A 281,138-nucleotide genomic window follows, 5' to 3' on the forward strand; every position below is an offset into this window, starting at 1 on the left:
GCAGAGCAACAGGGACAGTAACAGTTGCCACACCTTCCGCATGAATAATCAGCAAGTGCGTTGTGTGACATGTGAAAGAGCTTTATGTAAAGTACAAGGTCTCATACAAATGGGATCATTAAGAAGATTTTTAACATAATTTTTGAGATTACTGAAGGTTTATCTCTGGAACTAAGAAGAACAGAACCAAGATTGCAGTGTGTGTGTGTGTGTGTGTGTGTGTGTGTGTGTGTGTGTGTGTGTGTTACAAAGAAGGGAGTGTGCAGACTCCTCCACTGATCACAGCCCAGCCCTCCCTACTCAGACCTCTCATTTCCTGTCCCTGGGCATGAAACTAACCACCTCCCCACATCCTAGTCCCATAACTAACACAGTCTTTTTCACTTATTCCATTTCTTGTAAATCTCAGAAAGTCAGCCACCATCTAACCTTGAAGCCACCAATTCAGATGACAGAAAGACCAGGTAAGTGACATAAATGGGAAAACATGGCCACCCACAGATGAACTGCACCATCTGAGGGGCTACCATTCCTCAGCTCCTGAACTTGCTGGGTCTTCCAGTCTTTCAAGAGGAGATGGAAATCTGGAGTTTTATGAGAAATCTTTGAAATGTTGGAAGGTTAACCAATTATTTTTAACTGTTTGAAAGACCTTGAGACCAAATCAGAAACACTTGTGCCTGAGCTAAGGGTTTGGAAACTGATCTGGACTAACTCTGTATTTTTACAAGTAAAGATCCTCACACCCTAAAAACGGCATAGTGTAGTTCAAAGACCATAGGCCTGGAGTGAGGACCAGGGTCCAACTCTCTCATCTGTCATTTGCTGTATGTGACCTTAAGTAAGTTTCTTGCTCTGTCTGAACCCCAGTTTCCTCAACTGTGAAAGGGGGTAACTATATACCCTCCATAAAGATCTTGAAGGAAATAAACAAGATCATACATGAAAATCACATGGTACGTAATAGGCAATAAGTGTCTCCTTTCTCTCAAAGCTAGCACGTTCACGGTATAACTCAAGAACCCATAAGCCTGGCTCTGGCTGGGTTCTCGTCCTCGCTGTATCCCAGTGTTTCCTTGCTATCGCTCTTATTTTCAGAGGCACATGGTCTGATGTACCCTGGAACCTGAGCACAGGACTAGAACTTAAGACACTTCCCTTCAAATTCACCTTTTTCCCCATGAACAAGCCCCCTCGCCCTCTATAGTTCTCAATTTCTTCTCTGGAACAGAAGTGGCAGCCAGTGTGTAAGGAGACAATACATCTGCATCATGTTCCCCTAAATCCTAGTGGGCCCCTCCATGAAACCCCAAATACCCAGGAGTCTGGGAATCAGCCTCTGATTTGGCATTCGATGCCGAAGGAATGTGTTTTAAAGTGTAGGTTTTATTATTATTCAGATATGGTGAGGCCAACAGATCAAGAGCCAATTGCCTTTGAAAAAAATAGTTTGTTACTTACAGTTTTCAAGAGGAAGGAGCAGGCTACACCACATAGGGGCGCCCAGGAAAGCACCAAGGTCTGTCAGCAGGCAGAGTGAGGAGAGGAAAAAGTAGGCAAGGGCCTTTATTGTGGTTCCCAGAGGTAGGAACGGGAGGTGAGGTAAGCAGGTTTAGGATGGGCTGCTTGGGAAAACTGCAGTGGTTTCTGGGGCATAGGGACTGCCTCTGGTTGTCTGGTACCCGACCCTGGGTGATTAAGACAGAGGGAAAGTGGCTTAGAGCTTAGAGAAGGAGGCTGGGTAGGGGCCCTGGATTGGTTGGTTTGCATACGAAAGGTGTGCTTCTAGGCAAGTCCTTTACTCTCTCTAGGAACTGGCGAGAGGGGCAGTCCTTCTTGGATCAGCAAGGCCCCAGATGCCAAAGCAACAGAAATACAGAAAATGTAAAGGCATGACTAATACAGAAGGAGTACTTGGCAGTATTTGCCCCCTCCACACATCACTGGATAGATATCAGCACAAGGGGGAGGCTTCCACAATGGGCTCCCAATGTAGGAAAGAATGAGATGGACGTCTTGCGAACGCCTCCGCAGGAAAAGGCCCCTGTGTAGGAACAGAAGAGAAGGTCAAAGGGCTCAGAGGGGAAAGGCAGCGAGGAAACTAATGCACCCGGAGCCCAAAGCAGGCTCAGGCATGCTGCTAAGAAACAAAAAAATGTTGTTGGTTTTCTGTTGTTTCCAGGTAAACGCGGCCCATGGCTTTGGTCTCTAACATGCTGGGTGCTGTTCTGAGGCTAGCTGAAGCCCCACTCCCTCTGAGTGGAGAAGATTAAATCTGAATGCACAGATTGCAGTGGGAGAAGATGATTTTGCTTGAGTACTCTGACCTTCACCAACCATCTCCTCAGAATTCCTGGAGCATGAATCTGTGGCAGGCATCCTCTTCAAGTTCCTGTGATGAAGGGCCCTTCTCTTCTGGCTCCAGTCCACGCCCTCGTCCTCAAGTATCTGAACCGGGAAAGCATATTCTGATGCACAGAGTTCTGAAATCTGGTGAGGGACTAGCTAAGAGGAGACAACGGAAATAGCACTCAGGCTAGACATCTCTAGAGAATCATGTTTTTCTTCCTGTGGCTGGCTGAGAAAACTATTGCGTTTCTCCATATGCCTCCAACCGAGACTTAGGTTCAGCACTAGACCCCATTCAAAATGCTAGTTCGAGGCTTCTTTCAGCTCAACCAGATCAGCAGAAAAGTATGGGTAGGCACACATATGCAAATCCACGCTCATCCAAATAATTGCTCTTAAAACCAGATTACCAGGGTTTTAGAGACTGGACAACAATTTACTATTTAAGGAAAAAAAATATTTTTATTTGCAAGAAATGGAAATACAAAAGCATAACAATTTCAATTCGTGTTTTTTCCCCCCAAACTAAGTACAAGTTACAAAGCATTTATATTTTTGGTATTTGCTTAGCTATGATAAAGAATAAAAAGTCATTGAAAAGAACAGCACGATACAACAGATAATAGACTTGCAATGTCTTTAGACTTAAACACCGCTGGTCTACACAACCTGTTACAAACGAGAGGCAAGCCCAGTTGTCAGTACAGACATGAAAGCTATACAGTTCAGGGTCTGCTCAGTGTTGTTTAAAAAGGGTCACTCACAATTTGTCAGAATGCTGGTGTCTTCCACAGACTCATAAAGCGTTTTACCTGAAAGAGAGATTTTCTAAGCATTGTAGGTCCATGGTGCTCAAAGTTCATGTTCTCTCCCAGCTGATGAACAAAGGACAGGAGCAGAGAAACCCGTTTTATTTGTTTTTAGGATGTCAAGCTCGTGCGCTGGAACTCGCAGAAGATTGGATGAAAAAGACAGGCGAGGACCACCTGGTGGACAGCGCCAGCATGAGGCAAGGAACTGGACTTGCTCAGGGGGCCCGTGCAGCGAGCAGCGCTGTGCGTCCCACCCAGAGAACTTACACGTTTACAGTGTGTTCACATCACAGAATCTGCTCACACTGTTGCACTTCCAATACCCCTCAGCTGTTTATCCAGCTCAGAGTAACCAGTTGCCCTTGTTTACTCTGTCTATAAAATGAAAAGACTTGAAGCTTATTTAGCACAGCACCCAGCACTTAATAAGTGCTCAAGAAATATTTTTTCCCTTCCTTCTCGAATCCAAGAGAAAAGAAAGCATTCCTGAAGTCTAGGCCGCCCAAAATGACCAAAGGAGACAACACGTGGACTTTGCCTGCACTCAGTGCTGACCCTCTGGCCGTGAAGGCATCACGCATTAATCCCCAAATGGGCCAGGTTCCTTCGCATCGAGAAAATGTTCTGCTCTTTGGATTTATAATACCTTTAATCCCAGTTGGCCATTCTTAGATATAATTGCACCTCCACAAAATGGGATTTTCTAATGGACATAACTCTGCCTCTTTTCTCCTGATGTACAAATCTTATTATTGCTCACTTGTAGGAAACCATTTTTGAGCCTTTAGAAAAAGTTATTTCTCTCCCACACACGTCAACCTAATATACAAGGCTATAAATAAAGTCTCCCAAGGATGAGAGCCCTCGGTAATCCTGGGCTCATCTCTAAGGCACATGTAAGGCACAAATGAGTGTCTTAAGACAAGGAAGGAATGAGAGAGAGAGAGAGAGAGAGAGAGAGAGAGAGAGAGAGAGAGAGAGAGAGAATAAGAATCCTAGCACTTGTGTGTTTGAATAGCTACTGATTAATGATCTTTCCTAGCCTCCCTCACTCCCCAGGGCCTTGTGCAGCTCTGTTCCTCAGGAGGGAAGGAATGATGAAAGGAAAGAAAGAAAGAAAGAAAGAAAGAAAGAAAGAAAGAAAGAAAGAAAGAAAGAAAGAAAGAAAGAAAGAAAGAAAGAAAGAATCTAAAATCTGTCTCTGGCTCCTTCACTGCCCCAATTTCACAGCCCCCTGCTCTCTCCTATACTGCCCTCGTGAGCAGCGGTGGGAGGAGGGGGGAACGGGGGTGGGGGGACCCTATCATATGTTTCCTAATTGTCTCCACTGAAAAGCATTCAAATAAAATGCCTGTCACTGGGGCACCACCTGCTAACGGTCACACTGTCTGCAGGCCCTGCAAGCAGCCATGCTGGTGTCTAATAGAGGTTCTCAAAGACTGGGCTCAACAGAACCAAGTGAATGCCTTCTGGCAGACAGGGGAGGCTGCAAGCCTCCTCCCCATCTCCAGCCTCCCCATGTCGGCAAGGCCAGTGTGGATGGTCCATCTCCTCTCAGGATGTCTCTTTGTGCGGCGTGCTCAAATGCACGCTCACGGGACAGGTGTGTTCAGAGGAGCGGGCCCTGAGAGGCGGGTCTGGTCTTTGTGGTTTTGCTCGATCTGAGAACATGGGAGGAAGGAGCCATGAAGTGCTGACAGTTCATCATAAAACACTTGGGGGAAAAAATTCTGGATTCCGACTCACTGCCTCAGTAGAGACGAACCAATCAATACTCCTATTCCACGGGCACATGAGATTAACAGCCTTCTTTTGGCATCCAGGCTACACTGAGAGATTTAGGAATTAAAAAATGTGGTATTTATACTTGGCTGGTAAATAACTTGATGTAAAAGCTGCTTTTACAATCCACAAATCAAGTCTCCAAATCAAAGCCATTGGTATAAACCAACGGGTCATCTCATTGTGCCTGCACCGGGGTCGAACCTCACTTCACCTGATGCCCTGAAGGAGCAACGCAATTCAGCTATGAGACGTGCACTGCATGCGCATGAGGCCTCGGGTCCCAACACTTCACGGGGACTCCTTCCCAAAACCGCACCGAGGCCTTTCATTGTCGGTATCCGTTTCTGAGTGCAAAGTCGAGAACCACGCTGGGGAGTGTGGGTCACTGGGGTCTCATCCAGGAAACAGGGACTTGTTCTCTGATCATTTGTAACAATCTCCCTCAATGGGGGAAATCAAAGAAAGGGGAGCGGAAAAGCTGTTTGCATGATGAGAAATAGAATTAACATCTGTACAAGCGAGGTATTTACTTTCTGTGCTTTATGGTTGCACTAACAGTGTCATGTTTTCCAAAACTGAAATTCAGAAGCGAGCGCTTGCCACTATTTGAAATCACCAGGGCTCACCAGGGCTGACCGGTCTGCAGACCACTCTGTGGGGGAAACAACGGGGCTTACCCCGGGACAGAATTATGTGGGACCCATCTACTACTATCCAACTCCTCTTGTCTCCTGACCCCCTTACATCCTCCTAAAAGCGTGGTTCATCTCCTTTACTCCCCAAAGCAGGGAGTGGAGGGCAGAGGTTTTTCAACACAACAGCAATATTAGTTCTGGGAACCCCTTAAAGTGGCCATTTGATCTCTCAGCTGATGTCCCGTCTCTAGTGACAGATTCTCATCGGAAGAACGGTTTCTCAGAGAGAATGCCCTGCTGGACAGAGGTTTGGGCAGAGTGTGTAGCCATTTGTTTGCATTTATTTTTATTAAATTTATTGGGGTGACACTGGTTAATCTGATCACATAGGTTTCAAGTTACATCTCTATGACACATGACCTATGCACTGGAGAGAGTGATGTGAAGGGGGAGTGGGCAAGGGAGAGAATGAAATCCTCAAGGCTCTAAGGACGGCTCCCAGTGTGCTGCCCCTTCCCCTCGCCCTCCTCACTCACACAAGCAGGTGCCCATGCTGGCTGGTTTAGGAGCCTTAAAAACCCCATTTGGTGCTGGTGCAACAGGTGGGTAGGCTGAGCCATTCTCACACTTCTGCCCTTAACTATGAACCTTTCCTTTTGCATCATTCAAATACTATTTGAGTTAATCCTTTTTCCCTTCTTGGGCCCCCCAGGCTGCCTATGCCTGATCATTACACAACATTTTACAGAAAGGGATGGGTAGGTGGTGAGCCACGGTTATCAGACACCAGTCAAGCCCGGAGAATCCAGAGCAGAAGGAAAGGAGAGAAGGAAGTAGAGAGAAGCTGGAGCCGGAGGCACAGCCCAGAGGGTCCCAGCCCTCCCTGGCCAGTGTAAAGGGCAGCTAGAACTGTGCAAAGGGCTGGCAGGGCCACCAGGACCACTGCAGTCCTGACCCCGCGTTCACACACTGCGGAGAAGATGAACTTGGCCATCCCCCGGTCTGGAATACTCTCCATCATAGCAGGGACACACAGGAGTCCCTGACAGTGAGCCCCAGATGCACCTGGACAGACAAACAGATCTGCTTACGAGATATGATGGCCAATGTTAATGACACCAAATCCTGTACGGGATGGGGAAAAGGCCCAGCTGTGGGCTTGATCCTCTTAAGTACAGGTTCTAATGACAGTGTGGAAGAGAGAGAGAGAGAGAGAGAGAGAGAGAGAGAGAGAGAGAGAGAGGAGTTAAAGCTAAAGGCCCTTCAGCTTCTACTAAAAACAAAAATACAAAATGTAAGCTAATTCTTTTACAAGCTAGGGGAAAACACTTAAGGCAAACTTTCTACACTATACAATAAAAAGGCAACTTCATGTCTTATCTGTATGAAAGAGGAAAGATTTTTTTAAAACTACAAAAGTTACTTTAATCATTAAAAAAATAATAATAAAGTAGGTTGTGGGGGTTACGTCTCTTTGGGTGAGCTGCAAAGTAGCCAAACCTGACTATAAAAGGTAAGACTGTAGATAACAATGTCACCTGCTCCGACCCCCGGAGCAGACCTCAGGCCCAACCCCTGTGTTGAGGCAGAAGTGGGGGGTAAAAGTGGGGGTGGGGGGAGGTGCGGAGGAGGGCCAGGAGCAGGTGTGGAGAGACATGCTAGCAAGGTTGTCCGACACGCCTGTTGTCAGGACAGGCCTTCCCCGCTCTGTTCTGGGCACAGGACAACAAAGGGTCTGGCCACAGATCACAAGCGTAAGCCATCTTTCCTCGAGTTCATTCTTAGGGAGAACATGCTTACAAGGGTTTCCCACCTACAGTGATAGGCCTCCAGGAACAGAGAAGAAAAGGAAATGAAACGGGGCCTGGAGGACTGGGAATCCCAGAGCCTAGGCTGCCCTCCTGGCGCCCAAGTCCAACCCAAGACCTGGCAGGCTTGGCGGGAGGATCTCTTCAGCGGTTGCTAGCGGGAAGCCTCGCAAGCTAATAAATACTATTTACAAATGGGGAGGAGAAGCCAGGAGGCGGATCTATGGGTGAGGGAACACAGGTTATGGAGAAGTCCTACAAGCAACAAGACGGGCAGGTTCGCCTGGAGTAGAGAAGCCTGATTCCTTCAGGCATTGCACTTGCGGCCTGAGAATGTGAGGGGCCCTGGCCCAGAGCCAGGACCACAGGCAAGGGCTAGAGGGCTTGGACAGAGCAGAGTGGCGGGGCGCTCACTGGACACACTGGCACTTCCGGGGCTGACGGGGCGGACACGGACACACCGGAGACCAGGCTGAGGGAGGCGGGACATCAGTCACTGCTTCACCAGATCCCAACAGGCATCCTAGGCTCGTTATGGCCAGAGTGTGGGGTCTCCAACGAATAAGAGTCATCTTCAAAGAGGTGGTCACACCCCTGGTGAGAGCCAGGCTGTAGATTTGCAGCACGATCATTGGTAGAAACAAGCCCACTTGTCCCGTGCCTGACCCTAACGTAATTCCCTAAGGCAGGAAGCGAAAGGGAGAGAGGGATCCGGCTCCCTTAGCAGGGAGGGCCTCGGGGCTGCAGGGGGAGGGCTCTCACCGCAGGTGGGAATCACAGGCTGTCCTCCCAGCCAAAGCCACGACTGCTCCACTGCTCGTCCATGTCTTCATCCGTGTTGGGTGGGAAAAAGGAAAAGCTTGTAACAAAGGTGGTTTGGGGAAGTAAAAGCAGAGCCGAGAGAGAGAGGGTGGTGGAGACGGCCTCTCAGAAGGTGGCGTTCACTCTCCTGTCGAGTTCGACAACTTTGAGTGTTTCGTTCCCCTCCAGTTTGGCGCCGGCCCTGTGAAGGCATCGAGAGGGAAAAGCAGTCTCAGCCATGCCGGGCTGGAGACACGATCGTTCCCTGACTGCAACACTGCGGGCTGGCCCAAGCGTGCCCTTGTTCCTCCCCACCCAGCAGCGACTCTCTGTTCCCAACGCCTCCCATTACCAGCCTGGCCACTGTCCTCTTCACCACCTTCCCCCATCCCCACCCAAGGGAGATACCCCAGCCCAGAGACTAGAGATGGCAGTTTCAGACTGATCTGTTGTACATTGCTTGAAAGCAGGCGTCCTTAAACTACGGCCCGCGGGCCACCTGCGGCCCGCCGAAAACATTTATCCGGCCCGCCGGGTGTTTTTGCCGCCGCTGCCTGTCCTGCTTAGCAGCCGACTCGTCCCGGGCCCGCAGTGCGCATGTGTGGAATGTCTGAGGGACAGTGAACTGGCCCCTGTTTAAAAAGTTTGAGGACCTCTGCTTTAAAGAGCTGCATTTATTGAGGGCCCTTTAAAGTACTGTATTGACTGAGGATGGCTAGACCCTGGGAAAGACAAAACAGAAGGATAAAGCTGATCCCTGTTCTAGCATAGCAAATAATCCCAATAAAGACCCCCGAGAGCCCCCAAATAAGTAACTGGAAATAACAATAAATATACAACAGAAAATAACTACATTATTATTAAACTAGAGACCTGATGCACGAAATTCTTGCAAGGGGCTTGGCCCTGGCAGCCTCGGCTGCCTCTCAGCCCTGCCCCCCGCCCACTGGTCATTCCAGAAGGTCATTCTGCCACCTGGTCTAATTAGCATATTAGCTCTTTATTATATAGGATTGTGTAAGAGCCCGGAGAGTCCTAGGCACATGGAGGAGGAACAGGCAGGTCCAGTGCCCAGGAGACATCCCAAACAAGCACATTTCAATGGGGCCTGGATAGCTGAGCTGAGAGGGGAGGCGACTTGTGTCATGAACCAAATACTCAAGCAGTAGAGTCTCCATAGCCCTACAATCCTATCTAATAAAAGAGAAAAATGGTAATTGGCGTACAATGATACCCTTTTCATTGGCTAATCAGGGCTATATGCAAATTAACTGCCAACTAAGATTGGCAGTTAACTGCCAACAAGATGGCGGTTAATTTGCATATGTAGGCACAATGCAGGGAGGCGAAAGGGAAAGCAGGAAGAAGCCCCCTGCCACTGACAGTGATCGGAAACCCAGCGGGGAGCTAAGAGCTGGGGGGCAGGGCAAAGGTGGCCCTGGGGCCACCTTTGCCCTGCCCCCCAGCCATGATCGGAGAATCAGGTGCCTTTGCCGCCCTGGCCAGTGATAGCAGGAAGTAGGGGTGGAGCCAGTGATGGGAGCTGGGCATGGTCGAAGCTGGCAGTCCCGGGAGCTAGGGGTCCCTTGCCTGGGCCTAAAGCGGAGCCCACGATCACGGGGCCGCTGCAGCTGCAGGTCCCCGCTGCCCGAGCCGGACGCCTCAGCCAGAGGCATTAGGCCTGGGCAGGGGCGGAGCCTGCAACCACAGGGAGCTGGGGGTCCCCTGCCCAGGTCTGACACCTCTGCCGGAGGCCTCAGGCCTGGTCAAGGGGCCGATCCAGTGATTGGTGATCGGAGGGTGATGAGAGTCAACTCCTCTGGCCGAGGCATCAGGCCTGGATGGGGGGCGGAGCCGGGGATTGGGGGGATATGATGGTCTCCTTGCCCAGGCCTGAAGCCTGGGTCAGAGGCGTCAGGCTTGGGCAGGGGGTGGAGCAAGCGATCAGAGGGAGATGGGGGTCCCCTGCCCAGGCATGATTCCTGGGCCAGAGGCCTCAGGCCTGGGCGGGGGCCAGAGCCAGTGATCAGGGGGAGATGGGGGTCCTCTGTCCAAGCCTGACACCTCTGGCGGAGGCGTCAGGCCTGGGCAAGGGGCTGATCAGGCGATCGGAGGGTGATGGGGGTCTACGCCTCTGGCCGAGGCATCAGGCCTGGGCTGGGGGCAGAACCAGTGATGGAGGGAAATGAGGGTCTCCTGCCCAGGCCTGAAGCCTCTGTCAGAGGCCTCAGGCCTGGGCAAGGGGCCGATCCTGTGATTGGAGGGTGATGGGGGTCAACGCCTGAGGGCTCCCAGTATGTGAGAGGGGGCAGGCTGGGCTGAGGGACACCCCCCCCCCCACACACACACCCAGTGCACAAATTTCGTGCACCGGGCCCCTAGTTTCTCTATAATGGAATAATAGTAACTTCTTAAAGTAATTAATGAGATTAATATATCATATTTGCTTAGTGCTTAAAATGGTTAAGTGCCAGGACACGTTCAATATGCAGGTGTGATGTAACCCTGTGAAGGTATATGTCATCAGGAACCTTTCCGCAGCGTTAGGGGGGGAGAGCTGGAGAATTAGAAACGGAATCTCTCCCGCTTGCATTGGAATAGCGGCATTTCTGGGAGGCCCAGGGGAAAGGCCATTCAGCTCCATCCCCAACCACATCACATGACCGGGAGTGTGCATGCAGGCCCCCCCTGTGCCTTCTGCCATCCCAGGCACCTCCCCTCACACAACAACACCTGGCACCCATGTAAGCCTTTACAAAGGGACGTTTCTCCGTGACTAAGGGCAACAACTCATGGAGAACTGGTGCCAAATGTGCTACCTTCAATACGGAAGCACGAACAGGCACAGCGCCTCTTCAACGGTGCCCTCAACAGAAATATGCAATTACAACTCGTGCATGTTTACTTACATGTAAATGATAAAACTACATATTGGCATATAGCATAACATACATGTTAGCTGGAAGCTAGAGAAGGTGTCTTAGGCTGCATTTGCATGGCATGCATCCTTCTGGGACTGACTGTGTGTTTACTCATGCGGCTTTGAGGGGATGATGAGAGAGTGGGGGGGCGGGGGCAAGCCCTTTCCCCACATCCTGAAGCCATTGCTGCCAGCTCCCCAATGACATAGCAGACAGGGGGTCTTTTCCCATCTCTACTAGGGGCAGCTACTGGCAAACAGTACACCCTCCCCAGTCCCCGGGCCTGGAAATCGGTCCTGAAGGAGCAGAAGGACTGACGAGGCCTGTGAGAAGCCCGCCGTGCAGGCTGCTGACCCTGACCCTGACCGGTGCAGAGGAGGAGAGGGGTCTGTGTCCGCGGACTCACAGGTGCTGCTGGAGCTCCCACAGCACTGCCTTCTCCAGGCTGCTCTCATTCGAGATAATGAAATGGGGAAGATCCACGTCCGGCCTGGACTCCAGCCCCGACGCCCTGAGCAGGGAGGAGCCTCTGTCCCAGCGGCCAAGCTCCCCGGCCGAGGCGGGGCTGGACGGCTCCTCCAGGGGAGAATGCTCCTCGTAGATGAGCAGGTTCCTGGATCTCACTGAGGACAAAGCAAAGTACCGGGTGTTAGCGAGACACCACGAGGGCACAGCACATCCCCCGGGCTGGGGCCGCTGACAATCTGCCAGGGAACATAGTCGTGAGCGGTAGTTTGTAAAGTGTGCTCTGCTGAGTTCTACAGAATTCCCAGCAGTGCCTCAGCCCCGGGGGGAGGGGCACAAGGAGGAACCCAGCAAGTGGGCATGACCCCCTCCCCTGCCCCTTCCTTCCCTTCAATGGAGAAGCTACACTTTCATCACGTTTTTAAAATCAGACGTTCACGTAAGACTCCCTTCAGAAAGGTGAGCTTCCAGAAAGCTCCAGAGGAATGAAACGGAGACCCTCCCCGCGTGCTGAGTGCGGTCTTACCCACGGAGGCTGTGTACGGCTCCGGCAGGGAATGCTGGCTGGGCAGGGCCATCTTGGTGGCGGAAGGATAGGGCCCGTAGCCCTGGAAGAAGCTGCCGAGCGCCACGGCAAAGCACAGCACAACCACCTGCAGGCGAGGGACAACACGGAGCTGTCGACTCCAAGGTCCACCGAGCACCCCTGTCCACCCGCAGCCCCGGGAGGCTCCCCGCACCGGCCAGCAGACGGACCGGGAGCAAGCCGCGCGGTTCCTCCGACCCCACGGCCCCTGGACGTGGCAGGCTGGGCAGAGATGGAGACTGGGGAGAGGGCGGGGCGGTTAGGGCGCGTCCCTTCGGGAAACTCACCATGAGGCAGGTGCCAGTCTGCGTGCCCGCCAACTTGCAGGTGCGAGAAACCTTGCCCATCACCAGAGTCTGCAGCTTCTGCAGCTGCTGGAGGAGAGCCCTGCGTGTAAAGGAACAGAACCATGAGGGGTCTCAGAGATGACACAGGCTGTGGGGGTCGGCCCCCAGCTCCAGGGCAGGGGCCGTGACGTCGTGTCTGCATTTGAGGAGAGAGAGCGGGACAGTCGCCCATGGAAAAACAGGGGACACCAGTGCCTACCAGGGCCGGCGCTACAGAGCCTCCTGGGGCTCAAAATCAGTCACTTCCACCGCTGCCCAGTTCTGGTGCTGCTCTAAGAGGTGAACACCCCAAATCACCCCTGATGTGGCAGGACTCGTCGGTCAGCCACTGGGGGCAAAAGCGGGAAGACTGTTCTGACCGGCTGGTGCTGGTGACACAGGGAACTCATTTGCCCAAAGAAGAGAAACACTGAGGAGGCGCGAGGAAGGAGAAAAGCAAAGAGCAGGGGAAAATTCCCAGCAGAGAACCTGGGAGGAGCGAGCAGAGGTGGCAGCCGTGATTGGAGATGACACCACTCTCACAGAGCCGCACTCGGTGGAGACTTGAAGAAAGAGAGAACGAGGGCAAACAAGGATGGCCGGGAGGCACACGGCCGGGCCCCTGCAGCCCGAGGTCTCTGGAGGCTCAGGGCACCGCCACAGCCAAAGGTGAAGCCAGAACATGAAAGAGTCGGGCAGCCTGCTCCGGGCACACGGCTCACAGCCAGGCACGCGGAACCAGACGGACACCGGCTCTGATCTTTCTCTCGGAAGAGACGGAGAGCAGGAGCAAAAGGAGTCGCCCTGCCCCTGAAACTGGACTGTGCATCGCCTTTAAAGGGGAGGGCTTGGATGAGAATGGCCTGTTCTGCTCTGAGTACCTTCAGGTCAGAGAGAGCAGGTGGGGAAATTCCTGGCAAACCCTGCACACGGCACGCCGCAGGCGAGGAGTTTAAGGCACACTCTCCTGAATCAGAGTCTCAGAGCTGAATTTTGCAGGAGCTCGTCCCCTCTTCCCAAGCCCCATGCGCAAGGCAAAGTGGGAAGATTTTACAAGCAGATGCTTTTCCTTGAGTCTCAAAGGGTTTCACGCTGTGATGTGACTTTAGAACGCCAGACGAGTTCACTGGGAAACACTGACCCACCACTCGTCTGCAGGGGCCGGGCTTTCGCGGGTAAGTGCCTCTCGGTGCCGTCTATCTCCTGAATAACTTCCAGGGGGCTGAAGGGCAGGCAGGCGGACCCGGGGCTGCAGCTTCTCCCCGGCAGGTGCCAATGAAAGGAGTCTCCTGGGTGTAAACCAGTTAAGGACGGGCTGGCTATAGGGCGATACTGCTTTCAGCAGTTAGATAGCTAAGAGTGGGGGCAGATGGGAGCACCCCGAGCACATGCAGGGGAGGCTTGCTGAACCCAGGTATCTGTGTGTGGTCCGAACGACACTGTATTTTCACCCTGTGCCATGATTTTAACTCAAGCAAAACAAAGTCTTTCATCCCGTTAATTAATATCATTAATTGAAATTCTTTTATATGGAGATTTTTAAGGTCTTAGTTGTAAATTTGTTGCTTTGTGCTTATCTAGAAATATAATCACATATAGTTGAGACCTGATTCAGTCATTGAGAGTGTTCTGTACATTACTCACAGCTGAGAAATGCTGATAGCATGATTGCCTTAAATTCTACTTAAAGAAATCTTGTCCTTTGTGACAACATAAATGACCTTGGAGGGCACTGTGCTAAGTGAAATAAGCTAGGCGGAGAAAGACAAATACCAGGAATATGTGAAATCCCCCCCCTCACCCCAAAAAAAGTCAAAGTCAGAAAAACAGAGTGGAAAAGTGAAAAGTGGTTGTCTGGGGCTAGGAGGTGGAGAGGACAGGGAGAGGTTGGTAAAAGGGTACAAATTACCAGCTGTAAGATTAATAAGGTGTAAGATCTAATGTCTAGCATGGTGGCTATAGTGATAACACTGTATTGTATAATTGAAATTTGCTACGAGAGTAAAACTTAAATGTTCTCACCAAAATATCCTATATAATAAAAGCCTAATATGCAAATCAACCAAATGGTGGAACGACTGGTGGACCGGTTGCTATGATGAGCACTGACCATCAGGGGGCAGACGCTCAATGCAGGAGCTGCCTCCAGCCTGCAGGCCCTAGGCCAGCCAACGCAGGTGCCAGCAGGGCCACCCCCGCATTACCCCACTGATCAGCCCCGATTGCCAGCCAGGCCTAGGGACCCTACCTGTGCATGAATTTCGTGCACTGGGCCTCTAGTTAAAAATAAAAAGGTAAATATGTGAGGTATTAGATGCATTAACACAGTGTGGGAATTCCTTTCACAATGTATATGTTTATCAAATCATCACGTTGTGCTCTTTAAATATCTTACAATTTTATGTGTTAACTATACCTCGATAAGGCTGGAAAAAAGAAAACATTTGCAACCAAACGATCACATGACGCAGCAAGTATTTTTCCTCGTCGCACTTTTTCTCTCTTCTCCCGGCACCTCCCAAGAGCACTCCACTCTCTCCCCTGCGCGGTTGCCTTTTCTAAATTGAGAGCTGAGTGACCGACTGCACACCCACTTCCTGGAGAGCTTGGGTTTGCAGAGCTGAGCTGGGGCCAGCAGGAGCACGCATGCAGGTAACCACCATCTGTACCACCCCCAAAGCCTCACTGGGTTTTCTGGAAGTCCTGGGGCACACAGACAGGTGAGCACACAGAAAAGACCCGGGTGGGCCACGTGCACAAACCTCCCCCCTCCTCCCCCCTTTTTTTTGTATTCCAGCACCTCCTTCAGCACCAGGTAATAAGGTGGTTCTTGCCAGCTAAACTATGGCAAGGGGCCTCCCTGTTTCCTGGGCTGCCTGCTGAAGAGCCACATCTGTGAGTGATGGCTGCCACCTTTGCTGGGCACCTCCACCCCACAGGCATTCCTGCTGGCAGCCAAGGCGTCCAAATTCAGCTGTGCTCTGCGCACAGTGGGGGACATTTCTCCATCCAGGCCTCTGTGAAATAGCAGCTTTCCCAGTGGTGCCAAAGCCATTTACTTCGCTCTAAAGTCGTAAGGTGTTTTTAAAGTGAGACCACCATTTCTGTTTTTACCAATTGGCCCTATTCACCTGCAACCTTCCCACCCTCCTCCCTGCCCATCCCCTGCTCCTGCCCAGACTTTAGAACAGGGGTGGGCAAACTTTTTGACTCGAGGGCCACAATGGGTTCTTAAACTGGACCGGAGGGCTGGAACAAAAGCATGGATGGAGTGTTTGTGTGAACGAATATAAATTCAAAGTAAACATCATTGCATAAAAGGGTACGGTCTTTTTTTTTTTTTAGTTTTATTCATTTCAAACGGGCGGGATCCGGCCCGTGGGCCGTAGTTTGCCCACGGCTGCTTTAGAATGTGAACCACCAAGGAAACCAAGTCTATCCAATCCTTGAAATCACTCTTCCCTCTCCATTTCTGGCTGAGATCGTGAGGCCTGGTACTCCCTTCCCTAGAAGGAAGATTCTCCCAGGAGGCTCCCCCGTCCCTCCTACAAACAGACCGCCCGCAGGCCAGATACGCCTGAACCCCAGCGGCACAATGCCTGGGCCACATGCTGCAGGTTCAGGAGAAGGACCGCCTCAGCTGCCTGGGCAAGCAGAGAAGGCGCCTGCCCACGGTTTGGGTTGCCCCTTCTTGGCACCCATCAGCACATCCTCTCCAGACTCAAAGATAATTACACTCTGAATCCAATGCCAGCGAGAATGGGTGGTTAGTGGTCCCTGGCTTCCAGCAGTTTATAATCCAATTCTTTAAGATGAGCAAACACGTGGTTTAAAAGAGATACTTTAGTTTGAAATTTTGTTGGAGAGCAACAGTGACTTATGACGGCTGTTTGCTGCTGCTTCTCACTGGGACTGGCGAAAGCGACCCGGACAGATAGTGGAAGTGATGGGCTGCGAAGGCCACACCCATCAGCAGCTGGGAGTGGTCCCCCCCCCCCCCCCGCCCCCGCCCGAGGAAAGTGGGTCAGCTCACCCACCCGGAAAATCTAGATAGACTTGTGTGGTCTGATAAAGTCGAGGAAATTCATATCCATTCATGTAACACTCATTTTTGTCATAAGGAGAGAAAATCAACAGCGATGGAGTTCTGGAAACTTCACAGGCTGAGATACCAAGTAATTGTCTCAAAGACACAGAACTAGTAAATGGAAGACCTAAGACGGAAACCAAAACCTGACTCCACACGCTGTGTGCTTCCAACAACTTGGTACCCCAATCTAGAACCTCATACAATTAGCCTCCCAAATACTTACTAGCTAAATAGATTTTCTTAAATCCGGCGATATTAATATCATATCAACAAGAGCCCAACCAAAAGATAAGCCCACCGATAGAGAACAGAAGGTTACTATCAACACGGACCAAGCAGCACTTGGAAGAGCCACAGTAAAGCCCAGCCCGTGGCAAGGAGACATGTGCTAACCAAGTTCCAGTGGCCATGACACAAATATAAATAAGGGCACACGGCACTCTTCGAGGCACTCCTCTAGAGAGACCAAGATAAGATGCAAGAGGCAGGTAAGACTCCCGGGGGCTCCACGCCCTGCCTCAGGCGTCTGGAACTCAAACCCGGGCTTCGTTTACGGAAACGGAAACTAGACGACCATCTCTCTGTGGCCCCCCAAAGAGCTGATGTGATGGCTTGAGGAGGGCTAAGCTGGTACAGTCACTATGGGGGGCGGGGGTGGGGGGGGGGGGGAGATAGGCTCCTGAGCAAAGGAACCTGAGGTTAGATCTCAGTGCCACTGCTCTGCGCCTTTCATCTGGTAACTACGTAAGTCCCAAGTTTAGGCCGCTGGTCAAAGTTAATTCCCTTGACTTCATCAGCTGACAGAGTGGCGAGGGAACCCCTTGTGGGGGAGCCTGGGTGTGCTGAAGCAGCACCCCTTTGAAGAGTGCTTCAGTGTCTCTCCATGGTGACAGACGAAGCCAGGCTTCTTTACGGAAATGCCTGGGCACTCCGAACCGGCGTCCTCCGGGATGGGTGGTACTCTCCCAGAAGTCCCCGGGACAGGGCCACAACCAGCACAGGTAACACTGTGGCCCTGCTTGCAGGAAGGGCTGGGCAGAGAAACGGCACCACCAGATGAATGAAAGAACTATTTTAAAACAAAAAGCTATAAAACGAACCAGAGGGCAGATCCAAAAGTGCGTCCAAAGCTCAATATAGCTTCCCCTGGATCACTATATTCTACATCATCAGTGATCATGGCTAATTATGGCTTAATGAATTCGTGGGCTTCTGGGAGTAAGGTCTTAATTTAGAGAAAGGAGTACTCTTAGCAAACGTTTATCTGGGCCAAGAGATTTCACACGACTTGTTAAATTGGAGTGTCCCACACGCAAACTGAAAATGTTGATTTTTGTCCTGTGGTGAGGTGTAAAAATAAGCCTAGAGGCTGTCCTCATACAGTTCCTTGCAAAAGAGCAGTTGAGAGAAGCTGCCAATCTTGCCCAAAATAAAGCATCACCCTGTATCTTGGGGGGCGTATCAAAGGAAACTGGGAAAAACCTTCAAAAGTAGCAACAGTGTGAGACACAATCTTATAATAAGTGGGAAATGTATCAACAGACTCATGTGTTTTCTTTGTATTTGGTTTAATTTTGTTTTCTTCTGCTTCCTTAATTTACAGAGAGAAAATAGTCATAACGTTATTGCACATTATACTTTGAACATTCAAGTACCTAATTTTCCACTGGAGTCAGAAACCAAGACAGGGGAAGAAGAATGAACTGGTGGTTCCCAATTACTTGCTGTGCTGAGAGCTTCACACCAGGCCCTCTTCATAGACATACTTTTAAAGAACAAGAAAAATAGCGTTGGACAGAGAGGACTATATAGTATGAAGGTCACAGAGAAAAATTGAGGAATTCTTATTTCTGACAACAACAGAGATATATATCAGGACAAGCAGGGTTCCCATGAGGTCTGGGGAAAGGGTAGAAATGAGACCCACACACCACCTATCTTCTCATCCAACCGACCCCAAGCCAGGCAAACTCTGCCTTCAGGTGCCCCCAGCACCTGCTTCTTCCACCTCCCTCCAAGGCCAGGTTTAGAATTCTTGGGCTCCCAGGGTTCCTTGCCAAAAAGCAGTGGTAAGGGAAGAAGACTCCTGGCTACAGCCTGCTCCCCTCCACTTCTCATCTCCAGCTGTGCCCCACAACAGCCAGCAGACATAGTCTTCCTTGGGTCTCTCACGCTCCTACATGTTGTACTGACTATGCCATGATTGCAAGGCCCTGACCCCTCCTTTCCACGGGACACAGCATGGGTTATTGATGAAGCTGGTAACCTTGAGAGATGAGGTAATGCCTCCCGCTGCGCAGAAAAGCGGCTTATTTACTGCCTGCTATAAAAGCCGTGGACTCCCCAAGCTCAGGGTTCCTTAGCTGTGAACGGAAAGCTGCTGAGAACACTGCATCTACCCAGGTTCATCGGGGAACGTGGGGGCCAGGAGAATCGATGCTCATGCTGCTTGCTGTGCTGGGAGTCTCTGACCCAGGAATCTCATGACTTCTGTAAATCAGACCAAATGCAACCCCAGGTCTGATACACAGTGCAGGATTCCAGGCACACACTGCCAAGGTTCAAACTCCACACTCAGTGCTCACAACGAGTGGCATTTAGTCAACCACTGGCTTAATGCAGATGGCCCTCTGATGTCCTGGTCAACCCTTTACAGAACAGTTTTTGTTTGCGTAGAGATCCACACAGGCCCTGGAAATGGACTAAGACCCTTGGAGCAGAGAATCCCAGGGTCCCAGGTACCAGGGTATGGTCTGAAGGGGTACAGCGAGAGCTCTGGATAGACACATCCCGTTGGTCCTGCTGACCACTCATCCCGTGCAGAGGGGTGTGGCTAGAGGAGAGCCAGGGTCCTCGGAAGCAAGGCCCTCTTGTTCAGGTCTAACCTTGGCCCTGTGCTTCGGAAGGGCAGTGTCCTCAAAGGAGAAAGGGGCACAGTAGACCAGAAACCAAGGTAAGTAGCTGAGTGAACCCCATTCCACCTCTAAATGTCTGGATGGCCTGAACCTCACTGTGCCTCAGCTTCCCCTTCTGAGAAATGAAGTGATTAGAAGTTAAATAAGATGATCTCTAAACTACAACTGAAATCTAAGCTCCTGTGATTCTACAAATCAGGGCTCCAGGAGGGGGACTCCCAGCAAAATAAAAAATGAATAGAACAACCTGAGTCACAAATCCTGAAAACCACTGGGCTAGGCGGTGTGTGTGTGTCACTTGTGCAGAAGAATATAAAGGGGGGGGGGGGGGGGACACGGGATTTCTCAGGGACGAGACCAGGGCAGGGCCAGAGAGCCTGCAGCGTGGAGCTGGGGAGTGACACACACGGGTCTCGCCTAGACTTTATAAGTGAAAATGCATTTCCTGATTGAGCATAGGAAGGAGGCCCTCTGGGAAATTCTCTCTCATCTCACACATTTCCTGAGGGCACGCAATTAGTGGATCGCCTCAGCAGAAGTGCGAAGGTGCTTTCACACCGTCTCAGCTCCGCTCCAGAGGCCCCTGGGGAAGGCTGCAGAAGGGTTGAGAGGACCTCATCTTCTCTCTGTCCCCATCCTCTTCCAGTTCTGAGCTCAGCTAACAGGGCCTTTCCACCCAGAAACCTACACTCTGTCAGGTGGCTGCTGCTGAGGGCGGTATAAACCGAAAGATTCAGAACTGACTAATCTGAGCACTCATTTTCATCTGGATGGAAAAGTCCCTTGTGGGGTGCAGCACAGAAATAGTAATGTTAGAGGCAGAAATAGAATATTGGGGACTAGCTATCAGTTATAAGAAATAAAATAAGAAATATTAACCATGCCCTGTTAAGCCTGAGTGTTCTGTTCTGATTTAAGAAAGCACGGTGTCACCCGGCTGGGAGTTGCAAGCGGGACCTGGGGGCTCACCTGGAAATGCAGCCCCTCCCCGCCACCAGGGAGCTGCCTATTATCATGGAAAGGTTAACAACCTTGTTGCAGAAACCAGAGGTGCCAGCCCTTTGAAACTCCAAGCCCTTTGCAAACCCCCAGCCCACATTGCCTGTAAACTGTAACCATCACACCCATTTTGCATGCCCATTCCTATTCCTTTTGCCCACTTCCCCATGTAATCTTTGTCCTTCTACCCAATATAAGCAGCTGACTTATGGGGGGTAAAGGGGGGTAGAGAGCAGATTTTTGTGGATGACCTGCTGCTCTCCTATCCTGCCAGCATTATTGGAATAAACGCTCATATATGATTCAACCCTGTCTCTGCTGATTGGCTCATAGAGTGACAGGAAGCCCAGACCCATTGGTTGTCTGGTTTCAGTATCATGAAGCAGGTGTAATTTTTTCTTTAATTTGGTCAGTGATGAAATTCTTATTCCCCTCTCCCACCATGTCCTGTCATAGGAAACAATGGCACCCAGGGTGTCCCATCCCACTTCTGGTGACCCAGGTTCCTAGTCACTCTGCAGTCACCTCCACTTCTGCCCAGCTACCTCCAAAGGACAACGATACAAGAAGCATAAACAGAACACAAACACAGGTGTGTGCTCATGAGGCCCAGCCCTGTGCTTAGTCCAAACACAGGGTCACCTACACGATGTGATGTGAGGAAAGGGTCCAAAAGTCTCCCCTTACCACACACCCAAAACACCAACTCCTCAGGCCTGGCTTAGGGCAGGAGCCTGTGCGGGGTCCTTGGAGCAAGGGAGGCCTTGGCAGGGAGCGGGGAAAGGGGGGAGAAGGCAGAGGGAACGCAGGCCCACATCCCTGCGGCATCAAGAGCAGCTCTGCTTTCATTTCCTGACCTCTTGAGTCCAAACACACCAAAAGCTTCTGGACTTAGAAACGACAACCCTAGGAGCTCCCTGGCAAGATCACCTGTGGGAAGATGGCAGACCAATCAGTTGTCTGCAGTTATCACTGTAAAGGGTTTGTCTATCAGGAAAGGTAAGTCTTGGGGGAGAAGAAATGCCAGGAGAGCACACAGGGCCTGGGTGGGGGAAGTCACAGTGAAGGCTCCTGAGGGTCCCGCGTCAGAGCAGAGACCACGGACATGAGGCTGGTTTTCCCAGGGGAGGTCCCCGCAGGCTGAATGGCTGGGGAAAGGCTCCACACCAGGGGTCCTCAAACTTTTTAAACAGGGGGCCAGTTCACTGTCCCTCAGACTGTTGTAGGGCTGGACTATAGCTTTAAAAAAAACTACAAACAAATTCCTATGCCCACTGCACATATCTTATTTTGAAGTAAAAAAACGAAATGGGAACAAATACAATATTTGTATTTGCATGTGGCCCGCGGGCCGTAGTTTGAGGACCCCTGCTCCACATAGTAAAGAAGACAGGAGGAAACCCATCGCTGACTCACAGAGAATAACATGAGACATGCAGACCCCATGCTCAAATACGCCGTAAGTTCCCATACCTCATGTTATATAATATTTAATATCATATAAACATAGCTACGGCCATTATTTAAAAAGATAAGAACAATTGGCAAAACTCAGGTTGCTGTGCCATGGACTCAGATGTGACAATGTTCCTCAGATGGTAGCTCTTTACCAAGTCTGATAGGAATAAGGGTTCTGTAGAAATATGTTCATTGATTTAAAAATATGGCCATTATATATTGTTAAATGGAAAATTTTCTTAACAAAAGAGTGCATACAATAGAAATGCATCCATGTATAAAAAATTCCAAATTTATAAAATGCATAAAATATTCCAAAACGTAAATATCTGTTTGGGTAAAAAGGCTGCAATAAAACAATTGACTACATTTTCTTATTTTTTCTACCATGGCCACGTGTGGTTTTGTTGTGTTACGGTCAGCCAGGAGGGGGAAGGAGAGATGACTCTTTATCACAAAAACCCACTGCTCTGCTGGCAGCACAGCTCGTGCTGTGCCTCTGCTGCCCCCGTGTGGCTGTTAGAAGATATAACATGTGAAGCCCCCAGACAAACGCCAAGGTTATCTTATATAGATTCCTCATCCTCTTTCACAGGTTCATGGCCTGGACTTGTCCCCCTCAGGAATACCAACCAGGCTTCCATGACAGGAAGTGCTAGGACAGGACGGGTGTGTGAATTCCTACCTGCTCCTGATGCTAAAGAACTGGATACAGACCCTGGCAGGGGGATCAGGATCCAGAGAACCACTCCAGCAGGAGTGAGGGTGGAGATAAGAAAGGATGAAACCTCAGGAGACTAATGGCCAATGGTGACCGTGAAACGAAAGTGGTCTTGGAGCATCTCCTTTGCCTCAGGGGGTCAAGGTGAGCCACACGGAGCGGAGCCAGTGATGGTTAGTTACTTGTGCTGTCTGTCTACAGAGCACTTGAGGCCACTGCCCTGCTCTGCCATAAGAGTGTGCATTCCCAGAAATACGGAGGGAAGTTCCGTGGGTTCACAATGTCCATTATTCCCCCTCCTGGTAATTAACTTATGATTAATCAGCCTGCTGTTTGAACAACAAACCATGATTTGATGCTATTATCAAATGACAGGCACGTAGATTTAACCTGATCCTTTAGCATTTGCAAAATTGTTAGAAGGCATTAATGCTAAGCCTTAAAATGATTAACATTTTGATTACCTAAAAGTCAATTTTTCTCTGCTTGAATTGTCAGATCTATAACAACAAAGATCAATAGGATTCCCTAACGAATCCCCTTACTCTCAAAGCATAGGTATACACAGTGTACACACACAAACACCCTAACTGCCCATTTCTTAAACCTAGACTTCAGCCCCTTTTCGTGCATATGACCCAGGGCTAAAGCTCAGTGTGGTCCTCCGACGTCAGTGTCAGATTGTCTGCATTCAAATGCAGCTCTAGCATTTACTGGGTGACCATGGGCAAATCACCTAGCCCCGTGGTTGGCAAACTGCCGGGGTCCTGCCCCAGCGGGTCCAGGGGTTCCCAAAGGCGTAAACGGAGTCGGCGATGAAGGAATGACACGGAGATAGCGTTCAGTTGATCAGCAGCCTAGCCAGGATCTCTAGCCCGGATCTCCAGCCAAGTTCTGGTCTGGATCTCCAGAGAGGTTCTGCTTAGGCTCTCCAGAGAGGTTCTGTCCAGGTACTCCAGTCAGGTTCAGTGTCCAGGTTCCAGTCAGGTTCTCCTGCCAATCTCTGTAGTCAGGTTCAGTCTAGGATCCCTTGCCATGTTCTCCCGCTAGGCTCTGTCTCTAGGCTCCGAGTAGATTCTGTCTTCTTGATTCTGTTCTAAGTTCTGAGTCTTTCTGTCTTGTTACAACTGTATTTATACCAGTTGATTTAATCCTATCAATCTCTATTACAAAGGTTAGGGCGTTTCTTATCTCCATTCCAGGGAGAAAAGATTATGTAGTTTAAGCATGATTGTTCGTAGTTAAAGGGATTAATTACCCGCCTGGCACTTAGTTGAGGGGTTTTATTCCCTCCCTAAATTCAGGGGAAAATCCCTACCTGGGGATTCAACCTTTCTCGGAGAGGTGACCTTGGTTAAAACACAGCGCCAAGAAGGTGAGCAAACATATCAAGAACCGTATGCCATATATGCCAGGTCCCTTGAAACAGCAAGGATGGACCGGCTCCCGGCAAATTCCCCCTTTTTTATTTTTTAAAAGCAAGCATTAAAAAGAAAAACCTGAAACGCTCTCTTGTATCCATTTTAAGAGTAGGATTGGCGCTTTCTGCTATTACCTGAGTCCTGATCTATCATCCCAGGGAGAGCTTGCCAATCCTGCACTTTCCCGGGGTGGAAAGGCTGCAGTGGGGTTAAGGATAAGGCTCCTTGGGCCTACCTTCTCCCATGCCTCTACATTTACCTTTCCGGCACCTTTCCTTCCTCAGAAAAACATGGACGTATTTCTTGTATAAAATGTTCTGTCTGACTGGGAGTAACCTTAATTCCTCTGCTAGCAAGCACATATGTTAAAAGATCAATACAGAGTCTTTTTTCTTTAGACTCAGTATGGCACATCTTCTTAATCTAAAGATCAATACAGAGTCTTCTTTCTTTGGACTCAGTATGGCACATCTTCTCAATCTAAGTTCTGTACTATCCACCTTCTTACCCTATTTATCCTCTATAGGGGGGTCTGTAGCACCCTGGTGGAGTCCTATCCGTCCCGAGTGTGGGGTTCTCAATGGGGGGGGCTTTACCTAAGGGAATCCTGTTCCAGGGGTTCCCAAAGGTGTGGACGGAGTCGGCGAAGACTGTCCACCCTCTTCCTACGTTGGAGTCTGATCCGTCCCGAGTGTGGGGGTTCTCAATGGGGGAGGGGGGCTTACCTAGGGGAATCCTGTTCCAGGGGTTCCCAAAGGTGTGGACGGAGTCGGCGAAGACTATCCACCCTCTTCCTACGGTGGAGTCTGATCCGTCCCGAGTGTGGAGGTTCTCAATGGGGCGGCTTACCTAGGGGTCCCTGTTCGGGCGCCAGATGCCGGGGTCCTGCCCCAGCGGGTCCAGGGGTTCCCAAAGGCGTAAACGGAGTCGGCGATGAAGGAATGACACGGAGATAGCGTTCAGTTGATCAGCAGCCTAGCCAGGATCTCTAGCCCGGATCTCCAGCCAAGTTCTGGTCTGGATCTCCAGAGAGGTTCTGCTTAGGCTCTCCAGAGAGGTTCTGTCCAGGTACTCCAGTCAGGTTCAGTGTCCAGGTTCCAGTCAGGTTCTCCTGCCAATCTCTGTAGTCAGGTTCAGTCTAGGATCCCTTGCCATGTTCTCCCGCTAGGCTCTGTCTCTAGGCTCCGAGTAGATTCTGTCTTCTTGATTCTGTTCTAAGTTCTGAGTCTTTCTGTCTTGTTACAACTGTATTTATACCAGTTGATTTAATCCTATCAATCTCTATTACAAAGGTTAGGGCGTTTCTTATCTCCATTCCAGGGAGAAAAGATTATGTAGTTTAAGCATGATTGTTCGTAGTTAAAGGGATTAATTACCCGCCTGGCACTTAGTTGAGGGGTTTTATTCCCTCCCTAACTTCAGGGGAAAATCCCTACCTGGGGATTCAACCTTTCTCGGAGAGGTGACCTTGGTTAAAACACAGCGCCAAGAAGGTGAGCAAACATATCAAGAACCGTATGCCATATATGCCAGGTCCCTTGAAACAGCAAGGATGGACCGCCTCCCGGCAGCAAACCGCGGCTCACGAGCCACAGGCGGCTCTTTGGCCCCTTCAGTGTGGCTCTTCCACAAAATACCACGTGCGGGCGTGCACGTACAGTGCGATTGAAACTTTGTGGCCCATGCACAGAAGTCGGTATTTTGTGGAAGAGCCACACTGAAGGGGCCAAAGAGCCGCATGTGGATCGCAAGCCGCAGTTTGCCGACCACTGACCTAGCCTTTCTGAGTTACCTCTTCGGTATCGTGACAGTAATAGGACCACGTATGGGGCTGTTGGAAGGTTAAATGAGTTAATATCTATAAAGTGCTGAAAGTAGTTCCTGGCACAGGGAGTCCTAGAGAAACTCATTAACTCATTCTGTCCTTCAGTTATATTTCAAAATGGGCTTGAAATGTAATTAAACTCATTCTGTCCTTTAGTTATATTTCAAAATGGGCTTGAAATGTAATTAATTCGGTAATTAATTTTTAAAACAGTAGTTAAAAAACAAATTTGATTTTCTCCCTCCCCCCACTAATAAAGATCATTTATTACTAAATTTGGGTGACAATGAAATGGCCAGTGCCTCCTTGTCCACCTCTAAAGTTTGATGACCTTTTCAGAAGACTCAAGCTTATTACTATTCTCCTCCAAGCCTCTCCTTAACCCCTTAATCATAGCCCTTGTCAGAATCAGTGTCTTCATCAGTCCCACGTGTTTTAGAAAAAGCAAAGAACATGTGCAGGGGTGTGTGCACATGTGGGCATGTGTATTTGATATGATCCCATGTATGCGCACACATATCTGTGTTAATGTATGTGGTGCATGTGTTACTTGTGCATGCACATGTGTGTCTCTCTGTGATTGCATATATGTGTACACATGTGCATTTCATGTATACATCTGACTCTATGTGTGGTAGAGTACACTCGTCCTGAGCATCCTGATACAACTCTACTTTCAATGTGATCTCCTCCACTATCCTTCCAGCCCTGGTCCTGGATCTGCCCCCTTCTTCCCACTTTCCATTAGGCAGCTCAACCAGCTCCTCACTCCAGCAACACGTACCTGTTGGTGTTTTCCAGGACCTCGACCTTCTTCCGAAGCTCCAAATTCTCCGTTGAACAAGACTCCACCCTGAACAGGGAGCAGAAAGAAGCAAATTCATTTGATCAGTAGAGCAATGCGGAGCCAGGGGCTCAGGTGGAGGTAACTGGGGAGCAGAGCATCAGCTACCCCAGGAGGGTGAGGGAAAGAGCCTGGACAACCTGAATTGGGAAGAAGGGTGAGAAGACAGAAGAAAAAAACAGAAAGAGTTTAGTAACAAGTGCCTCAGTAATAAAAAATGAACTGGATGGTACAAAACGTGAACTTCTCTTTGGGTATGCCAACCTTGTTTTCGCTCACGTCTTCCCTAATGCTCTCAGTGCCCATCACACTCCTCTCTCTGGACTGCGGGGTCTGGGTGCTGTCAGCTGTACTCCTGGCCAGAAGGACTCATCGGAACAAGAGGCTTAGGGCAGGCCAAAGGGGAGGAGAGGGACCCAGGACCTCAAGAGAAGGAATCCGGGTGCTGGAGCATGCGTGCCCCAAAGAGACAAAAAAGAGATTTTCACAGAAACTTCTTGCCTCTGGATGCCTACAGAAATGAGGGGACAGAATGGGACTACTTAAGGAAAACTAACTTTGAGTAGAAACCTCAAGAACCAGCCAGGATTCACTGGCCACTCCTTCCCCCAGGTACACATGAAGATTCATTTCTGTGTCCGGGGCCTCATTCCCATCTAAAAGTGAAGTTAGCTTGAAGTTAACTATTTTCTAGGGCCAGCGCAGAATTGTATTTAATCATATTTTCTAACAGCCCTTCTGAAATCCCAGGCTTTTCAGAAGAGCAAAGGCTGCCTTCGAGTGTTGTTGTGAAAATCCTCTTGCCTGTCACCTGACTTGCAGTGGGCAGGAAATAAGAAGGCCAACTTGACATTCCGTCTCCTGCTTTCCCTGGGGCGTGGCTCTGATGAATCAACTCCGCTCCCTTTGGCTACTGCAGGGGGCGTGACTGTGAATATCTGTACACGTTTAAAAGGAAGCCTTCAGGGACTTGAAGATCTTTGGTTGGAAACGAATGTGGTCCAAATGCCCCTAAGATCCTGTGCCTGGACGAACCTTGAGAATATCATGCTAAGTGAAATAAGTCCGACAGAAAAAGTAAAGAACCATGTGACTTCACTCCTATGTGGGATATAAAACTGAAAGCAACAAATGAGCACAAGAAAAACAAACAAACCAAAGCCCATAGACACAGCCAACAGTATGGTGGTTCCCAGAGGGAAGGGAGTGGGGGTTGGTAAAGGGGAGAGAGCTTTAAACACATAGTGATGGAAGAAGATTGGACTTTGGGTGGTGGGCACACGATGCAATACACAGATATGTATTGTTGAATTGTATACTTGAAACATAATCTTATTAACCAATGTCACCCCAATAAATTTAATTTTTTAAAAAGATTGAGTGTACTTTTGCTTCTTGCCATTATATAAGCTTTGCCTTTGAAAACCACTAGGTGTCAGGCAAAACCCAGATGATGAAGCAAGGAGTTCACACTGGCAGCTGGGCGGGACTTCAGCTCTGCACACACACACACACACACACACACACACACACGCGCATACACGCACGCCTCCGTGCATACTGCCCAACAGACGCAACAGTTTGGCAGGGACCTACTTTTTCTCCAGGCTGTCCATGTACTCCTTCTTCTTTCTCCTACTCTCCTGTGCAGAAATCTGCGGTATAAGGGGGAAAGGATTAAGCGCTAGTTTTATCAGAAGCCAGTCGTGTCAAAGGAAGAGAGGAGGCTGTTAGCACAGAAATCACAAAAGCCCTGCTCACTTTTGTGGCCACTCCTCATTCCTCTGACACAGAACAATGATCTGCAGAATTTTTTAATAAAGAAAACCCCACAATCTTTAAAAAAAGATTAAGTAAACACCCATAAGTATTTATATTTATTTATACATTATAGACAGACTGGGTGAAATAGGTGAACTAATTGACCAGTACAGATGGGTAGTTACAGACAGTCGTGGGGATATACTAGTGAAGTACAGCCCAGGAAATAAAATCAGCAACAGTGTAACAGCTATGTATGGTGCCAGGTGGGTACTGGAAATATTGGAGGAAACACTTTGTAAAGTGTATGATTGTCTAACCACTATGCTGTACACCTGAAATACAAAATACTATGGCATATAAACTGTAATTGAAAAATAAAATTTTTATTATAAATAAATAAATTACAGACAGGCCTACTAGAGGGAAATATTGTGTACATCATAAAACAGACATTTCAAAGGCTGATTTTTTTTTAATGACTTACATTAATGTTCTAACGATTTCCCCCCACCCCTGAATGAAACATCTTGGGCACCAAGCACGTGCACGCCCGAATGGGGAGTCCACTGACTCAGAGGATGGAGGGCGGGGCTGGAGGAAGACAGGGCAGGAGGTGACCACGCTCCCGCTGCTCCTGGCCCAGGGAAGGGAAGGCTGAGCCCCGGCCCCACGATGGGAGGGCAGGTGATGGGAGGGAGGGAAGGTACGTGGGCTCGATTCTGCTCCTGGTCTTTGCTCACGGAAGGACCTACATCTGAAGGGCTCACCTTGTTCTTGATTTTCCTCCGGATTTTCTTCAGGGCCTTCTCCTCTGATTTTGTCAGGGGCAGCTTGGTGGGGATGGGATAGCCCTCGGCCACCAGTGTCCTCTTCTCCTCCTCTGTCAGGACCAGTGGGCCTGAGCCCTGCAGTTTCTGTGCAAACCCAGGAGCAGAAGGGGGTCAGAAAGGGACAGCTGGGTGCGCTGAGGCCAGCCCTCCAGAGGGGTGAGAAGGCTGGTTACCATCCTCTCAAACAGCCGAGAGAAAAGGCTGCCCCATCTGCTCTTGGTGAGGAACAGGGACTTTGAAGTCGTAGCAGAAATGGAGAAAGCCAGGCTGGCGTGGCTCAGGGGTTGAGCATCGGCCTATGAACCAGGAGGTCACGGTTCAATTCCCGGCCAGAGAACTTACTGGGACTAAATGCAAATTTTCAAAATTATGTTGATAGGCAATTCTTACAGAATTTTTAATTATCCGATTCCATTCAAATTTCTTTATTTGATATTATAAATTCAATAAACTGATGATAATGTTTAAGAATTAATGGAAACCAATTAATTCCTCAGTACAATAAGAAGTTAATGATCTATCTACCCCTATTTTTTATTTGAAAAACAGTGCCCTTGTAAATATTAAGGATGAATGGTGCCATGATTTCTAACTTGTTTCTGGGTTAAAAGGCGTACCAGAGGGGGAAAAAAGTTAAACTACGTTTTTAAGCTTTAGACACCAAAGCATTTAATCCCTGAGAGATGTTTGAGTTCACCAAAGATTGCTTATTTAAGAAACAAGGGCATTTCCTATTGCAGGTTGTAAGGATCACCTACATGGATGTAAACTTGTGTGAGATGATTCGGAGGAGAAAAACAACGCACTTGTATTCCTCATGCCATAGCCATGTAAAATAAACGTAGGAACAAAATGGGAGGCGTGCACAGGAAGAGGACTGTGTCACCAGGTGAGGTGACGAGCCATTCCTAAAAACGTTCTGTAAGGTTATCACCGTGCTTTAGACCTAAAGCTTCCTTACCAGAGTAATAATCACGTGGCCTCGAATGGCAGCCGCTCTGGGTGAAGGGCCAGGTGACAGAACGCAAAGAGCTCGTGTCCCAGGACGGGCGGAGACTTACATGAGGCGCCGTGAGAAGCGGGGAACTGGAGAGGGCCGAGGGGGCCCGCGGCACCGCTCTGGCTGGGCTGTGGGTCTGAGGCAGGCCGAAGGGGTGCAGGCGCGGGTTGGGGCTCAGGCTGCCCTCTGAGTCGCTGCTGTGGCTGCTGGGAGGGGTGGGCGGCAGGTGCAGGTGGTCCACGGAGGCTGAGGAACAGGAAGCGGGTTCCACACATCAGACAGCAGCCAAGCAGGACTTTCGGCAGCTAAACAACCTGCACATCCACACAGCGGGACGTGGGGCGACTGAACAAAGCAATGAGGATCTGCACGAGTTGATGCAGAAAGATCTCCAAGATGGATTGTTAAGGGGGCTGGGGGGGACCAAGGTGCAGAGAGTATATAAAGCAGCCCTCCTTTCATATGAAAAGGGAGACAAGAGAATACAGAGTTATATTTGCTGTATCTGCATAAAGAAACGCTGCAAAATAGAGAAGAAACTAATCGAATGATGCAGGGATGGGGAAAGTGCTGGCAGAATTTTTCGCTGTATTAATTTTGTATCATTTCTATAGTTGGATTTGTAAACCTTATAAATGTATTATAATCTTAAAAAAAAAAACCAAAACAAACAAAAACAAAACCCTGGGAGCCCATGAGGGTTTGAGGAAAGCTCATTTGTCTCTGGAGGAATGTGCACAGTAGGCCCGCAGGTGAGATGCCAGGCACTCTCCATTGGAAAGTACTAAATCCATCTGTGGACAGAGGGGTAGGCACTGGGAAATAAATGGGGGTGGGGGCTTTCTCCTGCAAGGCCCCCGTCTTTGAGTCCATCCTTTGCCCGTCTTCAAGGAGGCACATGCACCCTCCCGGGGCCCGGGGGCCTGGGCCAGTATCACTCGCGCAGCGGATGGACGGGCTCGGGAAGAGAGAATCCACTCTCGGTCAACCTGACAGGCGAGCTCGGGGCTCTCCCTCCTTTGTCTGGACGGTGGACCTTCCGGCTGTGATGAAATACCTTGAGAGCCAGCCGCGGTTATGGAGCCAAGGGACGCACCTTGGTCAGCCTGTCACCTCACACCCCTCCTGGGGCCACCACAGTCCCTAGCACTGGGGCTCTGAACCCCGCACGGTGCCTCACACACACTGAGGCTGGCTTGGCCAGAGGACTGCCAGGGGTTGTAAACAACAAGGGGATGTGCAATAAACCTGGCAGCTCGGGGACCACATGGCAGGCCTGCCCAGCCCAGTGGCCAAAAGTAACCGCACGGGATGGTCTGATGGTAAATTCCTGCCTGGGCGGGCCTGGTACGTCTTCACCTCCCAGGCCTCCAGCTTCCTTAGCAAAGGTCAATCTTTATCTTAAGGGAGCTCTGCCCACCGTCCTTATGCAGCCCGGATAACATATCTTTGAAATGTCAGCCTAATCTCCTTTGCTTACGCCTTGAGGGCACAACCCACCACACCGGAGCCAAGACCACAGAACCCTGAGGGCTATCCTGTTCCCCACATACGTTAATTATTAACCATCCTGTACCCACCAATGTGAGTGAGTTCCTCCGCTTTGCCTTTGATCAAATCCCGGAGATTCCCCCCCCTTGCTCTTTCCCACTGCCGCATTCTACCAGCAGTGGATTTCATGTAACCCTCCTTCCGTCTCCTCCTTTGATTCTATCTAATGTATAAAATAAGGTGCAGTTCTCTGGAGCATTTTCTCAATCTGTTGAGATTTCCTTCCTGGCAATTGTTGTCAATTTGGTTAAAAAAAAAAAAAAACTTACAAAAATTCTTTACAGTTTGGACATTTCTTACATCAACAGGGCCACGGGAAGGCCTGAGCCTTCTCCTCTGCAGACAGAGAAGGTCGATGGAAAGGGCCTAAGAGAACGGCCCCAGCCTTTGGGGTGACAAGCAGCAGCCAGGCGGCTCACTCTCCCACTGAAATGCCTGAATGTCTGAGGGGGAGGCGATAAGCCAGGGCCCACTCAGCCACCCCTTTCGGCCACGGGGTCCCATCTCCATTCACAGCCCACATTTTTTTCTCTCTCATTCTCTCTCTCATTCTAACCCTTCTTTTCTCTTTTTCTAACACGCTACTTTTTGCTAGATGCTTCCCCTTTTCTCTGCCAAAGAGCTCCCTGGGCTTTTTAGTGTCTATAGGCTTAGAGCTAAAGAATATTCTAGAACAGTGATGGCGAACCTATGACACGTATGTCAGAGTTGACACGCGAACTCATTTTTCTGGTTGATTTTTCTTTGTTAAATGGCATTTAAATATATAAAATAAATATCAAAAATATAAGTCTTTGTTTTACTATGGTTGCAAATATCAAAAAATTTCTATATGTGACACGGCACCAGAGTTAAGTTAGGGTTTTTCAAAATGCTGACACGCCGAGCTCAAAAGGTTCGCCATCACTGTTCTAGAACAAGCCTGTATACCTCTGTTGCCAACTCCCCTGCCAACAGTTCCAGGCAGCTAAGGAGGGTAGATATGCACCTTAACTATGGGCTCACCTAGGAACGAGTCCTGAGAGAGTTGCCAGGGTTTCCCCAACGCCTTGAATACCTATGGCACTCGATGGTGTTAAATGAACTCAACAAGGAGGCCATTATTCCGAGGGCCCTCCAGTGCCGTGGCGGCCTACGGCCTACGTGAGCAACCCAGAGCCAAGCCTTCAAATGCTTCAAGGTTACCACACTGAAACCTAAGGACACCCACCACAAACAGCCGACGGGGCTTTGCGCTCCAGCCAGCAGGAACTTGCTCCCCTTGCTCTGCCCCTTCCTTGTGCGTCTCTCCCCACCTCATTGGTGGGGCACTTCTAACCGCTTCCAGGGTGGTGCTGCCGGTTCCGATCAACTTTACTCAAAATAAACTCAAAATGTATAATATCCCTCAGTTTACTTTTCAATAATGCTTCTAAAAAAGCACTGTAAAGTGCTTGTAAACAAACAAACAACAACAAAAACCAGAGCAGACTTGGGGCTGTGTATGACATTCTGGGGGACTAGCCAGGAGTTCCTAGTGCTAACTGTCCCTTTTACGGCACAGCCCAAAATATTCTAATACTTTTCTCCTTTTTAAACAGAGAGTGCCCCACAAACAAAACAAGACAGGAAAAGTGAAGCAAATTTGAATTCCCTCTTTCCTACCCATGAAGAGTGACTAGTAGACTTGGCCACAGGTGCCTTAGGATCCGATTTCTAAATACCATTTGAAATGCAGCTCCTAGGTTACAAAGGGGCTGGGGCATCAGCCGCTCTGCCTAGAAGCTCAGAGGCCTTCAAGGATATTGGATTTCCTGATCTGTTTGTCAGGCTAACGAGGAAGGGCTGCTATTTACTCTCAAGACACCTCTCCTCCGGTGACCCGGATTCCGAGGCCACCCTGGGACGCGCTAGTAGTTACCACACTTTCTGAAGCAAACTGCAACAGAAATGAAAACAGCAACATGTATCTGATAATAACAGCCGGAATCATAAAAATGAAGAAAACTACAGCCGTATCTAAAGCTGAAAGGCACAAATGTATATCACCCGGTGCAAGGAAATACTGTCTCAATATGGACGCTAGTCAACATTATTACGCTTTAAAATCTAATCTTTTTTTAAATTGATAATAAAGGCAAACACATTATTACCCTGATTAAATGGGTCGCAACCAAATCCTAACTGAGTTTCTAGTGGAATGAGGGAGGACTGTGTGTCCATGAGAACTGCTCTGCTTCTTGGTCTCAGGGTCACCACTCCCCACGGGAGCAGGCTGTGTGCACAGGGTCCCACCAGGACGGCAGGAGGCCCCGTGCTCTTGCTCCTCTCCATCTGAGTCACGGCAGGCTAGAGAGGTTTTGAAAAGTCACCCTGGCTAGGAGTCCAAGTGCCGTAAAAGATTTGGGGGGAAATGAAGCCTGTACATATATGAAAAAATAAAATGCCGCTTTTAAAATGTGTATTTAGAACCAAGGTTTTTAAGAACAGAGCTAGTTCATGAAGCAAGCTATGGCTTTGGGACCGACTGACCCCAGCACTTCCCCACATTGCCTTCCTCTTCCGACCTGCACCAAACCGAAGGGCCCGGGAGAGGAGACAGACCTTCTTTGGGAGAGAAGTTTAGGAACTGATCCACTTCGTGAGGCTCCAGCTTAATCTTAGGGATGACTGTCTGGCACGAGGAATCAACCTAAAGGAAGAATTTCAAACACAGTTTTTAAAAAACAGTAACAACCTCGACGAAACACCCAAGGGAGCTATTTGTCATCTGCGTCTTTCTCTGAGGGGCAGCCCCGCATCGCCGGAGCCGGCTGAGGCCTGGCTGAACACAGGCGACTTTGCCAGGGAGCTGGTTTAGCCTTAACCCCCCTCTCACTGCCAAACCTGGCATTCCAGCAGATGGAACCCGCAGAATCTTCAAATTAAAAGCCCAGGGCTCACTTACTAGTCCTTTTTTTACTGTTTTTATGGGAATAGAAATGCATCTTATCACAAAATAGTCAGAAATTTTTAACGAGCCACAGGCCTGCACCAGTTCGTGCAGAGTAAGCACTGGGTGAACCACCCTCATTCATTCTCTCCAGGCTGCCTGATGACTGGCGATATCTACCCATGAACTATTCGGTAGGAAAAAGAGAAAAGGTATCTGGTTCATGCACAGGGAGCAAGGCCATGACTCTGACCTTTCTAGCTACTTAAAACCAACTGAACTGAAGTCTATAGCCAGAAGCCCCATCCAGTGAAGAGACTCAGGTAGCTACTGAGCAAGTTATGATTCTGGTCTATTGGCAGACACTGGAAATACCCAGAGAGAAGGTGAAATTCTACCTGCTGCCGGCATGGAATTGAGCAAGGAAGAAATTCCCAATTTCTTATGTTTTCCATGGGCAACACAATAAGAATTGGTAGGTGTGTGATCCAAGAATTGAGCCATTGCAACTCAGCATTGCAGTAGGAAAGTAAAATACAGCACAGGCACTAGCGTTCCTGATTGCCGTGGCTCTGAATGCCATGACTCGCCCCATCATCTTAACCAGGACCTTTCCACTACCTTAAAAATCAATACATGGAGGATTTCCTTTATTTACCATGGATATCCAGTTGTTGGTTTATTTTGTAATAGCAATCACAGAAAAAATAAATCATACTTGCTACCAATTTTTCTGGACAATGCCTTTAAAGGAAATTATATAATCAATGCTGACACCAAATCAACATATCCTGGATGCATGCATACATACATACACACATAGTTAGCTATCCTTAGACATATACAGCCACTAGCTCCAAACAGATGAAATGCCTTATTAGAGAATGAGAAGCTAGGTCTTTGGATCTCGTTTGTTTATATGGAAGACAATTGAGTGTACCCCAGTATTCATTTCCAGAGGAGGTTCCTCCTTTTCAAACGGGGTGGAGATGGCTGTGATGGTCAGAGTGACAGAGGGAACAAGTCCTGGGGGGGACTCCTCCGTAATCGGCTCGGTCTTGATGGTGGTTGAAGGAAATTCGGTAGACAGGTACCATTTCTCATTCTCCACTTCATCTGTGGGAAAAAGACAAGCACCCCTGTGAACTGGCTCCAGGCATCAGGCATAAGTAAACAAAGGACCACTCATCTTTCTCCTCAAAAAAAGGCTCCAGCAAAGAATGATTGAGAGTAGAATAAAAGGAAACACAATGAGGGTGTGAGACATGGATAGAAGAGTCAATGGCAAAGTAAGAATCCATACTTGCATTCATGTGAGCGTCATTCGCTAAGGAAACTCTGGGAGGGTCCATGAAAAAGAAAGAACCTTGGCTTCCTGTACAGGCAGGAAGGAAGCTGGGAGGATGGGAAAGAGAATAGCAGGGAGAATTGCAATGTGTCATGTTTTATACTTTTTGGTTTTCAAACCAAGTTAATGTGTTATCTATTTAAAAATAAATAAATAAGCACATTTCAAAATAATAATAAAAACAGACAAGTGGTTGGCCACCAGGGTCTCAGGAGAGAGGACTGCAGACAATGGTTGGGAGGTATCTCTAGCCTTCTCCCAATGGACAGTTATTTGTTTTCTTCTTTTTTCTTTTTTCTTCTTCTCACTCTCAGTCTTTTGTTTTCCCACAACCCCACTTATGCTTTAAACCAGACTTAGACGTCCAGAACTTTACTAGCCCTCTGGGAAACCAGAGTTAGTCACCAATGCCTGGCCCTGGCCGAAACGGATTACATACGCATCCAGACAAAAGGGTTGGGTCTTGGCGCATCTTGAGTCTTGGTTGGCTACTGGCTTTCATAATCATGACAAGGCCTGGAGGTAGCAACAAAGCAACACAACAGAGCAGACAGAAGCTCCTCGACCACTTAACCCACACTTTCCAGGGACCCCACACAGCACCGTGTTTCAGACATACCGCCTCAGCACAGCCCTGGAAGAGAAGGAAGGAGGGCAGGAAAGGAAAGACGAGAAGATTGCAAACAGGCGCAGAACAAGAAAAAACAAGTGAGGGATTCTCCAGAATCAGCATTCCTTACCTAATCCCAGTTTTACTAAAATGAGGAGAAAATAAACAGAGATATGCTCCCAGGCTTCATGAAGATATTTAAACACTCACACAACATGCTTGGTGAGTCAAGACTGTTCAGGGAAGCAGTTATTCGCATTATGAAATGATTTTACACTCAAGAACTGGACTCAAGTGTTCTCATGAAAAAGCACAAGGAAATCACCCACTACTGCCAGGGGTGGGAAGCGCGGGCACCGAAGCTAAAAACTAAGGTTTGCAAATAATAAATGGTATTTCATAAGCAACTTCCTTCCAACACAGGAAAGAGTGAGATTCCCACTCACAAAGGAAAATGATCTGCCCCCTGAAGCCAAATTATAATTGACCTAATTATCCCAGCCCCAGTTTGGTTCCTGAAGTAAAATGAAGACGGGCAAGAAGATGTTTTGCTTTCAGGGCTAGTTCTAGAATGCTGCTGAGTGTGGTGGAGTGATGGAGAGTTTCCATCTTTCTGGGGTGAGCGCCACATCCTGGCAGGGGGGAGGGAAGGAGAGGGGAGGGAACAAAGGGCCTTTGATGGCAGCCTGAGGAGGGAGACCACACTGTACTTGACACAGAGTTCTGCTGGCCAGATGGGCGCCCAGCTCAGCTCAGAGAAGCAGCTGCATGAGGAGCCAAGAGAAGACTCCAATGCTTCCCCCAAAAGGAGCTGAGGAAGGAGAAGACTGTCACCTGCAAGAAAGAGACAGTGAAGACACATGTGGGGGCGGGTGGGAGAGGCGGAGAGAGAGCAGAGAGCACACTTTCTCCATTCAGCAACGGCATGTGGATGTCTCCTCTGCCCACACTGAGCAGTATTTAGCTGAAAGAGACAGGATGATGAAATATATAGCCTCAGTGTTTATTAAAATTAACGGTCAGGTGCCGAAACTGTTTTGGCTCAGTGGATGGAGCGTCGGCCTGCGGACTGAAGGGTCCCAGGTTCGGTTCCGGTCAAGGGCATGTACCTGGGTTGCAGGCACATCCCCAGTGGGGGATGTGCAGGAGGCAGCTGATCGATGTTTCTCTCTCATCGATGTTTCTAACTCTCTATCTCTCTCCCTTCCTCTCTGTAAAAAATCAATAAAGTATATTTAAAAAAAAAAAAATTAACGGTCAGGTGACATCCCTGAGAAAAAGGCCTCATGCCATTACCAGGAAATTGTATGGCAAGGCCAGATCCCCTGGCCATGAAGTTATGATGACGGTGATAAAACTTAAGTCACAAGTCAAACAAAAGAAAAGGCAAAAAATAAACACAAAAAGCAAATACAAGGTTATGACAAAATGAAGACAGGTAAGGAAATTGGTTCCTCCAATCTCACGAAGCCATTCTCAAAGGGCACACATTTATAAAATAGGTCAAGACAGTTTACATTCTCAATGTTCAGTGTCCTGTTCCCCTGTTTTAAAAGAAATGTATGCATATAAAGTCATTGCTCTATCAGAGACGGGACTGAAGGACAAATCATGATACTTGAACTAGAAAACAAAACTTCCTCAAACACAACTGAACTCTCTCTCCAGGGAGAAGCCAGGGAAGCTGCCTCTGCTCCCCTGAGCTTTTTAGAAGACAAACAACTGGCACTGCCTTCATGCCTCCACTCTGAGAGAGCAATTTAGGTCTCTACTTGAATGATACTTTTCGAGTTAGAAGTTTATGACCATCAAGGGCAAATATATCATTTTCCAGGTGAGGAAACCGACATGCAAGCACAGTGCAAATTATGCGGGACCCAGATCTCTGCACACCCAACCAATATTCTTGCCGTTAAGGAAACAGCTAAACATGCAGACAAATATCTGTGCACAAACGGGCTCATGACAGCATTATTTTTAATCACAAATCACTGAAAATAACCAAAACATTGAAGAGCAAGGGCAAGGTTAACAAATTATGGCGTACCCATACCATAGAATATTTCTATATCCAATAACATTACATATATCAAACCTTTTTAATAACACGGCAAAGATTTATGATAAAATATTAAGAAACAAACCTGGATATTAATTTGTATACTATTAATGAAGAAAGTTATAGAAAAAAAGACTAAAGGAAATATGCCGAAAGCATATCTCTGGAGAATAATTCAGAACCATGTGACATTTCTGTCTTTACATTTTATGCTATTTCTAAGTTGCCTGTACTGAGTATACATTGTATGTGGATGCTCACACATGGGGATGGCCTGCTTCTTCCTGCACTACTTTATGCCTTAGGATGGTAATTATTAGATAGAGGCTCCAGTGGCTCGAGGTCCATTCAGCATCCTTTGAATTAACAAGAGTCAATGAGTACCTTAATATATATGGAATAAATTGCAATACTGGCTCCAGTTCTTCAATCCTCCAGCTATTCGTGTCCTTTGCCATGTATTTTGTAGTTCCCTCCTACTGTGGACTAGTACTCATCTCGGGACTGGCCATGCAATTTGATTTGGCCAATGGGATGTTAGCTTCCTAACACAAGTGGAGTCTTAAAATGCATTTACAGCCCTCACCAGTGTGTCTCAGTGGATAGGGTATCAGCCCGCCCGCCAAGGGTCATTCCTGGTCAACAGGCTGTACCTGGGTTGCAAGTTTGATCCCCGGCCCCATTGGGGCATGTGCAGAAGGCAACCAATTGATGTGTCTCTCTCACATTGATGGTTTCCCTCTCTCTCTCTGTCGCTCCCCTTCCCTCCCTTTCTCCCACTATCTCAAAAAATCAATGGAAGAAATATCCTCAGATAAGGATTAACAACAACAACAACAAAATAACAACAAATGCATTTGCACAGCTGGAGTTACACACTTGTACATTTGCCACCATATGAAGATGTGCCAGAACAATCTATTGATCCCAGGAGGATGACAGACACACAAAAGAGAGTTACCCCCAAATAAGCCTGGCTAAAATTAGCCAACTCTCAGCTGGCGTTAGACATGTGAGTGCATCCAGCAAAATCACTCAGCTGCCCCTCCCCTTTAGCCCCCACCAAATCAGCCAGCCTCCAGCCAAGGCTCAGACATGTGAGCTGTAATAATAAATGATTGTTGTTAAAGCTAATAAGTTTTGCATATTTTATTATGAAGTAACATAGCTGGCTGATAGAATATAATTGAATATATATTCAAGAAATTAAATCATTTCATCAGAACCTATTGCAACCAAATAACTATACCTCATTTCCATAATAATTCCTCTAAACCATCAATTGTGAACCATATCAACTCATATTTTTCGACGGACTCATTAGGCCTACCAGTTATGTCACAGAATAAATGAGAAGAAAATCAGCCAGTAAAAAACCTGGTGAGAACAAACTTTTTATAAATTAAATAAGTATGCCTCATCTAAATCCCTCAGCATTCCAGTGGCAGTTGGAATTGGAGAAAAGGGCTTTCATTCTGAACTACTGGGTGTTGGCTTGTACTCTGTCCCTCAGTGGAAATAAATATCAAATCATAGAAAACAACATGACAAATGTAATCTATGAGGTATGAGGTTAACAAAGGACAGAGTAAAAGGGAATGAGTAGAACATGTATTATAATTTTCCACCCGCCCTTATTTTCGTATTTTTATTTTATTGGCAAAAAAGATCAGCAAGACCACCATGGCTTAGAACTGAAATTATCCTTAGACGTTTGGGTGATTGGCTAAACTACAAAAGCAAGTGTCAACACATATGCTACACCCTCTAATTTCTAAAGCTTGAAGCTCAGATATTGAGTTAAAAATGTTTCCTCTAAACTGTGTTTCCACGCCTTTTAAGTTTCATTGCAGAAGGAGAATATCACCCAATAAGGTCAGCAGTGCACACAGTGGGGAGTAAGAAGAACCCCTGCCTGTCCTCTGATTTCATTTAAACAGCTTCCTGTCAGAGGTCGGACTCGCTGGCACATTTTCTCAGCATCACCACTCAGCTATCAGCAAGAGAATAAAAACAAGCCACTGTCACATGATGATGAGCAAGTCCTCCACAACCAAGGACAAAATGGAGCAGCGTGAGCCATGGGGGTGGACGCCAGGGGCATTCACACTGCAGGGTGAGTAGAGGAGCCGAGGAAGACGTGAAATCTAAGCCAATGTGGAGGCAACACCAAAATGCAGGTCCGCAATCATTTCCATGTGTTCTGCATAAATAATTGCATTGGATAGATACTGATTCCTGGGAAGAGGGAAAGAAAAGATGCAACTCTAAATTAGGAGCACATGGTATATGTAAAAATGTTATACTATATATGTATGTTAGTATGTGTATATACGTGTATATACATGTGTGTGAATATACATATGTGTATACATATAGTGTGTGTGTGTGTTCTAAAAAAGAGAAATCACACGTGACAAGTACCACTTATAAGATATATCCATTTGCTAATTACATAACATGTCTAAAGTGAAAAGAAACTTTTTATAAATTAAACAAATATGCCTCAGCATTTCATAACTGTTTGCTCTTTGAAATTTTTCAAAGGAGTTAGCAAATCTTGATCAGTTTTTGATGTAAAAATCGCTTCAAGGAAAAACGGTAAGGCTGGGTTCTAGAGGCTGGAAGAGGGCAAGACTTCAGTGGGATATGTCGGAATCATACGAAACTACAGCCAACTACACGTTCAAATGGAAGTTAGAGGCCTGTCTGCCCGTAGCGCCCTCCCTGGGTGACTTAACACTGAAATAACCTTCAGCCAGAGTGGCAAGACAGTGTAAAAATAGAAAACACTTAACTGTGAGTATTTACTAGGTGCTAAATATTGTCCTAAGTGCTTTACATATTTTAATTCATTCGATCCTAAGAGTAGCGGTGTAAAGCAGGTGCTACTACTACCCCCACTTTACAGACAACGAAGAGATTAAATAACTCACCCAAAGTTATGCAGCGGGTACATGGCAGACTGGATTCACACTAAGGCAAACCACATGCACAGCCTGTGCTCTGGCCACTCTAGTATACTGCTTTTCAGGAAGATGTCAATGGTTAAATACAGCTGTAACCAAGAGTGATTATTCTTCCACTAATGTGATCTTGAGCCCATCATTAGCCATTACAAAAGGTGAAATATTGGTTCTTTTGATGCTGCTTACCTTAGTTTATATAGATTTCTAATCTAATCTCCACAAGGTGAAAAACTCCAGGCTAAGATAACCCATTAATAGCTAAAACATTCTGAGTGCTCGCTATGCCCAGCCCCATTCTAAATGTTTCCATGTATTAGACCAACGATTGTCAACCTTTTCCCTCTCATGGCACACACAAACAAATTACTAAAATTCTGCAGCATAACAAAACATATTTTTTGCTGATCTGACAAAAAATATAGGTATAATTTTTAGTTATTCACACCGGACAGCTATTGTTGTGTCAGTTGCTGTCATTTTTGATTTGACAATCTAAGGGAAAAGAGGTCAGTGCCCCTGACTAAATAGTCGAGTACTGCATGTTTTAAAAAGTCTCGCGGCAGACCGGTTGGAAATCGCTATATTAGATAACTATCCAGTATGCTAGTAATTTCTCTCGGATATCTCCCTCACTGTTCTTTCTTGCTTGGGTATACAGTGCCTCCTTGCCTTACTCCAGTCATTCATATCATGGCCAGTTGGTAAATTATGTATTTAATTATGCAGCAATTTACATAAATAATAATAATGATATCTAACATTTATTTAGTGCTTACTAATTGCCAGTCACTCTTCTAAATGCTTACTTAATACATGTTATTAACTATTAATTATTAATCTCTACAACAACAGTATGAGGTAAGTGTTATTATTCCCATTTTAAAGATTAGAAAAGTGAGGCACAAGAGTTAAGCAACTTGCCCAAGATCCCACCATTCGTAAGAGGCAGAGCCCAGATTCAAATCCAGGCAATTTAACTCTGGAGATGAACCGCTATATTCTGACAATGCTCTGCTTTTAGCACCTCAGGTCCTCCTGCAGGATACAGTGGTTAGAGTATGAATTAAATATCTGTGGGGCAGAGGATTGACTTCAAAGATTTATTTAGCAATAAACTTTTTTTTCTTTCTGAAGTTATGATTCTCACTCATAAATTTCCAAAGTAATTTTAATTGCTAGATAGATGAAAACATTGCTTTCTTATACTAGTCTAGCATCGCAATGACTAGGCAGACAAAGAAGTCATTTCACTTTTTTTTGTTTTTAAAGGAGAAGCATTATTATCCTTTTTACCTGTTGGAAAAAGGAAATAAAAGGCAATGCCAAAATGGTGACGGATAACCAAAGAGCATGTATCACAAGCCTGGGCTATTCAACCCAACAGGTTCTTTCTTCAGCCCATTCAGGTCAGAGGACCCAGTACTCTCTAAGCAAAGGACCTGCACATCTCCCCCACCCACCCCCAACCCCCGCGCACGAATCTACCCCCTCTAATTAAGATGGCTCGGACTAATGCTCTTGTCAGTGGCCCAAACTAAACACGATGAAGACACAGCTCTTCATCACTCCTCTGTGACTGTCCCTCGGGTCCCACTTCCTTGGGACATTTCAACATCAAGCATCTGCAACGCTGCAGACTGGAAACCTACGTCATTATGACTCACCTCTACCCCGTCTTCAGCATACTCTATCGTGTGCACATTCTGCCCTGGGTTTCATTTAAACATTTCAAAACCCACTGTTTTCTTTGTCATGCATACTATGCACCTTCCCATTTTCCCTGGCATTACTACAGCCACGTACGCTTCCCCTGCTCTGCCTTCACCAGCTAAGAGACATTCTTTTCTAGTCTCCCAAAACCTCCATCCCACTTTCCTAAGGCCTTGTTGCCCAACCAACACTGAGTCACCACTGCCTCCAGCAGGCGGTCCCATTTCCCCCAGGCTACCTCATACCAGCAGCATTGCTCATCTGAAGCGCACAGTAGTCTGTTTTCATTCCCACATGTGAAAACAGCTCCATAAGTTTAGTTTATCTATACTACACCAGCCTACCACTACCCATAGCCCCTGCTAGAAACCTGACCAGCTCAATCAGAAGGAAGATGGTTATTATTTATGTCCCTGATCCCACCTCTCTAGACCTGAAATAGCCACAGTTAGAGTCCCTTATCCCACCCCAAATAAAGTTACCTTGACTTGTGCATGGTACAAATACTGTACTAGACCACTTCCGTATTAGTATATGTTATGCTGAGTCTGTTGATTTTTCATATATTTTCTAACTTTGTTCTTGCATCATCTGGGAGGACAGGGACCATGTCTAGTTCTCTCCAAACAGCCTTAGTCCAGCACTACTAAGTTTTCTCCTTAGAAAGAAGACTGCAATTGAGGAGCAAAGCAAATGAATACCTAGCCTCCCTATTTAATTACAACGAAACATGAGTAAGATAGAGTAACTCGTGGTGAGACGCAAGACTTGGTCATTCAAATATAAGCTTGTATTCCTCAAGCAAAGCATAGACATAGCCACAGACATTTTACATTTTACTTGGATGTTTCTGCTTATCTCTTTATAACTTCCTTTTTCCCCCCAAACAGAAAGCCTGCCTAGCATCTGGTTAACGGCCATAATCACAGGGAAAAAGGATTGGGCTGGATGTAGGGTGTCTCTCTGGTACTTTTGAAGGCCGAGCCGACATTCCTAGGACTGGCTCCTGTGGTTGCTGAACCACATGAAGTTCTTTAGCTCGAGTGTTTCAGAAAAGTCTACAAATTTAGCCCTGAAGACAGATGACTCCTATGTAATCTTAGACCAGTGTTTCCCAGCTTTTTTTGTTTGTTTGTTCACAGACCTTTTTTGAGATCTAAAAATAAAGTTATAATATGTTCTCAACAGAAAAACTGACACATGTTGATAGCCCAAAATTTTGTATACTATTTTAGGGGTCTACAGTCCATCTGGTGTCCATGATGGGATAGTAGGGTATGAATATCTCATATACATAATGCCCTGTATAATTGGCTTGGGGTTCAAGGAGGGAGGGAGAGGAAGAAGGGAGAGTTAGCAGAGAAAGAACAATGAAGGAAGAAAGGAAAGAAAGAATGGCTAGAGTGAGAGAAAGACAGAGGGGAAAAGGGAAGGAGAAAAAGAAAGAGGAAAATCTTAATCAACTTGGAGTCTCTACTCAAACTTTATCTTATCACTTTGCTTCAGGCTTAGAAGCAATTATAAAAGAACTAGAGGCCCAGTGCATGAAATTCATGCACGAGTAGGGTCCCTAGCTGCTGCCGGCCAGGGCCTTCATTTGTTCCACGCCACCCCCTGGTGGTCAGTGCACGTCATAGCGAGCGCTCAAACTCCCGGTGGGTCGAACTGCTAAGGGGGCACTTTGCAAATTAGGCTTTTATATATATATATATAGATAGATAGATAGATTGCCTTTCATCTAAATAAAATTGGACAAGATGATCTGATTCACAGGCTTTCCCAGTTGTGATGAAATACATACTATCATCACTAAAAACAAGAACTTCTAGTTTTGCTTAAGCTGTTTTCCCAATGCAAGAGGTGAAGAATGTGAACTTTAGTGGGAACAGCAGTTTTTAAGTGTTGCCTAAGGATCCATCCTCCTCCTCCAACAGGTAAGTGATCTGCCCGACAGAGCACTTGGATCAAGAGGGATCCCTGTGGACTGCTCCTCCCTTAAGGGGGATGTAGAATGGGGTTCAAATGAATAAAATAATTCGGTTCCCAAAAATTTGGCCATCCACAAAACTCAGAAAAACAACTGAAGCTAAGACCTAGACAAAGCTGCCCTGAGCAAGTTCCCCATCCATTCACGCCCACTGCCTGACTCACACACCCAAATGGTTCCTTCCCATGGTCATTATCCCCTACTAATAAAAGTGCTTTTGCTGGCATAGGAAGGTAGGTTTTACTCAGAGGGAAAGTGGCAAATAATGAAGATGAACTGGGGGTCAGAAACTGTACAAAATATATCTGACATGCTGTACCGGTTCTCAGCAAAGTACTAGCACAACCTATTGCAACACTGGATCTATAAATAGAACAAGGGGCCAATTGGTGGAACTGCAGGATGTGTGCTTTGGCCTAATGATTAGATAGGCTTCCTGGAAAAGATGGACTGATTATTTCTCCTCCCACTGAGCCGTTCGCATAGGTGGCACCCATGAGTCCCATTACCTTGCATTGATATTGATTAGAATTTAAAAACAAAGAGATAGACCACCTGAAACTCATATAGTATTGTATATCAACTGTAACTGAAAAATAAAAAATATTTAAATTATATTCTCCAAACCCTTCACTGCATTAAAGCTTGTGATATAGCCACAGAATAATAATAACAACAGTGTTATCACGGAAAAGAAAGGGACCCTGAACTTTTGGAAATCTGCTTATTTTCATTCATTTCACCAGGAATCTTTTACCATCGCCAGGGTTTTAATTCTACTTAACACTTCAAAGCCCAAATAAATTCTGCCTCATTTAGGCAATTTTTCCTGTGACCTTCAATGTGCTCTCTCCTCTCAATTTTCACAGCTTCATTTCCTCCTGGGACATTATTCACAACTGTCGGATCAAGTAGGTGGGTACCTGGCATCTCCATGAGGCTCTGAGATACACAGAGGGAAGATCTAAATGTTACTATTGCATCCCATAAGAGTCTAGGTTGGTACCTGACACACAGTGGATGTTCAACCAGCATGTAGACTTGAAGGGAATAGTTAGTTTGCTAGATCGTTCAGTGGTTCTCAACCTTCCTAATGCTGCGACCCTTTAATACAGTTCCTCATGTTGTGGTGACCCCCAATTTCATTGTTACAAATTGAACATAATTAAAGCATAGTGATTAATCAAAAAAACAATATGTAATTATATATGTGTTTTCCGATGGTCTTAGGCGACCCCTGTGAAAGGGTCGTTCGACCCCTAAAGGGGTCGCGACCCACAGGTTGAGAAAGGCTGGTTTAGGTCATCTCTAATCTGCATATTCCAGAATGGCAAGGGCTGCAGAATGGCTAATTACACAGATGTTAATTATATGAATACAATATACAGTAAGTATTGTACTTGCTGTTTCCTCTGCCTGGGGGCCTTTCCCTGAGCTATATATTTAGTTCTTTCCTGTATGTCCTGCTGATCTTGCTCAAATGTTACCTTCAAAGAAGGACCTTCCCCAATTATCCTATTTAAAATTTCAACACACCCCTGCCATCATTTGAATGTTTGTATCCCTCAAAATTAATATATTGAAATCATAACCACCAAGGTGATGGTAGTAGGAAGTGGGGCCTTTGGGAGCTGCTTAGGTCGTGAGGGTCATAATGAGATTAGCGCCTTAAGAAAGAGGCCCACAGAGCTCTGTAGCTCCTTCTGCCGAGAGAGAATAGAATTTGAAGTCTGCAACCAGAAGAGGGCCCTCACCCGACCCTCCTGAAACCCTGATCTCAGACCTCCAGCCTCCAGGACAGTGAGAAACAAATTTCTATTGTTTATAGGCACCCAGTCTGTGGTATTTTGTTACAGCAGCTTGAATGGACTAAGACATATACACCCCCAACACAGGAACTACCTATCCCTTTTTCCAAATTATTTTTCTGTATATCACTGATCATCATCTAATATATTGTATGTTTTACTTTTAATTTTTCTTATTTTCTATTCCTCACCTCACATCATAGAATGTAAATTCTATGGAGCATAGATCTTTATATTAGTAAATTATATGTACTCCTTTACTCAGTAATGCTTAGAAAAATCCCTGGCAGGTTAAGCACAAGATAGATACTCAATAAATAACTTTGGAATGAAATTTAAAAATGAATCATAAAGCATTAATAAAACACTCCAGGGCTAGGTCAGAAAACGTATCTCAGTTCCAGCCTTGGTCTCTCGGATTCCTCACTCTTTGGAAAGTAGCTGTGCTCCCCACTATACTACCAGTGCATCCCTCATTCTTTGGGAAGCCAGCGGTCATGCTGTGATGACTCTCAAGGAGCCCAGGTAGAAGAACCAATTCACCAGCATCAAACTGCCAGCTATGTGAGTGAGCCTCCTTGGAAGCAGACCTTCTCAGCCTGGAGAACTCTGTAGATGGCTGTAGCCTTGGCCAACATCTAGTTTCAAACTCATGGGTGATCCTGAATGAGAACCACCTAAGTGAGCCACTCCTGAATTCTAAAATCCACAGAAATCATGAGAGGTAAGAAATGAAAATTATTGTTTTCAGCCATTAATTTTGGGAGGTTTATTACACAGCAATAGGTAACTAATACAAGAGGTCATGGAAATGACTTCCACAAAGGAAGGAGGGCTTGAAACAGAGGTATCAAAAAAAATTGTAGAAATAACAGGCAAAGCAGAAAAGCAAGTATGGGGAGAAACCATGAGCAGCGGCCGGCGAATGTTACACAGAAGCCACACCCACACAGAACCTCAGGATGGGAACAAATCTAAAGGACATTCGTACCTTTCACCGAATGCTAAAGTTCATTCTTAAAATAATAAAATGAAGGCAAGCATTGCATGAATTTGCATAAGCTGAAACCCAGGAGAAGGTTGACTCCCTATAATTCTCCTCCATGTAGTGATACAAATGAGGAGTATTCAGTCACAACAGAGACCACATTCCTGAGTCTGAATTCAGGTCACTCCTGAAAGTGATTTAGTAAGAATTGAGGGAGGAGAAAGAGAGAGAGCAGGAGAAAGGGAGGAAAAAGAGGAGAAGAAAAAGAAGCAGAAGCAGGAGGGAAAGAAGGAAAAAGAAGAAAGAACAACAATTATAGCAACTCTACAACAGAAGAAGAAAGAGGAGAGAAAGGAAGGAAAATATTGATTAATTGAAACGCTATGTGGTGGGCATTGTCCTAAGTTCTTTAAATACATCAGCTCATTTTACCCTCACCACAACTCCACATCCTCAAATTATTTTAGTTCTATTTCTTCTTCCCCCTCTTCGCAAGAGACTTCCCCTCACCCCATTCTCCTGAAAGTAGGCAACTACAGAGAAGGATTAAGTCATCATGCACCTAACCTCTTTTCAGGAAAAATCTGAGCACATAGTCAAGGTTCCAGCAGGGTCCAGCCAAGAAAGAAGCTACTCACAGATTTGGGGCATTCCCTTCCCTGAGGATATAAAGTCAAATTTCCTAGACTGCTGATCAGTACGCCTCTAGTCAAAGGAAGAACGTATCTGAGATGAATAAGAAAAAACCTACAGCATTCTCTATCTCAAGAAATCATGTTCTACTGCCCCAAAGTCAGTTCTTGTAGAGGCCAGTGGTGGATCTCGGAACCCCTCCTGGAGGAAGGATTTCACCACAAAGGTAACCCCCTATTTGAAGAATCAGATACAGGTATTTGCCTTTAACCAAAGGGAAGCATGGGGGAACTTGTTCTGTAGGGAGTCACTTTCCAAAGATTCTGCCATATGTTCAGTGGTATAAGGAGGGGAGGAACCCCAGGTCAAGGTCAAGCCAGAGGAGGTGGCGTTAGTAAGCATTCCCCTCCACACCATCCTCCCGTGAAAAGAGGGTATATGCTGAACTAGGATTAGAGAATACAATTTTTAAAACTTACTCAAGGTACTGAAATAGCTGGCTATATTTCTGAGAAAACAAAACATAGAAAATTAATTATAAAAGGTATATAGATATACCTTAGAACAGCGGTTCTCAACCTGTGGGTCGCGACCCCTTTGGGGGTCAAACGACCCTTTCACAGGGGTCGCCGAAGACCATCGGAAAACACATATATAATTACATATTGTTATTGTGATTAATCACTATGCTTTAATTATGTTCAATTTATAACAATGAAAATACATCCTGCATATCAGATATTTACATTACGATTCCTGACAGTAGCAAAATTACAGTTCTGAAGTAGCAACGAAAATAATTTTATGGTTGGGGGTCACCACAACATGAGGAACTGTATTAAAGGGTCGCAGCATTAGGAAGGTTGAGAACCACTGCCTTAGAGAGTCTGGAAGATAAGGCATGTACTAATTAAAGGCCTATAGAGTAATGGTCTTCTTATTATCTATGAGACCAGAAAAATTAGACCTTCAACAAATACCATCCCAATGGCATTGATGATGGACATGAAATGGTCACCATCAAGAAAGTCTAGGAATGATCACCAAGATCTCATATACATGAGGCTCAACAGAACATGCTGGAAGTAAACGAACAGTTTGCCCAAGAAGCTCCTATGAAGAAGAGTACTCATAAAAACTTTTTATTATAAAAAAAATGACATAGAGCATTATGCTGAGTGAAATAAGCCAGTCGGAGAAAGATAAATATCACATGATCTCACTCATATGTGGGACATAATGATCAACATAATTTGATGAACAAGAATAGGTCCAGAGACAATGGCAAGGGAAGGGGTGGGGCGTTAGAGAACAACCAAAGGACTTGTATGCATGCATATTAGCAAAACTAATGCACACAGACACTGGGGTGGTGGGGGCTTGCCTGGGGTGGGAATGGCTGTGGGGGGGGAGCGGGGGAGTCATGTGGGGGAAAAATGAGACATATGTAAAACTTTAGACAATAAGAAAAAAAAAAAGAGCTTGGACTCTTGAAACAATGGAATTATCAACCAGATGGGCCATCCTGGTTTGTAAAAGGATGCTTTGCTGCCCAATCCACAGGATCACAGAAAGCAATTACTATCATCCAGTTAGAGCACGTTCCCAGAGTACACAGGCTGGGGTACAGAAATGTGCCCTATGTCTCTCTGCATTTCCCCACAACCCAAGCACAAAGCTGCACACAGAGTAAGATGTGGCTACCGTGGGTGCTGACAGTACTATAGCCCACACTCCACACCCTCAAGTTGCTCCGAGTCAAAGGTGCCAAGGGCCCTGCCCTGAGTTTACCATCATTGAAGCTGTCACTGTTGGTAACGTGGGTGAACGGTGACTGGGCCCGCGGCTCCTCACTCAGAGAATAGCTGTGCTCGGCCTGGATGAGAGGGGCTGGGGATGTTGGGGATGGCTCCACCTCCATCGACACACTCTTCTCTGACAGGAAAGGGTCATTCAGCAGCTGACCCAAGACGTTCTGGGAAAACTCATCCAGGAGTTCTGAGAAGTGCTGCAAGAAACAAAGCAGGAAGAACTCAGTTTCGCGGTACCATGATCTGATATTTACACACGAATTTGAAAGCAAATATATCATCCAGAGCTTTAAATGAAATCACTGAGATACAATGTCCAGTTATCTATGGCTGCACAGCATACTACCCCAAAGTTCAGGGGCTTAAAATACCAGAGTTTATTATTTCTCACCACTTGGTGAGTCGACTGGGTGGGTGAGCTGATTTCTTCTGGTTCTGCGATAGAACCATAGTGAGCTAGAAGGTTGGCTGGGGGCTGGGCTGGACCAGGACAGTGGACACCTGGGCCTTTTACTCAAAGAGGCCTCCTCAGGCTGAAATTGCTCACATGGTGGTAGAAATGTTCCAAGAGGGAGCAAAACGAAGCTGAATGACCTCAGAAGTCACAGATCATCCTGCCCTCCACATTCTTTTGGTCAAGGCAAGTGACACGGCCAGCCCAGATTCAGGGGGTAGGAAAATAGATTCCACCGCTCAATGAAGGAATGGCAAAGTCACACTGCAAGAGAGTGTCAGCATGACTCACAGGGGCCATCACTGTAACTCCCTACCACCATCTACATTGGGAAAATTTTAAAATAGCTATCTTGTCATTTATAGCAAAGTGCCAAGTTCAAAGGCATCGAAGGCAGCTCCCCTCCATTCTCCCCACCACCTGGGCTTTGTTCCTCTCTAGTTTTTCCTTAATCTCTTTTTATCCCCCATTTCCAACACCACCAACTCCCTAGCCCCCACCCTACCATGAAGATGATACAGGAATAATGCATACATATATTCACAGGGATCTCTACATCCCTTGTTCCACTGTCTCACCGTGAAGAAGCTGCAGCCCCACCCACGCTCCCTCACTGACAGGGGATGCTCGTGGCAGGAGGATTTGTAGAGCAGGATCCTATAACCTTGGCACCATTGGCATTTTGGACTGGATAATTCTTTATTAAGGGAGTGGGGTTGTGCTGTGCATTATAGGAGGTTTAGCAGCCTCCCTGGCCTCTATCCACTCGATGCGAATAGCACCCCCTAGTTTTGAAATGAAAAATGTCTCCAGACACTGCCAAATGTCCCGGAGCCAGGAGGGGTGTCATTCTTGGTTTAGAACCACTGCTACAGAGTATATTAAAAATAATGATGAGTTAATTCCATTTAAAAGTCCATTCTGACAATAGCTGTTAGAGCCATTTCTTCCTTCTTAACTTATCCAGAGGACAGACTAACATGTCATCCTTATTGATTAAACGTTAGGGACGTTTCTGGTATAGAAAAGAAGTTACCAAAGCAGATACAGCAATAAGAGAACTGATTGCAAATGGTGATATTTGGGTGGGCAATGAAAACTCTTAGGATTGGCATGGATAAGTCCTACCACTGAACTGGAGTGTCAGTGAAGGTGTTCTGAAAAGGAATATAGCTTGGGGAACGGATGTAGGAGGTGGCTCTAAGGTGAGAGCTCTAAGACTAGGGCAGAACTTCTCTTGTAATAAAGGAGAAAAGAAGACCACACAGAGGAGGCCCTTGTAGGCTGGATCCCTAAAGCAGAGGTAGATTGGTGGCTTTCACCAACACCACAGACATGAGAAATGGCTGCATCCCATCAGGACAGAATGCAAGACTGGCGCGTCCTAATCAGCATCAGTCATCTATGAGAACAAGACAGCATGGTTGGGAGAGAGTTCTCTGCGTACAAACACATTTAAAACTGAAAGGTCCTGCTCTGGCTGGTGTGGCTCAGTTGGTTGAGCATTGTCCCATGCACCAAAAGGTCACTGGTTTGGTTCCCCATCAGGGAACATACCTAGGTTGTGGGTTTGATCCCTGGTCGGGTTTGTACGGGAGGCAACCGATCAATGTGTCTCTCTTGATGTTTCTCTCTCATATCAATATTTCTCTCCCTCTTTCCCTCTCCCTTCTCTAATAAAAAAAAAAACCTCAATAAAAATATTTTTAAAATTAAAACTGACATCCTAAGGACCTTTCAGAATATCAAAGGGAAGAATTCCCAGATGCCAACTGTCTACATCACAATTACCAGAACAATTTTTAGTCATTTTATAATGAAATATGTTAAACATTGGAAGAATTATAGAGAATAGTGCCACAAATAATCAGGTATTCATTCCTTTGGGAAAAAAATCTTATTTTTTTCATGTTTGCTGCTGCAACCTTTTTTCTTCACTCTTTTTTTAAAGAAATAAAATATGAAGGACTATAAAACTCCCACTCAATCGTCTTCTTCCCTCTCAAAGTTAACTACTACCCTAACCTTGGTGTTTATCATTCCCATCCACACTTTTACTGTGTGTATGTTTCCATTGTGCACATATGAACTTTTTAAACTTTAGGAAGTAGTACCGTACTTCACACATCTTTCTGCAACTTTATTTCTCCAAAAAAGTTTTTTTTAGATTTATTCATGTTTATACATGTAGTTCTATTTCATTCATTTAAACCTCTGAATTATATTCCATTCTATCTACCCATTTCTTCTTGAGGAGTATGTAAAGATTTTATTATTCTATATGATACTAAATAAACATTCTTGAACACGAAGGGAAAATTTTTAAAAGTACCAATCCTGTGACCCACCTTCAGAGATTTTGACTTAGTTGGCCAAAGGCACCACCACCAGTGATTCTAATGCTCACTTCAGTTTCTGAACCACTGAAGGTCGGCCCCACCTCCACTCCCCATTCCCCTCCCCACCCCACTTTACAGTGAAGTCCCTAGAAGTTTACAAAGTCCCTAGAAGTTCAGATGTGCCCAAGTCAAAGGAAGAGTCATGTATTTAGCAGCTACACATGCTAGACTTTAAATAGACACTGGGGATACAAAACAGCAAATAAGAAGATAGAAAAAGCCCATGCCTTCCCTGAGTCCACCAACATTATGTGCTATGAATCGCCCGGGGAGCTTAAGACATAGATGCAGACTCGCAAGTCTAGTGGGCCTGAGGTTCTGCATTTCTCAGAAGCCCCCGGGATGCTGCTAGGCTGTAGCGAGGAGCAGAACAGCTTCAGGCTCAGATCAGAACCCAGGTTTCCTTGACTCCAGGATAACCTGTTCTGATTCCCTAAACAGCTCCCCAAAGACAAACTTACTGGTGGCCTGATGGTAAATACTCTGCAAATGCCTGATGGAGTTCCTTTCAAGACCAAAGTAAAGGTAACGAAAGAGAAATAAATCGTAGGATGTAAAATGCAAAAGCAAGAGTGGGACTCGCAGTCCCGGCATTTCCAAACCACACAGTTCTGTCCCCTGAGTTGCAATGTCGACTCTGGCCTCTGGAATCCACTCTGTCCTGAGGCAAGGCTCCCTTTGATGGCTGTGCTTTCCCATGGAAGTTGCCAGGTTGGGCTACTCTGCTGACACTGTTTTCTTTCCCCGTTGCAGCACTAATGAATGTTTCCATGAACATCCCTGGATAACCAATAATAAACCTTCCCAAACTGCTAACCATCCCTGAATCCCCTACTTTAGATTTTGTAGTAATTATCATCTTACCAAACAATTTAGCCCTAAATGATGATCAATCCTGAAGAACTCAGAGTTGTTATCAAATGCATTCTGATAAACTCTCCTCTGTTAAAGAACCTCCTCAGAAGAAGGGACCAGCTGTGCTTAACCACCCTGCACACCTAGGAACTTAGCAAAATGGTGAGCACTGAGTAGTTCCCAGGGAGACAGTGGTGTTGGAAAAGATATGCCAAACTTGTCCCAACCAGATGCGGTGACTGGGCCCAGCAACTAGCCTCAGCTGGGTCTCCTTGACCGCTGCGGGCTCCAGGGCTCAGCAGACAGGTCAGCATCCCACTGCTGGTGCAGGGCAGGCCAGAACTGGCCCATCCTTAATGTCAGCCAGTGAGACAGGGGCAGATGGTCTTGGAGCCCAAACACCAGAGAAAACGGCCAAGTGAACACATGTTAGCAAAGGATTACTCATGTGAACCCAAGGGCTAAGCAATTTCAGTTGCTCTTTCAAGAACATGGCCACAATAGCATTTCACCATTCTGCCTAACAGTCAAGTTTTAAGGGTTTACAAGTTTTAGGGGTTGACTTAGTTGGCCAGAGGCATCTATATTAAGGTACCACCACCAGTGAATCTAATGCTCACTTTAATTTCTTAGCTTTCCCACTCATTAATGCTCACAACAATCCCATTGTCCAAGATCTCAGTCACCTAGTATTAAGAGACAGACCTTGGCCCTAGCTGGTTTGGCTCAGTGGATAGAGTGTCGGCCTGTGGACTGAAGGGTCATGGGTTCCATTCTGGTCAAGGGCACATGCCTGGGTTGTGGGCTTGATCCCCAGTCGGGGGCGTGCAGGAGGCGGCTGATCGATGATTCTCTCTCATCATTGACATTTCTATCTCTCTCTCCCTCTCCCTTCCTTTCTGAAATCAATAAAAGTATATATTTTTTAAAAAGACAGACCTTGAACAACAGTCCACTTATTTCAGATTGACTGAATTTTTTCACATTGTTTCTCTAAGAAAGAAGTATTTGAGCTTCACAATCCAAATGCATGGAGATGTTCTAACAAGTATATAAACCATGATGCTAGTCTTTGATGATTTTGATAGAATCAGGTGCTGGACTCACCTGATGAACTAAGTGCTTGAACATGTTAGACTTTCAGAAAATGAGCTAGGTCAGCGGTTCTCAACCTGTGGGTCGCGACCCCTTTGGTGGTCGAATGACCCTTTCACAGGGGTGGCCTAAGACCACCTTGCATATCAGATATTTACATTCCGATTCATAACAGTAGCAACATTACAGTTATGAAGTAGCAACGAAAATAATTTTATGGTTGGGTCACAACATGAGGAACTGTATTTAAAGGGCCAGAAGGTTGAGAACCACTGAGCTAGGTACTTTCCTATAAGGTAGACGTGTCCCATTTATATATGGGGAAACTGGGGCTCAGAGTAGATAGGCACATTGCCCAGGGTTGGGGTTGCACAACTGTAAAAGGCTGAATTGAGATTCCACCCCAAGTCCACCCCAAGTCTAGCCGATTCCAAAGCCCATGCACTGTCTACCACAGCATGCTGCTTCATTTAATACAAGTTCTAAAGTTGACGCACAGTAGACACTAGAGTTAAAAAAAAAAAAGCCATGGCCAGTGTTGCTACATGGTTAGAACATCCGCCCATGCACTGAAGGGTCACAGGTTCAATTCCGGTCAAGGGCACTTTACCTGGATTGCAGGTTCGATCCCCAACCCCAGTTGGGGCACATGCAGGAGGCAACCAATTGATGTGTCTCTGTCTCTCTCACTTTGATATCTCTATCTCTCTCTCTCTCTCCCTCCCTCCTCCTTTCCACTCTCTCTGAAAATCAATGGAAAAAACATCCTCAGGTGAGGATTAACAAAAAAAAGAAAAAAGAAAAGAAGAAGCCAGACTTATTGACAGCCCATCCACTCACTCATCCACACAAAGTCTTCCACATTCAAAGTGTAGAAACACGCCAGAGGGGTGTTAGATGGAGAGGCTCCTGGTATCACTTCCATGGAACATCGGCAAGAAGGATGGAAATATTTCCTTGCCCCTAGTGCATGGGTCTGCCAAAGGGTTCAAAGTAACGGTACAGAATCTCCAGGTTGGAAGGAACCTCCTGACAGGGTTAAACCCCGCCTCATGACATGAATGTTCCTCCCCCAGCTCGGGGAAGGCGTTTGGCAGCTTCCTTTAAGAAGCTGTGTCGAGCCCTAGCCAGTTTGGCTCAGTGGATAGAGCATCTGCCTGCAGACCAAAGGGTCCCAGGTTCGATTCCGGTCAAGGGTACATAACCTTGGTTGCAGGCTCCTCTCTGGCCCAGACCCTGGTCGGGTGCGCGAAGGTGACAAATTGAAGTGTTTCTCTAACATCAATGTTTCTCTCTCTCTTTCCCTCTCTCTTCCACTCTTTCTATAAATCAATGGAAAAATATCCTTGGGTGAGGATTAACAAAAAATAAAATGTAAAGAAAAAAAGAATCTGTGTTGAGGTCTTGTCTCCCAATTACAAAATACCCAACATATAACACCCTCCAACCTGGCCCCAAATGTCCTGCAAAGTCTTGTCTCCCTTAGAATAAATACATGATACTGTCATTACAACCCTAATGGAGTTTCTTATGACATTGTAAGAATGCAGTTGTGGAACCAGACAGCCCTGTGCAGACCTGCATAAGTGCCTTCAGTTTTCAAAACCTCAGATAATCCCCCCTGTATAGTGAGGATAACAATAGCACCAGCTTCCTGCTGTGAGGATTAAATTAAATAAAATGAAATGCACTTAGCACTTCACTGACACAGCAATCATTTAAAAAAAAATCTTTAAAAACACAAAACACTATCACAATTAAAGCAATGAAATGTTGGCATTTTCTACCTGCACACTGTTTTTCTAGAACATCCTTTCATTTTCCTCTCTACCCATCAGGAAACTAAGACAAAACAAATCTATTTCTTTTCAGTCATCCTAGACCAGTGGTTCTCAACCTGTGGGTCTCGACTCCTTTGGGGGTCAAACGACCCTTTCACAGGGGTCGCCTAAGACCATCGGAAAACACATATATAATTACATATTGTTTTTGTGATTAATCACTATGCTTTAATTATGTTCAATTTGTAACAATGAAATTGGGGGTCACCACAACATGAGGAACTGTATTAAAGGGTCACAGTTTTAGGAAGGTTGAGAACCACTGTCCTAAACAGACACAGTTTAATTGATCTTTTACTTCCCTGACCCACTCCAGCCCTTCAAAGAAGAGTTACTTAATTTGATGTTTTTATTTTTCCTTGATGTTCCTTTCATAGCCAACTAAAATCTTTTGTCGTCAGGTCTCATAAACTATAACCCAGATGTCAACATTTCCCCCACCCCATCTGAGCCTGGCACAGATCATAGATGGTGTGTGCTCATCAACTAACTATCTCGTTTCCATTAGCATTCCACAACATCCCAGCCAAACAGAAAACAAATCCGAATTAGAGCCTCTGCCTCCCAACAGTGATAAATAAGTGCTATCAGTTGTTTACAGTGTATAGCCAAATCTACAAATCAGGTAAATGAGTAGGAGACATTGCTAACCTCACATCAGTTCCTTCATAACAAACCGCCATGACTGAAGCATTTACACTTGTGCTTGAAGCTCATTAACTAGCTGTCAGAGGAGCTTGCAAGGAAAGAGTGGTTTATGTTCTGGGCCGCCGCCTGCTGCAAACAGTTGGCCCAAGAACACAGGCCATGGGGGGAAGGCAGGGGAAATAAAGTAGGAGGAAAATGAAGGATTCATAATTCCTGAGCTCGAACAACTGGTTGCATGAAGTTACTAAGCTCTCTTCCTCCTCCTGCTCCTGAGGTCCGCTCACTCAGCACATAGAGTGAGCAGCTATTACGAGCAAAGGCACCGTGCTCTATGAGTTACCGGAAAGGGATGTCCTGTTCCCCTATGGACCAACGTGCTCATAGAGCATGTTCAAAGCCATTTTGCCCTCCCAGGGTGGGCCCACGGGCATCTTTTGTGCTGGAGCGAACTGAAGAGTGCTGGACCAGAGCAAGGACGGGAGAGCGAATCCGGGTCCTGCACTTCACCGGCTGTCACTGCACTCTTCTGGACTCAGTTTCCTTGTCTGTAAAACTCTCTCTCTCTCTCTCTCTCTCTCTCTCTCTCTCTCTCTCTCTCACACACACACACACACAATAGTGTATACTTTAGACTTGATCAGTAGTTTCTCACCTTTTTTTTTTTTAATGTGTGGACCCTTTTGAGTATCTAAAGAAAGGTTCCCGCCCAAAATATACCCACAGGCACTACACACAAACACGGCTGGCTTCCAGGTGGCTCACCCACTCCCTGAAGCCTGCCCATGGTCAGCAGAGGAGGATTCCATGGATCCCCGGTTAAACGCTCCCTGCAGAGGGAACAGCAGTAACACACAAATAGCGATAGGTCACTGCTAACAAGCCATTCAGCTCTAACACCCTATAATTTCCTGAAATGTTGCAAGCAATAGAACATGGGAAAGCTTTCCAACTTTGGAAAAGCAGGGGAAACGCCCTCTGGCTGCTTCTTGGGGGTTTTAGCTTTGTCCCCTGCTACTCTGCCCAGCAGTGAAGCAGGCTGAGGGCAGGAGGTGAGGGCTTCAGAAAGCAGAGCCAGGGGACCCCCTGCAAGAGTGGGGACCGTAGGCCTGCCAGGCTCCGCTGTCTGTGCCCCACAAAGACCCCATTCTCTAGGCCCGCTGCCTGGAAACGGCTGCCTTGGCTGCTGGCCTCTGGCTGATGCTTTGCTCTCAGGCAGAAGGGAAGAAGGGTTTTTAGTGAAAAATCGCAACGAGGAGCCTTGCCCAGAGCACAGAGCACTCCAGAGACTGGAGTCATGGAGGGAGGGGATGTGGTGGGGACAAGCTAGCCACCCCTAAAGCCACAAAGAAATGCAGAGAAATAATTCAGAGGGCAGGCCTCAAGTTCACTTTAGAAACCAAGGTTTCCCTCCAGCAAAAAACAGCTTGTCTGTATTAGGCAGGAGGGAGGAGGAAGAAGGGAGGAGGGAGGAGGAAGGAAGAGGAGGAAAGAGGGAGGAGAAAGGAATGAGGTCTCCCTTCAAGGAGAGGGCAGCTTAGACTGGAGGGGTTCTTCCACCTTATATGTGCCCTGCGTGCATGTGCCCTACACACTTACACACAGAAAATGGCCAGATGCCCACCAGGAGGGAAATGGTGGCTTTGTCAAAACCACAAGAAAAAAAATGGCTCAAAGTCAAAGCCAATTACAGTAAAATTTCAAGGAGACCTAATTTGTTTCTAGTACCAAAACATAGGTGCATTACATATTTCTCTAAATAAAGACATTTGGGGCAGAAGCTGGGAACTCTGTTGCACAAGAGATTTGGAGGGTTTTCTGTTTTGTTTTTTAAGTGATACTTGGTTTACTGAAATTTCACAAGCAGTAGCAGAAATTATTTTTTAAAGAGCCCTATTTCAAAACATACATACTTTGTTGTATCCAGATGCACCTTTCTTTGTAAAAGAAGTATGTGAAATAGGCTGATCAAATTATAATGGCATTGGGGGATGCTTATTTAAAGAACCCCTATTATAAATCCACTGGTAGGGTATATTTGTCATAAAAGAGTCACCCCTAATTTATTTATGTAAATAGGAATTTTTACATAGGATATTTTGTTCACAGGAAATGCATCAATACTAATTCCCTTTAAATTACATAATTTTTCATCATTAAAACAGGTAACAATACACTTTCTCCAAATGCAATCTAATTCTGAATGGTCTATAGCAGTTCTTCTTAGCTTAACACTTGATATTATAAAAAATTCCTTGTTTTGTGTCATACAAACAAATCAGCCATGAGATTAAGGGAGAAGCACCCAGGAGACAATCAGGGCATTCCCTCATATCTTTCAAGGAAGGCATGAGCTAAGGTCGTCTTTGTACCCTAAAATAACCGAAACGGGGTATTTTGCCATTCTGAAAAAAAACAAAAACACTTCTGATTATACTTCTGATTACAATAACAGGCTCCCAACCACAGACTGGTGAAACGTGAAGAAACGTTGGCCATCATCCTGGCCTACCCGGTCATTCTAATTTGAGAAAACCAAGGTCCAGGGCAGTCCATGAAATCAAAGAGCTGAGGGTTAACCTCTTTACACTGTAGATTCTGTAACGAGAAAGACGGTGACGAAACATAAAGATCACCACACGGAGGATTTCCTCCAGGGAACTCTCTGAACAGGACATATGTTCTGCAACGTACAACAGTCCTATCTCCGAGTCAAGGCCTGATGCGCAAGATGGCAGGTATAACAAATAAATAAATAAAGTTATAGGAGCCATAAAGTTTTCAGGAACAAAAAAACGGCATACTCCCTCAAAACCCTTCCTTTATTTAAGAGCCAGCTGTGTCATCATTATTACTGAGATAAATAACCTCATCTTCCAGGGAAGTGCTTCACACGGGCCAGGCTCTGTCTGCTTGTTGTTTAAATTAACAGGGAGTGACTCACTGCCAGGAGGCACCCTTTCACCTCTAGATACGAGCAACAGGGATCCCACAGGTTGCAAAACCCGATGCCGTACGCCCCGCAGGTTCTGGCTTACAGCCACCTAGACTTTTGCTCTGTCAGGTCTCACGGGCACGCCCCACCCCTCCGGAACACTGGCCTGCTCAAACACACCAGAGGATCCGAACCACCCGAAGGAGTGTTTTATGCACTGGATTCATGAGTCAGAAGATTTATGCTCTGGATCAGCTCTGTAACTGTTAGCAGTAACCGTGGGCAAATCACTCACACTCTCCACTCCGTCTGAAATTAGGAAAAATACAATCTGCCTTTCAAAACTGTGGTAAAGATAAAATGAATATGATCTTTCTTCACTTAAAACAACTCCTTTCGCTAAGAGTGGAATAAATCTTAGCTGTTTTACTGTTGTTATTACTACATGCCTAGCTGAAACTGGGACAAATTATTCAGCATTTCTCTGACCCATCAGCCTATTAACACTACACAGGAAAATGAGGCTCATTAAATACCTCTTATTCTTAGTGACCTCAAGCTAGATTCTAGTTTGCCCACTTGCTTACCAAAGGGCTCAATGTTCAGTTCATCAATTCATAATTGATAAATCTCCCTTTTCCCCTTTTGAAAACCAGGCCCATATCTCCAGTCTCAAGACACCTCTCCTATTCCATGCAAGTCCTCCACAGATCACCAACACCACCATCATATCCATATGTTTCTCGGTGCCCTTTTGTTTTGGCAAGCAATAATAATTTGTATGAAAACCTCTCACTCAAACTTTTATAAGATAACTGGTCACAGCCAAACTGGATTACCAATTTTCCACTTTGGCGGCACCCTTGTCCAAAAAACAAAACAAAACAAAAAAGCCCAGAAAACCCAAGGTGAGAAGAATGAGATCATCACCCAACAGGCAATTGAGAGTTCATGACAGAGCACCTGCAGAAAGGAAGAAAAATTGAGCAGTTTGGTTGTGAGAGAATGTCCTGGACATGCTCAAGGATTCCTGACCCTGACTAAGCAGCAGCTGGGCAAATTTTTCCCAACTGATGAACATTTTCAGGTTCTCAAGTCTTGCTCTGCAAGTGGAGCCCAGGTGCTCCAAAAGGTGTATCTCTCGGTGTGTTTGCCACCAGAGAGTCCCTGTCATCTAGCTACATCCCTGCTCTTCCTCTTCATTTGAACTTGGAAGAGTTGGAGAATGTCTAAAAAAGGTGAAAAAAGAGGCCATAATCTTCTCTTTCTGCAAAAGACCATAAATAGAACCTGGTGATCTCAGAGCTGTTACAAAAAAAAGCAAACTGAAACTATTCTTCAGTCCCCCTGAGAAACAGGTGCAAACACCACCTGTTAAAACTCATTACCAAACAGCCTAATTGAGCATTTTTCCCCCCCCAAAAATCAACTTAGAGCAATGCTTCTACTTTTTTTCGTGACTAGACAGTGTGGATAACTGCTTATTGCATCATAAATATGCAGCATTTGCCTTCTGGTCATAAAAGATTCTTTTCAGTTACCCATGAAGCCAATGGTCTCAGAAATTACATACGGTTTGAATGTGATAATGATGCAATGCCTTGGTGTGGGTGGGGAATGTTTTGGTAAGGAAGTCAGCAAAGCTTCATTAATACATAAGAGGTCAACAGGGCAGCTGCTATTGTAGTAGAAAGAATGCTCTATTTGGAATGAAAAGGTTTGGGTTAGGACCCAACTCTTTCACACTTGGCTCTGTGACCATGGGCAAGTCATGGAACCCGAGTCTCTCTCCTTAGAATCTATAATAATAAAAGCATAATATGCTAATTAGACTGGACAGCCGAACGACCTTCCAAATGTCCTTCTGGACGACCTTCTGGATGAAGCTGGGGCTGCGAGGGCCAAGCCCCTTGCATGAATTTCGTGCATTGGGCCTCTAGTATAAAATAAAAGAGTAGGACCAGTTGGTCTCCTCCCAAGGCCACTACAGCTCTGACATTCTGAGACCAGTTATTATGTCGGAAGCCTAAGGGAATAAAATAGCCTGAAAACAAATCTTAAGCCTGAGTCAATGTTCCCTGAAACTCCCTCTCTAGCCTTTTCTGAGGCTCTTTTGGCAAAGAACTAATTCCCCTAAGGGTGGCTGAGCTAACAGCTGGATAGTACTGGCTGGTTTCTGCCTTTGAACAGCTGGTCTATGAGACAAACAACCTGACAGGATTTTATGGGGAGAGAGGGAGAAGACTCAATTTTGCAGGCCAAGTATAGATGGAGAGAAATATCAGACTTAAAAAGTGTTGTGGGTTTTCCCATGATCTGCACCCCCTTACATGGACCCAAATCCTTCTAGCCTTAGCTACACAGAATCTCCAGGAGAAATGGAGGAGAGACAGGGGACTAGACAACTCTATGAAAGCCCAGAAAAATTCCTGGCCAGTTTCATGCTTTCTGCTTCATTCTTTAGGAGAAACCAACAGTTCTAAAGCCGTTAAAAGGTCTCAAGCAGACCATGTTGGTTGAGGTAAAAAGATTATCATTGTAGACAAAAAGCTTCTTCATTGATTGGGATTGTCCTGCCCATTACAGGGTCCTATGCACTAAATGCTTGGAGTCCGCCCCCCCCCCCCCCCAATCCTGCTGACAAACAAAAATGCTACCATATGTTTCTAAAAGCAAATGAAGCTAACTTTCAATATGTAGACTCGGCTGGATCGTGAGGAATCTATATGTTAACTCAGGTTCTTTCCATGGGTCTGTTTTCATTATTCATGAGAAACACCGCACGGTCAAAAAATTCTCTTGGTGACCACCTGAGTCACTGAATTATATCCCCTCCACTGCCCCAAATCCACCAATATCTGGATGCCCCTTTCCCCATTAATCCTAATACTTTCAACATTTGCAAAGCTTGGGTTTCTAATAGGTTAAACCTCAAACTAACTTTTAACGTTCTGGGCTTGTAATAAAGTGATCCTTTCCTCACCTTTGTTTAAACAGATTTTTGCCACCAGCAGCCCATTTAGAAGGGAAAGGGAAAGAAAAACAGCAACTCACAAAGCCGTACACAGAGTCTGTGTGGAAAACGAAGGGGCAGCTGGACCACCTCGCTGACTCGTGAAGTCTGTAACGCGCAGTAAAATTAGTAAATTGTGCCAGTGCTAGTACTCCAGTCTCAACAAAGTGGTTTGTTTGTTAGGGCTTCTAGCTCACAAAAGTGGTATTTAAAAACTCTACACGTAGCCTTGGGAACAGACCAGGGGAAAAGTAAACAGAAAGCACAAGTTTTGCCTGTGCAAGCAGCAAACACTGCACCAGCAACATTACAGCAGTGGACAGATGGAGACAAATGAAGTGAGCAGTGGGTGAAAACAACAGTTGATCATGACTACTGAGAAAAGTTTACTGATCGAAGGTGGATAACCCTGACTTGATAGCTGTCGTTTATCTATCTGAAACTTAAAATAGCCCAAATAAGATAATCTCAATACATTACAGTATTCCTAAGCAAGTAGCTATTTAAAATGTTATTGTATGAGGGGACAATGGGGGGATAAAGACACATTTGTAATACCTTAATCAATAAACAATTTTTAAAAATAAAATGTTATTGTAGAAAGCTATTTGTTAATCAATGTTCACAATAAAATTTTCACAATCTATATCAAAGTGAAAATATATTACAAAAACTGAATTCCCTATATTTTCAATTATTAAGTAAAGAACTGTCTACAAATGCTATTATGTAGAAATTTATAGAGGGATATCTGGCAAAAAAGTTTATAGTACAGTACTTCTGCAAAGTGTAACATGTGTTTTTTTATTCTTCTTAGCAATATTTTCTACAATAAAAACCTACAGGTTAATAATGGGGGGGAAAGCACTTGTTTAAAAAACAAAAACAAAAACAAAACAGACTCCATTTAATCAAATTAAGTGAGATCTGGTTTACATAGTCCCCAGAGAACAAAGAATGTGAGGATTGCTGAATAGAGACATTTTCTGCCCAGAAGATGGATATTCTATTTTTCACTCCTGATTATTTTAAAAAAACAACAACCCACAGATACGTAATAATAATCCATGGGCAGGTGCAGGCTTGAAGACAGGTTTCCCAGGACAATCACACCCCATTTTCCCCTGAAACTTTCAATGTTAAATGGACAGAAATCACCTCTCTCATTTGTCCTCCACATTGACAGCAATTAGGACCCATGTCACCTGGGGCCTTTCTCCAATAAGCCAGGTAACTGCCAGTGGACATGCAGGGTTTGTCTTCATAAACAGTTTCAGTCAGGAACTCCGGACACAATAGAACTGAGAATGCTGGAAACAATCTCCCCTTTCTTCACCCTCTCCCCACAAGGGTGGGCCCTGACTGGTCTCCAACAGCTGCACGATCAATAACGCTTTTTCTTTATAAATCAGAATTTCTGTCCTTGACCACTACAATTATGCTTTTATCCTTAGATTGTATTCAGGTGTGGTTGCTGGTCTCTCATGACTTGGGGCCACCAGCCACAAATACGTAAAATAGTATCTTTGATCCTGCACTCCAACTCCCCTGCTCCCTTCCCAAATTACAGTCTGTTAAACGTGGAGAATAGACTAGCACCGGCCACTCGCTTTCTCACCCGCTGTAGTAAACTGAAGTCTAAGATGGCCCCAAGATTCTAGGTGGAAATCAAGATTCCTCATGATCCAGCTGAGTCTTCGTGTTGAAAGTTAGCTTCTTTTGCTTTTAGAAACATATGGTAGCAGTTTTGGTTGTTGGCATGATGGGGACATCCCCTAAGATCCCCTTGAGTGTGACCTGTACGACCTAGGACCATGGCTGCATTCTGATGAGTGCCAGGTTATGTTATGATGAAGGAAATCTTACAGAAATAATTAATGTCCCAATTCCATTGACTTTGAGTTCATCGAAAGGGAGCTTATCCTGACTGGGTCTGATCTAATCGGGTGAGCCCTTTCGTAGAAGATCTGGACGTCAGAGAGATCCTCCCCCTGCCTGGAAGAAGCAGGCCCCCAAGCGTTCTACAGAAACCGAATTCTGCCAACTCTGTGAGCCTGAAAGAGGACCTCATGCTCAGTGGAGGAGCTGACACCTGACTGCAGGGTGGTGATGGAGACCCTGAGCAGAGGAGCCAGGTGAGCTGTGGCCAGGTTCCTGACCCAGGGACACTGTGAGGTAATGCCTGAAGATCCCAATTCCACTGACTTTGAATTCATCAAAAGGGAGATTATCCTGAGTGGGTCTAACGCCACTAGATGTCAGAGAGGTTCTTGTTTGACGCCACTCAGTTGTGGTAATTTATGCAGCAACAGGAAAATAATATACCCACGAACTGGCCATGAACCTGTCCATTCTCTTGCCCATACTCTTCTTGTCCACACTGAGGATGCTCGTGTGGAGGAAAGATTAATCCTGAGGATAAATGTAGGTCTGGAGACTCTGCGAGCCTTGTAATCAGTCTCAAACATGGGAGTGTGGCCCTGACCACCACCCCCCCACCCCCACCCCCGATTTATCTGAGGCACTCCACCTGTTTCTTAAACCTGATTCTTGGCCTCACCTTCTTCTATTCACTCCTGGGAAGTGGAGCTAAGATGGCAGCTGTGACTTCATACCTGGCCTCCCAGAGCACAGATCCATGTTTGCATAAATCTTTTTCCTGATAGTCTGGCCAAGAACAAGTTGATTTTTTTTTTTTTAAAGAAACTTTTACAAGAAAACTAAGGGGAAGAAGGAGGAGCACTTTTGGGAATGAAGGCAGATGCATTTCCATAGGACACATTTCTGACTTAACGAAAGGCTAGTCACAGCCTGGCTTGGCTGGTGCCGCTCCTGGAACACTGCTCTCCACATCCACTTCCTTCCCGGCCCTGTCTCTGCAGGAGGCTCACACCGTGCCAGTCTCCCGCTGGCACCACTTGCATTTGAGTTGGCACCTTTCTGGCTCTGGAGCCTCCCTCCAGGTCCTCCTGCGCTGGCTTCTAGCTGAGTGGATGAACAAGGTGCTCCCCTATCCAACCTCAAAAATGCCTCTCCCAGGCCTAACGGGGGCCTTACAAGACAACACTTTTTGCTTCATTCACTGCCTTTAGGCCTCTGTGCTCGCTCCTGTGTCTTACTCATGTTCTCTCATCTCCTGGGCTTTGACTCACGTAAGATATTAAGAATTCACTATGTGTCAGAAAACCATGCTGAATTCCAGAGACACAGAGAGGCTGTAAGAAGCTCAAGGCCTCCTGGGACTGCCTGAAACATGCTTACTAGTCCATTATTGAGGCGGTACCACATTATTTTACTAATATTGGTAGGATACTATATAAATATAATGTTTACTATAATATATTACATAATATTACTGTTATATGTCATTGGTATATTATTCCAAAACTCAATTCATGGTCAACCTATTTTTCTCAGCTAGTGTCTAAGCTTCATCTAGCTACTAGCCAAAGTAGCACCATGGTGGGGTCCAAACCTGACCTGCACCTTTTCTGTTTCCTATAAGTATCTTCTATAAAGCTGGGGGAAAACAAATGTCATAGAATTTCAGTGTCTAAGTGCCACCTCCCTGTTGACTTCTCACTATCAGATACCCACGGCAAGTGACAGGAGGAAATCAAATATTGATTTGCCTTGGCCAACATGAATCAGTAGAGGTAAATATTAACCCTGACTACTCAAATGTGTGCTGGGCTCAACACAAGAATTCTTCAGTTTGAATTTTCCTATCAAATCCACAAGCATGAGTATTAGTGTTTTACTGAAAAACAGCCTGGTGAAAATAAGTTGACCATCCCCATCCATCATCTGTCTTAAACCACAAGCTCCTAGAAGATATTCTAGATGCATGTTGTTGCCTTTATTCTGTGATCTGCACAACATGATGGGTGAGTGGCCACTCAAATGAGTTCTAGTGATGATAATGAAAGCCATCGACAATCCCTGGGAATTGTCCATGTCAGTTTTGTTAAGGATGGTGGTGTATGAGTCACTAGAAATATAATGGGGCATTCACATGAGAATGGGAAAAGTCCCAAGCAAGTTATACATAAAGGCATCCCTTTTTCTAGTTGAGAACTGAACCTATCACTCACATCAGGGTCCAGAGGTCACTAGTCTCAGAGTAATCTCAAAGGCCAACCCAACAAAAACAGATGTTGTTTTCCCTCAAGCAGATACCAGCTATCAAAGTTCAGAAGGAAACAGTCAGAAAGAAAGTTCAGAAAAAAACAGTTGGACCTGAAGTTTAACATTCAGATTACTGACCCCATCAACCCTGCCATTGTGAGGTTTACGGTGACCCTTTAAGAGCACTCTAGCAGTTGTGTTTCATCTGCTAATGTCACACAGATGTTAAAAAAAAACAAAAGACAAAAAAAAACCATGCTGAAAATTTTATTGTGTAGGTGTAAACTGAATCTCAAATCATTTGATAAAGGACTCACATATTCTCATTTAATTGCAAAATTATCAGGAGAACAGGAACCTTTTTATATTTCCTCCAGCCCTAGTAATTCAAAGGTTGGCTGCTTGGGAAGACAATATCTAGTTTGGGGATCTTATTGTACAAGTCATTTCCTTATATTTCACTTTTCCCATCAGTAAAATGGGTACTAGTGTCATACTGGCCTCTTCCACACCATCTATTTGACCTGGGTCTCTATAGCAAGTCTCTTCCATCACTTTATTCAATAGTTAATCCTATATAATAAAAGGCTAATATGCAAATCAACCAAATGTTGGAACGCCTGATTGCTATGACATGCACTGACCACCAGGGGGCAGACGCTCAATGCAGGAGCTGCCCCCTGGTGGTAAGTGCACTCCCACAGGGGGAGCGCTGCTCAGCCAGAAGCTGGGCTCACGGCTGGCAAGCACAGTGGCGGTGGTGGGAGCCTCTCTCGCCTCCGCTGCAGCGCTAAGGACCCCTCAGAGGATGTCCAACTGCCTGCTTAGGTCTGGGAGCAGGCCTAAGTCAGCAGGCGGACATACCCAGAGGGGTCCCAGAGTGCGAGAGGGTGCAGACCAGGTTGAGGGAACGCTCCCCCCCGCCCCGCCCTCCAGTGCACAAATGTCGTGCACCTGGCCTCTAGTGTGTACATCAAGTTTGTCAACATCCCAACCAAGATTAGGCGGGGGGGGAATCTAAAAGAGACTTCATTAATGTTTATTTTGAAACATTTGTTTTTTTCCACTAGGGCAGCAGTTCTCAACCTGTGGGTAGCGACACCTTTGGAGGTCGAACAATCTTTAGGGGTTGCCTAAGACCATTGGAAAACACATATATAATTACATATTGTTTTGTGATTAATCACTATGCTTAATTATGTTCAATTTGTAACAATGAAATTGAGGGTCACCACAACATGAGGAACTGTATTAAAGGGTCACGGCATTAGGAAGGTTGAGAACCACTGCACTAGGGGAAAATAATGTGTTAATGGAAAACTGAACAGTGACATTCGCTCAGACACTCACTGATGCAGAGAGGCCAATGCACACCATTTATTCGATAATGATGGTATTGGGGGAGGGATGTCATCTCCAGGCACAGTTGCTAGGAAACAAAGGTCACTAACAAGATTACTTATTGATTTTCTCTAAGAATCTATTGATAAGCTCCTTATCAACATAGTTCTTATCACCAGAGGTAGGATGAGGGAAGTGGCTAAGGATATTGTTTCATGAAATCTTCACAACTAATATATGTATTAAGTCATATTATTTTCCCCATTTTACCAATGAAAAATTGCAAGCTCAGAGAAGTTCTATAACTTGGCCAAAGTTGCAGAGCTGAGGGAGAGACAGAGCCAGAAATCAAAATGAGTCCCTCTGACTGTGAAAGCCATAGGCCTCTTGAACTTTCATGGTTAAAATGTGGGTGACTGTTGTCATGTATGTGGGCATATGAGAGGTTCTGTGTTTTCCAATGAACCTCTGTTCTCATTTATCAAAGAGAAAACCAAGAGTCACTCTCTGGGCCTCTGCTGGCGACAAAATACCTGATAGTCATTTCAGAAAGATAGGTATGGTCAGGTAAGCTTACCCTCAATTCATATTTGTGTCTTTTTCTGGTAAAATGAAAGTAACAAGCCCATCTCCTTCACTGGGTCATTATAAAGATCAGATGACATAGACCATATCAAAGAACTCTGCAAATACTAAAGCCCTTATAAACCTAAGGTGGGATCATTACCCTTATCCCCAACTGAGATGACTGAGACCCAGAGGGCTGTTTCTCACCTCCCTGGCATCTGAGCTATTTCCTCACCTCAAATGTCACCGCAAAAAGGCTGTGCTTTTTTCAGGGTTGTTTGTTTGGGGTGGGGAGTGAAGATGAACTGTGGAGGTTCCACAGACACCGGAGTATTCACCTACTTGTTATGTTTGTAACCTAGATATCAATACTTACAGTGCTTTCTCAGTCACTCACAAATACGCAGAGCAACAAAACTCTGAGTTTCCTGAAGTGCAGGCTCTCAGCTGAGCTTGAACGAGGCAAACCTCTGCCTTCTTATCCAGACCTCCTACTGCAAACAAGTGTCCTTTTCATGGTCCATTTACTGCCACATTTTTCACATTTTTGCACTTGGTGTTGGTGATTTGGGTGTTTAAAATGACCCCCAAGCATTGTGCTAAAGGGCTGGCCACTGCTCTTAAGCGCAAGAAAACTGCTGTGCCCCATGGAGAAAATCTGTGTGTTAGATAAGTTTGGTTCAGGCATGAGCTATAGGGATATTGGCATGAGTTCAATGTCAATGAATCAACAAAATATGTTAAATAAGGTCTTTAAACAGAAACACACATAAAACAAGGTTGTGTATTGATTGGTTGATGCAAATGTTGTGACCAGAGGCCCACAGGAACCTACTTCCCCTAGGGGCAACGATTCAGTATTCACTAATTTCATGTTTACGGAACTTTATAGGACATAGCTATCTCCAAACAGAGAACTGATTGTGTTTAGTCATTAAAATTTGTAAGTACAAAATATAAATTTCAGGAAGTGTGGGAAAATACCTGTTATGCATTTAAAGGACTACCTGTTAGCTGTCTAAAACCATATACATGAAAGAGGGTTGGAAGGAATATACGAAATAGATAATAGTGTCTCTCGGTTAGTGAAAATATAGAAGAAGTTTTTATATTTCTCCAACGTAGGTAATGTATTTTCCTGGTTTAAAAACACAACTTTAAATGGAAAATAACTGCTACCATTAATATCTGTGAGAAAAAATATATAAGTCCTTATTGTGAACTTTATGACTAAAGCTATGTTGGCAACTAGCCCAAAGGTAATTAGAACCATCGGGAGGACTAATGAGGTTTGATTCACTTTTCTGAGAAACTTGAACGTGAACTTCCTAATATGGATCTGATGTACTATCGAACACTGAAGGTCCTTTCCTGTTTTGATTTCCACTATCATGTACTCAGCCTCCTTCCCCTACTTCCCCACACTGGTATGATGTCACTCCCAGGCCCTCTGATTCTCAGCCCCTCACCTCAAATGTCACCACAGAAAGGCAGTGCCTATGTTTCCAACTCTAGTCATGGACCCTGTTTTATAACCTTCATGGCATTTACTATTATCTGAAATTACTTATCTGTTCCACCTTTAATTGCCTGACCTCTGGCCCCCTCACTGGACTACACCGGGACTGTCATCTTGCTCATTGTTCCACAGCCACCTCACCCCACCCCACCCACCACCACACCTAGAAGGCTGAAATAGTAAGTATTTGCTGACTTATTGACTCTTAGGTTTTCCTGATTCCTTTTTCTCTTTTGCCCCCAAACCAGCCATAATTATTCATTTACCTGTCTTCTTCTAGGAGGAGTTTAGGAATATGTCAATCATGGAATATGCCCTCTCAATTTGCACTTTTTTTAAAATATATTTTTACTGATTTCAGAGAGGAAGGGAGAGGGAGAGAGAGGTAGAAACATCAATCATGAGAGAATCATTGATCAGCTGCCTCCTACTGGGGATTGAGCCGGCAACCCGGGCATGTGCCCTTGACCAGAATCAAACCCAGGACCCTTCAGTCCACAGACTGACACTCTACCCACTGAGCCAAATTGGCTAGGGCTCAATTTATACTTCTTGATGACTCCATCCTGATATATTTCTGGGAGACAACAAGGTTCAGAATTAGAGATTTAGTTTTCTGAAACTCACTGCAGTTGATTTACAGTGAGACTAGCCCTGGTGGTGTTTTGTTGGAAACCTGCTTATCACTTAGCTAACTGCAACTCCACATTCCTTCTTCATGACCAAATTACTGCGATAGTCTTCTAACTCCTCTACACACACTCCAGTCTGACTGAAGTCCTCCTGGATTGATGGATGAATAATAATGTCTGAGATTTGCTGTTGGTTTATGTTAATGTTCTTTAAAAAGGGCCAGCAATCCCCAACACATGACCCTCCTGAAAGAGAGGTGTGTGCAATTGTGGAGGAGGAGACATTTAGGTTGGTGATGACCATCTGGAAAAGTGACTATGGAGAAATCATTTTCTCTCTGTTGTAAAATGCTCTCTTCACCTGTGTGTTTTAAGCCATGAAGGACACTGAGCTATTTCTAACATCACGTCTTCATCAGAAAGCAGCTGTAAGAGAGAAAAAAACCCGCTTTACTTAATCCTGTTTTCATGATGGTTTCCAGGCAACCCCTTGATGTTGATATGATAATGGGTTTTCACACAGCCCAGCAATATCACACAGTCTTGTAACTTTGCCAGGAGGAAAAAGGAGCAGGGGCTTGTGAGCAGCAAAGAGAGAAGAATAAATGGAACTTTTTTATGATGAATCATAAGGAGAAAAAAATCCAGTCACTCTTAATAGAGAGAAAATCAAAACCTTGAGCAGCCCTGGCACAGGGTTCTGTCTGGGATTCTGAAGTTCCACAGGCATACCTGGAATTCTGCCCTTTGATCTTGAGATACAAGTTGGATTTGTTCTAGCTGTGCATGAGGGATACCTATCCGATGTGGACAGAAGGGAGTTCTAGGGAAAGTAACTTCACAGCATGATCTGATCCTAAATTCCTCCCTGGTCAGATCATGGTGGGTGGTCACGCCCCAGACTTATAACTTCATTAGTGAAAGGTTTTTAAGCCAGCCCTGACTATTGCTCTTGTGCATCTAGGTTAGACATATCTTGGAAATGCCCGAAGTAATACCCATCAAAGGTGTAACCACCCTCAAAAATGCACATGAAAGAATAAAGATAATTTTTAAAAAAACAAAAAAAACATAATCTTGTTAACTTTCCTGTAATCCAATCCCTGCCTTGCTTTCTCCCACCTTCATGTAATCTTCCATAATTCTGTCTTTAATTCCAAATGCTTAAAAGTAACTGCAAAACTATTATTCTGGCAATCTCACCGGTTTGGCTCAAATAAACACTTATAATCTTACTAGAGGCCCGGTGCATGAATTCGTGCACATTGAAAGGAAATTAATTAGAAGAAATATTTTAATATCACTATTCACCCTTTCTCTATAATAGAAGTATCAACCAAATTCACGATCGAGGATGACAGATGGAAAAACATGTGTGTGATTGGCGCCAGCGAGAGCCAGATAGAAAAACACGCGTGTGATTGGCGCCAGCGAGAGCTTTATATATATAGATAAACTTGCTTAATTAGACCTGCTTTCTGATGTCACTAAACTTTCCAGCCCAGTGAAGCACCTCAACTTCTCTTTCAGGTAATTGTCAGCAACACAGCAGTAAATATCAACACAAAACACATTTTATTGTAGATCACACAGGGAGAACAAAGGGTAAAATATTTACTGCAGCTGTGTTTGACTATATTCTGTGCAGTGAGAAAACCTGAAGTCACTTTCAAGGTCCACCATTTCTTACTTCTTTTCAGTCGGGTCAAGTTTCTAAACTTCCTAAATCTGCATTTTCCAGCTAATGAAAAGAAAATAGGATCTACCGAGTCTCCTATCTACCTACTCCAGGACTTCTGTGAGGATCAAATGAGATGAGGCACGGAAAAACGCTTCATAGACATTTGGTTAAAGTGTGAAATGTTTGCACCTGGCTATAAAGCAAGTCATGTTCCTGGGCTGAAGAAACTGCAAGGAGGCTAGTCACTAGGGAGAGGAAGCCGTTTGTTGCTACGTGACGTCATTACGGGCGCCCACAGTGACCGGTTTTCCAGGCTGGGCTGGGCTATGAGCCGTATTTTGTGCCACGGGGTCTCAGCAGCACCAGCTGCGATTTGGTGGGGTGTCGCTCGGGGGTGGTGGTGGGGCCTGTGTCCCCACTTGGGGGAAGCCAAGTATTGCTTTGTGGGCGCCAGGTCTGCGGTACATTTCTCCGTAAATGGCCAGTGTGCTTCACGGCAGCTCCTGCAATGAGCGTCTGCCCCATGGTGGTCAGTGTGCATCATAGCGACTGGTCAGACACTTAGCATATTAGCCTTTTAGTTTGCCTCGGATGTTTTAGTGCTGAACATCCTGCATTTACATATATAAATGTATATATATATATATATATATATATATATATATATATAAAACAATTCTCTACAGATTTTGGATGTTTCTTATGTTGACCACGATAACTAAAATTGTGAAATGACCCATAGCATTTAAGGATCACTGGGGATGAAAGTGTAAGATTTTCATGTTTATTTCACTTTACTATAATCATATGTCCAGTAATCAATCAAGGAGCATAATCCACAGTTCACAGGATGCAGCTCCTCCAGGTAGAACAGCCCAGCTAGCCAGGGGAAGTGGGAGTGGAACCAGGGGGGGCTGTGGCTGCATCATCTCACAGGTGCCTCTTTACCCCCTGTTCTAACTGCAATGCCCCCTGCTTTCTAGTCTCACAAACATTCAGCAAAAGGAAGAATCAGGGGCCTTGCAGGGTGGTGTCACCCTCTTCAAGGACAGTCATACCTCAGGTCTGAGCTACTTAAGGGGCACCCCTGTCTTTAGAACCCGATCGTTTTGTTCTGCCAAGCTCCCAGATCCACCAAGTAGGGTTTATCTGGAACCGTGAATAAAGGAGTTTGGGATGCGCACCGTGCCGCGGGGCAGTGGGAGGAGGCAAGAGAGAGAAGAGACAGGCAGCGGGGCTGGAAGAGGGGGACCAACGCCCCAGTTTGCCTCGGATGTTTCAGCACTGAAAGCCCTGCATCTAGAAAAACTCCTCAGTCTTAAGCAGCCCAGGACTACTGCTCAACCTACAAAAGAGGAGGAAGAAAATTGCAGACATTGCCTAAGCACAGGCGTACTTAGCCAACACTTAGTCACGGAGAGTTCAGACTTGGCAACCCTGCTCCGAGGTGTCCCGCTCTAAAACTGCAGTGAGCCAGCAACGGTGATGTGGAGCCTCCCCGCGCTGCTCTCTCCAATGGACCTGGGCTCTCGTTTAACATAAAAAGAACTCTAAACGCTGCCTTCTTCTGACACCGCCACGGGCCGAGACACCATTCCTCCAGCGCTTTCACCTACATTTAGACTGAGGAACATAATCGATGGCCATAATAAACCACTTTCCCGACCTCTACTGTCCCAGGAGAGCCTTTTGTAAGAGGCTGGCACTCACACTCCCCCTCCCTCGTTGGAAGCCCTTGCCCGTTTTCCACCTTCCCAGAGTAGGAAGCCATCAGACAGGCATGGAAAAAGCGTGCTTTCACAGACGTTTCCTTTCAGAAGCCAGAGCAGAGGCCTGATGGATAGAAACAGGTTGAAGCCTCGTTTGCTAAGAACCACAGGATAAGAGTGACAGTGGTGAGCCTATGACTCGTTCTCAGGACTGCCACCTCACTCATTGCCCATTTAGCCCCTCAAGCCAACACAAACATCAGGTTCAAAAATACTCTCCGAGCCCAGAAACCTGTGTAAGGGCACCTGGCCCTTGGTTATAAGTTGTGATTAAAATATTGTTCTAAAAATATATATATATATTGTTCTAGCCTTGGCCAGTCTTGGTCAGTGGTTATTGCACTGGCCCACCCACCGACAAGTCAAGGCTTCAATTTCTGGTTAAGGGCATGTACCTGGGTTGCAGGTTCAATCCCCGGCCCAGGTTGGGGTGCGAGCAGAAGGCAACTAATTCCTATGTCTCTCACATCCCTTCCCCTCCCCTCCTCCCTTCCACTCTCTCTAAATATCAATGGAAAAAATATCCTTGGTAAGAATTAACAAAAGAAAAAGTTGTTCTAATTGGAAAAAATCTGAACTAAAGATTAATTCAGAAAATAATTTAACAGATAGCCCTGAGCCCACCACCCAGACTCTGCTATGTTGGCCTCAGATTTTCAAAAATAGAACTGAAATGTGACAGATAAAACTGAAACCCCACTCAAAGCGGCAGGTACCAGAGGAAGGTAGAAACGGAAATCTCAGAAAGATTAAATAATATCCCCAAGGTCACACAGGGAGTGTTTCTAGGAATTCAAATCTTAGTTATCCTTGTTGCAAGTAAAATTCCTCTTCTTTCACCGGTCCCTTAGAATCCACTTGAAATCATTCCTCATTTGATACTTAAAACACTAACCAAGCACATGATTCCAGGACTCAGATTCTGCTGCCACCAAATGCTAACAGATGTCATATATTTGGTGGAAAGACCGAATAGTCAATTCCCCTTGGGAATGTAAAACTGCAAATCAAAAAAGACCCAAAAGACCTTATAATTATTTTATAAGCAGTTGTTTCCTGCTTGTAAGTAAGTGGGAATGAAATTAAAAGGCAGTGATTGTGTCAAATGTACAATGTATAACTAGTAGAGTACAATTTCTATATAATTGGCATCTATAATAATAAAAGCATAATATGCTAATTAGACCAGACATCCTTCTGGGCGACCTTCCCGATGAAGCTGGGGCTATAACAGAAGCCCGGGTCCCGGGTGCTGGAGGGAATCCAGTGCCAGCAACCGGGGGAAGGAAGGCCTACTCTTGCACGAATTTCGTACATCGGGCCTCTAGTTTTTCATATAAAACATCTTTCAAATTCCCTCCAAATAAAAACTGAGCTCTCTCAAGCCCACCTCACCCCTTTCCAACTGCCATTTCACTCTACATTTTCCATCTCTGGGGTCCTAAGAATCCATCAGAGTGTCGGGCTGAATATTTTTTGAGAAGCCAAAGCCCAGAAATGCCATATTGAGACAGCCCCAAAGAACCATGCTAGCTATTTTATTTTAACCAGCATCTCACAATCCAGATTCTGAATGTTATGATCCGTACACACAGCACAGTGTTTGACCTGAAAAGCCAGACCATTCAAACAGGTGGAACAACATTCCCCAGGGCTCAGTGAATCTGTTCACCTTTTTCTAGGAAAAGTAATCTGTGGTTTGCAGGAAAATGGCAAATTTCAATTAACCCAGCTGTGAAAAGCTGTTTTATGAACAACGCTTCATTTGTAAAACAGAGGCCGTTCCCAAAACACAGTAGGTGAATTTAATCCAGTGCCCCCTGATGTACATTAAAATTCTCAAAATGTCCTGACTTCCTTTCTTCCTGCCTCTGCACTCGCACAGCTCCAACTGCTGTCTAGCCAGACATAGCCATGTGGACTTCCCCAAGCAGACAGTGCTCATCACACCCGCCTCTCTTTAGATACAAGAGGCTTGCAGCCCAAAATTCCATTTTTCTGCCTTCTCCACCTGGAAAACTTCATACCGAGCCTTTTCCCACTCACCTAGTAAGTCATCTCGCTCGCTATGTACCCAAAGTGCCCCCGGAGCCCCTGATTATTACTTCTATGACTGCCTTTATCACTTACTTGGTGCATTTTTATCTATTTCCTGCTCTTCCGGGATGTGACACAGGATTTAACACAGTGCCTAGACACTGCAGAAGCCGAATACATGCTGTATACATAGGTGAAAGGCACGCCTCATCGCCTTCTCTGCCCTCTGCACAGTATCCTGTCCATCCACAGGGCTGCCTAGTTACAGGACTGCAGGTCACCCTTCACACTGAAATCTCAATTCAGCCCTGACTACCTCCCACCAGAAAAAAAATACAGCCCCTGCAACCAAAACAGCCAAGCCATTCCTTCAACTAATAAAGAATCCTTAAACTCAAGAGAAGATGGATATTTTTTCTTCATTTTTATAAAGTGAAGAATATTTTGCTAATCCAAATAATTCTACTCCCTCCATTCAATTTACCTGTTCCTCAAGTTCTCTCCAAGAACGCACCTGTAGAAAGATGATCAGGTGTAAAAGAAGAGTGGTAAATGCAGGAGCCTGTATCTCTTGACTCTGCCAAGGTATTAATTTATCAATAAGCAAAAATACTTCAGATAAGCCCTTACTGATTTTTGCTGTCACATGGGGTAAAACAATCATCATAGTACAGCATCTCCTCCCCGAAGGTGGAGGTATCATGTCTAGCATCTTGCATACTAGGCCTGACTCACTGAAGTTTTGAGGTCTGTTAAATTGAACAATCACTTTCTAGTTTTCTCCTAAATCCAGGCCATCACCGTGACTACCCTATATGGTCACTGAGGTAAGTAGGCGGCTCCCTGACCCTCCTCTTCCTTCCTTGCTCATGCAGTTCCCTGGGGTTAGTGGGAATATAGTTAAGTTTAGAATTTATAGGCCAAAAGACAATTCAGGGAGTTCCTGTTACCCCAGGCATACAAGGCCAAGGGTATGGCTAACAGACTAACAGTTAGAAGAGCATGCATTTTTTTTTAACCCTTTGAAGTGCCAACCAATATCCTAGGAATTATGCTAAAATTGCCAAGGCATATTTGCTGATTTTACAGCAGTTTAGGGGAAAAAAATTATGAATCCCAAGTAAAAGAAGTTACATGTTCAAAAACTTAAGAAAACCTTTACTACATTGACATATTTAGCAATATCATCATCACTAATAAAAGCAGACTCAGAACTGGACGCCATTTCGAAGTTTTAAGAGCGCTCCTGGCACTTTTGGCGAAAGACAGGAGGAGCGTGATCGTGCTCCCCCGGCACTCAAGGGGTTAAAAAATGATCCCATTGAGTTTGGGACTTAGAGACAAACCACTGAGATCTCAAATCTGGTATCTGGGGAAAATGATTGGAATGTCCACTCCCTCGAAATGATCAGGAAAAAATCCTTAGCTACTTAAACAAACCATCTGATGGACTAAAAAGAGTCCAAAATAATTGTATTTAAGGAACTAAGTCTTCTGCTTAGCATGTGCTACAATGCAATGTTCCAAGTGATCCAGTTCATTAGGAGGGGCTCTTTTTCCCACACGCCTTCTGCGTCAGACAACAATAAAAAAGCTGCCCCTGAGCCGAGGCCACCTGAGCAGCCTCCAGCAAGGTCATCCAACTGACACTTCCCCATGCTGCCTGGCCACTGCTTAGATACGATACGGGTGAGTGGATCTGGTCAGGGGTGAAATCCACGGAAGGTCCAGCAGGTCAGGGTTAACTTTTAGTGCCTGCACTTGACAAACTTGAGCTCTGGCTGCAATATAATAGAAGTAATAACTTAAGCACCTCTTTTCAGTCTTCAGAACAGCAATTCATGGGTGGGTGATGGGGACAAAATTAAAGCAGAAGACACCATGGCAGACTTGAGAAAGGAACTAGACTCCAAGGAACTAGAATTGACTTATCAATGAAGACTGTATAGTCCTCATCTGGGAGGGTTGGAAAAAATGTCCTAAGTGCTATGCAGCTCCTTCCATGAAGAGATGGTCTCCATTTCTCTGCTCTCTGATTCTGGAATGGCCTTTTGAGTTGCTTTGGCCAAGAGAATGTGGTGGAGGTGACCCTGTCCAAGTTCTGAAAATGGACTTGACTCAAGAGTCTGGCACTTCCAATCTTCCTCTGAGAAATTTGAGCTACTTACTCTGTGAACAAGCCAGGGCTGGCCTGTTGGATGATGAGAGACCCGAGGTCCAGCACCCCAACCACTCCCTTCCTCTTTCACTCCAGCTGATCGCCAGCCATCCTCCAGAAGAAGAGCTTTCTAGCTAACCAACAACTGGCCACAGACTCATGAGTGAGCCCATGAGAAGTAGGATCCATCTGAACTGCTTTCACATTGCTGGTGCATAGGATTGTGGGCTAAATAAATAAGTAAATGGTTGTATGTTTTAATTTAAGTCACTAATTTGTCATGCAGCAAAAACTCATACACCATTTTCAAAAACTTTTTGGTAATCATATGTCTGAATGGCATTTAATTCCTTGAAGACAGGGAATTAGACTAATGGCTTCTCAAATTGTCTACAAACTACGGTAAATGAAATCATGATGAAAATCAAAGTCATAAAGATCAACTTAAATTATTCTAGGTAAATTACATCCTTTACCATCCAATGAGGAAAGAGAGTATGATATTTAGAAAATTTTTATTACCGAGCTTGCCAGTATTTTATCATACAACAGAAAACTGAATGATAAAATACTCACTTAGCTCAATAATTTTTTCACTTTAACTCCCTTCTCTTTATTTCTCTTCCATGTTCCCCTTCCCTAGTTTTTAAAATTCCCATTATTTCATATCCCCATTGTATGTAGTTCTCTAACAAAAACAACATGACGATGAACCTCCACTTGTAAAGTCACTTTACCAGGTACTTTATACACATTATACTGGTATTGTGAATTCTTACAACCACATTAGTGAGTATGATTAGACCCATTTTATACAGCAGTAAACTGAGGCTCAGAGAGGTTAAGTAACTTGCCAAGGTCACATGGTTTGAAGGTGCTGGAGCTAGAATTTAAACCACCATCGGTGTGATCACATAAGTTTATCAATTTCCCATTACGTAGCACTGTCTCTATGGAATAGAATAATAAGTGCTGAGCTCATAACATAGACTTCTCATGAGAATGCAAGCTTAAAATACAGTGGCTATAAATAAATGCAAAAATAAATAAATAGAGATATGTATGGGGGGGCAGTGTGTGATAAAGAATAAAAGAGAGCTGTGCAAACTTGCAATTCTGCCCCCAAAAACTAGAATTTTATTGATCTTGGCCAAAGCTTTTCCATGGCGTAGAGGAAGAAGAGAGAAACAGAAATATAAGATGGTTAGGATTAGTGGTACATTAGCCTGGAATTATCCAATAAAAGTCATAATTGGACCAATTATCTCTAACCCTGAAGCACACCTCAAGACATTAGGAGGGGAACCATCGGAAATTCACAAAAGTGCCACAGGCTAATTGTGTATTCTTGCAAAGAGTTTTACCATAACACAACCTCTACTAAAGTCAAATATGTTCTATTCAAATTAACAAATAAATATAATCTTAATCTTATTAATTACTTGAAACCTAAACTTGATTTTTTTTCTTTTACTCAAAAAAAAAATGTGGCCTTAAAATCTGTTTTAGTAAAAAACTTCAATTTTTACATTAAATCTTTATGTTCTGTATTAAATTCACTTCCTTTCTCCAGATTATTTACAAACTGGAGAGGAGAGATAAGACATTTTTAAAATTTTGGACTCCAATGTTCACAGTTTAAATGAATGAGTGCAGTGTCCCGGAGATCAGGCCAGGGTATCAGGAAACAGCAATCTGGGGGAAAGTGCGTGTTCTGTGAATTACAACCGGGTGAGGCACCCCATGGGGACCCTCCCTTACAGCCAAAGCAAAGCTGAGTCTGATTCTCTCTGGTTGAGTCAACTGTCATTCCCTCACCCACGGGCCCCAAAGCTGGAGGAATCTCAGCCTTTCCCCTCTTTGCCCGCTCTGGGGGAGGTCCTTACTTTCTCCTCCACACTAAGAGGACACTCAGGGCACCCCCTTCTGGGGAGCAGGCCCCCACTCTTGCTATGGTGCCCCTAAGTCCCATCGCATCTCCCCCTCGCTGCGCCAGGCCCCTGGGTATGCTGGTCCCTGGAGAAATGAAGCTCTTTCTTATCTTGCCCAGGGGCACACTTCACAGGCCTGTCAATGATCACCTTGACCACTGTCTCTACTCTGTCCCTGGAAATTCGCAGGCTCAACCTTTGCTAAAGGCCCCCCTCCCAACTCCCACTTCCCCAGTACACTGTCCAGGACTCTGTCACCTGATCTTAGGATGCTACCCTCCTCCTGGCCCTCACTGCTCAGCTGGCCCTCCCTCTATGCCTGACTTCCTAACTTTTCTGAACCACAGAATCCCTTTCCTGGGAACTCAAACGGCTCCCGTGTCTCTGTGAACCTGCCTCCAGCCCTCCATTTGTCCTTCCTGTTGCCCCCACTCACATCCACACCCTGCTCTGTTTCCCCATCTGCCATCCCACCGAGAGTCAGGGCCAAAGTCGGGAAACTCTTGTCCTCCGAGGGGGAAGAATCAGAGAATGCCCACACTGAAAGGGAACTTGGAGGTTTTAAAATTCAAAACCAGGCTCAACATAGGAACACGACGCATACATAGCACTTCTGAGCATGAAGGCTCACAAAGTAGCTTAGACCACTGAGCATCTTTAGTTGTTAAGCCACCACAAGGCGAACTACAAGCTGTCTCCTTACCACTTTCGCTGGATGACTGCAGTGCTGACTCTGGAACTTCTCTGAAGACTGCCGTAAAGAAGGACCCCGAGTATTCTCAGATCGTGTTGCTCCTCTGCTTAAAATCCCGAATTTCTTCCAGTGAGCAGCTGGCTCCCAGGCCCTCCTTGCTCTGCCCTCCACCCTCCACCTTCTTCCACCTTCATGTGTCCCCTCTTCCCCTCGCTCACTCTGCTCCAGGCATGAGGCACACCTGGCCTCCTACTGCTCCCCATGCACCAGCACACACCTTCTGGAGCCACTCCCTCCCTTACCTGCATCCCCCCTCCCCCCGCCCCGCACATCTTGGTGAGTGCTCCTTCACCTACACTGCCTTCAGGTAGTGCCACAACAGCAGAGGACTTCCCTGACCATCGAAGTCCTTGAGCCATCCACCGGTTTTACTGCTCTCCATAACACTGTCATCTCCTGAGAAATTTCATCCATGTGTGTTTGTTTTCCATCTCCCTCACCAGCACGTCAGCTCCAGCACCCAGAATATAGTACCTGGCACAGATCAGGTACTCCATAAATATCTATTCAATAAGTGAATTCTCACCCACTTCCGCCCTCAACATCCACCAGCACTCACATACATTACATATATGCTCTCACCTAACGTTCCTAGCTAGCAAGGGGATTTGAAGACTAATTTTGACATATGAATGGCCCCCCTCAGCCTTGAATCTTCAATTCCTCCATTTCTCTTTCCTTCCTGCCCCCTTCACACCACCACCTCCTTTGCTCTCCTTCTTAATCCAGAACTTTCTACCCCAACAAAAGCCTTGGTAAGTACATGGCCCATGTCACCTTCCAATTTGCTGATAAGAAAGGTGACAGATACAGCCCTCCAAAAGCCTGCCCTCTCCTTTGGCTCTAAGCCAGATTCACATTGTCTCGTCTTGGCAAATCCATGCCACCACTTAGCCAGCACTGCTTGCTTCCTCCCCACAAAGGATGTGTTTAATAATCACCTCTAGACATTTACCAGGTATTCATGTAAAATCTTTCACTTTTCAAATATCACCTCACTCTGCTTTTCTGGTAACGATACTTCACTTTGATATTCCTTCTACTTTAGCAACTCATGAGACTTTTCGTACTTGTCTTACAATAAGTATCAATCCTTCTATCATCAGATACATTCTTTTGAAATCTGAGCATACCAGAGAATTTTCCAGTCACTCTCTGGTGTCGCTTTCCCTATCTCTGTGTTATTTTTCCTGTTCTTTATAGATTGAATTTATTTCTTTTTTCCTAACTTCCTGCTTCATGAACTACACAGAGGTGGGCGAAAGTAAGCTTACAGTTGTTCATGTGGAAAATAATACAATAATCCTATCTAATAATAGACAAACATGGTAATTGACCGTACCTTTGCTACGCCTCCCATTGGCTAATCAGCGTGATATGCAAATTAACCGCCAACAAAGATGGCGGCTAATTTGCATACTGCAGGCAGAGCGGGACAGTGCGAGCCCCACCCCAGAAGCCCCAGGAGCTGGCCCTGCCTTGCCGCCCGGGACCTGGCAGGCCGAACCCAGAAGCCCCAGAAGCCAAGACAGATTATGAGGGTGAATCAAAAACAAAACCCACTTTAAATATAAAGACACATAGAGATCAAAAGTAAATGAATTAAGCTGAAGCCTGTTTTGCTCAGTGGATTGAGCATTAGCCCGTGGACTAAAGGGTCCCAGGTTCAATTCCTGTCAAGGGCATGTACCTCAGTTACTGGCTTGATTCCCAGTCCCTATCAAACCATGTGCAAGAGGCAACCAATCAATGTGTCTCTCCCTTTCCCTTCACTCTCTCTAAAATTCAATGGAAAAATATCCTTGGGTGAAGATTAATAAAAACAAAGTAAATAGATTAAGTAACATTAAAGAGATTATAAGAAAAATATATTCCAAATTTTGTTAGTTGTATAATGGTTATGTTTAAATTATTAACACCTAACAAATCGGGTGAAGGGTACATATAATATGCTGTAGTATTTTATAGTTTTTTTTACATGTATGAGAGTATTTCAAATTAAAATATTAAAAAATTAAAAATAAAATATTAATTGAAATGTATCTGCATTAAATGAAAAATCTCCTAATTGCTTCTAGCATAATTTATTAAATTATTTATTAAATTTACAAGGGTTCAATTAAAAAATATCTTAATTCTAAATGATATAATAGAAAATATATAATAGTGCAGTTATAAGCACTTACCTGAAAATAAAAATTTAAAGAAGTGAATTTAAAGAAGGGATTAGCCAAAGAAAATATATGCACAACCCATGGACACAGACAACAGTATGTTGATGGCCAGAGAGAAGTGGGGGGCAAGAGCTGGGTAGAGGGGGCAAAAGGGGGGAAATAGGGACATCCTATATAATAATCATAAAAGGCTAATATGCACATTGACTGAATGGCAGAATGACCAGTTGCTATGATGTGCACTGGCCACAAGGGGGCAGATACTCAATTCAAGAGCTGCCCCCTGGTGGTCAGTGCACTTCCATATGGGGAGTGCCACTCAGCCAGATGCTGGCTCATGGCTGGCCAGCGCAGTGGTGGTGGCAGGAGCCTCTCCCACCTCCGTGGCAGCACTAAGAATGTCCAACTAACAGTTTAGACCTGATCCCTTGAGGGCCTAAGCCTTTAGTCAGACATCCCCCGAGGGCTCCCTGGCTGCCAGAGGATGTCTGACTGCAAGCTTAGGCCTGATCCCCTGGGGAGTGGGCCTAAGTCGACAGGTGGACATCCCCCAAGGGGTCCTGTACTGTGAATGGGCGCAGGCTGGGCTGAGGGACCCCCTCCCCCCCATTGCACAAATTTTTGTGCACCGGGCCTCTAGTTAATAAATAATAATACAAGGATAAATTCAATGTTTCACATACTTACAACTGGAAATCTACTTTTGCCCACCCCTATATTTATATTAGAGTCTTTGACCATGGAGCTTACCTAGACTTTTCCCTGGATCATTTAAAATCCTCCTACCTAAATTTCTGATAATACAGGAATAATTATGTTTAGGTGTTACTTGATTTGTTTTTATAACCCTTGCTTAGTGTTTTGGGGTTATTTTGTTTGGTTTGATTTTTTAAGCCTATTTTACTCAGTGTTTGGCATATCTGTTGAAGAAACAAAACGAAGGAAAAATGACAAATGATAACAACACCAAAATAAGAATTGATCACAATCTATCTTCAGCAGAAACATATTCCTGGAAAGTCTACATAGTTGCCCTTATCCCCTTTAAAATTACAGTATTAAAACCAAACAAACAAACAAACAAAAACAACCTTCACTTAATCTACCAACAAATCTATACCCTGGCTTCCCAAACACTTGTCACAACAAATCAATCGTGCATTTTGACAGGGGAATGTTTTCCTCAGATGTTTACTTTCCCACACTCAGCACAGGTACTGAAGCACATGAGGCTATGGATCCATCGAATACAAGGATTTTAAGCCACCAAGAAAAACCAGATCACTGGGTAAAGGTTTTCTCTGAGCTTCCTGCCTGCAGGGAGGAAGGAGTTGACAGCTGTGATATGCAAAGTAGCTAGACTGAATTATCTGGACAAACTGCTTCCAAATTCTTCAAATCCTACCCTTTTCTTCAGATCATAGAAAAATCACAAAACCACTAGTGATTTTAGTTTCACTACAGGTCTATGTCTACTACAGAGACTGTCCAATAGGGGAAACAAGATAGATGAGGAAACTGCCAATGTAAAGACGCTCGAAATCCAGAGCTCTCCAAAACCAGTTAAGTCAAGGGGCACAGTGGTGGGCAGTACCCACAACTGTTCAAACAGCTGCCAACTGCAGTAATCACCCCTCCTTCAGGTAACTAACAGTTTTCCTGTAAGTAGAAATTCCATTCTCCTCCCTCTCTCTCTCAAACACGCATCATACACACATAAGCTCACAAACCCACTTACACTCATTGCAAGAGACAAAAGCCAAAAAAGACAGAAAAAAATGTGGAATTCTGCCAGTTTAAGCATTTGATTTCCCCCCCCCCTCTGGAATAATTAAATGAAATCAATGATCAAAGCCAATTAACTTTGAGGCTTTGGGATCTACTTCTGAACTATTAGAACATTATTATTAAACTATTAAGAGAACCTGTAATAGAAATGCTCTTTCTGATACCCTGCAAAGGATAGCTCCCGCTATAGATATGCTAATTAACTAGAGAAATTCTGCTTGAGCTTGAGCAGCCCTTGTCAGCAGAGAGGTGGGGCATTATGCACAAAGTAATGACTGTTTTTCAAAGAATGACAGGCGTCTCCAGAACTGAACTCAGATTACCAGGGGTCAAGGACCAGCCAAGAACAAAGGGATTTAGAAATTCCAGCTTGAATCTTTCTAACATCTACCTGTCTTAGGCTCACACCCATGCCTTGCCTTGTCCCCTCTCCCTTCCCTTGACAATAAAAGACACCTGAATTTCAGACTCTCTTAAGATACATTGGAGGATGTGGTGTTCTGTCTTCTCAAGCAGGACCTTCTTGATCAATAAACATTTCCTTGTGCCAAACTCTGACATACTGAATACTGACCTTTCTTCTGAAGCATCAGGCACAAGAACATTGTACCTGTAACAAACCCACAGGTGGGTAGAGACTAAACATCCATAAGGCCCAGGTTAGTGGTTCTTCTGGGAACTTCCTTAGGCCACCTTACAAAGGACCCTGGCCCCAGAAAGCACAGTCTTAGAGATGAAGCACGGCCCATACCAGGAGCAAAGAGCAGAAGAGGAAGCCAGGGGTTTTCATCTGAAAGATACGAAGCCTGGGCACAAGTCTGCTCTCATCTAAGGTCAAGTGCACTGACCATAAATCTCACTCCACTTACCATGGTCTGATTCTGCATCTGAGGAAGAGCAAAATAAGAATTTATCACCATCTATTTTCAGCAGAAACAGATTCCTGAAAAGTGCTGATATTTATGCCAAAATTGGCAATTGGGAGATCAAGCCACTGAATCTAGCCTCCTAGCCTAGAGCAGGAACTCTTAACCTTTAGCATGGTCTCAGTCCACTTGGGCAGCGATAAAAAAATAACATAGAGGAGCTTATAAACAGAAATTTATTGGTTTCTCTGAGTCTCCTCCAACAGGGTTTACGTTAGGTCAGCCCCCCCCCCCCAATACCTCCCACTCAACCCCATCACATGGTCTCTGTCCCAACCCATAAATGAATCCAACCTGGCAGCTCCCACATGCCACACCATTGGTTTCCAAGTTAAAGCATAAAATAATTACAGTGTGTGAGAACATGCCTGTATATATTACAGGGAGCCGGTTTGGGGGGGGGGGTGTAGGGAGAAAGGAAAAGAAGGGGGAAAAGAGAATGAGGAAAGAAAAAAGGAGAAAAAGAAACCAAAAAAAAGTAGAGTGGAGGAGTGAGAAGGAAGAAAGAATATATGGTGCCCGGTAAAACAATGTGTCAAATAAGGACATTTGTGGGGCTGCTTAGTGAGGAGGGAAAGGAAAATCTGGAACCACAGCAAGTCCCTGGTCTTCCTTGTTAAGCCAAAGCAAACTGTTTTAGTCTGAGAGAGAATGTGCATGATATCATGATCCCAAATCATAAAAACAATGTTTGCTCTTTCACTGGATACTGGGTTTTTAAAAATACGGCTACAAAGGACATTTTAGGAACAACTGGGGCAATTTGAACAAGGACATATTTGAAAATAGCAGTGCTTCAATGTTAAATATTTTTGAGCAATATAACTTTTATTGAGGTTGTTCAGGATTATGTCTTTATTCTTCAAGGATACCAGCTAAAGTATTTAGAGTTTAAATGTCATATATTGACTAACTTTTAAAGGGTCAGCAAAACAAAACACACACAGAAAGAGAGAAATAAGCTAATATGGTAAAATATTAACAATTGGTGAATTTAGATGAAGGATATGTCTTCATTATACTATTTTTACAACTTGTTTCGGGTCTGAAATTTTTCAAAAGAAAAAGGTTAGAGGGAAAAATTACAAACTAGCCACAACCCAAGAAGTAAAATGTCCATAAACCTTTGGACATCCCCATTTACCCAATACGTTCCTCCACCTGACCCTGAAGGCACTGTTATGTGGCACTGTCATCCAGCTCTGGATTCAGGCTGCCTGCGCTGGGACACCATCTATCACTGATGAACAGAACAAGTTACTTAACACCTTCAAGCTCAGTTTCCTTACCTGCAAAATGGGCCAAAGATAGCACAGTACCTAACTCAGAGAGTTAAGGGGAACAATTCACAAGTTGTTTTATTATTATTATTATTATTATTACTGGTGGTCTGGTGCACAAAATTCGTGCACGGGGGGAGGGGGGGGTCCCTTCAGCCCAGCCTGCACCCTCTCCAACCTGGGACCCCTTGGGAGATGTCCGACTGCCAGTTTAGGCCCAATCCTGGCAGTCGGATCGGGCCTAAACCGGCAGTCGGACATCCCTCTCACAAGCAGGGACTGCTGGCTCCTAACTGCTCACTTGCCTACCTGCCTGCCTGATTGCCCCTAACCATTCTGACTGCCAGCCTTCTCGCCCCCAACAGCCTGATCGCCCCCATCTGCTCCCACTGCCGACCTGCTTGCCCCCAACCGCCCTCCCCTCCTGGCCTGATTGCCCCTAACTGCCTCTGCCTTGGCCCCACCACCATGGCTTTGTCCAGAAAGTCTCCTGGTCTAATTAGCATATTACTCTTTTATTAGTATAGATTATTATTATTATTATTGATATGGGAGAGGACAGAATAACACATTCCCACTTAAATTGCCCAAATAGAATCCCAAAGTATAAGATATTTTGTTCTGAAATTTTTTCTCTCTCTCCTTCTTATGTAAAACACAGAGAAGCAACCTCAGCTGGCGTGTGCCAGAAACCACAGAAATTGGAACCAATCCATACACATCACATCTTTAACAGGAGAACAGGGTGATACCTCTCCATCAAACAAAGTTTCTTATAAATGCTGTTTTCTTAACTTCACACTCAGGCTGAAGCACTTGCAAAGAAGACACAGCAACTGTAAGAGAGAAAAATGAGCCTCCTTCTGTAAGCAGGACCGTCATGGAGCTGGGGAGGGCTCGGCGAGAAGTCCAAAGTCAGAACAGGCTCCTTCTTCTGGCAGGAAAAGCTCCGGCCAAGGGCCGGGAGGGCTGGCCTCTCCCCTCCCCACAGTAAGTGCCTTGATGACTGGGAGTGTGGCCCAGACAGAGCACATTCCACAGGCTGGAGAGCAGGCGTGGGGCCAGCGGCCGTTAAACACCACTTTTGTGTCCTCCAGCAAGACAGAATGTCTGGAAGCAGCAGCGTGTGCCTTGTTCTAAGAGCGGATTTCTCCTCTGGCTCTTTCTCCAGCTTCTAGCAGACCTGTTATGCACCTACCTATCCTGCCCTTACTTTATACCCTTTCAAAAGCCTCGTGGATGGCATGCTTCTCATATCAGGATGATCGTGGCTCCTGAATTACATTCACAGACAGGAGCACTGTGACGCACACAAATGTAAACGGAAATAATCAAGTCCACACAGCCCAAAGTTGCCCACTTATTCCCAGAATTTGACTTACAGATAAAAAAAATTAAAGGGAGACATGTAAGTTGTTACAGGGAATGTAAGGGGACGGTGGACACGTGGAGCTCGCTCTCTGTGGCAATGCTGTCACGAGTAGTTGTTCAAGTCCTGCCTCTCTGATAAGAATACCTTGCTTGGGGTCTCCTTCCTTCCCACTGCAGACCAGCTTAGCATATGTTCCTCTGCTCTTCATCGGGACTTCTCTGGATAGTCACAAAGAGCCACAGAATGCTTATTATGCATCTTCTGGCTCTTTTTACCTTTCTAAAATTATTAATTAAAAATTAAGCCAACCAATTTAAAAGAGAAAAGGAGTATAACCTAAAATTCTAACACTTGGATATTAGTTAAGACATATAAAACATACACAAAATGAATACTATATAGGCATTAAAGAGTAATAGATAAGTATTAAAAAAAAAGAGTAATAGATAAGTATTAAAGAAAAATGTCTATCATAAAAGTTATATAAAAACTATGAATTGTGGCCAATAAAAGAAATGTTCATAGAAAAGTGTATGCTAATGCAACAGGAATTAACAACACTGATAGTGAGCTTTCCAGTTTCTGCAATGGAGTAATATTCTTCTTGTAATGAACAATACTGGAATAACAGCTTTTACTTAATAAGAAAACAAACAATGAATCTGGGATAAGAGCAGATTTCTGGTTTTGAATTCCATAGTCATATAAGGGAACTAAAAACCAGGTATCGTAACATTCATCAATAAATTCATTGTGGCTCAGCCAACACAGGGAGTGTTTTTACACCACCTGGTTCCCATATGGATACTCTGGCAACAGAGCCCTCCTGTTTGATTTGGGGAAGGGCCCCAAATACCCACACAAGGATAGAGGTTGGCTCCAGGACCTCTGGCTGCTCACTTGCTCTGGGGAATGCAGTCAACTAACTTAGTCTAGCTGTGCTTCCTTCTAGCTGCCGAGGGACGCGTGGATATCCACTGTGTGATCCATTGTGTGAAAGAGAACAGGCATCTGTGGGTCACTGTCTAGGAAACTGTTGTCTGTCCCTGGCGGTAGTACTAGCTGATTAGTCAAAGCTTATCTACTTTGAGCACACACCCACTGGGGGCTTGTGGATTCGAATAGCAGGGTCTCCACCCCTTAAAACCCAAGTCTTATACACACAAATGAATGAGGATAGGGGTCTCTATGACTAAGTCCCTCATTAGGTGAGGGATTTCAAACCATCTTAGTCTTTCATACTAGCCTGTTTCTTCAGTTTTCTGTTGGTGTGCGTGTGCGTGTATGTGTGTGTGTGTGTGTGTGTGTGTGTGTGTGTGTATCTCCTGTATAAATAGTTTTAGACAGCACAGTCAATGGTTTGGATGTGCTCCTTCAAACATACAATGCCAACTCATCAAATGTTTTTATATTGCTAGGAATCTTGTGAAAACTTGCACAGTTAACTACTGGAGAGTTTAACTGTGTATATGGATAGAAGAGTCATTAATTGGAAGCTCTGTATGAATAATTGATTAACAATGAAAGTGGGTCTTGCCATTCTCACTTTTCATCTGCATGGCATTAGGAAAAATAACCTGTCCATTCTGGTGTCTCAGGTATATCATATTGAGCCTCTGGACACAGTAACATATCTGATGCCAGATGGGCCTATGCTACCACTTTCTTGACTATAGAACATCTGCTATTAACTCTGGCTGCAAAGTTGGAATCAACTGGGAATGAGAAAAGGTGGAAAAAGGAACTAATTAAAGGGGGAAATATATGCAGTACAAAACTATGAATAAATCATGCCAAGTATCTGCCTTCATAAAATAAAAACATCCTTGTGTAAAAATAATGTGAATAAAAAGACTAGTCCTGCCAAACCCCATTGGGTTAATTCATGGAACAAATTTTTCTGAGTGCTGGGTACTGGGGTACAATGGTAGTGAAAAGCAAACAGATCCTTGCTCAGTTGGAACTTACACTAACAGAGAAAGAAAATGTCCATCAAACAAAATAATAAACATAGAATATAAAATGTTATAACCCCTCTGAAATAAAGGTACCCAGATCTCTAAGAGCAAGAAGAGTTTCCTTAAGGCTTGAGTCAATCTAAAGGGTAAGCAACAAAGGAGAGAGGGGAGGAAATGAGTTCCAGACAGAGGAAACAGCATATGCAAAGGCCCTGTGGCAGGAAGGAATATATTTAAAGACCTTATAAAAGGGGAAAGGAGTTCTTATGGATGAAGCAGATACAGAGGTCAAACTAGAGGGGAAGCTGTAGGTCTCGTCACAGACTATTTTTCTCGTACAACAATATAAAGCCATTGAGATATTTAAAGGACAGTTACCTAATCAGATTTGCCCTTTGAAAAGATTTCTCCCAAATTTGAGAATGATGGTAAGGAGAAAGAGGACAAAAGAGATGGAGGTACTACAGTCCTGGCAAAAGATGGAGGTAGCTTTGTCCTAATGAGGCAGCCAAGAAGATGGAAAGAGGTAGGTAGAATCAAGATATTTAGGCAGAAAGGTCCATAAGACTGAGTGACTTATTAGACATGACAGTTTAAGGAGAAGATTATGTCAAGGATGGCTCCTAGGTGCCTGACCTGCCCGGGTAGATGGATGACTACGCCATTTGCTGAGAGAGGGAACAGGTTTGGGGTGGATTCTGGGTGAGAGAACCATCACAAGCTCAGTCATTGATATATTTCATTGAGATAGCAAGATGGCAACTGGATAATCAGGTTTTTGAGAGGGATGCAGGCTAAAGATATAAATTATAGGCCTATCATAAGACAGATGGTAATTGAAGTTACAGGAAGTTGCCCAAGGAAAGGGTACAGAATGAGAAGAGATGACATTTCAGCATCCAGCCCTGAGATTCTCAAACCCTTTCAGATTGTATAACGCAAAGGAGATAATGAATATGAGAGGAATTTGCTAACTGCAAAGTACTATATAAATCAGTTATTATAAGAGCTGAAATGGCTTAGAGATAGTTCTCCACATTTTATAGATGTAGAAACTGAAAGAAAAGTTGCAGATCAAGGTCAACAAGGGCATTAGTTGTAAGAGAAGAGAATGGGCAGAAGTGTAATCTATATCAAAGCTCCAAAAACTCAGGAGGACAGACTGTCTAAGTTCTCTGTGAGCCCCAGAGGCTCCAGGAAGTGGGCTTAGAGTTACTCATAATCAGGGTATTTCTTTTTGAAAACCCACAAATGAGTCCTGTGCCGAGGCCTCTGCAACAAGCTGGCTGCAGCTCCCAGGGGCCTGGCGGACACACTGGAACCTCACATCTGCAGGACTCTTGACCCCTCTTCCTCCCTTAAAGGGCCTCTGTCACTTGTTGCCCAGAGCTGCAAGCAGGACAGAAGGCTCTTTACTTCTGTACTCCTTAAAAGCAAGGCAGACTTTGGGGAGCAGGAAAGTTAGAAAGAGACCTCATTCTGCACATTTCGGGCAGGACCAACACCCGTGGCTCAGTGAGAAGTGAAAGCATAAGGACTACACAACACATTTCTTGAGGCACTCGCCCCTCATCTCCCATCGCTTCAACACCCAGTTCTAAAATAGCAGGAAAGAGAAAGGCAGTCGAGCCTTGCACAGACAAGCTTTTATTTTGCTCTTAGGAAACCCCTTCATGTGCTGGAATGAGAAGTGATGTCACCCTCAAAACAGTGACCTTCGACTCATTCCGTCCAGCTGCACAAATCAAACACAGCTTAGCGCAGGCCACTGGGAAAGACAATGAGTGGGAGGCTGGACTAGATGACCCTCGGTGGTTTCTCCAGCCCCAAGATTCTGCTCCCGTGTGTAACAACCAGATGGTTCTCTAAAAGGATCAGTCTTTCAAAAACATGTTTTTTTCTGTGCTAGTATGTAAAGCAATGGCACTCCGAATTCCAATTAATCACATTTGGGGTGCAACATGGGTATGTCATCAGCCAGGAGTTTGCTCTCACCCACATTCTCTCTGGGGCTTCTTGGGGCCCCTTTTCCTAAATATACAATGGCCACCCAGCCACCAGGCATGTGCTAAAACCTGCCGACCTGACACTCTTTTCCCGTACAGATGCCATCTCTCTCCATTCATCTCTACCATCAAGCCTTAGATGGCGTCAGCCCCAAATTAATCACCTAGAGAAGTGTGGGTGGGTTTTCTGGCCAACATTCTAATTTGAAAAATATAAATCAAAGCAAAGGTGAACAGTATAATGAATACTATATGCCAACCACCTCGATTCTACCATTAATATTCTACTGTTCTTGTCACAAAGCCATCCATCTGTCGAACCATCCATTACTCCGTGTTAATTTTTAGGTGTTACATAGTAAATTCCAGACCTAGTCTATAAGTACAAATCTGATCTGGTGACTATTTTAAAAATTCTTCTGCCCTACCTCCAGAAATCTTGATTTAATCAGTCTGGACTGGGACTCAGGCATCAGTACTTTTAAAAAAGCCTCTGCAGGTAATTCAAATATGCAGGCAAAGGGATAGGTGAGAATACACCTCCTTCCCAGAGCCCTGACCAATGGGAGCGGGAGAGGTCAGAGGGTGGAGACGAAAGAATGCCACAGCTATGCAGCAGGCATACCAACACACAACCAACCACCCACAAACACAAAGGGCAAAGGATGAGGGGCGGGTCTTGGAAAGATTTATCTTCATTCCTTCAGAACTGAGGCTGCAGCAGAGGAGATTCAGATCTAGACACTCCCTGAGCTTGCATACTGGTCCATCGCCCTGCCCGGCTGCCTCCCTCCTTCCTGGTCAGTTCCCTTCTCCCCATGACACTGCCTCCAATCTCCCGTGGAACGTTGCACAGAAATGCAGGTCTTGCAGGTCTTCTCAAACTCTAGCAAAAAACCCGGGCTAGGTTTGGCAAGGCAGAAGATCCAGAAGCAGAATGTGTCAGTGGCAGCAGCATGCCCATTTCTGTTCCCACAGAGACCCAGAGCACACACATGACATGGTTATGCAACAACACAACAATTTCAAGATAAACTTGTGGGGACAGATAACACCTACAGTTCAGAAAAAGAATGGCAAATAGTGACTATAAGAAGAACCTTGGAATGACTCACTGGGCATCTAATCAAATAATTAGGAGCAGTATTAGAAAAGTCTGCATATTAATTTCTTGCTGAAGATGATAGATGATAAATGATAGATAATATGAAACAACACTAATAAACTTTGTTTTGTTTTTTTTAAGAAATGTAGAAGCAGTGGCCAGCAGTGCCTTTTTTTATTATTGATTAAGGTATTCCAAATGTGTCTTTATCCCCCCATTGTCCCCTCATCCCCCCAGTCCTGCCCTCACCCTCACCCAGTTGTCTGCATCCATCGCTTATGCTTATATGCATGCATACAAGTCCTTTGGTTGATGAAGGTAACACTTTACAATTAGGGAGGACCCTTGACTTTCTCTAAAGTGATTCCACATAAATAACCTCATTTGATCCTCATACTAACTCTGTGAAATCAACGAGTATTATCATTCCACTTTACAAATGAAGTAAATGAGGCCAGGGTACATTTGCTTAAATGTAAAATTAAATCAGAGACCAGTGTGCTCAAGGAACCCCAAGAATGTAAATGACCTATGTTCTGGCCACATTTTTATAATCGGGCAGCACCTCACAGCTGGAATCAAAGCTGGGGAGAAGAATCTCTCTTCACACTGACTAAACAATGGGAAAGATGAGCTTGTAAAGCAGTCAGGACAAAGCAAAAAAAAATGTCCTGGTGCCATTTCTGGTTCTAATTCCAGAAGCATTTCAGGCGGGTGGAGAAGCAGCACTGTTTTTATGAAACAGATGAACTATAACCTGGAAAAGCCATGCCTCAGTCTGGACAATCTCAGCACAGCTTATGCGGGTTGGAGCATTTGTTGGATTTCTTGAATTTGGGGACAGCACAATTTATCTATAAATAAAGATACCTAACTTTATGTTTTAATTCTTTAATTTATTAGTGGGGCATGAAGAGGAAACTTTTAAAAGCAAGCGATTTACACCAAAATCTGTATTTCTTGCTTCTTTCAAAGCCAGATCATCTGCCAACACTGGGTCAGATCCCTGTCTGGTGAGTCTGTAGCAGCTGAGCAAGTGGCTGCTGCTTCCTCTAATCAGGTCCTGACCTCTCCCGTCTCCCCAGTCCCTCCTCCTGCCTATGGTTTACCTGCCTGACTCCTGAGCTCAAGTCACCATGCAGGCAGGTGGTCTAGGAAGGTGGTAGTGGTCAGCCATGATGCTACATTAAGATAATAAATCAGGTCACATTGTTTTCAAATAATGGAGAGTGGAAGAGTGTTGGACACTGGTCAGGCAGTGACACTGGGGAACAGGAAGCTGAATTATTCCAGTATAATTGCCATTGAGTGATGGGCAGCGGGGTGAATCAGTGGGGGTAGGGGGCTGGACCCACTCAGTTTGTGACCCCTAAAGTTGCTGGAGAACTCCCTGTGGAATGGAGAATGCATAACAATCTCAGCGACATGTGTGCTATTTCACCAGTTGCCTGCCTGTGAGGGCCTAAAGAGACAAGAGTGGAAAATGAGGTCAATGTCACTGATGGCATCTCAGAGGTTATCTGATAACTCAGAAATTCTGCGACAAAACTCTAGAATCACAATATGAGTAGTAACTGAAGCTACTCTAGAAAAAAGAAAATTAAAAAAAAGTTGTATTTTAAGCACAAAGGCTGAGCAAATTGGCAATGTCTACCTGCAGTGCCCTATTGGGAGAGGAAGTAGGGTCCAGTGTGAGCTCAGAAGCTGAGAGAGCTGGGTTCAAAGCGAGGTGTCTGCTGCAGGGAGGAACACCACCATGCTCTGCACCTGTCATCTGTTGTCCAGGTATTCCAGCTCTAGCATGTTTTATCAATTATCTTTCATGACACTGATGTATATAAGCTGATTTTCCTACTTCCACACTGCAGAGTCAAGATTAGGCAAAGCACTACAAGGTCAGGCCATCAGGCCAAGATATCCCAAAGCACAAGTTGTAGCCAGTGCCACTGCTTACAGAATAGGATGGTTGCCCAGATCCTTGCATCCGTGGCATCGAAACATGATGGGACTTCCAAGTAGACAGGTATTAGTCCAAAATGGGAGAGAGCAGGGAGCCTAATCAGATTTAGAACTGACCTCCAAGAAGGATTCATGGGCTAAGTCAGATTCTTGGGCTCCATCTAGCTTGACCTGGCATCAGTGCTTGGTGAGGTGTGACAGGATTGGGTCCAATCAGCCTCATGGGATGGGCACTAGGACACCCAACCAGTGCTTCTCAAACTTTTTTTATTAGTTATTCTTTTTTTTTCACTTCGTTTTATTGATTAAAATATTACAAAGTGTAGTACATATGTCTCCTTTTTATTTCCCCCCTTGATCTTCCCCCAGCCTCCCCTCCCCCCCCCCAGTGTCTTGTGTCCATTGGTTATGCTTATATGCATGCATACAAGTCCTTTGGTTGATCTCTTACCGTCCCCCCACCTCCCCAACCCTCTCCGGCCTTCCTGCTGTAGTTTGACAGTCTGCTCGATGCTGCTCTACCTCTGTATCTATTTTTGTTCATCAGTTTATAATGGTCTTTATTATCCATAAATGAGTGAGATCATGTGGTATTTTTCTTTCATTGACTGGCTTATTTCACTTAGCATAATGCTTTCCAGTTCCATCCATGCTGTTGCAAATGGTAAGAATTCCTTCTTTTAGACAGCAGCACAGAATTCCATCATGTAGATGTACCACAGTTTTCTAATCCATTCATCTGTTGATGGGCACTTAGGCTGTTTCCAAATCTAAACTATGGTATATTGTTCTGCTATGAACATAGGGATGCATATATCCTTTCTGATTGGTGTTTCTGGTTTCTTGGGATATATTCCTAGAAGTGGGATCACTGGGTCAAATGGGAGTTCCATTTTTAGTTTTTTGAGGAAACTCCATACTGTCTTCCATAGTGGCTGCACCAGTCTGCATTCCCACCAGCAGTGCACCAGTGTTCCTTTTTCTCCACATCCTCTCCAGCACTTGTCGTTTGTTGAATGAATTGTTGATGATAGCCATTCTGACAGGTGTGAGATGGTACCTCATTGTTGTTTTGATTTGCATCTCTCGGATGATTAGTGACTTCCAGCATATTTTCATATGTCTCTTGGCTTTCTGAATGTCCTCTTTTGAAAAGTGTCTATTTAGGTCCATTGCCTATTTTTTGATTGGATTGTTTATCTTCCTTTTGTTAAGTTGTATGTGTTCCCTATAAATGTTGGAGATTAAACCCTTATCAGTGATAACATTGGCAAATATGTTCTCCCATGCAGTGGGCTTTCTTGTTGTTTTGTTGATGGTTTTGTTTGCTGTGCAGAAGCTTTTTATTTTGATGTAGTCCCATTTGTTTATTTTCTCTTTAGTATCCAATGCCCTAGGAGCTGTATCAGTGAAGAAATTGCTTCCGCATTATGTCTGAGATTTTGTTGCCTTTGGATTCCTCTAGTATTTTTATGGTTTCCCGTCTTATATGTAAGTCCTTTATCCATTTTGAGTTTCTTTTGGTGTATGGTGTAAGTTGGTGGTCTAGTTTCATTTTCTTGCATGTATCTGTCCAATTTTCCCAACACCATTTATTGAAGAGACTATCTTGACTCCATTTTATGTTCTTGCCTCCTTTGTCAAATATTGACAATAGTGATTCTGGTTGATTTCTGGGTTCTCTATTCTATCCCATTGATCTATATGTCTGTTCTTGTGCCATTACCAGGCAGTTTTGAGAACAGTGGCTTTGTAATACAACTTGATATCTGGTATTGAGATCCCACCTACTTTGTTCTTCTTTCTCAGGATTGCTGCAGCTATTCGGGGTCTTTTTTTATTCCAGATGAATTTTTGGAGAGTTCGTACTAGGTCTGTGAAATATGCCATTGGTATTTTAATGGGAAGTGTGTTGAATTTATAGATTGCTTTGGGTAGTATGGACATTTTAATGATTTTGGTTCTACCAATCCATGAACATGGTATGTTCTTCTATCTGTTTATGTCTTCCTCTATCTCTTTTTTCAACATCCTGTAGTTTTCTGAGTAGAGGTCTTTTACCTCTTTAGTTAAGTTTATTCCTAGGTAGCTTAATTTTTTTGGTGTGATGGTAAATGGGATTGCTTTTCTAGTCTCTCTTTCTATAAGTTCACTATTGGTGTATAGAAATGCCATAGATTTCTTGGCGTTAATTTTGTATCCTGCTACATTGCTGAATTCATTTAATAAGTCTAATAATTTTTTGATGGAGTCTTTAGGATTTTTTATGTACAACAGCATGGCATCTGAGAATAAGGACAGTTTTACTTCTTCTTTTCCAATTTGGATGCCTTTTATTTCTTCTTCTTGTCTAATCGCAATGCCTAATACTTCCAGTACTATGTCGAACAGGATGGTGAGCATGGGAGTGCTTCTCAAACTTTAATGTGCCTGGGCATCAGCAGGGCAGCTATTAATCTTCAGATTGTTATTCAGATAGTCTGGAGAGAGTAGGGCCTGAGATCCTACATCGGTAACCAACTCCCAGGCATGCTGATGTTGCTGGTCCATGGACCACACTTTGAGTAGCAAAGCTCCAAGCCAGTAGTTTTCAAGCTTGTTTTCATTTTAGAGTTACTAGGGGAGCTTTTAAAAATTCCTGCAGCCCACCTCTCATCCCAGAACCAATTAGATCAGAACCTCTTGGGCTAAGACCCAGGCAGCAATATTTCTTATGCTCCCAGGTAATTATAAGGTGCAGCCAAGATTAAGAACCATTGCTCTTGGCACTGGGGATGGTCACAGGAGGTGCCTTCAGAGTACCAGGGGTTTCATCTGGCCCAAAGCAACTCGAGGGTGGAGTCAGCCAAGAAGGTGACCAGAGGCCCAGTTAAGGTCTCAGGCTAGTGGGCCACACCCCTAGTCCTGGAGAAATATGACTGCAGAAAGGGGGCGGGAAGGGTTGCTAGAGACTAGGGCTTACCCCAAGCACTACAGACACCTGTAAATACAAACCTAGATCGAGATTTCCCCAACCAGTGGACCAGGCTCACGTAGACTCCAAAACTGGTAAAACAAGAGGCTAGAAGTCCTCAGTGTTTCATGCTGGCCCAATGTGAATGTTCCTCAGTCCCCAGCTACTCCCTACATTTGGAAAGTAAATTCTGCAGTTTCCAACACTCCCTCTCCCCAACCCAAGACCCTCAGCAACACACACTACTAATATGACATCCTCCAAGATGGCATCATTGGCTGGGGACCTCAAGTCCTTGCAAAGAGGCAGGAGAATCTAAGAACAGATTCCAAACCCTGAGTTTGGGTCTTCACACTGAGGGCTGAGCTTTGCTCTAGAAACAGTGGCAGAGTCAGAGCACAGCCAGAGAGGAAGGGAAAGGCCCAGGTGAGAAGAAGGATGAAGGAGAGTGAAAAGACAGACGAAGGGAAAAGGAGGGGAAGGAAAAAGACAAGAAGGAAGGCCCGGTGGGAAAGTGGAACGGAACCCTGGCAAATGGCTCTGGGGTCCCTTAGGGACTGGGCCTGGGTCAGGAGTGGGCCAGCTCTAGGCTAAGACCAGATTCTAGGAGGGGCAATGTTTTTAAAATTTATATTTTCTATGTTTAAAAAATGATTTAAAGGTCAAATAAAATTCAAAATGGATGGAGAGCAAAATGCTTGAAGTGGGAAGACCAGGTAGTAGAAAAATCAGGGCAAGAGCTTCCCTTTAGCCCTGATTGTTATTATGAATGAACATGAGGACCAAAGCCCTACCTTAATGATAAGAAAAGACAGCTTTAACTTTTTCCTACTTTGAACAAGAATCTTGAGAATACTGTGAAATGTCTTTAATAAGCAAGATGGTTTCTTATGATGTAAGCCACTCACTTTTTATGCATTCTCCAAAAATAGCGGTTTGTTTAAACACACACACACACACACACACACACACACACACACACACACACACACACACACAAACGGTTAGTTTTATGTGACACAGGGTGCAGCATCCCAGTGAAGCGCTCCCTTTAGTTGGAGGTGGTAAGCTCACCTGTCGGTGGTCAGAGTGTAGTTAGAGCCCAGTGGCAGGAGGGAGCAGGCCTTCTCTGGAATGCTCTGGGGGTTGGACAGCACCCCGGTGGGGGTTCTTGTTCATGCGCACAGTGGACATGGCTGTGCACAGACCTGATCCCTCTCAGCCTCCATGTTACAAGTACAACATCCAGGACACTTCAAGGCCATGAATCCCTTTTGGAAATGTAATGAAAATGCACACATGCTCTGCATGTCAGTCTCCTGGAGAGCATTTCAGGAGGTTCCCAGACCCCCATGAATCCATGGACCCAGCTTAAGAGCAACCATTCTAGAGGGTGATATGGACTGAATTGTGTCACCCCAAAATTCATGTTAATACCCTAATCCCCAATGGGATGGTATTTATTGATGGGACCTTTGGGAGGTAATTAGGATTAGATGAGGTCACAAGGGTGGGACCCTCATGATAGGATTAGTGCCCTTAATGGAAGAGGAAGAGAGACCAGAGCTTGCTTGTTCTCTCTCCCTCTCGTTCTCTCTCTTCCCACAATGTGAGGACACAGCAAGAAGCCAGGAAGAGCGCTCTCACCAGGAACAGAATTTGCCACACTTTGATCTTGGACTTCCCAGTCTCCAGACTCTGAGGAATAAAAGTCTGTTGTTAGGCCACCCAATTTATGATATTTTGTGAAAGCAGCCCAAGCCAACTAAGACACCTAGATACTGTCCCCATCAAACACCTCCACCTGGTCCGCTGTGAGGTATAAGAGCCTCTGAGACAAGGGTCCCCTCAATTCTGCCTCTTCTACCACATGGCCCGGAGGCAAGGATGGAGAATGCCCTCCAGAGTGCTATCAGGCACATTGGTCCAGCACTGAGGAGACTCCAGGCAGCCCTAGAATGTGGGAAGGGGATAAGAGGATTGAAATCAAAAGGTCAAAGGAAAAGCTGGGGCAGAGCTGGTGGTCTTCCAGGCACGTTCCAGTAACGCCAGCTCAGTAATACCTCCACTGCACCCAGCAAGGAGTCCATAAACACGGTAGGCTCCAGGCTGCTCTTCTAAAGAAAGCACACCAGGTTTCAAGGCAGTATTATTAAATGGCTCCAACCAGGCAAAGCTGCTTACTCTCAAACTTTTAAACACCATTGCTCTCCACCAAATAACAGACCTTCGCAAATCCCCGCTCAAAGCCAATTCCTCCAAGCCTGGCTCCTGGGCCTGCCCTGGACTTTCTTTACCATTTGCGTGCGGCTCGGCTTTGCCTCACGCATGCGATCGTCTGGCAGCCCTGCCAGGCTTGGCTCCTCCAGGGCAGGGCTGTTTTCCTTCTAGAGCTTTTGTGATCATTCCAGGAGGCTGGATTCCAGGTTCTGAACTCAGAGGCGGCCCAGTAATTATTGTTGGCCAGCTGCTTTTCCTGAGAAAGCATAATCAGACCTTTTGATTCCCATACACACAGCACCTGTGTCCCTGCCACTCTCCTCTCCAATGAAAGGGACTTCCTTATAACCCACTCACATTCCAGGCACAGGGGATGAGCAGCCCAGCCCCCGAGTGCTGAAAAGTACAACTGGATTTTTGGCACACTGGGCAGAAGTAGAAAGAAATAAATAGTTTTCTTCTCTGTGATATGAATGGGTTGTGCTTGGCCATCTCTGAGGTCCCTACCTGACCTATGACTCTCCCTGTTTGGGTTTCTGTCATGTGGCAGACACTGCTGCTTGACCACTCCATACGCATCTTGCCCTCCCTCTCACTCTCAGATATGCCAATCTTGTTCAGGGTGGCAAAGTATCCAGCTAAAACACCTGCCCCCTGGCCTCTCTTAGAGCAAGAAGTGAGCAGTGAAACCTACAGGGAATTCTGCTGGGGACCTCAGAGCAAGCCTTGGCTTTTCTAATACAGGTACCACCTCCCTCTGCTTTGCCCTCCCACTTTCTTTGTACCGGGGAGTTGGATGTTATGCTGGAGGGGAAGCAGTGATTTTGCAGTCATGAGGCAATGCTCATGAGGACAAAGGTCTACCTGCTAAAGATGGCAGAATGAAAAGGCGGGACAATCCTGGGCCCCACTGGCACTGTTCAACCGCTACACCAGTCTTGGGAGGCCCAGCTCAGGACTTCTTGGTTCAGAAGATAGGGAGGTCCTTATAGTTTCCATTGCTGTACTTCGAGTTAAATGACATAGACACTTTCAACCTTGAAACTCTCGTTCTTGGCTTCGTTTTTATTTTTGTTTTTTCTCTAATAGCATATTTGGTTCAGGTAACAGTTTCTCAAAGGGGCACTGGGGGGGAAAAACAAATCTACCCACCAGGATATTTTTGTTTTGGTTGGCAAATATCATAGAACAAACTTCATGGGAAGTCGTCTGCATTTCATGAAAAACCAATGAAGGGCTAACCAGTCCCCCGAGGTACCAGCTGTTTTGCAGTAATGTAGCTAATAGAGAGGGACCGGGTAACACATTTAAATATGTTAGCCTCTATCACTAAGGAGGTCTCCTTCACAATCAATCCTTTTAGCAGCAATGATTTTTTGTTCTTGTTGTTTGAAATAAAATGCACAACTTCTGGAGAGGATGGAGATTTGGGCACAGGTTTCTAACAGTGCCCTCCCAAACCCCAACTGAAATTGCCAAAATAATCAGAAGGCATTATGGGAGGGGGTCCGTTCTCATGCCAGAACTCCGTGGAATTTCCGCAGATAGAATGCTGGTTAGTCCAAGATAAAAGGAAGGCAGAGAAGACCAACTTAGAACCCTGCCTCTCAAGAAAGCAGACTCAGAGTAGTTGTCTCACTGAACTCTACTTACATCGACTACTCTGGAAAGTCAAAAGTTGAATGTAGTTCAGGGAATGGGTCAGAAGGAGAGGGTGTTGTGGGTTAAGTGCCTTTTGCTTCAGCCTATCAAAAGCACTCAAAGCTACTCTGCTGGGAAGGCCAGGGGACGGGAGTGTCACAGCAGATGAGGGTGAGCCCTCCACGCTTCTCCTGGATGCTGTGTGTAGGGCCCCACTGGGGCTGGTCCAGGCCTCACTTACAGTTCCTTCCCCACTCCCCTGTGTTCATGGAGTCCTATCACAGTCATCCCCAGAAACGCTATTTGTATTAGAACAACACTGTAAATGATCTCCATGTTCAGTCATACATGGTTATTTCAGGGAATGACAGGGTCAGGGTAAGGGTTGCCTCTTTTTGCCTTCCCTCTTGTGACTTGGTGACACCTGCCACCCATCCACCCCGCCAAAACCGATAGAGAATGTCAATTCTGCAGAAGCAGGTGCCTGAAACATGGAAGTGTGAATCTGGTCATGCAAATCAATACCAGGCCTTAAACCTAAAAAGATTCAGGGAGGAACTAAGGGAACTTTTGGGGTATTTTCCCTCCTAGATGTCTGGTCACAATTAGAGTGGTCAAAAGGTACGAACTTCCAGTGATGAGATAAATCAGTCCTAGGGTGAAATGTATGACATGATGACTATGGTTAACAACACTGTGTTGCATATTTGGAAGCTTCTAAGACAGTAGATCTTAAAAACTCTCATCATAAGGAAAAAATTATAACTATGTGAGGTGGTGGATATTAACTAAACTTATTGTGGTGATCATGTTACAATATACATATATATATCGAATCATTATGTTGTCCATTTGTGTTATATGTCAATTATATCTCAATAAAACAGGAGAAAATAAATAAATACAAACAATTAGGCCACATTGAAGAGGTTTTATTCTAACACTAATTTTTTTTCTTGAAGTTTAGAATCCAGCAAGGATTTTCTTCATATGCTTCCCTGAAATTACTGATGTAGGAAAACGAAGGGCAGTGACCTAATATCTCCTAGGCAGTGACCAAAGACAAGGCATGGAGACACTCTATTTACATCATGTCACTCGTCCTCTATCACAGCCTTATAAAATAGTCTCAGAAAGGTACCCAGAGTAGGGAGTGCCCGAACCATATTGTAAACCCAGAGTCCATTCATCCATTAAATTTTAAAAATATATATACATTTTTTTTATTGATTTCAGAGAATAAGGGAGAAGGAGAGAGAGGTAGAAATATCAATGATGAGAATCATTGATCAGCTGCCTCCTGCAGGCCCCTGTAGATCGAGCCTGTAACCCAGGCATGTGCCTTGATCACGGAATCAAACTGTGACCTCCTGGTTCATAGGTAGGTGCTCAACCACTGAGCCACACAGGCTGGGCCATACATCAAATATTTTATTGGATACTTATGATGTGCATGGCACTTTTCTGGTAGCTTTCCTATGTGCCTATGGAGTTCTCCCTGTGGAAGCTGGAGCTGACAGGGCCCCTGAACTGTGATCGGCCTCATCCGTTACCTCAATGCACCAGGCAGATACCATTATTTGCTAAGACTGCCATGCTGACAGAGCTGGGAAAGCACTGGACAAATAATCTGCCATTAGTAATAAGGCCTATGAAGTTTGTGCTGACTCAAAATGCCTGCCTTTCCTACTGAAACGTAGGGTTTGGGGGTGCAGACCTCTTCTCGTGGGTCCTTATCCAATGAAGATGAAGAATAAATTTGTGGACTAACAGATTTCTTTAATAAAAATGTAATGTTTATTGGAAGCATATACAAACTCCATCTGGGCAGGGGTGTCCCCAAAGAGGACCCCTGGAAAGGGGCCTCCAAATAGGAAAAACCTGTTCTTTCCCATGGACCTTCTTTATTTCTAAGACTCCCTAAAGCTGCCTATTTTGTCTCTAAAATTCCTTTTCACTACCAGCCCTCTCCCCCAGTGAGTGAGCCATCAGCAGACCACAGGACATTCAGATTCCCACACCAGAAATAGGAAGGTTCGGAATCAGAAAGCTAAACACTCATCATGCTCAATCCACTCAACCAACCCACCTCTCAGCTGGGCCTGGCTTAATTTCAGTTTCCTCCTATAAGTCTGTATTTAAATCAAAAGCAAACACTGGTCTCAACCCACCTCAAGTTTCTATTGTGTAAACACTGAAAGACCAATGGTTTACTGCTTTTTTTCCGCCTCTCTTTCCCATCACACATGAAAATGCAGATTCTCGGGGGTCTCAGGTTAGGACACCCTGTCCTGGAGCCCAAGTCCTGTGGGTTTGCCTCCCCCTGGGTATGGTTGTGGCTTCCTCGGGGGGACCCCCTCAGCCCCGAAGTAGCTCCAGGCTTTCCAGCTGCTCCCAAATGTAGGTCACGGCTGCAGGAGAGCCCTGGAAAGAAATCTTGCAAATCCAGAGCAGAACCAGAAAAACAACTCCTGGCAGTGCCTCAGAAATGAATACCAGCTCAGGCTAGGAAGTTAAAAGTCCTAGCTACAGAGATGGGCTTCGGGCTCTTTGGTTACAAAAAAATAAAGCGTTTCCCTCACTTGATCCATTCCTTTCCAAGGACAGTGCCCAGTGCCTAAGCCATTTGTAAATGGAAAGTAAGGGAGAGGGGTAGTTACACCAAATCTCAACATTTTAATGGTATTTTACTGAAATCTATAGGTCTGCTCCTAAATTGTTTTAAATAAGTTTTTATTAAAACAAGATCAAAAAAAAATCCTACACACACACACACACACACACACACACACACACACATACACACACATGTTTAAGACTCTTGTGGGCCAATTTGTCTTCTTGGACTACAAAAGGAAGCTTGTCTGTGACTAATTTTTAAAAGCAAAGTTAAAACAAAAGCTGCCACAGGTAACCCCAGTTGATGAATCCACAACCCAAAAGTTTATAACAGTGGCATGTTTGCCTGTGGAGGAGGTTGTGCATGGCGGGGAGAGAATAAGGAGTGCATAGGAACACTTTCTATCCGTTCTGCTCTAACCTAACACTGTGAACCTAACACTGTTCTAAAAAATTAAGTCTATTTCTTTATAGCTTGTAACATAGGTGCTTCAACCTCCCAAGACATTTTATTACTGAAACTAGAGGCCAAGTGCACAAATTTGGTGCATGGGTACGGTCCCTAGGCCTGGTCAGCAATTGAAGTGCTAGCATCTGGTGTGGAAGGGCAGGTCCCAGCTAACCTCTGGGTCCCGGGCAGCACCTCCACGTGAGTCACAGCGCCTGCATACCCACACAGAGATGCGGTGAGCACGGACAGACACCACGGGCCAGGGTGCAGCATGGGTCTCTGGCCGCCCAGTGGCACCACATGGAAGCCAGGCGGGCAGTGCGCTCTCTCCCAGCCGCCCTTGCAGACCAGCTCCTGCACAAACCCACTGGGAGCCCAACCGGCCAACGCAGTCCCTGTGGCTACAGCCCGGATCACCCAAAAGAGGCCGCGCGGGTGCAGGGCGGGCTCCTTGTGGATGCCTGGCACCTGAGCACAGGGGCTTCCCCAGCACATGAGCCCTGGCATCCCGGGGGAAGGTAGCGGGGGGGGGGGGTGTATTAGAGCAAGCTCGGGTGGACACCCCACATTCTCACCACACTTCCATCTCCATCGCCCCCACCCCCAGGTAGCCGGGAGTCACAGTGTGTCGCCGACACCCGCCATGTTCTGGGCCACCCCCTGGTGGTCAGCGCACGTCACAGCGAGCTGTCGAACTCCAGGTAGAACGACCACCCTAGGGAACAATTTGCATATTAGGCTTTTATTATATAGGATAATGTAGTAAGAACTAACCTGATTTCCAGGCAGCCAAGAGATCACAAAACCAACATGACAGCTGAACTGCAGGGTGAAGCTGCCTCCTCCCTGGGCAGGCGGGAAGCAGCATTCTCCTTCCGCCCCAGCTCCCTTTCCTAGGCCCTCACGTCAGCCCTGGCTGCAGAGCTCCTCCTCCTAAGCCTGTCCCTGACCTCCCAGGGCCAGAGCAAACTGGAGATAAAAGCAACATCCCAGAGACAGGGCAGCAGAGAGCAAAGGTGGAAGCCAGCCCCGGCACGCAGGGGCATGGGGAGGGCTGCAGGGGGCTTGACCAGAGGCCCCTTTGTAAGTCCTGCTGGTAGCTACACATTTTCTTTGAAGCTGCACTATTTATTTGAATGTTCCTTTCATTGGAACGTCCTCAGACTCATATTCTTATTACACAACCATTTGTCCTTTCCTGCCCCCATTAGTATGTCCTACAAAAACAGAGCCAATGAGTTTTTTCCTGTTTTTCTGTCATTTGAATATTGCTGATGGCTCTGTGATCAAACTCATCTTTGGCAGCCAGTGGATCCACTTGATGCTATCTCAGTGGGAGAATCAGAAGAAATAGAGGAAAAGGTTCAAACCTTACAGTCATTTATAAATCCGACCACTCTTTCACAGGTTTGAGTCCAGAGACCACTCTTTTGCATACCCCCGAGCCTGTGAACCATAAATGACACGCACAAGGCACAAAGTTCTCCTCACCGATGACAAGGACATCAGAGGTAGATGGATGGACTCGGCCTGGAGAGAAGAATGAAGGAAGGACCCTCATAAAACTGCACAGGTACCAGTGACGGCTTCCAAGGGCAATTTGGAGCATTGCTTTTAATCTTGCACAAGAGAAAAATGAAGGAAAAAGGCAGTGTTGCACTTTATTCACCAGGCATGTTCCTCAGTCCCTGCCCTTCTGCAGCTTCTAATCTCACCTGGAAGCAAGGTCTCCACTGCCTAGGCACAATGTCACACAGCATGCCCATGGGTACAGAGCACAGGGAGGCCTCTGTGGCCAAAATGCAGGCACTGGCCTGCGCGACCTCGCACACCAGGCTTGGAGGGCTTAGAGGGCAGCTGGAGAGCACACTCAGCCCTGATCTTGACCAGCCTGCAGCAACTCTTCCTGCTCTGGGGCCTGTGATGGGACTGGCTTGGACTTTCTCCACACTTCCCTGCCTTTTCTTTCTGAGTTCCATCTGCAGATTCCAGTTCCCCAGCTAACCCCTCCAGTGTCCCCCAGGGCTCCACCCTCAGCCTTTCTGTCACACTCCTCACTCTCAGCCTGAGCTCCCAGGTCCATCTTATCTACACTAATAAAAGAGAAAAATCGTAATTGGCGTACGACGATACCCTTTTCATTGGCTAATCAGGGCTATATGCAAATTAACTTCCAACTATGATTGGCAGTTAACTGCCAACTATGATTGGCAGTTAATTTGCATATGTAGGCACAATGCAGGGAGGCGAAAGGGAAAGCAGGAAGAAGCCCCCTGCCACTGACAGTGATCGGAAACCCAAGGGGGAGCTAAGAGCTGGGGGGCAGGGCAAAGGCGGCCCTGGGGCCGCCTTTGCTCTGCCCCCCAGCCATGATCGGAGAATCAGGCGCCTTTGCCGCCCTGGCCAGTGATAGCAGGAAGTAGGGGTGGAGCCAGCGATGGGAGCTGGGCACGGTCGAAGCTGGCAGTCCCGGGAGCTAGGGGTCCCTTGCCTGGGCCTAAAGCGGAGCCCACGATCGCGGGGCCGCTGCAGCTGCGGGTCCCCGCTGCCCGGGCCAGAAGCCTAGGCCAGAGGTGTTAGGCCTGGGCAGGGGCGGAGCCTGCAACCGCAGGGAGCTGGGGGTCCCCTGCCCAGGCCTGACACCTCTGCCGGAGGCCTCAGGCCTGGTCAAGGGGCCGATCCGGTGATTGGTGATCGGAGGGTGATGAGGGTCAACTCCTCTGGCCGAGGCATCAGGCCTGGGCGGGTGGCTGAGCCGGGGTTTGGGGGGATATGATGGTCCCCTTGCCCAGGCCTGAAGCCTGGGTCAGAGGCGTCAGGCTTGGGCGGGGGGTGGAGCAAGCGATCAGAGGGAGATGGGGGTCCCCTGCCCAGGCATGATTCCTGGGCCAGAGGCCTCAGGCCTGGGCGGGGGCCAGAGCCAGTGATCGGGGGGAGATGGGGGTCCCCTGTCCAAGCCTGACACCTCTGGTGGAGGCGTCAGGCCTGGGCAAGGGGCCGATCAGGTGATCAGAGGGTGATGGGGGTCTACACCTCTGGCTGAGGCATCAGGCCTGGGCAAGGGGCAGAGCCAGCAATCGGAGGGGTCTGGGGGTCCCCTGCCCAGGCCTGATGCCTGGGCCAGAGGCATCAGGCCTGGGCTGGGGGCAGAACCAGTGATGGGGGGAAATGAGGGTCCCCTGCCCAGGCCTGACGCCTCTGTCAGAGGCGTCAGGCCTGGGCAAGGGGCCAATCCTGCGATTGGAGGGTGATGGGGGTCAACGCCTGAGGGCTCCCAGTATGTGAGAGGGGGCAGGCTGGCTGAGGGACACTCCCCCCCACACACACCCAGTGCACGAATTTCATGCACCGGGCCCCTAGTCTATATATATAAAAGCCTAAGTGACCATCGCAACTGAACGGATGACCGAACAGGCTGCATGGGGCAATCAGGCCCCTGGGGCGGGGGGGCAGTTTGGGGCAACCAGGCTGGCAGGGGGGGCAGTGAGGGGCGACCAGGCCAGCAGAGGGGGGCAGTGAGGAATGACCAGGCTGGTGTGGGGGGGAGGGGGCTGTTAAGGGAGACCAGGCTGGCAGGGGGGGCAGTAAGGGGTGACCAGGACAGCGGGGTAGGCAGTTAGGGGTGACCAGGCAGGCAGGCAGGCAGGCAGGCGAGCAGTTAAGAGCCAGTGGTCTCGGATTGTGAGAGAGATGTCTGACTGCTGGTTTAGGCCCAATCCTGGCAGTCGAACATCCCCCAAGGGGTCCCGCATTGGAAAGGGTGCAGGCTGGGCTGAGGGGACCCCCCACCTCCTCCCGCACAAATTTTGTGCTCTGGGCATCTAGTATGAGATATTAGCTTCGCAACACCCAAATCTACATCTCCAGTTCACATCTTTCTCCAGAACTCCAGACCCAAATTTCCAAATGCCTTTTAGGTACCAGAATGTTCGATGAGCACATCAGAATCCCCATGTCCAAAACTGAACTCATTATCTTCCTCATCAAACCCATTCCTCCTCTAAATATTCCCCCTCTAGGTCTATGGCAGCACCATCAGCTCAGTTACCAAGTCAGAAAACAGGAAGTCTCCCATATCTCTGGATCATCCCCTGGGGTCACTAAGGCTCCTGTGCTCCTCCCTGTTCAGGCCTTCTTGGTATCTACTTCACATATGAAACAACCAGCAGATAATCTTGCTGCCGTTAATTCTGCCCTCCAATCCATCCTTTATAACCACTAGGGTTTCCTTTCTAAAACATATTTCTTCTCCCAGCCCTCTCTCCTTAAAAGCCTTCCACCCTACTTCTCACAAAAGATTGTCCAAATGGTTAACAAAGCACGCAAACTTTTTATGATCTTGCCCTATCTCCCAAAACTCCCCACAGAGCACACTACTCTCTACCTGCATAAAACTGCTTGGATTTTTCCAGACTCAACCAAGATGTTTTACACATTCCTACTCAGTACCCATTATTCCCACTTCCTAGAGAACTCCTATTTAAACTTCAGGACCCACTGCAAATATCACCTCCTTTGTGAAGTATTCCCCAATTCTCCATCTCCTTCAGAATTGTTATTCCATTCTCTGTGCTCCAGAAATACTCTGAATACCGCTCTAATGCAAAATGTATACCAGGTATTTAATGATTATAATTTAATGGCTTGTTTACATATCTTCCTTCCCACTCCACTGGGAGAGCAACAAGGTCAAGAATGTATATCTGCCTGCCTTGACCATGTATAGGCTTGAAAAAGCAGTTCATTAAGTTTGTCAAATTGGAGGAAAGACCAGCGGTGGGAGATGCTTCCCCAGGATGCACAGTCAGGAAGCGAGAACGACGGAGTTAAAGGCTGAACCATTAAAACACTGTGATTGGTAAACATGGACTTACATTTCTGTTTAATACAATTGGCCAGGGAGAAGCCTTTACCACAAAGCCTTATTTCCTCCACGCTTTCTAAAAACATCGCCCTATCAGTTTGAATCCTGCGGGCTCTTTCTCAGCCAAAAGGAATTTCCCTTTAAACAAAAACTATTCAGACATTTCCAAGATATGAAATGTTCAAAACCAGGATTTTCCACTCAGACAACTAGGAAACTGTTTGCGGACTTCCCCTCCCCCCTCCCCCCCAGACTCCTCTTATTTGCCAAGAAGTCTGAGGAGGGATATTTTTTTTCTGATGTTAAAAATATGTTTCCTACCTCTGTGCCTCTCTGTTTTTCCATTCTTTATTTTGTCTGGGTTTTACTGAGGCAAGGTTTTAAGTCAGAAAACAGAAGCTGCAAAATGCAAAACTACAGCTGCCAATTAGTTGCCCAATGAACTAGGGCAGGGGTGGGCAAACTTTTTGACTCGAGGGCCACAATGGGTTCTTAAACTGGACCGGAGGGCCGGAACAAAAGCATGGATGGAGTGTTTGTGTGAACTAATATAAATTCAAAGTAAACATCATTACATAAAAGGGTACGGTCTTTTTTTTTTTTAGTTTTATTCATTTCAAATGGGCCGGATCCGGCCTGCGGGCCGTAGTTTGCCCACGGCTGAACTAGGGCCTAGTTACTAGGCAATCAACAGAATCCTGTTGTCTTAAATCAGCCTCTTTTTTTTTTTTTTTTTTTTAAGATGAGAGACTTTCCAGGAGAGGAGCATGACAACTCAACCAGGAACTGGGAGTGAGAGGAACCTTTGGGACTGTGTAATACAAATGCTGCATTTTACAGATGGAGACACTGAGACCAGGGACATGAAGTAACTTGTACTATAATGAGCTCACACATCAAAATGCTTTATTCTACAAAGAAAAACTCTCTTCCAAGAGCCACTAACAAGAAGCAGGCATAGAAACTTGGGTAGCTCAGAGGAACCCATCTCAATTCTTAAAAAAAAAAATTGAAAGTAATGTCAGTAAAGTTTGGATTAATACATTACTCCAGAATAGAGCAATTCAAATGCATGCAATTCAGAGCGAGGCAATTGTAACTGAGCTCTCCAGCAGTTAACGGGCCAGAGGAATATATTGTACATGATCTAAGAAGTTATGTCTGACTTTTGCATTGACCTTCATAGTCCTGGAAAAAAATGAGACGTACCACTGGGGCACAGCACAATGGGCTTCCCCTGCCAAAGCATAAGCACAAGGCCAGACAAAACACGTCTGCATGTGAAGGGTGACACTAACTCTAGAAACAGCTGTGTCCCAGTAATGACCCGTGAGTTTCTCACAGGTTCACACTGCAGGAAAGCTGAGTCATTAAACATTCCCTGAGATAAACGGGGTGCAGTGATAAGGAGGATCAAAGTGTACCACAGCCCTTCTGAGTCTGAGTAACGCATCATGAAGTTTCAAGGGTTACCCAACCAGAGCTTTTCTGCAGCTAATTAGGGCTCAGAAGAATCTTGGGTCACACAATCTTGGAACCAAAGATCTCCCACTATTGAAAATAATAGATATAAAGATCTGAGATCCACCTGTATTAAAGTTGATAGAGGAGCCCAGGGGACTGTACAGAGATTACAGAAGGCCAAGTACCAAGTGCTCACATTTTAACAGGTGGTAAGGAAGCCAGTGAAGGAGGAAAAATTAAACCCACCGGACTGTCATGGAAGCCAAAGAATGAGTTACAAGGTGACCTGGTGGTCAACATTGACAAATATTTCCATGAGGCCTAGCAGGCAAGGACAGAGAAAAGACTGGATTTAGCAGTTAGGGAGAAGTTGGAGCACCTCTGGCAGCAGTAGAAACCAGTAAACAGGATGCAGGAGTAAGTAGAAAGTAAGGAAATGGAGACTGTAGCTATTGACCACTTGTTTGAGGAAAGCTAGCAGTAAACAAGAGGGGAAAAAATGAGCAAGAAGGAGTAATGGCATCTGGCAAACATGTGTTCAAGGCAGAGACCTGTGTTTATAGCAAAAGGTAGAAGATGGGGCGGAGAGGAAATAAAGATACGTGAGAGAGAATAATCATAGGTCCCTGTGCTTTCTGAATGATGTCAGACTCCTGAGGTTCCAGAGAGAAGACACTCGACTTCGGGGAGAGGGTAGAAAAGTGTGTCTACTATGGGCCAGACAGTGGTGAGGCAATATGCCCAAGGTCATCAGAGGACTTGTTCTATCAACTAAACAACGGAATATTCTGACATGGAATTACCCAAGTCACTAAAATTTCAGATTTGCAGAAGCAGTTACAAGAATGCAGTTTAAAAACTATATTAATAACAAAGGCCACCAAGCTTATCCATTCTCCAAGACTGCCTCACTCGACTTAAAGTGCATCGAGCAGTTATGATGTATCTCTGAGCATCCTGTGCTTGGTTAAGCGTTGTGGGAACACAGAAAAGACAAGGTCATGTCTCCTGTCCTAGAAGACCTTGTGTTTCAGCTGAGCAAACCTCTTTATCGCTCTGGGCTTCAGATTTTCCATAGATAAAACGGTTCACCTCCTACGTACCTCATGGATAACCTAGACAATTCCATTGAGGGGAAACTTGAGGTCACTTGGAATTTCACTTGAAAGAGCCTGTGAGCACGTGGTGAGCGGGGAGATGGAGCAATATGTTCAAGGCTGACACAACCATGGTGGGTCTCATCATTTCAACTGTAACTCTACAGAGGTCGGGAAGGTGGACACTGCTCCATCGTTTATAAAGTCATTCACACATGCCCTTTCGCCACCAACTGCCCAGGAAGGCCTCAGGTCTTCTTCCCCAGACAATCAGCAGACAGCTCAGGGCCATCCTGCAAACAGGCACACCCTTATCAATATTGGAATAGCCACAAGCAACTGGAAAAACAGCTTCTTTGAAAAATGACATTCAGCTTCCCACCCGCTGATGTGAGCTCGTGTAAACCTGGAACGGTACAAGTCACTCTTGTCTTGCATGGTGAGCACGTTTACAGGCTCGGCTAGTTAACTCCAGCCCTGATATTTAACTCTGGCGCCGAGAGTTCAGATAATATTGTTAATTCTAGATTTCCTAGTGAGTGAATTGGGACACAGCAGTACTCCCTCCATGATAACCTTTGCATACATTTCAGAGACTATTGCCATCTCTATAGTCTTCCTTCATTGGATACTATTAGTACAGCTAAATAATGTTCTTTTTAAACATATATATATTTTATTGATTTTTTTACAGAGAGGAAGGGAGAGGGATAGAGAGTTAGAAACATCGATGAGAGAGAAACATCGATCAGCTGCCTCCTGCACACTCCCCACTGGGGATGTGCCCGCAACCAAGGTACATGCCCTTGACCAGAATCGAACCCGAGACCCTTCAGTCCGCAGGCCGACGCTCTATCCACTGAGCCAAACCGGTCAGGCTAAATAATGTTCTTAAAGCTTTGTAGTAGCACAGTATTTGCTCCTAAGGCTAACTGTGGATTTTAAAATATTTTCTATTTGCTAGTCCATCTTTATGATAAAAAAGCCATTGGTTAAACAAAAACTATCTTTTAGTTTAATAAAAAAAAAACACCTGCCAACTCAGACTTATTTTACTAATAGTCATTATAAATGGTCACAGTAATTGAGCCTCCAATATCTCCTCCATCCCCATGTGACTAAGCCAATCATGTAAACCTCTTTCCAGTCATTGATGAAGGAATGGTCATATGATCCAATCCTTAACAATAAAGCTCAAAGAGAAATCAGCTGGTGGGCTTCTGAAAAAAGTTTCTTCCATCATAAGAAGGAACACAAGGAAGATACAACCTCTTTTCCTCTGGATATTGTCATTTTGAATTGAACACCTGTAATTCACATGGATATGGGATGCCTTCAGGTTGCCCCCCCAAATGGCATTTGCATATAGATGGATGGAATCTGGGTTCATGATGACACTAAGGAGTTGCTGAATGGGCCAAACAAGTAGATATACTTCTAGGCCTCTTGCAATATGACATAATAATTTACTTATTATATAAGCAATCTCAATCAGTATTCAGTTACTTGCAGCTACAAGCATTGTAATTTAATTCAATTATTAATCAATATGTAATGTCTTTTATCTCTTGCAAGAACAACTTCATATCAGAGCTGCATAGAATATTATCACTCAGGATATTTCAAGAAAGAAGGCAAGTACCATACTCTCATCTTTCAGGACTATGCCCAAGTCTACCTTTCCCCAACTCGTGTTAACAGCGTAAGAACAATTTCAGAGACAATAATATAATAGGTCAAAGGTTTTTCACAAAGCCAATAAAAATCCTTTAGAACATCGATAAATAAGCAACACATGTGCAAGGCTACTTTATGGATAACAGCCACATGTATGGAATAGAAGAGGGGTAGTGAGGGTTCATCACCAACTCCTCAAATATTTCTCCCCTGTTACCTAACTAGTGCCTTAAACTCTCCATTTAGAGATTCAACTTTTCGATTTGAAGTAATTATTGTTAAATAGTGTAAGCTTATCAAATCTTTCCTGGGAGCAAAATTAAGAGGAAATGTTGGAAAGAGAACATTATTATAGTAAGCACTTGGGGTCCAAGAAACAAAGGAAACACAAAAGAGATGAAGGTGAAAGGAGGGCCTTAAAGACAAATTATACTTCAGAGTTTTGTCTCCTTCTGGAAACTGTTACCTCTATTCAGTTTGTGGAGGTCAGGTGACCAGAAGTGATGATATTCTCAAGCCACAAGGACCCAGGTTTCCCCCAGAACCTAGCCAAGGGCCAACAACAGGAGACAAACAACAAACGACAAGCTTCAGTATCCCACTAGACTAGAGCCTTACCCGTCTCTGGACCAGCGGAGAGGAAGAGGAAACCATCAGCCTGTGAGGTGAGCCACCTCCATCCTGGCAATCAGTGACAGATGTGGAAACCAGACGACCTTCACATCCGGACACCAGGGAGGCTGACCATCCCCTCAGCTCCCCACCTAGCACTGTCTGGGATCAGTCATTTCCCTTTAAGATCCAATTGGACGCAAAATTCAAGTAGTATAACAACTAAATCATTTTACAAAGAACTGGATTTATAGGAATTTTGCACTTAAAACAAGAAGAACTTGTCATTATCTTTAGAAAGACTTGGTAGTTCCTGTTGTATACTTTAAAAAATAAAATAAAATAATTGACAAAAATTCCTGTTTCCAGATCATTAAACTTAGATATAAGAAAGTTATCAAGATCAGGAAGTTTATCCTACAAACCCACTGTTAATCCTCCACCTGCCCAAAAGCACTCCTGCTTCTCTATTCTTCACCAAAGGCCTCCCTCAACTGGAGTGGTGCTGAGTGTTAATACCACACCAGATCTCCCTCTGCCTTCAAGGAAATTCAGGCTAAAATAACCTCTAGTCCAGTTTTATGTAGTACCTTTAAATTATCATTTGTCATTTTCTAAATACATTCAGGGGTTAAAAATCTGAACAGTACAAAGGGGTAGAGTGTAAATAACTCCTTCTCCCTCCCCTTCTCTTGACCTCTGGTCCCCCAAGTCACGTTCATAAAAGTACTACATTTCATCAAGTGTATAGGAACTATTTTTTAAGCTTCAAGAGGAAGGCCAAATCCCTAGTAATTCAGGATCTAACAAGCAAGCCCATTTTCACTCTATTCGTGCTTTATTATTTTGTAGACTTTGGGCCTTTGTTCTTCCTGGACCAGGAGTCTTCTTCATGACTAAATGATTGAGAAAAGCATTGTTTCTGGTGGCTCACAGAAGGCCAGGGAGACCTTAAAATCCCAGCCTCAGGCAACTTAAACCTTCTATGTTTTTAAAATCGGATTGGTCACGGGTTTGCTACAACAGGGCATTAGCAATCATGCATGTGGTAACTAAATCCCCATTTAGAGCAAATAGAGTGATCACGCTAGGAAGGCTTGGTGACTGGCACCATCACCTCAGTTAAATATTAGCAGTGTTCGGGCTCAGCATCTTCTCCCAGCCTCCGATTCTGTTCTTTCTGTTTAACTCTGGACCCTTCATTCATATGAAATGGTAAGCAAGAACTTGGGCTTTGAAGGCAGGCAGACTTGAATTGAAATTCTGGTTCTGTCAATAATTAGCTGTGGCACCTTTCCACCAAGTCGCTTAAGCTCACTAAGCCTCAGTTTTCTTTATTGTAAAATGAAAATAACAAAAATGACTCTTTCATTGGGTCATGAAGAGGGTTCAATGGTATAATGTTTGAAAAGTGTTGCATACAATGCCTTTCAGTAGAACCAGCTTCATGATCCGTAGGACCCAATGCAAAATGGAAAGTTATTCAGAAACTATTAAGGATTGCAAGATAGTGACAGCAGAGCATAAACCAAGTGCAGGGGCCTGTGGGGCTGCACAGGCGGAAGGCTCTCGAAGCCAGCCCTCCCTTTCAGGTAATAAATACTCAATAGATGGAAGCCATTGTCATATCTTGCCACTTCCCTAATTTATATCTGTGTCTTACCCTCCCTGCAGGCTCTCCTATCCCTATATAATGCCCAATCCACTCAACTTGAAGAGTTTACTGGGTCATTCCAAACATAGGCACTGTGCCTCATAAGTAGCCTGCACGTAACAGGGAAAATAATTGACCAGAATGGGGGGAATCTAAAATAGAAAATGATGTTACCATACGCGCATGCCAGATGCACTCCCACCGTGGGGCCTTTGCTCTGCCTTTCATCCTACTGAAATAACTTTCTCCCCCTTCAAGCCTTTGTTCAGATCCCCTTGTATCTGAAGCTTATTCTGATTGCTCAATTCAATATCATATTTTGCCCTTCCTCCATCTCCCACCCCTGTTCTACTTTTTCCATAGCACGTATATTGTCTAATATGCTATTTCACTGACCTCCACTTGTTTATCTTCCCTTACACACACACACACACACACACACACACACACACACACACACACACGAATGTGAGCTTTTCAAGATCAGGAATTTTTTGCCTCCTTTTATTCACTGATGTATCCAAAACTGTTTAGAACAGTGTTGGCATGCAGAAGACATTCAATAACTGTTCATTAAAAAAAAAACACAAGTAAACCTTTGAATGAATGCATAATCAGGCCATCCTTTTCCTACCTGGAGGTCAGTCCATTCCACATTACAGACAAATGGCCGTAATAACCAGCTCTGCAACTGGATACCCAACAGAGTTCAAGAAACAGATGGGGAGTTATCTATTTTCAAATCTCTGCCAAAGTCCCCTTAGTTTAGAAGGAATATAATCCAGTCCTCTGTGCTAGTAAATCCAACACCTCTTTCAACACTAATTCATATACATGGTTTGTTGCCAACGACTTGAGGCAATCATGGGAGGCATTTTATATGAGTGAGCTCCCCAGAAGCGAGATGTGTCCTCAAGTGGTGAACATCAAGTCATTTAAAAAATAAAATCAGAAGAAAAATAATCACACATCACTGCTTCATAACAATGAATAGGAAAACTGAGCCCTTAATACCAAAAGGAACGTAAGGGCCTCTGTCCCTGAAATGGTGCATGAAGATGTTAGCGCCAGTCTAAGCTGTCAGGAGTGAATGTTACAGTCACAGGGAGCATCTCAAAACCTGGCCTGTGATCTCACACTTGCAAGCCACAGGGCCCAAGAAAGGAAATATGGAGGACCGTGCATAATTCATCCCACCAGCTCGAGGCAATCTCGAAGCTGTGACATTATAGCTGCTGGATGAGACATTTTTCAGTGTAAGAACAAAAGAGAAGAGCTGCCCCCCGCAAATGGTTAAAATGCAGCCCATGTCAGAGAAACATCTGGAGCATCCAATCATCAGGAGATTTTTGAGGGCTAACGTGCTCGAAGTTCTGTACTGATAACAGGAAGCACATCTGGGCCCCCAATCCAAATGCGCCCACGCTGTCTCCTAGGGACAGGCTAGGCAGACCACACCACACATCTGGCTTGTGAGCGACCATTCCTTCTCAGCCCTGCACTCTGCATTTTTTAAACAAGTCATCCTCAGCCACCACTGATGCTTTGGTGGGAATCATAGGGAGTCCTCGTCCCTTTTCCCAAAATAATGTCAGGCAGAGGCAAAGGCCAAAGAGGTGGAGCCTGCAGGCCATTTTGCAAAAGTTTCAAATATCCTGGTGCTGACCCCATTAAAAGAATCACGAAGGGGAAATAACCAAGCCTCTCCTTTTCTCATTAGTGTTGTTTTCTCTCCCTTTCTCCCTCTCTTTCCCTCTTTTTACCTCTCCCCCGTCTATTACAAACTTCTGTGTTTATAAAAAAAAAACAAAGATCTCACAAAAAGTCCCAGTGTCGGCTGCTAAAAACAAAATTTCATTTTTCAAATTTAATACCAAGAAATTGAGATTGAAAACTTTCAAAGAAATGTCTTTGTTCTGTGACAGCGTACTCCCCGAAGGGGTCTCTGAGGCAGGAACTGGTGCACTGTCCCAGCTTCTCCAAAGCCTTTCTGAAATATGCCACTGCCTCAGACTTTCCACACTCCTCCGCCGATCTTTCCTCTGAAGAGGGAGGAAGCAGAGTTCTTGGCTGTCCCGTGAAAGGAGCCAAATAAAGCAATCTTCCTCCAATGCCAGGGGCCTTTCCAACACACACACACACACACACACACACACACACACACGTGCACTTGTTGAAATATTAATAAGTAAAGAAAAGAGAGAATACGACACTCAAGGAAAGAAAACACTACTTTATTTTGTCTAGATTTTAAAAGCCTTCCCACAAAAATCTAACTAAAACAGAGGCACATTATCCTCAAAACGCCTTACCCTTCTCCGGCTTTACAATACTGACGATAATAGGAAATGATCCTGCAGATGCGAAAAGGCCCGGGGGAGTGGTACAAATTGCTAAGGCAACAGGGTCACCGCTACTATTGAAAGTTTAAAAGGTCCGGCTGCCCACCTTTATCTGTTCAGATAAAAAACAACAACCACGCCTCTCCCCAGATCTCTCCGTTCTGGGCAAGCCTCTTCCCAAATATGTGCATCCCAGCGCCCTGTCCCCAGCTGTTCCTCCGATGCCAACACTCCCCCTCCTCGGCCTCCCGCCCGGCCCCGCCGCGTCCTCACCGTGGGGTACGTGAGAGCCTCGGGGTCCCCCGGCTCTGACAGCTCGCTCAGCTTGCGGTCCCACTGCAGGGCGCTCTGCTCCCCGCTTTCCAGCACCTCCATGGTGGTCCGAGGCGCGCGGGGCCGGGGATGCTGAGCGCAGGGGGGCGCTAGCTGCGGCGCCGCGAAGGGCGATCCGGCTCCGCGCGTGAGTGCGTGTGCGCGCGTGTGCGTGGAGCTTGTGCACTGAGGAAGGAAACGTTCGCTCCCCCGCCGGAGGGGTCGGCCCAGGGCTCCCGTCCCGGGTGCTCGGAGACCTGAGAACCCCCGGGGCAGACAGGCAGTCGAGGGATCGGGCCGAAGGCTGCAGGGGTTAAAGCTGCGTGTACATCCACAGTGAAGGTAGGAGAACGGCTCTCGCCGCGAGAAAAACCCCTCCTCGGTGAGCCCACTTCCCACTACGGCTCCAGACGCAAACTTTGAGTCTCCCCAGAGCTCCTCAGCCCGACTCCCGGACCCACCCACGACTCCACCTCCGTCCAGGGCAGTGACCAATAAGATACGCATCTCGCCTTCCCTACCCAATCAGAAGTCTTCTTCTCCGTCCGCCCCGCCCCCAAAGGCTGGGGCCGCAGACAGTCTAGGCCCCGGCTTTGGAATGTGGGCGGGCGGTGCCATGGACGTCATCGGGGAAACCCCTCCCGCCGGAAAGCGGGCGGCAGCAGCTGTCTGCGGAGCGAACCAATGGAGTGCTCGAGTCGGTGATGGCCTGGTGTTGGGGCCAATGAAAATAGGGCTTCTCGGAGGGCCAGCCAATCGAATAGCGACAAGAATACCTTTTAATAAAAGGAGGAGGATGAGCTCAGGCTCCCGGTGGATACCCAAGAACTTAGCACACCGCATCGAGAGGAAAAGGGAGTGCTCTGCGGGAAGATTTGTATATTGTCCTATTTTCAAGTAAATTCGCTCATTTGAGTGTTTCAGGATTTTTAAAAAATGAATTACGTATTATACGTAAGTATAAAAATTCTTCACTTACACATGAATTCGTATTAACACAATTCTACCAAATTGTCATTGCTTATTCCTCACATTTCGCCCTTTTTGTTATGCATTGCTGCTGACATGTTTTTATGGGCTTCACTTACTATATTTTCTCTTTCATTCACTCAAGATACTATTGACCAGAGGCAATGGATTGCTTTTCCAGGTCCTAGAGCAGTGAGCTAAAGGCCTTTAATTCATAGAGCTTTTGTCTCAGTGGAGGAATCAGGCAATAAACAGATTTTTAAAATAGCCTGGCCGGTTGCTCAGTGGTTAGAGTATGGCAGGTCCCATTCCTGGTCAAGGGCACTTACCTCACCTGCCCTGGTCCGGCCTTTGTGGGAGGCAACCAATCAATGGGTCTCTCTCACCTCGATGTATCTCTCTTTCTATTTCTCTCTCTCTCTCTCTCTCTCTCTCTCTCTCTCTCTCTCTCTTCCTTTCCTATTCCCTCCCTTCCACTCTCTCTAATGGTTGAGCATCTACCTGTGAACCAGGAGGTCACGGTTTGATTCCCTATCCGGTCAGGGTACATGCCTGGGTTGCAGGCTCTGTCCCCATTAGGGGACTCAATGATTCTCTCTTGTCAGTAAAAATATATTTTAAAATAAGTAAATAATTATCAAAGTGAAAAAATATCCTCAGGTGAGGATTAAAAAAGAAAAGGCATAATATAATTTCAGAAAGTGGTAACTACCATGAAGAAAAATAAAAGCAAGGTAAGAGGAAGGGGCAGGTCTATGCTATTATAGATAGCAGTCAAGTCCATTGGAACAGGGGACTGAATGAAATGAGGTCTGGGGAGGAACTGGTGTTCTGCTGACCTGGAGGCCAGTGTGGCTGCAGCAGTATGTGCCCAGCAGTGAGTGCTGAGAGAGGTTGAAGCCAGACCACAAGTCCTGCCTAGATTAGGAAAGAGCCTTTTCTAAAGTATTTACCCCAAGGTTCTGATTTTTCTTCCCCCATTTAGACTCCTTCTTTTAAGAAAATAAAGTCTTTGAATATACAGTTTGCTCCTTTGAAATATAAAGGAGCTTTGGCCAATTGCCTCTAGAAGTTCCTTACAATGGCACACCCAGGTATTAGATACTACTTTGTCCCCTTAGCAAGTGTTGTTTGGTAGACGGGTCAGTCAAATGTATTGGAACTGTTGTTTTCAAGAAGCCATTTATCATGGCAACTATTTCATTTGTCTCGTCCTATCTCCTGGGTCTTTTGAGAACATTGTAATGCTTAAGTGGAAATTCCACTCTATGGTCATTCACCTTCCTTGTATGATATTTTCCTCATTCTTTTCTTTGTCCTTAGTTTTTATTTTATAATCTTAGCCCTCCTGCATCATATTCTTTTCATAGATCATCTTTTCAATTTTTAAAGACCTTTTCCACTTTTTGTAGCTAGCATAGCACAATACAAACGTTGGGTGGTAGACACACAGTGCAATATACAGATCTTATAACGAAGAAACCCACACCTGAAACCTGTATGTTCATGTTGACCAATGTCACCCCAATAAATTTAATTAAAAAACCACACTCAATATGTGCTGGTGAGGTAAGAAAATGTACATCCTCCTCAATATTGGATATAAACATTTATCTGCCACACTTTTCTGATTTTGAAAGTTGGACCCTGGTTATGCTCCTCCATGTGGTAGGCAGCTTCTAAGATGGCACCAATGATCCTGCCCCTGGTGTTTGTGCCCTGTTAATACTCACCTTGAATGTGGGCTGGACCTGGGTTCTTCCTTCTACCAGACAGAATATGGCAGAAATGATGGGTTGTCAAAAGAATTCTGGCTCCTGTTACTAGAATAAAGGGAACCGTTTGCCTGGGCGCATCAAAGCCCAGTAAGACACAAACAGGAGTTTGTAATCAAGAAAGTAAGGATTTATTAAAAGATGGCACCATGCCCAGAGTCACAGGTAGCTCATCCTCAAAGACCTGGGTCTGGGATGGCCTCAAGAAGATGGGTTACATAGGGGAAAAATCATTAATCCCAGTGACTAAGAGAGTTAGTCAGGATTGTGGTCTTCACTGATTGGTCAGTACTAGAGTAGGGAGTAGCTGATCATTGCGTCTGGTCCTGACATCAGGTTGCTTCATCTGGTTTCATAAGGATGTGGTTGGACTGGGGCGGTGGGGGCTTGCCCGGGGTGGGAATGGCTGGGGGCTGGAGGTCATTGGGGAAAAAGGAGACATATATAAAACTTTAGACAATAAATTTTTTTAAAAAAGGATGTGGTCAGTGGGGTCAATCTGGAGCTGAAACACAACTGAGGCTTAGGCGTTATCTCTGATTTGACTGAATCTCTTTCTCTGTGGCCAACTACTGTATGCTGACCAGAGCCTCATTGTCCTGAGGGCTTAATGACTAAGCAAGGGAGAGGGAGTTGGTGAGTCAGGGAACTAGTGAGGCCAGTTTGAGTCAAAGGGAACAAAAAATCAAAATGAAAGGTCACATTAAAGAAAATAAGGTTTCTGTGCAGTTACACTCCTGACTTGCTTGTTGTCTTCCTCTCTTCGTTGCTTGCTCAGAGGGACGCAGGCTGCCTGCTGTGAGTGACCCCACAGAGAGGCCTACGTAGCAAGGAACTAAGGAAGGTGTCCAGCCAATAGCCAGCAAGGAACTGAGGCCCTCAGTCCAACAACCCAGGAGCACCTGATTCCTACTAATAACCGCATATGGAAGCAGACCAGCCCCAGATCACTGCAACCTTCTAAGTGAAACTGAACCAGAGGACTCAGCGAAGTCACCCAGATTCCTGACCTATAAAAACTAAAGATAATAAATGTATGTTGATTTAAGCTACTAAATCTTTCCTTCATAAAATAAATACTGTAATAATCGGTACCCTAAATGTTTAATTAAATTTATCTGTACTCTAATAATAATGTCACATACCCTAACGGTGAGTTTTTTTCAACCTCCTTTGTTTCATATGTCCTTCTCCCATTCACTGTATACAAGACTTATCTCACTAGCTAATGTCCTATTCTACATCTTGAGTTAAGAGTTTGCCCCTTTCCCTCTAATTTTTGGGACTTAACAAAAGGATGTTAGAGAAGCTGGAAAGGGAGTTTTTTAGAGAGAGAAAGGAAGAGGGAGAAAGAGAAATATCAATGTGAGAGGGAAACATGGATTGGCTGACTCCTGTGTGCCCCCTACCCAGATCAAGCCTGCAACCCAGGCACATGCCCTAACCTGGAATCGAACTGGCAACCTTTCAGTGCACCGGAAGACATCCAACCAACTGAGCCATACCTGCCAGGACCTTAATTTCTCTATTTGAAAATATTTTATTAGTGTATAGAAAAGCAACAGATTTTTGTATATTGATTTTGAATTCTGCAACTGTACTGAGTTCATTACAATTTCTAACAACCTTTCATGGAGTTTTTAGGGTTTTCTATATATAAAATCATCTCATCTGCAAATAAGCAAATGCTTATCTGGATGTCTTTTATTTCTTTTCCGTGTACCTTTTGCTCTGGCTAGGGCTTTCAAGACTGTGTTGAATAGAAGTGGTGAGAATAGGCATCCTTGTCTTATTCCTAATCTTAAAGGAAAAGCTTTCAACATTTCACTGAGTATGTTAGCCATGGGCTTGTCATATATGGCCTTTATTATATTGAGGTATGTTTCCTCTGTGCTCACTTTGCTGACAGTTTTTATTATAAATGTATGTTTAATTTTGTCAAATGATTTTTGTTCATCAAGTCATCTACAATGAGCATGTGATTGCTGTCTTCCTTTTATTAATGTGATGCATCACACTGATTGATTTGTGGATGTGGAACCAATGTTGCATCCCTGGAATAAATCCCATTTGGTCATGGTGTATGAACCTTTTAATCTACTGATGAATTTAGTTTGCTAAAATGTTGTTGAGGATTTTTGCATCTATACATAAGGGATATTGGCCTGTCCTTTTATTTTTATTTTATTTTCTCTCTTTTTGGAGAGGAGAGAGAGAGAGAGAGAGAAAGAGAGAGAGAGAGAGGTCAAGTTGTTGTTCCACTTATATAATTATGCATTCATTGGTTGGTTCTCCTATGTGCCCTGACGGGGCATCAAACCCCACAACTGTGGTGTATCAGGATGATGTGCTAACCAACTGAGCTACCTGGCCAGGGCTTATTTTCTTTTCTTGTGGTTTCCTTGTTTGGTTTTAGTATCAGGGTAATGCTGGCCTGATAAAATGATTTTGGAAGAGTTCCCTCCTTTCCTGTAGTTTGGAAGAGTTTGAGAAGAATTTGGTACTAATTCTTACTTAAACGTTTGGTAGAATTCACCTGTGAAGCCATCTAGTCCTTGACTTTTATTAGGAGATTTTTAATTACTGATTCAATCTCCTCATTAGTGATCAGTCCTTTCAGATTTCCTTTGTCATGATTCAATCTTGGTAGGTTGTGTGTTTCTAGATATTTATTTCTTCTAGGTTGTCCAGTTTATTGGCATATAATTTTTTATAGTAGTCTCTTATGATCTTTTGTATTTCTGTGGTATTCAGTTGTAACATCTCTGCTTTCATTTCTGATTCTATTTAGTTAGCCCTCACTTTCTTGGTGAGTCTAGATAGAGGCCTAACAATTTTGCTTATTTAAAAACAAAAAACAAACAAACAAAAAAACCCCAGCTCTTAGTTTCATTTTTTTTTCTATTGTCTTTTAATCTTTATTTTATTTATTTCTGTTCTGATCTTTTTTATTTCCTTCTTCCTACTAACTTTGGGTTTTGTTTGTTATTGTTTTTCCTTTCCCTTAAGGTGCAAAGTTAGCTTACTTAGTAGAAATCTTTGTTGGTAGGCATTTATCACCAGGAACTTCCCTTTTATATCCTGCTTTTGCTGCATTCCATAAATTTAGTATGTTTTAGTTCCATTTTCATTTGACTCAAGGTATTTTTTTTAATTTCTCTTTTGATTTATTCTTTGACTGTTAGTTCAGTAGCATGTTGTTTAATCTCCACATATATCTGAATTTTCCAGTTTTCCATTTATAATTAATTTCTAGTTTCATAACATTGTGATCATAAAAGATGCTTGATGATGATTTCAGACTTCTTAAGGATATTAAGACTCTGTGGTCTAACATATGGTCTGTCCTGGAGAATGTTTCATGTGTGCTTTGGGGTGGAATGCTTTGTATATGTCTGTTAAATCTCTCTGATCCAACGTGCAGTCTAAGGTCAGCATTTCCATATCGGTTTTCTGTCTGGATGGTCTATCCACTGATAGAAGTAGGGTATTAAAGCCCTAGGGTATCCACTAACAAATTATTTTAGTGATAGTTTGTCTTACTACTTTTACTTTACACTTCATACTATGTTTATAAAACAGGAGATTACTCTGAATTTTACTATATATTTACCTTTACCAATGAGGTTTATATTTCGGATTTTTCTGTTACTAATTTTTCTCTCCCATTTCAGCTTAAAGAAGTCCCTTCAGTATTTCTTGTAAGCCTGATCTGTGATTGGTGTCCGTAAAAAGAGAGGAGAATGCCATATGAAGACATAAAAGGCTCCTGAGAGGAGGAAGCCATGTGATGATGGAGGCGGAGATAAGATAGATGTAGCTGTAATCCAAGGAAATTCAGTATGGACAGTCACTGCCGGGAGCTAAGAACAGACAAGGAAGGAGGCTACCTGTGGCCTCAGGGAAAGCATAACCTTGCTGACACCTTGATTTCAGACCTCTGGCCACCAGAACTGTGAGACAATGTCTGCTGTTTGAAGCCACCCAGTTGTGGTACTCTGTTCCGTCAGCCCTAGGAAACCAAGAGTTAGGCATCTGTTATGTGACGGCATCCTCTCTTGCCTGCCCCTCCTCTTCACATAATTCTCACCATTCGGTAGTAAACTGACTGCTATCCAGTGTCACACATATTCTCTTACCCACAATTTCACTTGGGAAGACCAAGTCTTTGAGGCTTGTGTCATATATTGGTGTCAGGACACACTTCTAAGCATGCTTTTGCTTATTATTTTTCACAGCTTTTTCACAGTGGCTTAGGCATATTTTTCCTTTCAGCAACAAAGGTGATAAGCTTGCTACTTTCTTCAGTTTATTGGACTGACTCCCCAAGAAAGATTCCAGTTGAGGGAGGAGAACCAAGATGATCATATCTTTCTACCACCAACTTCAATTGCCTTGGCTGCTGTGATATTCACTGGCTAGGCTTTGAGGTTAAAGTTAATCTCCAACTCCAGGAAAGCCTGACAAAGAGCCCGAGTGGAATGCACCTGACTTTCCACCGCTGGGTTCCACATCTTCATACTTGAACTGAAGGTGGTCTTTTCCTCCTAGGGCAGTGATGGCGAACCTTTTGAGCTCGGCGTGTCAGCATTTTGAAAAACCCTAACTTAACTCTGGTGCCGTGTCACATATAGAAATTTTTTGATATTTGCAACCATAGTAAAACAAAGATGTATATTTTTGATATTTATTTTATATATTTAAATGCCATTTAACAAAGAAAAATCAACCAAAAAAATGAGTTCGCGTGTCACCTCTGACACGCGTGTCATAGGTTTGCCATCACTGTCCTAGGAAAAAGGTGAGTGGCAAGACTACTTCTTTCTTTCAGAGAGTTTCAGACCTGAAAAATGTGGATACAGTATGTCTGGAATTCACCAGGTACTTAACACATCCTTACAGATAAATTATAGGACATAAAAAGGGAAAATTCAATAGGTTTATATTTATAGTCAAATTGAAAGCATGCAGACACATGTGTCATGCCATTTTGAAAGGTGGATTATGTTTTTATGGTGTGGGAATCTATCAATTATATCTAAATTCTGGATATAATTTGTCTCAATCATTATGATAAAGTTTTAGAAAACATTAGAGCAGATTTGTAAATAGATTGGCACATGGAAAGATAGAATATTACCCCAAAAATCCGAAAAATATCTTTTTAACATTTTTTAAATGTGTTTCTATTGATTTTTTTTAGAGAGAGAGGAAGGGAGAAGGATAGAACAGGGATCAGCTGCCTCCTGCATACCCCCTACTGGGGATTGAGCCCACAACCCAGGCATGTGCCCTGACCACGAATGGAACTGCTGACCTTGGTTCATGAGTCGACCTTCAACCACTGAGCCACACAGGCCAGGCAAATATCTTGTTGTTGCATGAGAAAATATGACTTGAAATCATGCATATGCCATTTTTTTTAATGAAGAGCAGGCAGGGGAGGTTCTGGCTTAAGATGGCAACAAGGAGAACCCTGAACTGACCTTCTATCAACAGACCAAACCTACAGCTACATACAGAACAACCTCCTCTGAAGGAAACCCATAAACTAGCTGAGTGACTCTGTGCATTGGGTGAACGACAAAAAATCCACATCAAAACGGTAGGAGAGGTTGACACACAATCTCACCATACCTGGGATAGTGACCCACAGTCAGGAGGGAACTCACAATACCACGCTTTTTCCTGAGGAATAAAGGGATTGAATCTCATATCTGAGCCCCAGTTCTTAAGAGCTAAACCTGAGAAATGAAACCCAAAACATCTAGCTTTGAAAGCCAATGGGGCTTGTGTTCAAAACACCCACAAGGCTACATTCAACTAAAAAACCATTCTTAAAGGACTCACATGGACTCATCTGGCTTTGCCCCAACCCAGTGAAGAGGCAGTCCATGAAATGAATTGAGTCATTCTGTGAAATAGGTCTGTTTGCTTCTCTTAAAGCTTTGAAGTGAGAGGCAGGCAACTAATTTAACACACATCTAGGATCCTACTGAAATTCACTCACAGACAGACACCAGCAGGTGCTATCTTCACACTCGCCCTCTGCTTCACTCCAGTATCTTCTGGAAAGGAGGTTGTGAACTTAACTCAAATTTTTGTGGCTGCCACCCAGAGATACCTCATGAGCACCTGGCTCTGGTGGCCCATGGGGCTTAGGTTCGTGGGTACCACAGGATGGTAATAAATGGAGAAAGAGTCCCTAACCAGCCACACTCCCCTCTCCTGCCTCCAGCACAGTGCAGACAACAGACTAAAACACATGCCCCATCTTTCTGTGAAAGATACTTATTACTTACCTTCATAGCTGTGTCCTGAGTCGCAGGCTTCTAATGAAACACATACCTAGGGACTGACTACAATCCTCTCAAGAGACTGAGGAGGCCAGTGGGCATCATCTTCGTGCTTTTCCTCTGCTCCATCACAGGTCACGGTGCCTCTATGTAAGGAGCTTATGTGGCTTAGGCATGGCTGGCTCAGTGGCTTCTGTGGCTGCCACCTAGAGGACACATCCCTTGATAACATCCTTAGTTTAATAGCCACAAGTTCAATGGGACAGTAGCAAACAGAGTAACAGTTCTTAATTGGACTTCACACCAGTGCAGAGGAAACATACAGAAATGCCCATTTCTAGTCCTCCCTCAAGTACTGGAGTTTAGGACCTCAATGTATCCTTTTGTGGAACATAACTCAACCCATAACCCCTATTAAGTCACTGTCAACATTACCCCATGAATTCCTAGTGTAAGCACATCCCTTTCTTATTTTACTGCACCTAAACAGACCTTTGATTCTTTGATAACACCACCATAGTCCTTTTTTTAAAGCATCTTTACACTTTTATTTTATACACTTGTCTGCAAAACAGATTCCTCATGGGAGACTGCTGGTCAAAAGCTATGCCATTTTACATCCTGGTAGCTACTAACAAATTGTGCATCTGTGTGCAAAGTGTGCTGCATTGCCACAGATTTATGCAAAAGTCAGTTCATGGCACAAATAAAAGGCTTTCTCATAATTAAAAGTGTCCCGTGGCAGATCAGACTGCCTGAGTCCACAGCAGTACCTACGTGTTCCAGAACCGACTGGACAGTCAGGATGCTGCTGACAGCATTACAACATGAGGTGTGGGGTCAGGGGAGCAGACATCTAAGGGACCTCGCATATCCAGACACATTCAGAGCCTCCCCAGTGTGGCAAGGCCTCCACACAGTGGCTCATCTGGCCCGAGCCCTTCCACGGGCAGTGTTTCCCAGGCAGCCTCGGAGAGCAGCCCAAGAGCCTTCGTTGTTCCCCCGTGAAGCACTCGGGCTCCCCTTTGAGAGTCTCTGCCAAAGCTTACTGCTGGGCTCTTCCTGCCTCTGCCTCCTACACGGGCATGTCCAGCATGTCCCACGCTGTTGCCACTGTAAGCCTCCATGGAGGTCTCAGGTCTTCCCAGGGTGCAAACAGATCTTCCTTTGCATCTGAAGGGGCATAAATGTAGGTAAAAAGAGCAGCCAGTGGCGAGCTTCAAGTGAGCTGTTTTTTCTCATGACTGTAGACCGAGCTTTACAAACTTCAAAGGAGGCAGCCTGGTCAGCTCTAAGCTCTTCTCTGACTCGAGTCCCCGTTCCTGGTCGTGCCAGCAGCGTAACAACAGGCATCGTGAGGTCGGGCTGGGGTATGCAATGCCCACAGTGACCATTTGCACACTGTTGTGCACATCGCTCACTTCTCTTTTGCTCACCTGGATGAAGTTGCTCTCAAATGTGGGAATGCACTTGAACATGGCAAAGTTGCCCTTGCACAGCCACTGCAGCAGCTTCCCCGTGGAGCTGTCAAACCTGTAGCACATGGCTGCTCTGGGCACCGCCCTGCCATAGCATCATGTTGCTGCCCATGTCTGTCTTATATTAAGACCTGCACATCCTCAACCAAGCCTCTGCCTGGGTCCGAACCACAAGCACCTCCCTCCCACCCCTGCCACATTGTGACTTACAGCTGTCACCTATGCCACCATGTCCTCATCCCCACAGCCACTCCCCAACCCTCCAGGAAGGGACAGACATCCTCCTGCACACAGCCACCCCATCAGGCAGCCACCATAGGCTTTAAAAAAAAGGCAGGCCTCATTACATTTTGGATTTAGCATCCCTGTCATTACTTCTCAAGATGTATTCCATGCCTCATACGCTCCTGTCTTCCCTTTGTACATGTCCATTCAAGAGCTCAATCTAGTACTTTTCAACAAATACTGAGTTCTCCAAATAGAGCCACCTTACCTTCTGTGTTGAAGCCATTTATGATAAGGTAATTGGGTTTGTATTCTTAAAAACTTCTCGTTCCTTCTCAGAAGCTTTGACTTTTATTATATCAAACCATGCAATCTCACCCATCTCATCTCTGAACATTATTGTTCTGGATTCTGAAGACATGAGTATCTATTTTGTTCTATAACATGTGGCTCTACCACCCTTTGAGAGTTTTTTTTTTCTTCTTTCTATTTTAACATGTTCTACCCCTTAATTCTAGTTTGGAATGGGAGCAAACTTGTACTACTTTTAACGTTCTTTCTTTTCATCCATTCTGCTCTAACTGACTTTAATATAACAAAGAAATTTTCTAACTTTGAGGAATTTCTTTCAATTACCATTGCTTAACCAGAAAGTGTCTCTATATTTCATAGTCGTTATTCTTTCTTGAATGTAGAAGAGAGTGGAGAGTAGTCTGGGACTCTACAGTTCTTTATGGTAAAAACAAAACAAAACAAAAAAACAACAACAACAAACTACCAACAAACTAGAAATAGAGGCAATTCCTAACATAATAGTGAACTTCTACAAAAACCTACAGCCAACAAATATTTAATAGTGAGAATCTAGATGCTTCCCTGCTTAGATCAGTGAGAACAAGCAAAGCTGTTCCCTCTCACCACTATGATTCAACATTTTACTGAAAGCCCTAGATAAAGCAATAACACAAGGAAAGGAAATAAAAGATACAGATTATGAAGGAAGAAATAAAACTTTCTTTGTTTTCAAATTCCATGACTCACTGTGTAGAAAATCTCCCCACATGGAAAAAATAAAAAAGTCTGGACTTAACAAGTAATTATGGCAATTAAGGCTGCAGGATAGGCTGTGAGTACACAGTAGTCAACTGCTTTCTTATACACCAACAATGAACAATTGAAACTTTTAAATTGATTTTTGAGAGAGAGAGAGAGAGACAGTGAAATATCAATTTTGTTGTTCCACTTATTTTATTCAGACAATTGTTGCTTTTTGTATGTGCCCTGACTGGGGATCCAACCCGCTAACTTGGTATATCTGGACATGTTGTAACCAACTGAGCAACTTAGCCAGGGCTGAACAATTGAAATTTGATTTAAAAAACACACAAGAGCATTAACATTAGCATGCAAAAATATGAAATACTCAAGAATATAAATAACAAAATATGACCAAGAAAACTATAAAACTCTGATAATAAAATAAAAAAGATCTGAATAAATGGAAAGATATTCCATGTATATAAACTCAATATTTCAAAAATGTGAATTCTTTGCAACTTGATCTATAGATTCAACACAATCCCAATCAAAACCTCAGCAAGTTACTTTGTGAATAACATACATTGATTCTAAAGTTTACATAGAAAGACAAAAGCAAAGCACCAGTATAGTCAACACCATATTAAAATAGAATAATAAAGTCAGAAGACTGATAATACTGGACTTACTGTAAAGCTACAATAATGATTACAGTATGGTATTGGCAAAAGATTAGACAAACAGATCAATGGAGCAGAATAGACAGTCCAGAAATATACCTGCACAAACATATTCAAATAATTTTTGAGAAAGTAGCAACGACAATTCAATAGAAAAAGAATAGTTTTTTCAACAAATAATGCTGTAACAGCTGAGCAGCTACATGCAAAAAGAAAAAGAAAAAAAGAAGAATCTTGCTCTGGCCAGTGGGGGCTCAGTTGATTAGAGCATCCTCCTGTACACCAAAAGGTCACAGGTTCGATTGCCAATCAGGACGCATACCCAGGCTGCGGATTCAATCCCTGGTCTGGGCATGTTGCCAGTGGGCAACACATAGCTGTTTCTCTCTCTATCAAAATCAATTTAAAAAAAGGAATCTACCACAGACCCTAGAAATTTCATAAAAATTAACTCAAAACAAATCATAAACCTAAATATAAAATGAAAAACTATGAAACCTCTAGATTACAACATAGGGGAAAATCTAGGTGACCTTGGGTTTGGCGATGAGTTTTTTTATTTAACACCAACAGCAAGATCCATGAAAGAAAAAATTGATATGTGAGAGTTCATTAAAATTAAAAACTTTTGCTGCAAGAAAGATACTGTAAAGAACTGGTATCCGCCCTAACCGGTTTGGCTCAGTGGATAGAGCGTTGGCCTGCGGACTTAAGGGTCCCAGGTTCGATTCCGGTCAAGGGCATGTACCTTGGTTGCGGGCACATCCCCAGTAGGGGGTGTGCAGGAGGCAGCTGATCGATGTTTCTCTCTCATCAATGTTTCTAACTCTCTATCTCTCTCCCTTCCTCTCTGTAAAAAATCAATAAAATATATTTTTTTAAAAAGAACTGGTATCCAACCTGGCTGGTGTTGCTCAGTGGTTTAGAGTCAACCTATGAACCAGAAGGTCACGGTTCAATACATGCACCGAGAGCAACAAGAAAAGCCCAGAGTGAGCAGAAGGAAGGAAATAATAAAGAGCAGGGCGGAAATAAATGACATAGAGACCAAAAGAAAACAATACAAATGATCAATAAAACCAAGAGCTGGTTCTTTAAAAGGATAAACAAGATTGATGAACCTCTTAACTAGGCTCCCCAAATAAACAAAATCATAAATGAAAGAGGCAAAATAACAACAGACCCCACAGAAATACAAAGGATTGTAAAAATAATACTATGAACAACTCTATTCTAACAAACTGGTCAACCTAGAAGAAATGGACATGTTCCTAGAAAAATACGACCTTCCAAAACTCAATCAGGAAAAATGAAAAAACCTGAATAGGCTGATAACTATAGAGGAAATTGAAGCAGTAATCAAAAAACTTCGAGCAAACAAAAGCCCTGGGCCAGACAGCTTCAAAGGGGAGTTTTACCAAACATTCAAAAAAAACCTGAAACCTGTCTTCCTCAGACTATTCCAAAAAATTCAAGAGGAAGGAACATTTCCAAGCTCTTTCTACGAAGCCAGCATTACCCTAATCCCAAAACCAGATAAAGACATTACAAAGAAAGAGAACTTCAGGCCAATATCCCTGATGAACATAGATGCTAAAACCTCAACAAAAGCCCTAGCCGGTTTGACTCAGTGGATAGAGCATCGGCCTGCAGACTAAAGGGTCCCTGGTTCAGTTCCAGGCAAGGGCACATGCCTGGGTTGCAGGCTCAATCCCCCCACCTCTCACCCAGCAGGAAATATGCAGGAGGCAGCCAATCAATGATTCTCTCTCATCATTGATGTTTCTATCTATCTCCCTTCCTTTCTGAAATGAATAAAAAATATATTTAAAAAAATAAAAATAAATAAAAACCTCAACAAAAGTCTAGCAAATCAAATCCAGCATTACATTAGAAAGATCATACATCATGACCAAGTGTGGGATTTATTCTGGGGATGCAAGGATGGTACAATATCCAAAAATCAATAAACATGATACATCACATAAACAAATTGAGAGACAAAAATCATATAATTATATCAATTGATGCAGAAAAAGCATTTGACAAAATCCAACACCTTTTCTTGATTAAAAACTCCCAGCAAAGTCAGAATACAGGGATCATATCTCAACATAATAAAAGCCTTATATGACAAACCTACAGCCAACATCATACTCAATGGGCGAAAACTAAAACCATTTCCCCTAAGAACAGGAATAAGACATGGATGCCCACTTTCACCACTCCTGTTCAACATAGTATTGAAAGTGCTAGCCATAGCAATCAGCAAGAAGAAATAAAAGGCATCCAAATTGGAAAAGAAGAGTAAAACTGTCATTATTCACAGATGACATGATATTGTACATAGAAAACCCTAAAGACATAAAAGGTAGTCTTGGGAGAAACCAAGATGGTGGCATAGGCAAACACCTGAAATTGCTGCCTTGCACAACCACTTCAAAAATACAACTAAAAGACAAAACGGACATCATCCAGAACCACAGGAAGGCTGGCTGAGTAGAAATTCTACAACTAGAAGGAAAGAGAAAAGCACACTGAGACTCAGAGGAGGTGTGGAAGTAAAGTGCAAAGGTATGGAGGCACACATGGAAAGGGCTGGCAACTGAGGATGCAGTTGTCTTTTTCAATCGGGAGGGAGACACACGCTCCTCTCTGAACTCCAATTCTGGGCGAGTCTCTGGGGACCCAGACTCATACGGGGAGAAACTGGACTGTCTGGCAGCAGGCAGAACTCAAGGGTGGCTTTCTCTCAGAGGTGCTTGCAGTGATTATCAGGACACTGAGACCCAGGGCCTCTTAGGGCAGGGCTGAGGATCAGCCATAGCTGTTTGCTCCACCCTGTTGATTCCCTGAGACCCCGCCTCACCCAAGCTGTGCGCAGAGGCTTTTCCATATGAATGACCTGGCCCTTTGCTATCTAAAATTACCTAACAAACTGCAGCTGGGTCAGAGAGACCCAGAACATCCAAAAGAAGGCCCAGGCCCCACAGCACCTTGCATTACTTCACAGCTGGACCTCAGCTGGGCACCTCCAAATCCAAAACAAAGAAGAGGAATCTGCAGATCTCTCCATAGCTCCTGCTGGGTAGCCTCAGGTAGAGGCTAAATTAGCACCTCCTTAGAGATCCAAGTGCCAATGTACCCAGGGGTCAGAGTGGAACCTCCAGATTACAACTCCTCAGATCCATAAGGGACACACTCAGGAGGCAGACTCAGTGAGCACCAAAGCCCCACTGAAGCAAGTCTTGCCCTAGAAGGGTGCCTCCAGCACAGAAGTTCTCCCACCATAGACACAGCTGATTCTCACAGCCAATTGGCCTGGAGGTCAATTCCTCCCAGTGATACCAACTACAATCAAGGCTTAACTACAACAAGACTGTGCACACAGCCCACAAAGAGGTGCACCAAGAGTGTCCACCTCAGGTAATTAGGGAGGCTGAGCTACTGGGCCCTATAGGACACCTAGCACAGAAAGCCATCCTATCAACACAGGGAAGCAGCCAAAATGTGGAGGCAAAGAAACAGGTCACAAATGACAGAAATAGAGGAAAGCAAACGACTGGATATAGAGTTCAAAACCACGTTTATAAGGTTTTTCAAGAATTTTATGGAAACCGCCGATAAATTTAGTGAGACTCTCAATAAATCTAGTGAAACCCTCAAGGATATTAAAAAGGACCAAATAGAAATTAAGCATACACTGACTGAAATAAAGAATAATATACAGATATCCAAAAGCAGACTAGAGGATCGCAAGAATCAAGTCAAAGATTTGAAATATGAAGAAGCAAAAAACACCCAATGGGAAAAGCAAAAAGAAAAAAAAAATCCAAAAATATGAAGATAGTGTAAGGAGCCTCTGGGACAACTTAAAGTAAACCAACATCCAAATTATAGGGGTGCCAAAAGAGAGAAAGCAATATACTGAAAACCTATTTGAAGAAATAATGACAGAAAACTTCCCCTACCTGGTGAAAGAAATAGACTTACAAGTCCAGGAAGCACAGAGAACCCCAAACAAAAGAAATCCAAAAGAGGACCACACCAAGACACATCATAATTAAAATGCCAAGAGCAAAAGACAGAGAGAATCTTAAAAGCAGCAAGAGAAAAACAGTTAATTACCTACAATGGAGTACCCATAAGATTGTCAGCTGATTTCTCAACAGAAACTTTGCAGGCCAGAAGGGAGTGGCAAGAAATATTCAAAGTGATGAATGCCAAGAAACTACAACCAAGATTACTTTACCCAGCAAAGCTATCATTCAGAATTGAAGGTCAGATAAAGAGCTTCACAGGTAAGAACAAGCTAAAGGAATTCATCACCACCAAACCAGTATTATATGAAATGCTGAAAGGTATCCTTTAAGAAGAGGAAGAAGAAGAAAAAGGTAAAGATACAAATTATGAACAACAAATACACATCAACAAGTGAATCTAAAAATAAAGTGAATAAATAATCTGATGGACAGAATAAACTGGTGAATATAATAGAATCAGGGGCATAGAAAGGGAGTGGACTGACAATTCTCAAGGGAAAAAAGAATATGAGGGGTGCAGGAAGAGACTGGACAAAAATCGTACACCTATGGATGAGGACAGTGAGGGGGGTGGTAAGGGCAGAGGGTGGGGTGGGAACCGAGTGGAGGGGATCTATGGGGGGAAAAAAGAGGAACGACTGTAATAATCTGAACAATAAAGATTTAAATTTTAAAAAAAGAAAACCATAAATACTATATAAAAAACTACTAGAACTAATAAATGAATTCAGCAATGTAGCAGGGTACAAAACTAACACCCAGAAATGTATGGCTTTTTTATACAACAATAATGAATTCACAGAAAGAGAAACTAAAAAAATAATTGCATTTACCATTGCAACAAAAAATTTAAGATACCTAGGAATAAACTTAATTAAGGAGGTAAAAGACCTATACTCAGAAAACTACAGGACACTGAAAAAGAGACACAGGAAGACATAAACAAATGGGAGAATATACTGTGTTCATGGATTGGTAGAACCAACATCATTAAAATGTCCATACTATCCAAAGCAATCTATAGATTCAATGCAATCCCCATTAAAATACCAACGGCATGCTTCAAAGACCTAGAACAAACTCTCCAAAAAATCATCTGGAATAAAAAAAGATCCCAGATAGCTGCAGCAATCCTGACAAAGAAGAACAATGTTGGAGGGATCACAATACCAGATATCAAGCTATATTACAGAGCCACTATTCTCAAAACTGCCTGGTACTGGCACAAGAACAGACATATAGACCATGGAATAGAACAGAGAACCCAGAAATTGACCCAAGCCATTAGGCTCAATTAATATTTGACAAAGGAGATAAGAGCATACAATGGAGTCAAGACAGTCTCTTCAATAAATAGTGTTGGGAAAATTGGACAGATACATGCAAAAAAATGAAACTAGACCACCAACTTACAACAAAGAAACTCAAAATGGATAAAGGACTTAAATGTAAGATGGTAAACCATAAAAATCTTAGAAGAATCCATAGGCAGCAAAATCTCAGATATATGTAGTAGCAATATCTTCACTGATATAGCTCCTAGGGCAATGGAAACTAAAGAGAAAATAAACAAATGGGGCTACATCAAATGAAAAGCTTCTGCACAGCAAAAGAAACCATCAACAAAACAAGAAAGCCCACTGCATGCGAGAACATGTTTGCCAATATTATCTCTGATAAGGGTCTAATCTCCATAATTTATAAGGAACTCATACGTCTTTAAAAAAGGAAGATAATCCAATAAAAAATCGGTAAAGCACCGTAATAGACATTTTTCAAAAGTGGACATACAGAAGGCCAAGAGATATATGAAAACATGCTCAAAGTCACTAATCATCCAAGAGATGCAAATCAAAACGACAATGAGGTACCATCTCACACCTGTCAGAATGGCTATCATCAACAAATTAACAAATGACAAGTGCTGGGGAGGATGTGGAGAAAAAGGAACACTCGTGCACTGCTGGTGGGAATGCAGACTGGTGCAGCCACTATGGAAGACAGTATGGAGTTTCCTCAAAAAATTAAAAATGGAACTCCTATTTGACTCAGTAATCCTACTTCTAGGAATATATCCCAAGAAAACAGAAACACCAATCAGAAAGGATATATGCACCCCTATGTTCATAGCAGCATAATTCACCATAGCTAAGATATGGAAACATCCTAAGTGCCCATCAGCAGATGAATGGATTAGAAAACTGTGGTACATCTACACGATGGAATACTATGCTGCTGTAAAAAAGAAGGAATTCTTACCATTTGCAACAGCATGGATGGAACTGGAGAGCATTATGCTGAGTGAAATAAGCCAGTCAATGAAGGAAAAATACCACATGATCTCACTCATTTATGGATAATAAAGACCATTATAAACTTATGAACAAAAATAGATACAGAGGCATAGCTGCCTCGAACAGACTGTCAAACTGCAGCAGGAAGGCCAGGAGGGTTGGGGGGCAGGAAGGGGTGGGGTAAGAGATCAACCAAAGGACTTGTATGCATGCATATAAGCATAACCAATGGACATAAGACACTGGGGGGTAGGGGAGGCCAGGGGATTGTCAAGGGTGGGGGAAAAAAGGAGACATATGTAATACTCTTTGTAATACTTTAAGCAATAAATAATTAAAAATAATAAATAATAATAAAAAACAAACAAACAGAAAATGCACCTGAGACAAAGTCAGAGAAAAATGAAAAAATGCTGCACTACCCGCCTCTTTCTAATGGCCAGAGCCTAGGACTTGTTCAAGTCCTGGGGTTCCTGAGCCCGTGAGCAGAAAGGTTCTGTCTGGGGAGAAGCTGTGTGAAATCTGAGGAGCTCTGAGAACCCTTGTCCAGGTTTGAGCAGGCCCTGCGCTGCTGCTCCTGGGACAGTCACCACATCACAGCCTGGTGGGCAGCACCCTGACTTCCAGGGCCACTCCAGCGATATAAACACTGTGACCGACTCGTGTCACCTTAGGCCAACTTGGCCTTTTGAAACTTAGACAAACATGGCTCAGATGCCTGATTTCACAACCTGCAGAGTCCAGACTAAAACCGCGGACACGGACAGTCCTCACTCACCCCGCAGGTTCCCACTCTGCCCGCTCAGCGTGGGTGTCGCCTCCATTCAGCTGCGGGTCCGCACCCCTGTGCCCTCTGCCCTTTCCTCCGGGACTCAACCACTCAGGACGTCCCAGGATCAATGGAGGTCTGCGGGGTGAGTGCGGGCTCCGGGGCTCCCTCTACAAGGGCTGGGGACTCGGTCACGTGAAAGATCTCCTTGGCTGTCCAAGGACACCCCCAAAGACTAACGCAGAAAGACAGTACCGATAAATACTTGATCTTCACAAGTGGGTTACTTAATAGGGTTCTTTCAGTGGAATCTAGAGTTTTCCCCTAATGGCCAAGCAATTATTTCACCAGATTACCCCTCTCTCTAAATGTATTTCTTTCTTGAATTAAACAGTAGTGCCATCAATTTGAGAATTTGAAAAAAAAAAAAAAATGGAACTCCCATTTGACTCAGTAATCCCACTTCTAGGAATATATCCCAAGGAATCAGAAACACCAATCCGAAAGGACATATGCACCCCTATGTTCATATCAGCACAATTACAATAGCTAAGATTTGGAAACAGCCTAAGTGCCCACCAGCAGATGAGTGTATTAAAAAATGGTGGTACATCTACACAATGAAATACTATGCTGCTGTAAAAAAAAAGAAAGCTTACCATTCACAACAGCATGGATGGACGTGGAATATTGTTGGCACTGCCAGGGTTCAGAAAGTCCCACTTCGGGCGTCCATTTATGCTGGGGTTCATGTTCCAGCATCAAGAAGGGTTCAGGAATCTGGAAAAGGGGCTGTGGGTAGATGACATAGAAATCCAAAGACTAATAAAGAGTCTGGAGATGAGATATAATTTTGAAAGGCATTGGGGGTCAGAGGACCTTCAGCTAATGGAACTGAAGAGTCCCTTCTTATCTAGGACCCTTGCTTTTATTAACACAATTTGTCCTAAGGCAAGGTGGAGATAATACACTTCAAAGGGTAAGGTTTCAAAGGGTACAGAGGCATTGTCATTTTGGGGAATAGCCTAAGGCTGTTCAGGTGTTTGGCCAGTAGGAGGCAATAACATGTAGATTAAGATGCTCTTTAACTGTCTGGCAGCCACAATCAGTTTCTTATTCAGGTTTGGGGAAATGCCTTTAGCTATTCCCAGCAGGTGACTACATGTGTGACTCAACCCTGTTGAGTCCCCAAGTCTCATCAACCTTTTGATGAAACTCTTCAAATTATGACATGCTAGAATTGGTCTACGGCAGTGGAGTGCATTATGCTAAGCGAAATAAGATAGTCGGAGAAAGATAAATATCTCATGATCTCACTCATTTGTGAAATATAATGAACAACATAAACTGGTGAACAAAAATAGATCCCGAGACAGAGGAGCATCGAGCAGACCATCAAACCTCAGAGGGAAGGGAGGGCAGGGGTAGCGGGGTAAGAGATCAACCAAGGGACTTGTATGTGTTATGCCCAGATTTCAAGATCCCCAACAGACCACACCAGGGAGCCAGCCCTGTCCGATGCAAAAGCAGAGTCCTTTATTATCACAGACCCAGGTCAGGCTCCCAGCCTCACAACGGCAAGACGAGAGAGACCGCCCGTGGGAAAAAATGGGGTTTTAATAGGGGGGTGGAGTGAGGGGAGGGGAGATGACTGTGGGCCCTGCTGATTGGCTAGGTGCAAGTCGGGTCTTGTTACACAGGATGTGGTCATCTCCATGGCGCGCACGTCCCCTGATTGTCATTGGTTAGTTTAAAAAGATTCCGGGCGTGGCCAGCAGAGGCCTGGGCTCCCGGGAAGAAGGTACTTTCCTGAGCACATGGCTGCTGCCCCAACATGGAGGATACGGGGCAAGATGGAGGGCATAGTCCTCGCCCTTTCAGTATGTATGCATATAAGCATAACCAATGGACACAGACACTATGGGGGTGAGGGCATGTGCTTGAGGGTAGGGGGGAGTGGCTGGGGAGAGAAGGAGACATATGTAATACCTTAAACCTCAATGGGGGAGAAAGGAGACATATGTAATACCTTAAAACAATAAAGAATTTTAAAAAAAGACTTTCCTAATACATTTATAAGAGACTCCAAAGTTCTAAGATATAGTAATTTGGAGTTTTATTTCACACAGCAATCCATATAAAGTGGTTATTAAAACTTTGTTTCTTTGTGAAAAACTGACTTGTGGAAGACATGATGATAGAAAGCCACATAATGGCTTTACAAATTACTTTAGTATTAAATAACAGAATCATCAGGGAAAGAATTTAAATTTTCTCAGTGTAAATTAATTGCATTTTATTGTCAAAGGTATATGTCAACTTGATATTTGCCAATCTATCCATATGCAAAAAACAAACAAAAACAGTACCAAAGTATTAATTGGTGCCTGAAATCTACAGTCACACTTGCACCTACCTAAATAATATTAAATAACCAAAAAATAAATGAAAGACTCCAACAAACTTAAATAAATAAATTCATGTGTCGATGCTCAACTGTAATAAGGGTGTTACAGAGGAGCAAAGAAATACCAAGCACACTTCCTAGAGAAAGGGAGGGACCTCATTTATTAACACTGGTGGACTCTGGGAATAATTTCCAAATCAGAGTGAAGAAACATGCAGAGAGCCTGTCTATATATCTCCCGCTGGGGTCTTTGTCTTGCAGATATGGTTCCGCCCCCCCCCCCCCCCCCCTTCATGGGCTTACAGGAAGGCCCCCAGGTGTTGAGGGTTCCCAGGTCATATCCCATGATCTGTCCTGGGGCCAGGGATAACGACCTCCCCTCCCCCCCCCACACCCACACCCACCCCAGGGCAGTGCATTGTTCACAGTCTTCATGGCCTGACTGCCTTGCAAGACCAGTTTCCTCCTCAAAGGTGCCAAACTATTAAACAAATAGTGTAGTTAGGACATTAATACTGTGTTACTCTGTTAATACTGCAGTATTTTTACAAAGTTTATTCCAACTCTGAAGTTCTTGGCTTCATTATCTAGAGGCTACACCATCCATGCAAATTGAATTTCAACACTTTTTCAGCCTTTATTACATTATGCTGTGCTAGTACCTCACCTCCAAGAGCTCATTGTCTAGGAGAGACAGATACTAGTACATCAATGAATAATCAGATTGCCCTGGATCTTATGCAATAATGCATTTTCTTCTCCTACAATATTGCAATTTTCAGCAGGTTTTATGGAAAGAGCCTTCAAAAGTACATTGATTCACTTTGGCCCCAGAGTTCTGGAATTGGTTCAGTTTCATCACAGATCAATCTCATGTTTACTTGCTAAACGTAATATAAAGCCAAAACAGATAAACACCCAGCCTTTCATGAGGTTGGACCTAGAGGTCAGCAACCACTGCAAGGAAAAAGAAATAAACTGAAATAACTCAATCAATGCTAGTAAAGTCAGGAAAGGGAAAGAAGGGTGGGAAGGAAGGAAGAAAGGGAGGGAAGAAATGAGCTTCCCAAAATCAACCATTTGGGTATATCTCAATAATCATTGACTGAAAAAAAAAGTGGGAGCTATTAAAATATGTATAAAATACATGATAGCAATGATATAAAACTCAGGAGAGTGGTAAATGGAGTTCAAGTTAAACCTCTGAGAAGAGGTTAAAAGTACAAGTAATACATTTTAAATAAACTCTATAGGGGTATAATTTACATACAATAAAATGTACACATATAAGAGGATAGTTAGATAATATTTGGCAAAATATATCCCACCACCACAATTAGATACAGGAGTCATTTCCATCATCTCAAAAGATTCCTTGTGTCCCTTCCCAGTGATTTCCAACCTTCCATCCCAGCCCTCAGACAATCACTGACCGGTGTCCTATCACTGTAAATGAGATTTGTCTTTTCATGGAATTACAATTTGTGTGCTCTTTCGTGTCTTTCTTTTTCTTAAGCATGATGATTTTGAGATGCATTGATGCTGCTGCATAAGGATCTGGTTCCTTTGTGCTGCTGAGGAGCAACAAAACATTCCTTTATATGAAGGTGCCACAAGTTTCCAGTTTGTATTCTTTTTTCCCCCATCACTGTTTATTCTCCTCCCTCACTCCCACCCCGTCCCATCCCGTTTCCACCCCCTTCCCCTGCAATCACCACACTATTGTCTGTGTCCATGAGTTCTTTCTCTTTTTTTTCTTTTTTGCTCAATCCCTCCATGGTTAGAAGACAGGTTGTTTTGATTGCAGTGCTATTTACAATAGCCAAGATTTAGAAGCAGTACAAATGTCCATCAGTACAAATGGAGGAGGTAAGCTCTGTGTTAGTGAACCTGAAGCTGGAGTTGAGTCACTTCCAAGGCTGATTACTGTCTTTCAATGATAAGGGGAGAGTCAGCTGAGACAGCCAGTAGGCAGAGGGTGTGAAAGTATTTCCTGCCTTTTCCTTTGTTCCTCTGGCCCAATGTTTCCAAGTTTACCTAGGTCAGCTGTTCTCAACCTGGGGGTCGAACGACCCTTTCCCAGGGGTCGCCTAAGACCATCAGAAAACACATATATAATTACATATTGTTTTTGTGATTGATCACTATGCTTTAATTATGTTCAATTTGTAACAATGAAATTGGGGGTCACCACAACATAGGAACTGTATTAAAGGGTCGCAGCATTAGGAAAGTTGAGAACCACTGACCTAGGTGGTAGCAATCCAGACCCCTGCCCAGTCCGGCTGCATCAGAATCTCCAGGGAGGTTCTGGGACAGGAACTACTCTAGTCTCACCTTAAGCTAGTCCTAATGTTGACGTTTTCAGAAATATGAACCAATAAATTTCCTTTATATTCTAAGAGAATTTGAGATAGACCTGTTAGTTGGCAACAAAAGCATCCTAACTGATAGAACCCCACTCGATTCCTTTCCTTTTTTGTTGTTGTTGTTCAATCTTTTCTTTGCAGTGGAGTAAGCATAAACTCTCAATTGAGTTATTCTTATGTGTCTGGTAAAGTTCAAAGGACAATCTCAGTATTTCCATAACAACCTAGAAGAAAACAGGTTGAGAAATAGATCTGTCAATCTCTCTTCCCTCCCACTACTCCTCCCTCTGGCCCTCCTTTCTTTGATTAAATAGGCCCCAGGACACCTGTCCAAAAGTGTTCCGAATCACTCCTAGAATATTGCCGTCCTAGGCTCTCCAAGATGGACCTCACAGCAGCAAGTCACCGCATACCTCTAAGCGATGGAAACAGCATTCCTATCATTGGGCTTGGTACATACTCAGAGCCTAAACTGGTAAGTTTCTCTCTCTTTTTGTGTTGTTTTGTTTTCAAATAAGAAACTTTTCTAAAGTATAATCTGCAATTCATTTTGAATAGATCTCATTGATTCACTTTTTGTAATAATGAAAGCAACCTCCAAGGGCTATTGTTTGGCTGAATGAGTATTGAGTCAAACATTAAACTAAATCATTTTGTGATTTAAAATGGTCTTGGATTAGAGAATGGGACCTTTCTGCTTTCTTTACTAAAATTCATCTGATGTTTATTATTTTATTGATCTCCGGCACGTGAAATTACTGAGCTTATGGCCTGTGATTTTTTTTAAGTTCGTATTTGAGCACATTTAGTTCAGTCTAAAGTACATCCGGTGACAACCTACCAGTATGAAGCACTAAGCTCCAGAATCTTCAAATATGAAGAGAATAGTCTTGCTGCCTGGGGATTAAAAATCTAACAGGAGAGACACACTTTTTATTTTTTAAATGTTTTTATTGATTTTAGAGAGAGAGGAAGGGAGAAGGAGAGATAGAAACATCAATGACAAGAGAGAAACATCAATCAGTTGCCTCTTGTATGTCCCTACTGGCATGTGCCCTGACTGGTAATTGAACCTGTGACCTCTGGCACATGGGATGACACCCAACTACATTGGCCAAGGTAAGAAGTACACTTTTTAATAATTAACTATTGGACAATGAAGATGAGAGTAAATGGTATCCTAAAAATACAAAAAGGATCTCTCTGAAAACACAAGAAAGGGAATGGTTAAATTTTGTTTGTTTTAATTTTCTTTTTCAATTACAGTTTACATCCAATATTATTTTGTATTACTTTCAGGTATACAGCATAGTGGTTCGATAATCATACACTTTACAAAGTGATTCCCTGATATTTCAAGTACCCATCTGGCACCATATATAGTTATTACAATACTAGAGGCCTGGTGCATGAAATTCATGCACTGGGGGCGGGGGGGGGGATCCCTAGGCCAGCCTGCGCCCTCTTGCAGTCCAGGAGCCCTCGGGGGATGTCCAACTGACAGCTTAGGCAGTCAGACATCCTTAGTGCTGCCATGGAGGTGGGAGAGGCTACTGCCACTGCCACTGCCACTGCATTTGCGCTGCATTCACCAACCATGAACCCAGCTTCTGCCTGAGCGGCACTCCCCCTGTGGGAGCACACTGACCACCAGGGGGCAGCTCCTGCGTTGAGTGTCTGCCCCCTGGTGGTCAGTGCATGTCATAGCACCGGTCGTTCCGCTGCTCGGTTGATTTGCATATTAGTTTTTTATTATATTGGATTATTGACTATATTCCCTATGCTGTACTCTATAACCCTGTGACTATTTTATAACTGCTGATTAGCACTTCTTAATCCCTTCACTTTTCTCACCCAGCAGCCCCACCCCCCATGTCCCAACCACCACTGCTTGCCCCTCCTGCATGTTCACATAGTCCCTTATGCTCAACTCCATTGTAGCACTAATCATACTATATTTTATTCATTGTTTCTCTGCAATATTTCCCACAAAACTGAAATCCATTAGGAAAGAGGCTATGTCTTGTTTAGGTCTGTATTCCCAGCATAGTGTCTAGTAGGTAATGGGTGTTCAACTGATGCTTGTCAAATTAGGGAATGTTTGTGAAAGGGGATGCGTATGTCTGTGAGCAGAGAACATGAAGATGCAAAAGGATGCAATAGTAATAGCTAAAACTTTATGAACACTTAAGCATGTGCCAGGAAGTGCTTCACATTAGATGCATTTTCTAATTTAATTCTCACAACATTATGAATGAAATACCAGATTACCCAATTTTATAGATGAGAAAACTGAAAGATTAAATAAATTGCCCCAAATTTATAATGCAAAGGAACAGAATAGGGATTTGAACCAATTAAGTTTGGGGTCAGATTCTATGCTCTGTCTAATTCCTATACAATATTGCCTGTTATGAATATTTCTTTTATCATTGAAGCTGCATATTTCTAACTATGACTTTCTGTGTATATTTCTAAATATGAAAATATCTAGAAATATATGCCCTGAAATATCTATCCTAGGATATATAAATGGTATGAGTTAGAGACATTCAAAAGCAGTCATGTGCCATTTCCCAAAAAGAGCTGTTAAGTTACTTCACAAGATATGACATATATCAATTAAAGAATATGACATTAAGAGGGATATTACTAGAAATGAAGATTGTGTGTGCACAAACCACATTTGTGATCAGAAATATTATCAGTTTTAAAATAATATAGAGAGTTAATGGTATGTCTCACAAAAACTCTAATGTGAAGAAAAATACACAAGATGTATCCAAAAGATTTGGGGAAGGGGAAATGGTAGAGCTGGGATTAATGGGCAAGATGGGAGTGGGGAGAATGGAGTATCTCAGACAGAGCAGGCTCATGGCTTTCTGTTCCAAGCCAAACAAATGAAAACTCCGTTATCATCTACCCAGGGCTGATGAGGTAGAGGCTTAGAACCACTTGTCCCCAAGTCAGTCATCCTGACATGAAAGTACTAAATTAGATTTCACTTCTAAATCAGTCTTATTCCTGGAGGTGATGAAAAAATTTAGTCTTCTCCATTAAACATGCCTGAGAGCCATTTCTAAACCTTTCATTCCACAAGAGATACAAAATGAAGGCTGGGTTAAGGTAATTCTTTAACTGGAACTCATTCATATTTTGTGTACAAAGTCAAGCCAGTCAATATGTGTCCTGGGATCCTGTTCAGTTGTGATACAGAAGTTAGAGGGCAGCGGGGAACCCAGCAAAGATGTGGGCTTGTCTTCAGGGATAGATGGGGTCGGAGCAGAGATGGGAGGCTAAAATAAGGAAGATCTACACTGTCTCCTCCCGCTTTTGCCTGGTTTAGATTTCACTGGAACAGATAGAGGTAGGAACTGTGGGAAGACAGTTTTATGGAGCTGTGTGAGGCTTAACCAGCCCAGCTTCTCCTGACTTACAAATATTTTTTCTCTCTCTCAGATGACCAACTTTCTTATAAGGGTGTTTCATGCCTGTGGATTAGAGAATTTAGGATGAACCAGTGTGTAGTGGCACTAGGCACTCTGTGCATTACCTCATCTGATGATCACTAATGAAAAAAACTAAAGTGTACAAATTATCTATGTAACTTTTCTCTGTGAAAGCTTCCCAAAATGCTTTCATGCAGGGATGAATGCTTTTATGCAGGGGTAAAATCATTTATAATAGCCTCCAACAAATCTCTTATTTCTGTCTCTCTCCCCATAGCTCCATTTGGGTAAGTCTGATAGGCAAGAGTCTTGAGTCTTGTTCCTTTTTTTTTTTTTTTTTTTTGGCTTTGATAGAAATTAATTCACTTTTTAAAAAATATATATTTTTATTGATTTCTGAGAGGAACAGAGAAGGAAAGAGAGATAGAAACATCAATGATGAGAGAGAATCATTGCTGCCTCCTGCATGCCCCGCACTGGGGATTGAGCCTGCAAGCCAGGCATATACCCTGCCTGGGAATCCAACTGTGACCTTCTGGTTCATAGGTTGATGTTCAACCACTGAGCAATTATGGTGGGGCAGAAATTAATTCACTTTTTATCAATATCAGCTCATGGAGTTAATAGCTAATATTAATAAAAAAAACTCCAAGTAAAGCTCAAAAATATTACCAGGTGTGCAAATAATATAATCCAGGACCAATGATAAATATTTTGGACAATGGACAATAATTCAATTCAATAAATATTTATTGTGTGCCTACCACATGTGAGACATTTTTGTACATAACAAAAAGGAATTAGGAATTTAAAATCTGTACATGGATGACTAAGGCAGCAAAAATATATAAACATATAATCAAAATATAAGACAAAGCTAAAGCATTTTAAGAGAGATAACACATGTTCAAAGATAAAAGTAACAATGAAAAAATCTAGTTATGGGGTGGCTCAAGAAATGTGAAGCTAAGGAGAAGGAGTGGCCTTAGGAAGGTGGATTGGGTCATAATTGATCCAGTAGTTCTTTCTGAATGGCCCTGGCTGAGATTTCTGTAACTGCAAATAGTGTTCACATTCTGGAGAGTGAGCCAAAAGCTTTGTATATGAGGCAAAGGCACATGAAGTCCAAGCCCTTAATGAGTACCAACCTGAAACATCAAGTCCATCCTGCCTCTGGGCTAGAGGAGGGGGCACCCAGCTCAGAACTCCTCAGAATTATGCCATCCTATATATATTCATTGGGTTCTCCTCAATGTTCATTTAATTCTCCTCTCCCTCTCAATCCAGGGAACCCTGTTTCACCAGGGAAAGGCAGAGCCTTGTTCTTATGTCAATTACTATTTTATTATACTGGGAAAGGTGTTAAAGGAAAATAATTATTCAATGACACTTGTTAAAGCATGGTAAGAAAGAGTAGATTCAGGAGAGGGACTGTTTTGATGGATATAGAGACTACTGTGATGGAATTTTGCAGTAGGAGACAGTGGGCTCAACTCTGAACACAGCATGGGCAAGTGGAAATCTATAGCCAAGGAGGAGGATGGGGATTAGTGAATAGAAAATGACTAAGAGGAAACACCAGGGGTAAGAAGGTGATTCTAGCTAAACCGACCCAACAGGATTCTTGCTGAAGACAAAGCTGGGTGGCCAGAATCATTGGTGAATGGGGGAGGATGAGGTGTGTTGCTAAAGTGACTTAGCAGGATTTTGGTCAAATTGGCCAATACAGAGATGAGCATGGAAGTCCATGTTGGAAAAGAGTTCAGGGAGCCTGCTTAGCGTTGGACCGGTCAAAGAATCTCTGTCAGGCGCTCTCCCTCCAGGCACGTGGGCTTTTCCCTTTACCTTCCCTCTCCCTCCCCAGGCACCTTATCATTCAGTTCAATAAATATTTATTTACAGAGGATACTGTAAAGTAATTTTTAACTAATGGCAACTTACTTATATTTTTGTAAAATGCTATATGGTCTAATATTTTAAGGGTCAAGGAACAAAGAAAAAAATCAGTTGGTGTTGTATTTTTACTTACAGGGTAGGGTGTATCCTTAGTGCTTTCCAGTACCTGGACCCCTTCACACTCACATTCCTGCCAATGGCAGCCTTGGCTTTTAGAAATCAAACACCAAGCACTGACTTCTGCATGTGATGTCATTCCTCTCCGGAAGCAATGAGTGCTGCCCAACAAGCTACAAAATGTGGTGGTGGTGGTGGGGGGGAGGGGGGGGCGGGGAGATGGAGGGAGCACAGAGTCATGAAACAATATCAGGAAGAAAAATATAAGTTAAAATAAATTAAAATGAGAGATATGGAATACATGGAGATCAAGTGAAAGGGTTTCTATAATAAATCAGGCAAAAAAATAATGACTTCAACTCGGTTGCTGGCTAGGAGGATAATAATTTGGCTGAAACCTAGGGAAGAAGTAACTTGGCTGAAGGCTACAGATCATTAGAATAAACTCTACAAAGCTTGGCAACCAACTGGATTCAGGCAAAAGAGAGAGTGAATAGTACTATGTTTAAGATTAAAAAATGATGTTTCAGGCCAAGGATACTACGTTCTTTGGATCTAAAGTTTTTAAATCCCCCCTCCTTTTTATCAACCACCTTTTCATTAACATTTAAATTTTTGAATTAAAAATGCATTTAGAGAGGGACAAATACTTTTAAAACTATCATCTGTGTAATCACCACCCAGATTCAAAATTAGAATTTCCCAAGCCCCAGAAGCTCTCTTGTGCCCTTCCTAATCCAAAACAGTCTCTTTCTCAAGAGGTAATTGCTCTCATAACTTTTATGGCAATTATTCTCTTACTCTTTTCTAAGGGTGGTGCGATTTTAATATGTATTTCTAACAATACATTTTAATTTTGATAATTTGGGGACTTTCTATGAATGGAAACATACTGAATGCATTATTGTTTGCCTTGCCTCTTTTTCTAAATATGTTATAAGATTCACCCATGTTATTAATCATGTCTTTGGCCATATTTATTGCTGTATGATTTTTAATTATAACTTACCGGGATCAATTTTACTGTTGGTGGGCATTTGTATTGCTTCCAGTTTGGGACGTTACAGGCAATATTGCTGCAAAGGATCTCACACAGATCTTACTGGACCTGCATGCGAGTTCTTCTAAGGCAGTGGTTCTCAACCTTGGCTGCCCATTAGAATCACCTGGGAATCTTTTTAAAATCCTGATTTCTGGGCCGCATCCTCCAGAAATTCTGTTTCTTTGTTACTAATGTTGTGGCCCCACCCCATAACAAAGAAACAGAATTTCCAGAGGATGAGACCCAGAAATCAGGATTTTAAAAAGATTCCCAGGTGATTCTAATGTGCAGCCAAGGTTGAGAACCACTGTTCTAAGGTATATTGTTAGGAGTGGAAATGCTAGGCCAATGAGTATCAGTATCTTCATTTCTAGCAGATAATGTCAATAGAGATCATTTCCAAAGCAGTCATATAATTTCCATTCCCAATTTTAATGTGCTCACCTTTAGCACTCTTTTAATTTATCATTAGTACTTTCTGTGGCTTGTTTAAGAAATCCTTCTCTACCCAAGTGTTAAATTGGGAAATCTGGGAACAGCCTCTGAGAAGGAGATTTGCACGCAGGAGGCTTGTTGGAGAGTACTCTCAGAGACCAGACCTGTAAGGGTGTGTGCAATGGGGACAGTTGAACTGCAATGCAGTTGCTCATCAATGCCACAGGAGTTCTGGAATGGGAATGGTGCCACAGAGTTGTGCTGAGTTCAGGTAAGGGCACCAGGCCTTTATACCCTGGGTCATCCATAGAGGGAACCAGATGTGAGTAATGAGCAGCCAACCCTTCTGAGGACTGAGGAAATGCGGTTCATTATGACATGTTCTACCCCTGCTGTCAATTGCTTTTATATGCTAAGTTCACCCCTGGGAACAGCTTTTCCAGAATTCTGTTTGGTCTGTTTCCTGGGAAAAATTTAAAAGAGGTAGGTTAGCGGGATGAATATAGCTCTTGCCACTAAAGCTGTCTTCAATTGTAATTTCTACTCATTCTCTTCCTCCCAGAATTCCCATTCTAAGTTCCCTGTATCCTTAGCCAATATCTCTGCTAATCTGGGAGACTTACCTAGTGTTATGTCCCAAATCCTCATCCCTGCGTTGTCTGAATCCCTAGTCAACTACCCGCTCAAGTTATGGCTGCTGCCTTGTCCATTAACAATCACAACTGGTAATGAGTATATCATTGGTTCACCTATCCCCTTGTGATGATAAGGTATCTTACCCCTCCAATATGGCAACTCTTTCCCTTACAATAAGGAGGCTGGTTTCACCTGGGAATTAGGACCTTTAGATCCTCAGAGCCTAAAATTTAGGAATGGGAAGCACACATTTTCCAAGAGGGTAAAAGGGAGTGATGCTAAGATGAATCACCCCTACAGGGTTTTCAGACTCACATATTGTACTTATTGGGGGCACAACACCATACAAAAGATGTTGCCCTAGAATATATGTTATATCCTGGAGGATGAAAGTTGATTCTTATTGATGATAGCCATTCTGACAGATGTGAGGTGATATCTCATTGTGGTTTTAATTTGCATTTCTTTGATGATTAGTGGCGTGGAGCATCTGTCTTTTCATATAGCTCTTGGCTATCTGTACATCCTCTTTGTAGAAGTGTCTATTCAGGTCTTCTGCCAATTTTTTAATTGGATTGCTTTTTGGTGTTGAGTTTTCTGTTTTTTATAAAATTTAGATATATAACCCCTTATCAGATGTATCAGATGATCAGATGTAGCACTGGTGAATATGTTCTCCCATCCAGAGTGTTATCTTTTCATTCTGTTGAAGGTTTCCTTTGCTGGGCAAAAACTTTTAGTTTGATGTAATCTTATTTATTTTTCCTTTTGTTTCCCTTGCCCAAGGAGATATATCAGAAAAAAATATTGCTATGAGAAATGTCTTAGATTTTCCTCCCTATGTTTTCTTCTAGGATTTTTATGGTTTTGAGTTTATGGTTTAATCTATTTGGAGTTTATTCTTATGTGTAGTGTAAGTTAGTGGTCTAGTTTCATTTTTTTTTGGATGTATTTGTCCAGTTTCCCCAACACCATTTATTGTATAGACTATTGTATGTTCTTGCCTCCTTTGTGAAATAATAATTGACTCATAAAGGCATGAGTTTATTTCTGTGCTGTCTTTCGTAATATCTCATTTTACAGTTTGGGGTTCTTTTTGGCTTCAATTTCTGTTCAAGCCCTATTTATTATATAGTCAATCAAAGAGGCTCTATCTAGAAGGTGTGTTTCTTTCTCCAACTACTTGATATTTGTTACTATGAATCCTTTGTCTAATACCATCTGTGCAGCCACTTTGTTCATTTTTCATATCACTTATTTTCTCAATAATGCTAACTTTCTGCTAAAATAGGGATGTAGGGGGGAAATACAATTAATGCTCCTAAGACCTTGTATTTCAGCCCCAGACTAAAAAGCCACTAGAAATACATGAGATTTCTTGCCTCACTCATTTTACAACAAATCAATAGCTGTGAGTCAGATTTCACAGGTCTGATATGATTTGCTGAGCATTTGGTGAGAACACTGAAATTCTAGAAGCAAGCACAAGTACTTCTCAACATTTGTGAAAGAGATCAGAATGATCATCTTAATTTGAAATCAGTAAAAATCAACAAATAGGATTAAACCTCTCCCACACACAAAACCTAAAATATGATTTGAAAATTTTATTTGATGAGGATATGTGTTTATCTTCAAAGAATTCTCCATCAAGAATTATGTTTCTCACTAAGAAAAAATGGAACTAAATATAGAGACTTTTTTCAATTACAGTTGACATTAAATATTATACTAGTTTCAAGAGTATCGTATAGTGATTAGACATTTATGTAATTTTTGAAGTGATGACCCCAATAAGTCTAGTACCCACTTGGCACTTTACATAGTTAGTACAATATTATTGACTATAGTCCCTTTGTTGTATTTTACATCCCTGTGACTATTTTGTAACTGCCTTCTGTACTTCTTAATCCCTTCACTTTTTTCACCTAGTCCCCACAACAACCCCTCCCATCTGGCAACCATCAATTTGTTCTCTGTATCGCTAAGTCTATTTCCATTTTATTTGTTCATTAATTTTGTTCTTTAGATTCCACATATAAGTGAAATCATATGGTATTTGGCTTTCTCTGGCTGACTTATTTCACTTAGGATAATACCCTTTAGATTCATTCATGCTGTCACAGATGCTATACTTTAATTCTTTTTTTATAGATGAGTAATATTTCATTGTATATATGTACCTCATCTTCTTTTCCAGTCATCTACTGATGGACATTTAGGTTGATTCCATATCTTGGCTATGGAATCATAGTGCTGCAATGAACATTTATCTTTTTGAATTAATATTTTGGGTTTCTTCAGACACATAACCAGAAATGGAATTACTGGGTCATATGGTAGTTCTATCTTATTATCTTGAGGAACTTCCACAGTTTTCCATAGCGGATGCACCAATTTGCAATCCCACCAATAATGCATGAGGGTTCCCTTTACTCCACATCTCTGCCAACACTTGTTATTTGTTGATTTCTTGATGATAGCCAATCTGACAGGTGTAAGGTGATATCTAATTGTGATTTTAATTTGCAGTTCCCTAATGATTAGTAACACTGAGCATCCTTTCATATATCTATTGGCCATCTGTTTATTGAGACACACCCTTTTATATTTAAAATGTCATCACAGAGCATCATGGTGGAACAAATAGACCCATGTATATCTTCCCTTAAATCTACAACTAATCAGACATCTTTAATGCAATAAAAGTTACTCTGTTCAACACACTAGCAAGCTTGAGAGAAAGACACATTGGTACATCTGAAGGAGGGTGTATTGGAACACTTAGGGGAGGCAAGATGAGGGAGAAAACAGGGATGGTGTCTGCAGATGTGGTTCCACAGCCACCATGGCTAGCCTGTGGCCCCAGCTAATGGGGTAGTGGTGGAGGAGTCGGGGTGGAGCGCTCACACTATGGCCCAGTGGAGAGTAAGAGGGATAGAAACAGCATTGGCACCTGAGAACCTGCTTCCTCCTCCCTTACTGCAGTGGAGCCTGGTAGCAAAAGCAAAGACATGTCTCTGGTCTCCCAGCTCTATATAGTGCAGTGGCACCAGCCAGGAAGGGAACCAGGTAACCCAGCACTGGGTTCACAAAGCAAACTCTCCCCTCACCCACCACATCCTCACACCACAGTAGTGAGGCCTCCAGACCCAGAGGAACAAAATACAGCAGAGCACTCACCACCCTATCACCCAGGTGGCAACTCCCATGACCACAGTGGTGACCCCCCCACCCCAGGGGCAAGTAGAATTGGTAAGAGAAAACAGAAGCTTGTACTAGAGCACCATCTACTGGTAGACAAAACAAAGACCTCTAATTGTCAACCTGCTGAATTGTTAAAATCAAAACAGTACCTAAATAAGAAAGATATTCACTACTTTAAATGTTCCAGCAGAGGAACAACCCATTGAGTACCATGAACAGTTAAGGTAACATGGTAACACAGAAAGAAAATCACAATTCTCCAGAAACAAAACTCAGTCATGGAAGATAGAATTATTTAAATAATAAAGAATTCAAAATAGCAGTCATGAAGAAACTCAGTGATATACAAGAAAACTCAGAAAGGCAGGTCAATGAGCTCAGGAATAAAATTAACAAACCAAAGGAGTAATTTACCAAAGAAATTTAAACTATAAAATAATAACCAAACAGAAAGTCTGGAGCTGAAGAACTCAGTAAATGAAGTGAAGAAAGCATTAGAAAAAGGACAAACCATGTGGAAGAGAGGATTCATGAGGTTGAAAATAGAAATCTAGAAATGATTCAGGTGGAAGAGGAGAGAAAACTCAGATTTTTTAAAAATGAAGGAACTGACCAAAGGATCAGAACTGAGATCTGAGGAATAAATCCACATATGTATGGGCCGCTAATTTATAAAAAAGGAGCCAATAACAAAAATGTTCAACAACACTGATTAGAGAAATGCTCATCAAAACCACAATGAGATATCATCTTACACCTATTCAATGGCTGTTTTCAAAAAGACAAGAAATAACAAGTGTTGAGGAGGATGTGAAGAAAACGTAACCCTTGTAAACTGTTGGAGGGATTGTAAATTGGTGCAGCCATTATGAAAGCAGTATGGAGTTTCCTCAAAAAATTAATTATAGAAATACCATATGACTCAGCAATTCCTCTTTTGGGTATTTATTCAAAGGATATTATATCTATCTATGTATGATAGATAGATAGATAGTTAGATAGACCCCTATGTTAACTGCATCATTATTTACAATAGCCAAGGCTGGAAACAACCTAAGTGTCTACTAGTGAATAAATAGCTAAAGAAGACATTGTAAATAAACATGAAGGAATATTCCTCAGCCATAAAAAAGATGAAATATTGCCATTTGTCACAACATGAATGAATCTTGAGGGTATTATGCTAAGTGAAATAAGTCAGACAGAAAAGGCCCAAAACCACTCATATGTAGAATATAAAACAAAAAAAGTAATGAACTAACAAAACAAAAACAAACTCATACATACAGACAATAGAATGGTTGGTTACCAGAAGGGAAGGTGGTTGGGGGAGAGGAAGATGAGAAAAGGGGGTCAAATATATCATAACAAAAGGAAAGTAGACTTTTGGTGGTAAACACACAATAGAGTATACAGGTACCAAATTACAAGGTTATTCACCTGAAATTTATATAATGTTATTAACCAATGTCACGTCAATAAAAATAAATAAAATGTCTTCATAACTAAAGAACAGTAATTTATGTGTAATCTGAAAGATGGATAACTTATAACTCAAGTGTCAAGAATTTTTCAGGTGTTTTTTATTTGTTTGTTTTGTTTTCATTACTGTCAATGTACAGGGGAGAGGATATTCTCATTCTTTGCTTCATGCAGATTAATAAAATGAACAAAGTTTTGGCTACCAAATTTGATAAGAATATATATTGAAAAATCTAGGATGCTGCTCAACAACCTTTCCCCCCCATCTTTATTGAGGCATAATTGACGTACAAAAAGACTGCACATATTTAAAGCATACAAGCAGATGCATCTGGTACATGTATGCACCCATGAAGCTACCATCACAATCAAGATGGTGAATGTATTCATTACCGCCACGTTTCCTTGTGTTTCTTTGTGATCCCATGTAATCCCATGTCCACAACCCTCACCCCAGGCAATCACTGATCTGAATCTCACTAGAGATTACTTTTTATTTTCTAGCATTTTATATGAATGAAATCATAAAGTATTCTTTTTTGTCTTGCTTCTTTTCTTCAGTATACTTATTTGATATTCATCCATGTTGCTGTGTCTATCAATAGTTCATTCCTTTTTACTACCTTTTAGTTTTCCATTCTGTGGCTATATCTCAGTTTATTCACCCAAACCTTTGATTTATAACTGAACCGATGTCAATGAACTGTGCCTTCCTATAGCATGGAAACCATGAAATATCTTGTCACTGGTCACATTGATCAAGTTACATTTCTGAAACCACAACACTAAGGGCAGAGCTGGGATGGATGGAGTCTCCCACTGAGGATGGAATGCTGCCTAGAAGGTCAGTTTCTCCAGCCTCTAGATACCATCTTCCAATCACAACAGCATGGAATTGGGAATTTGTCATTTTCACTCTAAAACAATGTACAGCAAAGCGTCTTCATTAATAATGATTGAACTAAGGACTGATTCCTTTACTCCCAAACCTCAACCCTTTGTTATTTCAGACCTCTAAGGGGAGCTGTAAGACATCAGTTAAGATGGCCATCGATGTTGGGTACCGGCACATTGATGGGGCCTACATCTACCGGAATGAGGACGAAGTGGGGGAGGCCATCAGAGAGAAGATAGCAGAAGGAAGGGTGAAGAGAGAGGATATTTTCTACTGCGGAAAGGTGAGAGCTTTCTTTCACCCTCCATCCCCTCAATATTAATGATGGACCTGATGTCACTTTTCTCTGCCTAATTTCGGAATATTTTCATGGTTTGATTCCGTAAAGGGCACATGCCTGGATTGCAAGCTCAATCCCCAGTAGGGGGAATGCAAGACTTGGCCAAATAATGATGCTCTCTCATCGTTGATGTTTCTATCCCTCTCCCCCTCTCACTTTCTCTCATTTCAATAAAAAATATATGGGAAAAAGAATAAAGAGCTACATTATTATTTTTTTTTATAGCGTGAATGTTAGTTCACTATCCCCTTTTTATTCTTTCAGCTGTGGTCTACCCATTTTGAACCAGAGAGGGTCCGCCCATACCTGGAGAAGACACTCAAGGCCCTCCAGCTAGATTATGTTGATCTTTATATCATTGAAATGCCCATGGCTCTTAAGGTGAGTTCAGACACCTAAAGGTTTGGTCTCTGCTCTTTGGCAGCCACAAGCCAGCAGCCATGTGTACGAAACTAGTTAATTACTTAGCACCATAGAATGTTATCATTTTCTTACCATAGGTTAGACAACACTGGCTAGCCTAATAAATGCCCAGAAAGATTATGTGTAGCAGACTTAGGCTTGGATCCCATGTTTCTTGATTCCTAATCTAATGTACTTTTTATTATAGCATGTCTTTACAACTATAGTTTAAGCTGTCCATCAAACCATCAAGTAGTCCCCAAACAGTACTCCAATTTTACCTGTCCAGCATCCAGACACACCCTTCTTCCCATTCACATAGTCATGAAAATGTTCCTGCATGACATAATGCAAAATAATGTATACAACTGAAAACTTACTCACCTTCCACCGCTCCAAAGGGACATAACCCAAAGAATGGTCAGGTTTTGGGGGAGAGGGGGTCAGCAACAAGATCAGGGTGATAGCTATTCCTCTAATTCAAATGCACTTCTTCTTTAAACTTTCTCAATTTATGGACTCTGTGTTAATTTAATCACCAACAACACATCCCATATACACTGCTAAAGAGAAGTAACTGCTTTAAAATGTCTCTGAGAAAGGAGAGACTGAAAATGAAACTGGTCATTGAGGTGCCCAGATTGCCTTTACACAAGCAACCTGGCTGCCCCTGTTCTGTTCTCTGGAAGCTCTTTCCTTGATGACTCTTCTCTGTGGTCACATGCAAGAGGGACTTTGGAAAAGATTCCCCTTTTGCATCCTTGATAGGAGTTTGCAGGCTTCACGGTGGCCTTCACAATGGTTAGTCAAAGGCTTTTAATGGTCAGTTTGGGATTTCATGGACAGACAATATCCCTTAACATTTTCCTAGGCTTTCAGTAAATTCACATTCAGTCAGCTCCATTAAAGAGTAATTAAAACTAGAAATCTTATAGGGTAGCTTTCTTACATCTAATCCTTGGCTGTGGTTTCTGCATCTGAGTAAAGAACCTCCTTGTTCTGCTCATCTGCTCAGTCCTCAGTTTACTGCCCCCATCTGGCTTGAAATAATACAAAACAGGGAGGCACAGATCATGCGTTCTTTGCACCCAGTCTGCATCTCATTGGATGGTGCTCCTTTGTTGGGTATGGCATCATTGGCCTGAGATCTTGTCTTCAGAGAGAAATGGACAAGGATTCTCCCAAAGTCCAATTTTATTTCCCTCTAGGATTCTTACCTTCCTGTCTTGGCTGACACAGACTTTTCTAACTCTAGAAGGCTCAGAGCTGAACTTCTGCCATTTGGGGAGGCATCTAGAAGCAGAAAGTACCTGTTTTAGCAAAATATGATCTTACCACTCATCTTACAAGCCAAGTAGCAATAAACACATTTATATTTCTTCAGTACCTGACTGAAGACTGCAAAAATGGCCAACAAACTAACACCCAATGTTTTCCTACTAAGTGCCCTAAAGCTCCAATCTTAGTATGCCCATTGTCTGAGTCTCAAGACACAACAAGGCAACAATTTAACAAGATGCCATGCTATTGCATAGCAATAATATCCAATTCTCAGCTGGAGAATCCTCACTATCCACAATCCCATACTGACCTAGCCAATTCCACTCTCTTTGTTCATTACTTGCCATACCCAAACCTTTGTTTTAGTCAGAACTCTTGTTATAAATGGCAGAAACCCAACTCAAATTGGCATTAGCAAAAAAGGGAACTGAGAATTCCAAGGCATATCTAATTCCAAAGGGCTGGATCCAGAAGTTCAAACTATGTATCTACACTCTGGCCCTTTCTCTATTCCTGTGTTATGGTGGCTTAATTCTCAAAAATTTCTTTCTATATGATGGCAAAATGCCCATTGACATGCCAAGACCACTTCACAATACAACTCAAGAATTCAGAGAAAGAGAGACTACACATTAAACCTCACAGAGAAACATGGATCAGCCTTGCTTGGGTCACGTAACTTTTGCTGACTAATCTTTGTGTAAGGACATGGCTGACTGACATCTTTGGCCAAGAGTTGGAACTGTAGAATGAGCTCTTCTATAGAAGAAGGCATAAGAATGGTAGAAAGCAAAATAACAGATTGCCACTGCACTCATTAATCAGAGGTCACTTAGCATGCATGGTGATACGAAGCATGAGCTCCAGAACCAGGGTGCCTTGTTTGAATCCCAGCTCTGTCCCATGTGAGCCAGATGACTTGGTCAAGTTATTACCTGATCCCTTTACACATCACCTAAACATGGTCCAATGGACTTTGGAGTCATGCAGAAGAGGGACTTTCAGCTTTATTACCTACTAGTATTAGCATAGTATCTTTGATATTCCTGAACTTTCTTTCAATTTCATTATTGGTAAATTGAGACAATAATAACTCACTTGCCTTGTGTTATGAGGAGTCATTAAAATTATAATATGAAATTACTGACACAATGCCTGACATTTCATAGATAATGAAAAATAATATTATGAAATGATCCGGTGGAAATAGATATTCCAATATATAGAATATCTTCATTTCACAAAAGAGAAAGTTGGGGCCCCAGGCAATGAAACAGCTAACTCAGGTTTAAAATCCATCAGAACTGGGATCAGATTCTAAATCCCCTGATGCCATTCCAATATGTGTTTCCTGACAATATACAGTCCCTTCTGCCTTATTATTTTTTTTTTAATGAGGAATGGCATTTTTAAAAAATAAATGAAGGTACTGATGAATAAGAATGAGAATCAATAGCATAGATTTTTAGAGGGTTGAATGAGTCTCTAATACTGTCTTCAGTATGAGCAGGAGTGGAGGGAGAAAGACCATGGAATGATTCAGATGAGGGGTGAGTAAAGGAGGCACAATGGAAGCTTAAGAGGAACATGCTTAAGAGGAATAGCTAACATGGGTTCAGGGATGATAGGACTTAATTAAAGTCTTGGAAAGTAAAAAGTATTTAACACAGTGTATGATAGAGGCATAAAACCATTGCAAACAGAAGTAAAATTGGAAAATGCAAAAGGCAAGAAATATGGAGGGAGACTGAAGTGGAAATGTGGGCCATAGTGTTGAGAATTCCAAAGAGCTTGGGAAGCAGAAACAGAAAGGGTAATTAACATGAATGATTATGTGGCATTGAGGAATAAGGACCCTTTTTCCTGCTCTAAGTGAGACAGGAAGAAATTGAGTCAAAATTGTGTTTGCTAAAGAAAGTGATATCACCAGGGGAAAGTTTTATTCAGGTGAGATAGTGGAAGAAAAAAAAAGGTTTTTTTAATATAATGAATTTTGCCTTAGCTGGTTTGGCTCAGTGGATAGAACGTCAGCCTGCGGACTGAACATACAGTTCAGTCCTATCAATCATTCAGCCTCCTCCAGCCTATCAATCATTCTCTCTCATCATTAATGTTTCTACCTCTCTCTCCCTCTTCCTTCTCTCATATATATAATAATAATAATAAATTTTGTCCAATTGCTTTATTTTCAATAAAAATTACTATTATCAAGGTCTACAAGGACTTGTATGCTGACAACCATACCCAATAGACACTGTATCCTCATATTATGTGATACCTTTCAACACAGTTATCTACTATCTCCAGTACACATTTTCTTCTTGTGACTTCTATAATACCACCCTCTCTTGATTCTTTGGTAGCTTCTCTGCCAACCTCCAAATGTTGTTATGCCCAGAATAGTACCTCTGTTCTCAATATTCTTGTCTTACTGAGCCACACTGTGTCTATAAGTGACCTAATATAGTTGCAAGGATTGATTATTATTTTATATGTAAGGGCTACCAAATTTTGTCTATAGCCATGACCTCTTTCTGAGCCTCTTTCTGAGATTTCTCTGTTCAACTGCCTTCTCAAATGGCCACTTGAACGTTTGGTCATTTCAAACTCAAAATATTCATAAAAAACTCTTGATTGCTAACCCAAACTCAGGAAATGATTACCACCATCCACCCCAGGAGCCTAGGAATCATCTTTCATTTCTCTCTACAGTGGGGCCTTGACTTACGAGTGTCCCGACTAACGAGTTTTTCGAGATATGAGCCGTCTCTCGGCCCATTTTTTGCTTTGAGTTGCGAGCTAAAATTCGGGTTACGAGCCAGTTTCAGATACCCCACCGCTAGTTGGCGCAACGAACATCACAGTGAACGCCACAACATCAGCCCAGCATCATATGTCTCACTCGTTCACTTTAATGATTTGACATACGAGTAATTTGAGTTATGAGCTCTGTCACGGAATGAATTAAACTCATAAGTCAAGGCCCCACTGTATTCCATTTTCAAGCGCATAAGAAATGGATCCCATATTTAGATACAGCCAAAAAAGAGAAATCTGAAAGATAATGTTCCACACCAGTTAGCCTTAGTTGGGAAAGGATCACCCAAAAACAAGAGAAGGAAAGTTGACACTAATGTGTGAAGTAGGAAAAAAAATTGCTGAACTCCTGGAGGGCCCCAAAATGAAAGGAAAAAAACCAGTGAGCAAGTCCACCAGAACTGAGAAGTAACACGCCGTGCTGTCCTCAACTGTCAAAACACTGAGTCTCAGAGTCCTAATTCTCAGCCTCTACTCTTTTTTGATGAGTAATTCTGTCATTAGGAGAAAGTTCATGGATTAAGAATAAGGATAATCTGTTGATAAATAAAGAGAAAATGAATGCCAGTGTAGGATAATGGGATTAATGTGTCATATATTTTAGAAAAATGAAAGAATTTCTGGACAGTCCCACAAAGGTGAGAAATATATACAAATATAATGTATTATATAATTATATAAACATACTAACAAATAATTAAACTTTCATTGCTTTCCCAGGGCTAGGGTATATTGGCATAAAGACAATTCAAATTCCATCATTTTAATTCCCAGATATAAATAAAAGGAATTATCCTTTTTTGTTTGTTTTTTGTTTTTCTTTTTTAGCCTGGAGATGAATTTTATCCTAAAGATGAGTATGGCAATTGGTTATATCACAATTCAAATCTGTGTGCCACTTGGGAGGTAAGTTCAAGTGGGCCTTTTATTCTTTTATTTTAAAAGACTACATTTTTGAATTGTGATCTGATTATTCCTGTTTCATTTAGTAGGAAGAGATGCAGCCTTTATTCTCCCAGAGAATATACTCTAATGAGTACAGTATCTCTTTCTAATGGGTGTTCCCCTCTAGGTAACAGTTGAAGACCTGAAGGCTGGAGTTGTTTTGAGGGGTGAGGAGGCAGCTACTAGTTTTCTGGTCCCTGGGGCTCTCCACCTGAGAGAACATATACTCACTCGTGTTGTCATTGGAGCTGAGTAGATTTGGTGTTTCTGTCTAAGAGTCTGCCTGACAGGGTAGCCAGTATCCCCAGGAGAAAATAGCTCACAGCTCAAAATAACAAGGTATTTATTTCATAAGGAAACAACATATCTCAATTACAGATCCCAACATAAACAGAACAGAGGACCAAGAACTTTTAAATTAGCCAAATAATATATTAAAGGAGATAAGAAAAGATACTAGCAATGTGAAACAAGAACAAGAAAACATTTTTTAAAAACAAGCATTAAGCAAGTAATAATTGGGGAAAATAAAACACAATGCAATAGATGAGATAAAAGTGAAATGGATATAAATAAGGAAAATGGGATCAAATTGAAAGATCAGAATGAGGAAATCTCCCAATATGAAGTAGGAATAGACAAGAAAAAATTAAATATGAAAGAAAAGCTAAGAGATGTATGGGATACAATTAGAATTTCACTACTCACATAATAGAAAAACAAGAAAGAAAAAAAAAGGAAAAGGAAATATTTGAAGGAGAAAAAAAAAAACCAGAGATATTGAACAGGCATAGACTACCAAAGAGGAAAGAGAAGGAAACCCATACCTAGATACACTATAGAGAAATTTAAGAATATCAAATATAAAGAGAAAATGTCAATGCTTGCAGAGCGTAGCAAATAAATCAATAAATGAGACAAAATAGAATAATAAAAGATAATCAAAGAGAAGGCAGGAAAAGAAAAACAGAAGGAAAATGAATAGGTAGGGAAGTAAAAAACAAATACCAAAATGGGAAATTTAAACTCAGTGGTATCAATAGTCACAGTATATATACATAGTTGAAACAATACAGTTAAAAGGCAAAGGTTGTCAGAATGGACAAAAAGCAAAACCCCCTTATATATTATATACAAGAAACCCATTTTAAATAAAAACATATAAACATGTTTAAAGTCAAAGGTTAAAAAAAAGAAAAGAACAGTGAAAAATATACTAGGCTAACTGAAATAAAAAGAAAGTGGGAGTAGCTATTTTAATATCAACAAAGATTTTGGAGCAGAGTATTACCAGGGATAAAGAAGTTTCTCTAATCTAATAGAAGAGAAACATGCAAATTGAGCCACTTCTGCTATGCCCCAAGACACGCCCACCAGCCAATCATAGCAAATATATGCCAATTAACCCAACCAACATGGCGCCTGGCAGCCACTGAGCTGGAGCAAGCAGGAGGCTTGGTTGCCCCGGCGATGGAGGAAGCCAAGCTTCCCGCCTGCCCTGGCCAGCTGTGGCCTCCGCTCAAGGCAACAAAGTTTCAATTATAGAAGATAAATAAATCCCAGATACCTGCTTACAGCCAGTCTCCACTGAGAGCTTGGGTGGCTGGGGCTGTGGCCAGCCTGCAAACAACCATCAGCCCCTCACCCAGGATGACCACACCCTCATGGGGTGAGGGTCCCCACTGGGGGGGCTTGGTCAGCCTGCAAACAACCATCAGCCACTCACCCAGACTGGCCAGGCACCCCAGCAGGCCCACCCCCACCCTGAAGGGGGTGTGGCCAGCCTGCAAATAGCCATCAGCCCCTCACCCAGGCTGGCCACACGCTCATGGGGTGAAGGTCCCCGCTGGGAGCCTTGGCCAGCCTGCAAACACCCATCAGCCCCTCACCCAGGCTGGCCAGGCACCCCAGCAGGACCCACCCCACCCTGAAGAGGGTGTGGCCAGCCTGAAAACGGCCCTCAGCCCCTCACCCAGGCTGGCCAGGCACCCCAGTGGGGACTCCCACACTGAAGGGACTGTGGCCAACCTGCAAATAGCCATCAGCCCCTCACTCAGGCTGGCCACACCCTCATGAGGTGAGGGTCCCCGCTAGGGGGCTTGGCCAGCCTGAAAACAGACATCAGCCACTCACCCAGGCTGGCCAGGCACCCCAGCAGGACTCCCCCACCCTGAAGGGGGTGTGGCCAGTCTGAAAATGGCCCTCAGCTCCTCACCCAGGCTGGTCAGGCACCCCAGCAGGACCCCCACCCTGATCCAGAACACCCTTCAGGGCAAACCAACTGGCCCCCACCATGCACCAGGCCGCTATCCTATATAATAAAAGGGTAATATGCAAATTGACCCTAATAGCAGAATGACTGGGAATAACTGGTCACTATGACACACACTGACCACCAGGGGGCAGACGCTCAATGCAGGAGCTGCCCCCTGGTGGTCAGTGCGTTCCCACATCTGCTCAGCCACAAGCCAGGCTGGTGGCTGCCAGTACAGCGGTGATGGTAGGAGCCTCTCCTGCCTCCGCAGTAGCGCTAAGTATGTCCGACTGTGCTTAGGCCTACTCCCCACTGGCAAGTGAACCTCCCCCAAGGGCTCCCGGGCTTCCAGAGGGATGTCTGACTGCTAGCTTAGGCCCAATCCCCCCGGGGAGCGGGCCTAAGCCAGCAGGTGGTCATCCCCTGAGGGGTCCCAGACTGCGAGAGGGTACAGGCCGAGCTGAGGGACCCCCCCCCAAGTGCATAAATTTTTGTGCACCGGGCCTCTAGTCCTATCTAATAATAGACAAAGATGCAAATTGACTGTACCTTTGCTATGTCCACCATTGGCTAATCAGAGCGATATGCAAATTAACTGCCAACGAAGATGGTGGCTAATTTGCATATATGGGCTGGGAGCTAAGACTGAAGACACCGTAGAAGGAAGCCAAGCAAGGAGCTGAGGTAACGGAGATGGGTGGGAGAGAAGCAGCAGAGAAGGGCGGGAGAGAAGCAGCAGAGAAGAGCGGGAGAGAAGCGGCAGAGAAGGGCGGGAGAGAAGCAGTAGAGACTGTTGGGGTAGGAACAGCAGAGAAGGGCAGGGTAGGAGGGGCAGAGATGGACGGGGTAGGAGGGGCAGAGACGGGCGGGGTAGGAATGGCAGAGATGGGAGCAAAGCCCTATTCTTGCAGGAATCTTCCTTTAGTTTTATAATAAAAAAGTAATAAATCCTAAACCTCTATGTACCTAATAACAGAACTCCAAAAATACATAAAACATAAACTAAGAAATTTGAAAAGGGAAAGATAGTAAAAGAATCAGTAATATATAATGAGATTGGTATCAGTTTTGTATTGATTTGTTCTGTTTTATAATCAGCAGCAAAGGGTGTAAAAGAGATAAAAGAATAGTATTTTCAAAGTATTGAAGAATAAAGAACATTGAACTGGAACTTTATATCCAGTCAAACTATAAGATAAAAATGATGTATAATAAAAATATTTTCTAATCCACACACTGCTCAGAAATTTTGCCACATAAAGACAAACATTGAAAACTATCCTATATAATAAAAGCCTAGTGACTAAAACAGCGAATGACCAGAGACCAGAACAACCGTGGCCCCTCGCTCCAGCCAGCCCCGCCCCTCAGCCTGGACCCTCACCCTGATCCAGGGCCCCCATCAGGGCAGGCTGGCCAGCCCCCACCCATGCACCAGGCCTCTATCCTATATAATAAAAGGGTAATCTGCAAATTGACTCTAACGGCAGAATGACCAGAACAACTGCTCGACCACTCACTGTGAGGTGCACTGACCACCTCTTGGTCCCTTTCCCTGGCTGGCAGGCTCCATCTCCCCAATGGTGAACAGGGAACTGGGGGTGGGTGGTGGGGGACACAGGTGGTGCCAGGCCAAGGCCCCCACCCCACCAGTCGCTCCACACACAGAGAGCAACCCACAGCAGGGGTGTGGCCGGCAAGTGGGCAGGAACGGCCGACCTCTCGGTCCCTTCCCCCAGCCATCAGGCTCTGATTAGCTGATGGTGAACGGGGAACTGGGGATGGGTGGCAGCAGGGGGTGGGGCCGGCTTCAGGCAGCCTGGGAAGATGGCTCTGATCACAGGCCTATGGACTGTACCCGCATATGAATTTCATGCACTGGGCCTCTAGTTACTAAATAAGAGGAGCAAAAATTTAAAAGATGCTCTAAGAAGTGTAAAAGTGAAAGTGATCAAATCAAAATTGATATAGTTTTTATTATCTATAAAACTACCTAATATTAAATAAAAAGAGAAAAACATACCTATAATAATAGGAAGTTAAATTCTGCATAGACTATTAACATCATAGATGTTAGGGGCAGGGTAAATCAAGGAATATGGGAGCATGTAAGTTCTTGTCTTTATTAAAGGAAAGATATAGATATAAAAATTTTAAAAGAAAGTATTAAAAAGAAACATAAAAGTGAGAAAAACTGAAATAAGAAATTAAGATGGTAGAAACAGTACAAATATATTTATAGTTGCAATAAATATGAACTAAATTCACCTACTAAATACCAAGATATACATATTAGAATTAGACACATCTAAGCATAAAGACATGTGAAAGTTAAAATTTAAAGGATGGGGGAAATCTTAACAGTCTAATACTTACCAGAAAAAGTTGTATAGTTATATTAATATCTGACAACATAGTCTTTTAATTTTATTTTTTTAATCCTTACCCAAGAACATTTTTATTTTTAAATTGATTTCAGAGAGAGGAAGGGAGAGGGAGAGAGAGAGAAAAAAATCAATAATGAGAGAGATTCATTGGCTGCCTCCTGCATGTCCCCTATGGGGGACTGAGCCCACAATCTGGGCACGTGACCTAACTGGGAATCAAACCATGGTTCATGGGTCAGTGCTCAACCACTGAGCCACACAGGCTGGCAGACAACATAGTCTTAAAAATCAAAGGCATTATTAGGAATGGAAAGATCCCACATCATGATAAAAGATTAAATTTACCAAGAAGATATACTAATTTCCTATTCCTTTTTTTCTAGAATGTTACTTTTTAATATATTTTTAATGATTTCAGAAAGGAACGGAGAGGGAGAGGGAAAGAGAGAGAGAGAAACATCAATGATAAGAGAGAATCATTGATCAGCTGCCTCCTGCAGCCCCCTAGTGGGGATCAAGTCCACAACCCCAGCATATGCCCTGATCAGGAATCAAACTGTGATCTCCTGGTCTATAGGTCCAGGCTCAACCACTGAGTCATGCCAGCTGGGCGAGATATATCAATTTTAAACAAATATGTACCCAATAAAATATCTGCAAAATATATAAAGCAAAAATTTGGAAAACATTTAAAAAGGAATACATGAAGACATTATAAATCCACTATTATAGTGGGAGATTTCTGACATATTCCTTTAAATTATTGAGATGCCAGGAAAAGCTAGACCTAATGTTATATATAATGTGTGTGTAGACATCCATATATATATGAGAGTCAGAGACAGAGACAGAGAGAGAGAGAGATTTGCATCCCAAAATAGGAGAATACACATTTGTACACATATCAGACACTTACAAAACTTGATTAGGTACCATAACATAAAGAAAGCCTCAACAAATTTCAAGAAATAAGATTGTTATATACAATAAAGGGGGGAGATATAAAATGCTCCTCAAACTCATGATTCTTGCTTGTCTCCCCCACTTTTTTTTCTTCACAGAATGACTATTGACACACACATGGACTTTCCTTTTTAAAGAATTTATATTAACCCTCTAAACATTCATTCTTGCTTGTTTTGAGGCTTCTGTCTTGATTCAATGGCATTTACTCTACAGGCTTTGGAAGCTTGCAAAGATGCTGGCTTGGTGAAATCTCTTGGTGTATCCAATTTTAACCGCAGGCAGCTGGAACTAATACTAAACAAACCAGGACTCAAATATAAGCCAGTCTCCAACCAGGTACAGTCTAACAAGAGGGTGGAACGTGGCAAAGGATTCCAATAGTTACTTAACCTGAAGAACCCTGGGTTAGGTGTCAGAAAGTTGTGTGGTCACTCTATGTAAGACCTTGGGTAAGTCTTTTAACTTCTTTCAACTTATGTCTCTTTTAAAGTATATTTTTATTGATAGAGAGGAAGGGGGGAAGAGAAAGAGGGAGAGGGAGAGGGAGAGAGAGAGAGAGAGAGAGAGAGAGAGAGAGAGAGAGAGAGAGAGAGAGAAACATCAATGATGAGAGAGAATCACTGATCAGCTGCCTCCTGCAAGCCCCACACTGGGGATTAAGCCTGCAACCTGGGCATGTGCCCTGACCGGGAATCAAACTGTGACATCCTGATTCATAGGTTGATGCTCAACCACTCCAGCCAGGCTAAAAAAAAGTTTTGAAAGATTAAATCAAAACAAAAATAACCCCCCAAAAATTTTGAAGAAAAATAATGAGAGGAACAAGACTTGCCAGATATTAAGACATATAGAGTATTTACAATAATGTAAGATTAGTGCAAGAACCAATAATACAGATAATTAGAAAATAACAATCAGGCAGGCCCAAGTATAATAAAAACTTGATGTAAAATAAAGTAGCACAAACTAATGGCCAAAGGATGGCTTTTTTAGTAAATGGTGTGGGGGAAATGACTAGTTATGTGGAAACAATATAGCTCTTTGCCTCATGTCATACTCCAAAAGGAATGTCCCTATGGTCTTGAGTTAAAGAGAAAAAGGAAGTCATTGTAAGACTACACAAGAATTTCAGTTTTCTGAAGCTATGGACAGAAATGGAAGCCATGGACAATTTAAACAGAACATGTTAAATTTAGTAGTATAAAAAAGTTAAATTTGAAAATATCAGAAGCAAAGAGCAAGAAAATATACATAATTATATTTTTAAATATAATAGAAAAAGTTTACATGCTTGCATATTAAAAGTCTAATAAAAATGAGAGATTAAAAATGGTGGCAGAGGGAAGTATCTTTGAGCTCACTTGAACACTATAAGCAAAGCTCACCCTCCCAAGTTAAAAAAATTAGTTATCAAGACAAGAAGTTATCATTGAAATTAAATGGTGGCAGACATGTCCAAGGAATGTTGTGGGGATTTGATCCCTTTATGAATCTTGTGATAGATGAATGTGTGGCGATGGAAACTGGTGCACAACAGAACAGTATTGGAATGGTGGTTAATACAAGGAAATAGTATCATCATGTTAGAAGCCTTGGAACGAGTATGAAGAATGGATGTAGTTACCAGAGAAATCAACTGCTTCCACACGTCCCCTCTCCACAGCACCTGTTTTACTACAATATAAAAATAGAGTCCTGTCCATTTTCACATTGAACTTTGATTAAATACACTTTTGTATTGACTTAAAAAAAATGGTGGCAGAGTAAGTAAAAGGTGCACTGACACTCTCCCAGGACCAAACTGGAAATACAACTAAAATACAGAAAAACCACCCTGAAAAATCAACTGAAGACAAGTGGGAGAAAACCCTGATAACCAAGGACCAAAAGTGGAGACCTCATAGAGACTGGTAGGAAGTGCGGAGGTGCAAAAGGGCTAGCTGGGCTCCCACAGACAATAGCTGAAGGTCTGAAGAGCTATCTCAGCTGTGGGGAGTTCCCACTGAGAACTCTGGGATCTAAACACTAAGCTGAGACCCCCAGCCCAGAGAATCAGAACTGAGAAAGGTGCCCACAAAACATCCGGCTATGAAAAGCAGCAGGGCTCCTATCTGCCTGCCAGAGATGGCTGGAAATGCAGGCAACATCTTAAAGAGCCAAAACATCTTGAAGAGCATACCAGCGCATTTCCCTTCCCCCTCTTCTTCCCTCTCAGGCATGCATCTCCTAAACTCTAAGGCACCCCATGAGACTTGCAATCAGGGGAGCAATGGCCAGAGGCAGTTCAACCTGGGCTAACTCCCTGAAACTGTTTCCAAAGCCCCCTTTTCTCTAATTTGTCTCATTGACAACTCCCAACCACTCACCTGCCTGCCTGCCTGATTGCCCCCTAACCACTCCCCTGCCAGCCTGATTGACATCTAACTGTTCCCTGCCAGCCCGATTGCCCCCAACTCCCCTCCCCTGCCGGCCTGGTTGCCCCCAACTGCCTTCCCCTGCAGGCCTGGTCGCTCCCAACTGCCCTCCCTTTCAGGACTGGTCCCTCCCAACTGTCCTCCCCTGCTGGCCTGATCACCCACAACTGCCCTCCCCTGCTGGCCATCTTGTGATGGCCATCTTGTGTCCACATGGGGGTGGCCATCTTGTGTGTTGGAGTGATGGTCAATTTGCATATTACTCTTTTATTAGATAGGATGTTTGATCGTGAGAGACAGAGGGCTTCTGTGACATGTCACTTCTACTTACTAAGACTGTAATCTGAACATTGAGACTGTTTATTATGGAAATTGCATTTTCTAGGGTGTTTATTATAAATAACTGATTCTGTTCACTTCAAGTTTGAAACTATGATAGGTACACAAAATTGAATTTGTTTCTCAATTATTTTAGAATTAACCCACAGATGGTGCCCTCACTAATCTTATTGTAATTAACCTCACTAGTATTTAAACAGTGTTAAGTTTCTTTGTTAGGAAAAATATTTAGAATTTGTCTTACTATCCATAATGCTTTTAAATGAATTTTATGTCAGGATTTTTTTTAAAACTATGTAAAATTGCATTCATCTACAAGGCCTTAATTTTGTGCTCTGCTCTCCAATTCAACCACATAGGTGGAATGCCATCCATATTTCACCCAGAGAAAACTCCTGGAATTTTGCCAACAGCATGACATTGTCATTGTTGCATATAGCCCTTTGGGGACCTCTAGGAATCCACTGTGGTAAGTATGTGTACATCCCTTCAGGAAGTGTTGCCTTTGATATAGAGTATAAAGCTAATGTGAATTATTTGATTGAAATGACTCTATTGGGCTGTGTAATCTTAAGAAAGTTACTTAAACTCTTCAGGTCATTCTCCATATATCCAAACTGAGCTAACAAAACCTTCCTCACTTAGATGTTATAAGAATTGATTATTCTATACTAGAGGCCCAGTGCACTATTACAGATATCCCTATCCCCCCTTTACCCACAGACCAAAGTAGAAATTTTTCTACTCTAATATGATTCCACGAGTTGTACCTCTACTTATTCCACTTCAGGCTACCTGCCTTCTCACATATGCCTTCTTTCAGCCCAGCCCTCTCTATAAGACACATCAAAAAATATTTACTTTCTCAAAAAGGCAGCAATATAAATTTGCCTCTCTTGATCTTCCCACACTAAGAACAACTCTTCATTGAGGACTCAGCAACCACAGAAATTGCTTACAGGTGACCTGAAATGTCCTGGTAGGTTACCAGGTGAATGGGAAGACAGAGGAGGAGGAGGATTGATTAACCACTGGTTCTCACTGATCTAGCTAAATATCATGCATGTTTTTATTTTTTTAAGGGTGAATGTATCTATCCCACCTTTGTTAAAGGATGAACTTCTAAACTCATTGGGGAAGAAGTACAATAAGACTGCAGCTCAGGTTGCTTTGCGTTTCAATATCCAGCGAAGGATAGTTGTCATTCCTAAAAGCTTTAACCCTAAAAGGATCAAAGAAAACTTTCAGGTAAGAGAACTGCTTCTGAAAAATGTAAAAAGTAGGATATTTTTTATTTAAAGAATTTTTGTTCAGATTAGTAAGAAACTTGTAATACCTTCACATTTTATTTTATACCAGCTCCCTGACCCACTCTGCCCATATTGGTGTTTAATTTTAGCTGAATTTGAAACTATTGCTAGCACTTTGGGGGTTGCTTTGCTGATTGTATTATACCCATACTTCAGAAATACAGTATTGTAGGTACTATTCCAGACCACCACAATAAAGCATGAATTGCAATAAAGTCACACAAATGCTTTGCTTTCCCAGAACATATAAAAGTTTTGTTTACACTATACTGCAGTCTATTAAGTGTGCAGTAGCATTATGTCTAAAAAGTGTACATACTTTAATTTAAAAATACTTTATTGCTAAAAAGTGCTAACTATTATTGGCGCTTTCAGCGAGTCACAATCTTTTTGTTGGTGGAGGACCTTGCCTCAATGTTGATGGGCTACTGGTAGTTGCTGAAGGGTGGGGTGGCTGTGGCAATTTCTTAACATAAGATATTTGCCATAATGGTTAACTCTTCCTTTCAAAAACAATATCTCTGTCACATGTTATGTTGTTTGATAGCCTTTTACCATAGACCTTCTTTCCAATTGGAGTTAATCCTCTCAGGCCCTCCTATATGAACTAACTTTATGTAATAGTCTAAATCCTTCGTTGCCATTTCAACAATATCGACAGCATATTCACCAGGAGTAAGTTTCCTCTCAAGAAACCACTTTCTTTGCTCACCCATAAGAAGCAACTCCTCGTTCTTTCAAGTTTTATCATAAGACTAGGGGCCCGGTGCACAAAATTCATGCACTGGGTGTGTGTGGAGAGGGGAGTGTCCCTCAGTCCAGCCTGCCCCCTCTCACATACTGGGAGCCCTCAGGCGTTGACCCCCATCACCCTCCAATCGCAGGATCGGCCCCTTGCCCAGGCCTGATGCCTCGGCCAGAGGCGTAGACCCCCATCACCCTCCAATCGCCTGATCGTCCCCTTGCCCAGGCCTGACGCCTCCGCCAGAGGTGTCAGGCTTGGACAGGGGACACCCATCTCCCCCTGATCACTGGCTCTGGCCCCCGCCCAGGCCTGAGGCCTCTGGCCCAGGAATCATGCCTGGGCAGGGGACCCCCATCTCCCTCTGATCGCTTGCTCCACCTCTCGCCCAAGCCTGACGCCTCTGACCCAGGCTTCAGGCCTGGGCAAGGGGACCATCATATCCCCCCAATCCCTGGCTCCGCCCCCCACCCAGGCCTGATGCCTCAGCCAGAGGAGTTGACCCTCATCACCCTCCGATCACCAATCACCGGATCGGCCCCTTGACCAGGCCTGAGGCCTCTGGCAGAGGTGTCAGGCTTGGGGAGGGGACCCCCAGCTCCCCGCGGTTGCAGGCTCCGCCCCTGTCCAGGCCTAACGCCTCTGGCCTAGGTGTCCGGCCCGGGCAGCGGGGACCCGCAGCTGCAGCGGCCCCGCGATCGTGGGCTCCGCTTTAGGCCCAGGCAAGGGACCCCTAGCTCCCGGGACTGCCAGCTTCGACCGTGCCCAGCTCCCATCGCTGGCTCCACCCCTACTTCCTGCTATCACTGGCCAGGGCGGCAAAGGCACCTGATTCTCCGATTATGGCTGGGGGGCAGGGCAAAGGCGGCCCCAGGGCCGCCTTTGCCCTGCCCCCCAGCTCTTAGCTCCCCCCTGGGTTTCTGATCACTGTCAGTGGCAGGGGGCTTCTTCCTGCTTTCCCTTTCGCCTCCCTGCATTGTGCCTACATATGCAAATTAACTGCCATCTTGTTGGCAGTTAACTGCCAATCTTAGTTGGCAGTTAACTGCCAATCATAGTGGCAGTTAACTGCCAATCATAGTTGGCAGTTAATTTGCATATAGCCCTGATTAGCCAATGAAAAGGGTATCGTCGTACGCCAATTACCATTTTTCTCTTTTATTAGATAGGATTGCAGCGATTCAGTCATATCTTCAGGTTCCACTTCTGATTCTAGTTCTCTTGCTATTTCCACCACATTTGTGATTGCTTCCTCCACTGAAGTCTTGAACCCCTCAAAGTTATCTGTGAGGGCTGGAATCAACTTCTTCCAAACTCCTGTTAATGTTGATATTTCTACCTCTTCTCATGAATCAGGACTGTTCTTAATGGCATCTAGAATGGTGAATCCTTCCAGAAGGTTTTCTATTTACTTTGCCCAGATCCATCAGAAGAATTCCTACTGATGGCAGCTATTGCCTTATAAAATATATTTATTTTTTAAAATGTATTTTTATTGGTTTCAGAGAGGAAAGGAGAGGGAGAGAGAGAAACATCAATGATGAGAGGGAATCACTGATAAGCTGTCTCCTGCATGCTCCACACTGGGGATCAAGCCAGCAATCTTGACATGTGCCCTAACCGAAATCAAACCTGGGACCCTTCAGTCTGCAAGCTGATGCTCTACCCACTGAGCAAAACCAGCTAGGGCTGAAATATATTTCTTAAATAATAAGATTTGAAAGTCAAAATTACTCCTGGACCCATAAGCTGCAGAATGGATGTTGTGTTAGCAGGCCTGAAAACATTAATATCACTGTACATCTCCATCAGAGTTCTTGAGTGACTGGGTACATTGTCATATTTTGAAATAATTTTATTGTTTTTCTGAACAGATGTCAACAGTGGGCTCAAGAGAGGAAAGAATGCTAGACAGTTAGTTATACCAATTGCTGACAGTATTTTAACACTTAACAAAAATACCTCATAGTAAAAAGTCTTTGACACTGTTTCAGCCATCTAACGAGAAAAAGAGAGTCACTAAATGACTAATGTGTAGACTCATCAAAAATTGTTTTTAAAAAACAACAGCAAATTTTGAAGTACCTAAAACAAATGTGTGCATGTATTCAAAATTTTACTGTTCAGGCTGGCCAGTATTGCTCAGTGGTTGAGCATTGAACTATGAACCAGGAGGTCATGGCTCAATTCCTGGTCAGGGCACATGCCTGGGGTTGTGGGCTTGATCCCCAGTAGGGGGTGTGCACAGGAGGCAGCCAATCAATAATTCTCTCTCATCATTGATCTTTCTGTCTCTGTCACCATTCCTCTCTGAAATCAATAAAAATATATATTTTTAATGATAAGAGAAATGATTGAGGACAAAACAAAGCAAATTAAAAGTTTTTTAAAAGTACAAAAGCAAATCTAGAGACAAGGGTTTATTTTTTAAGTGTACACAGGCTCTAGTCCAGAATGAAAAGTTCAGCATCTTGTCCAGAAATAATAAGAATTCTTCAATCTTGGAATTTCAAATGTCCTGAACATACATTGTTTTGAAGCATTTGGAATTTCTTGCAAGATATCCCCAGCAGAATTGTTTTAAGACAAAGCGTAAAAGAGAATTTCTGCTCCACTTCCATTAGGTGGACCCCCAGCGCTAATCCAACTCCTCTTAAGACATTTGCAGAGATGTTCATAAATCTTTGAAGGATTCCAACTGCTGTCCACACTCCCTGATCCCAAGCTTGACCCATTTTCTGTCATTATAAATGTCTGTCTTTTATTTCTGTTATTTCAGATCTTTGACTTTTCTCTCACTGAAGAAGAAATGAAGAGCGTCGAAGCCTTGAATAAAGATGTCCGCTTAGTGGATCTGCTCTTGTGAGTTCTGGGGGATCCTTAATCCGGTACCAGCCAGTGGTGTCAGATTGTCAAGTGTCACCAAGAGGGCCTTTATGAACCTGGACCTATATTCACAGAAAGCTCGAGGCTAAAGGCCACCGGGCAGCATATTCTGAATACTAAATTGGTCTGGGTAAATTACATTCATTCTAAGAACTCCCTGTAAATCTACATTTTTATTTAAAAGAAGATTTCTGGCATTTATATCACATCTCATGACAGGTTAAGGCATGGCAGGCTAAAGACCTTAAGAATATTTAGTCATAGTGTACAAATAATATGATTCCAATTAATCCAATTGCACCACAATTATTCAAATGCCATTTGTATTTCTTTACAAAAATCAAAGTAATGCAGGAATTAGAACAAAGTTATCAACAAAAAACAATTCCTGGGACAGAGACATGGGAATGTCGTAGAAAGAGCATCAAGTTGAGAGCCAAGAAACTAGTTTTATTTTATTTTATTTTATTTTATTTTATTTTATTTTATTTTATTTTATTTATTGTTGACACTATTACAGATATCCCTATCCCTCCTTTACCCACTTCCACCCAGCTCCAGACTCCCTGCCCCCTCTGGCCATCACCACACTGTTGTCTATATCTATGGGCTATGTATATATGTTTTTTTACTAATCCCTTCACCTCAAGAAATTAGTTTTAGATGAATGCTCACCTATAAGATTTGAAGCTTCTAGCTCCACCATTCTAGCTCCATCCATCCACAAATAAAATTCCTTCACTCCTACAAATGTTGCCAAATTCAGCTAATTCGTGAATATTACAGGGCCTTGAAAATAAAAAGAGAATACACACACATGTTGTATATATACATACACGCAAATTTTTCTTCTTAATCATTCTTTACTAGTATTTCCAGTTCTTCAGATCACCTGGATAGCCATCTTTTTTCAATCCTCTCTTTGAGTGAGCACTGATAAATGCTCATTAAAATAGTTCCTATAGTTTGGACACTTTGGGCCCCACTTTAGTTCAAGAGTCAGAAACTGTTGTGACTGTGTGAATGTCAAATTTCTGAATCCATTTCTGAATGAATGAAACAACTTCCTAATGTGAATTTTCCAGGAGAAAACATTATCAACATCAAAAAGTATCACCTAATCTCAAGAATGAAAGAGTAAAAACAAACTCAGAAGTAAAAAACATATAGATATGAAGATAAATGATTTCTATTGAATAAATATCATTAAATTAAGAGATAGTAGGATATAGTCAATTCACCAATGTACTGATTTTTTTTTCAGACAGTTAGTTTGTAATATTATTTTGTTTGACATTTGATGTACTTAATAGCGAATTCTAGAAACAATGAAAAAGTAATTCATCACACCAGGAATAGAAAAATTATTGAGAAACAAAAATTAGGCCTCATGAGTAAAAACAAAAGATTATTTAGGCACTTTGGGCCATGATTCCTTTTTGTTTTTTATCCAGTTAATCCTTGACTAGATTTCACAGCCTTTTTCTGTTTTAATTTATATTTTATTTTAATGTATATTTTAATTTTTTAAATTAAATCTTTACTGTTGAAAGTATTACATCTGTCCCCTTTTGCCCCCATTAACTCCTTCCAGCCTGCCCCCAGGCCCCATCCCAGGCTATCACTACTCTATTGTCTGTGCCCATGTCCATGTATATATATATATTTTTTAATATATTTCTTTATTGATTTCAGAGAGGAAGGGAGAAGGAGAGAGAGGTAGAAACATCAATGATGAGAGAGAATCATTGATTGGCTGCCTCCTGCACACCCCCTACTGGGGAACGAGCCCGCAGCCCAGGCATGTGCCCTTGGCCGGAATCGAACCTGGGACCCTTCAGTCCCCAGGCTGATGCTCTATCCACTGAGCCAAGCCGGCTAGGGCTGTATATTTTAATTGAAAGCTCCTAGTACTTGTAGAGAACTGTGTCTTAGATGTGCTCCATGACAGGCGCCACACACACACACACACACACACACACACACACACACACACACTCCAATCCTTTCAAAGACTGTTTCACCATTGCTATTTAAGAGATAGGTTCATTATCATCACTGTCATTATTATGGCAGAAACTTCCTTTGCTGGTCTTCACCTTATAGATCTCAAACTATCAACTCTCAGGAGGCCTAGTGAGAAGGGCGAGGAAGCACTGTACGGAGAAGAGGGTGACCTTGCTTGGTGACAGAGCTGTGAAGAGAAGTGCCTATGTGGTTCCTCTATCAGGACAGCAGAAGGGAGGGAGGAGTTGGTAAGAGGCAGGCTTCACTCACCTCCTGTGTTTTTGTTCTGAGCAAAATGTTGGTGTAGAGGCAACCAGCCCCCTCCATGCCCAAACACACACACTGAAACCTCCAGGGCTTTAGTAAAAGTGCTGGCTTGATGAAAACTGGGAGGAGGTGGGTAAGAAACCCAAGGAATGATTAACAGAGGGAGGGAGTGGTCGCTGAAATTGTCAGAAGATGCTTGTAACACATACAGCTGTGTGACTTTGGAATGAAAGATTTTCCCTTGTTTTGGCAGGTGGTCTGATCATCCTGAATATCCATTCTATGAAGAATACTGACTTCAGAGAACTCCTGCACTTACTTTTCCCTGCGTGTGTACCATGACCTTTGGCTGAGTGATTCCCCCACATGTGGAAGTGAAAAGGGTTTTACTATCCTCAGATGAAGTGGCGATGGCTTAACTTCTGTATAAGAGAAGTGACTTTGACTTAGCTATGTTGAAGAAAACAATGCTTAAATCTGTTGAAATAATAGTTTGGAATTAAATAATTAAATTGTCAGCAAAGCCATAATGATTTGGTGGTTGTGTATTTCCATCATCTTTTATTCATTTTACCCAGCTTTAGGGATGGATAACTGCTAGTTTTCTCTTGCATGCTCTATAGGGCCTCAGCTTCCACATAACTGGTGATCCACACTTACTTCCTATCACTCTTGTTCCCATGTATCATACAACCACCATTATGCAAAATGGCTTGAGACTATCCACATACACAAATAAAACCTTGTATTATTAGATGGTCCAAAGATAACAATTTTAAAAGAAGGCATTTGAAAAGCAGGCTTTCAGAATATTGAAAAAGGCTTTCTAAAATTATTATTCATAAGACTTTTACAATGTTATTGGGATAATTATGTAAATTTCAACATAGCAAGTTCCAAAGATCACTGGTAATTTTACTCTAAATTTTTGTAATTGAATAAGAAGATTATTAGAATTCTGCAATAGAAATATATCTATTTTCAATTCAACTAAATCAATATATTTTATTCATTAACATTAGGTCACTTTCACAGAGCAAGAGAGGTCTTTAAAAAGTATTTGTCCAAACCAATTGCTTATAGATAATCATCAATGACCTGAAAATATACACTTCTGAGAAATTATCCTTTTTTAAAAAATTGATCTTTACTCATTATTGCCACTATTTCCAATATTAATACTTATAATGCTGTGCATTAGAAAATATTTTGTTCACAAATATTAATAAACTATGATGATTTGCTCCACCACATGGATCTCCATTTTGTTATGGGGTTAGGGAGCTAATCATATGAATTCAATTCAATTGAAAAAACCGTGATCCTGCTGGTGGGAATGCAGACTGGTGCAGCCACTATGGAAGACAGTATGGAGTTTCCTTAAAAAACTGAAAATGGAACTCCCATTTGACCCTGTGATCCCACTTCTAGGAATATATCCCAAGAAACCAGAAACACCAATCAGAAAGGATATATGCACCCCTATGTTCATAGCAGCACAATTCACCATAGCTAAGATCTGGAAACACCCTAAGTGCCCATCAGTAGATGAATGGATTAGAAAACTGTGGTACATCTACACGATGGAATACTATGCTGCTGTAAAAAGGAAGGAACTCTTACCATTTGCAACGGCATGGATGGAACTGGAGAGCATTATGCTAAGTGAAATAAGCCAGTCAATAAAGGAAAAATACCACATGATCTCACTCATTCATGGACAATAGAGACCATTATAAACTTTTGAACAATAATAGATACAGAGGCAGAGCTGCCTCAAACAGATTGTCAAACTGCAGCGGGAAGGCCGAGGAGGGTTGGGGGGCAGGAGGTAGGGGGGTAAGAGATCAACTAAAGGACTTGTATGCATGCATATAAGCATAACCAATGGACATAAGACACTGGGGGATAGGGGAGGCTAGGGGACTGTCTAGGGCGGGGGGATAAAATGGATACATATGTAATACCCTTTGTAATACTTTAAGCAATAAAAAAAAAATAAAAATAAAATAAAATAAAAAAATTAAAAATAAAATAAAATAAAAAAAAATAAACACTTTGACACTGGAAAAAACCGTGATCAAGTTCCTATTGCACATTTAGCACTGGGAAGAGAGGGAAGAAAAAGGAGAATAGAAATGAAAATAAAAGAACAGAAATTTGAACCCTGATCTCTACTGTCAAATCACTTCAAAGTATTTTGAGGGGTCTGAGGTGGGGAAGGGACTACACATATCATACCATTTTTTAACATTGATTTCTAGAGAGAGAGAGAGAGAGAGAGAGAGAGAGAGAGAGAAACATCAATGTGAGAATGAAACATCGATCAGCTGCCTCCTACATGCACCCTAATTTGGGATAGAGCCTGTAACCCAAGCATGTGCCCCAACAGAGAATCAAACTGACGACCTCTTGTTCAAGGGACGAAGCTCAACCAACTAAGCCACACTAGCCAGGGCTCAAACCATTTTTTAAAAACAGGCATTGGAAAAAGATCCCCACTATTACTCAGGGAAAAAATATAAATTCCTAAAGATTGGAAGTGGGGGATCCTCAGTCATAACAGATCCCGGGGACAGAAAACAGGAAAGTCAGGAAAGACTGAAGGTCTGATATGAGCTTCTGCATGTCACTTCTCCCTCCACTCTCACTCTTCTCAAGGTTCCCATTTATTTTGGGGTGAATTGCATCCCCAAAAGTTATATGTTGAAGTCCTAGCTCCCAGCACCTCAGAATGTGACCTTATTTCAAAATAAGGTCACTACAGGTGTACATAGTTATGATGAGGTTGTTAGGGTGGACCTAAATAATCCAATATGGGACTGGTATCCTAATAAAAAGGGGAAATCTGGACACAGATACTCAAACAGGAAGAATGCCATGTGCAGATAAAGGCAGAGATCTGGGTGATGCTTTTACAATAAAGGAACCTCAGAGATTTACAGCAACCTACAAGAAACTCAGTAAGAGGCATGGACCAGATTCTCCCTCAGAGCCCTTAGAAAGAACCAACTTTGCCGGACGTTTGGCCTCCAGAACTGTGAGATAATAAATTTTTGTTATGCATGGCTCAGTTGAGCATCATCCTGTGCAGCAAAAGGTTGCTGGTTCAATTCCTGGCTGATGTGGCTCAGTTGGTTGAGCATCATCCAGTGCACCAAAAGAGTGCCGGTCTGATTCCTGGTCAGGACACATGGCCAGGTTTGCCTCTCTCCCCGCCCCCCCCCCCCTTCCCTATTTATCTCTAAAAAAATCAATAAAACATATTTTAAAATAAATAAATTTCTGTTGTGTATGTCTCCTGGTTTGTGGCACTTTATTACAGCAGCCCTAGCAAACAAACACACCATCCCTCTGTCATGATTTCCAGCCTCTCCAACTGAACTCAACAATAAAAATCACCTGATTTAGTCAAAGCTTTGCTGAGCTCAGGCATTGCTGACCAATACTTTTGAATTTCCTGGGGACTTTTGTAATCCCAGAGATGTTTATTAACCCAAAGCAAACTCCAGTCTAATAAGAGGCCTCTGATGTGCTGTGGACTAAGGTATGTCAATAGTGACATTAGCTGCCTGGAAAAGGAGAAGAGGCCAAAAGGATGTGGTGCTCATTGATCCACAAAAACACAGGGACATGAGCAGCAAGGACTTCCAGCTCCAGCCCACAGAATGTTTCTTGATTTGCCTAGTCCTGGCTATTCTCCTAGGGGACCTCGCTTGGGCACTATCTTCCATAGGCACTGACACTGAGGGCAGTGGGAGGGGCCATGAGAGGGACATGGACAATGATCCCATGCCTGCAGCCTTCAGCACTTTGAGATGTGCACACTTTATGACCACACTTCGGGAATGAATGAAGGATGAGCAAAATCATTTCTCAGGGTTGGTATTTCTCTGGAAGTCCCTAGCAATTTCAGGCTCCTGCTGGTGCTTCAATTTCTGATAGTTGTAGACTAGTAACTAAATCTGGATGCCTTGTGGAGCCCTGGTCCTTGAATGTGAACTCTCCCTGGATCTGAACTGTAGACTTCACATTTCTACCTCCATGTACCAAATCCCCAAGTTCTCACTTCTCTTGGTTGAGGCATGGGGTTGGGAGGAATAATCACTTTTATCATAATCTCCTCCTGGGCACTGGGGTTTTAACCAGTTTGAGAGCTGAGATGCAGAGTATGGTGGCAGGAAATAGCAAATACCTGGACTATGTAGGGTCAATCTAGCTTTTGGCAAATCTTCATTCAACGCTACGTGGGATCTTTAGGAGCATGTGGGCGTGGTCAGGAAGAGATAAAGTTGCCAGAAGACTGGGGGCTGGGCAGACCTCCCTTTAAGACCTGCTGAGGGCCACATAGAGGTCAGGGAGGAACAGCCTTACCAGGAGCACACAGAAATAATTGCACATATTTTTTAACTGTGCTGCTATTTGATAATGCTCTGCTGAGCATTTTTGTATTAATATTTATATATAAAACTATTCTGTAGTTTTCTTCATGATCAAATTGTGCTCATTCCATTTTTAAAAAGAGAGCGCAAGATTCTCTTTCGCTCTCTCCACTCTAGAACAAATTAAATTAAAATTATTTGTTCTTTAAAGTGTTGATGGAATTTACCTGAGAATTCCACTTCTGTCCATGGGGAGCCTGTACACTTTCTGTCTCATCTGGGATCAATTTTTCAAATTTATCTTATTGAAATGTATCAATATCATATAGTTTAGGAAATGTAAATATATTTGTTCATTTAGTCAACAAGTTTTTTTGTGTGCCACTCTGCTAGGCTCTATCCTAGGTAGTTGGGCTATATCAGTAAACAAAAGTCTCTAAGCTCTCCTATATGCTTGTACTTTTGTGATTACTTTAATTTTCCTAAACCTGTGGTTATTTCCCCCTTTTCATTCCTATTTTGTATGTCTATTTGTTGTTTTTCCTGTTAATTAATTAATGGCTTAGTAAGTCATTTTTGCTTGTTTCTGGATTTCACTTACAACAAATTTCCCAAGGGGAGGGGGGAATCATTGATTAATTCTACTGTTTTTCTGCTTCCTAATTCATTAATATCTTGTTTTATTTTACTTATTTCTTGTCTATTTTTCTTAGTTTTTCTATAGACTTCTAACTTTAGTTTGAATGTCTATCCCACTGATTTTTGTTTGTTTGCTTTGTTTTTTCTTAAGAATATTATACCTTGATTATAATAAATTTTCTTCTGAGCACTGTTTTACAAACAAATTTTGTTATTTTCTAGACATTCTCAATTTTGGTTTTGCTTTCTTCTTTGATTAATACTTATTTACAAGAGTTGCTGTCTTATTTTAATTCCTAGTGTTAGAGCTTCCCCCTCCCCCCCCCCGCCCTAGCTTTTATATTCTACTTTTAACCATGCGGAACTCAGATAGCATCAATGTTTTTAGTATTTCCTGGGATTGTGACAAGACACATTCTACTTTAAAGTACTGAGTTGGATATGATGGACTTACAATTCTATGTTATAAACTTTTTTTTTTAAAATATATTTTATTGATTTTTTACAGAGAGGAAGGGAGAGAGATAGTTAGAAACATCGATGAGAGAGAAACATCGATCAGATGCCTCCTGCACATCTCCTACTGGGGATGTGCCCGCAACCCAGGTACATGCCCTTGACCGGAATCGAACCTGGGACCTTTCAGTCCGCAGGCCGACGCTCTATCCACTGAGCCAAACCGGTTTCGGCAAACTTTTATCATCTAATATTAGAACAGCCTTTTTGGGTGAGTGGTTCAATCTTTAAACAGTGGTTCTTAACTGGGGCCATTTTGTCCCACCCTCCCCTGGGGTACATTTGGCAATGTCTGGAGATGTTTTTGGTTTCCATAACTAGTGGGAGGTGGGGGAGGTCATACTGACACTTAGGTAGAGGCCAGGAACACAGGAATGCTGCAAAACATCCTACATAGGACAGTTCCCACAACAAAGAGCTATCATCTGGGCCAAAGGCCAAAGTGTCAATAAACCCTGCTAACACAAGCCTTTCTTTTTTTTGAGAGAGAGAGAGAGAGAGAGAGAGAGAGAGAGAGAGAGAGAGAGAGAGATGGATGTGAGAGAGAAACATGGATGTGAGAAAGAAACATCTATCAGTTGCATCAGTTGCTTCCCACATGCGTCCTGACCAGGGATGGAATCTGCAACCTGGATATGTGCCCTGACCAGGAGTACAACCAAGACCCTTCAGTACATGGAACAATACTCCAATCAAGTCACACCAGGCAGGGCAAGTCTTTCTTGAATAAATTAAAATGTGCTTATTCCTAATGTCATAATCTTATCTTGTTGCATTTAATGGAAAACTAACCCATTTAGGCTCCTTTTTAGAAGGCTTCAAGTGCCCAGCTGGAGTAGCTTAGTGGTTGAGCATCAACCTATGAACCAGGAGGTCACATTTCTATTCCTAGTCAGGGCACATGCCTGGATTGTGGGCTTGAGAAGGCAGTCAATCAATGATTCTCTCTCATCATTGATATTTCTATCACTTTCTCCCCTTCCTTCCTCTCTGAAATAAATAAAAATATATTTAAAAACAAAAACATTATGCTTAGAAGCTACTCCCAAAAGACCATATATTATGTGATTCCATTTACTAGTATAGGAAATATCCAGAATTGGCAAATTCACAAAGACAGAAAGTACATTGGTGGTTGGGAGACTGGGGGAAATGGGAAGTGAATCCTAATGGATTTTCTTTTTGGGGTGATTAAAACTACTGGTACTTCTACCTGGATCAGAAGGGAGGCTAAATTACCTGAAATTCCTTCAATTGATCTGTCTACTGAGACCGTGTCAATTCTCTTCAAAAAGGTATTTGACTAGGGGCCTGATGTTATCAAGTCTGTGATTTTCAGGCTTGTTTTTAGCACCAGAACCCATTTGGCAAAAAAAAAATTGCATTTGGAACACCAAATATATAAGAGAAATATCAATGGACATAATGCAGTTTACAGATTCAAATTTGTAACATTTACTTATTACAAAGTCAATTATTAGGACAATGAAACTGTCTTGATGAACACCAAAATTAAAAATACTAAATACAGTGTGGGCTAAAAGTAGGTTTATAGTTGTTTGTATGAAAAATAATAAAACAGCTGAAACCGGTTTGGCTCAGTGGATAGAGCGTCGGCCTGCGGACTGAAGGGTCCCAGGTTCGATTCCGGTCAAGGGCATGTACCTGGGTTGCGGGCACATCCCCAGTGGGAGATGTGCAGGGGGCAGCTGATCGATGTTTCTCTCTCATCGATGTTTCTAACTCTCTACCTCTCCTTTCCTCTCTGTAAAAAATCAATAAAATATATTTTTTTAAAAATAATAAAACAATTATTAAATAATAATACAAGAATAAACTCAGTTTTGTGCACTCACAACTGTAAACCTATTTTGCCCCATCCTGTATTATAGAAATCTCTAGATCAGATTTATTTTTAACTGCACAATATTGAAACCTGTGACACAATCCTAGAATAGTTGTCAAGGGTAACAATTCTTTTCATATATTTTAACCAGCTTATTTATTTAATGTGGATAATTATTTTTCTCAGCACTGCTAAAAATGACAGCAAAATAACATATACTATAATTTTGAATGGCAAAATCATTAGTATGAAATCAGTCATCATTTTTTAATATTTCTCAAAACTGGAGAGAAGGTTAACACAAAGTATTTATTTTAAAGTTGAATCACTAGCAATATGTAAACCTCATTGGTATCTTTACCATAAATATAAAAATCAAACATGGAGTTTCCCAAAATACAGTAAGGGCTAAAATTTTTCTGATATTATCATATACAATATGCTATATATTTACTTACCTCTGCATAATGACAACAACCAAATGACTATGAACATTCTCAAGGATCCCAAGGCAAGTGCCCAGAATCTCTATCTTCCATTGTGGAACAGTATAAAAATTAGTATAGATTTGTAATATCTATTTAAATAGGACACAATTCAATATTAAAATAAAGTCATACTGCTGTTACTTGCCATATAGTACTTTTAGAGGGAGATAAGGGTACTAAAGATTCTGGATGCCTGAGCATTGGTATAATATAAAATTCTGAATCACTGTACCCAACATTTTGAGTTTGTTGATATTGTAGTATTGCATGACCTAACATATTTGGGTAGCAAATTTGACTAGAAGCAGGATAAAGAATGATCTTTGAGAATGAATGCTCATATAGCAGTGTTTCTATGGAGAAAAATAATAATTTTTAAAAGGGGAGAAAGATGTCTGTTTCCTTTCCCCAACTAATAAGGCTGTAGCTCTATAATCTTCTTTCTATCACCAGGTAAAACAGTACAAATACTGCCTCACACGTAAGGCCAGTACTGTTCCCCTGGGAAACTACGAAGCATCAATCAGACCGTCTAACGAAGGAAGGGAAGGGAGGGCAGGGGTAAGGGAGAGAGATCAACCAAAGGACTTGTATGCATGCATATAAGCCTAACCAATGGACACAGACACCAGGGGGGTGACAACATGAGTGGGGGGGGGGGGTAGGAGGGCAATGGGCTGATAAGGACACATATTTAATACCTTAATCAATAAAGAAAAAAAAGCCAAAAAACAAAAAAACACACACCACAAACAAACAAAAAAACCTCCATCTCCAAACTAGGACACCACAGACCTGCTTTTTCAGGCTGAGAACACCAGGGGGCATATGGTGACTGAATCAGAGCCTTGGTAACCATGGCAACTAGCTATCATTTCCCCTCTGCAGCTGCGATCTTTCATCTAAAGCAATGCTTTGTGTACATTGTGAGTTTTGCTTTGAAATGGTGTACTTCTCATACTTCATAGAATCAGGGTTTCTACATCTGGGAAGGGAATTCCAGTGCCAGAAATAAATAATAATTTGGGTTAGTTGCATTAATTTTACTTGTTGCGCATCAATGATCATGTCTGCACAAAGCAGTCTCTATGCACTGATGTTTGAGAAGGCCACACCTTCCATGGCAGGCTTTCTCCAGGGCGGCTAGACTTCATTGAAGGGAAATTCATGATAGAGTGAGTGACTCCTCTCTGGACTAAGGTTAAGAACAAATGTAAATGCCCAAGTCAATGTTTGAATTAGTTGTAGATACAATGACCTTAACAGCTGCCTGTACTTAAGAGAGGTCTGCTATAACTATCACTGATCTGTAGACAGAAGATGTCTGTTCACCAACCTACTAGAAGAATGTATTTGACATAAGTAATATTGCCTCACAAAATCTGTTTGTTTCCCATGCAATAATAAGCCAAATATTTATAAACTGGAAAGTATGCCTTTCCTTTTCTGAGTCAAAAGCAATGAGATTTCCTAATTGTCAGGCATTGCCTCCGGTGATTGGCAGTATATTCCAAAGAGAGCTGCCCAAAGTCATTCTCTTTGCCATTGGGAAAAGAGCTGAAATGAGTAATGTTATCCAAATGTCTTCGCTAAATTCGAAAAAGGTTCTGTTCTGAACAAGGACTCTTTTATAAACACATCTATTTTAGCACATGTTATTTCTGACTATTTGTTAGAGGGGCCACATCTAAATGTGCATTCTTTAGATGAATGAACCTTTTCACAGAATTAAAACTCTCTTAAAATGCATTATTTTATTTCACATGAAAAATAAAGAGTTCACATTGTATATGCAATGTAAAAATCATGAAGGATAGACAAGAGGAACCTCTGCAGAGAAAATTACTTTTGAATCACAAGAATTTATTACTATGTCATAAACTTATGAAAATGTTAAAATATTGTTTTATAATGCATTTTAATTTCATTAAATCAACCTAATTGTTTTTCAATTAACATGTTACAAATGTAAAAATTGTAACATTTTATTTGAAAAAATTATCCTATCTAATAAAAGAGAAACATGGTAATTAGCAGTACCTCTGCTACCCTTCCCATTGGCTAATCAGGGCGATATGCAAATTAACTGCCAGCCAAGATGGCGGCCGGCAGCCAGGCAGCTTCAAGCGAACAGGAGGCTTGCTAGCTTCAGTGACAGAGGAAGCCAATGTTCCCCACTTGCTGCTGTCGGCCTCTGAGCTTGCAGTTTGAAACATTGTTACAAATATAGAAGCTAAACAAACCCCCAGAAACCTGCTTTCAGCCAGCCGGGATGTCAGAGCTGGAGTTGAAACAGTTTTTCGATTATAGAACCCAAACAAACGAGATACCTGCTTTCAGCAGCCGAGGCCTCAGAGCTGGAGCCAAGCCTCAGAGCTAAAGCTGGCCCAGAATAAAAAAAAAAGAAAAAAAGGAGCGGTTGGGAGCTTCAGTTACCCGCCAGCCTGAAAACAGCCCTCAGCCCCTCACCCAGACTGGCCAGGCACCCCAATGGGGACCCCCACCCTGAAGGGGGTGTGACCAGCTGCAAAGAGCCATCAGCCCCTCACCCAGGCTGGCCAGGCACCCAAGCGGGACCCCTACCCTGATCCAGGACACCCTTCAGGGCAAACCAGCCGGCTCCCACCCGTGCACCAGGCCTCTATCCTATATAGTAAAAGGGTAATATGCCTCCCAGCACTGGGATCAGTGGAGCCGCAAGGCCTCCTGGCACTGGGATCAGCGTGACAGGGGGCAGCGCCCAAACCCCCTGATAGGCCCTGCTCTGTGCGTGACAGGAGGGAGCTCCCCAACCCCTGATCGACCCTGCTCTGTGCGTGACAGGGGGTGGCGCCCCAACTCCCCAATCAGCCCAGCTCTTAGCCTGACCAGGGGCTGCACCTAGGGACTGGGCCTGCCCTCTGCCACCCGGGAGTAGGCCTAAGCCAGCAGTTCGTTATCTCCCAAGGGGTCTCAGACTGCGAGAGGGCACAGGCCAGGCTGAGGGACCCCCCCCCCCCACCGAGTGCACAAATTTTTGTGCACCAGGCCTCTAGTTTGAAATAAACTCAAATAAAATAATTTTAATTCATTTTATTTGTTTAATAAATTTTAATGTTTGCTATAATAAAAAAGACTTTTACAAAATCTATAAATAAAAAACTACTCTTGAAATTATTTTTTTCAGGTAATCTCTGTAAATTGAAGTATTATGTAAAGGTATCAGAAGAGGGGAGTTAGTGCATTTGATTACATGTCAAACTCAGTTTCCTGTTCGTTTATGAAAATACCTATTGACAAAGAGGGATGACATATATATTTATTGTGAAAGCTGCTTATTTGAGAAAATCAGTCATAAAGTTTTCGCACATTTACTGGTTTCATATTATGGCATGTTTTTCCATCTGCTTTAAAAAGAAGAAAAAGGAGAAAGGTTTTGTTAAAACTGAACTAAGAGAAGTAAGCAGTACTAGATCAAGAGACACCAGTATACCACGTAGGCTAATAATTTGGCTCCACCACTTCATAAATATTTGTTCAATGTCAAGGAGCTAGTGTCACAGAGTGGAGGAAGGATGGGGGAGGGTCACTGAGAAGCTGTTCAGCTTACTTCCTCCAAAGCAATGCCACTGCAGCAACTGCAGCTCGCATACCCCACTCCGCACAGTGGAACTCTGGGGGGTGCTAACAATTACATTCCAGAAACATACTTAAGAATATGGAAATGGATACAAATTATGTTACTAAATGAGGGAAAATGAAGATATTAATATAGATGACAAATAGATATACCCTCTAAGTGATTAAGAAGCATTGTCTCTGTTATAATTTAATTAGTGCAATTGGAAGCAATTATTTTCTGATTTTCTTACATTGCCAATATTTTCTGCTTGATTGTTGCTATTTAATAACATTTTTCTGATACCTTTTGTCATACTACAGCGTTTTGCTTTTACCTTATTAAATCTCTCAATCTTTTCTTTTTTTGATTCTGGGTTTTGTGTCATACTTCAGAAGGCTTCTCTGCCCCCAGGATTATTAAAATATTATCAGTTTCTTCTATGATTTTTAAAGTGTTATAGCTACTTCTTTAATATATGTAGAATGTATTTCTTTATATGCTGAGAAGTAGAGATAATTTTGCAATAAGGAAAAGCTTATTATTACTATTAAATGAGTTAAAAACATGCCACCCCAAAGTATGCCACTTCGGTATGTGGGTTAGTTTGAGCTGAAGGCAATCAAAACCATCAGACTCAGGAAATGCTCTTAACTTCCCCTTAATTGTATAAAAAGTACAAATTTCTCCATTTGTAGGATAAATCTACACTTATAAAGTAAATTTCTATTAGAAAGAGTACTTGTACCAGGAAGATAAGACAGAAATATCTTTGTGAGAGAAACACAGCAATTGGCTGACTCTTGCATGTGCCCTGATCAGGTCCCAGATGGGAAGGATCCTGCAACCGAGGTAAGTGCCCTTGAGGAATCAAACCTGGTTCCCTTCAGGCCGCAGGCTGGCGCTCTATCCTCTGAGCCAAACCAGATAGGATGGTCATGGAGGAGGCTTTGGTGTCAAGGACTTCAGAGAGCTGGGAGATGGCTCTGACTTTTGTTGGGAAGATGTGGTCTGTGGTCACTCATGTGGGGACCTAAGGGCCCTGGCACCCAGTTTTAGGCAAAACCCTACCTGCATGTCAACCCAATGCCTGGCAAAATTCAGACTCAAGACTGCAACATCAACTCTTCCTGAATTTCTAGCCTGTAGAACTGCCCTACAGAGTTTGGATTTGTGAGCCCTATAATCACTGAAGCCAAATTCTTAAATTCAGGGTACAGGCTCCTCACCACCACTCTGTTGATTATGAAGAGAGATGGCCGTGTCTCCTCACCTGCCTTTCTGATTCTCCATGAAGAATCCATTCTTTCACTGGATCTGAGGAGTCAGAAGATCCTACCAAAAGCTGGTACCACAATGTCTGAAATACCCCCATCAGAGAGTCACTTTCAATGTTCCTCTCCCTGGGATAAGCTCAAGAAATGCACATACTTATAGGAGGGAAATAAAATCTATAAAAGAAAAAAAAAGAATCAAACAAAGGGTGGGGTGAGGGCAGCTGCTGCTAACTTCCGAGAAGTCCACCTGGGAAGACAGTGAGCTAGAGGTGTTGGAAGGCACAAGCACCTTCACTTCAGATACGCTGCTTGTTCATGGAGAGAGGCCCCTGAGATAGGTCCTGGGTGGTGCCACTCTGCAGTCAAGGAAGCGTGTCTCTGTGTCTCCAGATTTCTAAGAGAGGGGATTGTGAAAGCCAAAGGAGGGGGCTATTTTTTGAAAATCTAATAAAAATCTGTAAACTTCTTCCCATCTTGACAAATTGAGAAATTGCAGAGCCACTGTGAACAGCAGTTATTGCCATGGTTCAGAGCAGCTGCAGGCACAGACAGGCCACTGGCCCTGTTCTACCATTACTGCCTGCAGAAGAGCTTGAACTACCCCCTTCGGGTGCCACAGTCACATTCTAAGTCCATGCTCGCACTAATGTGCCACTAACCAAGCCTGCTAACACACTACTGTTTCTTTTAAAACATTAGAGGACATTTTATTTTCACAGTCTACTGGCTGGCTAGTTGTTCAAAAATAATATTTTACTACCCTCCCCCCCCCCACACACACCTTACAACTTATATGGGAATAAACTCCAGATGGACTAAAAATATAAGTGTAAAATGAAATAAAGCCCCCCCCCAGAAAATAAGGATAAAATAATTTTATCACTTTAGTTTTGAGCGAGGTCTAACCATAATATAAAAGGCAGAAAACATATGGGAAAACCTAGATTTATGTATACACAGATATACTAGTATGTGTACATATGTGTTGATGTAAGAAATGTCCAAACCTGGAGAACATATATATGAGTTTATTTGAACCAAACTGACAATTGCCAGGAAGCAAAATCTCAACAGATTGAGAAAATGTTCTGGAGAATGGCAGTTTTACAGGTTATTTTATACATTAGAATCAAAGGAGGAGATGTAAAGAGGGTTACATGAAATCCATTAGTGGTAGATTAAGGGGGCGGGAGAAAGCAAAGCTGGGAAGTCTGTAGGACTGAATATGGAGTGAAATGGGGAGATATAACTTCTTTTACATTGGTGGATACTGGATAGCTAATAATTAACATTTACAGCACATAGGGATGGTGTGTAGGAAACAAGATAACAATGAGGGTTTCTGTGGTCTCATGAAGATTGGTCTTTGTCAAGGAAGTTACAGGCCTAGGTTGTGACTACCCATCAAGATTTGCTCTTAGTTAGGAATTTCTATGTTCAGAGCATCCTGCATGGTTTTGGTCTCTGAGTTGGTAGGGCCGTCATGCTGGCCTTCCCTGAGCTTCTCAGGTTGAGTATGTGGCCCCGTTTTATCCATTATGTACATATATACACACAGAGACATGCAGCCACACAGAATATATAATTTATAAAAGTGGGACAGAAGGGAACCAAGATTTTCTACCTGAAAGCTGCTTTTTGGGATATTGATTTCAAGCTGCTTATTAAGAAAGAAAAGACTCAGAAAGAACCTTTAGCCCTCCCTGCTTGTCCTGCCCAAGAGATTTAGACAGAAAAACCGGCTTCAGGAAAGGAGCATTGGCTTAATCACCTTAAGAATCTTCACCCCAGCAGTACACAGGCCCCTTAGATAACCCTGTGTCCCTTGTTTCTCAGTTGCCTAGAAAGAACTTTCCTGCTAAATTTATTCTGCTCTTCCTCAACTCCTGTAAATTGCCCATTCTCACTTACAGTCTCCCCACACTCTCCCCCTCGTTCCCCGATTTTTCTCCTTTGACCATAATGTCTTATATACCCAATGTTGCTTCTCTGTCTTTGGGATGGATATTCATGTTGATGTGAATTCCCTATGCACATGTATTACAATTTTTATTTTCTCCTGTTAATCTGTCTCTGAAATTCAATTAGCCCAGCTAAAAGGACTGAGAAGGTCTGAGGAAACTATTAGTTTTTCTTAGCCCCCAGAGAATTAAAATAGTACACATGCTATGGCTAACCTGAGTCATTTTTTGCGAAGTTTTTTTTCATTGCTTTTCCCCATGCTCTCATTTCATACAAAGTACAGTAGACAGTTAAACAAAGAAGAGCAGAGCAAGGACAACAGGCCAGGTACAGAAGGTCACCAGGGTGGAAAGCCTTGGGCTCCAGGGTGAACTCTCCTCCCCTAGCATATCACTGCTCATGTAGTTTGGAACCTTGACCTTTCATACCTCTGGTTATGTGGTTCAGACCTTTCCCGGGCCTTTTTCTCCTTTGGCATTTTGCTAGTTATGTGAGTTAGACCCTCCGCCCTCTTAGAGGGGGACCAAAACAAGGAAGTCAGAGATCAGCCCTTAAGCGTTAAATCCTGATGACAATGACGTTCATCAAGTACATCTAGACCTCAGTTGTGTTTCAAAGCTGCAGGCTCCAAAAAGCAATAAAACCGGACAAGTGATGTCATGACTGACATCAGGACAGCTGCATTGACAAATGACCCCCTGACCTGGCACTGACCAATCAGTGGAGACCACAAGGACACATCTGAAAGCTGATGAATATTCTATTAAGATACTTCCCAGAGACCTCCAGATAAAACCCCTCCCACCAAGCACCCAGTGTGTTCTCCCTCTCTAGAACACTCTTGCTCAAATCTTAAAGTGTACTTTGCTTTCTGTCTCCTAAGCTTCAAGGACCCATCTTTTGCCTCTGTAACTTGTTTCCTGAGCTCACTCCTAGCTGTCTCATTTGTCCTACCTCTGTGATTTTCTAAATAAACTTTCTCTATGATTTGAGTCTTGGCTCTGAATCCTTCTCTTAGCCAGAACTCAAGATCTGAGATTGCTGAACCGAGGTCCAATCACAGGTAACAACTGGTGCCACTTTTGCCACCAACACAAATTAAATGCATTAATTAATACCTTGGGATGTATCTTCCCACACTTTTCTTTATGCTCATTTAACTTTATACAGGTACGCATGCATCTAGGGAAAATTGGTCACCGTGTGTGTGTGTGTGTGTGTGTGTGTGTGTGTGTGTGTATGCGCGCATGCGTGTGTGTACTTTCCTAAATTTTGTTTTTCTCACTTAATAATACATCTTGAAAATTCCTCAAGACTTCCAATTGTGCAGTGTAAAAAATATTAATAGCTTTCTCCCACCTTCTAAGTTCTTCTAGCTGGGCTAATAACCAAATTAACAGAAATAAATTAGCAGGAGAAAATCAAAGTTTAATACATGTGCATGGGTAAATCACATAGACATGATAAATCTGTAATATCCCCAAGACAGTGAGGCACCATTAGGGATGACATTTTGGACAAAGAAGGAAAAAAGGGGAAATGAAGTATTGGATTTCACACAGAGAATGGGTAATGTATAAGTAGCTGAAGAAGAGCGGGACACACATGGCAGGAAAATCCTTGCTGAGTGACTCAGAAACAGTGGGTACTTAGCCAGCAGGCACCTCCTTGAAGCTTCTAGTTTACCATAATTAAAGTTATGAGGTCGGTTTCTCTGAATCTCTTGAACAGAAAAGAAGGAAGGGTCCAAGGTTCTTTCTGAGTCTTGTTTCCTAGTAAACAGCCCAAAATCAATATCCCAAGCCACCATTTGCCTCAGACCAGTGTAGGGCCCTCCCCTTAGGATGCAGTCAGCACTGCATTACAGAGAGGGTGGTGGAGGCGAGAGATTACCTAAAGAAGGATGGAAGGTACAATTTGAAACTAATACTGAACCCAGGTTCGCTGCCTGCCTCATGAAAGAAATAGGATCTGATGGAAGGAAACCAGCTTACTTCAGGAGCTGGAAGCTTGAGAAGATGGGGGACTCTCAGCACAAAGACCATCTTAACATCTGAGTACAGGCAGGGCTTTTAGGACCAGGGGAGGAGAAGGCAGAAGGAAGGAAACCAGAAGGGCTTTTGGGCTCTCATTAAGGTGATACATTCCAGTCAGCAGTCTGCTCTGATAACCATCTCAAAGCTGCTCACGTAATGGTCTGTTTTTCCTCATAATCTGTTTTTTCCTGGAAGGTTTAGCAAATCTCCTAGAGCCAAAATGCCTGCAGGCTGGAACCCACATCCTTTGAGGTTAGCTCCTAGAATCCTTTCAGCGTATGGGCTATTTATCAGTAACTACATGAGAATTTACAAGTCATCCTTTACAGAAACAATATTAAAAGAATGATGGTGGCCCTAACCAGTTTAGCTCAGTGGATAGAGCGTCCGCCTGCAGACTAAAAGATCCCAGGTACAATTCTGGTCAAGGCCATGTACCTTGGTTGCGGGAGCCTGGAGGGGAGTGAGGGGGCGGGGGTGAGAGAGGCAGCTGATCGATGTTTCTCTCTCATGGATGTTTCTGACTCTCTATCCCTCTCCCTTCCTCTCTGTAAAAAATCAACGAAATATATTTTAAAAAATAATAATTTCTTTATACATTAGAATTGTATAAATTTTGTGACTTGCTAACCTGAATTTAAAAGTTATTTTTTACACAGAGGTTTCTTTATTCACTGCCACAAACCAGTGGAACTACAATGCCATCTAAAAAATTATCAATAATTTCCAAATATCTAATTAATATTCAAATGTTTGCAGTTTTCCAAACTATCTTTCATAGTTTCTTTTTTAAGTCGGGATCCAATCAACATTCACATATTGTTTTTATTAGTCATGCGTTTTTAGTCTCATTTCTCCTCTTTTTTTTTTTATTTCATAGCATTCACTTTATGAAGAAACAAGGCCAGCCTATAGAATTGTTATCTGATGAAGTGGAGATCTTTTTCCCACTGGGTGCTGGGGGTACAGTCCTTACAATATCTTAAGAAAAAGAATTTTCTGAGACTCACATGAGAGAATGAGTCATTTTATTTGCGTGGAACTGGGTTTCTAAAGTCCCATTTCTTAGTCCAGTCATAGAAGAAGTGTAGCTGGGTTTCAGTAGAGCTAGAAGCAAAACCAGTGTTCAGTGTTTCCTTTCCATGTTGGAGCCTGGTCCAGTTCAGTATCAGGCTAGTTGCAGTCCATTAGTCCACTGTGTGTGGGGCCCACATGGCCATGTGCCATGCGGGCAAACACGAGGGGAGTCCCACAAACCCAGAGTCACACACGTCCCAAGAGCAGTAAAAGCACAAGAGAGTGAACTCCTTTGTTCAGGGGATTAAATATCCCAAATTTCACACCCTTGTAGTGGCCAAGCCTATTCTGGACAATGACCTTTGTTCTCAAGTGTGTCTGACAGTAAGCACCTTCCCCATGTCACCCCCAGCTTTACTGGGCATGTATCTATCTCCCTTTGGTTGGATCCCTAGGGAGTGTAAAATTGTAGCTTCCTGGCAAAGCTGCCCAAAAGACATGCCTATAATATCTGACCTTCCCTTAGTTCTTTTCCTGTTATTTTCTTGTTAATGTTAATCCTCATTGGAGGATATTTTTTTTCCATTGACTTTAGAGAGAGAGGAAGGGCAGGGGAAGGAGGAGAGAGGAGAGAAACACTGATGTGAAAGAGCCACATCAATTGGTTGCCTCCTGCACGCGCCCCAACCAGGGCAGAGAACCTGCAACCCAAGTATGTGCCCTTGACCAGAATTGAAACACAACCCTTTAGGTTCACTCTAACCTTTAGTGACACTCTAACCACTGAGAAACACTGACCGGGGCCCTTTTCTGTTAGTAATAGCTAGTTCATTACAACAGTATCAGAATCACCCATAATATATAGTCATGGTAATTTAACAACCTGTAAACTGAAAGGTGGGTCAAAAGATTTGGTTAGATTCAAGTTAAATGTATTGGACAAGAGTGCCCCAAAAAGTGAGGACTGCCCGACCGGTATGGCTCAGTGGTTGAGCCTTGTGCATGAACTAGGAGGTCATGGCTCTATTCCTGGTCAGTGTACATGCCGGGGTTGCAGGCTCGGTCCCCAGTAAAGGGCGTGCAAGAGGCAGCCAAACAATGATTCTCATTATTGATGTTTCTATCCCTCTCTCCCTTTCCCTTCCGCTCTCTCTGAAATTAATAAAAACATATTTTTTAATGAGGGAGGACTTATTCGTGTCATCTTATCAGTAGGCAAAAAATGGCAGGTGGTGGTGTTATCAGGACATACTAAGATCGATTGCTCCACTAAGGTGGTAATTGCCTGATAACACTGATGTAAGGGTATGCTTCTCTCGTTGATGGATAGTTTGACATAGTGCAAATTACCTTGTTGCCTACTGTACTTGGATGTAGAGGCTTTCCCAACCACTGTGATGTTTACCTAAATTGATTATTTAATGGGAGTTGTAAGGTGGTGATACTGAAATTCTTACATTAATTACCTGTATTCTCCAGGAAAGAAGAGTTATCTCTCACCAAGTAAAGATAAACTGTGTTCCTTGCGAAACACATGATGCTAACATTTCTTTGTGTCCTTGATTGTGCTTCACCTGTTTGTCTTTTGTGTTCCCTAAATATTTCTTTTTAAGTAAAGTCTGAGACTTCCAGTTCTTTCTGCTGTAATCCTGTTACCACACAGGAGCCCTGTTGATGTGGGGGAAGGGAAGCGAACTATGTATAGTCCTATAATTTGGTCTCAGACTTTTAGTGAGGCTGTGCCCTGAGCTATGACATTCACGAATGCTCTCCGTCTATTCTCCCCCTTAGGTAGGATAGAGGGGACTGGAGTTGGGTACTTTCCTTCCCCCAGGTCTGTTAACCCTGGTGAAATGTTAGGCTCTGATGAAGTAAGTTTCTTTTGAGATGATGCCTTATTAAGAACAGGGTACTCCTCCCTTCTCCCAGCCAGAAGCACAAGGGGAAATGCCTTTGACCTTTACTGTGAGAATTTGGTTGCACTTCTGGAGGTGAAACTCACAGAAATGTGGGAACTTGCCTGGGACTGCTATCCCATCTGGAGTTTTTAATTCTCAAACTTATCCACATTGAGCCTGCAATAATTCATTAGTTTTACTTTTTGGTGATCAAAATGTACCACGTCTTCCCCTGGGACTCCTCAGCCCCTGAGGTATAATTCTCTTCACTAAATCATGATATAACATGGGCCTGACATAACCATCCAGCACCCATGTTTCTAAATGCTACAGAACTATGGGGACTCATATTTGGCAGAGCATAGATGGAAACCTTCAGCATCAGTAAAGAAGAATAGAACACCTCTAACTGGTGCAAAGTGGGTGGCAAAGCACATTGTATTTTTTATCTAGTGTAAAACTAAAAATAATAAGAATTGACAAGAGAAAGAAAGGACTATACAGAATATACTTACAAACAGCAGATGTTTCCAAAAGTAAAAAAAAAAAGTTTTAAAAAGTTATGTACAGTACATGGTTTCCAGGAAAATAAATATTTTACGTTTCCCCAGTTGAAAAATGCTTGCAATTGAAACATTGTTACTTAATTCTTTCTATAATATTAAGAGTATGTATAAATGTCTTTAGAATCATATTATATAATGTTTATATAATGTTTATTTTTTATATAAATTATATAAGATATGTTCACTAAAAAATAGTAGTGTGACAGTTCCTGGGTTTATAGCCTTTTGTTTCCTCTGTCATAAGAAAATTTTTAATTTCTTTGTAATGATTGGTTACTTTGATTAAATACAGATATTGTAAATTGTTGCCTATCCTATGTTAATAGGTACAGAAAAATACAAATATAGGGATAAGATAATAAATATGACTTGTTTATTTATCAAAAAATTGTTGCAAGTTATGATTATAAATTCAATATAATAAACATAGTTTTATTTAAAACTAAGGGCCCAGTGCACAAAATTCATGCATTGAGGGGAGGAGGGGGCCCTCAGCCTGGCCTGTACCCTCTCCATTCCGCGACCCCTCGGGGGATGTCCGACTGCCGGTTTAGGCCCTTTGCAATACGGGACAGCTGGCTCCTAACTGCTCACCAACCTGCCTGCCTGATCTCCCCTAACCACTTTGCCTGCCTGCCTGGTCGCCCCTAACTGCCCTCCCCTGCTGGCCTGGTCACCTCTAACTGCCCTCCCCTGCTGCCTGGTCACCCCTAACTACTCTCCCCTCCCAGCCTGGTCACCCCTAACTGCCTCTGCCTTGGTCTTCACCACCGTGGCTTTGTCTGGAAGGATGTCCGGAAGGATGTCCAGAAGGTGTCTGGTCTAATTAGCACATTACACTTTTATTAGTATAGATACTTATAAATTTATTACATATTAAGACTAAAATGAAAATCCGTATGTTTATGAACTAGTTGTATATTTATATATCTCTGCTAAATGCTTACATATAAATGAGTATTGATAAATTCTTTATCACAAATTATTACATCTATAGTGAACCAAATAAGAAAATTACAATTTCGATTTTTTTCTGTAAAATAAGTCAGTTATTCTGTACCATAGACATTTTATTTTATTGTCCCAATATTCCATTAGCCTTCATTACTTATGGCATACATTTAAATCTTTTTGTTGTTAATCCTCACCTGAGGATATTTTTTCCATGATTTTTAGAGAGAGTAGACAGGAGAGAAAGAGAGAGACAGAGAGAGAAACATCAGTGTGAGAGAGACACATCCATTGGTTGTACCCCCTTAGGCACCCTGACCACCAGGGCCAGGTATGGAACCTGCAACCAAGGTGAGTGCCCTTGACGGACATTCAAACCCACGACCCTATGGTCCATGGGCCAATGCTTTAACCACTTAGAAACAACGGCCAGGGTCATTTAACTCATTTTAACAATTATTGTTTGTGTTTGTGATGTGCTTTTAAAATATTGCCTGAAAAAAAACATAATTCCTATAACTAGCGCTTGTCTCTGGTTCTTTCATCTTACATTTATAACTTTTCTCCCTAAAAGACTTGACTTTGTCTTTCCCAAATTTAGGCCCCAAATTCAGAAAAATAAAACAATATGGACAATAGAGTTGATTTACAGATGGGATAGAAACTCTATCTTTATCTCTGGGTCTCCAGGATGACATTATTGACTCTTGGGCAAGAAGAGAACAGTTTTATAATCAATTGGTTAAAAGGTAAAACTCCCCTGGCAATCAATCCCTTCCATCCCAGATCAGGGTTTTTTTTGCTTTTGTTTTTTGTCGTTTATACTTATTTTCATTTCCTTCCTTCCTTCCTTCCTTCCTTCCTTCCTTCCTTCCTTCCTTCCTTCCTTCCTTCCTTCCTTCCTTCCTTTCTTCCTTCCTTCCTTTTTTATTTAAATTCTTTATTGTTCGAAGTATTACATATGTCTCCTTTTCCTCTATTCATCTATCCCTGGCTGCTCCCACCACCCAGCACATGCCCTCACCCTCCTACTATCTGTGTCCATTGGTTATGCTTATAAGTATGCATACAAGTCCTTTGGTTGATCTCTCCCCCCGACCCTCCCTTGCATTCCCTCTGAGATTTGATGGTCTCTTTGATGATTCTATGTCCCTGGATTGATTTTTGAGCATCAGTTTATGTTGTTCGGCTCAGTTTTTTAACTGATGGTGTACAATTGGCCAAAGCAGTTAAGTTAGCTGGACTTGACTATGTGGCCAGAGTCATCAAAGTCTGTACTGGGAACTTCAGGTTTGTGTTCTAGCCCGAGCTAAGATACCGCACACCAATCTTGGTGGCTCAATCAGGAGACATGGCATGTTGTGTGCGTGAATATGGGTCCTGAGTTGCCTGAGCCTGGGAGGTCATCCCTCCAACCTGTCATGTTTGCTTGTACTGCCTTGCTGCACTCTACCCTTTACCTCTAAATCAAAGCATTACCTAATATAGAGTCTGCTGAGGCTTTCAAATGCCCCAACTTGGGAAATCTTTTTACTTAAGATGTCTTTTGATGAGTAAACTATCATTGAATTACACTAGAAAGAACACTAGGTACTACTAAGATTTATTTTTAAAATAAATAAAAATAATCAGGTTTGTTTTTATTCTCCAGATTTGTATTAATTTGAAATGATTATACAAACTCTTTTTGTTCACCAATCTTAGGAGGAAAGGGGTGGGAGAAGCCTGATAAATGAAAATTAAAGTGTATCTTCCTGGGTAAAATATATTAATATGAATACATATAAATAATGATGTACTTTTCAGGGTAAAAGAAACATACCCATGTTTAACAGACAACTCTGTTAAGGCTGGGGTGGAAAGGTGGTTGGGGAGAGATTAACCAAAGAACTTATATGCATATATGCATAACCCAAGGACACAGACAGTAGTGTTGTGAAGGCCTGGGGAGGGGCAGGTGAAAGATGAAGGGGTTAATGGAGGGAAAACAGGGACACTGGTAATACTTTGAACAATAAAGATAAATTAAAAAGGAAAAAGAAGTATACCCATATTTAAATAAAGGACTGGTGAAATAATTGTGTATTAAAAGAATTTTTTCCTCCAAGGATTGGAAACAATTATAATACATTTTATGAGATAAATTAAAGGCCATGAGACAGGTTATTTCCATGATTGCTTCTCCTTCACATATCACTATCCATAATTGTGACATTTTGAACCCACCAACTCTTCTTCCCTACCTTGATTATTTAACCTGTGTGAAAAAATTGTCTATGTCTGTCCACATCTTTGAATATTCCCCTTGTAGAGCATGGGTTAATCTCAGCAGGTTTGAAATGACAAAATGCTTATTTCCAGAACTGCACACAGCATAATTGAACTTTGACATTACTACAGAACCTATTAAGTTCTGTAACCATAGGGCAGTGAGTTGTTTGGGGACAGATGTACCAGCAATGTTTAGCATTAGTCACTGGATTTTTAACTTACACCTGGTTTGAGGAGGGTTGAGAGTTTAAGCTGGTCATATAGCTGGAAGACACTTGGGCAACCAGCACACATTGAACAGGTTTGGGCTGTCTGGTACCAAGGTGCTTCATACACATGGCAGTGGTGGTTGAAACCTGAAGACAGCCTGCCTGGTGGGGCTCAGGGTAGAATGTTCAAGCATAAACCAAGAGGTTCTCTGTTCACCTCAGGGTCAGGGCACATGCCCAGGTTGCACAAGAGGCAGTCAATCAATGATGTTTCTATCTCTCTATTCTTCTCCCTTCCTCTCTCTCTAAAAATCAATAAAAACGTATTTAAAGAAAAACTAAGACAAAGTATATCCTAAGCAACCCAGTGATAAGAGGGTAAGAAAGGTCTGTACTAGAGGTCTCCAGACTTCCCCCAATACATTCCCTTTTCCTCCATTGCAATATTATACTTGTTGCCTGTAACTTGTAAATTGAGTTCTGTGGATACTTTCAATAATCAAACATTGTCACAAACATAGTAACGCACCTTTTGATAAGCTTAATTTAATTTTCTTCATTAATAGTTCACACTTAAACACAAAAACTAAAGCTTGTCAATCAAGCAGGTTATGCTACCACAGATTCAAATTCACTCTTGGCATATGAGTGTTTTCAAAAAGTAAATTCACCTTAAATCTGGGCTAGCCTGAAGATAGCATGAAATAAAAGAGCAAATGTTGATTCAATCAGTTTTTTTCTGGTAAACTTTGATCATTCTTTGCCTATTTGTAGGGTAAATAATACTTTTTCTTAAATGACCATCTTTTTTTTTAAATTAAATCTTTATTGTTCAGATTATTACAGTTATTCTTTTTTTCCCCCCATAGTTCCCCTCCACCCGTTTCCCACCCCACCCTCTGCCCTCACCCACCCCACCCCGCACTATCCTCATCCATAGGTGCACGATTTTTGTTCAGTCTCTTCCTGCATCCCCCACACCCCTTTCCCCCCCAAGAATAGTCAGTCCACTCCCTTTCTATGCCCCTGATTCTATTATAATCACCAGTTTATTCTGTTCATCAGAGTATTTATTCACTTGATTTTTAGATTCACTTGTTGATAGATGTGTATTTGTTGTTCATAGTTTGTATTTTTACCATTTTCTTCTTCTTCCTCTTCTTAAAGGATACCATTCAGCATTTCATATAATACTAGTTTGGTGGTGATGAACTCCTTTAGCTTCTTCTTATCTGTGAAGCTCTTTATCTGACCTTCAATTCTGAATGATAGCTTTGCTGGATAAAGTAATCTTGGTTGTAGGTTTTTGGCATTCATCACTGTGAATATTTCTTGCCACTCCCTTCTGGCCTGCATAGTTTCTGTTGAGAAATCAGCTGACAGTCGTATGGGTACTCCATTGTAGGAAACTGACTTTCTTTCTCTTGCTGCTTTTAAGATTCTCTCTTTGTCTTTTGCTCTTGGCATTTTAATTATGATGTGTCTTGGTGTGGTCCTCTTTTGGATTCCTTTTGTTTGGGGTTTCTGCACTTCCTGGACTTGTAAGTCTATTTCTTTCACCAGGTAGGGGAAGTTTTCTGTCATTATTTCTTCAAATAGGTTTTCAATATCTTGCTCTCTCTCTTCTTCTGGCACCCCTAAAATTCGGATGTTGGTACGCTTGAAGCTGTCCCGGAGGCTCCTTACACTATCTTCAGACTTTTGGATTCTTTTTTCATTTTTCTTTTCCGTTTGGGTGTTATTTGCTTCTTCGTATTTCAAATCGTTGACTTGATTCTTGCGATACTCTAGTCTGCTGTTGGGGTTCTGTATAATATTCTTTATTTCAGTCAGTGTATGCTTAATTTCTAGTTGGTCCTTTATCACAACCTCGAGGGTCTCATTAGATTTCTTCAGGGTCTCATTAAGTTTATGGGCGGGGCGGGGTCCCAGGGGATCAACAGGGCGGTGAGAGCAGTTATGGCTGCTCTCAGTCCTTCCCTCAGAGGCCCTGCTTCTCAGTGTCCTGGTAATCGCTGCAAGCACCCTCGAAAGAAACCTGCCCTCGAGTTCCGACCGATGCCAGACAGCCCAGTTTCTCCCATATGAGTCTGGGTCCCCAGAGACTCACCCAGAACTGGAGCTCAGAGCTTGAGACTCCCTCCTGATTGAAAAAGACAACCTTTTCCTCAGCTGCCAACTCTCTCTGCATGCGCCTCTATACCTCTGTATTTTACTTCCGCACCACACCACCTCTGATTCGCGGTATGCTTCTCTTTCCTTCTAGTTGTAGAATTTCCACTCAGCCAGCCTTCCTGTGGTTCTGGATGATGTCCATTCTGTCTTTTAGTTGCATTTTTGAAGTGGTTGTGTGAGGCAGCAATCTCCGGTGTTTACCTAAGCCGCCATCTTGGTTTCTTGAATGACTATCTTTTAAAAACTTTGAAAACTATTGCCTTTTACCCCAAAACTACTATTGTCATCCTTGCTCTTCAGAAAAAGGTAGAAAACAAATTCTAAAACTAAAAATTATTGAAGTTCTCAAAGACTTAAATTTCCACATCTCAAGGTATTCCCATTAGCTTTAATGACGTCAGCACTCCCATTATGAGTCAATGTCAGATTACCCTGTGCATTTGGGAATGTCGTCTATAGTCATAGTCTTTGCGAAACTGCGTGTTGATGTGACTAAGTACTATAACTCTCATCATTGTACAGGTAAGGTACAAGTGTTCTTTCAACTTAACCACATACACAGTCTGAATGACCTGAGGATCTGGAGGTGAGATTCAAAACACAATACAAAAAAATGAACGTTACAAAATTTAAAAATTTGTGTTCCATAAAAGACACAATTAAGAGAGTGATAAAACAAACTACAGACTGGGGGAAAAATTGCAAACCACATATACAGTAAATACCATGTATGAAAAATGCACCAAGAAATCTCCACACTCAACACTAAGACAAACAAACAAATTGAAAAATAGGCTAAAGACTAGAAAGGCACTTCACCAAGAAGATATAAAGTTGTCAAATAAGTACATGAAAAAATGTTCAACATCATTATCCACATGGGAAATGAAAATTAAAATAACCAGGGGATACCATGATAAATCTATCGAAGGACTTGAGTAAAGAAATACAAACAACGGCAAATTGTGTCAAGGATGGAGAACAACTGTAACTCATATGCATTTTTAGTGGGGATGCAAAATGTTACAACCATTGAGAAAAGCAGTTTGGCAGCTTCCTACATAGTCAAACACTCCACATGATTCAACCATTTCACTGCTGGAGAAATAAAAACTAATGTTCATACAAACACCTGTATGTAAATGGTTATAGCAGTTCTATCCACAATCACCAAAAACTGAAAACAAACTAAAGGTCCTTCAAATAGACAAACTGTGGTAAAAATATATAATGGAACAAGTGGCCCAGTGCACGAAATTCGTGCACTGGTAGGGTCCCTAGTGGTTGCCGGTTGCCGGCGGCTGGCCGGATACTCGCTCTCTTTCCCCAGCCGCCTATAGCTGCTGCCACAGTTGCCAGCCAGAGTCTCCCTCCTTTCCCCAAGTTGCCTGCTGCCACCACTGCTGCCAGCTGGGGCCTCCTTCCCTTCCCCCTGCTGGCACAGCCCCCTGGTAGAACTCCCAGTTGAGGGGACAATTTGCATACTGTACTTTTATTATATAGGAGACTATGCAACAATAAAAACTAAATAAGCTATTGATACAAGCCACAACATGGTTGGATCTCAAACAGATTATGCTGACTGACAGAAGGCAATTTCAAAAGACTATATATACTGTATGATTCCATTCATATGATATTCTCAAAAGATAAAACAATAGGAATGAACAACAGGGAGTGACTTCTCTAGGAGGTGCAGGTGGTGGAGGGGGTGATTATAAAGAAATAACATGAAGGCATTCTCTGGGTTATAGAATGTTTCAGTATCCTACATGTGGTGGTAGTTATATAAATCTGTACATGTGCTAAAATTCATAGAGCTAGAAAGTCAATAATAAAGAGACATTCTAGCTAACATCTTAGCACACAAAGGTGACAATGAGTGATGGACTGATAAGACAACTGATATTGAGGACCATTACTACCCACATTCCACACTGCCCCACCCTGGTAGAAATTATTGTGCCCACTGCCTGTGTGTATATTAGCAAGAATGAATTTCCTAGAAAGAGGGCAAGTCAATTTCAGACAAACTTCAGGACACTTCCATCATCATGGACTGTTGCATAGTCCTTTAGAGGAAGATTAAAATAAATAACCATTGTTTCCCTAATTACTACTTCTTTCCCTTTCATTAACAACATCCAGAATCTTCTCAGGAGGTATTAAGCCAGCAGTTCTCAACCTGTGGATCGCGACCCCTTTGGGGGTTGAAAGACCCTTTAACAGCGGTTGCCTAAGACCATCAGAAAACACATATATAATTACATATTGTTTTTGTGATTAATCACTATGGTTTAATTATGTTCAATTTGTAACAATGACATAGGGGGTCACCACAACATGAAGAACTGTATTAAAGGGTCGAGGCATTAGGGAAGTTGAGAACCACTGGATTAACACCAACTCCACATGTAGAAATGGCTTCTACTAGTATTCTCTTAAGGCAATCAAATCACTCTTTTATTTCCTTTGACCACTCTCATTGATTTAGCGAGGGATGGTTCAACCAAAAAAGACTACTGAGGCAAATAAGACTCTATTCCTGGGTTATGCTTGAGCTATGGAGTAGGTAAGCTCTGTGTTAGTGGACCTGAAGCTGGAGCTGAGTCACTTCAAGGGCTGATTACTGTCTTTCAATGATAAGGGGAGATTCAGCTGAGAAAGCCAGGAGACAAAGGGTGTGAAATTGTTTCTTGCCTTTTCCTTTGTTCTTCTGGCCCAATGTTTCCAAGTTTACCGAAAGGTGGTAGCAATCCAGACCCCTGCCCAATCCTGCTGCCTCAGAATCTCCAGGGAAGTTCTGGGAAAGGAACTACTCTAGTCTCACCTAAGCTAGTCCTAATGTTGATGTTTTCAGGAATATGAACCAATAAATTTCCTTTATATTCTAAGAGAATTTGAGATAGACCTGTTAGTTGGCAACAAAAGCATCCTACCAGAACCCCACTCAATTCCTTTCCTTTTTTGTTGTTGTTGTTATTCAAACTTTTCTTTGCAGAGGTATAAGCATAAACTCTCAATTGAGTTATTCTTATGTCTCGAATAAAGTTCAAAGGACAATCTCAGTATTTCCCTAACAACCTAGAAGAAAACAGGTTGAGAAATAGATCTGTCAATCTCTCTTCCCTCCCACTGCTCCTCCCTCTTGCCCTCCTTTCTTTCATTAAATAGGCCCTAGGACACCTGTCTAAAGTGTTCCGAATCACTCCCAGAAATCTGAAGTCCTAGGCTCTCCAAGATGGAACTCACTGCAGATCATCGCATACCTCTAAGTGATGGAAACAGCATTCCTATCATTGGGTATGGTACCTGCCCACCCCATAAAATGGTAAATTTATCTCTCTTTCTGTATTGTTGTTGTTTTTTTTAAATAAGAATCATTTCTAAAGTATAATCTGTAATTCATTTTAAATGGATCTAATTGATTCACTTTTTGTAATAATGAAAGCAACCTCCAAGGACTATTGTTTGGCTGAATGAGTATTGAGACAAACATTAAACTAAACCAATTTGTGACTTAAAATGATCTTGGATTAGAGAATGGGACCTTTCTGCTTTCTTGACTAAAATTCAGCAGGGTGCTTCTTATATTTTGATATCAAGCACATGAAATCACTGAGTTTATGGCCTGTGATTTTTTTAAGTTCATATTTGAGCACTTTTAGTTCAGTCTAAAATGCATCTCTGTAGCAATATGTTTACAAATACATCTCCTAGAGCAAAGGAAACTATGGAGAAAATAAACAAATTTGACTATATCAAAATAAGCTTATGCACAGCAAAAATCACCATCAACAAAATGAAAAGGGAGCCCACAGTATGAGAGAACATTCTCACCAACACTTGCTGATTTTTTAAATGTTTGCAACTCTGGTTTTCATTTGCACTTCCTTTCAACTTTACATGAGATTAATTTTTCATATTTTTATTAGCCATTTGGAGATCTTTTGCAAAGTGACTGTGTCTTCCACAAATGTTTCTCTTTTTTTAAAAAATATATTTTATTGATTTTTCACAGAGAGGAAGGGAGAGAGATAGAGAGTTAGAAACATCGATGAGCGAGAAACATCGATCAGCTGCCTCCTGCACATCTCCCACTGGGGATCTGCCCGCAACCCAGGTACATGCCCTTGACCGGAATCGAACCCGGGACCTCTCAGTCTGCAGGCCGACGCTCTATCCACCGAGCCAAACCGGTTTCGGCTACAAATGTTTCTTTATTGAATTTTTCTTCCCTTATTTCTATAGTGGATTTTTAAAATATCTGCATATGAGTTGTTCATCAGTTATATCTATGTGAAAATATCTCTTCCCACTTACCTTTTTACTCTTTTAATGAATGGTGTCTTCTGATGAATAGAGATTCCCAATTTTAATGTGCTCACCTTTAGCACTCTTTTAATTTATCTTTAGTACTTTCTGTGGCTTAAGAAATCCTTCTCTACCCAAGTGTTAAATTGGGAAATCTGGGAACAGCCTCTGAGAAGGAGATTTGCACGCAGGAGGCTTGTTGGAGAGTACTCTCAGAGACCACACCTAAGGGTGTGTGCAAAGGGGACAGTTGAACTGCAATGCAGTTGCTCATCAATGCCACAGGAGTTCTGGAATGGGAATGGTGCCACAGAGTTGTGCTGAGTTCAGGTAAGGGCACCAGGCCTTTATACCCTGGGTCATCCATAGAGGGAATCGGATGTGAGTAATGAGCAGCCAACACTTTTGATGAAGAGGAAATGCAGTTCATTATGACATGTTCTACCTCTGCATCAATTGCTTTTATATGCTAAGTTCAGCTCTGGGAAGAGCTCTTCCAGAATTCTGTTTGGTCTGTTTCCTGGGAAAATTTTTAAAGAGGTAGGTTAGCAGGATGAATATGGACCTTGCCACTAATGCTGTCTTCAATTGTAACTTCTACTTATTCTCTTCCTCCCAGAATACTCATTCTAAGTTCCCTGTATCCTTAGCCAATATCTCTGCTAGTCTGGGTGACTTACCTAGTATTATGTCCCAAATCCTCATCCCTGAGTTGTCTGAATCCCTAGTCAACTACCCTCGCAAGTCATGGCTGCTGCCTTGTCCATTAACAATCACAATTGGTAATAAGTATATCATTGGTTCACCTATCCCCTTATGATAAGGTATTGTACCCCTGCCAATATGGCAATTCTTTCCTTGAATGCTGACTTCTTACAATAAGGAGGCTGATTTCCCCTGTGAATTAGGACCTTTAGAGTCACAGAGCCTAAAATTCAGGGATGGGAAGCACACATTTTCCAAGTAGGTCAAAGGGAGTGATGCTAAAATGAATCAGTCCAACGGGGTTTTCAGACTCATGTGTTGTATTGATGACACAATACCTTACAAATATGTTGCCCTAGGACATATGTTATATCCTGTAGTTCCAAAGACAGAGAAGCATCGATCAGACCGTCAAACCTCAGAGGGAAGGTAGGGGAGGGTGGGGATAAGGGGCAGATATCAACCAAAGGACTTGTATGCATACATATAAGCCTAACCAATGGACACAGACAACAGGGGGGTGAAGGCATGAGTGGGGCGGGGGGATAATATGGAATTACATATGTAATACCTTAATTTATAAAGAAAAAAAGGAAGTCATCCTTAAGCACTTGTTCATTTCTCAAGTGGAGGAAGGGTGCTATTGGCCATTTAAGGAAATAGAACTCTTTATTTTACTGAGATTGTCTTTAATTGTGAAAAAAAATCTTTGCACTTTAGATTCTCCTATCATATCACTTATTTCAGTCTCCATATATGGTATGCTATTTGATCTGATTTTTTTCTCTAAAATTTATTTTCCTAACAAAGCTGTTAGAATTTATATAGAACTAGAGGCCCAGCCCACAAAAATCTGTGCACTGGGAGGGGGGGGGTAGCGGGGGGGAGGGCAGTGGCCCTCAGCCCGGCCTGTGCCCTCTTGCAGTCTGGGACCCCTCAGGGAATGACCACATGCTGGCTTAGGCCCGCTCCCCAGGGGATTGGGCCTAGGATGGCAATCAGACATCCCTCTGGCAGCCGGGTAGCCCTCAGGGGATGTCCACTTGCCAGCAGGGAGCAGGCATAAACTGCAGTCAGAAATCCTTAGCGCTGCTGAGGAGGCAGGAGAGGCTCCCACCACTTGTGGCTGAGCAGAGCTCCCCATGTGAGATTGTGCTGAGAACCAGAGGGCAGCTCCTGCATTGAGCATCTCCCCCCTGGTGGTCAGTGTATGTCATAGTGACCAGTCATTCCCAGTCTTTCTGTTGTTAGGGTCAGTTTGCATATTACCCTTTTACTATATAGGATAGAGGCCTGGTGCACGGGTGTGGGGGGGCTGGTTTGCCCTGAAGGGTGATATGAATCAGGGTGGGGGTCCCGCTTGGGTGTCTGGCCAGTCTGGATGAGGGGATGATGGCTGTTTGCAGCTGGTCACACGCCATTCAGGGTGGGGGTCCCCACTGGGGTGCCTGGCCAGTCTGAGTGAGGGGCTGAGGGCCATTTTCAGGCTGGTGGGCGACTGAAGCTCTCAACCTCTCCTTTTTTCTTTTTTTTTTTTAATTTTGGGATTTATTTACCTTCTATGGCTGTTACTGGAGCTGAGAGCCGGCTTTACCTCTGAGGCCCAGCTCCAGCTCTGAGACCTCTGCTGGCTGAAAGCAGGTATCTGGGGTTTGTTTGGCTTCTATAATTGAAACACTGTTGCAGCTCCAGCTTTGAGGCCCCGGCTGGCTGAAAGCAGCTATCTGGGGTTTGTTTAGCTTCTATAATTGCAACATTGTTTCTTAGAGTGCAGCTCAGAGCCCGGCAGCGGCAGGCAGGACTCTTGGCTTCCTCCATCACTAGAGCAAGCAAGCCTCCTTTTCGGTTCAGCTGCCTGGCTGTGGCCACCATCTTGGTTGGCAGTTAATTTGCATATTGACCTGATTAGCCAATGGGAAGCATGTTGGAGGTATGGTTAATTACCCTATTTGTCTTTTATTAGAGTAGATTCTCTAATGCTACATTTAAAAATTATAAAGTTTGTTGTTTAAGTCCACATATCCAACTTGTTTATCCAGATTGGTTAGAATTAATTAATAATTAATTACTAATTTAGTAATTATAGTTCACCCAATTGCTGCTTCTGTCATGTAAGGGTGAATATTTTTGTAAATATGTTTTTATTGATTTTAGAGAGAGAGGAAGCAAGAGGGAGAGAGAGGAACATAGATCAGTTGCCTCCAGTATGCACCTGTGCCATGGGTATGTGCCCTAAGTGGGAAATGAACCAGTTACCTTTTGGTGCATGAGATGATGCTCAAGGAACTGAGCCACTCCAGCCAATGCAGGGAGAATATTTTATTTTATTTTATTTTTTATTGTCTAAAGTTTTACATGTGTCTCATTTTTCCCCAATTGACCCTCCCACTCCCCCAGCCATTCCCACCCAGGGCAAGCCCCCACCGCCCCAGTGTCTGTGTCCTTTGGTTATGCTAATATGCATGCATACAAGTCCTTTTGTTGCTCTCTAACCCCCCTCCCCTATCATTGGTCTCTAGATCCATCTATTTTTCTTCATCAAATTATGTTGATCATTATATCCCATATATGAGTGAGATCATGTGATATGTTTCTCTGACTGGCATATTTCACTTAGCATAATGCTCTCCAGTTCCATCCAATATTGTTGCAAATGGTAACAATTCCTTCTTTTTGACAGCAGCATAGGATTCCATTGTGTAGATGGACCACAGTTTTTTAATCCATTCATCTGCTGATGAGCACTTAGGCTGTTTCCAACTCTTAGCTATTGTAAATTGTGCTGCTATGAACATAAGGTTGCAGATATCCTTTCTGATTGGTGTTTTTGGTTTCTTGGGATATAGTCCTAGAAGTGGGATTACTGGGTCAAATGGGAGTTCCATTTTTAATTTTTGAGGAAACTCCATACTGTCTCCCACAGTAGCTGCACCAGTCTGCATGCCCACCAGCAGTACAGGAGGGTTCCTTTTTCTCCACATCCTCATCAGCACTTGTAGTTTGCTGATTTTTTGATGATAGCCATTTTAACAGGTGTGAGATGGTATCTCATTGTTGTATTGATTTGCATCTCTCAGATGATTACTGACATTGAGCATGTTTTCATATGTTTCTGGGCCTTCTGTATGTCCTCTTTCAAAAAGTGTCTCTTTAGATCCTTTGATCATTTTTTGATTGGATTGTTTATCTTCCTAAGGAGAATATTTTTAACAAAGAAAGAGTGTACCATATATTCAGTTTTTAGAAGAGTATCTTTAATGATGGTTAAATAATTAAAGACTTTCACTACTATAACTTGTTTCTGTGACATAATCTTTACTAAACAAAGCACCATCCAAATATTACTTCAGGCTAATAGTCAATACCACACTTTTACCTTAGCCCTTGTCTTTTTCACTTCCTTTTATTTAATTTATTGGGGTAACATTAGTTAACAAAATTATATACATTTCAGGGGTATAATTCCATAATACAGCATCAGTATTGTATGTGCATCAACCAAAGTCATCTCTTTTCATCTCCATTTATCATCCCTTTACCCCTTTCTACTTCCTTCCACCCCCCTTTCCCTCTAGTAGTCACCATACTTTGTCCATGAGGATGTTTTTCTTTTGTTTTGTTTTGTTTAATCCCTTCATCTTTTTCATTCAGCCCTCAACTCCTGTGCCCTCTGACAGCTGTCAGTCTTGTCTCTGCATCTATAAGTCTGTTTTTATTTATGTTTTGTTAATTTTGTTCATTAGATTCCACATGTAAGTGAGATCATGCGATACTTCTCTTTCTCTGACTGGATTATTTCACATAGCATAATACTTTCCAGGTCCATCCAGGTTGTTGCAAAGGGTAAGATTTCCTTCTTTTTAACAACAGAGTAATCAATCGTCCATTGTGTAAATGTATCACAGCTTTTTTTTCCACTCCTTTACTGATGGGCACTTGGGCTACTTCCAAATCTTGGATATTATAAATAATGCTGAAATGAACATAGGGGTACATATCTTCTTTCCAATTAATGTTTCAGGTTTCTTTGGCTATATCCCCAGAAATGGAATCACTGACTCATAAGGCAGTTCCATTTTGAATTTTGTTTCCTCACCTAAGGATATATTTATTGATTTTAGAGAGAAATAGAGGAAGGAAGACAGAGAGAGAGAGAGAGAGAGAGAGAGAGAGAGAGAGAGAGAGAGAGAGAGAGAGAAAGAGTGTGTATATGTGTGTGTGTGTGTGTGTGTATGTGTATGTGTGTGTGTGTGTGTGTGAGAGAGAGAGAGAGAGAGAGAGAGAGAGAGAGAGAGAGAGAGAGACATTGATGTGAGAGAGAAATATTGATTGGTTGCCTCCTGCATGCACCCTGACCGAGGCACAAACCCACAACCTAGGTATGTGCCCTGACTGGGAATCGAACCCGCAACCTTTTGGTGTATGGGACAAGGTTCCAACCTACTGAGCAACCTGGCTAGAGGTTGCTTTTCATTTTTTGAGGAAACACCATACTGCATTCCACAGCAGCTACACCAATAGGCAATCCCACCAATAGCACCCAAGGGTTTCCTTTACTCCACATCATCACGCACACTTGTTTATTAATTTACTAGAGGCCCGATGCACAAACACAAACTTTGTGCAAGGGTTTCGGCCCTCACAGCCCTGGCTTCATCTGGAAGGTCGTCTGGATGGCTGTTATGCTGTTCGGCCTAATTAGCACATTAGCTCTTTATTATATAGGATTGATGATAGCCATTCTGACAGGTGTGAGGTGATATCTTCTTGTGGTTTTAATTTGCAGTTCCCTAATGATTAGTAACACTGAGCATCCTTTCATATATCTACCTATTGGCCAACTGTTTGTAGACACACATTTTTATATTTTTAAAATGTCATCACAGAGCATCATAGTGGAATACATAGACCTCTGTCTATCTGCCCTTAAATCTACAACTAATCAGACATCTTTAATGCAAAAAAAGTTACTCTGTTCAACACACTAGCAAGCTTGAGAGAGACACACATTGGTACATCTGAAGGAGGGTGTATTGGAACACTTAGGGGAGGCAAGATGAGGGAGAAAACAGGGATGGTGTCTGCAGATGTGGTTCCACAGCCACCATGGCTAGCCTGTGGCCCCAGCTAATGGGGTAGTGGTGGAGGAGTCGGGGTGGAGTGCTCACACTATGGCCCAGTGGAGATTAAGAGGGATAGAAACAGCATTGGCACCTGAGAACCTGCTTCCTCCTCCCTTACTGCAGTGGAGCCTGGTAGCAAAAGCAAAGACATGTCTCTGGTCTCCCAGCTCTATATAGTGCAGTGGCACCAGCCAGGAAGGGAACCAGGTAACCCAGCACTGGGTTCACAAAGGAAACTCTCCCCTCAGCCACTACATCCTCATACCATAGTGGTGAGGCCTCCAGACCCAGAGGAACAAAATACAGCAGAGCACTCACCACCCTATCACCCAGGTGACAACTCCCATGACCACAGTGGTGACCCCCCCCACCCCAGGGACAAGTAGAATTGGTAAGAGAAAACAGAAGCTTGTACTAGAGTACCATCTACTGGTAGACAAAACAAAGACCTCTAATTATCAACTTGATGAATTAAAATTAAGACAGTACCTAAATAAGAAAGATATTTTAAATGTTGTAGCAGAGGAACAACCCATCAAGTATCATGAACAATCAAGGTAACATGGTAACACAGAAAGGAAATAACAATTCCACAAATAAGTGAGATCATGTGGCCAATGGAACAGAACAAAGAACCCAGAAGTCGACCCAAGCGATTATGCTCAATTAATATGTGACAAAGGAGACATTGATTTTTCTCTGACTGGCATATTTCGCTTAGCATAATGCTCTCCAGTTCCATCCATAATGTTGGATATGGTTAACAATTCCTTCCTTTTGACAGCAGCGTAGAATTCCATTGTGTAGATGTACCACCATTTTTTAATCCATTCATCTGCTGATGGGCACTTAGGCTGTTTCCAAATCTTAGCTATTGTAAATTGTGCAGCTATATACACAGGGGTGCATATATCCTTTCTGATTGGTGTTTCTTGTTTCTTGGGATACATTCCTAGAAGTGGGATTACTGGGTCAAATGGAAGTTTCTTTCTTAATTTTTTGAGGAAACGCCATACTGATTTCCACAGCAGCTGCACAAGTCTGCATTGCCATCAGCAGTGTAAGAGGGCTCCTTTTTCTCTGCATCCTCCCCAGCACTTGTTGTTTGTTGATTTGTTGATGACAGCTATTCTGACAGGTGTAAGATGGTACCTCATTGTTGTTTTATTTGCATCTCTAGAATGATTAGTGACTTTGAGCATGTTTTCATATGTCCGTTGGCCTTCTGTATGTACTCTATTAAGGTCCTTTGCTGATTTTTTTGACTGGATTGTTTATCTTCCTTTTGTTAAGTTGTATGAGTTCCCTGTAAATTTTAGAGATTAACCCCTTATCAAAGATAACATTGGCAAATATTTTATCCCATGCAGTGAGCTTTCTTGTTCTTTTGTTAATGGTTTCTTTTGCTGTGCAGAAGCTTTTCATTTTGATGTAGTCTCATTATTTTATTTTCTCCTTAGTTTCCATTGCCCTAGGAGCTATATCAGTGAAGATACTGCTATGACATATGTGTGCTATTTTTCTTCTTATGGCTTCTTCTAAACTTTTTATCGTTTCCCGCCTTACATTTAAGTCCTTTATCCATTTTGAGTTTCTTTTTGTGTATGGTGTAAGTTGGTGGTCTAGTTTCATTTTTCCCCCCAAATATCCGTCCAATTTTCTCCACACCATTTATTGAAGAGACTGTCTTGACTCCATTATATGGTCTTGTCTCCTTTGTCACATATTAATTGATCATAATGGCTTGGGTTGACTTCTGGGGTTCTCTGTTCTGTTCCCTTGGTCTACATATCTGTTCTTGTGACAGTACCAGGCAATTTTGAGAACAGTGGCTTTGTAATATAGCTTGCTATCTGGTATTGTGATCCCTCCAACATTGTTTTTCCTTCTCAGGATTGCTATGGCTATTTGAGGTCCTTTTTTCTTATTCCATATGAATATTTGAAGAGTTTGTTCTAAGTCTGTGAAATATGCTGTTGGTATTTTAATGAGGATTGCATTGAAACTATAGATTGCTTTGGGTAGTATGGACATTTTAATTATGTTGATTCTACCAATCTATGAACAGGGTATATTCTTCCATTTGTTTATGTGTTCTTCTATCTCTTTTTTCAGTGTCCTGTAATTTTCTAAGCACAGTTCCTTTACATCCTTGGTTAAATTTATTCCTAGGTATCTTACTTTTTTTGCTGCAATGGTAAATCTGATTTTTTTTTTTTTTAGTTTCTCTTTCTGTGAGTTCATTATTGGTATATAAAAAAGCCATAGATTTCTTGGTGTTAATGTTGCATACTGCTACAGTGCTGCATTCATTTATTAATCTAGTAGTTTTTTGATGGAGTTTTTAGGGTTTTCAATGTACAATATCATGTCATCTGTGATAATGACAGTTTTACTTCTCTTCCAATTTGGATGCCTTTTATTTCTTCTTCTTGTCTGATCGCTATGGCTAGCACTTCAAGTACTATGTTGAACATGGGTGGTGAAAGTGGGCATCCCTGTCTTGTTCCTGTTCTTAGGGGAAATGGTTTTAGTTTTCGCTATAAGCCTTCTATTATGTTGAGGTATGATCCCTCTATTCCCACTTTACTGAGAGTTTTTATCAGAAAAGTATATAGGATTTTTGTCAAATGCCTTTTCTGCATCAATTGATATGATTATGTAATTTAAAAAAATATTTTATTGATTTTTTACAGAGAGGAAGGGAGAGAAATAGAGAGTTAGAAACATCGATGAGAGAGAAACATGGATCAGCTGCCTCTCGCACACCCCCTACTGGGGATGTGCCCGCAACCAAGGTACATGCCTTGGATGGGAATCAAACCTGGGACCTTTCAGTCTGCAGGCCGACACTCTATCCACTGAGCCAAACTGGTTAGGGCTGATTATGTGATTTTTGTCTTTTAATTTGTTTATGTGACATATTACATTTATTGATTTGTGGATACTGTACCAGCTTTGCATCCCTGAAATAAATCCCCCTTGGTCATGGTGTCTGATCTTTCTAATGTAATGCTGGATCCAGTTTGTTAAAATTCTGTTGAGGATTTTAGCATCTATGTTCATCAGGGACATTGACCTGAAATGATCTTTCTTTGTAGTGTCTTTATCTGGTTTTGGGATTAGGGTAATGGTAGCTTTGTAGAAAGAGCTTGGAATTGTGCCTTCTCTTGAAGTTTTTGGAATAATCTGAGAGGGATAGGTTTTAGTTCTTCTTTGAATATTTGGTAAAACTCCCCTATGAAGCCATGCAGTCCAGGGCTTTTGTTTGCTGGAAGCTTTTTGATTACTGTTTCAATTTCATCAGTCATTATCAGCCTGTTCAGGTTTTTTTATTCTTCTTGATTGAGTTTTAGAAGCTTGTGTTTTTCTAGGAATATGTCCTTTTCATCAAGGTTGTCCAGTTTGTTGGAGTAGAGTTGTTCCTAGTTTTTTACAATCCTTTGTATGTCTGTAGAGTCAGTTGTTACTTCATTTCTTTCATTTCTGATTTTATTTCGGTCCTCTCTGTTTCTTGGTGAGCCTGGCTAGAGGTTCATCAATCTTGTTTATCCTTTCAAAGAACCAGCTCTTGGTTTCATTGATCTTTTGTATTGTTTTTTGGTCTCTGTCATTTATTTCTGCTGTGAGCTTCATTATTTCCTTCCTTCTGGTTACCCTGAGATTTTCTTGCTGCTCTCTTTAAATTGAAAGGTTAGATAATTTACCTTTTCTTTTCTTTTTTTTTTAGGTAGGCCTGCAGAGCTATGAACTTCCCTCTTAGGACTGCTTTCACTGTGTCCCATAGGTTTTGGATTGTTGTGTTTTCATTGTAATTTGTTTCCAGGATGCTCTTTGGTAACCCAATCATTGTTTAATAGCATGCTATTTAGCCTCCAAGTGTTTGATTTTTTTGGTTTTTATTGTAATTTTATGCCATTGTGACCTGAGAAGATGCTTGGTATGATTTCTATCTTCTTGAATTTGAAGAGACCTTGCCTGTGTCCTAATATGTGGTCTATCTTAGATGTCTATTAAGTCCATCTGATCTAGTGAGTCATTTAGGATTGCTGTTTCTTTGCTGATTTTTTTGCTTAGAGGATTTATCCAGTGGTGTCAATGGGGTATTAAAGTCCCCTACTATGATTGTACTGCTGTCAATCTTTCCCTTGATATCTTCCAGAAGTTTTTTTTATGTATTTGGCTGCTCCTGTATTGGGTGCATATATATTTACCAGAGTTACTTCCTAGTGCTGAATTGCTCCCTTTAGTGTTATGAAGTCGCCCTCCTTATCTCTTGTTGTGGCCTTTACTTTGAGGTCTATTTTGTCAGATATAAGTATTGCTATCCCAGCTTTTTTCTCATTTTAATTTGCCTGAAAATTTTTTTCCCATCCTTTCATTATCAGTCTGTGTAAATCCTTTATTCTGAGGTGGGTCTCTTGTAGACAGCAAATATATGGGTCATGTTTTCTTATCCATTCAGCTACCCTATGTCTTTTGATTGGAGCATTTAATTATTTACATTTAAAGTTATTAATGACAAGCACTTTTTTGTCACCATTTTTATTCTTCATGCTTATGTTCCTTCTTGCCTTTCTATTTCTTCTTTTTATAGCAGTCCCTACAGTGGCTCTCAACCTTCCTAATGCCGCGACCCTTTAATACAGTTCCTCATGTTGTGGTGACCCCCAACCATAAAATTATTTTCATTGCTACTTTATAACTGTAATTTTGCTACTGTTATGAATCGTAATATGCAGTATGTAATCTGATATGCAGTATGTATTTTCATTGTTCGTGACCCACAGGTTGAGAACCGCTGCTGGGCATTTCTTGCATTTCTGGCTTGGTAATAAACTCTCTTAGCCATTGTTGCCTGAGAAGCTCCTGATTCCACCTTCAATTTTGAATGATAGCCTTGCTGGGTATAGTATTCTTGGATTTAGTCCCTTGCTTTACATCACTGTATATTTTATTCCATTCCCTTCCCATCTGGCCTGATGTGTTTCTGTTGAGAAATCAGTTTTTATTCTAATGGAAGATCCCTTGAAGGTCACTTTCTGTGTCTCTCTGGCAGCCTTTAAGATTCTTACTTTGTCATTGATTTTTGCCAATTTAATTATGATGTGTCTTGGCGTTGGTCTTTTTTGGGTTCAACTTGTTGGGGACTCTATGTGCTTCTAGGACTTATATGGTTTTTTTTCTTCCCAATATCAGGGAAGTTTTCTGTCATTATTTTTAAACACTATTCCTTGCTTTGCTTCCTCTCCTTCTGGTACCCATATTATGCAGATGTTGTTTCATTTCGTGTTGTCCCAAAGCTCCCTTAGGCTCTCCTCCTGCTTTTTAAGTTTTCTTTCCGGTTGCTGTTGTGTTTGTGTGTGTTTTCCTACCTTGTCCTCTAATTTCACTGATACAGTCCTCAGCCTCTTCTAGTCTACTGTTGAAGCCTTCCATTGTGTTCTTTATTGCAGCTAGGCCATTCGTTATTTCCTCTTAGTTCCTTTTCATGTTAGTGACATTCTCATTCAGCTCCTTATAATTCTCATTGAGTTTTGTGTATTTTTCATCTAGACATTTGAGCATCCTTATAACCATTACTCTGAATTCTTTCTCTGACCTATTACTTGCCTCCATTTCATTTAAGTCTCTTTCTGGTGATCCTCTTTTTCTTTCCTTTAGGGATTGTTTTTTTATCTCCTCATTTTTTGCTGTAACGTTTTAATTGTTCTATGTCATATATCCAACTGCTTTTCTACCCAGGTCCTTTTGGAGGTGGTGCTATGTAGTTGGTGGTTTGGGGGTTCCAGTAGTGTGGTCTCTCATGTCTCCTGGGCTTGGTGATCTAGTGGAGCCCCCTACTTGAGCTTTTTGGGCTCTCTTGATGTAGTTGGGTCTTGAATGTTAGTTTTTTATTTGTGGATGAAGCTCATTCATGGATTGGCAAAGTGACTCACCCCTGGCTTCATTGTGCAAGCTGTTGTGGATATGATCATGGTTCCGGCTCTTGTGGAAAGTGTTGCCTGATGTCTCACTGGTATGTGCTCACTGTGATTTCCCAGTCCATGGCCTGGGAAGAAGGGGTCTCAGGGCCAGAGGCTCAGGTACTCTGACTTTGGCCAGTGTTTTGTGATTTGCTGGGGTAGCATCACTCTGCAACTTACTATGAGGGTCCCAGAGCCCGTGAAGGTGGGGGGCAGCTATCCCATTGTCTGTGGTTACGAATTTGTGACTCTGGCAAAATGATTTCCCTCTCTCAGTTATAAGGGAGTTCAGGAGCAAGCAGCTGGGGATATAGGAATCTTGGGAGTCTGTGGCTGAAACAATGTGACCTTGTCTGGGGAGGTGAGTCCTCAGTAACACACCAAGGTGTCCATTGGTAGGCAGCTGGGAGGGGGGTGTCATGGATCCTGCTGAGGGAGCCGTATGCCCTTGGTTGGAGATGCACATGCCCAGTGGCAGCTCACTGAGGGGCCCAGGAACTGTGCCAGGGCTATGTTCTCGCAGGGTCTACACACTAGAGTGGCGTGATCATGTGTGCTGCCGGCCCTGGGGAGGGAAAAGTCCCAGTTTCTGCTTTAGGAGATGTGCACCTTTGGTTAGCTATGCACACCCACCGGTGGCTTACAGAGGCACCCAGGTGCTGTCTGCTGGGGTGGTAGGCTCAGGAGGCCCACGTGCTGGAGCAGAGCAACCAGAAGGACTGGATACGGCATCTGGGGTCACACTTTGCAGCAGCTCAGAGAGGAACCCAAGAGACACATTACTGGGACAGTGAATTCAGGGGGCCTGTGCGCTGGCTCAGTGCGACTGCGGTGACTGGAGTTCAGCAGCTGACAAGGGGGAAGTTCAAGTTTCTGCTGCCGGGGCCTTGTTCCCTTGGTTGGATATGAGCACACACAATGGCAGCTCACAGAGGCACCTGGGAGCCACCTGCCAGGTTGGCAGGCTCAGAGGGACCCATTTGCTGAAGCCACGTGACTGTGGTGTCTCTGAGCAGGCAGGTGGGGAGGGGGAAGTCCCAGTTTCTGTTGTCAGGGCTGTGTTCCCTTGTTTGGATATGAGTGCACCCAGTGGGGGCTCACAGAGGCAACCGGGAGCCAGGTGATGGGCTCAGGAGGCCTGTGCACTGAAAACGTAACTTTGGTGTCTGGAGGTCAGCAGTCGGGGAGATAGAATTCACACTTACTGCTGCAGGATCCGTGAACCCTTGGACATGGACATGCTAGGGTCTGCAGGTCTGGGGGCGGGAAGCAGGACTTTGGCTGGTGTGGCTGCAGGGTCATGGACAGTGTCCAAAGTCAGTCTAGATGGTTGTGCTGATGAGTTCCTAGAGGAGGCCACTCTCCCCTTCAAGATGGCCTGGGCTCCGTGCCTGAGCCCCGTAGGCTGGAGAGTGCCCGCAGCAGTGGTAGGGGCTCCCTGCCCAGGAGAGCCTGGTCTGCCAGCCTCTGATACTCCTGCTAGATTTAACTGTCCCTCACTCACTCACACACACTACATACATCTACACACTCTCCTTTCACCCCCTCACTCACTCACTCACACACATCCTGACAGCCACCATCTTATGTTCCCATTCTTTTTTGTCTTGCTTCTTTTCTTCAGTATACTTATTTGATATTCATCCATGTTGCTGTGTCTATCAATAGTTCATTCCTTTTTACTACCTTTTAGTTTTCCATTCTGTGGCTATATCTCAGTTTATTCATCCAAACCTTTGATTTAGAACTGAACCAATGTCAATGAACTGTGCCTTCCTATAGCATGGGAACCATGAAATATCTTGTCACTGGTCACATTGATCAAGTCACATTTCTGAAACCACAAATCTAAGGGCAGACCTGGGATGGATGGAGTCTCCCATTGAGGATGGAATGCTCCCTAGAAGGTCAGTTTCTCCAGCCTCTAGATACCATCTTCCAATCACAACAGCATGGAATTGGGAATTTGTCATTTTCACTCTACAGCAGTGTCCTGATTAATACAGATTAAACTAAATGAAAGACTCATTTCTTTTCTCCCAAACTTCAACCCCTTTATTTCAGACCCCTAAGGGGAGCTGTAGGGCAGGAGTGAAGTTTGCCATCGATGTTGGGTACCGGCACATTGATGGGGCCTACAGCTACCGGAATGAGCACGAAGTGGGGGAGGCCATCAGAGAGAAGATAGCAGAAGGAAGGGTGAAGAGAGAGGATATTTTCTACTGCGGAAAGGTGAGAGCTTCCTTTCACCCTCCATCCCCTCATATTAATGATGGACCTGATGTCACTTTTCTCTGCCCAGGAAAGTTGGACTCACGAAGAGGAGTGAATTTTCAACTGCCAAATTTCTTACTCTTGCCAAGATGTTAGGGACTAATAAGCCCTTTGAAGTGGGCTTCAGGCAAAGCCCTTTCTTCATACATGGGCACTGATTTAAAACATGCAAAGAACCAAGTCTATAGAGCAAAAATTATGGAAGTGGAGGGAAAGGAGGAGTTGGTTCACATTATAAAACAGCAGTTCTCAACCTGTGGGTTGCGACCCCTTTGGGGGTCTAATGACCCTTTCACAGGGGTCGCCTAAAACCATTGGAAAACACATGTATAATTAAATATTGTTTTGTGATTAATCACTATGCTTTAGTTATGTTCAATTTGTAACAATCAAATTGGGTGTCACCACAACATGAGAAACTGTAATAAAGGGTCGTGGCACTAGGAAGGTTGAGAACCACTGTTATAGAAGTATTTGCTAAAGGTTTCTTTAAACATTTGTGCCTCCTTTTCTGCCTATTTGTTCATAGATAAATAATTTTTTTATTATATCTTTATTGTTGAAAGTATTACATATGTCCTACACTGAGACCTTCTAACCCACCTCCAACACCCACGCCAGGCCTTCATCACCCTATTGTCTGTGTCCATGGATTTTATATATACACACATACATGCATACAAGTTCTTTCCTTTTTCTCTTCCCACCCACCCACCCTCCCTTTCTTTCCCTCTGTTATTCAGAAGTCTGTTCAATGCTTCTATGTCTCTGGATCTATTTTGTTCATCAGTTTATTTTGTTCATTAAATTCCGCTTATGAGTGAGATTATGTGCTACTTGTCTTTCTCTGACTGGCTTATTTTTGCTTATCACAGAGGTTCTCAACCTGTGGGTCATGACCCCTTTGGGGGTTGAACGACCCATTCACAGGAGTTGCCTAAGACCATCGGAAAACATATATATAATTACATATTGTTTTTGTGATTAATCACTATGCTTTAATAAGTTCAATTTGTAACAATGAAATTGGGGGTCACCACAACATGAGGAACTGTATTAAAGGGTTGTGGCAGTAGAAAGGTTGAGAACCACTGGCTTAGCATAATACGCTAAAGGTCCCTCCAAGCTTTCTCAAAGAGTAAGAGATCCTTTTTCTGGTGCATAGTATCTATCTATATATATAAAAGCCTTAGCAACCAACCGATCAACCAGTAACTATGATGCACACTGACCACCAGGGGGCAGACGCTCAACGTGAGAGCTGCCCCCTCGTGATCAGTGCACTCCAGCAGTGGGAGTCCTGCTCAGCTGACCGCCAGGTGCCAGACGCTGAGCTCATGGCTGGCGAGAGCTGCTGTGGTGGCACAAGCCTTTCCTACTCAGGGGTGGCTGGGATTGAGCCCATGGCAGGCACAGCGGGGCCAGGAGGCAGGAGCAGCAGGTGGCGTTGGACTGCCAGTTTTGGCCTAATCCCCGCAGGTCATCCCGAGGGACCCCATCAGTGCACAAATCCATGCACCAGGCCTCTAGTTCCATGATATAAATGTACCACAGCTTTTTTATCCACTCATCTAATAATGGACACTTGGGTTTTCCTGGCTTTAGCTTTTATAAATTGTGCTATGAACACAGGCATACATATATCCTTTCTGATTAGTGTTTCAGGATTCTTAGGATATATTCCTAGAAGTGGGATCACTGGGTCAAGAGGCAGTTCCATATTTAATTTTTTGAGGAAACTCCATAATGTTTTCCATAATGGCTGCACCAGTCTGCATTCCCACTAGCAGTGTACTAGGGTTCCCTTTTCTCTACATCCTTGCCATCACCTGTTATTTGTTGATTTACTGATGGTAGCCATTCTAACAAGTGTGAGGTGATAGCACATTGTTGTTTTAATTTGTATCTCTCTGATGATAAGTGACTTTGAGCACTTTTCCATCTGTCTCTTGGCAATGTGTGTATCCACTTTTGAAAGTGTCCATATAGGTCCTTTGCCCATTTTTTAAAAAATATATTTTATTAATTTTTTACAGAGAGGAAGGGAGAGGGATAGAGAGTTAGAAACATCGATGAGAGAGAAACATCAATCAGTTGCCTCCTGCACACCCCCTACTGGGGATGTACTTGCAACCAAAGTACATGCCCTTAACTGGAATCGAACCTGGGACCCTTCAGTCTGCAGGCTGAACGCTCTATCCACTGAGCCAAGCCGGTTAGGGCCTTTGCCCATTTTTAATTGAATTGTTTGTCTTCCTTTTGTTAAGTTGTATGACATTCGGGTTGTCTTTATTGTTTTTTTTAATATATTTTTATTGATTTTCTGAAAGAAAGGGAGAGGGGGAGAGAGATAGAAACATCAATGATGAGAGAGAATCATTGATTGGCTGCCTCCTGCATGTCCCTTCCTGGGGATCAAGCATGCAACCTTGGCATGTGCCCTTAACCGGAATTGAACCTGGGACCCTTCAGTCTGCAGGCCGACAATTTATACAGTGAGCCAAACCAGCTAGGGCTCCGTATATATTTTGGATATTAATCCTTTGTACGGTGTATCATTGTCATATATTGTGGGCTCCCTTTTCATTTTATTCATGGTTTCTCATGCTGTGCAGAAGCTTTTTATTTTGATGTAGTCCTATTTGTTTATTTTCTCCTTAGTTTCCTTTGCCCTAGGACCATGATCAGCAAACTGCGGCTTGCAGGCCACATGCGGCTCTTTGGCCCCTTGAGTGTGGTTCTTCCACAAAATCCCACGTGCGGGCGCACATGTACAGTGGATTGAAACTTCGTGTCCCATGCACAGAAGTCGGTATTTTGTGGAAGAGCCACACTCAAGGGGCCAAAGAGCTGCATGTGGCTAGCAAACCTCAGTTTGCCGGGCCGCAGTTTGCCAACCACTGCCCTAGGAGATGTATCAGTAAACATATTACTATGAGAGATGTCTGAGATTTTGCTGCCTGTAATTTCTTCTAGGATTTTTAAGGTTGTACTAGAGGCCCGGTGAATGGATTCATGCCCATTGAAAGGAAAGTAACTAGAAGATGGCCGGTGGGGTGGGACTGGGTGAGACGGGCCAGACATGCCCTGGAGCCAACCTCCTGTGGTCTCTCCCCAGCCAGCCGCACCTGAGGCAGCACTGAGGCTCAGAGGCCATCTGCTGAGTGAGCGGGGTTCCTCCAGTAGATGCAGTCCCTCAGCCTGGCCTGCAGGGATCGGGCCAAATCTGACAGTCCGACATCCCCTGAGGAGTCCCGGAGTATGGGAGGGCACTCTACAAAGTTGCTGTTGCTTGGCAGCTCCTGTGTTGAGCGTCTGCCTCCTGGTGGTCAGTGCGCATCATAGCTACCAGTTGGAGCATGTTCCCCTGGTGGTCATTGCGTGTCATAGCTACCGGTCAAACAGTAGAACAGTTGGACAGACGCTTAGGCTTTTATATATATACTAGAGGCCCTGTGCATGAATTTCGAGTACTTGGGGGGGTGTCCCTCAGCCTGGAGTGCACCCTCTCAAGGTCCAGGAGACCTTGGGGGATGTCCAGCTGACAGCCAAGGGGAGTGGGCCTAAGCCGTCAGTAAGACATCCTTAGCACTGCCGTGGTGGTGGGAGAGGCTCCCACCACCACCACTGCATTCGCCAGCAGTGAGCCCAGCTTCTGGTGGAGCGCACTGACCACCAGGGGGCAGCTCCTGAATTGAGTGCCTGCCCCTTGGTGGTCAATGTGCATCATAGTGACCCATCGTTCCCCTGTTCAGTTGATTTGCATATAAGCCTTTTATTATATAGGATAGATGACTTATATTTATGTATTTTACCATAGAGCACTAACTCTTTATTGAGCTATAATTCACGTACAAAAAGTTCACCATTTTAAATAAGTAATTATTTGTATATTCACAAAAGTTGCATAACCATAACAACTACCTAATTTCAGAATATTTTCATCAAGGGGTTGTGGTGCCACCCCTGTCACATACAGAGCCAGCCGATCAGGGGGTTGGGGAGCTCCCCCGTCTCACACAGAGCAGGGCCAATCAGGGGGTTGAGGAGCTCCCCCATGTCACTCACAGAGTAGGGCCGATAGGGGAGTTGGGGCACCGCTCCCTGTCACACACAGAGCAGGGCGGATCAGGGGGTTGGGGCGCCGCACCCTGTCACACTCAGGGCAGGGCCAATGGGGAGGTTATGGCTCTACCCCATCACACACAGAGCAGGGCCTGTGGGGGGGTTTGGGCGCCGCACCCTGTCACACACAGAGCAGGGCCGATCAGGGGGTTGGGGCGCCGCACCCTGTCACACATAGAGCTCCAGGGCAATCAGGGGGTTGGGGCGCTCCCCCCTATCAGGCACAGAGCAGGGCTGATCAGGGGGTTGGGGCGCCTTCCCCTGTCACGAACAGAGCAGGGCGGATAGGGAGGTTGTGGCCCCGCCCCCTGTCACACACAGAGCCGCAGGGCAATCAGGGGGTTTGGGCACTGCCCCCTGTCACGCTGATCCCGGTGCCGGGAGGCCTCGCAGGTCCGCTGATCCGGTGCTGAGAGGCATATTACCCTTTTACTACATAGGATAGAGGCCTGGTTCACGGGTGGGGGCCGGCTGGTTTGCCATGAAGGGTGTCCTAGATCAGAGTGGGGGTCCCCACTGGGGTGCCTGGCCAGCCTGGATGAGGGGATGATGGCTATTTGCAGCTGGTCACACACCCTTCAGGGTTGGGGTCCCCACTGGGGTGCCTGGCCAGTCTGGGTGAGGGGCTGAGGGCTGTTTTCAGGCTGGTGGGTGACTGAAGCTCCCAAATGCTCCTTTTTTCCTTTTTTTTTTTTTTTAATTCTGGGCCAGCTTTAGCTCTGGCTCCAGCTCTGAGGCCTCGGCTGCTGAAAGCAGGTATCTGGTCTATTTGGGTTCTATAATCGAAACACTGATTCAACTCCAGCTCTGAGATCCCGGCTGGCTGAAAGCAGGTTTCTGGAGTTTGTTTAGATTCTATATTTGTAACAATGTTTCAAACTGCAAGCTTAGAGGCCGGCAGCGGCAGGCGGGGAATGTTGGCTTCCTCCATCACTGAAGCAAGCAAGCCTCATGTTCATTTCAAGCTGCCTGGCTGCCGGCTGCCATCTTGGCTGGCAGTTAATTTGCATATCGCCCTGATTAGCCAAGGGTAGCAGAGGTATGGCTAATTACCATGTTTCTCTTTTATTAGATAAGACTAGAGGCCCTGTGCATGAAATTCGAGTACCTTGAGAGGTCCCTCAGCCCGGCCTGCACCCTCTCATGGTCCAGGAGTCCTTGGGGGATGTCCAACTGACAGCCAAGGGGAGTGGGCCTAAGGTGTCAGTCAGACATCCTTAACGCTGCTGCAGAGGTAGGAGAGGCTCCCACCACCACTGCTGCATTTGCCAGCTGTGAGCCCAGCTTCTGGCTGAAAGGCCCTTCCCCTGTGGGAGCGCACTGACCATCAGGAGGCAGCTCCTGAATTGAGTGTCAGCCCTTTGGTGGTCAATGTGTGCCATAGTGACCCATCATTCCCCTGTTCAGTTGATTTGCATATAAGCCTTTTATTATATAGGATAGATGACTTATATTTACGTATTTTATCATAGAGCACTAATTCTTTATTGAGCTATAATTCACATACCCAAATTTCACCATTTTGAATAAGTAATTATTTGTATATTCACAAAAGTTGCATGACCATAACCATTACCTAATTTCAGAATATTTTCATCACTCTAAAAAAAAAAACATCCCATGCCCAATAGCAATCACTTCTATTTATCCCTTTCCCCAATTTAATTGTGATCATTATCTACTTTCTGTCTCTATCATTTTCCTATTTTGGACATTTCATACAAATGGAATCATACAATATGACCTTTTGTGTCTAGCTTCTTTCATTTAGTATAATGTTTCTAGGTCCATCCAAGTCGTAACATGTATCAGAATATAATTTCTTTTCATGGTCAAATAGTATCCCATTGTATGGATAGACCCCCTTTTGTTTAGATCACTACCTTGTGAGCAATTTAAACCTCCAGTGTTATATATCACTATCCACTGAAGAGCAATCAGAAAAATAAAGCATCACGATTAAAATGAAAGCCAATGGGAATAAAGAATGTATATTTAGGGGGAAGCTTTGCAGGAATAAAGCTGTAGAACTTTAAAGAACTTATAATACAATTCTCCTGAGGAACCTAAAGAAAAGAAGATACTGTCTCTGATTTCACCCTCTCCCCAGGCCTCCCCTCCTTCCAGCTCCCTACTCAGTCTCTTTCCAATTTCTCCAGGGGTTTTCAGTTCCCCAAATCACTAGCCACATATGGGTCACGATTCCGAGGGGCCGCATGGAGCCACTGTCCCAAAATATCAACCTGAAGCTTTTCACTTTATTATAGCTTTACAATTCTGATACCTAAAGATTTTATTATGACAGTCTCACATCAGAGTAAAACCTTAAACCTTAAACAGTTCCTCTCCAAATGTTTCCACAGAGGAGTAAACTTGAATTCATATTGTGAGAACCTATGCCAAAGCAACCTGCCCAAAGCCAGAAAGACTCTTGAAAACTTTGACTTATCTTAAAATTTTTAAAACTTTTACATTATCTGCATAAATTTTTTATTGCTTAAAGTATTACAAAAAGTATTACATATGTCTCCTTTTTTTCCCCCGCCCTTGACAATCCCCTTGCCTCCCCTACCCCCCAGTGTCTTATGTCCATTGGTTATGCTTATATGCATGCATACAAGTCCTTTGCTTGATCTCTTACCCACCCCCCTCTTGCCCTCCCACCCTCCCCGGCCTTCCTGCTGTTATCCTTGTTTGTTTCATGCAAGAATGAGGTTTGTAATAACCACCAAGAAAAATGAACCCCAAAATTTCCTTCTGGTAAACATTTAAACCTATTGCAATATCTATCATGTTGGAAAAATCACACTGAATTAAATCAACTATTTCATAAAGTTAGCATGAATTATCATTTACAAAATACTTAAAAAGTACCTATTATAAAGCTAGTACTATATGGTTTTCTTAAATCCTATCTAATAATAAACAAACAGGATAATTAACTGTACCTTTGCTACCCTTCCCATTAGCTAATCAGCGAGATATGCAAATTAACTGCCAACCAAGATGGCGGCCGGCAGCTGGCAGCTGAAGTGAACAGGAGGCTTGCTTGCTCCAGTGAAGGAGGAAGCCAAGGTTCCCCACCTGCCGCTGCTGGGCTCTGAGCTTGCACTCTAAGAAACAATGTTGCAAATACAGAAGCTAAACAAACCCCAGAAACCTGCTTTCAGCCGTCAGAACTGGAGTTGCAACAGTGTTTCAATTATAGAAGCCAAACAAAAGCAGATACCTGCTTTCAGCAGCCAAGGTCTCAGAGCTGGAGCCGAGCCTCAGAGCTAAAGCCGGCTCTCAGCTCCAGTGACAGCCATGGACGGTAAATAAATCCCAGAATAAAAAAAAAAGAAAAAAAGGGGATGTTGGGAGCTTCAGTCACCCACCAGCCTGAAAGCAGCCCTCAGCCCCTCACCCAGACTGGCCAGGCACCCCAGTGGGGACCCCCACACTGAAGGGGGTGCAACCAGCTGCAAACAGCCATCATCCCCTCATCCAGGCTGGCCAGGCACCCACGCAGGACCCACACCATGATCCGGGACACCCTTCAGGGCAAACCAGACAGCCCCGTGCATCAGGCCTCTATCTTATATAGGAACAGGGTAATATGCAAACTGACCCTAACAGCAGAAAGACTCGGAATGACTGGTCACTATGACATACACTGACCACCAGGGGGCAGACGCTCAATGAAGGAGCTGCCCTCTGGTGGTCAGGGCGCTCTCACATGGGAGGAGCTCTGCTCAGCCACAAGCCAGGCTGATGGCTGCCAGTACAGCGGTGGTGGTGGGACCCTCTCCTGCCTCCTCAGCAGCGCTAAGGATGTCTGACTGCAGTTTAGGCCTGCTCCCCACTAGCAAGTGGACATCCCCCAAGGGCTGCCGGGCTGCCAGAGGGATGTCTGATTGCCATCTTAGGCCCAATCCCCCAGGGAGCGAGCCTAAGCCAGCAGGTGGTCATCCCCTGAGGGGTCCCAGACTATGAGAGGGCACAGGCCGGGCTGAGGGACCCCCTCTCCCCCACGAGTGCACAAATTTTTGTGCACTGGGCCTCTAGTATATATATAAAAACCTAATGTGGAAATTGTCTCCTCGGGAGTTCAATCGCTCACTATGACATGCGCTGACCACCAGGGGGTGGTGCAGAATGAAGGAAGGACCTGGCCAGCAGCTGGCAGCCAGGGGAAGGAAAGCCCTGGCTGGCAGCCGGGAGGCCCTGATCAGCCCTGGTCATTGGCCTGGCCTAAGGATCCTACTTGTGCATGAATTTTGTGCACTGGGCCTCTAGTTGAGATATAATTGACATATAACATTATGTGAATTTGTGTACAACATGTTCATTTGAAACACTTATGGATTGCAAAATGATTACCACCATAATGTTAGCTAACACCTCCATCTCTTCACATCATTACCATTCCTTTTTTTATGGTGAGAAAACATTTAAGACCTACTCTCTTAGCAACTTTAAAGTATGCAAAAAAGTATCATTAACCTCAAATACCATGCTGTACATTAGCTCCCCAGAACTTAGTCATCTCATAACTAGAAGTTTATACCCTTTGACCAACATCTCCTCATTTTCACTCATGGTTAGCTGTCTAATTGTTGGCCTTGTTGTGGGATAAGTCTGGGGCTCATACCCTGCCTTGTTGGTAACATTATTGTTTCAAATAGACATCCAGTAACTTCTTAGTAGGAACTGACAAAATTTCTCTGGAGTCTGAGTACAACCAAATGAGAGCAAAAGACTAATAAGAGGAAATATAAATCTTTGCAATAATTTAAAACTTCAAAAACTTCTGCATTGCCTGTGACAGTGTGAAGGATCCAGTGAAGATGTCCACACAATCATATTTCTTGCTCAAATGAAGCACATCCTTTATCAGAGTGACATGAAAATAAAGGGGCCAGGTCAGCACAACTATTCAGGTACATGCTCCCTAGTTACACAGTGAGGAAAAGTATAATTACTGAGAGTCAATTAGGAAATTAGCACTGCACAGAGGAAGGCTTGTCTCCAAATTAGATCCTCTGTGGTTCAGGTGAATCTTTAAGTCTCTGGTCCATTATTCTTATTTTTAAAATAATTTTTATCTTTCAATTACAGCTAATGTACAATATTATATTAGCTTCTGGTGTACAACCCAGTGATTAGACATTTAAATAACTTACAAAGTGCTCACCCTGATAAATCTAGTACCCATCTAAGACTATACATAGTTATTACAATACTAGGGGCCTGGTGCACGAAATTCGTGCACTGGGTGTGGGGCGGGGGGGGAGTGTCCCTCAGCCCAGCTTGCCCCCTCTCACATACTGGGAGCCCTCAGGTGTTGACCCCCATCACCCTCCAATCGCAGGATCGGCCCCTTGCCCAGGCCTGACGCCTCTGGCCTAGGCGTCCGGCCCGGGCAGCGGGGACCCGCAGCTGCAGCGGCCCCACGATCCTGGGCTTCGCTTTAGGCCCAGGCAAGGGACCCCTAGCTCCCGGGACTGCCAGCTTCGACCGTGCCCAGCTCCCATCGCTGGCTCCACCCCTACTTCCTGCTATCACTGTCCAGGGCGGAAAAGGCACCTGATTCTCCGATTATGGCTGGGGGGCAGGGCAAAGGCGGCCCCAGGGCTGCCTTTGCCCTGCCCCCCAGCTCTTAGCTCCCCCCTGGGTTTCTGATCACTGTCAGTGGCAGGGGGCTTCTTCCTGCTTTCCCTTTCGCCTCCCGGCATTGTGCCTACATATGCAAATTAACTGCCATCTTGTTGGCAGTTAACTGCCAATCTTAGTTGGCAGTTAATTTGCATATAGCCCTGATTAGCCAATGAAAAGGGTATCGTCGTACGCCAATTACCATTTTTCTCTTTTATTAGTGTAGATTATTGACTATACTAGAGGCCCGGGGCATGAAATTTGTACACTCGGGAGGGGTGGTCCCCAACCTGACCTGTGCCCGCACACAGTGCGGTAGCCCCACGATTGATCTCCCCAAAGAGGTAGGCTCTGCCCACGCATCCAGAGCTCCTCAATGGATTGTCCCAAAGAGGTAGGCCACAGCCAGGGGTCGCGCCCTTGGCATCGCCACGTGGAGCCACGGGACCTGCCTCAGTGCCATGCACACAGCGTCAAGTCCCCACCGACCCACACGCATCTGCTGCACATGCAGTCTCCTGGTGATGGATTGTTACAGCGTGACAACGTGAGGGTGTGACAACCACATAGGCTTTTATTCATATAGATTCCCTATGCTATGCTTTACATCCCCATGACTATCCTGTTACTACAAATCCAATCTGTACTACTTAATCCCTTCATGTTTTCCCACATCCCCCCAACTCTCCTCCCATCTGGCAACCATCCAAATGGTCTCTGCATCTGTGAGTCCTTATTTGTTGCTGCTTGTTGATTTATTTTGTTTTCTAGGTTACAGGTATAAGTGAAATCATATGACATTTGCCTTTCTCTCTTTGTCTTATGTCACTCAGCACAGTATCCTGTAGGTCCACCCATGCTGTTGCAGACGGCAATATTTCATTCTTTTTAATGGCTCAGTAATATTCCATTGCATAGATGCACTACTTCCTTATCCACTCACCTACTGATGGGCACTTGGGTTACTCCCATATTTTGGCTATTGTAAATAATGCTGCAATGAACATATGGATACATATTCTGGTATTATATTCATTTTTAAAATATATTTTTTTAATTAATTTCAGAGATGATGGAAGAGGGAGAGAGAGATAAAACATCAATGATGAGAGAGAATCATTGATCAGCTGCCTCTGCACGCACCCTACTGGAGATTGAGCCTGCAACCCGGGCATGTGCCCTTGACTGGAATCAAACCCGGGACCATTCAGTCCTCAGGCTGGCACGCTATCCACTGAGCCAAACCAGCTAAGGCAGTTCTGATATTATAGTCTGATAAAGTTGTACTACGGGTGTCAAGAGTTATATCAGCTTATCCTATACTCAGATGAAACTTCAGCATAAACATTTTTATGCAGTAAAATGAATGAATGCATCGTAAAGAATAAAGAGCTGCACCCTTTACTTTTAAAGAGAGTGGATGTCACAATGATCCCCTTTTTATTCTTTCAGCTTTGGGGTACAGATTTTGACCCAAAGAGAGTCCTCCCAAGACTGCAGAAGACACTCCAGGACCTCCAGCTAGATTATGTTGATCTTTACATAATGGAAACGCCCATGGCTTTTAAGGTGAGTTCAGACACCTAAAGGTTTGGCCTCTGCTCTTTGGCAGCCACGAGCCAGCAGCCATGTGCACAAAGCTAGTTTATTACTTAGCACCACAGAATGTTATCGTTTTGTTACTGTAGGTCAGACAGCACTGACCTAGCCTAACAAATGCCCAGAAAGATTATGTGTAACAGACTCAGGCTTGGATCCCATGGTTCTTGATTCCAACTCCAATGCACTTTTTATTACAACATGTCTTTACAACTGTAGTTTAAATTGTCTCCATCAATCCATCACATAGTCACCAAAGGGTACTCCATATTTTAATTGTCCAGCATCCAGACACACCCTTCTTCCCACTCATAAAGTCATGAAAATATCCCTGCACGACAAAACACAAAATAATATATACAACTGAAAACTTACTCACCTTCCACCCCCAAAAAGGGAAATAACCCAAAGAATGGTCAGGTTTTCGGGGTGTCAGCAACAAGATCATGGTGATAGCTATTACTCTGGTTCAAATGCACTTCTTCCTTAAACTTTCTCAATCTATGGACTCTGTGTTAATTTAACCATCAACAACACATCCTTACTGCTTTAAAATGTCTCTGAGAAAGGAGAGACTGAAAATGAAACTGGTCATTGAGGTGCCCAGATTTCCTTCACACAAGCAACCTGGCTGCCCTTGTTCTGTTCTCTGGAAGCTCTTTCCTTGATGACTCTTGTCTATGGTAACATTCAAAAGGGCCTTTGGGAAAGATTCCCCTTTTGCATCCTTGATACAAATTTGCAAGCTTCACAGTGGCCTTGGTTAAGCAAAGGCTTTCAATGGCCTCTATGGGATTTTGTGGACAGTCAATATCCCTTAAAAATTTGCTTGGCTTTCAGTAAATTCACATTCAGTCAGCTCCATTAAAGAGTAATTAAAACTAGAAATCTTGTATCTAATCTTTGGCCAGTGGTTTCTGCATCTTAGTAAAGAAATATCCTATCCCCCCTTATCTAATCAGTCCTTAGCTTAATGCCCCTTCTGACTTGAAATAATACAAAACAGGGAGGCACAGGTCATGCATTCTTTGCACCCAGTCTCCATCTCATTGGATGGTGCTCCTTTGTTGGGTGTGGCATCATTGGCCTGAGATCTTGTCTTCAGAGAAAAATGGACAAGGATTCTCCCAAAGTCCAATTTTATTTCCCTCTAGGATTCTTACCTTCCTGTCCTGGCTGACACAGACTTTTCTAACTCTAGAAGGCTCAGAGCTGAACTTCTGCCATTTGGGGAGGCATCTAGAAGCAGAAAGTACCTGTTTTAGCAAAATATAATGTTACCACTCGTCTTACAAGCCAAGTAGCAATAAACACATTTATATTTCTTCAAGACCTGACTAAAGACTGCAAAAATGGCCAAAAAACTCTAACACCCAATGTTTTCCTACTAAGTGCCCTAAAGCTCCAATCTTAGTATGCCCATTGTCAGAGTCTTAAGACACAACAAGGCAACAGTTTAACAAGATGCCATGCTATTGCATAGCAAGAATATCCAATTCTCAGCTGGAGAATCCTCACTATCCACAATCCCATACTGACCTAGCCAATTCCACACTCTTTGTTCATTACTTGCCATACCCAAACCTTTGTTTTAGTCAGAACTCTTGTTATAAATGGCAGAAACCCAACTCAAATTGGCATTAGCAAAAAAGGGAACTAATAATTCTAAGGCATATCTAATTGCAAAGGACTGGGTCCTGAAGTTCAAACTATGGATCTACACTATGGCCCTTTCTCAAAAATCTCTTTCTATATGATGGCAAATGCCCATTGACATGCCAATCCTTCCTTATCAATACAACTTAAGAATTCAGAGGAAGAGAGACTACACATTAAACCTCCTAATGAAACACAGATCTGCCTTGCTTGGGTCACATAACTTTTGCTGACTAATCTTTGTGTAAGGGCATTGGTGTCTGACATCTGTGGCCAAGATTTGGAGCTGGGTCAGCCCACACAATGTGCAATGAGCTCCTCTATAAAGAAGGCTAAGGATAGTAGAAAGAAAAATAACCGATTTCCACTGCACTCATTAATCAGAGGTCACGTAGCAAGCATGGTAGTATGAAGCATGGGCTACAGATTCAGGGCACCTTGTTTGTATCCCAGCTCTGTCACATGTGAGCCAGATGACTTGGTCAAGTTATGACCTGATCCTTTTACATATCACCTAAACATGGTTCAGTGGAAAGAGTATGAACTTTGGAGTCTCACAGAAGAGGGACTGGATTTCAGCTTCATTGCGTATTAGCATATTGTCTTTGATATACCTGAACTTTCCTTCAATTTAATGATTGGTAAATTGGAGATGATACCAACTCATTTGCCAAGTGTTATGAGGAGTCACTAGTATTATATATGTGAAATTACAGACGCAGTGCCTGACATTTCATAGCTAATAAAATGTTATAAAATCTTCAGGTGGAAATATATATTTCAATATACAGAATATCTTCAGTTCACAAAAGAAAAGTTTGAGGCCCCAGGCAATGAAATAGCTAACTCAGGTTTAAAATCCATCAGACTGAGACCAGATCCTGGATCCCCTGATGCCAATCCCATATTTGTTTTTCTACACTGTACAGCCCCTTCTTCCTTATGCTTTTTAAATGAGGGATGACATTTTTAAAAAAATATATTTTATTGATTTTTTACAGAAAGGAAGGGAGAGGGATAGAGAGTTAGAAATATCGATGAGAGAGAAACATAGATCAGCTGCCTCCTGCACACTCCCCATTGGGGATGTGCCCACAACCAAGGTACATGCCCTTGACCGGAATATAACCTGGGACCCTTCAGTCCACAGGCCAATGCTCTATCCACTGAGCCAAACCAGTGAGTGCAGGAATGACATTTTTTAAAGATAAATAAAGTTACTGATGAAAAAGAATGAGAATCAATAGCATGAATTTTTAGAGGGTTGAATTATTCTTCTAATACTGTCTTACAGAAGGAGCAGGAGTAGAGGGAGAGAGACCATGGAATGATTTGGATGAGGGATGAGTAAGGTAGGCACAATGGAAGCTTAAGAGGAACATCATAGATATAGCTAACATGGGTTCAGAAATGATAAGGACTTAATAAAAATCAGGATAAGTAAAAAATATTTAACACAGTGTATGATAGAGGCATAAAACCATTCTGAGCAGAAATAAAATTGGGAAATGCAAAAGGCAAGAAACAAGGAGAGAGACTGGAGTGGAAATGTGGGCCATCGTGTTGAGAAGTACAAAGAGCTTGGGAAGCAGAGACAGAAAGGATAATTAACATGAATGGTTATGTGGCATGGAGGAATAAGTGAGACAGGAGGAAACTGAGTCAAAATTGTGTTTGCTAAGTTATCACGAGGGGAAAGTTTTGTCAGGTGAGATGCAGAAAAAAATATATATATAATGAATTTTGTCCAATTGCTTGATTTTCAATAAAAATTCCTATTATCCTAAAAAGACCTCAATGCTGCCAACCATACCAAATAGACACTGTATCCTCATATTATTTGACTAGAGGCCCACTGCATGAAATCCATGCACTTAGGGGGGTCCTTCATTCCGGCCTGTGCCGTCTCGCAGTTCAGGACCCCTTGGAGGATGTCTGCCTGCCATGAAGGCAGGAGAAGCTCCTGCCACCACCACTGCACTTGCCAGCCGTGAGCCCGGCTTCTGGGTGAGTGGCGCTGACCCTGTGGGAGCGCACTGACTGTAGGGGGAAGCTCCTCATTGAGCATCTGCCCCCTGCTGGTTAGTGCACATCATAGCAACCAGTCCTTCAGCTGTTCCATTGATTTGCATATTAGGATTTTATTGTATAGGAGGATATCTTTCAACACAGTCGACCATTATCTCCTGTACACTTTTTCTTCTTGTGACTTCTATAATACCACCCTCTCTTGATTCTTTGGCAGCTTTTCTGCCAACCTCCAAATGTTGTTATGCCCAGAATAGTAGCTCTAGTCTTAATATTCTCATCTTACTGAGTCACACTGTGTCTATAAATGACTTCATATAGTTGCAAGGATTATTATTTTATATGCAAGGGCTACCAAATTTTGTCTACAGCCATGACCTCTATCTAAGCATTTTTCTGATACGTCTCTGTTCAACTGCCTTCTCAAATAGCCACTTGAACGTTTGGTCATTTCAAACTCAAAATATTCATAAAAAACTCTTAATTGCTAACCCAAACTCAAGAAATGATTACCACTATCCATCCCAGGAGCCTAGGAATCATCTTTCATTTCTCTCTATTCCATTTTCAAGCCCATAAGAAATGAGTCCCATGTTTAGCCAAAAAAGAGAAATCTGAAAGTTAACGTTCCGCACCAGTTAGCCTTAGTTGGGAAAGGATCACCCAAAAGCCAGAAAAGGGGAGTTGACACTAGCTATGGTGCGAAGTAGGAAAAAGAAATGCTGAACTCCTGGAGGTCCCCAAATTGAAAGGAAAAAAACCAGTGAGCAAGTCTGCCAGAACTGAGAAGTAACATGCCGTGCTCTCCTCAACTTTGGTAAGGCTAGACTGTCAAAACACTGAGTCTCAACCTCTACAATTTTTAAAAAATATATTTTATTGATTTTTTACAGAGAGGAAGGGAGAGGGATAGAGAGTTAAAAACATCGATGAGAAAGAAACAATGATCAGCTGCCTCCTGTACACTCCCCACTGGGTATGTGCCCGCAACCAAGGTACATTCCCTTGGCTGGAAGCGGACCTGGGACCCTTGAGTCCACAGGCTGACGCTCTATCCACTGAGCAAAACCGGTTAGGGCTCTACTGTTTCTGATGAGTAATTCTGTAATTGGGAGAAAATTCATGGCTTAAGAACAATAATCTGTTGATAAATACAGAGAAAATGAATGCCAGTATAGGATAATGAGATTAACGTGTCACATATTTTGGCAAAAATGAAAGAATTTTTGGACAGCCCCATAAAAGTAATAAATGTATATAAATATAATTTATTATATAATTATATAAACACTAGAGGCCCACTGCACAAATTCGTGCACGGGTAGGGTCCCTCGGTGTGGCCTGTGGGGATTGGGCCCCAGCTCGTGCCCCTAGCCACACAACCCCAGCTCTCACCCCCATCCTTGCAGCTCCCACAGCCTCATCTGGCAACCCACCTTGTCCTGGAACTGCCCCATCACTTGCTCTACCATCCCGCCTGCAGGGCAATTGATTGGAGCCGGGCCCCCTGCCCTCCTCCCTCAGTGCCTGGGAGCCGGGCAGTGGCCCCACCCTCTGCCACCACTACTGGTCACTGTCTTAGGAGCAATCTGTCATAGCTCCCCCCAGCTCCCACCTGGCTCCTCAGTGCCTGGGAGCCAGGCCGCAGCCCCGCCCCCTGCCGCTGGTGCTGGCACCACCCCCTCACCTGCTCCACCATCCCACTGAGGTCCCACTCTCATCGGGTCCCATCAGGGCTGGTAGCATCTCCACTGGGCCAGCTGCTACCACTGTGTCACCGACACCCACCATTTCTGCGCCACCCCCTGGTTGTCAGCGCACATCATAACAAGTGGTCAAACTCCCAGTCAAGGGGACAATTTGCATATTAGGCTTTTATTATATAGGATATAAAAAATTAAACTTGAATTGCTTTCCCAGAGCTAGGGTATATTGGCCTAAAGACAATTCAAATTCCATCATTTCAATTCCCAGATATAAATATAAAGAATTACATTTGTTTTTGTTTTACTTTCTCAGCCTGGAGATGAAATGTTTCCTAGAGATGAGAATAACAATTGGTTATTTCACAAGACAAATCTGTGTGCTACTTGGGAGGTAAGTTCAAGTGGGCCTTGTATTCTTTTATTTTAGAAGACTACATTTTTGAATTGTGACCTGATTATTCCTATTTGATTTAGGAATAGATGCAGCCTTTACCCTCCCATTCCAAATTCTGGAGTCTGGGAATATAATCTAATGAGTACAGCATGGCTTTCTAGTGGGTGTCCCCCTCTAGGTAACAGTTGAAGACCTGAAGGGTGGAGTTGTTTTGAGGGGTGAAGAGGCAGCTACTAGTTTTCTGGTGCTTGGGGCTCTCTACCCAAGAGACAATATACTGACTCCTGATGTCATCGGAGCTGAGTAATTTGGAGTCTGGTGTTTCCCCCTAAGGGTCTGCCTGACAGGTTAGCCAGGATCCCCAGGAGAAAATAAGCTCATTGATCAAAATAACAAGGTATTTATTTCACAAAGGAACAACATATCTCAATTACAGATCCCAACATAAACAGAACAGAGAACCAAGGATGTTTAAATTAGCCAATTAATATATTAAAGAGATAAGAAGAGATATTAGCAATGAGAAATAAGAAAATATTTTTTAAAAACAAGCATTAAGTAATAATTAAGAAAAATAAAACACAATGCAATAGATGGGATAAATATGAAATGGATATAAAGAAAAAGGGATCAAACTGAAAGATCATAATGAGGAAATCTCCCAATATGAAGTAGGAAAAGACAGAAAAAAATTAAATATGAAAGAAAAAGAAAGAAAAGCTAAGAGATATACAGTACTTAGAATTTTCAGTACTCACATAATAGAAAAACAAGAAAGAAAGAAAAAGGTAAAGAGGTAATATTTAAAGGGAAAAAAAAAGAGAGAGAGATTGAATGAGCATAGATTACCAAAGAGGGAAGAGAAGGAAACCCACACCTAGACACAATATAGAGAAATTTAAGAATATCAAATATAAAGAAAATGTTAATGCTTCCAGAGTATAGCAAACAAGTCAGTGAAGGGGACAAAATGGAATAATAAAAGATAATCCAAGACAAGGCAGAAAAAGAAAAACAGAAGGTATATGAATAGATGAGGAAATAAAAAAAACAAATACCAAGATGAAAGATTTAAACTCAGTCATATCAATAATCACAGTACATATACATATTTAAAACAATGCAGTTAAAAGGCAGAGGTCAGAATGGACAAAAAGCAAAACCCCACTATATGTTATATACAAGAAACCCATTTTAAGTAAAAACATTTATACAAACATGTTTAAAGTCAAAGGTTTAAAAAATTATAGGACAGGAGAATATATACTATGCTAACAGTAATAAAAAGAAAGCTGGAGTAGCTATTTTAATATCAACAAAGATTCCAGAGCCTCTTTATTCCCAGGGATAAAGAACTTTGTTTTATAATAAAAAGGTAATAAATCCTAAACATCTATGCACCTAATAACAAAACTCCAAAAATACATGAAGCATAAACTAACAAAGCTGAAAAGGGAAAGGCAATAAAGGAGTGATTCATACTAGTATATAATGAGACTAGAGGCCCAGTGCACAAAATTCCTGCATGGGGAGAATCCTTCAGCCCAGACTGCACCCTCACCAATCTGGGACCCCTCAGGGAAAGTCCAACTGCCGGTTTAGGGGATTGGGCTTAAACGGCAGGTAGATATCCCTCTCACAATCCTGGACTGCTGGCTCCTAATCACTCACCTGCCTGCCTGCCTGGTCACCCCTAACTGCCCACCCCCCTTGCTGGCCTGATCACTCTCACTGCCTCTGCATGCCAGACTGATCGCCTGTAACTGTCCCCCACCCACCATCTTGGTTGCCCCTAGCTGCCCCCCACTGCCGGCCTGGTCGCCCCACACAGCCTGCTGTTAAGTCATTTGGTCATCCCACACTAATCCTCCTGCTGGCCTGGTCGCCCCCAACTACCCCCCATGCCAGCCTGCTCACCCCATGCAGCATGCTTGTTCAGTCGTTTGGTCATCCCTCACTAACCCCACTGCCATCCTGGTCATAGGCAGCCATCTTGTGAGGGCATGAGGGTTAATTTGTATATTACCTCTTTTTTAAAAATATATATTTTATTGATTTTTTACAGAGAGGAAGGGAAAGGGATAGAGAGTTAGTAACATCGATGAGAGAGAAACACCAATCAGCTGCCTCCTGCACACCCCCTACTGGGGATGTGCCCACAACCAAGGTACATGCCCCTGACTGGAATCGAACCTGGGACCCTTTAGTCTGCAGGCTGACGCTCTATCCACTGAGCCAAACCGGTTAGGGCAACATATTACCTCTTTTTTATATAGGATTGGTATCAGTTTTGTTTTGATCAGTTCTGTTATAGTATCAGCAGCAAAAGAGATAATAGAATGGTATTTTCAAAGTATTAAAGAATAAAGAACATTGAACTTGACCTTTATATCCAAATTGTAAGACAAAAATGATACATGATGAAACTATTTTCTGATCCACACATTGCTCAAAAGTTTTGCCACATAAAGACCAACACTGAAAACTATTACTAAATAAGAGGAGCAAAACTCTAAAAGATGCTTCAAGAAGGGTATAAACTGAAAGTAATCAAATCAAATATGATATAGTTTTTATTATCTATAAAATTATTTAATATTAAAGAGAGAAAAACATCTATACTAATAAAAGAGAAAAATGGTAATTGGCGTACGACGATACCGTTTTCATTGGCTAATCAGGGCTATATGCAAATTAACTGCCAACTAAGATTGGCAGTTAACTGCCAACTAAGATTGGCAGTTAACTGCCAACAAGATGGCGGTTAATTTGCATATGTAGGCACAATGCAAGGAGGCGAAAGGGAAAGCAGGAAGAAGCCCCCTGCCACTGACAGTGATCGGAAACCCAGGGGGGAGCTAAGAGCTGGGGGGCAGGGCAGAGGAGGCCCTGGGGCCGCCTTTGCCCTGCCCCCCAGCCATGATCAGAGAATCAGGTGCCTTTTCCGCCCTGGCCAGTGATAGCAGGAAGTAGGGGTGGAGCCAGCGATGGGAGCTGGGCACGGTCGAAGCTGGCAGTCCCAGGAGCTAGGGGCCCCTTGCCAGGGCCTAAAGCGAAGCCCACGATCGTGGGGCCGCTGCAGCTGCGGGTCCCCGCTGCCCGAGCCGGATGCCTAGGCCAGAGGCGTCAGGCCTGGGCAAGGGGCCGATCCTGCGATTGGAGGGTGATGGGGGTCAACGCCTGAGGGCTCCCAGTATGTGAGAGGGGGCAGGCTGGGCTGAGGGACACTCCCCCCCACACACACCCAGTGCACGAATTTCGTGCACCGGGCCCCTAGTACCTATAATAATAGGAAATGAAATTCTGCATAGACTATTAATATCATAGATGTTGGGGGTGAGGGAAAATCAAGTAATGTGTGAGCATATAAGGTCTTATCTTTATTAAAGAAAAGATGTAGGTATAAACTTTTTAACAGGAAGTATTAATAAGAAACATAAAAGGGGGAAAAACTGAAGTAAGAAATTAACATGGTAGAAACAATCCAAATATATTTATAGTTACAGTAAATATAAACTAAATTCACCTACTAAAGGCAAAGATTGACAGATTAGAATTAGGCACATCTAAACATAAAGACATGTAAAAAATTAGGTAGGCCTAATTTTATATTAAAATGTAAAGGATGGGGGGGGAATCCTATCAGTCTAATACTTAGAAAAAGTTGTATAGTTATATTAATACTAGAGGCCTAGTGCACGAAAGTCATGCACAGGTAGGGTCCCTATGCCTGGCCAGCGATCAAAGCCAATCAGAGCCTTCTGGCTCCTGGCTGGAGCCTTCCTTCATTCCATGCCGCCCTCTGGTGGTCAGCACACATATCGAGTGGTCCAACTCCTGGTCGGTCAAACTCCTGAGGGGACAATTTGCATATTAGCCTTTTATTATATAGGATCAGACAACATGGTTTTTTATTATATAGGATCAGACAACATATTTTATTGTTTAATACTCACCTGAGGACATGTTTATTTTCATTTATTTTTTTATTGATTTCAGAGAGAGGAAATGAGAGGAAGAGATAGAAACATCAATGATGAGACAGAATCATCCATCAGGTCCCTCCTGCATGCCCCCGAAGGGGACCAGGCCACAATCTGGGAATGTGCACTGACTAGGAATCGAACTGTCATCTCCTCGTTCATAGATCAATGCTCAACTACTGAGCCATACCAGCTCAAATATGTATCCAATAAAATATCTGCAAATATATGAAACAAAAATTATATGAAAACATTTTAAAGTAGAGCCCAACAGGCGAAGCTCAGTGGATGCGCATGAACCAAGAGGTCAAGGTTTGATTCCACTCAGGGCCCATTGCCAGTCAGAACTCCAGTGGGGGGAATGGGGGATTCAGGAGGCAGATGACCAATGATTCTCTCTCATCTTTGGTGTTTCTTTCTCCCTCTCCCTCCCTCTGAAATCAATAAAAAATATATATATATATAGTAATTTTTAAATAAAAAACATGAAAACATTGATAAATTCACTATTATAGTGGGAGAATACTGTCATATTCCTATAAATTATTGAGAAGTCATAAAAACCTCATATATGTATGAAAGAGAGTGACAGACAGAGATAGAGAAGAGATTTTCCTCAAAAAACAGCAGAATATACATTTTTTACACATCTAACATACTTATTAAAATTGATTACGTACCATACCATAAAGAAAGCCTCAACAAATTTAAAGAAATAAGATTATTATATATATTACAGGGGAAAGATATGCTATACAATATACCACAATCAAACAATTCCGACTTGTGTCCACCCAACATTTTTTTCTTCACAGAATGACTATTAACATACCCAGAGACTTTCCCTTTTAAAGAATTTATACTAACCTTCTAAACACTCATTCTTGCTTGCTTTGAGGCTTCTTTATAAATTCAATGGCATTTACTCTACACAGGCTTTGGAAGCTTGCAAAGATGCTGGCTTGGTGAAATCTCTTGGTGTATCTGATTTTAACCGCAGACAGCTGGAGCTAATACTGAACAAACCAGGACTCAAATATAAGCCCGTCTGCAACCAGGTACAGTCTGACAAGAGGGTGGGATGTGACAAGGAATTTCAAGACTTACTTAACATAAAGGACCATGGGTTAGGTGTCAGAAAGTTATGTGCTCACTCTACAAAAAGACCCTGGACAAGTTTTTAACTTCTCTCAACTTATGTCTCTTAAAAAATAACAAATAAATGATTTGAAAGTTTAAATCCAGACCAAAGTAACCGCCAAAAATTTTTGAAGAAAAATAATGATGGAAACAAGACCTGCCCAATATTGAGACAGTGGAATAGAAGAGATTAATAATTGTAGCAGAGTAAGTGGATGCTACTCAGACCCATTCCCAGGAACAACCTGGAATTGCAACTAAAATACAAAAAAAAAACCCATCCTGAGTAATCAACTGAACACTATTTGGAGAGAACCCTGATAACCAAGCATGGAAAATGGAGACCTCAGAGAGACTGTTAGGAAGGGTGGAGATGTGAAAGGACTGGACGGGCTCTAAGAGACAGCAAATGAAGTTCTGGAGACATATCTCAGCTGTGGGGGGTTCCCACTAAGAACCCTGGGGTCTAATCTCCAGGCTGGGCCCCCAGCAGAGAGCACCAGAACTAAAAAAGGTGCCCACATAACATCTGGCTGTGAAAAGTAGCAGGGTTGCTGTCTGCCAGCCAGAAATGGCTGGAAATGCAGGCACCCTCTTAAAGGGCCCATGCACAAAATTTAATGTGCAGCCACTCATGTTGGGCTCTAGCAGAGGGAGAGCAGAGTGGACTGGAGCTCTATGAGCAGAAGCTAGATTTGGGGGCTTTGGATTAGCTCAGAAGGCAGACACCCCAGTTGCCTGTGCTGAGTCATTCCCGCACCCTGTGGAGGTCATCTTTCTCAGGCAGACCTTTGCTATCCAGGCGGTTTTTGACTAGGAGGAAGACAGTTGACCCACCCTATTGAAAAATCTTTTGCCCCAACCTGTGGAGTTTCTGAGGCCCATTAAGAGACTGAGAATAGCCTTAGCCAGTTTTGCTCAGTGGATAGAGAGTATTGGTTTGTGGATGGAAGGGTCCTGGGTTCAATTTTGGTCAAGGGCACATGCCTGGGTTTTGGACTCAATCCCCAGTAGGGGGCATGCAGGACGCAGCTGATCAATGATTCTCTCTCATCACTGATGTTTCTCTCTCTCTCTAATTCTTCCTGTCTGAAATCAACAAAAATACATTTTTTAAAAATAGACAGAGAATAATAATCTATAGGAAGAAGCAATTGCTCCAATTGCCCAGTTGGTAAACCTCTCACCACACCTGTGTATGATTGCCTAAGGACTACTAAAGACTGAATCCAGTCAGTCTCAGACAGAGATGGGTCTTTGGAGGCTTTGAGTCTTTGCCTGATCTAATTAGTCAGAAACAGCATTTGACACTGTCCTTCACTAGAGATTGGGAATCATATCAAATCTACCTAACACATAGTCATAAACCCAAACAGGTAGCAATAATGACAAGACCAAAAACAAACACCACATAAAAGAACAAGAGAATTTTCCAGAAGAAGAGATAAAGGAAATGGAGACAAGAAATTTATCTGATATAGAATTCAGAATAATGATGGTAAAGATGCTCAACAGCATGAGAAAAGATACAGTAACTATGGAAAAAGAACAGTTGGAAATAAAGAGTAATCTAGTACTAATAAAGAACACATTAGAAGGAATACACAGCAGATTAGGGGAAGCTGAGGATTAGATTAGTGAATTAGAAGACAGGACAGAAAAAAAATCACACAGAGAACAAAAAGAAAAAAACAATTAAAAAACGAGATAGCTGAGCTGTGGGACAACATGAAATGAAAATATATTCACATAATAAGTGTACCAGAAGGGAAAGAAAGTGAGCAAGAGACAGAGAACATGTTTGAAAAAATAATAGCAGGATATTTCCCTCACCTGGTGAAGGAAAAATTCACACAATTAGGAGGCAGAGAAAGTCCAAAGAAGAAGAACTTATAGAGCCCAACACCCAGACACATGATAATTAAAATGTAAAAAAGAGAGAATCTTAAAGGCAGCAAGAGAAAAGCAATTTGTTAACTACAAAGGAGCCTCCATAGGCTGCAAGCTGATTTCTCATCAGAAACTCTACCAGTAAGAAGGAACTGGAATGAAGTACTCAAGGTAATGAAAAGCAAAGATCTGAAACCAAGAGGACTATATCCAGCAAGGCTATCATTCAAAATAGATGGTGAAATAAAGAGCTTCCCAGACATAAAAAAAAAAAAGCCAAAGGAATTTATCACCACCAACCAGCATTGCAAGAAATGCTAAAGGGACTGCTGAAATGAGAAGAAGAAATAGAGAGAGAAAGCTAGGCAAACAGAATACAAATGGCAGTAAAAAAGTATCTATCAATAATAACCTTAAATAAAAATGAATCAAATGCTCCAATCAAAAGACAAAGTGTAGCTAAATAGATGCAAAAAAATGACCCAACTATATGCTGTCTACAATGAGACCCACCTCAGAGCAAAAGAGAAAAATAGGATGAGAGTGAAAGGATGGAAATAAATTTTCCATGCAAATGGAAAAGAAAAAAAAAATCTGAGGTAGCAATACTCATATCTGCCAAAATGGGCTTTGAAATGAAGTCCATAACAAGTGTCAACAAAGGTCACTTCATAGTAATAAAGGAATAGATCCAACAAGAGGACATAATTCTGCTAAACATATATGCACTCAATAAAGGAGCACCTAAATATATAAGAAAACTTCTTGAGGACTTTAAGGGAGAGATAGACAATAATACAGCTATTGTGGGGACTTTAACACCCCCACTTACTTCACTGGACAGATCTTCCAAACAAAAAATTAATAAGGAAACCATGACTCTAAATGACACACTAGATCACATGGATTTAGTTAACATTTCACCGAATATATTCAGAATATATATTCTTTGAAAGTGCAGATGGGTCATTCACAAAGACAGACCACATATTAGGACACAAAACAGGTCTCTACAAGTTCAAGAAGATGGAAATCATATCCAGCATCTTCTCAGATCACAGTGGAATGAAATTAGAAATCAATTACAGTAAAAACACCCCAAAACATTCAAATACATGGAGGTTAAATAGCATGTTATTAAACAATGAATGGGTTACCAACGAGATCAAGAGAGAAATAAAAAACGTCCTTGAAATAAATGAAAATGAAAACACAATAAACCCAAATCTCTGGGACACAGCAAAAGGAGTCCTGAGAGAGAAGTCCATAGCACTACTAGGCCTACCTCAAAAAACAAGAAAAATTAATAATAAACTATTTAACCCTACAACTTAAAGAATTAGAAAGAGAACAAGAAAAGCCCAGAGTAAGTAAAAGGAATGAAATAACAAAGATTAGAGCAGAAATAAATAACATAGAAACTTAAAAAAAAGTCAATAAACCAAGAGCTGGTTCTTTGAAAAGATAATCAAGATTGATGGACTGTTAGCCAGACTCACCAAGAAATAGAGAGGACCCAAATAAATAAAATTAGAAATAGAAGCAGTGAAGTAACAATTGACACCATAGATATACAAAGAATTGTAAGAAAATACTATGAACAACTATATGACAACATGCTGGACTATGTGGATAAAAAGATATATAGCCCTAACCCATTTGGCTCAGTGGATAGAGCGTCGGCCTATAACTGAAGGGGCCCGGGTTCGGTTCTGGTCAGGGGCATGTACCTTGGTTGTGGGCACATCCCCAGTAGGGGGTGTGCAGGAGGCAGCTGATTGGTGTTTCTCTCTCATCGATGTTTCTACCTTTCTATCCCTCTCCCTTCCTCTGTAAAAAATCAATAAAATATATTTTAAAAAAAGATATGTAGACTTTTACAATAATGTAAGATTAGTGCAAGAACCAATAGTACAGATAAGTAGAAAATAACAAGGCCCAAGTATAACAAAAAATTTCATGCAAAATATAATAGGAAAAACTAGTGTCAAATGGATGGGTTTTTTAATAAACAATTTAACCCTATAACTAATGGTGTGTGGGAAATGCCTAGTTATGTGGAAACAATATAGATCTTTGCCTCATACCATACTCCAAAATTAATGATCCTACAATTTAGAGTTAAAGAGAAAGACAAAGTCATTGTAAATACTACACAAGAATTTCAGTTTTCTGAAGCTATGGACAGAAAAGTAAGCCATGGAAAAATTATAAAGAAGATGTTAAATTTAATAGTTTAAAAATGTTAAATGTAAAAATATCACAAGCAAGTAAATATAGATAATTGTATTTTAAAATATAATAGAAAAGAGGTTTATATCCTTGTGAATTAAAAGTCTAATAAAAGTCAATGAAAAAATAGAATACGAAGAATCAACAGGAAAATGGGCAAAAGTAATGAAGAGAAATTTGCAAAAGATAATTTGCAAGATTGGTAAACATATGAAAATGTGTAATTGTGCTAGTAATTACAGAAACGGAAATTTAAGTGATGACATGCTCCCCCTCCTGAGAGCATGCCAGCACCTTTCCCTTCCCCTTCTTCTTCCCTCTCAGGCGTGCATCTCCTAAACCAGTGATGGCGAACTTATGACACGTGTGTCAGAGGTGACACGTGAACTCATTTTTTTGGTTGATTTTTCTTTGTTAAACGGCATTTAAATATATAAAACACACATTAAAAATATGTTTGTTTTACTATGGTTGCAATTATCTAAAAATTTCTATATGTGACATGGCACCAGAGTTAAGTTAGGGGTTTTCAAAATGCTGACACGTCGATCTCAAATGGTTCACCATCACTGTCCTAAACTCTAGGGGACGCCAGGAGACCTGCAATCAGGGGAGCAATGGCCAGAGGCAGCTCAACCTGGGCTAACCCCCTGAAACTGTCTCCAAAGCACCCTTTCTCTGATTTGGCTCACTGAGAAATTAGTGTTTTTAGTAACTTAAAAAGTCTGGCATGAGTCCATGACAGAAAGAATGAATTATTACCTACATCATCACTAGAGCCCACAGCTAAAATAGAAGAGTGGCTATTTTACAAGTACCACTTCCAAACTGACACCTAAGCTAACACTATACAATATGCTCTCAGGTATACAGAGTAGCAACCTTTGACTTCCTAGCTGACCTCCATCCATCCTTACATTCCTCCTTTTTCCCTCACCAGCACATCTCCTTCCTACACCCCCAAGAACAATATTCTGTCATTTAAATGTTGAAATGACAATAGGTTTCTTATCAATATACAGAGAAAGGTGGTAACTTTTTATCTCAGAATGAAAAAGAGAGCAAAAATTTGACAGTGTGTCTCATGATAATGAGTCAATACCCTAATCTGTTGGCACAAGAATGCTGATCAGCTTCAGAAACATATCCGACGAGGGAGGCAAGACCTGTTGGAAGATCACAGCCTGAGCCTATTCATGTGTTGCGTGGTGTCTGAAAGCAGAGCACAGCAATACTGTGGAGATGGCTTACCAATACTGCAGCCCTTCTGAAGCCCCACCTTCAACAGTTTGCAGCATCCACAGTGATACTCCCAACGATTTTGCCTCTGTCCTCTCTGTATCATACTTACTGTTTTCAATGTTGAATGTAAAAAAACAAATAGAACTCTCATCCAAGAAAATAGAATTTATCTTTAAATTTAGTTTTCATACATGTTCTTCCTCTTGTGAAAATATTCTTAGATGTTTGATAGCTAGAGCAGAGGGCTTCTGTAACATGTCGCTTCTACTTACTGAGACTAATCTGAACACTGAGACTGTTTGTTATGGAAATTGTATTTTCTAGGATGTTTATTATAAATAACTAATTCTGTTCATTTCAAGTTTGAAACTATGATAGGGACACAAAATTGAATCCCCCCCCCCCCATCAACACTAATAAAAGAGAAAAATGGTAATTGGCGTACGACGATACCCTTTTCATTGGCTAATCAGGGCTATATGCAAATTAACTGCCAAGATTGGCAGTTAACTGCCAACTAAGATTGGCAGTTAACTGACAACAAGATGGCGGTTAATTTGCATATGTAGGCACAATGCAGGGAGGCGAAAGGGAAAGCAGGAAGAAGCCCCCTGCCACTGACAGTGATCAGAAACCCAGGGGGGAGCTAAGAGCTGGGGGGCAGGGCAAAGGCAGCCCTGGGGCCGCCTTTGCCCTGCCCCCAGCCATGATCGGAGAATCAGGTGCCTTTTCCGCCCTGGCCAGTGATAGCAGGAAGTAGGGGTGGAGCCAGCGATGGGAGCTGGGCACGGTCGAAGCTGGCAGTCCCAGGAGCTAGGTAGGGGCCCCTTGCCTGGGCCTAAAGCGAAGCCCACGATCGCGGGGCTGCTGCAGCTGTGGGTCCCTGCTGCCCGGGCCGGACGCCTAGGCCAGAGGCGTCAGGTCTGGGCAAGGGGCCGATCCTGCGATTGGAGGGTGATGGAGGTCAACGCCTGAGGGCTCCCAGTATGTGAGAGGGGGCAGGCTGGGCTGAGAGACACCCCCCCACACACCCAGTGCACGAATTTCGTGCACTGGGCCCCTAGTTATTTTATATTTAATTCACAGATGGTGCCCTTACTAACCTTGTTGTAATTAACTTCACCAGTACATAAACAATGTAAGTTTCCTTGTTAGAAAAAATATTTAGAATTTGTCTCACTATCCATAATACTTTAAAATGAAGTTTATTTAATTTTTTTTATATATATATTTTATTGATTTTTTACAGAGAGGAAGGGAGAGAGATAGAGAGTTAGAAACATCAATGAGAGAGAAACATCGATCAGCTGCCTCCTGCACATCTCCTACTGGGGATGTGCCTGCAACCCAGGTACATGCCCCTGACCGGAATCGAACCTGGGACCCTTCAGTCCCCAGGCCGACACTCTGTCCACTGAGCCAAACCGGTTTCGGCTATTTAAAGTTTTTTAAAACTACGTAAAATTGCATTCATCTACAAGGCCTTAATTTTGTGCTCTGCTCTTCAATGCAACCACATAGGTGGAGTGCCATCCATATTTCACCCAGACAAAACTCCTGGAATTTTGCCAACAACATGACATTCTCATGGTTACATATACCCCTTTGGGTGTCGCTAGGGGTCCAGGCTGGTAAGTAATGCTATATGTCTCTTCAGAAAGTGTTTCTTTTGATGTACAGTATGAGGCTAATGTGAATTATTTTATTGAAATGATTCTATTGGGCTGTGTAATCTTAAGAAACTTACTTAAACTCTTCAGGTCATTCTCCATGTAGCCAAATTGAGCTAATGAAACCTTCCTCACTTAGATGTTACAGGAATTGATTATACTACATGTATAAAATTAACTAACAGTGCCTAAAATACAGAGGTGATCCATAAATGCTCGTTTAGTTATTTGATAGAGTCTCTATGGCCTAAATTCTGAAATTTTATAATTTTTATCTCTGTATTCAATGGCAACACTTCTACTATGATGTGTTCCACAGACCAAAGTAGAAATTATTCTATTCTAATATGATTCCAAGAGCTGTATTTCTACTTATTCCACTTCAGGCTACCTGCCTTCTCACATATGCCTTCTTTCAGCCCAGCCCTCTCTGTAAGACACATCAAAACATATGTACTTTCTCAAAAAGGCAGCAATATAAATTTGCCTCCCTTGATCTTCCCACACAAAGAACAACTCTTCATTGTGGGCTCGGCAATCACAGAAATTGCTTACAGGTGACCTGAAATGTCCTGGAAGGTTACCAGGTGAATGGGAAGACAGAGGAGGAGGATTGATTAACCACTGCTTCCCATTGATTCTAGCTAAATATCATGCGTGTTTTTATTTTTTTTAGGGTGAGTACAGATTTCCAACATTTGTTAGAGGATGAACTTCTAAACTCATTGGGGAAAAAGTACAAAAAGACTGCAGCTCAGGTTGCTTTGCGTTTCAACATCCAGCGAGGGATAGTTGTCATTCCTAAAAGCTTTGACCCTAAAATGATCAAAGAAAACTTTCAGGTAAGAGAACTGCTTCTGAAAATGTAAAAAGTAGGATATTTTTTATTCAAAGTATTTTGTTTAGACTAAGAAGAAACTTGTAATGCCTTCATATTTTATTTTATACCAGCTCCCTGAACCACTCTGCCAATATCTGCATTTAATTTTAGCTGAATTTGAAACTATTGCTAGCACTTTGGGGATTGCTTTGCTGAGTGTACATTACAGGCATACTTCAGAAATATTTCAGGTTCCATTCTAGACCACCAAAATAAAGCGTGAATTGCAATAAACTAACACGAATGTTTTTGCTTTATCAGTACATATAAAAGTTATGTTTCACTATACTGTCTATTAAGTAGTATTATGTCTAAAAAGGGTACATACTTTAATTTAAAAATACTTTATTGCCGAAACCGGTTTGGGTCGGTGGATAGAGCGTCAGCCTGCGGACTTAGGGGTCCCAGGTTCGATTCCGGTCAAGGGCATGTACCTGGGTTGTAGGCACATCCCCAGTGGGGGATGTGCAGGAGGCAGCTGATCGATGTTTCTCTCTCATCGATGTTTCTAACTCTCTATCTCTCTCCTTTCCTCTCTGTAAAAAATCAAAAAATATATTTTAAAAAATAAAAATACTTTATTGCTAAAAAATGTTAACCAGCATTCAAGACTTCAGTGAATCGCAATTTTTTTGCTGGTGAAGGGTCTTGCTTCAATGTTGATGGGCTGCTGGTGGTTGCTGAAGGGTGGGGTGGGGTTGGTTGTGGCAATTTCTTAAAATAAAAAAGCAGTATTTCCCATTTTGATTAACTCTTCCTTTCATAAACAATTTCTCCGTCATACGTGATGCTGTTTGATAGCATTTTTACCCACAGACCTTCTATCAAAATTGGAGTTAATCCTCTCAGGCCCTGCTTTATGGACTAACTTTATGTAATAATCTTTTGTTGTCATTTCAACAATATCAACAGCATATTCACCAGGAGTAAGTTTCATCTCAAGAAACCACTTTCTTTGCTCACCCATAAAAAGCAACTCCTCGTTCTTTCAAGTTTTATCATAAGATTGCAGCAATTCAGTCACATCTCCAGGCTCCACTTTTGATTCTAGTTCTCTTGCTATTTCCACCACATTTGTAATTACTTCGTCCAGTGAAGTCTTGAACCCCTCAAAGTTATCTGTGAGGGCTGGAATCAGCTTCTTCCAAACTCCTGTAATGTTGATACTTCTACCTCTTCTCATGAATCAGGAATGTTCTTAATGGCATCTAGAATGTGAATCCCTTCCAGGTTTTCAATTTACTTTGTCCAGATCCATCAGAAGAATACCTACCTATGGCAGCTACAGCCTTATGAAACATATTTCTTAAATAAGACTTGAAAGTCAAAATTACTCCTGGACCCATAAGCTGCAGAATGGATATTGTGTTAGCAGGCTTGCAAATATTAATCTCACTGTACATCTCCAGCAGAGTTCTTGAGTGACTCGGTACATTGTCATATTTTGAAATAAATTTGTTTTTCTGAACAGTAGATGTCAACAGTGGGCTCAAAACATTCAGGAAATCATGTTGTCATCCCAGCTTTGTTTTTCCACAGTAGATTTAGCATAATACTTAAATTCTAGTTTTTCAAAATGGTAAATGACCATTTGATTCAACTTAAGGACACCAGCTGCATTAATCCTTAAGTAGACAATCATCCCTATTCCAATGCTGGAGTTGAGGTCATGTGACAAACAGCCCTACTAGATGGTGGAAAGGAAGTTTATAAAATGAAAAAGTGGGATTCTGTTATTAGCCAAGAGAAGAAAGAATACTAGACAGTAATATCAACTACCGACAGTATTTTAACACTTTCCCAAATACCTCACAGTAAAAAATCATTGACACTGTTTTTAGCCATCTTAAAAGAGAGAGCGACTGACTGCATGACTAATGTGTAGGCTCATCAAAATTTTTTTAAAAAAAAACACTACAAGCCTTAACTGGTTTGGCTCAGTGGATAGAGCGTTGGCCTGCGGACTGAAGGGTCCCAGGTTCGATTCCGGTCAAGGGCATGTACCTTGGGTGTGGGCACATCCCCAGTAGGGGGTGTGCAGGAGGCACCTGATCGATGTTTCTCTCTCACTGATGTTTCTACCTCTCTATCCCTCTCCCTTCCTCTCTGTAAAAAATCAATAAAATATATTTTTAAAAAGATAAGAAAAACACTACAAATTATGCCCTGGCTGGTTTGCTCAATGGATTGAGCATCAGTCTGGGGACGGAAGGGTCCCAGAGTTGATTCAGGTCAAGGGCTTGATTACTGGCTCTGGTCTGGGGCGCATGTGAAGGCAACAAATTGATGTGTCTCTCTCACATCGATGTTTCTCTCTTTGTCTCCCCTTCCTTTCCACTCCCTCTAAAAATCAATGGAAAAATCCTCAGATGAGGATTAACAAAAAACAACAACAAAAACTACAAATTTTGAGGTACCTGAAACAAAAGTGTTCATGGATTCAAAACTTTACTGTTCAGTCCCGCCAGTGTGGCTCAGTTATTAAGCATCAATCTATGAACCAGAAGGTCACAATTGGATTCCAGTCAGGGCACATGCCTGGGTTGCGGGCTGAATCACCACTGCCGAGCATGCAGGAGGCAGCCAATCAACAAGTCTCTTTCATCATTGATATTTCTCTACCTCCCTCGCCCTTCCTCTTTGAAATCAATAGAAATATTTTTTTAAATAATGAGAGAAGTGATTAAAAGGACAAAACAAATGTTTTTTGAAAGTACAAAAACAAATTTAGAGATAAGGGAATATTTTTTAAGTGTACACAGGCTCTAGTCCAGAATCAAAAGTTCAGCATCTTTTCCAGAATTAATAAGAATTCTTCAGATGTCCTGAACATACATTGTTTCACAGCACTTAAAATTTCTTGTAAGATGTCCCTAGCAGAATTATCTTAAGACAAAGTGCAGAAGAAAATTCCTGCTCCACTTCCATTAGGTGGACCCCCAGCACTAGACCAACTCCTCTTAGACATTTTCAGAGATGTTCATAAATCTTAGAAGGTTTCCAATTGCTGGTCCCACTCCATAATCCCAACCTTGACCCATTTTCTATATTTTTAAATGTCTGTCTTTCATTTCTATTATTTCAGATCTTTGACTTTTCTCTCACTACAGAAGAAATGAAGACCATCGAAACCTTGAATAGAGATGTCCGCTTACTGGATCAGCTCATGTGAGTTCTGGGGGATCCTTAATCAGGTACCACCCGGTGGTGTTAGATTGACAAGCATCACCAAGTGGGCTCTTATGAACCCGGACCTATGTCCACAGAAAGCACAAGGCTAAAGGCCACTGGGCAGCATATTCTGAATATTAAATTGATCTGGGTAAATTACATTCATTCTAGGAACTCCCTGTAAATCTACATTTTTATTTAAAAGAAGATTTCTGGCATTTATATCACATCCTATGACAGGTTAAGGCATGACAGGCTAAAAACCTTAAGAAGAATTTAGTCATAGTGTATAAATAATACAATTCAAATTAATACAATCACACCACGATTATTCAAACACCATATGTATTTCTTCCTAAAAATCAAAGTGATGCACGAATCAATAAAAAATACTTCCTGAGACAGATACGGGAGTGTAGTAGAAAGAGCATCAAGTTGAGATCCAAGAAACTAGTTTTATTTTATTTATTGTTGACACTATTGCAGATGTACTCATTCCCCCCTTTACCCACCCCCACCCAGCTCAGACCGCCACCCCCTCCTCCCTCTGGCCATCAGCATATTGTTGTCTGTATCCATGGGCTATGTATATATGTTCTTTGACTAATCAAGAAATTAGTTTTAGCCCTAGCCGGTTTGGCTCAGTGGATGGAGCATCAGCCTACAGACTGAAGAGTCTCAGGTTCGATTTATGCCCAGGTCAAGGGCATGTACCTTGGTTGCGGGCACATCACCAGTGGGACGTGTGCATGAGGCAGCTGATCGATGTTTCTCTCCCATCGATGTTTCTAACTTTCTATCCCTCTCCCTTCCTCTCTGTAAAAAATCAATAAAATATATTTTTTTAAAGAAATTTGTTTTAGATGAATGCTAGCCTATAAGATTTGAAACTTCTAGTTCCACCATTCTAGCTCCAACCATCTAAAAGTAAAATTCCTAACACTTCTTCAAATGTTGCCAGATTTTGTTGTTTAATGAGGTAGCCCTTTATTCTCTAAATATTAACAGTCCTTGAAAATAAAAAGTGAATACACACACATGGTATGTATATTCATACACACAATTTTTTCTTCTTAATCATTATTTATATTTCCAGTTTTTCAGATCACCTGTCATCTTCTCTTTACAACCTTTTCTTTAAGTGAGCAATATAAATGCTCATAAAAATAATTCATATACTTTGGATACTTTGGACACCAAGTATTTCAAGAGTCAAAAACTACGGTGACTGAATTAAAATCAAATTTCTGAGTTAATAAAATAGCTTCCTAATGTGAATTTTCCAGGGAAAAAAATTTTGACATCTAACTACAAGAATGAAAGAATAAACAAATTCAGAAATAAAACACATGTAGGTTAATTAATAGCTTTTGAAAATAAATGGTTTCTATTTAATAAATATTAAATTAGGAAGCGATAGTAGGATGTAGTCAGTCAGCCAATGTACTGATTATTTTTATAGACAATTCGTTGGTAATATTATTTTGACATTTGAAATGTTTAATACCTAACTCTAGAAACACTGAAAAAATAACTCATCATACCAGGAATAGAAAAATCATCAAGTAGAAACCAATATTAGGCCCCATGGGTCAAAAAAATGTATTATTTAGGCCATGAGTCTTTTTTGTTTTTCATCCAGTTTATTCTTGACTGGATTTCACAGCATTTTTCTGTTTTAATTTAATTTGTATTTCCTTTTAATTTATATTTCATTTTTTTTAAATTAAATCTTTATTGTTGAAAGTATTACATATGCCCCCTTTCTCCCCCATTAATCCTTTCTAGCCTGCCCTGGCCGCTGCCCCAGGCCTTCACCACCCTATTGCCTGTGCCCACAGGTATATTTTAATTGAAAGCTCCTAGTACTTGTAGAGAACTGAGTCTTAGATGTGCTCTATGACAGGCGCCACACACACATACACACACACACTCCAATCCTTTTAAAGGCTGTTTCACCATTGCTATTTAAGAGATAGATTCATTATCATCACTGTCATCATTAAGGCTGAAACTTCCTTTGCTGGTCTTCACCTTCTAGATCTCAAACTATCAACTCTCAGGAGGCCTAGTGAGAAGGGCGAGGAAGCACTGTACGGAGAAGAGGGTGACCTTGATTGGTGACAGAGCTGTGAAGAGAAGTGCCTATGTGGTTCCTCTATCAGGACAGCAGAAGGGAGGGAGGAGTTGGAAAGAGGCAGGCTTCACTCACCTCCTGTGTTTTTGTTCTGAGCAAAATGTTGGTGTAGAGGCAACCAGCCCCCTCCATGCCCAAACACACACACTGAAACCTCCAGGGCTTTAGTAAAAGTGCTGGCTTGATGAAAACTGGGAGGAGGTGAGTAAGAAACCCAAGGAATGATTAACAGAGGGAGGGAGTGGTCGCTGAAATTGTCAGAAGATGCTAGTAACACATACAGCTGTTCGACTTTGGAATGAAAGATTTTCCCTTGTTTTGGCAGGTGGTCTGATCATCCTGAATATCCATTCCATGATGAATACTGACTTCAGAGACCACCTGCACTTATTTTTCCCTGCGTGTGTACCATGACCTTTGGCTGGGCGATTCCCCCACACGTGGAATGAAAAGAGTTTTCCTATCCTCAGATGAAGTGGCGATGGCTTAACTTCTGTATAAGAGAAGTGACTTTGACTTAGCTATGTTGAAGAAAACAATGTTTAAATCTGTTGAAATAATAGTTTGGAAATAAATAATTAAATTGTCAGCAAAGCCATAATGATGTGGTGGTTGTGGGTTTCCATCACTTTTTATTCATTTTACCCAGCTTTAGGGACGGATAACTGCTAGTTTTCTCTTGCATGCTGTAAAGGGAATGAGCTTCAACACTTACTGCCTATCACTGCTGCTCCCATGTATCATACAACCAGCATTATGCAAAATGGCTTGAGACTATCAACATACACAAATAAAACCCTGTATTGTAAGACGGTCCAAAGACAACTATTTTAAAAGAAGGCTTTTAATAACATACTGAAAAAAGCTTTATAAAATTTTTAAAGTATTACTGGGATAACTGTGTCAAATTCAATGTAGCAAGTTCCAAAGATCACTGGTAATTTTACTCAAAGGTTTTCAAAGTGAATAAGAAGATTATTAGAATTCTGCAAGAGAAATATATCTATTTTCAATTCACTAAAGCAATATATTTTATTCATTTATATTGGGTCACTTTCACAGAGCAAGAGAGGTCTTTAAAAAGTATTTGTCCACAAAATACTTTTTAAAAAATAAAAAGTATTTGTCCAAACCAATTGCTTATAATCTTCAATGATCTGAAAATATACACTTCTGAGAAATTACCACTTTAAAAACATTTGATCTGTACTCATTATTTGCACTGATTCTAATATTAATATTTATAATGCTGTGCTCTGGAAAATGTATTATTCACAAATATTAATAAATTATGGTAACTTACTCAACCACATGGATCTCCATTTTGTTGTAGGGATAGTGGGCTGGTCATCTGAATTCAATTCAAGTAAAAAAACCTTGATCGAGATCATATTGCACATTTAGCACTGGGTAGAGAGGGGAGAAAAAGGAGAACAGAAACGAAAATGAAAGAACAGAAACTTGAGTCCTGATCTCATTTTTCAAATCACTTCAAAGTATTTTGAGAGGGCTGGGGTGGAGGAGGGACCATACCTATCAAACCATTTTTTTAAATTGATTTTTAGAGCAAGAGGAAGAAAGAGGGGGAGACAGGAAAAGAGAGAGAGAAACATCAATGTAGAGTCAAACATCGATCCACTGCCTCCTGCAAGCCCCTAAATGGGATCAAACCCACAATCTGGACTTTCACCTGACCGAGAATCAAACTGGTGACCTCTCAGTGCTTGGGACAAAGCTCACCCAACTGAGCCACACCAGCCAAGACTCAAACCATTTTTAAAAAACAGGCAATAGAAAAAGATCCCCATCAGTTCTCAGGGAAAAAATATAAATTTCTAAAAATGGAAGAGGGGAATCCTCAATTAGTCATGACAGTGATGCTGAGGATAGAAAACAGAAAGGTCAAGAAAGAGTGACAGTCTGATATGAGCTTCTGCATGTCACTTCTTCCTCCATTCTCACTCCTCTCAAGCTTTCCATTTATTTTTGGGTGAATTGTATCCCCAAAATTTATATGTTGAAGTCCTAGCTCCCAGTACCTCAGAATGTGACCTTATTTCGAAATAAGGCCATTGCAAATGCAAATAGCTATGATAAGGTCTTTGGGGTGGACCTTAATCCAATATGAAGGTATCCTTATAAAAAGGGGAAATTTGGACACAGATACTAAAACAGAAAAAAAAAAAAAATGCCACGTGCAGAAAGAGGCAGAGATCTGGTTGATGCTTTCACAATAAAGGAACCTCAGAAGTTTACATCAACCTACTAGAACAGTGATGGCGAACCAATAACACGCATGTCAGAGGTGACAAGCGAACTCATTTTTTGGGTTGATTTTTCTTTGTTAAATGGCATTAAAATATATAAAATAAATATCAAAAATATAAATATTTGTTTTACTATGATTGCAAATATCAAAAAATTTCTATATGTGACACCACACCAGAGCTAAGTTAGGGTGTTGTTGTCCAACCCCAGCCGGTCCAGGGGTTCCCAAAGGTGAGGACGGAGTCGGCGAAGAAGGAATGACATGGAGACAGCGTTCAGTTGATCAGCAGCCTAGCCAGGTTCTCTAGCCAGGTTCTCTAGCCAGGTTCTCCAGCCAGGTTCTGTCTTTATTCTCCTTTACATCTGTATTTATACCAGTTGATTTAAATCCTATCCATTCTATTCCAAAGGTTAGGGCATTTGTTATCTCCATTCCAAGGTCAATACTCTATTGTTCTGTTAAGCTACAAGGAAGTAACTGAAGGAGATTATCCTAAGTAAAGATTATGTAGTTTAAGCTTGATTGTTCGTAGTTAAAGTGATTAATTACCCGCCTGGCACTTAGTTAAGGGGTTTTATTCCCTTCCTTAGTCCTGTTAATCCCTAACTTCAGGGAAAAATCCCCACCTGGGGAAACAACCTTTCTCGGAGAGGTGACCTTGATTAAAACACATAGTGCTAAGGAGGGGAGCAAACATATTAAGAACAGTATGCCATATACGCCAGGTCCCTTGAAACATATGCTGTGCAGATGTTTCTTCCCTGCAGTGACTGTGTCAAGCAGCAAGGATGGACCGGCTTCCGGCAAATTCCGCCTTTTTTATTTTTTAAATGATAGCATGTGTAAATCAGCGGCCACCTCTCGGATTGGGTTGTTTAAGACTCGGAAGAAGACTGACAAGCAATGATAGCGAGCATAGCAATAAACATGGTGGATGGAGTGCACACAGAGCCTTGTTCCTATAGAAGGTTGCTGGCCTCTTCAGTCAAGGATTACAACTGTCCCCAAGTCGGTGGTTTGGTTGTCCTTGTTGATCTGGCTAGCAGGTGGCATCGCTGGCTACGGGCTTCCTGAAGTGTCAGCGCATTGAAGGGCTGGATATAAGGGTCCATCAGGGTCGCGCTTGATGGTGGTGTCCGTGTCCCGGGAGGAGTTAGCTGTGCCCTCTGGGTCAGCCGATATGGATGATACCGGGGAGGAGGAGGGGGAGGCGGACACGGAGGGCGGTGAGACATAAGGTGGGACTAGAGCCAGGGGTGGGCAAACTTTTTGACTTGAGGGCCACAATGGGTTCTTAAACTGGACTGGAGGGCCGAAACAAAAGCATGGATGGAGTGTTTGTGTGAACTAATATAAATTCAAAGTAAACATCATTACATAAAAGGGTACGGTCTTTTTTTTTTTTTTAGTTTTATTCATTTCAAAGGGGCCGGATCCGGCCCGCGGGCCGGTTTGCCCACGGCTAGCACTAGACACTCTGGAATCCACACAGGTGAGTCTGCGTCCTGTGGAAATATACAAGCATATCCTCTCCCCCAGGTTAAAAGTACATCAACAACCCAAAATCTGTGGGACACAGTGAAGGCAGTCAGTCTTGAGAGGGAAGTTCATGGCATTACAAGCCTACTTCCAGAAATCAGAAAAAGCTCCAATACATAATCTAACACTACAATTAAAAGATTTAGAAAGAACCCAGCCAGTGCAGCTCAGTGATTGAGTGTCGACCCATGAACCAAGAGGTCACCAGTTCGATTCCTAGTCAGGGCACATGCCCCAGTTGTGGGGTCAAACTCCAGTAGGGGGTGTGCAGGAGACAGTAGATCGATGATGTTTCTTTCTCATCAATGTTTTTATCTCTCTATCCCTCTCCTTCCTATCTCTTTAAAAATAAAAAAAATAAATAAAAATACTAAAATACAAGAAGGAAGAACACAGTAAGAAAAGCCTAGAGGAAAGAAAGAAAGAAAGAAAGAAAGAAAGAAAGAAAGAAAGAAAGAAAGAAAGAAAGAAAGAAAGAAAGAAAGAAAGAAAGAAAGAAAGAAAGAAAGAAAGAAAGAAAGAAAGAAAGAAAGAAAGAAAGAAAGAAAGAAAGAGAGAAAGAAAGAGAGAGAGAAAGAGAGAGAGAGAGAGAGAGAGAGAGAGAGAGAGAGAGAGAGAGAGAGAGAAAGAAAGAAAGAAAGAAAGAAAGAAAGAAAGAAAGAAAGAAAGAAAGAAAGAAAGATCAGAGCAGAAACAAATGACATGGAGACTAAAAACAATGCAAAAGATCAATGAAATCAAGAGATGGTTCTTTGAAAAGATAAAGCAGATTGATGAACCTTTAGCCAGACACATCAAGCATCAAAGAGAGAGCCCTCGCAATTCTGGCTCAGTGTTAGAGCATCAGCCTATGGACCAAAGGGTCGTGGATTCTATTCCCAGTCAAGAGCACATACTTCAGTTGTATGCTCGATTCCCTGTCTGGGTCAGGGCGCCTGTGGGAGGCAACCAATCAATGTGTCTTTCTCACATCAGTGTTTTTCTCTCTATCTTCCCCCGCTCCCTCCTCCCTTCCACTCTCTCTAAAAGTAAAATTTTTTTTAAAGAAACAGAGAGGACCCAAGTAAATAAAACCAGAAATGAAAAGAGGCAATATAACAGCAGACACCACAGAAAAAAAAGAATTGTAAGAAAATACTATGAACAACTATATGCAAACAAACTGGAAAACCTGGGCAAAATGAACAAATTCCTAGAAACATACAGTCTTCCAAAACTCAATCATGGAAAATCAGAGCACCTGAATCAGCCAATAACAACTAATATAATTGAAGCAGTGATCAAAAAACTCCCAGCAAACAAAAGTCCTGAACCTGATGGATTTACAGGAGAGTTTTACCAAACATTCAAAGAACTAACACCTCTCCTCCTCAAACTATTCCAAAAAATTCAAGAGGAAGGAACACTTTCAATCTCTTTTTATGAAGCCAGCATTATCCTAATTCCAAAAACAGATATTATGTCTTTATCTGGTTTTGGAATAGGATAAAAAAAATTATAGGCCAATATCACTAATGAGCATAGATGCTAAAATCCTCAGCAACATATGAGCAAATCAGATCCAGCAATAAATGAAAAAGATCATACACCATGACCAAGTAGGATTTATTCTGGGGATGCACGGCTAGTACAATATTTGCAAACCAATAAATGTGATACATCACACAAACAAAATAAAGGATAAAAATCACATAATCATATCAATAGATGCAGAAAAAGCCTTCAATAAAATACAGAACCTATTTTTGATAAAAACTCTCAACAAAGTGGAAATAGAGCGATCAAACCTCAGCATAATAAAAGTCACATACATCAAACCCTCAGCCAACATCATTCTCAATAGGCAAAAACTAAAAGTATTTCACTAACATCAGGAACAAGACAAGGATGTCCGCTTTCACCACTCTTCTTCAACATATTAGTGGGAATCCTAGCCACAATGACCAGACAAAAAGAAAAGAAAAAAGACATCCAAATTGGAAAGGAGGAAGTAAAATCATCATTATTTGCAAATGACATGATATTGTATTTAGGAAACCCTAAAGACTCTACCAAAAACTACCAAATTTAATAAATGAATTCAGCACAGTAACAGGATACAAAATCAACATCCAGAAATTGATGACATTTTTATTCAACAATGAACTCTCAGAAAAGAGAAACTAAAAAACAATTACCATTTACCATTGCAACAACAAAAAAATAAGATACATAAGAATAAACTTAACCAAGGAGGTAAAATACCTGTATTTAGAAAACTATAGGACATTGAAAAAGGAAATAGAAGCTACAAACAAGTCAAAGCATATACTGTATTCATGGATTAAAAGAATCAACATCATTAAAATGTCCATACCACCCAAAGCAATCTATAGATACAACATAATCCTATTGAAATAACAATAGCATACTTCACAGATCCAGAACAAATACTCCCAAAAAATTTATATGAAATCAAAACAGATCCTGAATAGTTGCAGAAATCTTGAAATAAAACAAAGTTGGAGGAATCACAATGCTGGATATCAAACTATACTAGAAAGCCACTGTAATAAAAACAGCCTAGTCCTGGCAAAGAACAGGCATATAGACCAACAGAACAGAGACCCCAGAAATCGACCCCCACTGTTACAGTCAATTAATATTTGAAAAAATGGGCAAGAATATACCATGGAGTAGACAGTCTTTTTTATGTGTGTGTCTTTTTTTCTGAGTCTAAAACCAATCCATTATTGGATTCATTGATATTTTATCATTTTTTTATTTCTTAATTATTTTTAAAAAATAGTTATTGTTTAGAGTATTACAGATGTCCCCTTGAACTCCCCTCATTGCCCTCCCTCTACCTGGTTCCAATCCTGCTCCACCCTATTCCTCCATTACCCTTTTGTATGTGTCCATAGATTAATCCCTTCCCATATCCAATCCTACCTTCCCTCAGAGATTTGTCAGTCTTTCCATGTTTCTATGCCTCTGATTCTATTTAATTCACCAGTTTATTTTGTTCATTAGATTTTTTTGGCAATTTTGATTTTTAGATTTAATTGTTGATATATATGTATTTATTGCCATTTTATTATTCATACTAGGGGCCCGGTGCACGAAATTCGTGCACTGGGTGTGTGTGTGTGTGGGGGGGTGAGTGTCCCTCAGCCCAGCTGGCCCCCTCTCACATATTGGGAGCCCTCAGGCGTTGAACCCCATCACCCTCCAATCGCAGGATCGGCCCCTTGCCCAGGCCTGACGCCTCTGACAGAGGTGTCAGGCCTGCGCAGGGGACCCTCACTTCCCCCCATCACTGGTTCTGCCCCCAGCCCATGCCTGATGCCTCTGGCCCAGGCATCAGGCCTGGGCAGGGGACCCCCAGACCCCTCCGATTGCTGGCTCTGCCCCTTGCCCAGGCCTGACGCCTCTGCCAGAGGCGTAGACCCCCATCACCCTCTGATCACCTGATCGGCCCCTTGCCCAGGCCTGACGCCTCCGCCTGAGGTGTCAGGCTTGGACAGGGGACCCCCATCTCCCCCCGATCACTGGCTCTGGCCCCCGCCCAGGCCTGATGCCTCTGGCCCAGGCATCAGGCCTGGGCAGGGGACCAACAGACCCCTCCGATTGCTGGCTCTGCCCCTTGCCCAGGCCTGATGCCTCGGCCAGAGGCGTAGACCCCCATCACCCTCCGAGCGCCTGATCGGCCCCTTGCCCAGGCCTGACGCCTCCGCCAGAGGTGTCAGGCTTGGACAGGGGACCCCCATCTCCCCCCGATCACTGGCTCTGGCCCCCGCCCAGGCCTGAGGCCTCTGGCCCAGGAATCATGCCTGGGCAGGGGATCCCCATCTCCCTCTGATCGCTTGCTTCACCCCCCGCCCAAGCCTGACGCCTCTGACCCAGGCTTCAGGCCTGGGCAAGGGGACCATCATATCCCCCCAATCCCCGGCTCCGCCCCCCACCCAGGCCTGATGCCTCGGCCAGAGGAGTTGACCCTCATCACCCTCCGATCACCAATCACCGGATCGGCCCCTTGACCAGGCCTGAGGCCTCCGGCAGAGGTGTCAGGCCTGGGCAGGGGACCCCCAGCTCCCTGTGGTTGCAGGCTCCGCCCCTGCCCAGGCCTAACGCCTCTGGCTGAGGCGTCCGGCTCAGGCAGCGGGGACCCGCAGCTGCAGCAGCCCCGCGATCACGGGCTCCGCTTTAGGCCCAGGCAAGGGACCCCTAGCTCCCGGGACTGCCAGCTTCGACCGTGCCCAGCTCCCATCGCTGGCTCCACCCCTACTTCTTGCTATCACTGGCCAGGGCGGCAAAGGCGCCTGATTCTCCGATCATGGCTGGGGGGCAGGGCAAAGGCGGCCCCAGGGCCGCCTCTGCCCTGCCCCCCAGCTCTTAGCTCCCCCCTGGGTTTCTGATCACTGTCAGTGGCAGGGGGCTTCTTCCTGCTTTCCCTTTCGCCTCCCTGCATTGTGCCTACATATGCAAATTAACCGCCATCTTGTTGGCAGTTAACTGCCAATCTTAGTTGGCAGTTAACTGCCAATCATAGTTGGCAGTTAATTTGCATATAGCCCTGATTAGCCAATGAAAAGGGTATCGTCGTACGCCAATTACCATTTTTCTCTTTTATTAGTGTAGATATTTTTTCCTCTTTTTTCTTCTTCTTCCTCCTTCTCCTCCTCCTCTTCTTAAAGAATACCCTTCAGAGAAACCAAGATGGTGGCATAGGTAAACACCGGAAATTGCTGCCTCACACAACCACTTCAAAAATACAAGTAAAAGACAAAACGGACACCACCCAGAACCACAGGGAGGCTGGCTGAGTGGAAATTCTACAACTAGAAGAAAAGAGAAAAGCACACTGAGACTCAGAGGAGGTATGGAAGTAAACTGCAGAGGTACAGAGGCGCACATAGAAAAGGCTGGCAACTGAGGATGCCGTTGTCTTTTTCAATAAAAAAGGAGACACAAGCTCCCGACGGTCCTGACTCCAGTTCCTGGCAAGTTTCTGGGGACCCAGACTCATATGGGGAGAAACTGGACTGTCTGGCAGTGGGCAGAAATCGAGGGTGGCTTTCTCTCAGAGAGGCTTGCAGCGATTACCACGGGCCACTGACACCCGGGACCTCTTAGGGCAGGGCTGAGAATTAGCTATAGCTGTTTTCTCCAGCCTGTTGATTCCCTGAGATCCCACCTCACCCAAGCTGTGCATAGAGGCTTTTGCATATGAATGACCTGCCCTTTGCTATCTAAATTTACTTAACAAACTGCAGCTGGGTCAGAGAGACCCAGATCATCCAAAAGAAGGCCAAAGGCCCCACAGCAGCTTGCATTGCTTCACAGCTGGGCCTCAACTGGGCACCTCCAAATCCCAAACAAAGAAGAGGAATCTGCAGATCTCTCCATACCTCCTGCTAGGTAGCCTCAGGCAGAGGCTAAATTAGCACCTCCTTAGAGATCCAAGTGCCAGTGTACCCAGTGATCAGAGTGGGACCATCCAGATTACAACTCTTCAGATCTATAAGGGACATACTCAGGGGGCAGACTCAGTGAGCACCAAAGCCCCACAGAAACAAGTCTTGACCCATAAGGGTGTCTCCAGCATAGAAGTTCTCCCACCGTAGACACAGCTGAATTTCACAGCCAAATGGCCTGGAGGTCAATTCCTCCCAGTGATACCTACAACAATCAAGGCTTAACGACAACAAGACTGTGCACACAGCCCACAAAGGGGTGCACCAAGAGTGTCCACCTCAGTTAATTGGGGAGGCTAAGCCACTGGGCCCTATAGGACACCTAGCACGGAAAACCACTCTATCAACACAGGAAAGAAGCCAAAATGTGGAGGCAAAGAAACAGGTCACAAATGACAGAAATAGAGGAAAGCGAACTACTGGATATAGAGTTCAAAACCACAGTTTTAAGGTTTTTCAAAAATTTTCTAGAAACCGCCAATAAATTAAGTAAGACCCTCAATAAGTCTAGTGAGAATGCCGATAAATTTAGTAAGACCCTCAATAAGTCTAGTGAGACCCTCGAGGATATGAAAAAGGACCAACTATAGGAGAACCAAGATGGCGGCATAGGTTAACGCCGGAGTTTGCTGCTTTGAACAACTACTTCAAAAGTGAAACCAAAAAACGGAAGGGACATCACCCAGAACCACAGGGGCGCTGGCTGAGTGGAAGTCCTACAACTAGGAGGAAAGAGAAACGCATACGGACACTCAGAGGAGGCGCAGTGCTGAAGTCAAATTCTGAGGTGCGGAGTGCGCGGAGCAGGCTGGCGGCGGAGGGCGCGGTTGTTGTTTTCAATCGGGAGGGAGTCGCAGACTCTGAGCTCCAGATCCGGGCGAGTCTTTAGGGACCCAAACTCAGGCGGGAGAAGCGGGACTGTCTGGCTTCGGTCAGAGCGAGTGCAGCTTTCTCTCCGAGCTTTGCAGCGGGTGCTGGGACTCAGAGAGGCAGAGCCCCTTGGGACAGGACTGAGAGCCGCCATAACTGCTCTCTCCGGCCCACGCTGTTGATCCTGTGCGACCCGCCCCGCCCAAGCCCTGCACAGAGGCATTTGCCGGATAGCCTCAGGCAAAGGCTAGATTAGCACCTCCCTAGAGGACAGAAGTTCTCTCACCGCTGACACAGCTGAATCTCATAGCCACTTGGCCTGGAGGTCAAACCCTCCCTGGAATTAGCTACAGCAATCAAGATTTATCTATAAGACTGCGAACAAAGACCACTAGGGGGTGCACCAAGGAAGCATAACAAAATGCGGAGACAAAGAAACAGGACAAAATTGTCAATGGAAGAAATAGAGTTCAGAACCACACTTTTAAGGTCTCTCAAGAACTGTTTAGAAGCTGCCGATAAACTTAATGAGATCTACACGAAAACTAATAAGACCCTCGATCTTATATTGGGGAACCAACTAGGAATTAAGCACACACAGACTGAAATAACGAATATTATACAGACGCCCGACAGCAGACCAGAGGAGCGCAAGAATCAAGTCAATGATTTGAAATGCGAGGAAGCAAAAAACATCCAACCGGAAAAGCAAAATGAAAAAAGAATCCAAAAATGCGAGGATACTGTAAGGAGCCTCTGGGACAGCTTCAAGCGTACCAACATCAGAATTATAGGGGTGCCAGAAGAAGAGAGAGAGCAAGATATTGAAAACCTATTTGAAGAAATCATGACAGAAAACTTCCCCCACCTGGTGAAAGAAATGGACTTACAGGTCCAAGAAGCGCGGAGAACCCCAAACAAAAGGAATCCAAAGAGGACCACACCAAGACACATCATCATTAAAATGCCAAGAGCAAAAGATAAAGAGAGAATCTTAAAAACAGCAAGAGAAAGAAACTCAGTTACCTACAAGGGAATACCCATACGACTGTCAGCTGATTTCTCAACAGAAACTTTGCAGGCCAGAAGGGAGTGGCAAGAAATATTCAAAGTGATGAATACCAAGAACCTACAACCAAGATTACTTTATCCAGCAAAGCTATCATTCAGAATTGAAGGTCAGATAAAGAGATTCACAGATAAGGAAAAGCTAAAGGAGTTCATCACCACCAAACCAGGATTATATGAAATGCTGAAAGGTATCCTTTAAGAAGAGGAAGAGGAAGAAAAAGGTAAAGATACAAATTATGAACAACAAATATGCATCTATCAACAAGTGAATCTAAGAATCAAGTGAATAAATAATCTGATGAACAGAATAAACTGTTGATTATAATAGAATCAGGGACACAGAAAGGGAATGGACTGACTATTCTTGGGGGGGAAAGGGGTGTGGGAGATGTGGGAAGAGACTGGACAAAAATCGTGCACCTATGGATGAGGACAGTGGGTGGGGAGTGAGGGCGGAGGGTAGGGCGGGAACTGGGAGGAGGGGAGTTATGGGGGGGGAAAAAAGGAACAAATGTAATAATCTGAACAATAAAGATTTAATAAAAAAAAAAAAAAAAAAAAAAAAAAAAAAAAGAAAAAGGACCAACTATAAATTTAGCATACACTGACTAAAATAAAGAATATTATACAGAGATCCAATAGCAGACTAGAGGATCGCAAGAATCAAGTCAAAGATTTGATGTATGAAGAAGTAAAAAACACCCAACTGGAAAAGCAAAAAGAAAAAAGAATCCAAAAATATGAAGATAGTGTAAGGAGCCTCTGGGACAACTTCAAGCATACCAACATCCGAATTATGGGGGTGCCAGAAGAAGAGAGAAAACAAGGTATTGAAAACATATTTGGGAAAATAATGACAGAAAACTTCCCCTACCTGGTGAAAGAAATAGTCTTACAAGTCCAGGAAGCACATAGAACCCTAAACAAAAGGAATCCAAAGAGGACCACACCAAGACACATCATAATTAAAATGCCAAGAGCAAAAACCAAGAGAGAATCTTAAAAGCAGCAAGAGAAAAACAGCTAGTTACCTAAAAGGAAATACCCATACGATTGTCAGCTGATTTCTCAACAGAAACTATGCAGGCCAGAAGGGAGTGGCAAGAAATATTCAAAGTGATGAACAGCAAGAACCTACAACCAAGATTAGTCTACCCAGAAAAGCTATCATTCAGAATTGAAGGTCAGATAAAGAGTTTCACAGATAAGAAAAATCTAAAGGGGTTCATCACCACCAAACCAGTATTATATGAAATGCTGAAAGATATTCTTTAAGAAGAGGAAGAAGAACAAAAAGGTAAAGATACAAATTATGAACAACAAATACCTATCTATCCACAAGTGAATCTAAAAATCAAGTGAATCAAAAATCTGATGAACAGAATAAACTGGTGAATATAATAGAATCAGGGGCACAGAAAGGGAGTGGACTGACAATTCTCAGGGGGAAGGGGATCTGGGGGTGCAGGAAGAGACTGGACAAAAATCATACAACTATGGTTGAGGACAGTGGTGGGTTAAGGGCAGAGGGTAGGGTGGGAACTGGGTGGAGGGGAGCTATGGGGAGAAAAAGAGGAACAACTGTAATAATCTGAACAATAAAGATTTTCTAAAAATAAAATAAAATTGATATAAATATATATTTTTTAAAAAATACCCTTCAACATCAACACTAATAAAAGAGAAAAATGGTAATTGGCGTACGAGCTACCCTTTTCATTGGCTAATCAGGGCTATATGCAAATTAACTGCCAACTAAGATTGGCAGTTAACTGCTAACTAAGATTGGCAGTTAACTGCCAACTAAGATTGGCAGTTAACTGCCAACAAGATGGCGGTTAATTTGCATATGTAGGCACAATGCAGGGAGGCGAAAGGGAAAGCAGGAAGAAGACCCCTGCCACTGACAGTGATCGGAAACCCAGGGGGGAGCTAAGAGCTGGGGGGCAGGGCAAAGGTGGCCCTGGGGCCGCCTTTGCCCTGCCCCCCAGCCATGATCAGAGAATCAGGTGCCTTTTCCGCCCTGGCCAGTGATAGCAGGAAGTAGGGGTGGAGCCAGCGATGGGAGCTGGGCACAGTTGAAGCTGGCAGTCCCGGGAGCTAGGGGTCCCTTGCCTGGGCCTAAAGCGGAGCCCACGATCGTGGGGCCGCTGCAGCTGCAGGTCCCCGCTGCCCGGCCGGATGCCTCAGCCAGAGGCGTCAGGCCTGGGCAAGGGGCCGATCCTGCGATTGGAGGGTGATGGGGGTCAATGCCTGAGGGCTCCCAGTATGTGAGAGGGGGAAGGCTGGGCTGAGGGACACTCCCCCCACACACACACACCCAGTGCACGAATTTCGTGCACCGAGCCCCTAGTCAATAATAAGAGAGAATCATTGATTGGCTGTCTCCTGCACACCCCACACTGGGGATCAAGTCCACAACCAGGGCATATGATCTGACTCGGAATCAAACCCTGGTATCCTGGTTCGTAAGTCGACCCTCAACCACTGAGCCATGCCAACCAGGCTCAACTTGAGCTTTTTAAATTCAAGAAGTACTCTGATTGACCCAACCTACTTTACATGCCTACTTTCTGGACCAATTGACACCGGTCAGGAAATGGAGAAGATACTGTGATTAAGCAGCCTCTAAAATAAGCACATGACTAAACTAAGTCAAGGAGCAATTTTCAAAAAGATGGAGGGAGGATTGCTTTAAGAAGATGGCAGGAGTGCTAGGTGTACAAAACAATAGATGACCACCAAAATGGAACTGTAATATTGATGAGTGTTTCTTTATTATTGCTCCTTAATTAGGCTTTGATGTAGACGCCATCTTTACAGGGTTTGCAACAAAATGATTAGCAGACAAAATAAACAGAATAGTCTTGGGCAGTCTTGGGATTGAAACAGTTTTTCTTTTTGGTGATCAAAATGTACCACATCGAGGTCAAGAAAATGGCGGAGGTATAAACGGACGTGTCCTGTGCCTTGTCCTGGAGCAGATAAGGGTGAGCAGCTGAAATGGGTATCATACAGCCCGAATAGGCAGACGATTTTCAGCTGAGAGACTGTCTGCAGCTGGGAAAGACCGAGAACCCCCAGAAAAAAAAGGACAGTTGGAGACTGCGGCTGAAACCTCTCTCGGTGCACCAGCTCAGCAGCGGAGACTGCGCCATCTTGGGTGGCTGTTGCCAGCATCCAGAGACCAGCTACTAACCTGGAAACAAGGGATTTCAAGCAGCGTGACTGTGTGAACTCAGACGAGCACTGCTTCTTCTCACGGAAAGGTTAGACTTCCCCTAAAGGTGCGGTTTGCAGTTCGGGTTGGAGAGAGGACTGAGCTCGCATGTGCGCTGGGCAAAATCTGCGCCCCACAGAGTCCACAGCTGTTGGGACCAGCATGACCCGGGAAGGGGCCCCACAGGGCTACTGGCAGAAGGGAACATTAAAAATAAGCCCACAGCTGGACTGGATGTAAAAAAGCAGCCTTGGACTTTGCCAGTGTGCTGGCTGCTTGGTGCCAGGGGCGAGTGGGCACGCGGAGACTGCGCGCAGACCTGGAAGGTGGAGGCTTGCGAATTCGCACAACGTATCAGGCTCTTGTTACGGTTCCCCTTAGATCCGTGCATTTGATTATTAAACCCAGTGCATGGGATTCCCCAGTTGGGGTCATTTGCAGAGCCTGTAGGGGAAAGTTCTTTTGGGGGAGCCTGGAAAACAGAGCGGGCAGTAAAGATTAAAGAACCAGGTCTGGGTAGTGGACTTTCCCAAATCAGTTTCAAGTACCATAGAGAAAAAAAACCCTACTGATAGAGAGGACTAACAGCCTCGGAGGTCAATCTGGACACACTGCCACCCAGAGGCAGAGCCACGAACTGTCTTTTCTGTGATCACAAATAAAGCAGTCTGGTAAACAAATACAACCTGCCTTAAAATCAGGACTGTGGTTTACGGCACGAAGGGACAGTGTATCGCAGGGAAATTCAACACTCTCCTGAATGCCTTGCAGGACTAAGGCGTGCCAAAAAGAAGAGTAGAAGATCTGAAGCACCTTCACTACTGCATATTTTTATATATTTTTTTAATTCTTTTTTCACCATTTCATTAAGAACCTATTTTATTAATTTTTTTTATTTTTTTCCTCATCACTTGATTTTACCTTTTTAATTACTACATTTTTAACCAGTATTATTGCTATCATTTTACCATTTTTTCAAGTGTCATTTTATTTTTTATTTTTTTTATTTTTCTTTATTTTATTTTGGGATTAGTGTTCTACACTCTATTTTCATCGTTCCTTTAGCATCATTTCTCTCTATCTCACATTTACCCTTAAGCCAAAACTCTCTTCCTCACTTTTCCCCTTTTGTTGTCCTGTTTCTCTTACCCTATTCCTGCTTTAGATTTTCCCTATTCCTTCTTTTTACCCACTGTCTAAATTTCACCCTACTTATATATCTAATTTCCAATCCCTTGTTCTAAATCCATATACACCTCTCTCTTATCTTTCTTCACTATCCAATTTTTTTTCTCTCTCTCTGTCGTTTTGCTAGTGTTTGCTTGATTTTGAGTATATTGGTTTTTTTATGCTTGTTTGGGAGATTGTTTTGTTTTTCATTTTCATTTTTCTGTTTTGCTTATTTTTTCTTTCTCTGGTTATTTTTGTGCTTCTGTTTTCCCTTGCCTTGCTTGATATTAGTGGTTGTTTGTAGTTTGCATTAACCTCCAGGGATCTGCTGCTGGAATTCATTGAGATTAGTTGCAGTTCTCTTAGAGTTTTCTCCCCATACAAATAGCCTTTTCCCCACCTCTATTTCATTCTCTCTCTTACTTTTTTTTTTTTTGTCTGTTTGTTTTTTTTCTTCTCTCCCTTTTCCCAATCTCATTTCGGCACTCCATTTTGTTTTTTCTTTTTCTCTTTAATCTTTTTCTCCTTTTTCTTCTTTATCCCCTAATTCTCTTCACTCGGGTGGTCACCTTTATTTGGGGTTATTAATATCGTGAATACATTTTGTTCAGTGCCTTGTACGTTGTGCCTTGTTGTGTTGTATTTTGTGCTTTTAAATCAATGCAGCAGAGAGAGAACTACATACCAAACACCTGGGGAAGAGAGATCATGGTGAAACAAAGAACCAACCCACATATGAAAGAAAAACAGGCATCATCAGAAAACAAAGTAAACGAAATGGAGGCACTGGAGGCAAGCAACCTGTCAGAGAAAGAATTCAGAGAAATGTCCATAAGGTGGATGAAAAGAATGGAAGACAAATTCAACAATATATGTAGGAACCAAGAGGAAATGAAGAAGAACCAAGAGGAAATGAAGAGAAACCAAGAAGAAATGAAAAATGACATCACTGCTATAAAGAACTCAATAGAAAGCATCAACAGTAGACTAGAAGAAGCAGAGGACCGCATCAGCGAGCTAGAAGACAAGGTAGAAAAAAATACCCAAACAGAACAGCTTCTAGAAAAAAAAATTAAAAAGCAGGAGGAGAGCCTAAGAGAACTCTGGGACAACGCTAAACGAAACAACATCCGGATAATAGGGGTGCTAGAAGGAGAGGAAACGGAGCAAGGAATAGAAAACCTGTTTGAAAAAATAGTAACAGAAAATTTCCCTGATATAGGGAAGAAAAAACTCACACAAATCCAAGAAGCTCACAGAGTCCCAAACAAAATGAACCCGAAAAGACCGACGCCAAGGCACATAATAATTAAATTGGCAAACACCAACGACAAAGCGAGAATCTTAAAAGCAGCCAGAGAGAGACAGGAGGTTACCTACAAAGGATCCCCCATCAGACTAGCGACCGATTTCTCAACAGAAACACATCAGGCAAGAAGGGAATGGAATGAAATATACAAAGTCATGCAAAGGAAGGGTCTGAATCCAAGAATACTGTACCCAGTGAGGCTATCAATCAAAATTGAGGGTCAAATCAGGAGCTTCACAGACAAAAACGGTCTATGGGAGTTTATTACAACCGAGCCAGCAATGCAAGAAATGCTAAAGGGTCTGCTGTAAATAGAAAAAACAGGAAACAAAGAAGGAATGCAGTGGTAAAGAACAAAAATGGCGACTAACAAGTTTCTATCAATAATAACTTTAAATGTAAATGGATTAAATTCCCCAGTCAAAACGCATAGGGTAAATGAGTGGATAAGAAAACATGACCCATATATCTGCTGTCTACAGAAAACCCACCTCAGAAAAAAAGATGCACACAGACTGATGGTGAAGGGATGGAAAAAGGTTTTTCAGGCCAATGGAAGTAAAAAAAAGCCGGGGTAGCAATACTTATATCTGACAAATTAGATCTCAAAGTGAAGGACATAAAAAGAAATAAAGAAGGCCACTTCATAATACTAAAGGGAGCAGTCCAACAAGAAGAAATAACTCTGGTAAATATATATGCACCCAATATAGCAGCACCCAAATATGTAAGAAATCTTCTGGAGGAGATCAAGGGAGAGATTGACAGCAATACAATCATAGTAGGGGACCTTAACACCCCATTATCACCACTGGACAAATCCTCTAAACAGAAACTCAGGAAAGAAACATCAATCCTAAATGACTCACTAGCTCAGATGGAATTAATTGACATCTTCAAAACATTTCACCCCAAAGGCACAGAATATACATTCTCCTCAAGTGCACATTAGTCATCTTCAAAGATAGACCATATATTGGGTCACAGACAAAGTCTCTTCAAATTCAAGAAAACTGAAATCATATCAAGCATCTTCTCAGACCACAAAGGCATAAAACTGGAAATCAACTACAAAAAAAACAATTCAGAAAAATCAAACATATGGAGACTAAATAGCATGCTATTAAACAATGACTGGGTTACCAGTGAGATCAAAGAAGAAATAAAAAACATCATGGCAACAAATGACAATGAAAACACAACAATCCAAAACCTATGGGACACAGCAAAAGCAGTCTTGAGAGGGAAGTTCATAGCTCTACAAGCCTACTACAAGAAACAAGAAACAATGAGAATAAATGACCTAACACTACAACTCGAAGAGTTAGAAAGAGAGCAACAAAAAAAGCCCACTGTAAGCAGAAGGAAGGAAATAACAAAGATCAGAGCGGAGATAAACGATATAGAGACCAAAAAAACAATACAAAAGATCAACAAAACCAAGAGCTGGTTCTTTGAAAGGATAAACAAGATTGATACACCTCTAGCCAGGCTCACCAAGAAACAAAGAGAGAGGACCCAAATAAACAAAATCAGAAATGAAAGAGGAGAAATAACAACAGATCCCATAGAAATACAAAGGATTGTTAGAAAATACTATGAACAACTCTACTCCAACACACTAGACAACCTGGAGGAAATGGACATATTCCTAGAAAAATACAACCTTCCAAAACTTAACCAGGAAGAATCTAAAAATCTCAATAGGCCAATAACTATGGAGGAAATCGAAACAATAATCAAAAAGCTTCCAGCAAACAAAAGCCCGGGGCCAGATGGCTTCACAGGGGAGTTTTACCAAACTATCAAGGAAGACCTAAAACCTATCCTCCTCAGACTATGTCAAAAGATCCAAGAGGAAGGAACACTTCCCAGCTCATTCTATGAAGCCAACATCACCCTAATCCCAAAACCAGATAAAGACAATACAATGAAAGAGAATTATAGGCCAATATCCCTCATGAACATTGATGCCAAAATCCTCAACAAATTCTAGCAAATCGGATCCAGCAGTACATCAAAAAGATCAAATACCATGACCAAGTAGGATTTATCCCAGGGATGCAAGGATGGTACAATATCCGCAAATCAATAAATGTGATACATCACATAAACAAATTGAGAGAAAAAAACCACATAGTCATATCAATTGATGCGGAAAAAGCATTTGACAAAATCCAACACCCTTTCTTGATAAAAACTCTCAGCAAGATAGGAATTGAGGGATCTACCTCAACATAATAAAAGCCATATATGACAAACCCACAGCCAACATCATACTCAATGGGCAAAAACTAAAACCATTCCCCCTAAAAACAGGAACAAGACAGGGATGACCCCTCTCACCACTCCTGTTCAACATAGTACTGGAAGTACTAGCCGTTGCGATCAGACAAGAAGAAGAAATAAAAGGCATCCAGATTGGAAAAGAAGAAGTAAAACTGTCCTTATTTGCAGATGACATGATACTGTACATACAGAACCCTAAAGACTCCATCAAAAAATTATTAGACTTAATAAATGAATTCGGCAATGTAGCAGGATACAAAATTAATGCTAAGAAATCCATGGCATTGCTTTACACCAATAGTGAACTTACAGAAAGTGAAACTACAGAAGCAATCCCATTTGCCACTGCACCAAAAAAATTAAAATACCTAGGAATAAACTTAACTAAGGAGGTAAAAGACTTATATGCCAAAAACTACAGGACACTGAAAAAAAGAGATAGAGGAAGACATAAACAGATGGAAGAATATACCGTGTTCATGGATTGGTAGAATCAACATCATCAAAATGTCCATACTACCCAAAGCAATTTATAGATTCAATGCCATCCCCATTAAATTACCAACGACATACTTCACAAATCTAGAACGAATGTTCCAAAAATTCATCTGGAATTAAAAAAAAAACCCGAATAGCTGCAGCAATCCTGAGAAAGAACAAAGTAGGTGGGATCTCAATACCAGATATCACTGTATTAAAAAGCCACTGTTCTTAAAACAGCTTGGTACTGGCACAAGAACAGACCTATAGATCAATGGAATAGAAGAGAGACCCCAGAAATCGACCCAAACCACTATGCCCAATTAATATTCGACAAAGGAGGCAAGAGCATACAATGGAGTCAAGACAGTCTCTTCAATAAATGGTGTTGGGAAAATTGGACAGATACATGCAAAAAGATGAAACTAGACTACCAACTCACACCATACACAAAAATAAACTCAAAATGGATAAAAGACTTAAACGTAAGACGGGAAACCATAAAAATACTAGAGGAATCCACAGTCAGCGAAATCGCAAACATATGCCGAAGGAATTTCTTCTCTGATAATGCTCCTAGGGCAATGGAAACTAAAGAGAAAATAAACAAATGGGACTACATCAAAATAAAAAACTTTTGCACAACAAAACCATCAACAAAACAACAAGAAGACCCACTACATGGGAGAACATATTTGCCAATGATACCACCGATAAGGGTTTAATTTCCAACATTTACAGGGATCTCATGAAACTTAACAAAAGGAAGATAAACAATCCAATAAAAAAATGGGCAACGGACCTAGATAGACACTTTTCGAAAGAGGACATACAGAGGGCCAAAAGACATATGAAAACATGCTCAAAGTTACTAATTATACGAGAGATGCAAATCAAAACGACAATGCGTTATCATCTCACACCTGTCAGAATGGCTATCATCAACAAATCAACAAACAACAAGTGTTGGAGAGGATGTGGAGAAAAAGGAACCCTTCTGCACTGCTGGTGGGAATGCAGACTGGTGCAGCCACTGTGGAGAACAGTATGGAGCTGCCTCAAAAAACTAAAAATGGAACTCCCATTTGACGCAGTGATCCCACTACTAGGAATATATCCCAAGAAACCAGAAACGCCAATCAGAAAGGATATATGCACCCCTATGTTCATAGCAGCACAATTCACCTTAGCTAAGATTTGGAAACAGCCTACGTGCCCATCAGCAGATGAGTGGATTAGAAAACTGTGGTACATATACACAATGGAATACTATGCTTCGGTAAAAAAAAAAAAAAAAAGGAACTCTTGCCTTTTGCAACAGCATGGATAGAACTGGAGAGCATTATGCTAAGTGAAATAAGCCAGTCAGAGAAAGATAAATACCACATGATCTCACTCATTTGTGGATTATAGAGAACAACATAGACTGATGAAAAGGGACAGACCCAAAGACTGAGAAACAGCAATCAGGCTATCAATCCCCAGAAGGAAAGTAGGGGAGGGCGGGGGTAAGGGGAAGAGATCAACCGAAGGACTTGTATACATGTATATAAGCCAAACCAATGGACAGGGACAACAGGGGGATGGGAGCATGAGTGTGCAGGGCGGGGGCGGGGGGAGGTTGGGGGTTAATGGGGGGGATGAGGACACATTTGTAATACCTTAAGTAATAATAATAAAAAAAAATGTACCATGGGGTAACGTGGGGATAAGGACACATATGTAATATCTTAATCAATAAAAAATATATTTAAAAAAAAATGTACCACATCTTGCCCTGGGACTCCTCAGCCCCTGAGATAATATTCTCTTCACTAAATCATGATAAACCCATGGGCCTGACATAACCATTAAGCACACATATTTCTAAATGCTGCAGAACTATGGGGACTCATATTTGAGCATGGAAACCTTCAGTATCATTAAAGAAGAATA

At 43.1% G+C, this 281,138-nt stretch overlaps 3 protein-coding genes and 1 pseudogene across 5 annotated transcripts; 3 read left to right on the forward strand and 1 right to left on the reverse strand.

Moving 5' to 3' along the window:
• Positions 1 to 2,784: 2,784 nt before the first annotated feature.
• On the reverse strand, positions 2,785 to 121,386 carry CREB3L2 (cAMP responsive element binding protein 3 like 2). The gene is made up of 12 exons (XM_059711900.1): positions 120,930 to 121,386; positions 50,721 to 50,937; positions 35,758 to 35,933; positions 34,490 to 34,577; positions 30,417 to 30,601; positions 29,293 to 29,439; positions 28,358 to 28,416; positions 26,702 to 26,770; positions 12,450 to 12,549; positions 12,103 to 12,229; positions 11,518 to 11,734; positions 2,785 to 8,392 (listed from the first exon to the last, which is right to left on the reverse strand). The coding sequence occupies exons 1-12, from the start codon at positions 121,029 to 121,031 to the stop codon at positions 8,317 to 8,319; spliced, it is 1,563 nt and encodes a 520-aa protein (XP_059567883.1). The 5' UTR covers positions 121,032 to 121,386; the 3' UTR covers positions 2,785 to 8,316.
• Positions 121,387 to 145,630: 24,244 nt separating this feature from the next.
• On the forward strand, positions 145,631 to 180,357 carry LOC132242804 (aldo-keto reductase family 1 member D1). Of its 2 annotated transcripts, XM_059711896.1 has the most exons (9): positions 145,631 to 145,786; positions 158,586 to 158,753; positions 159,075 to 159,191; positions 164,139 to 164,216; positions 170,076 to 170,198; positions 172,975 to 173,084; positions 173,698 to 173,863; positions 177,447 to 177,529; positions 180,081 to 180,357. In XM_059711896.1, the coding sequence occupies exons 1-9, from the start codon at positions 145,694 to 145,696 to the stop codon at positions 180,121 to 180,123; spliced, it is 981 nt and encodes a 326-aa protein (XP_059567879.1). In that variant the 5' UTR covers positions 145,631 to 145,693; the 3' UTR covers positions 180,124 to 180,357. The 2 variants fall into 2 exon arrangements, with proteins under 2 accessions (XP_059567879.1, XP_059567880.1); XM_059711897.1 differs by lacking the exon at positions 170,076 to 170,198.
• On the forward strand, positions 170,883 to 172,307 carry LOC132211277 (small nuclear ribonucleoprotein G-like; annotated as a pseudogene).
• Positions 180,358 to 208,829: 28,472 nt separating the features above from the next.
• LOC132242805 (aldo-keto reductase family 1 member D1-like) lies at positions 208,830 to 260,234 on the forward strand. 2 transcript variants are annotated; one of them, XM_059711898.1, is made up of 9 exons: positions 208,830 to 208,989; positions 223,831 to 223,998; positions 235,255 to 235,371; positions 241,105 to 241,182; positions 246,104 to 246,226; positions 253,194 to 253,303; positions 254,019 to 254,184; positions 257,308 to 257,390; positions 259,856 to 260,234. In XM_059711898.1, exons 1-9 carry the CDS (start codon positions 208,900 to 208,902, stop codon positions 259,896 to 259,898), a joined length of 978 nt encoding a protein of 325 aa, XP_059567881.1. In that variant the 5' UTR covers positions 208,830 to 208,899; the 3' UTR covers positions 259,899 to 260,234. The 2 variants fall into 2 exon arrangements, with proteins under 2 accessions (XP_059567881.1, XP_059567882.1); XM_059711899.1 differs by lacking the exon at positions 246,104 to 246,226.
• Positions 260,235 to 281,138: the final 20,904 nt, after the last annotated feature.

Source organism: Myotis daubentonii, chromosome 10 (genome assembly GCF_963259705.1).
Source record: "Myotis daubentonii chromosome 10, mMyoDau2.1, whole genome shotgun sequence".
Lineage (NCBI taxonomy): Eukaryota > Metazoa > Chordata > Mammalia > Chiroptera > Vespertilionidae > Myotis > Myotis daubentonii.

Coding starts and splice junctions, on each gene's coding strand:
- LOC132242804 (XM_059711896.1), top strand. CDS start 145,694: ATGGACCTCACAGCAGCAAGTCACCGCATACCTCTAAGCGATGGAAAC. Junction 158,754..159,074: donor ATATTTTCTACTGCGGAAAG/GTGAGAGCTTTC, acceptor TTATTCTTTCAG/CTGTGGTCTACCCATTTTGA. Junction 173,864..177,446: donor GGATCAAAGAAAACTTTCAG/GTAAGAGAACTG, acceptor CTGTTATTTCAG/ATCTTTGACTTTTCTCTCAC.
- LOC132242805 (XM_059711898.1), top strand. CDS start 208,900: ATGGAACTCACTGCAGATCATCGCATACCTCTAAGTGATGGAAACAGC. Junction 208,990..223,830: donor CCTGCCCACCCCATAAAATG/GTAAATTTATCT, acceptor CCTTTATTTCAG/ACCCCTAAGGGGAGCTGTAG. Junction 235,372..241,104: donor AAACGCCCATGGCTTTTAAG/GTGAGTTCAGAC, acceptor TTACTTTCTCAG/CCTGGAGATGAAATGTTTCC.
- CREB3L2 (XM_059711900.1), bottom strand. CDS start 121,031: ATGGAGGTGCTGGAAAGCGGGGAGCAGAGCGCCCTGCAGTGGGACCGC. Junction 26,771..28,357: donor ATGGACAGCCTGGAGAAAAA/GTAGGTCCCTGC, acceptor CTCCCTGTTCAG/GGTGGAGTCTTGTTCAACGG. Junction 12,230..12,449: donor AGACTGGCACCTGCCTCATG/GTGAGTTTCCCG, acceptor CCTCGCCTGCAG/GTGGTTGTGCTGTGCTTTGC.